Source organism: Oenanthe melanoleuca, chromosome 7 (assembly GCF_029582105.1).
Source record: "Oenanthe melanoleuca isolate GR-GAL-2019-014 chromosome 7, OMel1.0, whole genome shotgun sequence".
Taxonomy (NCBI): Eukaryota; Metazoa; Chordata; class Aves; order Passeriformes; family Muscicapidae; genus Oenanthe; species Oenanthe melanoleuca.
In genome coordinates this window covers 13714383-14002740 of record NC_079341.1, presented here as the reverse complement: position 1 = coordinate 14002740, position 288358 = coordinate 13714383, and the positions used below count along the sequence as shown (strand labels likewise).

Genomic DNA, 288358 nt, shown 5'->3' with positions numbered 1-288358 from the left:
TTTATTTAATCTTGCCAGTGGGTTTGACACAGACACTCCCTGTTCTCAGGGTGGTTTCTCTCTTCCCAGAGTTGGATGGACCTGGACCTTGCAAAGGAAACCAAAGCCACAGATATCATGAGCAAAAGCAAGCAATGGTTGTTTGTACACCATGTACCCTGTGCACACCTACCTTATCCCAAATCAAGCAACTCAGCAGACAATGGAAGCGGATGTTGCCAGGATCTTGCTCAGCAGGAGCCCTGAGATGGCCAAGGCTCTTCTGCTCTTGCCTGCTGCTGTTATTCTCTGTCTTGGTTGGGGATGCTCTGGGGACAGCTTGCACCTCCTCCTGGGTTTGGGTGCAGCCAGATTGTGTGTTTATTTTGTTTTGTACACACTGCTACTCATATTGCTGAATTAGTTATTAAAAATAGTGGGGAAGAAAGTCATCTTTGGGAAAGATTGCATGCTTTTAGATTTGAGAAGGTGAAAACCATATTAAAAATATGTAAAAAAGGTAATTTCTGGCCTAGCCCCTTACTCCTGCAAGAGAGTACCTGTGTGATATAAGGTCTTTTTTTGCCTGTTGCTGGCTGTTGTTGGGTTTTTTTCCTTGAAGGTAATTTCTGGCCTAGCCTCATGATTCATACCATGGTCAACAACCTCAGCACATATCAACAACTGAACTGATTTTAATAAACTACTCCACTTAGATAGGAGAAACATGATGTGAAAATATCCTGGTCCTGAAGATTTCACTCTCATTGCTTCATACAGAATACAATGCTCCTAACCAGAGCTGGAAGTAAAGCAGTTGACTAAAGCATGTATGGCTCAGATTACAATGTTTGCCTCCTCCAGTGCCAAGGCAGATGGGAATCTCCACAGAGCCTTACTCTATTAACTGCAGCACCATTATTTTTCCCATTTCACCTCTTTTAAAAACCTTCTTCTGTCTTATCTGTGTACCTATACCCAAAACCTGACTTCCTGAGGTGGGTGATGTTACAGCTTCAGTGAGTGGCAGCCTGTGAGACACAGAGCACAGTCTGAGTGCTGCTGATGAGCTGTCAGGAGTTTTTTGACAGAAATCTTCCCTTTAAAAAGCTGTTTTGATTATTTTTGCTTTATAAATACATATAATGCTAGATCTTATTTGCAGGCTGCTAAACTGCACAAAAGGATTGTGGCCAGATGCTTTCTTTGTGCTTTGTGCCCTGGCTGAACCTTGTAAACAAGTTATAAAACCCTCAAAGCAAATTCCAGGTTACACATCCTGCAGGAGGTGTATGCCTGCTCTGCTTTAAGGCCATACACTGTGAGAGTAGATGCTACCTTTGGCATTCCTCCTCTAAACATGTAGTTTGTTATAGCTTAAAAACAAGTGTTTCAGTCTTTTATCTGTGCTGTGCTTGAAGCATATAATATTTCTCCCAGCAAAGTGAGATAACAGTGAACCATGATTGAGGGAACAGCATTCAAGAAGATAAAATTTGATCCATCTGTGCTAACATACCTATGGCAGTGAACTACAGCTGCCAGTGGGATGTGCCCAAGAACATCTGAGGCTGCATTACACCCTGTGAACAGCCAAAAAGGGGCACCTTTCTGGGGCACCCAGGCTCTTTCACATAGGGCACAGCTTGGGTCTCAGAAGTGTTTTGTGCATCACCTTGGTGGTCACCTTCCAGGAGACACCTGGGCCACGGTGGGGAGCTGTGGCTGGCACAGCTCTCCTCCCCACAGCTGTCCCATTCTCTCCCAGAAAGCACATCTGGGGCAGGGTTTAGCTTCATTCTCCAGGAGCTGCCAGAGCTGCCAGGTCCCAGCAGGCTGCCAGGCACAGTGCATGGCAAAGCCTTCCCCAGGCTGAATGGAAGGAAGAGGTGGTGTGAGGGGAACACCCAGTGCTGTGTGGAACACACAGGGGGCTGTGGCAGGGTGCACACCCTGCTTCAGGCAGCCTGGCCATCAGCAGGCACTCTCAGAAGCTCTCAGCAGAGAGCCAGCAGCCTGGCTCCTGCTCCCCTTTGCGTGGCAGTGTTGGGTGAATCCCAGCTCTGGGGCTGCTTCAGGGTGTGATGTGTGCCTGACCCCAGCTCCTCTGGCTGCTCACCTGGGGTTGTACAGCCTGCCTTTCCTCAGAAAAGCAGAAGTTTTCCCCCTGAGGACTCTGGGTTTGTGTCATCCAGAAATACACATCTCACCACACATCCCTTGGGCTGCTGCTGCTGCCCATCCTGGCCCTTCTAGGGAGGTTCTGCTTGTCCACTCTCTGCTTCTGCCTGATATCCTTAGCCAGAGAGACTTGCTGGAAAAGGGCAGTCCCATGAGCAGCCTCCTATACATTTACTTGTGTGTATTTGTGTCTGCTGAGCTCCAAGTTCCATTTAAAACAATTTTTAATGAACAGGACATTCAGAATATCCTTCTCTAGAGTGGCCTCCTGATTTTCTAGCAAGGAGTGGACTCTTACTCCACATCTCTTGTTGAGGTCATTAATACACCTCTCCCCTTTCCTGTGAAATGCAGGGACTTAATTTTCTATCTTCTCTTCTAAACTGGGCAGAAATAAGTCAGAGGCTCCTCTGGGAAGGAGGGAAAAAGGTGATGGCGAGCACAGATCCCAGTTTCCTTAGGAAAACAGCCCAGAAACAGGATGAAGGTGTATATATAGAAAGAGCCTTGCAGTTTTATCTCCTTTATGATAAAGCAATGCCATGGAAAGTAGCTGGGTACAGGGAAAGTGGCTTTTCAGGACGTTAAGTTTCCTGCAGTGTCCAAGCAGGGACAATGTGTTTTTTAGCTGGGCAAAAGAGCTGTTTCAAAAGGCCTTTCCTCCCCTCCAAAGCCTCACAGCCCCTCCTGTGTTTCTGAGATTGCATCTGGAAGGAAACAAAAGATGCAAAGAGCAGACCCCGTGTGCTAACTGAAAAAGATATTTTTTCAGTCAAGCAGATGGTGAATAGAAACCTGCCATAGAAACCAGCTTACACAGCCCCTCCCAGCCCTGTGTGCCTGGCAAATACAAACTGCCAGATAGAACAGCCTGATAGAGCTGGGCACAACAGCTCCTGTGTTAACACACTGACCTCAGGAGCACACAGAAATTCATAATGAACCCGTGAAGGAGACACAGCAGTGCAAACACGGTGATGTAATCCCAGGGGGCTGTTCCAAGAGGCTGCAGTTATGGCTTCTGTTCATTTGTAGGGCCCCCCAAACCCTGTGAATCACCAGCAGTGATGTGAACAAGCCCTCTGTGGGAGCACAAGTCAGCCAGGGGTAACAGTGCTGGCTCTGGAAGCTGCACAGGCTGGAGCCACGGGAACAGAGAGCAAGGCAGCCTCTGCTTCTGGGCACAGGGAAAAGCTGCAAGGCTGCAGGGAAAGAGGAAGGTGGTGAGGCTGCAGAGAGCACGAGGCAAATAACCCCTGTGAAGGTGGGATTGCCACAGGCAGTTCTGTGCAGGGAACAAGCCACAAGAGCCCTTGTGCACACTGGTCAGGTGAACATCAGATGGCACTGAAACCCAAGGCACAATTCCTTTGGCATGTCCTGACTCCTCCTAGGATGGCCAGGAGGATGAGGGCAGCTGAAGGAGAAGATGCAGCCCAGATATGTGTCCATCTCCTATGCTATGACACGTTAGAAATTAATTATGTGGATTAATTGTTTACCACGAGGACCTAAACAGACAACTTCAGCTGGGATCTTCAGTGCATTACGTTCACCACCTTCTATTTATTCAGGCCTCACCTAAAATTGCGGGTATTTCAGATGTAAGTGCTGGTTTAGCTCATCTGGATCTGTTATTATGTAGGAAAACATATATAAAGTTTGATTTTTTCTGAGGTGCTAGAGGGTATTTTCTATTGATGGGATAACAGGATCCAGTCTGTCAAAGACTGGCGTTTGATTTTAGATACTCTGAACAAACCTACTGATTTTACTGCTAGGGTTCTAACTCTCAGTTCTTTTTCCCCTAGATTTAAAAACTTTTATTTAAAACAGTCACTTGAGCCTCTCACATACTGACAGCAACTCTCCCGTGTCCACATCTTTCCTTCTAGAATCGTATTTTTGATTGACTTTCATGCAGCAGAAGCTCCCAGAGGATCTCGTTGAACCATATGGGTCCTATCTTTTGACATAACAATTATTGCCTGATAATAGCACAATAGCAATAGCAGCATGTTTGGGAATCAACAGTGAAATACTAATGAATGTTAATGCATTGTTTTAATTTACTACATTTGTTTTGTTGATGTACTTATTAACCTTCAGGTCTGTGGTTAATAAGGCATTCTATTTTAAGGTATTATTATCTGGGGGAAGAAGAGAAAAACAACACTGATGAAGTTAGACAATTTGTTCTTCATTTCATTCACACTTTGATTGGTACTTGACAGCAGATTTAACCACTGACCCATAGACTGAAGGGACATTGATATAATTTTATAACACACTGAGACAGGGACAGTTTTAAAAAGAGACAGCATAGCTTATTTTAGCAGTGCAAAGGACATTGTGGCCCCCCATGACAGGAAGCAGCCCAGGGACTCTCCTGGCCACACGAGCCCTGCACTGTGCCCAGCAGAGCCAGGGCCACCATGGCCCAGCTGCAGCACAAATCCATGAGAGGGGAGCTCAGGGCTGGGCTGGAGGGCACAGCCACTGCCCATGAGAAAGGCTCTTCCCCCCTGCTTTCAACCACTCCCTCCAGCCCCTCTGCCATTCCATGGCCACTCCTTCTGGCTGCTGTGGCCACACTGATGTGGCTGTACGTGTCTGTATGGCCTGTCCATGTGCACCCAGCCTGGCTCATTTAACTGGCACAGGACCTGGGAGTTCTCAAAACAGGACAGAGGGATTTCACTGGGAGGAGAAACAGCCTGAAGGCTCCTTCCTCTCATCCCCTTTCCAGAAACCTTTTCCACTCTGGATAAGATTTATGGAAGTAATCAAATGACATATTAGAGCATCCTTATCTACATTAATAAGGAAAATATCTTGAAAACTGCAATAATGGAGCCTGGAAGTATAACTTTTGAAGCACAAACTGTGTGTGTCTGTCAGAGGCCTTGCTCCACCTTAACAACTTGCTCAGCCCCATCTGTGACTCCACACCCTTTGCCTGGTCCCTATTTGAGCACAGCCAGAGATCACCATTCCTTTGTTAGGTGATGCTGTAGAATGCTGCTCTCAGCCCTGATGCTTTTCTGCCTTTACACTGTCCACAAGGAGGAAAGTTAAACCTCTCCAGTGTTTTGGAAAGAAATGGTAAAGTAGAGAACAGCTTCACAATTTGGTTTCCTAAGTAAATCCCCTTTCTTTATGAGAGCAAAGCTTGTACTTTAGGTCTTGAGTTGTACACTTATGCTGTGTTATTTGAAACAGCTAAAGCACACTTGGCTTGCATTAGAACTTGGATGTCTAATGCACTTGAATTAATTTGGACACCTCTCTTTGAAGCTTTCACTATAATTCCATCAACAAAATGCATTTAGTGTTTGACTCTCATATGTAAGTAGACTCTGTGTCTCCCAGGAGAAAGTTATGGGTTGTTTTTCCCCATTAAGATTTCTTTTAGAAGTTTTCCTTTCAAAGAAAGGAAAAATTCCTTGCATGTAGGGTGAGGGGCCTGGATTTTATATCACTGTTTATAGAAGAATATATGCACATGAAGCAGAATCTGCCATTCATTTCCTGTAGTTCTTATAGTAGGGCAGCTGAGGGAAAGGGAAGAAAACAGACAACAAAGGTAGCAGGGCATTTCAGTTAACTTAATCTCTAAGCTGATTTGGATGCTAAATGTTCTCTTTTCTGAAATGGGAAAACTCTATTCCTGTTAAAGCAGATAACTATGAAAGAAGCTATTTTCCTTTATCTTGTGCCTGTGTTTGGTTGTTTCTCTTTAGGGACCATTAGTGCACACCCCTGCTCAAGCATCTCTCTGGGCAGAATCTGTGTCCTTGTCTTAAGCTTAACTCCCCCTCAAAGGCTGTGCTTGAACAATAGCCTCAGATTTTACACTGAGACTGCAAAGTTTTGGAACAGGAACACACATTCACTATTCATCCGTGGGCTAAATAATGTGCCTTGGGATACTGGAGCCCACCAGTCTTTTAGTGACTGTATGCATACTGAGATTTTTATTTCTTTTCACAAAACCAGCAAGAGAATGAACATGGTGGACCAGAACCACTGCATTCATCACACTGGACTCTCCTTTTGTATTATCCCTTCTCATTCCTATTTCCTCTGAGGCAGCTGTTTATTATATACCCTGCTGGTGCAATTAATGAGAAAAACAAGTTCTACTTGTGCTGACTAATGCAGAAACCCCACAACTTTCCAACAGCCACAGTGGGAAGGCAAGGTAGGAGCAGGGATAGCTGCAGCCTGAAAGTGCTGCTGTTTGGTCTGTGCTCAGGAAATCCACCTTAATCCACACAGATTTCCATGAAAAGCAGTTGTACTGTCAAGTTACCATTCTTACTACAAATACCACCACCCTTCAAAAAACTTTAGTCTTAATATAACTCTAAAGATAGAGTTTGGTACGGAACACAACTATAAAATATTTAATAACTTATTTTCCCCATAAAGTAATCTAAAAGGAAATGCACAAATTTTTTTTCAAAAAGTTTTTTCCTTTAAGCCTTTAATGTAGGTGAATTATACAACTACTATCTCACTCTTTTCAGAGGTATCCACACAGTATGTTGCTTTTTCTTCAAAATCTTTGATTCCTTGGAAATTGTTTTGATCCATGGAAGAGAAACCTCTACAATTCAGTATGGTTTTCTTGTAATTCCTTGTTCATTTCCACCTAGATTCCTGTCCCTGTCCCCTACACAGCACAGGCTGGTACAGCATTGTTTCATCACTGTTCAAAGGATCCTCCAGGTTTTTGAAGGTCTGACCTGCATCAAACAGTTGCAGGGCAGTGGTATTATTGATTTGCTCTATGATGTGCCAGGTGGACTAGGGAAACATATTAAGGGTCACTTGACAGTGCTTAGAAAATAGACAGTAGACCTCAGAAAACACTAGAAATGCAGCCCCATGTCTATTTCCCCTTAATTCCCCCTGTTGTTAGAACTGGGATGTACAGATTCCTTAGCTGTGCTCTTTTGTGCACAGAATTGTTTGCTTTCTGCTTAAAAGTTTGGCAAAGAAACATTAGCCCAAAACCTTGGATAACTTTGAATAAGATAGTTGTGTGGATTTCAGGTTCATGGCACTGCAAGGGAAAGGCATCCAGGTGAAGACCAAACCTTAGGTTTTTGGTGTTTTCTTTGAAGTCTGGAAGGAAGTGAGTGCTCTTGGTGCTTGAGACAGAAGTCTGCTGTTTAGCAGCTCCTCTGTTTTTATGCTGCTCAGTAGTTTGACTCTTCCCACTCCTGTGAGGAATTGTGTAGGAAAGGGTGGATCCCTTGCTGGTTCTGCTGTGTAAATGTGCACAGGCTGCTCCACTCTTACTTTGCTCATTTGGAGGAAACACCTGAGCACTGCTCTAAGTACAAGCTGAGGTTTGTTAAAAGACAGGAAAAGGGTTTAAAGCTCCACTACCTGAAATGGATTCATGCAGATTTAAACTTCCAAGGTAACAAAACAAACCAATATAACCAGTGATGCTTTGTAGAACTGGAGTCATTAGAGGGGAAAAAAAGTCTAGTCAAAAACCCAGCAAGTGTGTTATTATCAAACAGATTGATAATGCTCTTGTCCATCAGAAAGGGATGTGACAGTGTACAGCAGCATTTTGTCATTCACATCTCAAACAAGCAAAACCTGTTCTTGCAGTCCTGTGACAACTCTCCCTCATTGCTGTATTTTAGGAACAGAAGTTACATTTTTCACAGCTTTCTCTGGAACAGGCAAATAAAACTGGGTGTATTTATAGCTCTTGAAGAATACAGGCACTGATATTTAAAGTGCAGCTGGTGATTCATGGAAAACTGATAAACATTAATTTCAAAACAATGGTATGGAATGCTCTCACTGTGCCCCCTTTAGCTGCCTTTTCATCTATCTTGCCTCTTAGTCATACATCCTGAAACACCCCAAGATCTTCTCTATGGCAGGATCTATTTGTGTCATATATGTACCCTTTGTAGGTTACTTGTGTTCTTAACATTGTTCTTAGTATGTCTGGGAAAGAATAATTCTGTCTCTAAAATATGAATTTGTGGACATCTCCTCAGACATGCCAGTAGGCCAGCACTATCACAAAAAATTGGTACTAGCCTAAGTGTCTGCTGCTTTTGCAGTTTTACAGAGCTATAGGTATTTTAGACAAGAAACTTTTAACTTTTTTTAACTTTTAACTGGTCTTTTTGTACTACAGCTCAGGGATTTTTTTTTTTTTTTTGCTTTTTTACTGCCTGTGCCTTGTCTGTCTTGAATAAACATAAGCTGCCAGAATGGACAAACCAGATTCTTTTTTAAGCATTAAGTACTGTGAAAAAGATGGTTGTATTCACTTGAACTCATTTCCTGAAACATTATATAACTTTTTTGTTTAGCAAAGATAAGAGGCAAAACAGAATTGGTACTAATCTCTCCTCTAAATTAAAACAATGAGGACTTTGGCTCTACAGTAGAAAAGGGGGAAGTTAGAAACTGTAATTCTTCAATTCAACCATAATTTCATCCTTTGAGTTGCCAAAGAGCTGTCACTAGTGTACTCTTCTGAGTAAGTGATTATAGGTGGGGAAACAGGGATTTAGAAAAGGGACTGGGAGGACTTCTTTTTATTTTATTTGCCAATTAAAAGAATTGGCAAGGATGTGATGATGTGATTGATGGGACTAGAAACCACCTTTGTGCGCCTGGGTCCCTGGCTGGTGGATGGAAGCCTCTGTGAGGGAGGGAGCACCTGCAGACTGAGCAATGTGGTTTGGGTACCTGTCTTCAGTGTGTTCTCCCTGGTGAGAGGGACAAAGTGTGCTTTCTGAATCTGGACTTGATTTCCTGTGTGAGTGCTCTCACTGCTGAACAAGGAGCTGCAAAGACCTTTCCCTGTCCTCTCTTCTGTGGTTAAGGCATGAAGTTTCTTTTGTGCCAAACCTGTTGGTTTCTGGCTGTCTCTGCTACTCTTGAAATTATTTTCTCAGACCAATTTTAATATGTTCTCTGTTTAAAACAGCTTCTATGTAGCTAGTGTGACAGTATCTGGACTGGATACACTGAGATGTGATTGATATGGCTGTACCAACTAAGGATGTGGCTTTTCCCCCCCAGCTCTATCAAGGCAGAGTAACTTTCTGATAAAGCATTTCCCTGAGAAGCATACTCAGAAATGCTAATTAAATTGTTAATAGAAAACTTAGCAGGGTTTTTTGGCCCTGGAACTGAATTGGCCTGCACAAGCAGGCCAGCTAGAGAGAGGTGCACAAGAGCCCCAGGCTGTGCAGTGTTTGCACTGGAGTAGTCTGGATGATGGCTCTTCCTCCAGTGCAAAGCTGGAATTGGCAAGTGAGGAAGGAAGTCCTCTGTTGAATATAAAACCTGTGGCTTGCTGTCTGGGAGGTGTTAAGATCCCACTAAACAGGAGCTCTGCTGAAGCATGAGACTGGTTCACACCACTTGACTCAGGATTTAATGAGTAATCCACAAATGTTAATGAATGTGGAAATGTAGTCTTCTTCTGGGTACTGCTGAGGGCTGGGTTAGGCTGCTTGCTGCATCCAGAAATGTACCTGCAGAGGGTTAAAGCAGCTCCAGAGTGAGCTGTGCCTGTTCATTGCAACCCTTTGCCCTCCTGAGTCTGTGCCACTTCCTGAGCTTGGATGAGAAATGACAAGGAGGTAATTGTTTAGGTGAAAGCTAATTATGTTATTATTGTATGTTCACTGGTCAATAACATGTACTGCTTGTCATAAATAATGGTGTTGGAAAAGAGTGCCTGGATCAATTCAGTTCACCCTCAACATTAAACAACCTACTTCTCATTTCTGCTGTGTGTGCATACAGAGCATCAATCTCATTCCTTCAGCTCCCTTATCTCCCTCTGTGTCAGGGTTTAGAGGGGGGAAGACAGTGGGGCAGCAAACCTGCTCAAATACATGCAGGTTTGCTGGGAAGGAGAAGCAAGGATCCTGCTGCCCTCCAATGTGAATTGTGAAAGGAGTTATTTTTATCACTAAGAGCTTGCATAAAAATACCTTTGTAAGCATCTCTATTGTTTGCTAACAATGGCATACAGCAAATAATGGAGGAAAAGTTATGAAAGAGTGGGTGTAGGTCTTATTTCTGCTCAAATTTTGGATTTTTTAAAAGATATGAAACTTGCATGTCGCAGCAGAAGAATGTTTTTTTGTTAGGACTTACCTTCCCACAGCAAATCAAGAATCCGTGCCAGAGCCTATCAGTGATAATTGCTGTGTTTTAATGACACCCAGAGCTTATGGGCTCTGGCCACAAAAGAGGATTTCTGATGTTTTGGTGCAAAAGATATGGGAAGTTTATGGCTGCCAGTCAGACACCAGTAATATGCAATGATATTTAAGCATTGCTCACTGGCACTGGGGAGCTCTCTTGACACAGGTGCTTTTTCAGCTCAGAAGAGATGCTTGTTAACATGACAGTCCTGTGGCTCGTGAAGTAAACCAAGCACCTTCACACCATGCCAGCCAGTCTGCAAAATCACTTTGGATATGTAGAAGCATAAACTACAGCACTTTCCAGACTACTTGTATTTTTTCCTGCAGGAGAAGTGAGAGCTGGGAAAACCACATCTGTCTTTAGTTTTTTACCTCTTTTGCTTACCCATGAGTTGTCTTCCCTTTGTGCTGAAGGGATCCCAGCAGTCAGGCTGAGAGGGCCATAGATTTTCTGGAGTAAGGTCACCTCTTGCAATAACACCTCCCCTCTGTTTCTACAGTGTAGGGAACTCTCCTTGTCTTTCCCAAACAATTTAAGTATTCCCACCTGAGCACTTCACATTAGATATATCTTGGGTAAAATGTGCAGTATTTTGAGTTGTAGGGGTGAGGCAGGTTTCCTCAGGGGTAACTGAGAAGCCCCTCAGTTTTGGGGTGTGCTCTGTAGTTATGTGCAAGTACTCAGTAGGAGTTTTGGTCTCAAAAGCCTAAAATCTCTGAGGTGGCCCTGGGGCTCTGAGGACAAGAATCATTCACTGAGCAGAAGTGTGAGAATCTCAAACTCACAAGAATTCACCTGGACTTTTGTTAATGTTCTTTACTAGCTCATGCTTGCATTCATTATCATTAGGGAAATTTCCTGTTGTGACAGCCTCCAGTTTTGGCATTTTCCCCTTCCACTGTAATTTTTGGTTCACTATTTTTGGTTCTTTTTCCTATTCTTGAATAGTCTCCCAATTATTTTTTCCATTTGTTTCTACACTTTCTGTATCAAAAGCTAACATCAGAATCATTGTAGTTAGACTTTAAGAGCCCAGTAATTCAAGAGCATGTAATTGTTTTCAGATGAAATCTGGATTTATACAAAGATATGCTGGACCGTATATTAGTCCATGGTGGGTCATTTTCATAAATAGAAGCACCAGCATCCTGCTGAGTTTGTTTTTGTCCTGCTTGTATAATGAAAGATTAGGCTCCAAATAAGCTTTTTGGAGTTGAAACTGCTGAAGTAGAACAGATACCTGATATCAGTGCCCTACATTTACAGGTGCCTGTGTGAAATCAGATATGCTGGTTCTTGAGAACACTTTTGCAACCTGCACAGAGCATTAGGAAAGTAGGATTGGATGCAGCAGGCAAACCAAATTGAGCTTGTTTGTTGTGGGAAGAGATGTTGAATCTCTTCTGGTCGCTCCTGTGTTGCTTTTGCATCCTATTTCAGTCCACAAATGGCCATGAGGAGCTCACAGGGCTGTCTTGTGTGCTGTTTGCTGCCCTGCATCAGTGCCACATGGGGAATCACTTGAGGGATATTGGAGGTATAAGTTGGAAAAGCACTCAGAAGAGCTGGGTTTCTGCCTGCAATCGAGTTTGGGAGTGACTGCAGCCCCAGACCTGTAACAGCAGATCCTGCTCTGTTTGTTTATCCTGGAGGGGCTCAGATAGACCAGCCTGGGATAGCTGCTGATGTCAGGAGAGGGCACAGGGCTGTGCCACCTTACAGCCCTCACACAGCACTGGCAGTGAGGAAAGCAGGTGCCTTTTGAAGGCATGTAGGTGAGGTCCATGCTAAAAAAAATGTCCTCCTGGATAAGCAACAAGTTAGCAAACAAAAACTTTAGCAAGATAAAAACTCGTCTGCCTGGGAAAGCCAGTTGTGTGTGTTTTGATGTTTTAATGTTGCTTGTATAATGCCCATCAGGAGCTCATTTTGATTAATGTAAACATAAGTGGCCTGTCTTTGGTTTGGAAGTGAATTCAGCTAAAATATCACTTGGGTTCTAAGTGAATTTGCCAGCAGAGGCAGTGAAGTGATGTATGGAGCTGTTTCTAGTCAGGCAAGGGTGTGAACTGCTGTTACTTCTACCCTCCAAGAGGAGGATATTGCATTTAGACCTTCTTTAGTAAATACAGAGGTGAGTAAAAGCATGGGAAGCTTTCAGCCTGCCAGCAGCAGGTCTCACCCTTATCCCTCAGGCAGCCTTGAACTCACCTGATGTGAAAACCAAGGACTTTCTCTGCAGTCTTATAGAAGAGCTGGGATTTTAACACCCTATTTTTTCCCTCCCCATGGTGAAATATGCCCTTTAGTCAATGAAAATGTAGCTTAAAAGTATTGCAAATATGCTTTTATCCAAATGTCCCAGCTAAGAAACACATACCTGAATTTTTAGGGCCTGATGCCTGATAAATTGTTGGAGTTATTTATGTGCAGAGCTGAGCAAAGGGTTTTGGTTTGGGGTTGTTTTTTTTTGCTTAGCTTAGCTTGGCAGTCCAGACTTGCAGAAGAGGAAAGGATGTCTCTGGTTAGCTGAAATATTTCACTTTGGTTTTTAAAGTTTGTAGCCTTTTTTTTTTTTTTTTTTTTTAAGTAGCCAAATTTTCAAATAAACACATGTAGAATTTTAAAAGTACTTTAAAGTGCCTTGTAGTGCTATGTTTTTTTGTAGATTTTTAAAGAAACTATTTCATAGAGACGTGTAGGGAGAAGAGTACTGCCACTGTTTTTCACACTCAAAAATTAAGGTTAAAATCTGTTCTATGTTTTAGCACATAAAGATTTCCCTTTCTCATTTACTCATTGAAGCAAACTTAAACTGCAGTGAAAACTGGTATTTTAACTGTATTCATGTGCTTTGGCATGTTTCCAGTTTCTTTGCCTTATCATGCAAAATCCCTATTAAAGAATATTAAATCTAATTTCCTTGAAATTATTTCTTTAACAATAGCTATACTCTGAAAGGGAGTGTAGCAACTAATTGCACTTTTTACAGATTTTTTGTTTTCTTGATGTAGTCATACTTATGCTTTAAGACTTTCCTGTGAATTTAGGGTTTAACCTAGAAATGGCCTGACTTGCCATGGGAAGAAGGGACAGCAGACAAGCACTGAAAGTGAGAAAATAATTTAAATGCTAATAAATCTGGCCTAAGCAAAGGTGTTTACCAAACAGACATGAAGGAAAGGAATGCAGTTTGGAATTACAACGGGAGATCAAAAGATGTCTGAAATAGGATTGCAAAAGGAAATATCTATGTTAAAGTGTAATTAATTTAATTAAAGGCTTTGTAAAACAGATACAGAAGTGGGCACAGAAGTGGATGAACGTTTGAGATGAGCAGCTGATGTAATGTTCAAACATGTTAATAAAAATATGGCAGCTTTTCACCGCCAAGGAGGAGAGGGTTTTTTCCTCTCTAACTCCAAATTGCTGATGTGTGGAGACAGAGAAGGGCAAGGCAGAGACACACAGGGATTCCTGAGAGGCGTCTTTGCCAGAATCTCCCTCATTACTGGCATGTCTCAACTGAGCTGGGGCAACCTCTTGTTTATGAAAAGACACTTCTGTCTGCATCTCCTGCTGCAGGGCCCTTAGAGCGAGCTGGCTCTGCTGGAAGGACTGCACAGGAGCACAGGGGAGGAAGGAGTTTGGCTCCTTTGGGCACTCTCTGGCTTCAGCTCCCCTGGCTGTGGGCAGCAGACAGTGATCCAGTCCTTGGCCATCTCTGAGAGGTGGCCAGCTGCTCTAGAGGTGGTTGTGCCCAAAGCCATGGGCAGTGCATGAAAGAGGAGCTGTAAGTGCATCCTCCTCCAGCACCAGGGTTTGAGCTGGTATTTTGTGGCTCACTTTAGTGCAGCTGGGAGCCAGGACAGGGAGGGTTCTGCTTCTGCAGTGCAAGGACAAGAAAATATTTGGCCATACTCTTGCTGTTTGCATCTCAGCAGCTATTTTCAGAGCAAAAGCAAAGTGTGTAAAGCGTTTCTGCTCAAAGCGAGGAGAGGTGGTTTTGCCAAAATCAACAGCGGGTTTCAAAGCCTTCCAGGTTCCCTGGAACACAAAGGCTGACTCAGAGCTGTGACTCACCAGCAGGAAGCAGGAGGGGGGGACCTCCTTATCTGCTTTCATATCTGGGGTGTGGGAACAGCAGCGGGGCGGGGTGGGGAGGGGCGCCTGGCGGTGGGAGAATAGAGGAAAGGTTAAATATTATGACAGCTTCCACTTCTTTGGAAAGCCATTTGGAAACAGCCATCCTTTCTTATGTCCTTCACAGCAACTGGAATTGTTTTCCTAGGCAAAGCATGGGAGCACTGTAGATCCATTGACAGCTGTACAGTAAATCAGTCTCTGGGTGAATCATCCATGTGCAAAGAGATTAATTTCTAAAGTTTTAGAAGAGATGAGAGTAACTCCAGGCACACAGGGAATTGTCATTGCTAAGTTAGTGATGACTCTGGGCTCTGTCATTCTCTGTGCCTGGCACTATTTGCAGCCACTCACTTGTGAGTGAGATATTGCAGGGCTTTTGCACCTGACTTTCAAAAGGTGCAAAAAAACTTTTGTGCCTGGATAGTAAAATAAGAACTTTCACTGGGGCTTTTTAAAAGCAGAAAGGTGCTCCAAGTCCTGGGATATTACCAGTGAATAATGAAGCACAGCATCTCTTAGCAAAGGTGCTGAAGGATGCAGACCTTCCTGCCTTTAGACCTGTCTGCACTATGTGCTTCTTTCAATCCTCTTGGCTTTGAGAATAAATAGTTACTTCAAGCTTCAGAAGATGCTTAATGGTTTTTGCTCTCACTTTGATTCTAGGCAGCACTATTCAATTATTTCATTGCTGTCATTTTTATTGCTCTCTGACAAACTGTCCAGTGCCTGCTCAGCCCTCTGCCTGCAGCAGATGTTCCTGCATTGTTCCTTGGAGGGCTGGACATCTCTTCCCTCCTAGCTCTACAAATGGAAAGGTTTTCTGACCTCATTGCTTATGTCTCAGGAGGAATGTCCCTCACTCTCTTGGCATGCCCTGGATTAGCTATGAGTGCAGTAAGTTGTCTTTATGGCCCAGCTTGTGTTTTGCTTGCCAGGAGTTTCCCAGGTACCCATCTCTCCCCAGGGCCCTTTGCTAACTGGGCTGTGCCTCAGACCCATTGCTGGGCTGGGCTTTCCCTTCCTTCTTTCCCTGCCTCGTGCAGAAGTATGTGTCTAGGATAAGTGAGGGTAGTGATTAAAAAAGAAAAAATCAACAAAAACACCAAAGCAACGTTTCTTCCTTCAGCTGGGCCCCAAGGAGACAGATGTTCCTGTGACATGTCAGCTGTAGAGCAATCCAAAGCAGTAACTGCAGCTTGAACTGGTTTGGGTGTACCTGCACAGAATCAATTTGCCTGTGCAGCAGCTGAGCCCTGTGTGTTTGGCCAGGCTGCCACACAGACCCTGCAGCTGGGGCAGCTCTCCTGAAACAGCCCTGCTGCTCCCCAGCCAGCCTGTGATGGGGATGGGCCCTTGGGGAGCTGCTGCCTTGCTGCCCCTGCCAGCAGGACTTGCTGACCCTGCTGATGAAAATGGGAGGGAGAAACAGGAGAGGAATGCCTGCTTTTAATGCAGAGCTTGTTTCAGCACTGTGTGATGCTTTCTGCAGCTCTTTGCTGGGATGAGCAGCCAAGGATTTGCTGCTCTTGTGTTGGTAGTGGTCGCATCTGGAGTGGAGCAAATGGCTGCACAGGTAAAAGGGAGTGGGGACTGCTCACAGCAAAGGAAACTCTAGAAGGTATCATCTGTGCTTTTCCTCAAACATCACTTTTGGATTGACAACACTAGAGCTACCTGCTCATCCCCATTTAGTGTGTGTTAGTGTGTGTAAGTGTATGGGAGAATTCTAAATTTACGTGTGTGTGTGTTTTAGATTCAATCTCTCTTGCAGAATTCACTGAATACAAGCTTGTGCTTTCTAGCATAAAGTTAATTTTGTGAGCTGCAGTGCTCTCCAAGCAAGTTCATGCTCTGTCATGTTCTGTCCCAAGTATCAGAGACCACAGCTGCTGGACTCCATTATGCCTGCAGCAAAAACATAGTGTACAGTCCTGTGTCATTTTCCTTTTTAATTCAATGGTTTTACCAGAAAGAGTCCTGTTGAGAACAAAAAGAAACATGCACTTTCAGAAAATTAGTAACTTTCTACCTTCTTTTTCAGGTCTTCCAGACACTTCCCTCTTTAAGTCCTATTTCTTCCTTTTCTTGATCCTTTGTTGAACATTATAATCCTGTGTTTATATCTGTCTGTTGCCATAGAGATAACTGTTGCTAACTAAGCTTGAAACTTTCTGGAGGCATAAAGCAAAAGGTTATTCCTTGTGATTGTTTCATCCGTGTGAAAATAAAAAGTCTCCAGATGGATTTCTCTTCAAAGGTCATGAATTCAAACTTCTCTATGAAACATGAAAGCAGTGAGGTCCTTCCAGTGGCACTGCACTTCCTTTCTCCAGGCAGCAGGTCTGCAGTGTGCTTCTGCATCCTGCCCTCCCAGCCTGCTCCAGCTCTGCCTCAAAGGGGTGAAGGATGGCTCAGGCTTTCTGCTCAGCAAAGCTTTGCATTGACCCCACAAACCATGTAAATCATCAATATTCCTTTCAGAAAGAGCTCACATGGTCAGTGCAGTGTCACTCACTCACTGCTGAGCCAGGGTTTGAATAGGGGGTGACTCTCCTGTCCCCCTGCTTGTTTGCCTCTGGAAGTCCCTGTTGGGTCCCTGCTGTGCCACTCTGCCTTGGACACACCTTTTGAAATCTACACCTAATGTATTGCATTTGCCTTAATGCTCCTTTTCAGATGTGGGGCTGCAAACAACCTGACTATGGATAAAGATGAGCCATGGTAGGAAAACACAGTGGCACTTCAAATCCAGATAACACCTCACTTGTCTTTTTGCTTGGAAAAAGCAGTGAAAGGGGATGTGCTTTTTAGTTTTTGGAATTTTTTTTATTGCATTTAGCTTATTTTAAATGTTATTTTTATGAAGGAGGGGGTTGTTTAACCCTCTTTTCCACTGTAGGGAGCAACAAAGCAAAGAATCATACAAAACAATGCAAATTTAAAAGGAAGTTTGAGACCCCTTGGAAGGCTGCTTTACATCCAGTGTGTGGAAACCATGGTCACCCTTGGGTAGAACACTCTCTAATTCAGCAGCTACTTCATGAAATAGGGCAGTTGTAGCTGTGCTGCAGCTCACCAGCAGTAGATTATTTGGTCTGCTAATTTTGGATAATTCTTGTCACTGAAAAATGAACCAAGCCCTATCCTGGTGGGATGAGCAGCTGTGGGTACCCCTTTATATCACTGGTCTTTAAAGCACTATATAATGACATTTTCTTCTTCCCTGCTCTTTCTTGAGTTTTAATTTGTATCTTCTCCCTCATCTGTCAAATAAAGCCATACCAATTCTTTAACAGCCCACCTCAATTATACTTTACCATTTCTGTGCAACCTCAATTATTCCTTAGCATTTCTTCCTGAAGACACTTCAGCATCTGTAACGTGGGTTCAAAATTTCAATAGTTCTGCACAGCCCAAAACTTACTACAAAAACATTATTTGGTATAATGAGCTCCATAGTCATTTAGAGGGTAAGTAAATATGCTTCATATGGATCAACTGAGGAATAGACTTTTTTTAAAGGTCATAAATAATTCAAAGACAAAACAAGCAGTGAAAAAGACCCCATGGTAAGCTAAACTTCTTATACTAGACCCAGATATAATTCTCATTTTAAAACTGTCTGCACTGTAACAACATGATGTTAATGTAGAAAGAATAAAGAAAACAAGAATTGCAACCATTTGAAAACTTGTATGAAAAATCAGTGGGTCACCTTGGATGATAATGATAATCTGTTTGAATGTTCCTCTACTATTTTTATCTCTATTGTTCTGTATAACTTGTTCAGCCTTTAAAACAGGTAGTAAATGTATTTGAGTAGAAGTCCTCACAACCCTGTGACCAGGGTCCTGTGGTGGCTGCTACAACTTTGGGATGAAAAAGCTGCTGGAGGTACAGTAAGGCACAGGAAGGGCACTGCCCCAAAGTGTTAGACACTTTGTTGTTCCAGACACACTCATGCCCTTCAGTTTTATTTGTGGGCTTTTTTTCTCTATGTCTTGGTATTTCTACTTGTGAAAACTCTTCTCTGTGTGTGACATCAAATATTTACATAATGACAACATTGACAGAGCTTGAGCATTTTCAGAATTTTCACCACGTCCAGAAGCATCTGTTTTACTCTGTCTTTGCCTTGTGTTTGTCAGAGTTAGGAAGAGGAACCAAAAAGGAAGGATGGCAAGAGGGTAGAAGGGACAGCAGGAGTGGAGTAGATGTGCAATGCTTCTGTTCTGGTGCTTCAGGTTGTGTCCATCTGTCCTTCTGCAGAGCAGAATGTGGTTTTCCTGTTCAGTTTGAATCCATAACCATGCTGACCTTGAAATATCCAGATGTCTCCATGCTTCATGTGCTGGTCTTGGAAAAACAAATTGAGAGTGTTGGGAAACAACTGTTTTAGCACATGCTAGGCAGTAACAGTTGCTTTCCATAATTTTAAGTAATTGCTGAGCTCTTTGAGATGTGCATAGGTTTGGGTTTGGGGTTTTTTAGAGTACTGACTTCTTCAGGGGTAGCAGGATGTTGGGATCCACACTGATTCCTAATTTGACTATCAGCCACAGACTTTTTTTTTTTCAGGAAGTTTTTCATCATCTATGTCATAAAGACAAATCTGCTCTGACTTGATAAAAAATTAGTCTGAACAGCAGCAAGTGTAAGTGATGAGAAGCAGAGCTGGCTGCTCTCCAGCTGCCCTTCCTGTTTTCCTCATTAATACTGCTTTTTGGGTAATGTCTGACTCCAAAGCAACTCTGGAACATCACAGTAGTGACCAAGTCCAACAAGGCCAGGATTTAATCTTGTCTTGTGTCTAGAGAGGGACAGATCTGTCCTTTCAAAACCTGAGGTAAGTGCAGAATGAGACTATGACTCTGCCTGCCTGCTCCTAATGATCTCCTGTAAAAGAAAACAGATGTTGAATACAGAATTTCTTGGAAGCTCAGTATAGCAGTAATTTAACAGGCTGGAATTTGGTTATAGCATCCTGACCTTTAGCAATCCTCTCATAATTTATAGTAGCTTTCTGGTTAAAAACTTGCTTGGATAAAACCTTCTTCCTTTATCTCAAATTTTAAACTGAAAACCCTTAAATGAATGTGAAAATAAAGTTTGCTGGGTTTTCGTTCCTTTATCGATTCAGTTTCCTAAGTGTCTACAAGAAAATCAAAATCAAATATTTTCTGGGATAATTAAATCCAGTATTTAAATAAGTAAGGGAAGAAGTCCTATAAAAACATACAGTTGGAAGCAAAAATTGAGAAAAAAAATATATGTTGCAAACCATAACTTGAAATATGTACCTCAGATTGGAAAGCTCTGGGAGGATGGTGCCTGATTGAAGGAGAGGCAGGAGGAATCCTGATTTCTGCTTCCTGGCCTGAGCCAGCATTGAGCTCTGAACAGAGGTAGGTGCTCAATTCCTTGAGAGCTGCCTTTTCTCAGCCAGCACCCAGGCTCACCTGCCTCTGCCAGGGGCTCCTGTCCTGCCATGGAAATGAGGAGTCTGAGGCTGTACAGACAGGAGCTGCCTGTCTGCAAGCAGAGGAGGGTGATTTTCTCCTGTGGCTTTGGATGCTGCCTGGACTCAACCTTTTACACTTGGAGCAGGGATTGAACCATAAGCAGTGATCAGTGTGTTGCCCCCTGGACTGTGGTTCTGCCCCCAGATGGAAAATTCTGGAAGAGAATTCTAGTAAACACTTTAATTATTCCTCATTTTGCTTATGGTTAAGTATTTACATGGAGTAAATATTTTAAAATGCTTTTCTTGTTGATCACAATTGCCTTAATCATCTGGATTTTCACACTGAATCCCTCCAGGACAAAGTTGTGTCCTGGCTGACCAGATTTCAATTTTAAATTCCCTTGGGAGCTCTTAATTAGTGTTGCTCTAAGTAGGGAGGTGAAAATGCAGCTCTTGATCATGGAAAACTTTGTATTTAATTTCGGTGGATAAGATGTACCATGCTGGTTTTTAAAATGTTGCTTTCAACAGGATACAAAGGAGCCCTTGGCCCCTGTGACAGCCGGACTCTCATCACCAGGGGCACAACTTGTGCTTCTGCCCATGGGCATGGCTACTTACCAACCCAAGAGTGCCAGCTGAGACTATGGTAAGGTCAGTAATTCATTATTTTGTAAATGGGTTTGTTACTGGGGCTATAAAAGGTGCTTCATCCTTCGAGCCTGGGTCAGTTTGTCACAAAAATACCCTGAGGTTACAGGAGGCTGAAAAAGGTGATTTTTAACTTCCTGTGCTTTCAGCAATAACTTCCAACCCCGAGTTACAAAGCACAGAAGCAAAGAATCTGGGGAATGTGCTCAATGGCTATTGAGCAAAGCCCAGCTCCTTTCAGTAACCAAGTAACCGAGCTGGAGCCCGGGCTCTGCCCTGCCAGGGCTGGGAAGGGCTGGCAGGGCTGCCCTCCCCTCTGGGGACCCCAGCACAGTCCTGTGGAAATCCATGGATCCCCTCCCCTCCAAGGGCAGCCAATCCCTCTCCTGAAGCTCGAACCACTGTTCTGCATTCATTTTGTGCTGCCACTGAAATGTTTGGGCATGCAAGAGTAAAAGGTTATACTGTAGAAAGGCTGTGCTAGCTGAGAGCTGCTGCAAAAGGAGCTGTGCATGTGCAGTTTCTGGGAGAGGAGCCTGGAACAGCAGGGCACTGCTGTGCTGTCACCTTGAGGGCTCTGGCACACACAGAGATGCACAGATCAGCTCTCTGACTGGCACTGAGCTAGGAACAGGGACAATGGTTTTACACTCAAAGACCAGCTAAGAGGGGCATTTTTACAGTGAGGGTGGTGGAACAACGGGACAGGCTTAGCAGAGAGCTGGGAGATGCCCCCAGCCCTGGAAACACCCAAGGTCAGGTTGGGTGGGGCTCAGAGCAACCTGTTCTAGTTGAAGCTGTCCCTGCTCACTGCAGGAGGATTGACTCAGATGACCTTTGAGATCCAACCCAAACCATTCCATGATTCTAGAGAACACTAGGTTTTGCCTGTAAAAACATGGGAGTTTATATTTATTTAAGAACTTACAAGTGCTTCATTTTTATATCTTAAGGAGTAGAAGAAACAGAGGGACATGTGGCAAGCAAACACTTCAGTACCTGAAGTTAGATTGACATGCTGCTGAAAATACTTAGCAGGGATGGGAGTGCTGCTCAGGAGGGCTGGGGAGGTGCCCAGTTTGCACTGGCCACAGGGGCAGCCCTGTATGGACTTTGCCTGGTGTGGTGAGCTACAAAGGGGGGAATTCCTGTGTAAGCAGGTGGGATCTCTAGAATAAGTTGGGGTTGAATGTGGTTATTGCAAATATTCCAGTGGAACTGGGAGCATGTTGGGCTGGTCTGAGAAATTTAATTGATTGTGCAGGATAAGAGCATGCAAGATACACAAATTTTAGTCAATTTGCCCAGGTTGGAGAATGTTGCAAACAGCCATACAGTACCTACAGCTATCTTTTTACAGAGCTATTGCTGCTTTTGTCACAGTCTGAGCTTAGCAAGATTTTTCACTGTTCAGAAATGAAATTTGCATTCACCAAAAATTTAGCCAGAGTTTAAAAGTTTATTGTGATCAGTTCTTGGGCTGGATTGTTTCTGTTGGACTACCTCTGAAACTGCTGTCTAAGCTATAACATTAAGCAGAAGAATCTAAAGAAAATGGTGTAAATTTATTTAATTGCCTTGCCAAGTTTCCTCTCTCATGCAGGGATTCAAGTCCCTATGAATTATTTGCACTGCATGTATGTTGGTTTACACCCAAGATATACTCTGAAGTAAGTTAACCAGACTTATGTGTGGGCAGGGAGCAAGTTTTTCTGCTCTGCTTCCAAGTGTGGACAGTAGGATAATGTACATAAGAAACCAGAACCCACATGAAATGCAATTGCATCCAGTTTGCATCATTTGCATCACCTATCCCATGGATCATGATGGGCCACCCACATAAATAACAAAGGCAGTGTAAAATTACCTCCTGTCTGGGGGTGTCTGTGTAAAAGCATTATCTGGTGCACAGTGGTTGTGCCAGAATGCATCAGAAATTCAAATTACCTTCCTTAACACACTGAGTGCAAGTGTTAGCTTTTCACTGCATCTGGAGCACTGCCATGGCAGTGACTGAGATGTTGGCTCCACCAGAGGCCATGTTATTACCCTAAATAAACTTAACTGGAAACTCCAGTGTCACAAAAACACAGTGGAGTTCATCTGGAGCTCCCCCACTAATGCCCTTTGCAGCTGTGTGTGACAGTGAATCACAAAGGAAAGCCAGGAGCAGAGTGGAGAGCAGGAGCTGCTCCACAGGGTCCTCAGCTCTGGTGAGCAGTGAGCAGAGCACTGTGGCTCTCAGGGAAGCAAAGGTCTGACAATCCAAAAGGGGCAGAGCCATGGATGGAGCCTGTGAGGTTTGTTAGGACACTCCATAAGTGGCTGCAGAAAACTGGGTGCTGTGTTGCTGAGCTTCTGCACAGACAGAGATCCTTCCAAGTGACCCTACTGGTACCATGGGAAGAACAGCTTCTGAAAGGGCAACATGGCACAAGTTAAGAATTAAAAAAAAAAAAAAAAAAAAAGGTGGTGCAGCTCAGTTAAACATTGTCTGGCCAAATTCTACCACTGGGATGTTAACAGAACTGTAAGAATAGAAATACATAATCAGTCAGAGGAAGAGAACCCATTAAAAAAACCACCTCTATCAACAGATTTTTTAGAAAACAAGAAGGAGGGGGGGAATGCTTTTGGTTAGATCTTTTGCCTGTCTTTCCTCTAGTGTTGACTCATGTTTCTTGCTGGATTGGTGTTTTGAGCATCAGACTTGTCATATTCTTGAAGCTTAGAAGCAAATGGGAAATTAGCAGTCCCAGCCCAGACCTTATTTCCTGTGCTACAATGCAGAGACAAGGCAAAGGACCCTTAAGGTCAGTAAAACAGACATTCTTTATTCCTCTGTTTAGAGGGCTTTTTTTACTTATTTTTTACTTTTTTACTTGTTCAGCCCCAATGCTGGCAGCTGGCACTGAGTGTATTTTATCTTGATCTTTGGCTTTACCCTCCATGAATGGTCAGCTCTGTACTTCCTGTCCTTATCCTGTGCACTGAGGTCTGTAGCTAAAGGCAACCTACCTGCTGCAAACAGAAAAAAAAATTATTGTCTAGGACAGAGCATTGGTACTTCTGAGAGAGTGCTCAGGTATAAAGGCAGGAGAAGCTGCTGAATGGCTCAGCAAAAAGGGGAAAAATTTGTCTTTTTTGCTATGAACAAAAAGTTTCAAGGAGCTGGATTGAGATTACTATTGACAGGTATAGGATTTTAAATAAAAAGTTATCCTTAACTAAGTTTCTGCTGGAAAGAAAAATGTGCCAGAAAAATGTCTTTTATTTTCTTTCTACAACATCCATCCTAAAACAGCATAACACTGACAAGTTTAATCCCAGTAAAATCAACTGATGAGTGAGCTAAGATGATGATATTGTCATATGCAATAACTCTGACAAAGCTGATGGAAAAATAACTCTTGGTTTAATGGAATAAACTCTGCTTTCCCCACTGGTACTATTTTCTCCTCTTTTTCAAGCAGAAGACAAGTAGTTCTCCAGCATCTGTCTTCATTAGTTGCATATTTCTGATCAAGTCCCTTGAATTATAATTTTACAGTTGTTTGTACTTAAATGAAACTCCATAAAACTTGATAAAGGAGCTGCCCCAACCTTTTTATAGAAATTTTAACTGTTGCAGATTAACATTATACTGATTTATTTTAAAAATTATATATTTCTACCAAGTATTCTGCTACCTAATTGATTTCCTACAAGGTTGTCTAAAAGTCCTCTGAAGCAATTTGAGTAAAACTTGATTACCAGATTTGAAGTGTTGCACTGACTTAATTGACTTATTTGTAGTTTGGATAATTATTTGAAGTCTCATCTACCTGGAATGAATAAGTAGCATTACTAATTTGATAAAGGTTGTATGGCCTCTCTTGAAATGGTAATTCTTCACTGTTGCTTTTAAAGTATCTCTGGTAACAGCCAAACAAACATACAATTTATGATATCACTTAAAACTATGTTAATCTACTGGCCAACTTCAGATTTTAGTTAAAAATGTCTGGTAGCACTGGAAAAAACATACCTACTTGGCAAACTGTCAACTCTTTTCTGGGTCAATGCTCATAAAAATCTCTTTCATTTACCAAGATTAAACAATAGCAGTTTGTTTTCCATTTACTATCATAAAGCAATCATGGCATGAAATCTGGTACATTCTGCTAAGAAATATAGGTCCAATTAGTTCATTTATCTCTGTCAACTCTTTGTCCAGGCCTGCATTTACAGCTTTTGATGGTTCCAGATCTATTTTTATGGATTCAATTTTAGCTCTGGAGACTGGAACAATCTCGTGTACAATCTATCATTCCAGTTAATTTTTTTTTTTCAAAGATGAAGCAAGACCAAGTCATCTGTTGTATTATATATTTGTTTCCTTTTAAAGCAATAGCAATTATATATTTACCTGAATTTGATTGATTGAACATTTCTAGGTTGTTACGTTTCTGGACTGAACAAATAGTCCTGCACTGTGGATCCTCAGCAGAACACAGTTTTCTTGTAACAACTGGTGTTTTAAGCAAGTAGAGCCTCAAAGTGATGTTAACCAGAATATTATCTGTTTGGGTTACAGGATTTTCTTACATAATACTCTTTGCTGTTACTTCCAGAGTTCGGCAGCTGTTAAACAAATATTGTTCCAGAGTGTCTGCAGATTTCAGTGTTTGATTTCCCCATGGCTATTGTTTGTCATTCAGCAAAATACAAGTGTGAAAGGCTGATCAATAGGAAGTGAAAGTGGCTTCATTAAACAGTGTCTCAGAAAAAGCCATGCCTTTGTAATCAGTTTTCTCTAGCTTTCACTCCAAAAGAGGCAGTGTAGGAAACAATAGTTATTTTTAAGATAGGAATTATTTTTTATTTGATGACATAATAAAAATAATAAAAATATCAGGAGGTTCATGGACAGACTGGGTCAGTAATAATGTGAGGAGCCCCTTCATTAGGCTCTTGGTGAAGATTTGTTTCCTAGTAGAAGTTTGGAGCTTATGTGCCCAAGGTGTATTTTTTAATGACATTTGCTTAATATTATTTTCTAGATAAGTAATGACCTTGTTGTGAATTATATTTACTTTGTCTTAAGCAGTGACTGCTTTGTGCTGTAAGAGTTTAAAATGGAATTAGCTCATGAAAATCATAGCAGGCAAAAGAGTTTTAGAATATAAAACTGAGGAGAGCGCATCCCTCTCATTGCTAGATATGTCTGACAGTTCCTTCTAGTCACAGAAATGTGTTTACAGGCTCAGAAAGGATATTTGTCAACTTTTGAACTCTGCCTAAAAGACAAAGCTCCCACCACCTTTATTTAAACCTTAAAATGGAGAGAGCTGCCTGTGAACTGTAAGGCAGGAGTCTGACAAGTGTTAGTGTTTCACAAGTGTGAGGGGGAGAAAGCACAGAGAACATGGAAAAAATAGATATATATGTGTAAAAATAATAGATATATATGTGTAAAAATATAGCACTGAAAATGAAACACAATGCCCTGGTAAGAATGAGCCCTGGACTGTCAAATGACCTTCCCAACCCTGCTGTCATATGTGACTTTTACTGACCCATAAGCAAGCAGTTATGTTCTAACAGAACATGATATTCTGCCTTGAATTAGTTGAGGGGAAAAAGAACCAAACCACCAAGTTTTTTCCTCCTTTATTTTACATAACTTTGCAGCAAGAGATGCTACAGAAAGGGAAGGAAATGAAACTTGAATCATGAACTTTAGAAAGGGTACAAATAAAATGTCCAGGCTATTAGTTAAACCCATTTCCAAATGAGCAATCTAATCTCTTGTCTGTGTAATTTCATTATCAACAATTTGAAATGGGCTCAAATATCTCCTCCAATGTTTTAACAGCAGATGTGGACTGGACTACATTAATTGAGAGAGATTGTTTTTCCAGTTGCCAAGAAACAGACAGCTTTCTTTGAGAATGCAGGATTGTGCTCCCAGCCTCAGCATCCTCCTGTTCTCCTGCAGGGCTGGGGAAGTTGATGTTTTGGGAACTAAGCTACCCCAGACAGGGCTGAATGAGCTCAGCTCCTCTAATGGAGAGAGAGTACTAGCAGACAACAGCTGATGCTCAAACATGTTGAACTTTCAAAGAGAATACTTCAGTTCTGCCAATGACTTTATACCTTCAGGAAAGGGAATTAGATTTTCATGATGAAAAGAAGGGAAGATACATGTTTAAGTGAAGATTGCTGTCAGAAAAGTTTAATAGATTAATAATAAATCCATTCTAAGCTGGCTGCCAGGTACTGTGAAAAATTCTGTTCATGCTATCTGAGTGGTGTACTTACACTTTGTGAGTTTGCTTCCTGATATCCTGTTGCCCTTTTTCTGACATAAAATGGGCTAGGAAACCTGGAATCTTTAACTCATAAGACTAACAAACCAAGAATTATGATTAGCTTTGAGCTATGAATGTTTAATTGAATGGATGATGGATGCTTGATAGCCTTTTCTCATGTGGTGTGCTTTTTATGGCATTTTCCACTTTGTAATTGAGGTATTTGTTTATTAAATTGCAGTCATCACTTTTGTCAGTCATTCATGCCTTGTATTTCCAGCTTCTTGTTTCCATTTCAAACTTCTCACCTTCCTACTTCCAGTCTCCCAGCTTGCTGCTTGAGGTATTTGTGTAATTTTCTGCCACACTCAGGGCTGAGCAGGGGAAGGCAGCTTCTCCAGGTGCTCAGTGTGGAGCTTCTGCTCACCTGGCAGTTTTACAATCTATTTTAGCAATGTCTTTTGTTTGGCCTAGTGAGAATATGCCAGCCTTCACCTTTCTGTGTCTTGATGCCTTTTGGAGGGTCTAGGCTTCCTCACTGAATAGTATCTGTCCTTTTGTAATGTACAGTGCTTTGCAGCAATTACCCTTAGAACAGCATGACTTGGCTCTCAGCAAACTTCATCCTGGATAATTCGGAGAATTAGTTCATCAGAGTTTGTTAGAGAATGTCAGGTCAGATTTTTTATTTTTTTAAGGTACCTATAGAGCTAAAATGCAAATTAAGGCCAAACACATTCTCCTACATCTAAGACAAGCCTCAAAGAGCTCCAGTAGTTGCACACACCCAGACATCCATGGGGATCCATATTTTTGCCAGACAAGCTGTGTAGGCTCTGGGAGTTGCACTCAGCCTGGTCAGAGCCACTGCATTTGCAGATAAGCCTCTCTGCCACCTGGGATCCCTCATGCAGAGCCTGCCTGTGGGGCTGATTTGTGAAATGTCATGTGAGGATGAGTAAGATTCAGTCATTAGAAGAAGGTCAGCAAAAAGCACAGGACTTGCATCCCTACTGTCACTGAAAATTACAGTAGGCTGCAGAAGAGAGCATTGTTATTGGACAACCTGGAGACCCTTGCTGGGCTGTGAGAAATGAGCTCAGCACCATTTGCAGCCAAAAGGAACTGCAGGTCACATTTCTGCTGGGCAGCAAACCATAAACTCTGCAGCTCTCCTGCTAAAGGGACCCCTTCACCCTTCTCTGTGACAGCCATGAAGCCACAGTGTTCCAATAAGATATGCACAGGGCCAGGGGGGCCTGGCAATGTGGTCTCATCATAAGAGAGACTTCCCTTTAGGGCATGTAAAAGTTTGGTTTCTGGTTGCTCAGACAGAAGCTGCTGCTATATTTTGTGTGGATGCTGGGAAAGCAAAGATATGTGTACAAGAGCAGACTCAGAGTCCCTGTCTTGACCCCTGTGTTGCTGTTGTGGGGTAAGCCTGTTCTTCCCTGCAGAATGACACAGACATTTCACTTCCAAGCAGATTTGGTCTCTAATTTGGCATTTGGATGGTGCTAACACCTGGAGAAGCTTTTCAGGTGCTCTTCCACATGGATGTTGTACATGGCAGCTGCAGGCATTGAAGCCTTTCACTGCACAGAGGATGTAAGGACTCCACTCTGGATTGCAAATTTCATTCCTGCAGCTGAACACCACCTGTGCCATCAAATGGAGCAGCATCTCTCAAGGCTGAGCACAACATGACTGGGGCTGTCCCTGTAATGCTCAAACTGTGCCATGGGTTAAGGCTGTAACACCATAGGCCCTAGGAGATGTGATTTGCAAGATAATGTAGTTATTCACTATAAAATGGAAGGGTGTTCTTGGCATTTTATAGAGATAAACATTGACACTTGGCATTCTTGAGAGATGGATTTGTGCCTGAAAATAATATTACAGCTCTTTTTAATCAATACTTCATTGCTATTGGAGCTGTATAAAGCTGTATCTCTTCTTTCAATTAGAAGCTACTGGACAACACAGCTGAAATTCCCTCCCTTGTATTATCAAACCACAAGTTCACTCACCAAAAAGCAAATGTTTTTAATATTCTGTGCAAGCTACAGGTTTAAATTCTCATGTTTTGTGTTCCTCCAACAATCTGTTAGTTAGATTAGGTGGACACAAATATGCCCTTTGTATTAGTATTCGTATTTACTGGTTTTCTCTGTAACCAAAGTGATTTTTCATCAGCTTGCTTGCAGGTTCAAGGTATCCATTACTAAGAATTAGACATATTTGACTTGAACCTACAGTAGCTAAATGCAAAAAGTGTAATATACTCTGCTCCTTCACAGTGCTGGGAAGAACTCCAAAGGCCTGGATTGAAGAGAGGAGATGTAATGCCCATACATGGGGGTAAAAACAGCACGAGACACTGATTGGGAATCATACATTCAGCCTACAGCCATTAAAGGGAAACAGTAAGCTGAAGCAGAAGCCTTTTGATCTTTTGCTTGTCAGACTTCTAAGAAGTGCTTGCTCTTACTCTGTCACTTGCTGTCTTCAAGCTGACTTATTCTCCCAGGCAGGGGAGCAGCACTTAATGCATCCCTGTCTTTCTCTTAGTGCATGCCCAGACTTGAGCAGCCAAAAACATATCTTTGCCTGGCAAAGAATTGTTTACTAAATCAAAGCATCTCAAAGACCAATATGGTTCTATCAGCTACATAATATGAAGTTTCTCTTTGTTATAGCAAAAACTTCTCATCACTCCTGTATGTATCTCTATGGTCTCAGTTTTCTTTTTCTGGCTAACACTTGGCTATAACAGTTCATTGCTGACCCCTGTGCATTGTCTGTACAATTGTTCTCAATCTTCAGCTACAGCAAAGCCCTTCAGGGGCTTCTTCCAAGAAAATGTTTTTTTTTCATTCCTGTCACCTCCATGGCATTTCTCTCTTTACTGTGCTTAACTAAAATTGCATTTTCTTCCAGTTTTGACACATCCTTAAACTGTGAGAGAGGGGGCTGTGAAAGTATGAAAGATATCCTGTTGTTCACTGGTTTGTTGGTTCGTTTGTCATACAGCCATCACGTTTCAGACACTACTTTTCATGCAGTCACCCCTCCTATAAGGTGTGTTACATGCAGCTGTAATATGTTTGTAGCCAGAATTTTCTCTGCAACCAGCACACACAGTGCAAGATGACTTTTTTGGTGGTTGTGCAGTGGGATACAGCTGCAGAGTGCATCCAGCCAGGTAAGACAAAGGAAACTTTTCACCAGTTTCATAACAAAGCCTGGAATTACAGGATCCTAATTCTTTTTAAACTTTAAACAAATGGCCTTGAGCTTCTTAAGAAGGAATTCTTGGGCTCTGTTATTTTAAGTTAGTTATGTCTGAAGGGAACCACATGCTGTCGTCTCAAGTCTGACTTAACAAGCTGTAAAAAAAACTTGCACAACTGTGTGCAAATAAACAGCTGTTAAAACCAGCCAACCAACAGGGGAGCCAAATCTGATAGAAATGAAGCAGCAGAAACTACGTTCATATTTATTCAAATGCCAAAATTAATTGGATTTTTTCCCTTATTCCTCCCCTCTGTCACTCTAGGTGGAGCTGATTCAGATGCTTTCTTAGGAGGAGGGGGTAGAGAGCCCTGAGAAGTGTCTGGGTTATGTAGAGGTAAGAGCTCTCTGAAAAAGTAAAAGCCATGTTTGAGATTTGTTTGCCATTGTGTCTTCCTGTGCACATGTGCAAGTGTGTGAACCTTTGAGGATTACTGCTTGCTGTATCTCAGCTTTTTCTCAGATTGTGATTGTTCAGACAGAAGTAGTGTGGGCTGCTGAGCCTGCCAATGGATTCACTGTATGCCATCATTCAAAGGCTAATATTGGCCTCACCCAGGAGGCATTTGATACACAATGTGCCTCTCTTACAGTCAGTCTCATCATGACATTTGCATATTCTGCAACATCCATTTAAGTTTTCTTTTCTGAAATACCTTTACTTGCTTTGAAGAGAAAAATAGTGAGGAATGCTGTCCTTTTGTAAGCAAAAAGAGGTTGAACAGGGAGCTTGTGCACTTGTTAGTGCTGTAACTGGCTGAAAGGCACAGAGCCACACTGCTCCCCATGGCTCTGCACATTCACTAGCCTAGAGCTCAGCAGCTGGAGTTTGGATCCTCTCCATCCACTATCCACTTCTACTAACCAAAACTGCATGTGTGACTCTATACCTGTCCTCTCTGTGCCTGTGGTGGCTCCTTGCTTGCTTTACTGAAGGAATATGGAAGAAAGTTTGGAAGCAGATCTCCTGCAGCCAGGCCACAACCTGAAGAGCCAATTTCACTGTGTTCTCCTTTCTCTCTTCTCCTCAAACCCATCTCCCTCAAAATCAGAGGACACTGACCTTTAACCTTTCACAAGCACTTCTGGAAGCCCTGCCTTGGTTTGCCCATACACATTGCTTTTTGGAGAAACAGGAAATCAGCTTGTGCTATTTTAATCCTGCTGCTTTCATATAAATATCTGCTATTATTTTTAACAACTCTGCGGAAGGAAAAATATGTTTACAAGCACCAAAAATTGTGTCTCCAGTACAAAATACTAATCTGAAAAATAGTGATGGAAACTTGATACTGCCTCATAGATACTGTAAGGTAATTCCACTGTTGTTCATGTCACTTTCATTAGTTCAGATTCTTATTTCTTCTATCTGTGCAAAATACAAAGGAGTGCCTATGTCATCTTTTCATGGCTAGTTGATATTTTAGGGATGGCTGAGTTGAATAATTAAAGGGCTGAATAGAACAGTTCTTCATGCCTCACATCCTTCACACTCTGATCTAAAGCACGGCCGTAATCACAGCAGGAACTTTGTTGAGAACAAATAAAAGTGAAAGGGTAACATAGCTGGAATTTCTTCTTCAAGTCTCCCACTACAATAATCTTATTCCATCCAAACACTTATTTCAAGCAACCACAGTATGTTTCACTAAAATTTTTACTGGACACGTTAACTGCACTTTAATGGCTCTTGCATAGCTGATGTATTTGTAGCTCTAGGGGAAGGAAAAGCAAGGCCACTTTGATATCAGTTTATGTAACAAAGATTTTGTTTCTTGGAAGGCTCGAGGCCATTAAGAGTATAAACTATACTGGAATATGTTCCATATGGCAGTTTCTCAGGTATTGTGATAGCTAATCCAAGTTAATAATTAAAATCCACTTCTATCACTCTTTGCTTAGGATGCAAGAAAGGGTTGGAAGTTTCCTTTTACCACCATATCATCTTTTCCTGAGTATGTGGTCCTGTCCTTACCACCACAGCCTGCTTAATATTTTATTGTGTAATATTTCATTTGGGTAAACTAGCCAAAGGAAGGAGGGTTCATTTGTTCTCAAAGATATTTTTTTTTAATACAATGGGTCCACAGTGATACCAGTGATTGATGGAGCACTGCAGAATAGTAGTGGAAAGTGCCCTCTGCTCCCTTTCTCCTAGCTGCACATTTCAATGATGCTTTTATTTTGGTTTGGGCAGCCACAGAGATGCTGTCCTTGTGCCCAGCAGCTGCTGTGCTCAGCATGCAGTATTTTTGGATTTGTTTGTCCATGCTGGAGGGACTTTCAGAGGTTGAAGGTATGAGAGTCACCATGAAAGAGAGATGCAGCTCAGAAACCTGGTTTCATGGTCTTGGAACATTTCACTCCTCAGTTATAAAAGTTTTTTGTCGAGGTTTTTGTCTGCCTGCCTGGCAGGATGCTGTGATCTCATGGACACTGGATGGTGCATGCCTTATATTGAGCCCATAAAGGAACTACCACTAGTACAAACACAGGAAAATTATCACACTTCAGGCTTGTTTGTTGGGATTTTCTGCCCACAAAAAGTTATTCTAGGAGAAGAAGGCTATGCATAAAATGTAGACTATTCCAGTGTTCTTCTTCAATATATGGAGATAGGTCTTTGGTGTCCTAGCACCAAACCAAAAGAAAAGGTTTAGACTGTGTTACCTAAAATGCAAAAGAAAATAAGTGCAGTTCCCACTTGGCAGGGCAGCTCCTCCTCACAGGTGTGGGTAGAGCTGCCCAGGTTTGCTCATGGCAGAGCTGTGATCCAGTGACTTTTGGATGTGACCAGCAGCTAATCTTCACAAAGACCCCACAACATCAACTGCTTGCCTTTGGCCTAAAATTTCCAAATTAAAAGGAGTTTACTTCAAAAATTTCCGAAGAGCTGCTGCTGGAAAAGTTGGAAATTGAGGAATATCCATCTGCAGATGCTTTCACACACTGTTAGGAGTGGTGTCCAACCTGCTCTCTGGCATGTGGGCTGATGGACTTGCCCTGTGCCAAAGATTCTCATGTCCTGTGTTTTTCCTACTGCGTAGCTGTCAGACAGCTTTGGAGTTCACAGTGGGAGCATTCAGACAGAGTGCAGCTGTGCCTGTTGCTCCAACAACTCCTTTATATCCCAGGCAGGTCACAGAACAAGACAAAAAGCAGCTGTGCTACCAGTCCATGAGTCACAAAGCATCTTCCACCTGGGAATAAAATGGTTGCATCAGTAGATTATGTAAATTGATTCTTCTAGTTACTGGGAGAATCAGTTAATTTCTGCTTAATATTTTGAACTGCATGACTAGAGCTAGCCTATAGCTTACAAGGGCAATACTTTTGAATTAAGAGGTTATTTTCTGTATTTTTACTAACATTCATGTATTTTTACTAAGCTGAGTTAAACACCTTTTCTGAGTGTGCATCTGACTGCAGATTTCAGCAACTTAATACTGAACATTCACCAATGAAAATTTTTATTCATGGAAATAGCTAATCAGACAAAACAAAGTTAATGATTTTTCTCAAATAATGCATGTTTATGGCAATGTTTTGGCTTGTGATAAAAAGAAAAAAATTGGTGAATTTTGAACATCATCCTCCTTTTCTTCTGGCACAATTTTTCAGTTACTTTCCCCTTTCAAAGCCTTGAGTGTTTGTGGTCAGAAGACCAGATTTGCTGCCACCTGGGACCAGAGCTGCTGGCAGTGCCCACACTGCTGCCTGAGACACTGTAGGCAAATCTAGATGGGGACACTGGCAGCAGCTCTGGTCTTCTGACCAGCCTGCCAGATTTCTGCCCATATCCACTGTCTGAGGGGGTGAATGCTGCATCAGTCTTAAAGGGACTTGGCTTTATTTCCTCCTTCCTTTTGGATTAATCCTTTATGAGAAAATAGATTGTGAATCTATATTTACTGACAGGTTTGTCAGTGCTTATCAGATAGCCTAAAATTCAGAAAAAGCCAGCACACATACTATTCTTTCTGGGGAGTAAACCTACCTCCAGGAATTTAGCTGGTTCCATTTATTTATTTATTATTACATTATTTATTTAGCAGATCTGGAAGAAAATACTTACATTTGATTTTTAATTACTTTAATTTTCATATCTCTTAGAGGAAAGCAATAACAGAAGTCAAGTTACCAGGTACATTTTACATCTGCTAAAACCACCCCCAGCAGGGGGAACAGCAGCTTCCCACTTCTAGTCAGGAGCAGAACTGCTTCTCCCACAACTGCTCACTGGTTTAAAGATGTTTGGACTTGTAATAAATTTTTGCTATTGGTTGTTGGGAAATAGTACCTATATATTGATTTATTAAAAACACCACAACTTCATGGTGGTTTTTGTAAGCTCTGGGTAATGGCCCAATCTGAACAAGTTTAGTGTTTTTTTCTCTGAAGCTGCCTTATCATCCTGTGGGGAGGCTGCCCAGAGCTCTGAAGTGTCTTTTTGTCCCCACTCATTCCAAGAACAAAGTTTGGCTGTGCCCAAGGACAAGAGCTCCTTCCCGAAGTCCTCCTGCAGTGTCAGCATGCCTAATGTCCCTTGGAAACTCGTGGGGACAGTCCCTGCAGTGCTCAGAATAGCACAGAATGCTCTCTGCAGGGCAAACACTTTGGAAAGAGTAAATTACTTAAAATCCCATCTATACAGCAAACTGGTGTAGTCAAGGAAGAGTAGGAGAGTCAAGAATCTAGCAGTGTTTAATATACTTTTGCAAGGACCACCTGACAGTCTCTTATTTTTTGTGATGTTTAGGAGAGGGAATTGCTGTCTTTCACCTCCCGTCTCTAATCCATTTCCTATGTGTTAGCAAAGGGTAAAAAAACCTTGGGTACTGCACTGCAACTGTGGTGACTTTATATGAAGACAAATTCCTGAGGCTGGAATATTGTTACTGGTCTGAAAAAATGTTGCAGATTCTTCTTTCTTCATTTAAATAGAAGCAGCATGGAAATTTTGCAAAGAATGGGGGTGGAAGAAATGTTTTCTGTTTTCCAAAAGTGGGCGAGAGGTTGAAATACAATTGCAATGACATTTTTTCATGTCCTTGATGTAGAGATGAAGCTTGTTCAGATGGAGTTTTTCACTACTTTATTTCAATTGTCTTAATCACAGTTCTGGGGACGTTATACATTCTATTTAGAGGTGAAGAGGAGCTCAGCTGGAAAGCCCCACTTTGTTGAAAGCTGAGTATCTAATTTTCCAGCAAGCAGTAAGCTCAGCTGATGTATATATTCACAATGTAAGTGCTGTCACAGCATTGTTTTGCATATATTAGAATACACATTAATGCACAAAAGACTTGTAAGTGGCTGTAGTTTGGATGTTGCAAAAATAGAGATCTGTATTTAGAGCAATTTATTTCCTCTTGTGACAGACTTCTAAAGTGGGAATGCTTTATCAATCCTTACTGCTGAGTGCCCTGGGACCTTTTTTGGAAGCAAATCAGCTTAGACCTGGCAGAAGTGGACGAGAAGGGTGGTTTGAATTCTGCCACTGCAGCCGGCACAGATCCTCAGCGCTGACTGCCTTTGGAGTCAGACAGAAAACAGGAGCTGATGCAAAGTGTGTTTTCCAGCCATCACCCTTTGTCCGAGGGCATCGATTCCCTAAACACCATCAGTGTGATGGAAACAAACGTGAGCCCCTTTGTTCTGCTTTTATTAGCTGCTAATGAGCTCCGTGAAACCCAGCAAAAGGGTGTTACCAGTTTATGACTCTGCCAAGGTAGAGCTGCATGTGGGAATGAAGCCTTGTTTAATCAGGTTTTGTAACTACTTTGATACAATTTTAGCTGAAGCGTGTTCAGTCAAGCAGTTCCTGGTTTAATGCACATACTGTTTCAAATTTAGTAGCAGGTTTCAGAAATCACCAAATTCCTCTTCAATAACCACTTTTTACCTTGCACACTGATCATCTACAAACGTGCCTGTAGTAACTGTACATTGTGGTTTTTATTTTTTTTTTTTTTTTTTTACTTAGGAAACCGGTTTTAGATATCAAATCTCCCTTGAAGTTACTGAATTTCTGAGTAGGTTTTAAAGATGAAAAAGATTCAATCCTCAGTTTGAGCTCCTGGTAGAGGCAGGTGAGCACAGCAGAACTTTTCCCTCTCTGGTATCACAAGCATGGCTCAGTTTTACAGGGTTTTCTTGACTTCCCTCTTAGATCTAGAGGAGGAATATCTTCCACGGAGAGGTGTAGCAGGGACAGGGCTGTTTGAGAGCAGGAGCAGCCAAGGGGAGCTCCCAGGTTCCAAGCTCTCAGCAGTGACAGCCTGATACCAGGGCACACCTCACTACTGGGAGCACACACAGGCTGCACAGAGTTTGGGGCAATGGAAGGTTGTTATTGACAGGCAGTGGGAAAGTTTATGCCTTGTGTTTGCAATTACAGTTGAGCAAATATACAGTGAAATTGTACTTTATCCTCTTTGTCCAGTTGCTAAACACCCAGCTTTCTTCCCCAAGAATCATACCTGTTTCTCTTGACTTCTTGATTTAATATCTATAACCAAGGCACTTATCAATTACTCCAAGGATTTATAGAACTGCTTTTTGGTTTTGTTTTACTTAAAAAACCAAAAAACCAAAACCAACCAAAAACAACTCACCCCCCACCCAGATTTTAAAGTGCTTCTGAGGGGAAAAAAAAAAAAAAAAAAAAAAAAAAGCTGGGGTTTTGGGTTTTTTTCCCTGAGAAGGGAACATCTTATAATTAGGAAAAACAAGGAATTCATGTTTGTAGCAAGTGAATTATAGCCTCCAAAGTAGCTTGAACGTTTTCAGTTGAAAGCTGCTTTGGAAGCTTAACATGCGATTAATTTTTGAAGTATGCCTGGACTATCAAGAAGTTAATTGATGGAGTGTGAGCTATACCCACTTAAAAGGCACAGACAGGGAAATCAGTGCATTCTCTGTGAGAGGCTCTTAATGATTTCCTTTCAGAGAATGTGCACACTATCTTAATTATACAGGAGCCTACGTAAAGGTACCATTGGATTGAGTCCAGTGAAAGCTAAAACAAACAATATGACAACAAAAAGGGCACTTGCGTCATTTCACTTTAGTATTTATAAGACAAACAATAACTAGCAAATAAAAAGCTCCTAGCCTATGGTGTGCTTACAGTGCCAGGATACTTATTGCTTCTCATGTAATCTTTAAAACAAAGACCTACATATCAGAAAATGTGGGACAGTCTATTTTTTTCTTTTCTTCTTTTCTTCTTTTCTTTTTTTTTTTTTTTTTTCTGTCTGCACAAAAGCAAGACCATCTTACAGCAAGGAGACATGTTTCCTGTGGTGCTCTGCTGGTTTCATGTGATTAATGACCCCAGCATTTCACAGATAAGATTTTCTGTGTGAATGTGATCTTCTGTGTGCACAGGGGCACAAAGCCACTAAAAAAATGCATGAGAAGGAATGGATGATAAAGCTAGCAGTGAAAGTGAGGTGCTGGAGCATTATCATTAGAGATGCCATTGTTCTGTGTAAAAGCATAGCTTTCTATATATTCAGTAATGGGGTTTAAAATGATCAGTTTTACTACATGGTAAGCCTTGCCATTCTGATCAAATCCACCTTGTGAAATTCTGTAGCCATGAGATCCCAAGATACAGTTTTGGAGATCTTAGCTTTAACATGTGGGTTCAGCTGTGGCAGTGCACTGCTAGCATGCTTATTCTAACAACCAAGGGGAAAATGTCCAGATCTTTGCATTTTATTTCCTAAAAGGGTACTGATATGGCTGAAATGTCAGGCCACTCTGGCATTTTTCAGCACCTTTGATCACTTTAGGCATATTTTGGTGATGCCATTCAAATATTTCTCAAAAACTGTTGCCACAAAGAAAGAGTTATTGCAATGTTGCTCAGCACCACAGCATCACCAAGCCACCTGGATGGTGTTGGGGAGCTTCCCCCAGAGGATGGAAGGTAGAGGAAACCTTTCTTACCTTCATCTGACCACTTTGGGAGCAGTTCCTCTCCCTTGAAAACTTCAACCTTTCTGTGAAGCTGCTGAGTGCCACAGCAGGCTTCAGAGCCACCTCCTCTTCTTCTGGGAGGCAGACTCCCCTGTAGGGTCTCCTGTGCTCAGACACACACTTGCTGCACACAGGGCACTTTGCTGTGTCCCAGGGTGTTTTGAGGAGTGCAGAGCACATTTTCTGTAAGAAGACAGGAAGATACACAGCCCTTCTGGGCATGAGTCAGAATCTCTGAAGGGTCTGCATGTGGCAGGACAGGCATCAGCATGACAGCAGTGACACTCAATACATGTCAGGCATTAATGTACAGCACCTCTCATCTCTACAGAGTATGGGACAGAGCAAGGGAGGATCACAAATGGCATGTTCTGAAGTACAGAACAGTTGCCTCCATTCATGGAGGGGTCAAAATAATCTTCAACATTAATAATGAATTTTTAAATGTAATTCATGTTTTCCAGTGCTAGTGAAGCCTAACTGGTATATGGAGAGTGTTTTAAAACCAAATTCTTGTTCCTGTCAGAAGGCCCCAGTTCAACATGCACTGATCCATTCCTCTCCATGGTGAGAGTAGAAGTTTGTTGAAAAGAGGGACATGCACCAAACACACCACCCCAGTCCAGTGTGTTCTGCTATAGCTGCACAGGTAGGAGCCTTGGGAGAAGTATGCTGTGCTCTTTTCCTTTAGCTGTGTGTTCTGTAGCATCTCCCCTATTCAAACTAACTCCTAACTTATTTACACAAAAGGTGGAGTCCTCATCTTCAGCAGGACAGGTTTTTTCTCACCCTTCCATACCTACCAGCCTGAATTTTCTGCCTGTGAGAATTGAACCATTCCCATAGTAAATGACTGTGTACTTGGAGAGAGGCACAGGTTCCAAATTGTGGGAGTCCTGCCTGACTGCAGGGAAGTGGGAAACTGCAGCAAGAGCTCTGTGGGTTTAACCAGCTTCCTGGGGAACCTGCAGTCACTGTCTCTCCCAAGTGCACAGTAAGGAAAGAAGGTTTTCCTCTGGCTGACAGCTAATTTTAAAGAGATAAAGTGATATTTTTGGAAACTGTGCTTGGAATTCCAATTAATATTTTAATTTATCAAATGGATATGGACAATTCAGAGATTGCAACTATGTGAGATTGAGCTAATTTGTGCTCTAAAGGGAGCTGAACAGATAAAGCCCTTGATAATGTAACACCAGAAGGCTTGAACTTCCTTGTAACAGAATAATTTCTCTAGGCAGGACAAATTTTGTTCCCATTTATTTTTGGTGTCAGGTTTACCAGCCCCTGCTATGCCCTTTAAGGAGCTAAATTTAAAGTTAATGGGACTTGTGTGCACAAAGGGTTGGCCAGGCATAACTGCAGACAGCAACAAGGCACCTGATTAGTGCAAAATGTGACGTTTTCACTACCTGGCCTCCTGCCCAGTGGCAGCCACATCTATTGAGCACATCAAATTAATTCATGTAAGTCACCAAAGAACTGCAGGCCAGGAATGCCTGTTGGTTGTTACTGGATTAAACCAGCTTCTGACTAGTCAACTAAAGAAATATCCTATTCTTCAAACACTGGGCTATCCATTTAAAAGCATTTAAAAATACATACAGCAAAATCGAGTTGTTAGACTGGAAAATCCTCTTCAGCATGATACCATCTGACCATTAAATGTCTATGGAAAAGAGTTGAAATAGTATAGTATCTCATCAAGGAGTTATTGAATTGTGTGAATAAATTTTTCTTTAGAATTTATTGATTGGTGTGGAAGAGCTCGTGAAGTCAAACGTGCTTGTTTGTCTTTAGACCTTTACACAATTCTCTGACTACCCCCAAATTAAAAGTAGTTATGTTAATCACAGAGAATCACAGAATCACTAGGTTGGAAGAGACCTTCAAGGTCATTGAGTCCAGCCCATGCCCTAACACCTCAACTAGATTATGGCAAATGCACACTGCAAAAGAAAACCACTATCTACTTCCTTTAATTCCAGCTTCATTTTATTGGGATTATAAACTGGCCTTTTAAATGCGGAAAAAAAATTCTTCTGTTGCCTTCTACGATAGTTTTTAATTGACATACTGTTATTGGCCAAAGGTTATCTCAAAGGAGCTGTAACACCTGGATCCCCTCCCTCCCTCCTTCCCATGCTACTGTTGCCATGGTTCAAATGGATACCAATGCCCTCTTAGTTCTATGGTTTAAACTGATGTCTGAGCACTGAATGAATGAGATTCATAGCAAATAATGTGAATTTCTCAAGACTATCTAGCCCACCTTAGCTGTGGTTTTGCTTGGGAGCTCTTACTGATTTCTGTTTAGAATTTTCTCCTGATGCTTTTTGTTCTACCGCTTGTCACAGCTATAGGATAACTTGGTCAACGCCTTAAAGTCAATACTATTATCACTCTGGAACTCCTTGTACTGCCCAGGGAAAGGAAAAGCATTCATTTTAGAGCTGAGTCAAGCCCAGAAATGAATTAGCACATTGAGTAAATATCTGACAGCACATTTCTAAAAGTAACTAGTCACGCACCCTGAGCAGCGCACGTTCAGATGATGAGCAAGGGACATGTCCTCTGGGCTTGCTTGTGGACAGCCTTTGTGTCAGCTTTCTGTTTGTTTGTTAATCTTACTTGCTATGAAAACTGGTATTAAGTGGATTCTTTTCTTCTCCTCCTCCTGTTGTACTTTCTGATCTCACTGGCCAATTTCAGCCCAGATCTAGAGAGGAAAGAAGACTCAACAAAGCTGAGTACTCATTATACTTCATGGTATAGATAGTTGGAGAACTGAGATGCAAAGGCTGCACCATGAAGTTGCTCATTATCTGACAATAGGCAATATATAGAAGAGACACATTACGAATGCTCCAATGATGAAAGTCTTAATGGAAGCAAAATTATCCAATTTAAATCCATAGAAAATATTATGTATTCATTCTGGAGCTGATGAAATTTTATTTCACTGATTCATTGCAAAGACCCAAATTAATTCAGTGAGTTTTCTAAATGGATTTGGAAGGAAATGTAGAGTAAGTTGGTCAGCTCTGGATATGCTGAGTTCCTTTGTTTTGTATTCCTGCAGTTTGCTGTGAGTGTGGACAGTGTACTGCCTACTCCCTACCTCAATGAATGTTAGAAAGCTTAATTATCCTAAACACACGTTCAGTTTTATCAGGGATCCCAGTGAGAGCAGAAACAGGATGAAATATCAGCTGAGTGCTTTTGAATGCGAAAGATAAGATAAAGAAAAATTTTTAAAGTGCAGATAAATATCTCTCCCCTTTATTTCTCATGTGTAGTTCCTTTATCAGCCTTTTGGAACACAAAAGATTTACAACATATGAGCAGTAACAGTATTTGTAAATGAAATTACCATCCTAATATTCTTCAACTGTAAAAGTAGAGAACAGAATTGTACAGCATAGGAGACAGATGCATAAATGGACATGGTCCCAGTGCCATAGTCTTGTAGGGCAGTGCTCAGAAAGGGAATGAACAGAGTCACTAAATGTGAAGAAAGACAGCATTGAATGAGAAAATGCACAGAATTTGCTTTAAAATTAACAACAGCCTTAATTTCCTGAATCTGTGGATTTATTTCCTTTGCCTGGTCTCTTGGTAAAGATATGAACACCAAAAATTACAACTACCTACTGACATAATTCAGTGACATGAAGTGCATTTACTTCTTGAAAGATTTAAAGCTGCTTTTCCCTCTTCCCCATGCTGCTTGTTTTGACACATTTACGTGTACTTGGCCTCAGCTCTCTCCATCTGACTTGCTGGTGCAGCTGTAATCCACTTCAGTGCAGATATCCGGCTCTTCCTTTAGAAACTTCCTCTTGCTATGCTATAGCTCTTGTAAACGCCCTGGAGGAAGTGGCTTTTTTCCTCCTTCCTACTCCTGCAAGAGGTCCCAGAAGTACAAGTGGCTTACTAAACCAGACAACATTTGGTTTGAAAAGAGCCTGAAGAGATGTAGTTTGCCTTAACTTTAATGCATTTGTTTCTCAGCTTATAGAAACATCAAGCATATCACTCATGTTAAAACAAAATGACTGGCAAAGCTGTAGCAGCTGTAGACACTGTCCTAACACTTTAATTTGTTAGAGTAAAACTGCCAGGTTACTTTCCATCCTTTCTATTCTACATATTTGAGAGAGAACATCTGTCTGGCAACAGTAATGGTTCCAAGTCAACTATATGACTTCTTCACAGAGAAAGATAGCTGAGTGATACTCTAGATGTAATTATCTTTCACTTGAAACATTTCCCTTTAAATACGTAATTTTAAAAATAAAAATTTAGGAAAAATGTGGTATGCATATTATTGTTGTTTCATGGCATAATTTTGATTATGTATCATCTTAAAGATGATTTTGTTATATATATTTTATAGGATAAAAGGAGACAGTCTGTTCTGCCTTAGCAACATAGTACTCTGGTTACTCAGTTTGGTTTTGGCAAGACAGGACGATATGAAAACAAGTGAGGTTTCCATTTTTAAGTATGTTAAGAAAATCCCCAAAAGTCTGAAATGGCAGATATTATGGGAGTGCTTGCTTTCAAGCAAGACAAGGCTTTCCAAAGGCCTAAAATAATAGACAATGGCCTAAAAGGCAAACAAAGCAAAAATAAAGGAGGAAAAAAAGAAGCATTTGACTGGTAGTGAGAAGACTACAGATGTTTGTAGAAGACAGAGGTGCTGGTCAGTCTCCTAGCTAGAAGGGCCAGGGAGGTGAGATATACATGGAGAAGCTGGGAAGTTGCCAAACCAGCTTGAAGAAAGGCAGCACCTCTTGCTGTCCTTTGCAGGTGCAGGCTGGAAAAGCTAGGAGACAGAACTGCCCACCCCTGTGGTGGGCCATCTGAACAGAAGACTGCAAAAGGCACTGGTGGGCCCTTTCTCTTAACATGGAATGGATACTACCCATGTCTGGCCAGCTTGTCTTTCTCATTCACAGCATAGCAGAGGCCTCAGTAGACTTTTTAATTTTATTTTTTTTAATAATCTTGGCTTAGAAAGAAATTGCTTAATTTAACAAAGCACATTTACTAAAATGGAGCTGTGGAAACTTTAAAGATGTGCATGACAGTGGGTTGTGTGTTTCTTCATGCATTCTCCAGCTCTCAAACACAGACCCTGCCAAAGCAAATAACTGCACAGTATTTATCATAGTTTTGTTACTATGTAGGAATATTTTTTTGATGCAATGCTTGCAAAGGTGAATTATTTGCTAGCTCCTCCTCTCTTCTGTCTGCCAATAATATGGAAATCCAATTGTGGTCATGAAACATTGCTGACTTGGAGCTGCAAGTCCCAGGATCAAACCACATTAGGCAGTAGCATGGAGTTTCTCCCTTGTCAGGAACCGGTTCTACTGCCACGTGAAAGACCAACAGAAGGTTTTTGTCTTATTGCACTACTCCTCTGAATGCACACCCATGAAATGACTCCCATTACTCCTGTCAAAGGAAGACACAAGGCACAGAGAGAGTTATGGGGGGGGGGTTGGTGGTTTTTGTTTGTTTGTTTGTTTTTGATTTTTTTTTTTTTTTTTTTTGCGGGGTGGGGTTGTTTGGTTTGGTTTTATGGGGTTTTAATTTTTTTTTTAAATTTTATTTTCTTTCTATTTTTGTCTATAAATCTATTCCTAATTACTCTGTCTCGTAGCTTCTGTATGTGTAACCCATTTGTCACAGTGTCTCCTCTGTGGCAAGATCTGCCAGTGGGGCTTTGATGGTTGGTCCTCCTGTAGATGGTCATCCCCAGGGGCTGGGCTTAACCCTCAGCTGAGCTGGAAAACAGAGGAAACAGATCCCAAATCTGACCAGTCCAGATCTCACCAGCACATTTTGATCCCATTTCCTCCAACCCTCCTCTAGCACTGGATGCCTGCAGTTCCTGGGAAGGCAGCAGAGGACAAAGCACAGGCTTTGCAAGGGCCCAGCTATGCAGCCTGGAAATATTTCTTTGGTTTCCAGAGGTTATCTGGTTATGTCTATCTTCCTATACTGTATGGAGGGATATAGATAAATTGTGCAATCTTTCCTGAACACTGGAGGCTCTCCTGATGTACAGAACTAGCAGGGACACAATGTGCTCAAAAGCATAGGGAAGTCTAGCCCAACTGTATCAGGAAAATGCTCCTTACAGTGCACTCAGGCATGGGAACAAGTGCTCATAGGAACTGGTGGAAGCACCTCATTTATATCTTTGAGTTATGTAGGAATGTATTTTTTCACACAATACTGCATCTGAAAGAATTCTCTGCAGCCAAAAATTGAACTAAGTCCTCTTCAAAGGCTTTTGTTCTTTTAAGAAGAAAAGATAGTGATTTAGTAGTATTTGTTGGGCTAAATTGTATTTCTCTTTGAGTGTATTTACACACATATTCATATGCTCAGGGTCAGCACCCAGATGACAAATGTGAGAATTATTATTATTCTTAAAAACTGTGTGTCTATGTGTTTTTTATTTGGTAGTACTTAAGTAGTACTGCTAATGGTGCTGTAGTTATAAATCTTCCTCTAGGAATTTATAATATAATGTAAAGCACAAATTATCCCTGATCTAATTAATGCCTACACAATGTTTTATTTGAATGGTTTCAAAATAATTTGGGGGAAAATTGATCTAATATAAGTGACAAGATGACATGACTTTTTCCGAATCAGCTAGTGTTTTGAAGTACAACTAACAAATTACATTCTGAAGCAAGAGAAACTTTTACTACAGAACAAATTGACTTTTTGATTACAAGTATTAAAAGAAAGAAAAAGCCAGATATTTTTCCTTGAAAAATGTTCTGCTTAATATAGGATTTGATTGTGCAATCCTTCCTCATATAGAGACAAAAGGGATCTTGCTGGTATGGTATGAAGGTGCAAGAAAGAGCCCAGTGCTGTACTGGCAGGACTTCATTGCAAAAAGCTATTGGCTGCTGTTTACATTTCTGACATTCTCCGAGTAAGTGTTGTCACAACAGACAAGCAATTATAGACAATAATGTCAGTAATTTGTGGATTAAGGACTCCTTAAGGATGTATTGGCACAGCCAGACAGTAGCTGCTTTTAGCTTGCGACTGTTCACCCTTAGCTGTGCCAGTGAAACTGTAACTTTTAAGAAGAAATTGTGCTCCCTCTTAAGCAGCAAACTTCTCCAGGCCCTCCTTGCCTCTGCACAGCTCTCATCCAGGCAGCTCAACCTCAAAGGGCCATTTTTTAATAGGTACAGCTATTTATGCATACACATAAAATTGAAATATTGGACATTGTGTTGAAGTAATGCTGTGCTAGGCACTTGCCAGCAAAAACAGAAAAAATCAGATTTTAAGATGCCAGTACTATAAATACACCTGTGAGGAGCCTCAGCCTCAGTCCAAGCCCCGGCACACGTTGTGGAGGGCACAGGATCCCCTGACTCATCACTCGGGACACCACGGCTTAGGACATGCTCCACATTAGCTTATGCAAAATCTGCAGAGTGTGAAACCTGACATTTCCTTGCTGGGAAAATAATTTGATTATTTTGAGGATCAACAAGAAAGATTCAAAAGTAGTTTGCTCTATTTTTTAAGACATTCAAAAATACCATCTCAAAACAAGTACAGAAATGACGTGTACTTTCAGGGTCAAATTAAATACAAATGCATTTTGTTTGTCCTTTGTGCTACTGTTCTTCTGATTTTATTTCAACACAAACCATTCAGAAAATTAGCGTGTGTTTAGGAAAATGACTTATGATGAGGGGAAATTTATCTTAGTAAGTCTGTATATGTGTAAAGTAATGGGTGGACAGGAGAGGTTTAGGAAAAATAAGAAATATTTTTTTCTTATCGAGTCAATTTTTTATCTTATAGGGAAATTGTCACAGAAATTCCTTGAAAGGTTTTAACTAAAAATCTAGGTAATGAAAGAATATTTATTGGCTACCATTAACCTGGTTCTTCCAAAGGATGGTTTTCCTTTAAACACAAAGTACATCATATGCCTGGCTGTCAACACTAGTTTTGCAATTCCAGACAACATGGGTTAATTTTGCAGCTTGTGCTTACTAATTCAGCATCTTTACATGAAAATGTTGCAAAAGACCTTTTCCAAAAGCTTATTTCTCCCAGCTTCTGTCCCTGCAGCCCCCAGCCTGTGCCGGAGCAGCGGCTGATCCAATCCCACAGCCCTGGAAGGGGGCAGAGGGCTGTGTGTACCCAGCGCACATCCTGCATCTTTTCCTTGTGCCTTCCCTCCCCACACGCGTTCCTCCAGCATAAAACCCGGCAAAGTGCCTCTGTCCCGCTCTGCATCTTTTAAAGTTTGGAAACATCCTTTACGGGCCCAGGCCACGGGCGGCCCTTCCGAGCCAGGCCAGGCCCGAGGGGCCGCGCTGCCGCAGCGCCAGCGGGCCCGACCCTGCATCCCTTCTCCGCATCCCTTCCCCGCATCCCTTCCCCGCATCCCTTCCCCGCATCCGTGCCCCGCATCCCTGCCCGGGACGGCGCCCGGCCCCGGCGGGAGGCCCCGCTCTGCCATCACGCCGTCACGTGGCCGCCGAGTTTTCTCATCCCTCAGCGGTATGAGGAAGTCAGAGCCGCCGCCGCCGCCCGCAGCCCGGGCGGGCGCAGCCTCCGCCGCCGCCTCGCCGCGGCGCGACATGTGAGTACCGCGGGCAGCCCGAGCTCTGCCCGCCCCAGCTCTGCCCGCCCGCGGCCCCCGGGCGCCGGCGGGCCGGGGCTGACACCTGCGGGGCCGGGAGCGCCCGGCCGGGGGGCGGCGGTGGCCGGGTCTGGGGGCGGGCCGGCGAGAGAGCGGGGAGGGGCGGACGGCGGCCCCGCGCCCCCCGGCGGGCCCGCGGCCCCGGACGGGCGGACGGACGGACAGCCGGACGGACGGCACATCTCCGCTCGCCCGGCAGGCTGGCTCTCCCCGGCGCTCGCCCCCCGCCGTGAAGCCCCCGCCGGCGCCGCCGCCCCGATGGAGCAGCCCCCGGCGGCGGAGGAGTGGCAAGGGGCGACCCAGAAGAGGAAGGCCTGGGCCAAGAGCCGCGACTCCTGGCAGGCGTCGGAAGCGGAGGATTTCTCGGTAGCGGCGCTGGCCCGCGGCGAGGAGGAGGAGGAGGAGGAGGAGGAAGAAGAGGAGGAAGAGGAGGAGGAGGATCTCGGCGGCGGCGGGCTGCCGCTGGCCGCAGGAGCAGGTCAGTGCCGGGGGCGGCGGCCCGCGGGACCCCGCGGGGCGGCCTCGCTGTTACTGACTGTGGCTTCTCTCTCCCGCTCTGCCCTAAGGCTGCCACGGCGTTCCCAACGAGAAGATCGCGATATGGCTGAAGGACTGCAGGTGGGTGCTCCGCCGGCGGGGCCGGGCAGTGCCCGCGGAGGGGAGGGCAGGGGAGGGAGGCACGGCCGGGAGCGGAGCGGGCACCGGGCTGGCACGGCCACTGCCAGCCGAGGCACGGCCACTGCCGGCCAGGGCACGGCCACTGCCAGCCGTGACACGGCCACTGTCCAGCCATGGCACTGACACTGCCAGCCGGGACACGGCCACTGCCAGCCGTGACACGGCCACTGCCGGCCAGGGCACGGCCACTGCCAGCCGTGGTACGGCCACTGCCAGCCGGGACACGGCCACTGCCGGCCAGGGCACGGCCACTGCCGGCCAGGGCACGGCCACTGCCAGCCGGGACACGGCCACTGCCAGCCGGGACACGGCCACTGCCCAGCCATGGCACAGCCACTGCCCAGCCATGGCACGGCCACTGCCATCCAGGGCACGGCCTCTGCCCAGCCGGGACACGGCCACTGCCAGCCGTGGCACGGCCACTGCTCCGGCCGGGCTGCGCCGGCAGCAGCGCCGCCAGCCCGCATGGCCACCGGCGAGCTGGCGTTCGGCACCGCTTCTCTGCTTGGCGTCTCATTAATGAGCCTGAAGGCTTCCAGCCGCCGGGGGAGGAACTCAGCACAGAGTCACGAAGGCAGCATTACTTCGGAAGCTGCAGTGGTTCTCACCGAGGGGCTCCAGTTTAAAGCTTCCACTGTGTCCTTGCCTGGTTTTTTGGTGCAGATTTCAAGAAAATGCTTCGGCAGCATGGCCTCTGTGCTTACGGGCCTTCAGGAGTTATGGCACAATTTAGACTAACCTGATTTATTTGAGTCTTTTAATGCCTTCTCTCATTAACTCGAGGTATGGTCTATGTATTCCTTGTTTCTATTACTTTCTATGTTGCAAAGTAATCTTTGGTGTTTAGAACAGGTATTGATGGAATTACTTTTTCTTCACCCTCTGTCATATAAAAGCACCAGTGCTACATCACTAGCAGCTGCTTTTGTCGTGTCTTTTTCTCCATTCAGTTCTAACAGCCCTTGGAGGCAAAGCTGATGGGGAGAATCTAACAACTTTCCAGTAGCTAACAATGACATTTCAAGTCCTCTGCTATTTGATATTTCTGATTTCTTTCTCCTTTTAAGACCAACTATGCTAAGACAAGAATTTACCCCTGAGATAGTTTAGCTGTGCCTTTGTAATCTCTTGATCCAGTAACCAGCTGGTCTTACTTTGTAACTGAAGTGGGGGCTGTTTTATGGCTGCAGGATCCTCCATATAGTTTTTCAGATCTTTACAGGCTGTGCCTTGGATAGGGTGTTGGCAGCTACAGGCTTGAAATCATACTAATCCCTAAAATGTGATGCTCAGAGCTGACAGACCATTCTGCCAAAATGCTAGAATGAGAAAAGATTTTTCTGACTTTACCTCTCGTCTGGTGTCCTGTTGGTCTACTAAACTATTTTCTTAAAAATCAATAATACAAATTCAGTTCTTTCTTAGAAGTATTTTTTGAGTTGGGAGGGCAAAAAATGTTGGATTGGAGGGGGAAGAGGCCATTAGGAAGAGGCCATTCTTCCTAATGCTGCACTGCCACTATGTCTAAATCTGCAGGATTTCTGTCTAGAACCTTCCTTGGCCCTGTAGTCCTTAACACTTCCATGCAGAATTTAAGGAATAGCACAAAGCTGCAAACTGGCAACACGAACATCTAATAGGTGGCCAAAAATCTTGAGTAATAACACAAAGCTTGCAGTTTCATACCTGTGCTTTGGTAACTCTCTGTTGTTAAAACTGGCACCACACTTTTCTGTGGAATGTGTTTGCATCTCTGGCAGTTGATTCACAAAATAAGGGGATCTTGTTTTACAAATAACAAATGAAGCACAAGTTAACTCTTTTGCTAATACAGAAATGCAAATTTAGGTAATTCATGTTTGTGAAACCTGTTGTGATCCTTCCACAGAAGCCTTTTAAAGTACAGCTATTTACTATTGTCTTTTCAGAGGAATCTTCTGTTTTCCTCAGAAAGAAGTTTAAAAAAAAAATTTCCTAAACAATGCTATTCAGACAGGAGTTAGCCTCTGCTGTGTGGCATGCAGGATGCTAGCACGTGCAGTTCATGTCTGGAAGGTGCAATCCCAGCTGCCTGTGAAAGGGCTGCACAGCTCCTTGTGTTTGGAACTGCAGAATAGTTTAATTTTTTGTGCCTAATGTACGTGCGAGCAGTTGCTAGCATGTGCAGTAAAGTGATAATTCAATTTTCAGTGATATAAGTGATTGTATGTATAGAAATCTTGAACTGATTGCCTCTTGATAACAATGGACATAGGAAAAGAGGACAGAGGATGGAATAGCCCTGCAGATACTACAGTGTTTTGTTTAAAAATAACGATTGTGAAATTTACCATTTGTAAGCTGCTCTCCCTGAAATTTACCATTTGTAAGTTGTTCTCCCTGAAATTTCTTACTTGTTTAATAACACTGGTTTTGCTGTCAAGCTTTGATTGCTAAAAAGCATGGGCATACACAAACGGAGCTTCTGTTTCTGGTTCATGGCACAACCTTATTCTTACAAGTTAGCTACATAACAAGTTACCATGTAGCTATTACTACAAAAGAAGATTCAGTTACTGAACACAATATTTTCTCTGTTACATGCTTTCTAAAAGTAGTCCTTCACTTTTTCTGAGTTTCTGTACCTGTTTGTGAAATCAGAAGAAAATTGGTACTTTTTAAATCTCATTTTCTGGTTTGAGCTGGCAGCTGCACAAAAAACCTTAATATCAACTCACTGCATAAATAGACCTGCCATTAAGATTTATTCCTTTGCTTGTTTCTAAAGGCATCAATAGTGTTCTAATATGGATAAAAAGAAGTCCTAGTCGTCCTTTGATATTTATATTAGTGGGACTTTTATTACTTGGCATCTCTGTTTCACATCTGCTTTAAAGCAGAGGAGAGTTCTTAATATCCCATGTTATTTACCTTAGTAGATACCCATTTTGTTATTTTGGGCTTTTTGTAAAGAAATAAGTAGCAGCAAAAAGCAAAAGCAAAAAAGCAAGTATTTATCATACTGTGATAAGAATCATGGGGGTATAAAAAATATGAGATGTTAGTCAAAGTCTCTGGTTCATTCATGTTTTGGGAATCACATGCTTTTGAAAAAGTCCTCTTTTTCTCCCTCCTCAGTACTTTGAAAAGGCATTTTGAAGTAATAAGAAAGCTCATAAAAGTTGAAGCACAAGTGTTTGTGTTATGCTGATAGATAAAAGAAAATGTTGTCAACTATTATGATGACGTGTATTATTTTGATTGAATATATTTAAACTCTGCCAGTAATACAGGGGATGTGGGAGGTATCTAGGAGCCATCTCCTGTAGATATGCAGGAAGTGAGTTCTTGAAATGCCTCAGAAAGAAGAGATTTTTTGCTTCAAGTTTAAAATAAACATGGCTTCTGCCCAGATAAGGTTTTAAAAGCTGAGGTTTAAACACTTCCACGGCACAGTGCAAAACCCTTGTCCTGTTCTGAGAGACCACCTGACCACAACTGGTACAAACTGGACAAACAAAGCTCTGGGATGAGAGGAAGCCTTGAGGCTGGCAGAGACCCCATCCTGAGGGCACAGCAAGTGGCAGGGTCCCCCAGCTCTAACATTCATCCCCAAGTGCACAGGGCTGCTCTGGGACAGAGCCATGGGCCTCACTCGTGGAAAACAGCCTGGTGCAGAAAGGCAGAGCTATCCATACTGTTGTCCAAAAGGATTTTTGTGTGGTACTGGTCTGTTGTTTAAACTCATGTTTTGTTTAGTTCTTAAGAGCAAGGCAGCTGTGTGCAGCAGTGCAGGTAGGGCAGCAAGGGGTGGTTGACAAGGATGCTTTTCTGGTAGCTGCTGATGTGCTGTGATGGTGACACATTTAATTTCTAAAGGCAAATGCCGACTTTGATGGATGCTTTTACTGCTTTCTGCCAGCCACTGCATGCAGCACTGACCTTGGCTGTCAAAGTCAATGCCAGCAAGTTTCTACATCGAAAACATAGAGGCATGGGAGTAGCCACCAGGGAAGGAGAGGGAGAAGCTTGGGAGTGCACCCATCAGACCCAGGGAGTAAACAACCAGCATAGTTATTACTCAGAACATCAGGCTTCTTGTAGCATGACAGGTTTAGACAATATATCCTAAGTTTTTTCAGACTCTGACTGGACAGGCATACAGAAATACAGGAGATCTGAGCCTCAGCAGAGTGTCCCCTGTCACCTGGAATGTGCTTGCACCTGGATGCTCTGGCTGTTTGCCTTGGAGTCCCCCCACGGTGGGGCTGGGCTTTGCTTTGCAGAGGGCGTGTTGAAGTGAGCTTGCTCCATATCAGCAGGCTGCATCTGGAGAGAGTGAGCTCTTTTCAGAAGGAAAGGAAAAACAAGGCTGTGAAGTGTAAGGTCTGTTAGAAAGCAGATGCAAACTTTCTTTGCTTAATTTGGCTGTGGCACCAAAATAAATACAGTATCAGAGCACTGTTTGCTTTCAGGTCTTTGGGCGGGTTTATGTGTCTGTCTAATTAAAAATCCAAATGAAATACGCATAATGTAGGTGCATAAATCATCTGCTTTCACCTTCTTTACGAGTATTATATTTCTGAATTTGTTTTGAGCTTTGAAAGTTAATGCTTTGCTACTTAGAAAGTGACAAGGCTTTGGTTAAACATGTCTGAGAGACAAGGTGTGGAAACATCTATCTAAGTGTCAACAAATACTGTGTGAACCCAGAGCGGGATTGGACCTGTCATTTGTGAGGCTTCTGCTGCTGCTTTTAAGCACCATGAGGTTCGGTAAATCCCCTGCCCTTCAGGCAACAACTATGGGAGGGATCATCCAAAAAAGAATTAGTGTGAAGAGCCTCTAAGTGTCAGGACTGGCAAGTGACAGCTAACATAGCTGTCAAGATTTTTTATCTTGGTTCTTCCTGATTCTTCCTAATCATCAAATACAACCTTTCACCACTCTCTCCAAGAAGTTTTAAACATGTAGAAAAATGGCAACAGTTTTTGCTGCATAAATGAGATTGAATGAATCCATTCAAAAATTCATGCTTGTTTTTTCTGGGTGTTATGCTAAGAAGTCCGTGATTCAGGGGCTTCTGTCCCTGAAGGTGTTTCAGCTTTTGCAGTTATGATGTTTTGTTGTTTTTGTCTGCAAGGTGTATTTATTTAGAGGGCTGGGGATTGTTTAGGAAGATATTGCCAGTCAGATGTTTGTGCTTTCTGGGGGCGGAGGGAGGGAAGAAGGGAGGGAGGGACAACTGCTGCTATCACAAGTTTGTTACATGCTGTAAGGAAGGACATGAAGCAGCAAGTTTTTTAAGTAGTGCTAATTTCTTCTGTGGTTTCAGAACGCCTCTGGGAGCCTCCCTGGATGAGCAAAGCAATCCTCTGTTGAAGGGTAAGGAAGGGCTTTACCTACTGAAATCTCTTTTGCTGGAAACTGTGTTTTCAAGGACCTTCATGTGAGTGTCTTTAGCAGCAGTAAAAACCACAGCCAGGCCAGGGTTACAGAGTTATTCTCACAGCAGAGCAGTTGTGCATGAGAAACTGGAGAAGGGGGAAAAGAACCCAAATAAGTCTTTCTGGAGATCTTAGTAAGGTCTAAAAAAACCTCCCAGATGTGCAATACAGGGAGGTGATTCTGTCTCCAAACTGGTGAGCATTAGACAGTCTCTGCCTCTAATAACTGTGGTTGCCACACCTGAAAATTTTACTATCTGAGCAGGTCCGAATACTAAAGTTCAAAGTACAGTGGGAATGTGCAGGTAGTGACAGGAAAGAATAGAAGTGAAGAATACAGTGAGGAACTACTTGCTGTGCCTGGAATCTTCACTTCAGCTCCTAATCTGGTACAGGAAGGTGAGAGGGCAATGCCCCAGCTGGACTCAGACTCTGGATTCTCCTGGTAAGATGTCTGGAGGACAGATAATGCAGCAGCAGAAGGCACGGGTGTGCTGAGTGGTACCTCCAGGTTCCCACTCCCATAATTTGCTCTCATTTTGACTTGGAGGTGTATCTGAGCACTAAACTAAAGCAGTGTTGTAGTCGTTCCCTTTCAAAATCATTTTGCTGTGTTCTGAAATGTAACTTCTTGCTTCTTAATGCATTTTAACTGCATGAGTAATGCAGGGATTGTAAATAAAGTCTGGTTATTTCTTGTGTCAAATGAAGTGTCTCGCTAATATCTTCAGATAAGCAGCTGGAAGGAAAACATTGGAGCATGGTAGTTGTTGAACTGCTAACTGTGTGTTTTCAGGCATGCTGGTGAGAAATGGAGGAAGTTTTGAAGATGACTTATCCCTGGGAGCCGAAGGTGGGTGTGGTAGATTATGACTCTTTTTCTAGCAAAAAAAAATTATACTCAGTCATCTGATTTTTATTGTGAAGGACAGCATTGCGTAGAAAATCAGGATGAAGCACACAGAAAAATGCAGGAAGATTTGCTTTTTGAAGTTATTTAGACTATTGCTAGAGTTAAACACTCTGAGTCTCTGACCCAAAGGTCAGAGGCAGCCCTGAATTTTCTTCTGTCCTCTCATTTTAATACCCATGATGACAGGAGAGCCTGGAGCACTTACCAAAGCTGTGAGAAAACTATTTCTCCTACTTGCTCTTCTTGTCCATGGGTTACTCTTGGCAGCCATGCAGGTCTCACTTCCACTGTATCCCTTGGGAGTGGCATGTGCGAGCTTTTGAAAGGAGGAATGAGATTCTGTCACCCAAGAGGCAAACCCATTAAGAGCTAAGTGCTTTTAAAAGTGAAAAGCACCAAAGCTGAGTAAGTATTTTGGATCAATCACAATATACATCTTCTATTGCTAGCTGCTTGCCTTTTCTTTCTCTTCCCTTTTTTAAGGGGAAGGAGATGTGGCTGTTCCCTGTGGACTTTGTAAAAAAGACTTCTAGCCTTGATGTTGATCATAGATTAGGGGTGTCCATAAACCAACTAGCAAAAGCACTGTGGAATCTGTTCTAGCAGCAGCGTTTTGAAGTAAAATAGCAAAAAAAAGTCTACAAACCTGGTCCTGGGGTTATCTGTAGGATGGGGATATAAGATGTTATGTGCTTTAAGTGTTAAAAAAACAACATAACTATTCTAGTTTAACTTTTGATGTTTTTGAATTACAGCTTCTGCCAAATTCCAGTACCACTGGTGTAGTAGAAAGCCTTTTCTTTCACATAAGTCTTGCCAGTTGTGTCAGAGTAGTGGGACAAGGCCTGGAGGAAGGAAATATCTTTAATTTTTAAAAGATTTAAAACTTCTAAGGACAAAAAAAATCTGGTAATGATCTTGACCTGATAATGATGGGAAAGCAGTAAATGAGTCTCCTATTGCAATAGATTAAATAGGATTAAATTTTCCTATTGACAGTCTTTTCCACTTATTAGATTGTCTGCAGTACAAAGATTTCATAGGAAAAGTTTCTGTGTAATAATAATCAAAGAGTCTGAGCTTATGACCAAGAACACAAGAATCAGTGGATTTTAGTACATCATGTCCCTTTTTTCTTTTCAGTTTTTCTCTTTATAATTTCCAAGGACTTCTGGTTTTTATGGGACTTTAGCATGATTTAGCTTGTTCAAATGAAAAGATGCCAGTACTAGAATTGCTGGTTGATTTTTCTGGGTAAGGATGTGGATGTTTCTGCTGGGCTTTGCTTCCCCCAAGAACAAGGGGACAACAGAGCTGCTTGGAGCAGAGCTGCGTGCCCTGCCAGAGGCTGCCCTCCCTTTGAGGCTGGGATGAATGGCCTGCCCTTGTGCAGCCATGATTGCCTGAGCCCAGACAGAAGCCAGAGCCCTGTGTGAATGGTACAGAGGGCATTGGGCAGGGACCTGCAACCCCAGCCCACTGCTGAGCTGGTACAACCTATAGCTCAGCTGCTCAACTGGATAATCCTTACAGATAGGCTTACCTTCATATTATAGGCAAGAATATTAAAAAGAAGAGATGTGTGATCTGTGTTCTGCATACATTCCTTTGCATCCATTTCTTTGTGATGCCTCTGAAACCAAGAGAGAGGTGGTGAGGTTTCCACGTTTTACTCGTGGTTGCTGCCTCTGCCCTGCTGGCACAGCGGGTCGAGGTGCAGGGCTTTGCTGGCAGGGTGTGACATCACTCTTTTCATAGCTGGTTCTGAGGGCTGCTGTAACAGAACATGTCTGTCTCCTGGAGCAAGTTGTTAATGCTGAGTTGCCTCTTTGGGGAACCCCTAATTTAAGTCTGAGCTTCAGTTCTGAAAGAATAATGCTGCCTGGAACATTCCTATGTGATCCAGCTGCAGAAAGTGCTGACTTCCCTGTCAGCCTGGTGACCAGGTGCTTGGTACCTGGCTGACAGCCTCCCTCCTGAGCCCTATCAATTCTGAGCACATCTGCTGGCCCCATCAGCACCAAGAGCTTAACTGAGCTCTTGTTTATGTACAGCACAGCTCAGACAGCCAGAGCCCTGCCCCACTTTGCTGATGAAAAGATGAACAAATAGTCTCAGCACCTGGCTGTGGGTCAGCTGCCTTTCTTACATTTTTGACTTTATCTACTGGAGCAATCCTTGGATGCCTGCTTGTCCTCTTCCCCTTCCCACCCAGGAACAGCCCTGCAGCTGGTAATCATGTCTTCAGTTGCAAAGCAATAAATGATTTATATAACAACTACCAGCTTATCACAATTTAAATTTTGAGTAATAAGACTAATGACAGTATGCAAATGTGTGTCCATATGAGATTTAATTTTAAACAGAGGTTTAATAAACCAGCTCATTTTTATATCAGCTGTATACTGGAAACCCTTGACAGTCACATTTATATGGAAGAAGTAAAACCTGGTTTATGTAGGACTATTGGGAAATGAGCTGACTATCTGCTTCTTCTTACTTGTGACAAGTGTAGTTCTGAAGAGGTCTGGATATAACTTCTTCTTTCTCTACAGCTAATCATCTACGGAGTGATACCCAAACAGAAACATGGTAAGCATCTTTTTTTGTGTTTGTTTACTTCAGAGGAATATTTATATTGAGGGCTGGAGGGAGAATGGGCAGTGGAAGTCATGGGGATAATACAGAGCTAAAGGTCTTCTGCTCATGCCTGTTTACAAGAGAGGGAAGGAAACAATACAGATAACACAAAGAGTCATTAGGAGGTGCAGAAAAAAAACCACCAGATTTTTATTCTTTCAGCAGATGTGACAGATTTTGGAGTAGCAGGAGGAAAACAGAGAAATGACAAATCTCAGCAACGTAGCATGATTTATCTTCTTTGTCTCAGTGCTCACTATTTCAGAAATTTCAAGGGAGAATTAGTTTTGTCTGTCACGGCAGATTTCTTTTGGGAGTGGGGAAAAAAAGACTTTGAGAAAGGAGAGATGGTTAGAGCTTTTAAATAAAATGTGCTGAAACTGAAACCCCACTGAAACTTCAGCAAATACTGCATAGCCTCCGTGGAAAGCATCGTCTCTACTCCTACTGAGCTGGGCTCCATAAATAAATAGACACTTTTGGGTGAATCCTCTGCCACCTTTGGTTTCTTGGTGGCTGCTCTGGGGGGGAACAGTTTGTTCCTCGGATTAACAGTAAAAGTATGCTTGAACCCAGGGTACCATCTAATGCTCAAGCAGCTTCTCCAGATGCAGGGAAGAAATAACTTGGGATTGGGAAAGAGACTAGCCAGCAGTGTGGGCTGGAGCTGCTCTTGCTTCATTTCCCCCTGCCTGGAGCCTCTACAGGCTCCCCAGCCAGGTGTGGGTGCAGCTGGGGTGAGCAGGGTACCCAGGGCATGCCAAGGGTGGCCTTGCATGGAGAGGTGGTCCTGCTGGGGGGGAGGATGGCCCAGGGGAGGCAGGAAAAGGCAGGGCGAGGACAGCTCACTCGAGGCTGGGCTTCCTTACTGGAGGAGGGTGGGAACAGGGAGGGTGGGGCAGCAAGGGCAGATCAGGGTTTGTTTTCTCAGCTCACATTTGCCTTCAAATTCATACTGTCTGTGTACATTTTTACTGAGGTGGTCCAGGGTTCACTTTTGTTTCTGTATTTCAATAAATGACATGGCTAATACAAACCAGATAACACCGAAGGGGAAAAGAGAAATTCAGCAGTGCTGGCGGGTTAGCTCTCCAGTGAGACAGAGAATCAAGTCCCTGAACAAAAGAGGTTTGTTGCAGGAGTCCTCTCTGTTTGTGTTTTGTACAGCAATGGTGTACTGGCAAAGGACAGGAGGCTGCAGTTCCATCAGAAGGGGAGAAGTATGAACTCTACCGGCTCTGGAAAAAGCAGCGCGACTGTTTCAAGGTAAAACTCTGCTTAAAAGGTCTGTTTCTCAGTGAAATGGACTTGGCTTGTTTGATGTGCATTGCTGCATTTAGTAGCTGAGAAGGGAATTTTCATTTAGTTGCTTGAAAAACTTCTGGTTTCAGTTGTGGTTTTCAGTAAATGCTAACAAATGGACCTAAACATTAAAAATGCCTGATATTTTAATGGCATTTTAAAATTTAAGCTCTGCAGAGTAGGACTGATTTTAGAAATTACAGGATTGGATCTGTGATGTGTCTGGGCCAATGACTCTTATGACGGGAATGAAAACTTTAGATGCAGAGATCTCCACAATTATTTCCAAAACTAGTCTGAGCTTTTGGAGTCAAAAGTTCAATAAACCAAAGTTGTTACTGGGCTGAGTTAGCAGTTGGGTAGAAGGGGCTGGATCTTAAAAGGGGACAGATAGACGGTTAATATCTTTCATTTGTCCAGCGTTTCTGAATTACTGGAGCTTTATGAGGAAGATCCTGAAGAAGTGCTCTATAACCTGGGGTTTGGAAGAGATGAACCAGATATTGCTTCAAAAATTCCAGCGAGATTTTTTAATTCATCATCATTTGCCAGAGGGATAGATATCAAAGTGTTTTTGAATGCCCAAATACAGCGCATGGAAGTGGAAAATCCAAGTTTTGCTTTAACAAGTAAGTATGTTTTGGAAGCACAGTTTATTTATGAATTTATTAACTATATAAACAACCTCAAAAGAGGTATGTACATAATATTCTGGCAAAACTCTGTTGCAGCCTAAAGGCCACATTCCATTCAGAATTCATAATAAAACTCTTGCATGGTCTTAAATAGGCAAGAGGTGGCCAGCAGGGTGGTACTACTTGGGATGAGTGGAAGGGTTTGTAGTGGGGAGGGAAATAAAAGGTGTGCTGTAAGGTATGCTGCCCTGTGGTTTGTATCATTCTCATCTCTTACTCTAATCTCGTCTTGTGTTGCAGCTTTAGAGCACTGCAACAAATAGCAATATCCCACTGTTTCTGGTGTTCTTCAGTCCCTGGGTGGGATTTTTTTTTCTGGGTGGCAGCGACCTATTTTTGTCATTGTTGAAATCTGGGGCAGTATTTCTATTCACTTGGACAGAAGCTTTGTTGGATCAGTAATGAGTGCTGCTGAAATGAGGGCATAGCTGTCTTTTTGTAGTTGTAGCTGAAGAGAGCAATGCAAGTAACACTTCCTTTCTAGCATTTTGTAAATAAACTTGCATTCACACACACATGCCACTTACTTAGTTCGGGAGAACTTTGCATGCTGTTCTTGTGCATTTGTAAAGATTCTTTTTTTCCATAGCAGGGTATGACTTTCATGTTACAGGCCTAGGAAGTGTTCATTCAGTTTTAGATGCCCCGATAAAAGTAGGGGCTGGGCAGAGATTATGATCAAAATTCCCTCTTCAGATATGCGTTGTGTTTCGTTCCTGTGCAGGTCGTTTTCGTCAGATTGAAGTGCTTACTACTGTGGCCAATGCTTTTTCTTCTTTGTATTCTCAAGTCTCTGGGACTCCTTTGCAGAAAATTGGTAGTATGAATTCAGTGTCTTCCAGCAAAGAAGCATCCAGCCCTCCCCCTCTGAAGCACAGCAAATCAGCCAGTCGGTTGATGAAGACCTTGTCAAAACTCAATCTGTGTGGCACACAGCAAGCTGATGGCAGCAACTCCCCTAGTCCTTCGCCTGTTGAAAAAGGGAATGGTCCAGCTGAAGTAGGGAGTGAGGAAAATGATGTTAAAAATGAAGCTAAATTGCCAAAATATCCTAAAAAGAAAGACTGTCCCTCTTTTTTGGCTACTGTAAAGGAGGAGATAGCAGTCAGTCAGACAAAGGCTGCGAACGCAGAGAGACCGGCGCACCTCCCTGCTGGGACTGGTGGGGCACAGGAGGGTTCTGTGCCTCCAGCAGATGGGCAGGAGGGCAGGCTGGCAAGTGCTGAGGATAGACCCTGTGAAGAACCTGGCCTTTTGGACTCACCAGGCCTCAGCAGCAGTTCCAGCACCTCTGACAGCAGTGTCCTGACACAGAAACTGTCCACAGCATCGCCAGGTAGAGACCCCTGCGCTCCCCTCGCAAACCCATCCATAATGAACCTCATGCTGCAGCAGAAGGACTCCTTTGAGATGGAAGAGGTGAGTGAAGATACACGACTTTCTTTGTACATACAGTTTACATAACTCCCTGTCTGCCAGCACAGGAATGTTCTCTCCTGTATAGCTCACAGTGTTTTCTCCAGGAATACTTTAAATTCTCTGAGAGCTGCAGGCTGCTCTAATTGATCCTCTTAATGAAGTAACTGCTGCTGCTGTTGTTCCTAAGTCAGTGGGAAAGTTCTCATTCTCTCTCTTTTTTTTTTTTTTTTTTTTTTTTTTAATAAAATTCAGGTAATTGCTATCACTGGCATAAGTCCTAGGGCGTTTTCTCTGTGTAAGTAAATCTAGGTTAGGCTTTGTATGCAGCAAAACCCTGGATGTTCAGTTTTTATTTTACTTAAATTTTAAACTAGAAATGATTACTTTTGTTGGCTAGAAGTAAATTTAGTTTATTAATTGATATTGATTAAAGATAAATTTGTGAATAAAGCAAGAGTTTTGCTGCAATGAAGCAGAGGAGGGGCTTTCAGAGTGAGGTGTTCATCTTGTGCAACTTTCGGTTTTGATAACAGTCTACTATCAGTTGATTTATTTGTTCTCTGGAAATTAGTACATTGAAAGTCACTGTGACATGACTTTTGGCAATGGCTTAATTGCAAATTTTGTGCTAGCTGTCTTTTAACATCTTCATATATACAGGTATTAATTTTCATATTTATAGTTGTCCCAAAGGAATTTTAATTCACAGGTTCCTGTAAGTGATTTGTTTATTGGTCTAGTAAGCATCTAGCCTACAGATTCAAGAATGCAATTTTTGTATGGACTTGCAGCTTGAATTGTTAGAACTGTCTCAAAATTCTTAAATGAGTAGATGCTTTTGTGGACACATTTCTGTGTCACTGTTACGAATTAACAGTTCAGCAGTTAAGACTTTGTCTATATGAAATATAGAGATATATAAAATAAAGGATATTGTGATTTCATTAGTGAAATGAAGAAAGCAAGTGAATAGAAAAGCCCCAGAATTTTACAGTGAATGATGAAGTGAAGATTTAATAGATATGGTGTCGGGTGTTATGTTGTCATGACAAGCTTTTCTAGATCAACTAACATTGTAGCTGAATTTGCTCATTAAGCAAAAAAAAAAAAAAGGTAATCAAGCCTCTTGTGGCTCCTGGCACTTGTTTATTCCAGTGTGTCCTACCTACATGTTGTGTGGCCATCTACTGAACCAGAACAAAGGACTAGTCCAGTTGAGAAGGGAAAAAGAAATCCAGTGCATTTTGATTTATTTCTTTTTCCTGGCTTAGTTTTCAGCCAGATAATTTTCTTGATACAGCTTGTTGTGTAGCTGCAAAACTGTTTGCATTGGCACAATTGGAAGGGATTGAGCAGCAGTGTATTTTGCTGCATATTTCACAGGAGAAATCCATTTTTGGTACCTTAGAGCAAAACTGAAACAATTAATGCATTTATATGTGTATATAAATGTCTATGTGTGTACATTGAAAAGAGGAGTGGATTTTTCCTTCAGAGTAAGTTGGTCTATAAGGACTCGCTGAATGCTGCACATGTGTGATGTGTTTGTGAAGTTTTGGTTGACACACTTTGTGCAGTGATGCCAGGCATAAACACAGCTGTTTTGGCAAGATGTGGGGTGGGACTGTGGTGAATTTTTAGTTTTTCAATATAGTGTATACTTATCAACTGCCTACAGATCCCTGGGAGGGAGGGATTCAGTTTTGCTGAAGACATTTTAGAACAATGCCTGGCAGTGTGATTTTATTTTTGTGCGTCTCTAAGCAGGGTGTAATGAACAATAAACTGTATTAGAAACAGTGACAATAACTCCTCCCCCTGTTTTCCTTGCTTGGCTTGGAGTGCATTCTTATGCATAAGAAAGATGACAGATATATCAAGGAAGTTCTTTCCATGCTTACGAATGCCTTGGAGGTTTGCGTGCCCTTCGGAAGTCTGTGGCTGTGAAGATAGCTGGTGTGGGAGTGAGTCAGGGCAGGATTTCCCCAAACACCCACTCCTGAGGTGGCCAATGACAGTCCTGAAGGTCACTTACCAGCGTGAATATTGGCTGAAGGGATGGGGAAGGAGCTTCTGTGTGCTTGAGGAGCTGCACTGTGCTGTGGACACCGTTGGAATGCTGTCTCCCAGCCAAGGACAGGAGGTGGACGGTATTTAAATGAGAAGAGGCTTAGCTTTTGGAAGGCTGCAAATTTAACCTTCAGAAGCAGGGAGGTTTGAGAGAATTAAGACACCTTTCCTGGAAGGCCAGTTTTATTAAAGTGTCTGTAAGGTTACTTGCTGTTCCTTGTTTATTAAGAAAAAAAAAACCCAGCTAAGTTTTTCCTAATCTTAAATGGTGAGCCCATTCTCTGCTCTATACTTAGATTAAATAAGGATTTACCCCTTTGGTACAGCCTTCATCTCCTAAAAGAACAGAAGCTGCTAGGTTTATCATGCAAAAGTAATGTTGCTCACTTATTAATGGTGAAAAGTTCAGGCCAACTACTCCTCAAATCCCTTGTAAATAAGAAAATGCACCCTTTTGGCCACTGTGCATATGATATCACTGCAAATATAACCTCTTCTTTAGCCAAATACCAATTTTGGGTTATCAACATCAGTATCTTGAGTTTTACTTTTTTAAGTTGATAAAAAAATAGAGATAAATTCATTGCATGATAATTTTGAAACTGGGCCAGCAGCCCATTAGAGAGAAGGGTTGGGGGTAGTTGGGCTGGGTTGTTGTGCATATAGACTTGCGTGTGATCCATTAAAATATTTTCTGGATCACACAAAAGAGAGAACATACTGTAGGTTTTGAACCAAACAAAGACCTCCCTGTTGAGATTTTAGGCATATTCTTTTCATTGTTTGAACCTTTGCCTGAGAACTGCTTTCTTTGCTTCACAAAGTTATTGAGTGAAAGGACTCTTTATGTACTTTTAAGTTTCCCAGTTGAAACATGCATGGATCTGAAGACATTATCTTTCTTTTCTGTGCTGGAAGACATAAGAATTACTTCCACGAGTAGTGGCATGGTGAAGCCTGGAGTAGGTTCTGGCTGGGTCTGGGTCCTTCAGCTGGAGGACTGGTGGCTTGTAGGAGATAGTTGGTAGGGCAGCAGATCACAGTCCATGTGTGCTGACCTCCTAAGACATTTTTCTAAATGTATTGTACTTTTATATTCAAATGAAGGGCCAAGAGTTCTGTCTGGACAAAGATGGTAGTGTAAAGGTGGTCAGAGGTGTTTTCACACAGTAATTTTAGTGTTTAGTCAAAGAGGAACTGAGTGCTCTGTGTTGTTAGAGGATGTGATTTCCAGGTCTTTTTGCATGCAGTGGGTAACCAGAGGGGAGTCCTGTGCTGTGGGTGGGAGGTGCTGCCCAAGGATCTCTGTTCTCCTCCAGGAGCATTGCTGAATGCCTGATCAAAGTTGGTTTAAGGAGATCACAATTTGCTCTTTCAATCAGTATAGGCTGTTCAGTTGGAGAAAAAATAACACCAAAACCTCCTCCTGCATGTGCAATGTTTGTAGTTTAGGCATTCTTAAGCACAGGAATATATTCCAGTTGACCTCACAAAATATTCATCTCCTCTTCCTGATAGATCCAGAGTACAGAGGGGGATCTACCTCATGTTTCAGCTACACACCAGCTAGCAGTGACCAAGTCAAGGAAAGGTGAGTACACTTCTACTTCTGTGAGACAGCAGAATGCCAAGCGTCCTTCCATCTCTGAAATGCTGATTCAGATATTTTAAGCTTCTAAAGTTTATTTTCTCTCTAGAAATAAAAAAGATACAGGTTTCTTTTTTAGCTAAATCACATAACGTTATTACAAAGTGCCAACCAAATTACAGGCAAGAAAACAGCCCTGTAGCCTCACTGGCTGTTTTCACTTCTGTGTAATTGATGCTAGCTCAGATGGCCTGAAATGTTAATTCAGATTGTGTGGGATTTTTTCCTTAGTAAATCCTGTAATTTAAGATACCCATTTAAACTGAAATTACATTGTTTTAAACCTAAATTGCATGATACATGCAGCTTTTTCCTATGCACCTCTTCTCTGTCTGCAGGCTGCCTGCACAGAAAACTAGTGTCTCTACACCCACGTGGAAATCATAGTCCCTCACAAGGAAAACACTGTGCACTGGCTGTTGTGGTTCACTTAGTTTGTGCTTTCATCTCAAATTCTCATTTATGTGTTTTATGGCTTGGGAGGGGGATAAAGCTGATTTTAAAGTTTATTTTGTGATTGTTGCTTTGCCCAGTAAGCAAGTGAAGTCTGTTCTCTAGCTGACACATTTAATTAAAGACGAACTAAAGCTTGTTGCACTTACGGAGGTGCTTAGCTGCAATGCAATTTCTTGGTGAAACATGAATAGCATTTCTAGACACTTAAAAGATGCAGAAGAAAAACTTGTCTAAAGAAACAGAGATCATCTTACTTGCGTTTGCACAAATGAATTGACACTGTCAGCTGAATTGCATTAAAATGGTTGAGAGTGCCCTGGACTGTGTTGGAGGATAATGCCTGGTTGTTGGTGATAACTTGTGCTGCTTGTTCATCAGTGTTCTGCACAGCACAGCCTGGTGCTCACTAAGCTTCCTCTGCTACAAACATAGGCCTCCAAGGATTGCCAGAAACTGGATCTCTAACTGCTCCCAGTACTTCCTCCTTAGGTGATTTTGAAGTTCATTACCACCTGCTTTACATGACTCCATAAAAACGGTGCAGTCTTTACAGGGCAGGTTTCCTGTTTGCCTGGCCTTTCCAGCTTCAGGGAGAACTTTTCAGAGAAAACTAACTTAAATAACCAGGACCTGCAGTCAAGGAGGAAAAAAAAAAATACATGTTTTCATCTTTTCTGCTCCCAATAGTTATTTTACCATCTTCTTCCACCACACAACAAAGAAAAGTGAGATGGTCCTGTGTGTACTTGCTGAAAGGCACCAACAGTTCTAGCAATGGGACTTCCATCTGACAGAAGCAGGCTGTGCCTGGGTCGTGTTTCCCAGGCACTATGTCCCTCCTATTTCTGAATACACTTCACACAAATTAGTGGTGACACTTTATTATCAGGTAGGCATTGCCTAGATTTTCTAGGATTTACCTGACAAGGGTGTCGGTGCTTGCATATTTTCTAAAAGTTAGTCTGAGACCAAGTTAGTCTGAGACCAAGTTAGTCTGAGACCATTTTATTTCACCTGAAGATGCAAAAAATTTAAGACTTAGTTCTGTGTGGATTTCAGTAAAGCTGCTAAGAGGCAGAGCATTTGATGGAGAAACTTACCCAAAATGTAAAAAACTGTAGCCAACTTTTGTTTTTGCAAGTTGTCCAACATGAGACAGCATAGAGGCCGGTTTTCTCAGAGAGTGGATGTTTGGATGTTAGAAGGTGTCCAGAGTTAATGGCCTCTTATTAAAAATGCTGGCCATTGTGTCTTAATGTGAAATGCCACTCTCACTGGCAATCTCATGGTATGGGATCAGCATGAAATTTAACCACGGATTTTCTGTTGCAACGTGATTTCATTTGACATTCCTCATACAAACCCACCTGTTTCAGTGGCTTTGTCTCTACTGTTCATAGGCACCCATAAACAAAAGATTTGTTCCAGATGAATGCTTGCCCTGAAGGATTACTTCTGTACTCCTTTTTTTATGTGGTGATATTTCTTTGTCAATTAACAGGGTTAGTGTTCTCTGGTACAGATTACTGTAAACCTTGCAGTGTCATTTTACATCTACACAGAGGGCTGTGGATGCTTTCTCTGAAATTTACAACAGCTTGTAACGTGTGCTAAGAGGGCCTTTAAGAAGTGAAGTATTCAAATTAAAAAAGAGACTCTCCTACTGAGATGGTCTGGTTGACTGTTATGGTTGAACAACACATCTACTGTTGCTTAGACTCACAATTAAATTCCTATTATTCTTATTTCAGTTTTGTTAGGAACACAAGAATGAAAAGCTTCAGCTAGTTTGTAAACAAACAGCGCTGCTATGTGTGCTCTATAAAAAACAACCTATTGCAAAGTTATCTGGTAGAAAGGTTTGTTAGTGCAAAACTATAGTTCTTACTGACATATCATACAGCAGCACCTTCTTTTCCAGAAAATGCCCCAAAAGCAAGACAAATACAGATATAGAGCCTAGAGGAAAAATCTCAAGACACTGCAACTCGTGAATGTCTGGTTGTTGGTATCAACATGGGCCTGTGGAATTTTGAGTAGCCACAGACCTGTTTCTTTTAAGGCATTCTACGTTGATAGTCAAAAGCAGTTACTGGTTTTGAAAATTTAGTTCTTGAAAGGGAAGCAGCACATCATCAGCACTTCCTGTCCTTAATATATTATTGTATTTATAGCTCTCTGTGGGTGCAGCTCCACAGGAGATTGGAGATGGGGGAGTGAGAAGAAAACATCTGGAACAGATTTAGTATTTGTGGGAGTCTGTGCTTATCTGTCCAGATGCAAGGAAATCCCCAGGGACTCAGAGAGTTTTTGCAGCAGGGCTCCCTGTTGTGCTGGTTTTGTTAGTGCTGGGGTGCATGGTGTGATGAGTATGCAAAAAAGACACAGCTGGTGTTTAATCCCATAATGAAATACTTTATTGTTAAGTTAGGAGTGTTAATTTAATAATTATCTTATAAAATACAAAGTGCATTAGAGCTTTTCCAATAGTACAGGTACAAGAAACAAATGTTAAATCTTCATGGACAGTTTCCACATATTTCTTCTCTTCTGTGTGAGCAGTTGAGTGACATGGAAGAGGTGAGACTGACAGTCCAGTGGTAGCTCATTATTATGTTACAATAAATGAGCAAATCATTTCCCTGGTGGGGTGCTCTGATGAATCTGCTCTCATATTTTTGAATGTCACAGACTTGTTTCTTCATCATGTGTTCTTTGTTTAGGACATTTTCAGTTGATTAATTTTATTAATGAATACACACATTTTTTGGACACATATTCAGTGCCTAAATATACTTTGATTTTTTTATATAGCTTAAAACAACAATCTGAGAAGCATTTTAATTTGTACTCTGTTAAACTGAGATGGGAGTTTGTTCCTGCTGGTTTTGTTTGTCGTGGCTGGTTCCTTCTCCCACACTTTCCTTATTATCCTGCCCCTGGCCTCCCAGTGGTTCAGAAGATTTCCTCTGTGTAGTGTTGACAGTAGCTTTGGGTGGCAGAGTCAGTGTTAGTCAGTGTTGTGCAGTGGCACCTTTTTGCAGAAGGTACAATTGCCTTGCTGGGGTTACACAGGGCAAGGGATGATCCCAGGCTGGCCCCTATAAACCAACTCTTGATGCTGAATGTTCTGCACTTGAGGTGAAGAGAGGGGAGCCATATCTCATCACAGACTTCTTTCTTTGCCAGGAGACCATTAATCAATAACAGAATGTAGCTGTGAAGCTTTTTTTAGAAGTGTTTTTGTATTTTTCCCCTTATTTGCTTGAATCTGGGAGATACCTAGGTGCTATGGAGCAGGCTACATATCTGGATCAGTATTGTCAAGGAGGGTGGATACCATTATGTATCTGCATATCCCAGCACAGTAGTTGGTATTTCCAGTCTTTACAGAACCAAACCTTGTAATTTCACTACTGATTCAGTAGATATTCCAGCTCTTTTATAATTTTTTACTGCATTTGCATCATAGTGGTGTCATGGAGAGCCCTAAGACCTTGTGAAAGACAAGGGTAAGGTGTGATAGCAAATGACTATGCAGAAAACATGTCTCTTCTGATTTGCTTTAAAATGTTTAAAAAATCCTAGCAGCTCTGTGGCACAAAAAACATGGGATGTCTGTATAAAGGGATGTCTCCTGAGGTGGAGCCAAGGCAGTTTGAATCTGTTCATGCTGTGCCAGTCATTTGCCATGAATAAATGAGACTGGTGTGAATGACTGCTCTAGGCTGATCCCTTGCCAGGCAGTATCTGTCCTGTAGGGTTGTCAAAGCATGTGGATAAATAATCAATGCTATAGAAAATTATCTGGAAGACTGATTTTAACTTTAGTACTGTGTCTCTGAGAAGGCCAAGAATTGATTTGGGAAAACATAGGTGTAATTTTCCTTCCTATAGCTGAAAAGGAAATACTGACTGAGAAGGAAATAGAAGGACAGGTCAGAATCCTGTTGAGCAGTAATGAAGTTCATGCACATGAAAAGAAGATGCCAGCACATGCACTGGTGCATTGCTTTCTCTGACCTAATGGGGATCTCTTCCCTAAGAGAGGGTAAGGCTTTCACCAGTAGTGGTTTTTTTCCTCTTAAATTAAAATTCACCAGATAAAGAAAGAGAAAGAGAAGGCCAGAGTGTCTGGCAACAAAATTAGCTAACTGTTCACCTTGAAGAAGGTAACAGCTTCCCCTCAGCCTCAGCTGTGGTGACAAGCTGTTCGTGGCATGCTCTTTCAGCTGTATTAATTGAAATGGGCAGTTAATAAGATCTAGTTCTCAGGGAAGTAATTTCCATTGTCTTTACTGGGAGTTGGGTGGGGATGTCTGTCTTGAGGTAGAAAAGTTGTTTGTCATTGCAGGATATTGTGGCTACCATGATAACAGAGCAGCAGCACAATTTGAACAGCACTCCCTAAAAGCTGTGTGACATCACTGATACAGAAGCTTAGTGAGCAGTTTGCCTCTACTGGTGTTCATAGGCTGTGCAGGCTCTTACTTATTTCTGTGTTAGTAAAATGTTTATCAAAATTAATACTAAAATAATTAGTTGTGAATACCCAGCGGTTTTCATAATGCATTGAGGTGTGAACTGGAATTAATTATATGATGACATTTAACTGGGGCAAAATTCTGCATGAGCCTTTGAGAAGACAGCAGCAAGCTGTTGCCTAAGGGTGAAGAGGAGAAGGTGGCAGAGGTCTGGGGGCTACAGGCCACTGTAGTTACTTCCCACCTCCAAAGTTTTATACTTCTGCTGAGAGCTAAAGGTGAGATAAGGTTGTTGCTTGTGCTGGCCTCAGGCTGAGTAAAATATTTCTGGTGCCATAAGATAAACCTTGCACTTGGTGGGTGCTTCCTGTGTCCTGTCAGGAGCAATATACATGCAATAGTGTGCTGAAGAGCTTGCTGAGATCTCCCTGCAAAGCTGCTTAGTGAGTGCAGTGCTTGCACCAGAGGAAATTACTCCTGGGAAGCACTTAGGGTTTTAGATCCTCTTTAGGCTCTTTTAATGCTTACCTAATGAGAGTAGAAAGGAACAAGCATGAGGATCTTTATCTCTCATGTATAAGATGAGCACTGGGAATGTGCTTTGGCAGATTGCCCACTGATGTGTAAGGGATGTTCTGCCTTTGTCCTCTAGCCCAGTGGAGGATTCTCTCCAGCAGTTCCAGAGCCTCCACATGGCCCTTTCTGCCCATGTGATGCTGTCCCTTTGGGTGTGTGGGGTGGCCTAGGCTGGTAGGAAATCAGTGATCTCTATCTATCTCCATGATCAGGAGAGGTGTCAAATCGGGACTTTTCAACACAAAAGCAACTCTTCCACTGCCTGCACGTGAGTTAATCAATGATACAGTTTTGTGAAAGCAAAACTCCAATAGTGGCAATATCTGCAGAGGGCTTTTTCCACAGCATGGGGAGGAAAGTGAAGTTTCACAAGTCGGGCTTTGGGTGAGAGATATTTTGCTTGAAACAAACAAGTTGTTTCTCTGTTTTGTTCAAAGTGGAGCCTGAAAAGCAATTGTATTTCCCACTTAATGTTACTTTGCTGTAAGAGGAAAGCTTGTATTGAATGTGATTGGTCTTGAAAGACTAGGATTTGTAAAGGAATTACAGTTGGATTTTGGTTGTTTTAAACAGATCAGCTGTTAAGGACAGCAAGTCAGCACTCTGACAGCAGTGGCTTCGCTGAGGACTCTACAGATTGTTCTCCATTCAATCAGCTCCAGGTAAGGTTCTCATCCTGTGGTTGAAATACTCTGATTAGTGTGAAACAGTAGGGAAGGGTAGGAGGGATGTTGATGTTTGACTGCTACTGTGACCATCAGTCTAGATCCTATAAAATCATAATTTTCAGAGCTTGGCCTGCTGAGTCTCTTACAGAACTGAGTTCAAATTTTAAAGCCTTTCTGGTAGGTTAATCTGGGTATGCTTGGGGCTGGAACAAGCTCTAAATTCAGTATGTCGTGATTGCTGTTTCTGGTGTATCTTTTCTCACTGTCTGGTAGTTGATTCCTCTCAGTAGTGGCTAGAGATTAAGGTCTTGAAAGATTATAGCTATTCTGCTGATTGTTTCATTTTTTTAATAATTTTTGCCTTCCCACTCTCCTTGTTCTTGTCTCCCCTGCCCCCTGCATATTTTTCTTTTTTCTTTTTTTTGAAATTAAAAACTGACAGAAAATGAAAACAATTTCACACTAGCTTTATTGTGATAATAGACTAATTTTAGTTGATCTTCACCTTCTATGATCTTTCTTGTCCCAGAAATTGCTGTGATGCTGACCAGAGACCTCATGTCTTAGGGAAAGCTTCCAGCCTGGTTTTTAGGTGTCTGCTCAATACACATGCTTGCACAGCTTGTGTTGTATCTGGTATTTTGGAGAGCTGTTCTCCTAAAACATTCACACAGTAATAGCCATTATTTGATTGGCCTGTCAGAGAAAAGTTTTCAGTCAGATCCTGTCCTCAAGGCCAGCTATTCCTGGGACCTAGACCACAGCCCTAAGGAATAGGGAGGATTCTGGGTACCTCCATCAATTTTATTTCTGTAACTTGTATCTGCTGAACTGTTTCTTATGCTACCATATGTTTCTCTCTTGTGGCACACCAAGCATTTTAAAAGCTATTGGGCAGTTACTAGGAAGAGTTTTTTTTACCCTCTACATCCATCAGTGTTGCTTTTTCATTTTAGTACTGGAATTCTGGGTTTTCCAATTTTGTAATTCTTAACTAAGTACCAGAATAAAAGCCAAGACAGTGTTAGTCTTTGTCTCCCTTGAACATCAGCTTCATGCTTTCCAAGAGCAAGAAAAGAAGTAAAAATGAATGAAGGGAAAAATGATCCTGAGTCCCTGCAAAAAGCATAAACATCTGACATACTTGTTCAGCTCTCTACAGAGCTGTGAATGCACTGAAGTTCAAGTTAGAAGATGTCTTGGAGGAGAGTTGTTCACTCCTGATCTTTATGTTGGTTTTAACCTGATTAAGAGCCCACTAAAAGTATGTTTCAGCTAAGTACTTCTTCACTGGAATATTGCTGGAGTTTATCTGTGTTGGCTGTAAAGGGAAGGGATTTTTCTGTTTTCTGTTATGCTGTTTTGAAAAGGTGTATTAAGACTGCACGAGGTTTGTGCCATGGTGTTGCTAGGCTCTCCTCTGCCACCTTCACTCCTTCATTCAGACCAAATGCTGAGGTGAATTTAGAAAATAGGGGTGGATGATGCAGCTAGGGGAAAGGAGAATTTGGCAGCTAGAGAAGAGAGCCTGTGAAAAGAAGAAGGGGATACAGAAGAGTATATATTGTTTCTTAAAAGTATGGTAATTTAGTGCCATCTACTGTTAAATTATTGACTGTAGCACCCATAGCCTTCCTCTGGAAAGGAGTTCTCAGGAGAGACCTCAAAATTTGAATCATATTGCCTTTCATCTCTGACTTCTAAAATTTCTGAGGGAGATTTTGACATTGAGATAGGGTATTCTGCAAGGGGGTTTCATATTACCAAAGAAGCCAAAATTCTCCATCCAAGTTCTTATGCCTTTCTCATAATTGAACAATGTGATGAAGGATTAGGACACACCGGATGTGTTCTTCAACTGAGATTAACATCCTAATGTGATAGTCTCAGTCTTCAACAATTCTTTAATTAAGGAGGCTGAGTTTATAGAATGGCTTTCCCATTCTTAGTGTTGTCCTGGAACACAGTTTCACCACAGTCTGCAGTTCTCCTCACTTCTCTGTATGCATTTCCTAATGCTGCTATTCATTTCAGTGTTGTGAACATTTATAAATGGGAATTGCTTTGTACCATGACCCAGCTATCTGCTTGTCACACTTCGTAAAATACCAGCATTGTATTCTTCTTGCTACTCTTGCCACTTCTATTCTGACAATATTGAATTTATTGTCAAATCAAAGGAATGTGTGAAGAATTTTCTCTTTAGAAAAATGAAAACTTCCTTTTGGTGCCATACTTCATTGTACTCCTATTGTATCTGATACCATGGTTTCTTTGTTCTCCTTCACTGTTTTTCTTGCAAACTAAGTGCATTATTCTTTCTGCTCCCCACCCAATACCCAATGAAGGTGTTCTTGGACTCTTGGCCTGACTCCTGAGAAGGCAGTAGCTGAGTTCACTCCTTTGCTGTCTCATATCTTTCCTAGGTTCAGGAGTCTTTGCAGGGCATGGGAAGCAGTGCTGACAGCTGTGACAGTGAAACAACTGTGACATCGCACAGCGAGGAGCAGAAGACACCGATAGCCAAGGAACTGCCCTGCTTTGATAAGTTTGAAGAGGAGGAGGAAGATGATGAGGAGGAAGATTATGATGATGATGAAGAGGATATTATGTCTCAAGTAGAGAGACAAAAGGTAGGGACATCTTCTGATAGCAGAAGGAGTGAAGACAGAAAACTCAGTGACTGTAGAACTGAACAAAATCAAGGACAAGAAAGCAAGTCATCTCATGTATCAGAGACAGTCCAAGGAGAGGTCAGCTCTAAAGAGGAAGACATTTCCAGTGAGCAAAAAGAATCAGATGTGCTGGAGGAAGGCAGTGTATTTGAGTTTCCTCAGTATCACACACACCATATCCTCAGGTCGATGCAGTCTCTGGAAGGTGATGGCTCCTCCACATCATCTGTAGACAGAGTTCAGGTTGCCTTGCAAAGAGCTGAGCTGAGGATCATCAACTCACCTGACTCCAAGGCCAGGTGCACTCTGCTGAAGTCAAAAGATCTTCTGAGGAAGCAGAGGCTCTGGTTTGCTGAACCAGGCTTTCCTCTAAGGCGGTCTCAGTCTCTCCCCACTGCATTGCTGAATCCAGTGAAAGTGGTGTCCTCTATGAATGTTCAGTTAACTCCAGGAAAAGAGACACTCTGCAGTCCTCCTTCTTTCACCTACAAGTACACACAAGTGGAGGAGGACAAGAAAGCAGCATCTGAGGATGACAGAAGTGAGGATGAGGCAGCCTCCAGCCATCCTGTGTGCAAATCCACTCTGTTTATTGCACCCTCATCCTCCAAGAAAGAGGTGCCTCAGGCTGGGCCCAGCAGGCTGCCTGAGGAGCTCAGTCCCACCAGGGTACAGAGCTGCCCCCTGCACACGCCAGCAGCCATGTCCCAGTCCACGTGCTCCCTCCATTCCCTCCCCACAGAGTGGCAGGACAGGCCGCTGTGCGAGCACATGAGGACGCTCAGCAGCCACAGTGTCCCAAGCATCTCTGGCTCTTCCTTCAGTGCCATGCTTCCCCCCTTCAGCTGTCCCTTCTTTCCAAGGCATGGAGTTCCTCATCGTCCTCTTGCCATGAACCCACCCTCCACTGTGGAGATGCAGCTACGCAGGGTCCTGCATGACATCAGAAACTCTCTGCAGAACCTCTCGCAGGTAAGAGGAGGCCACGTTTTGCCCCTGGACAAAGGGGCTCCTTATTTTATCCTTACCAAACCAAGGTGATAAACCTGAATATTCATTTGTGTAGTTCAACAGATTGGGAAAAAAAAGATATTTTTTATGTTCAAGTCTGATTTGCTACTGTTTAAAGAGGCAAGCTTCTGTTTAAAGAGGCAAGTTTAATGTGTTCAAAGGTGGGAGTTTTAGGTTAGATATTAGGAAAAAAGTTTTTCACTTAGAGGGTGTTTGGGCACTGGAACAGGCTCCCCAGGGAAGTCACAGCACCAAGCCTGATGGAGTTCAAGAAGCATTTGGACAGTGCTCTCAGGGACAGAGTGTGACTCTTGGAGTTGTCCTGTGCAGAGCCAGGAGGTGGACTTTGATGACCCTTGTGGATCCCTTCCAAGTCAATATATTCTATTATTCTCTGAGCATCTTTTCAGTGCTCCATTGTTTTTGCATTTAATGTTTTCTTGTTGTGGTTGACCCAGACTGATTTTTTCTTTTTCCAGTATTTTTTATTTTTTAGCTTTTATGGATATTCTTGGATGGAAGGGAGGAAGAGTGTACTCTTAATCAGCTATTATTTTATTTTAAGATAAGAATTATTAGCTTTAGATTTTAAAATGCATATTTATAGAATCACAGAATGGTCTGGCCAATCCTTTGATTTCTCTTCTTTTGACATACTTCTTATTCAGCTGTTAAAAGTTTATTTTTTTCTTTACAAGTCGCAAAGCTTCAATAATGATGTCAGTGATTGATCTCCGTGTCTTTCTGTGCTGTTTCATGCCAATCTTTTTCATTTACAACTCTGGAGATAGCCAACATATTCTTGATACCATCAGTCTTTTATTAAGAATGGATTTTGTCAGAGCATGTGAAATTTTGTCCATCTCATCACTCAGAGACAAAATGCTTGCAGAATGCAAGCACATAAATTTTACCAATTTGTGCCGCACCTTCTGCTCCTCCTCTCCTGATTGCCAGCTGTTCCTCCTCTGCCTCCTGGTTCTGCTGTTTTCTTAGGTAGGGATCCAACTTAGGATCCTGCAAGCTTCTGCAGGAGGCTGTGTGGGCAAAGCAGTTACAGATTCTGCTCATTAATGTATGAATATGTGAGCACTATTCCACTGTATACCTAAAATTTCAGTGCATTTAGCCCAAGAGCAAACATGCACCTGGCTGCACCATATTGCAGGTGGGGGGCTGTAATGGGCTTTTTTGGGCCCCTGTTATTTTATTCACTTTTTCACTTGTCAGCAGTTAGAGGTGAGCCCAGTCTTGCTTTGGTTCATCAGCTGGCCCTTCTTCTCAGAGCAAGATTTGGTACTGTGACCAGCTCTGCAGCAGAAATCTGTGGTCACCTGTGTTTTATGTCAACCATTGCTAAAGGTGGTGCTCATGGTGTGCCTGGGAGAAGTGTTTGCAGAATTTAACCTTCTCTAGAGAATTCTCTCGTGCACCAATTTCAGCCTTGATCTGTGCTCAGTACTTACCATGCTAACTAAACCTGCTGGAAAAGAAAACTGTATTACACTCAGAACTCAAGCTGGTTCAGTCAAAAAAGAATAGGGCATTGGAGGGGATAGTGACATTAACCCACTTGTTCTTCTTCCAGCATATTTTGTCTAAACTAGTTTCATCTGGGGGGCTTGGTCCTTCTCACAGCAGAGATTGGAATGAAAATGCGTTCCCTGATTTTTCCTACAGTAGAGATCGGGTTTGGCACGTAGCATACCTAATGGCTAAAGAAAGAGTTGAGATGTTTAAATATATGATCCTGATTTTAAGAAGGAATAAGGAGGAGTAGATAAGTTGCTGATAGAACAGGGAACAAAGAAAGCTGGCAGAGATAAAATAAACTCATCCCTTTGATGTGATCATGTTGGAGCAAAACTTCTCTATATGAATGAACATGCTTCAGATTTTCCATGGCATATCAATAGTCCTTTGAATTCTTTCAAAATTATATTGGACAAGCTGTCTTTTTCATGCTTGAGAAGGTAAACATTTTTGCTGTTTCCACTGTTCTTTGTTGTGCTATGTCTGTGCACGTAACAAACCCCTGGATTTTACCTGTTTTCTCCATGTGTTGTTACAACATGCAAATAGAAATTCTTCAGCAATCTTGTTTTCATGAGAGGTTGTTGGCAAGCTGGGGTCTTTAGATATAGGCAACATAGTGAGATTAAAAACCAAAATGAACAAAAGTTCCCCAAACTATGAACTGAAGAAAATCCCATGACAAATTTGACTATAATCACGATTTAAAAATGGGACTCAGTTTCATTTGCTCAGTTCTGGGTTTGGAATTGTTCTTTTTTTATCATTAGCTGAGATAATTGAGACTACTAAGTTTTCAAGCATAAAATACTTTGTGCAGAAAAAGTTGTTCTTTATTTCTGCTCACCGTGTCAGACAGGATTAATTTGGCTTTTCAGCAGCAGCATACTTGCATTGTTGAGCTTTGGTGCACATATCAATTAAGAAGTGGTGCTGCCATTTTGTAGGGTTGCCTATTTGTAACACAGTGGATTGAACACATGGGTTGCAGAAGTGTCAGTGCCAGAAATGTTGTGTGTTTGCAGTGGCTGCTTTTGAAGTGTCTGTGTGTTCGCGGGGATGCCTTTCCCATTTAAATTGTTTGTTTCTTCCCCCTAGTACCCAGTGATGAGGGGTCAGGATCTTTCAGCTGCCACTGGTTACACTACTCAGAGATCATCCATTCTACCTCTCTATGAAGTAAGTGACCCTGTTTATGGAGTGGTACTGACTCACAACGAAATACAAAGAAACATCCTAAATGTGTCACGTGCTAACTTTGGGCAATTCCTTGTCTTTGTTCTCAAGAGAGAGCTTCTTGCAAATAATGTTAAAAAGGAATTAATCTAAATACATTTTCATGTGTTTGCTTGTGTGATACAGCTGAAAATGCTGTTTTCTTGAGTCATTGTGAAGGTACAACATACAGCTTCTGTCATATGCTGAAGTTGCTGAAGTGCTTTTAACTCAAAGGGCTCATCTGAGCAGATGTGGTTACAAGATCCAGACTTACTTTAATTCATTTTCCCGTGTAATTCATTATTATATTTTTATTTCCCCAGAATACTTTCCAGGAGCTACAAGTGGTGAGGAGAAATCTAAATTTATTCAGAACCCAAATGATGGATTTGGAATTGACTATGTTGCGTCAACAGACCACAGTTTATCAGCACATGACAGAGGAGGAAAGGTAAAATGATCTTTCTTAAAAAATGAAAAAAGAGAAAATACCCTGGCATATCAGAAAATGTGTTACTTCCCTTGAAGTCAGCAAGAAATCTATTTGTTTCAATTTAAACAGGGTTGGAGATGAGTTTTTGCCAAAATCCTATTTACTCTTTTTTTTATACATCTTCATTCTAGAGTTTTTTACTCTTGTTTCTTCCAATCCCTGTTTCTCACTAATTATTTTTTTTCTGCATCCTTTCTCCAATGTGATTCTACAGCTGCAGATTTTAAGGGCTGTTATCATAGGACATAGGATGTTGAAGGGGAAAAAGTCTTAAAGATTTGGATTTAGATAACTCCAATCTTAGTAGATGTAATAAAGAATGAGCACTGTAGCATTCAGATGCTTTTCCAACTTTCAGTGGCTATTCAGCAGGCTACAGATGGCATTTGTGTTCTGGCTCCATGTGGTTGTGCTGGCCAGGAGCTGCAGATCTGCAGATCTGGAACAATTTTTAAAACTGATTATATATTTAGTTTAGTTGAATCAGCTCTTGGCCTATCACTTTAAAAGTAAACATGTTTGAAATCAGTTGGCTGCCTCAGACAGTGGCTTCCTGGCCAAAATGTAGCTGTGAGTCTGTAACCACACAGGAGAAGTAACATGCGATTACTGCATTACTCTGTGGTGCTTGTTGTTATCAGTTTTAAATTGCATTTGGTTAGATGTATGTATAAATACTGATTTCATATGCATTTAAACTGAAATTTTTTGGAGAATATTGTGTGGTACACTATGTTGTTCATTCTATGGACTGATACGCATTTTCTATAACTGGAAAAAGACTTCCATGCCATGTAGGCATTCAGCTAACTTTTTGTGTTCTGCTTTGAGTTCCCTTGTATGAAGTCCTTTACTTGTGGCACCTCTTTGCAGCTGGGTGCAGTGAATGCTTTTGTTCTTTTTGTGATGACCTTGCCATAGATTTGAAGCTGATCAGCTGCAGAGCCTGAGGAAGTCTGTCCGCATGGAGCTGCAGGAGTTGGAGATGCAGTTGGAAGATCGTCTGCTTGCCTTGGAAGACCAGCTCAGAAGTCTGCACATGTCTTCACCTTACAGACCTCAGACACACATGGTGAGATTAGTTATGCAACAGCATTACATGTTTTCTCAGTGTAATGTTCATCACAGAATTGTAGAATAGTTGGGGTTGGAAGGGACCTTTAAAGATCAGGGTTCATCTTTTTCTCATTTTCAGTTAGTATTTCATCTTGGGGAAAAGGTGTGTCACTTTCTTGGTGTTAATACATACATTGTGGGGTTTTAGGGCTGAGAAAGGCAGACTTCTTCTGTCAGTGCTTTCTTCTTTTTCCTCTTCATCACCCTGAGTTTTCACAGTTTTGGTAGCTAGGGCTCCTATCTAAAATCCTTGGAGAATGGCGATGAGCTTTCTGGAGTTCTCCTACACTAATTTTGTAGAGATGAGACATTCACAGTGTTTCTCCTCTAAGAAACAGAGTGTGTTTTCTCTCTAGCTCTGCCAATCCATGGGGTGGGGAGGAGACAAAACACACACCCCCCCCAAAAAAAACCCCACAAAAATTCCCCAAACAAATGGGGAAAATACCATTGTCATGAGTTTTTTTCCTCTGTTGCCTTTTGAAGCTCCTTCAGATAAACACATGGCTCCCTGACAAACAGTGGGGGAAGCTCTGCTCCCACAAGCACTCCCCAAAAGCACAAGAAGGGGAATAAAAGGCATTTGTCTGTGTTTGCTGGTGGCATGGCAATATACTTTCTCTTATTTTTCACTCGGTGGAAGACTGTTCTTCTCTTTGCTGCTGCGATTCTGTCCTCAGCCAAACAAAAGAAGCACAGACAAAATGTATCATATGTTCTTCCTGGGTTTCATTTCTCTTTCTTAGCCAATCCTCTTGTGTGGAAGCAGCACAGGCCACATCTTCCACTTCAGTATTTTGTCATAGGGAAAAAAATTGAAATCCAAGAACAGGAAAATACGGTATTACTGTGATCTCAAGCCAAACTTGTGTTCTTTGAACCATATAAATATTTTTTATTTATAAATCCTTTTATAGAAGAGGGCCAGCTTTAAAAATTACTGAAATAAACTTTCTCCAACCAGCTCCGCTTCCTGTTTCCAACTTTCTGGTTTTACAGAAAGTTGTCTAAGATGCAGCATGTTTATATCCTAGCTTCTGAGAGCTCTAAAAAAGTTCTAAGTGCATTAACTTCACTTAATTTTTCAGGGTATGTATGGAAGCAGAAGTGCTGATAATTTGTCGTGTCCTTCTCCATTGAACGTCATCGAACCAGTAAGTAATGGTTGTGTACTCTGTGTTTTACTGATGAAAATAACCAGGAGGGTGTTACTTTAAAATAGGTTGCAGGAGATTAATTTGACACATAATTTCAGAAACACTTTACTCCCTTAAATAGCTTTGTTGAAAGCTGAAATTTTCCATAAGCAGATTTAACTATAGGTGTAAGTGGCTGTAGAGTCTTGTTAGCTTTTAAGAAGAATATGTAGAAATGAGATGCTTTTTCATTTAGTTGATACAAAGAGTGGTACTACCTCATGAATTTTCTAGGGAAAATGATTTTTTATATTTCTGGACATTTTCTACTACTGAAAATAAGTAGTTCAAAAACTGCAGAAAGGAAAGAACAAACAAAAATCAAAGCACTTACGTGTGTCTCTGTCAATGGCTCTGGCAAGATGTATCCATATTGCAAAAGTCAGTGGCTTGGGGAAGAGCCACAATTTTTATTTATGTTGGCTTTAAAAAGGTACATTCCTTTTCATGATCCTCTTTGTTGCAGTCATAAAGGCTGAGGATATATTTATTTTGCATATTTGTTACATGGAGAGAATGAGTAAGTGATAAAATAAATAGCAAGAAAACATAGTTGAGTCATGTATGTATGTGACTTTCTTGTATGCTTATTTGGGGCTGTTTCTTTTCTGAATCCTTAGGTGTCTGAGCTTATTCGAGAGCAGTCATTTCTGAAGTCTGAACTGGGCTTAGGACTAGGAGAGCTTGGACTGGAAACTCTCCCAGCAGAGGGTGCAGAGTCGGTATTCTCCCATGGAAACTCGGATTCCTCTTCAGTGTGCTCTGGTCACACAGGTAGAAAAGCCAAGAGTCAAAGCAAGAAGTTGTACCGAGCCTCTGTTGCCTTAACACCGACTCCCCCGGTGAGAGCAGGCACTGGACAGCCGGTGGAAAGCTCTGAGGAGTTTGCAGACTCCAGGCCAGAGGTGGAGCACAAACTTGAAAAAGTCCCTCTCATGCCTTCAGTTGATGAAATCCACAAAGCAGTGGAGCAGGAGGAGCTGCAACAAGTCATACGGGAGGTGAGGAAGGAGGGGCTGAGATCTGGGATGTTTGAACTGAGTTTTCTGAAACCTAAAGACAAGGCTGGCTGTAACTCCTGTCCAGAGAGGTTTTCTCTTCCCTCTCCAGCCAAGGCCCCGTACTGTTCCTGTGCTGTGTCTGAAAGCTCAGAACATGTCACTAGGTGTTGGAGCCACAGCTGTGTCTATGTGCAAAGCAGTGGATGTTTTTTCAGTGGTAGTGGTTAGCGTGTAAATTAATAGCTAAGTATGGCTGGGAAAGAACTTGCTGTCTCTACTGCTTGGTTAAGCAGCAGTATTTCAGATTTCCAACTGAAAATTTCTGTCATGTTTGCTTACTAAAATGCCAAACTGGAGTTCATTTGAGTGGTGAAATAATGTTTCTGAAACAATGCTGTAGTAAATGTTAGGCATATTTTCCCAGTCCCTCTGCCCCAACCACTAAGGACTATAGGAATGTGAGTGAAACAAGTTGGAAACAGGTGGAAAGTTATTTCAGAGTTTAAGAGTGATCTTGGATCAATCCTATTGGACTAGTTTTATTGGCAGTCAATGAAAGTGAGGAGTGCTTGGTTATTTTTCCTGTGGGCCAGGTTAAGAAACATGACTAAAACTATGTGTTTTGTTAGTGGCATGACAGAAAAAAAATTAGGAAAGGAAGCCAAAGAAACTACTTGTGCCTGTGAAAAAAAAATGGAGCGAACTTTGCTCTGAATGCAGAAATGGGAATTGAGAACTTGTGGATTTTATTCCCTCTTCACAAGAGAGGCACCACTTAGCCTTCAGCTGAGGGTCATTGGACCCTTAGCCTTTGGCTTGGCCTTTGAGGTTTTCGTAGGGCTCTGCCACAGGCCCTGAAGACTAGGTAAGATGTCATGGTTAGAAATGTCCAACTGGCCAGGTTGTAATGCCGTGGTACCTTCCAGGTCTGCTTTTGTTGAGGCTGTGGGTAGTTGGAACCAGCTTTACCTTAGCTTTGTCTTTGAAACAGATGAGATGCAGGCCACTCATCAGAAGACTTGCACATTAGATATTTAGCACATCTTGCAGTGCACTGCTTTTTCTGCAGTGAAGCCAGGATGTGGCTTTTGTATCCAGGCTGTCTGTAAAACTCCATGTCAGGGCAATGGTGTCATGGTGGAGGGTTGCTAAACAAGAAATTGAGATAGGAAGGAGAATTGTAATTCAAAAGTACTGCAAAAGCAGCAGGGGCAAAAAAAGTGAGCTAGAGTCAAAGGACAGAATTATTTCAGTCAATATTTTTTCTGAGGTTAGCCTCTGTGAAAGTTCCTCTTTAGGTTCATTAGTTGATAGCAAATAAAGATATGTACTCTTTGCACAGAGATTATTTGGGTTGTGTGGCACTGAGGACATTGTAATGCTGAAAGAATCCACTCTGAACTGAGAGGCTACTATTCAAAGATGAGTAGTCAGCAAACAGCTGAGCTTGACTCACTTTATGAATATTTGAGCACACAGAGGGATTGTCCCTCAGTTTAACTTCTTTGGCCGTGGGTTCTGGATCAACTCAAGATTCTCAGCACGTGGAGTTTTGCAGGTCAGAGTGGAGATACATTGGCTTAAAGCACCTGGTAGATTTTGTAGAGCCAGAACATGCTATTAAACACATATTAAGAAAACCTTTATTATTTCATAAGATTAAAAAAGAGCATAAATTGAAATAATGCCTTGTGTAAATAGCCCTGTTGTTAGCAAAGGAACTCCAGTTTCATTGTCCAAAGAAAAATCTGGTAGGATGCATTCTTGATGCATGCACTCACAAATATTGAACCCTTGCTTATTCCTCCCATTCTCTGTAGCTGTGTGCTCTTGTGTTGGGAGAGAGAAGCCAGGCAGTGGGTGTGATATGCCTAGGTGGGCTGTAATGCCACGTGAACTTTGACCTGAAAGCATTTGTTCCATGAAAAAAACTAATGGTGTTGACTTTTGGCATTAATGGGCTAACTCCCATGGAAAAACAGTCACCAACATGGAGTGTTAAAATAGTAAACAGTAGCGCTCTTGATGAAATATAGCCTAGCCTCCACAGGCTTATCACATTAGTGCTTACTGCTTGACTTGTGTAAGTCACAGTCACTAAGAGGGCCACCAGGCCCTCTCACTCTGCTCTTCTCCAGTTTAAAAGATGTACTAGTTTAAAGATCTTTCTGCCTAAGAGCAATGGAAGTTTTGATTTTGCTAACAGGTCTTCATTATAAATGTCATTTAATGAAGTTATACTTTAAGGAAATGTATGATTTTCCTGTCAAAATTTGCTTTAAGAGGCTGTAATGAGTGTTAATGGAACAGAGATGGTCTGGCAGAGAATCATCCCTTTTCCATTTTCCATTCAAATCCATGTTAGCTCAACATCCCTCAAAACGTACGTAGGTTGTGCACGTGTGCAGGTGTTGGGCTCCTCATCTTACTATTTTGAGTATATGATCTCACTGGCTGCTCCCATGAAGAAGTGGCACAGGAAGAAAGTAGAGTAGGAAACAATTCTTTTAATGATAGGAAATGTACACCAGGGTCAGAAGTATAAGCACTGTGAGAAGCCACGTTCCCATTTTTCGTTAGGAGGTGAAGAACACCAATGTCCAGATTTGCCACAGTGGAACACTTTGCTCTCAATCGGTTCTTTATTTAGCAGTAACATAATATTGCAGTAATGATAATTATTTTCTAGGAAGAGGGTCATTGGTTTACTGCTGTAAAAATGAGTGTGATACTGCGTTTTCACTGCAATATTGAGTATTGGTGTTGTATCAAAGTAGTAAATGTAGCATTGATGAGTAGTTCTCTCATTTTTCAAATGATCAGGTTTTCATTCACTTGCTAAAAATCATTGATGGAGCATTCATTGACAGCTTTTCTGTCTTTTGTACAGAGGAAGCCTTGGCAGCAGGCTGTGCCCTCTGCAGAGCAAATAGAAGGTGCACCTTGCCCTAAACCATTTATAATGAAAAAGGCAAATATTGGCCATTGGTCACGACACACGTGTGGTACTGACTCACTGCAGGAGTCAGTGCTCACTCACCACACAGGAGTGACCTTGCTGGGTCTGGAGGGGGGAGGAAGCAGAGGCTGTGAAATGAGGCACTGGAGGGTGGCCTTGTCATCCAGACAGGAAGGTGAGAAGCAGAGGGCTCAAATAATCAAGGTCAAGCCAGAAGCTGTTGGAAGAGCTGAGAATAGAACAGGAGCTGCTTTGCTTCCAGTCTCTACTTTGTTACAAGACTGTCTGTTGTACTAAATCGTTTTCTTGCTAATTTGGGAAGCTTTTATGAGCTTTTTTTTTTTGGTAAAGTGAGGTTTATTTTTGTCTATCTGTTGAGAGGAGGGTACAGAGTGACTGTTTTGTAGCTCACAGACCCACCCCATGAGATACTAAAGAAGAAAGGTGGAGAGCACTGGGGGCTCTCTTATGCCTGCTGGACAGCTGGGGTGCTGTATGCAGGTTTCCTTGTGCCTACATTTCTAAATCTCAAAGCCCTTTACTATGCTGACAGTGATTCTAAAGCTTTGTACATCAGTGTGAGCATCAGCATAGACATCCTTTGGGTGTTGGTGAAACAGGCCCTATTACACAGTGGCCTTTCTTCTGTCTGGTAATCAGCAAACTGCCCAACTGGAAACCTGTTGCCCAATAATGTTACAGTCTCTGAATTTCTACTTGATGCAAAGTAGTAATGAAACGAGGAACTTTGCCACTAATGGTTTAGGGATAGAATTGCCTGCCAAAGAGGACAAGGGATAAATAACCTGCTGCTAATGCTGCTGCCACCCTTCTGACGTTGTTGCTTAATCCTTTTGACGCACCAGGAAGAGGGGAGACTAACATGAAAAAGAAAAATGTATTGCTTAACTGGGATGCTGGTGCTTCTGTCTGTGACCCTGGGCCAGGCTCTGGCTTTAAGGCCCCTGCACCTTCTCACAGTTGCCCTCCTCTGTCCTTGGAACTGCATCTGACTTGTCCCTCCTGAAGACCATCTCAAAAATAAGTTGTTGCCAAAGATTTCTTGTACCTGCAAGAAGCCTATATTGTTTTTCTTTGTGATGCCCTGCTCCTTTGCAGCATAATATGCCTTTGTAGAACTGTGTTTTGCCTCTTTTTCTCCTTTGTTTTCTTTACTGTAGTCGTCAGTGCTCTGCTATTTTTTTGTTGTAGCCTCAGCCACACTCAAATGACTGCTAGTAGGAAGTCCTAGGTGTGTTTTATATAAAACTTAATGGGTAAATGCTTTGTCACAATCCTGTGAAAAATAACCTTCACTGGCATTGATTAAACCCCAATGGCCCATTGATAATGTGAGCAACCTTTGAAATTCTCTCTTTCCTGCTGAAAGTATGCAGTTAGGATTTGTCTCCTTTTTAATTGTTTGAAAACAGCAGCTTGTGTTCAAGGACTTGGGTCTGTTCTGCTGTGTAATCCATTTGTGCAGGAGATCAGTCCTGCCTTCCTTTTCAAGAGAATAACAACTTGTCAAAGAGTAGTGCATTTGGGATGTTTTTGATGTATGTATCCTGAAATGGTTTTTTTCAGACCTTTGCATAGTTGAAATGTATTTATTTCTTAGTATAAAACCAGATATGCTAAGTGTAAAACAAATATATTTACCATTGGGAAATATAGAACTAGTTTAGCTTTTGTTTATACAGCTTGCAAGAACTTCAAAATTACTTACAGTTATTTTTCCATTCTTCTAATGTTTTTCCATTCACAGTTCTGCAAGTTGACTTTTTGGTGATGCATGTTGCTAGTGTCAAACATATATGCAATATCATTTAGTTTTATCCATTGTTTATATAAATTAATGACCTTAAACTTTGGCTAATCCCTTTCAGATCAAGGAATCTATTGTTGGTGAAATAAGAAGAGAAATAGTAAGTGGATTGTTAGCAGCTGTATCACCCCAAAGCAGATCTGCAACTGCAAAACAAGATACACAGCCATGAAACTGGTACTACAGGTAATCTTTGGGGATCTGCAAGACCCAGGTTTTATTTTTAGTTTGATTGTGTTAAATATCATTGCTAACTTAAATCTTGCTTTGTTTGCATTTTTCCCTTGAAATATAAATGATCAAAATTGAAGTTCATTAAATACAGAGAATACTGATAATCCTGGATAGATTTGAAAAATCAGCTGGTTTGTAGTTTGGCCTTTTCTCCTGTCAGCTTTCATAGAGTGGTCCTTGATATTTAGTTTCAGCATGCTCTGTGATGACTTTTTATGAGAATGCATCATGCAAGAGGATTTCTGCAGTTTGCCTGCCTTAGATATGAATAGTATCAAAATACATACTTAAACATAACAAACAAGCTTCCAAAAATCTAATTTAGATCTTTATCTTCCTTTTTTTTCCTCAAAGGTTGGATGTAAGTTGGAAGTGCTGTGGGATTCTGCTTTGGGCAGCTCCCACTGGTGAACGTGTCGAGTTGGTTTTGCTTCAGGAAGTGTTAAAGCTGCTGAGATGGGCTGCTGTGTTTGGCGCTTAGTTCTCCAATGTGGACCTTGCCTTGAGTTCATCTGTAAGGACTTAGACACTTTAACATTACTTTCCTTAAAGCATCAGTGAAATTGCATCACTCTGAAAGGTTTTGTATTTATTTGTATGTCCCTGTTGTAAATTTTTATGTAGTTAATTTCTTTGTCTAATGATGAATCATGAAACTTGAAGATTTCCGGACATAACCAATTTATAAATAACACGTACACATTCAGCCTAGCTTTTTTTTTAAAAAAATAGAAAAAACCCACAACAACCCCTCCCAAAACACTGACCTCTATGAGGTATTTATTGTGCAATAACTGATCCACTTTAAGAGCTTGAAATAACCAATAATGGTTTCCACTGCTGTTACTTAGAGCCACTTCAAAAGAAGGAAAGAAACCTGTTATACAAATTGCTGTTAATTCTTGGGGCGGTTACTATTAGCAGAGTGGTAGAATGACATGAGGTTACTCTTAAAACTACTTAAAGTTCTGACACTGAAAGCCTTATCTTTGTGTAGAAGACAACTTTTAACTAATTTTATTTGCTTCCTTACTGTCTGCTCATCCCTTTATAGGAAAGTGCCTTATTTAAGCACTGGGGTGTGTTTTTTTGGTGTTGACTACTTGCAGTCATACCAAGAGAAGTTCTGCTTCATATTAACCAAAATGCAATAAAAATACTATCTTCTGAAAGCAATTAGGATTTGCAACTTGGAATGCATGAATGACCTTGCTTATATTATGGGGAAAATGGAAAAAATCTCTTTTCCTTCTCCATCCCTCACAGAGTGTATTTTCAGTCAGCCTGGTAAATATCTGATTGTTCCAATGGAGAAAATTGGAAGTCATTGGAGTTTTTATGTGGTCAAATAAACATTTAGTGGATATATAATATCCCTTTTGGCTGTGCTTGAACTCTCTTTACTCCTTTGCCTTTTCCATCTACTAAAACTCTTTACACTATGTCAAGGTCTTTAATCAAAAATAGTTTCAAATATTACAATATTATATGAAAAAGTTTATGAAATTTTAAATTGTGTTAGGAAGACACACAAGGGCTGATTTCTTTAAAAAAGTGTATATTAAACCAATAAAATATTTATTTTGCCTATAATTTGTGTCAGTGTTTTGTATTGTGCATGGTTTACTCATAAGCAAAATAAAAGATAGATTTGATCAAACACAGAATGGGGAACAGTAGGAAAGCTCAGGACTTGGCTTTCCAAACAGCTTTCAGATATTCAGGGATCCTGAAATGTGAGAGCAGTGTTGGCACTTAAAACCACTCTCTTAAATTTGTGTTGCTGGTCCAGGAAGTTGGTTGGTCTTGACCTCTCATCAGAGTTTGTCCCTGTCAGTAGAGACAGAGCTTTCTTGAAAACCTTGCTCTGCACATTGAAAAGCTGAAACACAAACTCTGGCAGCACTGACACGTGGCAATCCATACAAGGCAGTAAGTTGCAGTAGATTTCTGCCTTGCTTTGCAGCTTGCATGAGCACTCAGCTCCATCCCAGAACACCTCAGGGGATCAGCCAGCCAGACCCACATCTCCCTTTGCAAATGCACAAACCCAAAACCTACTCAACCTGCTCCCCTTGTCCCCCAGCCAGATCAATTAACACTCTTGACCACTTATGTAGGTCAAACATCTCAAAGGTCCTGTGCCTTTGGGCTGCTCAAAGTGGTTTTCCAAGAAAGGTGACGACTGCAGCTCTCAGGAAGTGATGGAGGAAAGAACTTCAGGAGCTGGTGGCAGTTGAGCAGGAGCTGCCAGCAGCATCTTCATGGAGACAGCAGCCTGACTTCCTGCAGCTCCACCAAGAAAATCACTTGCTAACATCCCAGAGTACCTGAGGTACTGCATCTTGTAGCTTGTAAGAACATTTGATCTCAGTGTAAATCCTAATGTTTAATATATCCTGAGAAATGAGAAATACTGCCAAATTTTCATCCAACTGATGGAAGTCAGATTTCTGAGGTTTGGCTATAATTTAAAATAAAGACATTTCAAAATGACATTTCTAAAAACTAACGGATATAAAAGCACCTGTTTTTCCATAATCTGGATAACAAATTTTTGCCATTCTTAAAGACACTTTAAGGTAATATTTTCTGAGTGACACTTATATATAGGAATGCCTATAAACTGTTTAAAACAATTATTTTAGTGCATCTATTCTATAGTTAAATTTGAGCTGGTATTAGCTTCTGTTGACAATTCTGTTTGTGCCTTAGGAGCAGCCATCATTATTATTGAACACACACCTCTCCTGGGTGACTCACCATAATGGTTTTCTGGGCATGGACAGTTTTTCTTTCGTTTAATGATTCAAAGTGCTACTTTCCTTGCAAATTAAGTGTTGACTTTTTTTCTGCCAGCCTGGAATTTGATATGTATTATATGCAAATTCAGACATCTTTATTAGTGGCTGATAAATATTGGTCAATCCAATTTGCAGTGAATAAAGCCAGACAGTATTGCCAGAGATATTTTGGATGCTTTTCTAAAGTTTGCTGTGACAGTGACCATTGTCATTGCCAGTTGGCTGTAGGAGCAACTGGAGAACCCACCTGATCATGTGGCTTAAAGACTTGTACTATTGGTGGCATTTTGGCTTTCTCAGTCCTGGTTGATTCATATGGCACTGGGCTTGTTGGAGACAGATGGAGTTCACTGGCTAAAAGGGGTAAAGGGACGGGCGAAGAAGCAGAGGCAGCAGGGTGGCTGGGTGCATTAGGGAGTGTTTACTCTGTGCAGAGCCAAGGAGAGTGATGATAAGGTTGAGTGGCTGTGGGTGAGAATTGGGGGGAAGGCCAGCAAGGCAGGAAGTCCTGGTGGTCTGTTAGAGACCACCCAGCCAGGATGAGGCAGCAGATGAACCATTGGATAAAAGCCTGGCTGATCACAGTCGTTGGCCCTTGTTCTTGTGGGAGGATTTAGCTTGCCAGATGTCTCCTGGAAGCTGCAGCAGAGGAGAGGAGAGGAGGCAGTCCTGGAGTGTGCAGAAGAGAATTTCCTGACACAACTGGTAAGTAAGACTACAAGGAGTGGTGCCCCCTTTACAAAGAAAGGCTGGTGGGAGGTGCTCAAGACAGCCTCTAATCACAGAACCACAAAATGATAGCTTCTGATTCTTGGTGAAGTAAGGAGAGGGATCAACAAAACCTCTGCCTTGTACTTCTAGAGAGCAGACCTTGGCCTGTTCAGGACACTGGTTCAGAGAGGCCCGTGGGGATGAGTCCTTAATAACTAAGGGGTCCAGCAATCTTATACTTCAAGAAGGAAGTCTTAAAGATGCAGGAGCAGGCCATCCCCCTGTACTGAAAGAAGAGTTGTGGGGAAGAAGAGCAGCCTGAACAGGGAGCTTTCACTGGAACCCAGGACAAAAGAGAGACTGGAAGAAGGAGCAGGCAACTCAGGAAGAGTACAAGGATGTCATTAGGTCATGCAGGAAAAATTATAGGGCAAAAGCTCAGCTAGAACTCAATATGGCCACTGCTGTGAAAGATACTAAAAAGTGGTTTTATAAGTACATGAACAAGAGGCAGAATGAGGGAAAGCTCTATCATTTATCGGACATGAGGGGCAAAATTGTCAGCAAGAATGAAGAAAAGGCTGAGGTACTTAATGCCTTCTTTCCCTCAGTCTTTAACAGACAGAGCAGTTATCCCCTGGGCAGTCAGCCCCCTGGGCTGGTAGACAGGGACAGGGAGCAGAACAGACCCCATGCAATCCAGGAGGAAGCATTTAGTGACCTGTTGTGCCATGTAAACACTCACAAGTCTGTGGGGCCGGTGGGATTCGCTCGAGGCACTGATGGAGCTGGTGGAAGAGCTTGCCAAGCCACTCTCCATCATTTGTCATCAGTTCTGGTAAACCAGAAAAGTCCCAACTGGAGACTGCCCAATGTGACTCCCACCTACAAGAAGTGTTGGAAGGAGAATCCTGGGAAGCAGAGACCTGTCAGCCTGGCTGATGTTTGTACATTACTTCAGAGTGTGGAGAACTGTGAATTTTGGAACAGAGGAAGACGGAATAGACAGTGTAAGTTCTTCTATGCCCAGATAAAGTAACTTTAAACTGATTCTGGTTAAAACCATACTGCTGAGGAATTATTATCTTAACTAAAGAGCATGTATAAATAGAAATAGCTGTATCTTTTTACTTATCTAGGCTTTATGTATCCACATATATAGTTAGTACATAAACAAGTCCAAACCTGATATTTTATGGATAAGAACTGGCAATGGAAATTTGAGTTAGGCTGTTTCCAGGCCAACAGCTCTCATTGAATGTCCCACTGACTCTGTCACTGCTCAGAAAGATTTCTGTTCTTCTTCTTGACCTGCCTGTGGCAGCACTTGGTACTCATGAGGCAGATGAGATCTGCTCTGCATTCTCCCACCCTTGCAGATTTTAAATTCTTTGCATTTTCTATATATAAATAGCAGACTGTGTTTCCAGCAGCTCAGTGGGAGTTACCCTGTTTGCAATGCTGTTTTGAAAGAAAAATTTCAGTGTCATTTTGAATATGTAATTTTTTTTTTTTATTCTTGGAAGTCTTCTATCTGATTTTAGCACCTAAAAGTGAGGCACAGTGCAGAGCCCCAGAGGGAAAACCTGTCCATGAACAGCTCTGGTGTGCAGAGCAAAGGCCATGGCCAGTGTTCATGCTTTCTCCCTCTCTTTCTGCTCATGGCCAAGAGCTGTGAAGCTGATGCCCCTGTCTGGGCAAAGGCAGGGAAGAAGCTGTTTGTCTGTTAGAAAAAGGCAGAAGGAAGGAGCACATTGAGGCCCTTTTGGCTGTAGCAGAAAGCCAATGAGCTCTGCAGCATTTCTCCCTCTGGTGCTGCTGGGGCTGCCCATTAATATGCTGAGGGGAGAGGGGTCAGCTGGAGAGCCCAGGGAAAGCACAAATCAACAGATCCTTGTTAGATCCCTCACATATTGTAGGAAAATAGTTCATGGGATAGTGCAGGGGGCAATCTTTCCCAGTGAATTAGAGCTGTGCTGATTGCTGAGCAGTGGGCACAGCCTGGCCTGCCCAGTGAGGATGGGGTTACAAAAGATCCAGCTGGCCACAAGGCACAGCTGGAGTTGGAGCCTGAGACCCAGAGTGTGCTGCAGCTTGGGGTGGAGCTGCTGGCTGTGCTGGGAGGAGGAAGGGACATGTGGCTGTGCAAGGGACAGACAAGGGCAGAAGATGCTGTGTGAGGCACAGACAGGGTTAGGTGGCTGGGAAAGGGACAGGCTGGGGTTAGCCAGTCATGCAGAAGGAAAAGGAAACTTGCAGAGGGAAGGAGTCAGAGCTGTGTGGAGCTGCCTGAGAGAAGGCAGGAAAAGCTTCTAATAAAGGGCTGGTGATGATGTTGTGTCCATCTTGACATAATTACTACAACAAATGAGTGGCCACAATGGGTGTTAAAGCTGTATCTGAGAGACACACTGGAAGAATTGCCACTTTCAAGCTGAGCCCTTGCTCTCAAAGGCAGCCTGTTGGATCAGGGTGCTGTAAGTTGGTGCTTTTCTGCATCTGCACTGACAAATTTAGGAGCCAAAGCATTACACAGTTTTGTTCTACAGTGAACTCCAGCTCTTCTCTCCTCTCATGAGTGAGGCTGCAGTAGTCTCTGACCACACCAGAGGAGCTGAGGCAGATCAGAGCCACAACAAAAATTGTGCAGAGTGCAAAACAGGCATCCTTTGAATTTCCATCCTAGAAACCTTGTCTTTGTCTGGAAACAAGATATAAACCTTTCCTAAGACACCAGGGGAAGTATCTCAAGCAGGAACTATGCCATGAGTCCTTCCATAGCTCATTCCTACAGCAGGATATTTTAAAAGGCAGTGCTTCATACCAAAACACAGCAAATGACATAGGAAGGAAAGATCTTGGACAGTTATTATTATTTTTAATTCCATCATAGTTTTAGCTGAATCATGAAGGCATCTGAAACTGAAATTGTGGGGAGTGCACTAAAAACAGAAGATGAACTACAAGGATGTGTCAGTACTTAAATGTGTTTCAGCTCTTCCCAGACTGTGATGCAGTCTATAGAAAATGCCAGTGCACTTTGCTTGGAGACTTCTAGTGCTGCAAATTGGTGTAAGAGGGAGCCAAGGTAGGCATGCTGAAATGCTATATCTGAGTGCTCTCTCAGTGTGCCTCTTACACTATTTTAAAAATACTGTTTTTGTATTAGTGCATGTGAAGATTGTTGGACAGCCAGCTCCAAATAAACACCAGGAGAAAAGCTGCAGGAGGCAAATATTTCCACATCACATCATTGGGGGACCTCTCTCCCAGTCCTAGCCAGCCCCATTAAGGATTGGTCCTTGTGTTTTGTTCTGTCCTGTTGTCTGTCTCCCTTCAGAAGCTGCCAAAAAGTGGTTTTGTTGGTTTGGGTTTTTTGTAAGGTTGTTGAGCTTTTTTCTTATATACCATTGATAAAAATGCTTTTGAGACATGATTCCTTTGGACAGCAATGTCCAGCAATCTAGAGCTGAAACACAGTTATAATCCTTTGAGCACTTAATATTCTAATAATTTTTACTGTCTGAATATGGTTTTTTTAAATTATTTTGTCATTAACATAAGAAATGTTAAGCCTTTGCAATGATAGTTATAGCTCTTTTAATCAGTAACATATATTAGAACTGCAATTGTACAATTTAATACATGAAGTTTCATAGATATCTAGAAAAGATATATTATGGAAAATGAGGGTTTTTTTTCTAGAGAAACTTGATATTTAAAATGTAAAATTTATTAATATTTATGGTAGTAACGCATTTGGAAAACATTTTCTCACATTATCTGGGGCTGCAAACACAAATATTGTTTTCTTTCAAGTATGAAAATTCAAGAGAAAAGCCACAACTTGAGATCCCCAGGTGTGTCCCCCCAGGTGTAACCCTGTATGTGGGTGTGTATCTATCCCTGGTAAGTCTGAAGCTGTCATTGGAGATAATGGCACATCTGTGCATGAAATAGTGAAACTGGATAATTAGGCTGTCCTGAAAACAGCTCTTTAATTGTCCTGGTGAAAGCAGAGTGTGCTTTCCTTACTTTAGTGCCTTAGACTTTGTTGTGCCAGCTCAACTGCTACAACTGCACTTCTAATTGTGGAAGTCTATGAAGCAAATTGTGTTTTGTCTCTGTAGGAATAGTGAAGGCTTAAAAATGGTCATATGAGTCACAGCATATCAGTGTTTGGAGCATCTCTTTCATTTATTGTGGTGTATGAAGCTAAGCATTTCACTTAAGCACGAAAAATATTCAGGACTCAGACTGAGAGCTCCCAGAATAACCTGGTCTCAGGCCATGAGCAGCTGGTGGGACCAAGTATCTCTAGAAGCCCCTGAACAATCAGACTCTTCTGTGATTCAAAAGCTTAAGTTAATGTCACCTCAACTATCATAAGAAGTCGAACAGGAAAGTTGTCAGCTGCTCTCAGCTGTAAACCACTGTGGTTCACAGTAGCTTTGATTTGGATGAGGAGGGGAATTTTGGCCCTCACTGAGAGTTATTTTTGATCATTGAGCCAATTGGATCCTTAACTTAAAGTGTATCTTCACCTCCTATGCTTTATCAGGTCCATCAGAATCCAGCTAGTTTGTGTGGTCTCTGTTCAGAAACAGCCTGATGTTCCAATACTGTGTCGTGATTTTAATTTGTGAAAGTCAAACCAAACAAGTATTTAATGTCTGACTTGCTGATTCTGTGTGTGCAGCCAGGGCTTTTCTCATCCACAACCCTCACTCCTTCCCCACCTCCTCCACTGGCACAGGTGGGAAAGTACTCAGTGACTCAATAAGCTTGTGGTGAGCTGTGAAAATCCTTACTGCTCTCAGTGGCCTGAACAAAGAACATTTTCAAATTCCTCTGAGTTTTTCAAAGAGGTAGGTTGAGTCAGTGATTGCTGGGTATTGTTTCACACACTTCTTTTGAATTAACACGAAATGACAAGTGAAAATCTATTATATTCACAAAGGAGTACTATTGGTATGATTGACCAAATTATTTTCCTGGTCTTGGAATGAGGCACAGATTTTGTACCCTTAAGTAGGATTTAGCATCTGATTTTTAGTCATCCAAAAGTGATTTAACTAGTCTGAATCATCTTTCCTTTTTCTGGAGTTAATGGAGAGAAAATGTCATCTTGAGTAAACACTGTATCCCACTTTACTTGGATAGGATGAGATGCCCATTGATGTACTTAGCATGAGGGAGCCCAGAGAGCTGGCTCAGAAGTGGGTGAGTGTTCTCAGTATCATCTGGAGTCACGTGAAATGGAGCCCACCAAAAGAAATCACAGTCTAAATCTGCAAACCCACCAGAGAAGCACCATTAGATTGTGGGCAACTGTAGCATCATCACCAAAAATCTTCCTGTAAGATTTAGTCTAAAACTGTGAGATTTTAAAAATATTTAAAAGAGCAAGGGGAATTGTTTGATAAGTGAAAAGAGGAGAGCAGTTCTGGCACACTGTAGCAGAGATCGAATTTTTGCGTCCACCCCTCCTGCTACCTCCACCCCCAAAATCTGAAAACTTCCTGATTTGTGTTCATCAATAATTAAGAGCCCATCAGCAATGCTCAGAGGGAGCTTGCATTGCACTTCTGAGCAGGCAGTTAGTAATGCACGGTGCAGAGATCCTCTTTTTCAAATCCCAAGGCTCCAGGCCATGCAATGCTAGTATTGCATTTTCAATTAGCTCCTGAGTGAACGCTTGGCATATGTAGAAGTGAGCTGGTACACAATTAGCTTATTGTTCTTTTCAGCTTTCTGCTGAGAGGATCTGAAGGGCTGCTGAAGAGAGGGGAGAGAGGGGAAAAAAAAAGCAAAAGCAAATAGCCAAGGCAGTGGCATCTCTGTGGATGTGGAATACGGGAGCTGCTGGGCTCGCGCAGATTCCCGAGCTAAGCCGGGAGCTCCAGCTGCTCCAGCCTGGCTGTGGGGCCACAGGCACACACCCAGAGCAGCTCCAGGCTCTCCTCTCGCCTGTCCCACCTCAGCATCACCATGGAGCCCAACAGCCCCAAAAAAATACAGTTTGCTGTGCCCCTGTTCCAGAGCCAGATAGATCCCGAGGCAGCAGAGCAGGTAAGGACGGTGGGTTTCCTTCTGGGGTTTGGGGGAATGGGGTGGGAATGGGGCAAGGTGAGGGTGAGAACTCATGGCCTAAAGGCTTTTCTAGCTTATATTAGTGAAACTGTAGGTGAAATACTTTGGAGCTTATAGCAATGTTTGATATACTTAAAGAAGGAGAAGGATATGTCCTCTAGCCAGAATAAGCTTCTTCACCTTGGGTAGGTTTATATTAATGTATATTTGTTGTGCCTTTTCTGTAACTGCACTTCTACTCTAATATTTACATTTCACATGAATACACTTAATGAATACATTCTCAAAAAATCAAGTGTATTATATGTACATAAACCAAAGCACAAAGTTGATAATAGGTACCTAACAGAAATATTGTGAAGAAGACATCTTATTTACCTTTGATTTTAACATGAGAAAATACAATTAATGTTTTGCACAATAGTCATCATTTCAGTTACTTCCTGTATTTCTCATGATTTTTTAATGGTCTGTAAGTAATTTTTACAGTGTTCTACATACCTGGAAATATATATACATATCATACTTATGTCCTTGTTGGAATGATATGTGTGCTATTTTGGGTTTCAACTCACTCCCAAAAGATACACATACACATATATATATATATATATATATATATATATATATATACACAAAATGTACTGACACACATATATATATTTATATCAGTACAGACGTCTAAGGAGGCAAAGGTATCTATTACTTATCTATTACTGGGTACAGATATGTGTAGATGTGCCTAAAAAAAGGTCACAGACAGTCTTGTGAGCAAACTGGATAAATCTTAATTAGGTGACCCAGTATATTTCTCTCTGAGCAAGTCCTTCTGAACATTTGCTCCTAGCTGGGTATGTCTGATTTTAGATGATACCAGGGGAATCTTATAACCTTGAAAGTCCCATACCATTAGCCATGAAATTATTTGCACTGTTATCTGGTTTCCTGAATATTCTGATTTTGTGTCCCTTAAAAGGCAGGCACAACGATGAATTGTGAGTGACCATAGAATGTGAAATATTAGAAGAGTGCAGAAAAGAATTGTTGTGGGTCCTCATTTTGTCCACAGGCACTTCTGAGCTGTGAGATGTGCATACCTTACTGAGCACTTCTGCAATGAATTCAAGCAGAATGAGTTCTGGTATTTTTCTGAAATCTGTGAGAACCATAGGATTAGCATTTCCTGGAATTCCCATGGCTTTTGAAATGCTGTAGCCTATTTTCTGCCTGGTATTTATGGGCAGTCCTTTTTTTGTATGTGTTGTGAGTTTGATTCCAAGTGCTATACAGTTTCGCTGTGGGTGTGTGATGAAATTAAAATAGTAAATTCTACAGTCAGCTACAGTTACACTAATCTGGAATAAACCCATTAACCCTGATGATGTAATTTTCCATTTACACCTCTGAAAGCAAAATTTGAACCCAGCTAAATACAGATGTTGGCTCAGCAAATGAAAAAGAACAAATGCACTGACATTGAAGGTTTTTTTCAGAATGGTTTCTAGCTTAAATGTTTCTGGTCCCTCTCTTAAATTCAATAGAACATCAGGCCTGGAGGCTTTCAGTGCAAATGTGTGCATTATTGGAGGGTATTCCAATACAATGCAGTTCAGCCACTGTTAATGGACCAAAAGTTACCCAGATAAACTCTCAAGAATTGTATACAATTCAAGACTATATACTGGTATATGAAATCTGCTGTATTGGGAATACTCTTTTCAAGGTCTTGAATACTGGAGTATTTTTAGTTAAAGAATGATAGTGACACCTCTGACAACAGTTTAGAAGTATAAGTTCACTGGAAGGCATGCCTGCAAAACCCTGAAATGCACTTGCAAAAAATTATTAATTATTACTTGTGAGAGCTATGCCAGTACTGGTATTTGCACATGCAGGCTCACAAACTACAGCAATCATCTTCCTGAAGCAAAACCATGTGTCAATATTTTAAGGTATGACTGATGTTTTTCAGCAATACATATCCAAAGGCTGAAGTCAGGATGATTACAAATCCTGAAGGTATTTTGGACAGCTCTCCCTGTGCCTTTGCTCTCCCTGAGCAAGCTGCAGCATGACCCTGGCTGCTGTCAGACCAGACAAGCTGTCAGTAGGACACTGAAGTGCTGCTGTGCTTTAATAGTTTCCTTTTTAACATTGCCTGGTCTGTACTCTGCAGGACACCAGGGAGATTTTCTGCTTTGCTTTGTGTGTGTGGCAATTGGTGGGCCCTGAGTGCTTCTCCTTGGTTTGTATCTGTTACAGATCAGGAAAAGAAGGCCCACGCCAGCATCACTTGTCATCATGAATGAACACCTGCCCCCAGGTGAGTGCCAGCATCCTGCTGAAACACTGAACCTGTTCACACAGCACTGGCTGCAAGCTGCTTTGATCAACTATGTGATTTTAAAAATCCAGCATTCATTTTGTAGCTCTAAACATCAAACAATGCATCTTAGGACTGTTTGGAGTAAACCCCGTGAACACGGGTAATTCCTGGTCTTCAGATAATGTCACTGACTTCACAATTATACTCTCCATGTAAATCTTGGTTAGATGTAGAAGGAGAATCAATATAACCCAGATCCAGTACTTCTATCCACAAATATTTGCTTTCCCTGGATGGACACTTTGAAGATCCACAGAGTCCAATCTCTAGAGATACCAGGTTGGGTCCAGCATTAATTCAGCCTAAGGAGTAGAAGTTGTTTGTATAAAACAGTTTCTGTTCTAGTTTCCTGGTAAAATATAAATTGTGTTTTTCCATTATTCTTTTTCAACTGTGAATACATTATCTTCATCCAGGAATCCCCACAGAAAATTCTCTGTGGGATGGGGTGATTTGAGGTTGAGACATACTTTGTCATATAAATATGATTTCAGAAGGATTCTTTAATAAGCTTTTTAGGGAGTGTTACAAACAAAAAACTCCACAAAAAGAGGATAATCTTCAATACTTAATCCCTTGGAACACAGTGCCTACTTTACATCAAACTTTTACTTTGTTGTGCTCTGCAACATTTTTTTTCCTGCCATATCTCTTAGTCACAGTAATCTTTTTTTTAGAAATGTTTTTGGAGAGTAGCTTTCTGTCCTGAATTTCAGGTAGTTCAGCTCTCAAAAACGGTGCATGAAAGATCTGCCTTGAGCTGACTTTCTTTACCACTGTGGGATAATGATGGGATATACACTGTCTGTGTTGCTAGGACTTAATTTAAAGCAAATTCACCTTGACTGTTAATCTCTTTTGCAATTCACTTTGTACACTTTGTACCGTCATATTTCCTTTTATAAACAGATACTTGGTACAATACCAAATCAAAACCAAACAAAGAATAAGAACTCTTTAATTTACAGGAAATTTTACTGTAAACAAAGTGGTGCATGTCTGTTATCACCTTTCCTGCAATGTTCATAATAAGTATTTAAATAAATCATTTTTATTATGAGTCAGGATTGCTGCAAGTTTCAGCCAACTTCCACATAACCCAGGTACTGGGTTTTGAATAGAATTCACTGGGATGCTGAATGAAATTTGTCTCCAAAAATAGTAAATTCATTACTGCAGATGGATGTAGTTAATTAAAAATAAAAGGGTGCTAACTTGACACTCCAACAAATCTCTGTAGGAGTGTGATTCTCTGGATCAATGGGGAAACTGAGCAGCAGAGAATTCCAGTGGCACTGACAGAGCCACCCTTTTTTATTAGGGCTAAGCGAGAGTCCTGTCCCTTGAATTTTACCCACTGGAGTATTCCACTTCCTTTATTAGGAGCAAGGAGCCAGTGAAAGATATGCTTCCAAGAGTTTGAGATGTGTGTCCTAAAGCAATCCTAAATGTTTGGATGCCCCTGCAAAATTTACTCAAATTATCTAAACTTCTCTTTTTTTGGAAAAACAGAGACAGGCATAGAATCAGACTTTTTTATAGCCTTCTGTTACAGCTGCTTCTAATTGCAGCAGAGAAAAAAAAGTAGCATTTTTGTGGTATTCTGGTGTTCTGGATGCACACCCATCTGGAAACCAGAAGGCAATAAAATGTGTTTGGACATTTAAGAACTTCATATTAAATTCAGCATGAGTTCTTCTGTAAAAAGATCTAAAGGTTATTTTTCTATTAAGTGTTCTTGTTCATCCCTGATGCCTGTTACAGCTTTGACAGGGATATGTCTTCACCTATTTAGGTCAGGTCAATTGTGCTATAAAGTGAATTTCTACTAAGCCTAAGTCATTTTAAACCAATGACAGCTGCTTAGAAACTATAAGAGTCTGCTTGACTTCCTTGCTTCCAAGGGGACAGTGTTAGACCACACTGAATGATTTAAAGGCAGGTGATAAATGTGACCACAGGAGCTCATATCCAGCCTGTAGCATCACTGACTCTCACATTTCCTCATGCTCACCCTGGTTAGCATCATACATAAGTGCAATCACAGTCAACAAAAGAGAAATTTGAGTTGCAGCAGCAACTGTGATTGCAGTGGACAATATGACCTTGTGAAGCAGCATAGCAGTGAATAAACCCTTAACTCTGTCTGCAAGTTCTCTGTAAAGTGCTCTTAGATGGGTTGTGTCACATCTGAGCAGAGAAACTGGCACTAGCAAACTGAGACTTGAGTTATGAAGTCACTTAAATCTGTTGTGCTTCAGTTCAGTCAATGGAACGACATTTTCTGAGCATCTGATGTTTGATTTGGGAATATCAAATCAGTTTACTTTTATTTGAAATTATAAGACCCTTTTACTCTCTGTGAAGGCAAAGACAAGTATAAAGTGAGGGAGGTACACAAATGGGCAGCATCTCATCCTGTGAGGGTGCATGGGTTCCTGGGGTAACCCACTTGCATCCTGCCATAGCCACAGCTGCTCTGCACCTGCCTTTTAAAGGAACATAAGCACATGCTTAAGTTTTAAAGACATATTTAACTATTGCACTACATGTGTTTAATCCAAAAATTGTTAAAACTCTTCTGCTTCCTTTTTCCCCTGCACTATGTTGGAGTCAGCAGGAGCTGAGTATCACCATCACAAGCAGCCTTTCCTGTGTATGCAGCCTCCTGTCTCCAAACCCAGCATAGCAGAAAATATAGGAGTATCAATCCTTATTAGCTGAAATACAAGTCTGAGCATGCTTTAAACCAGCAGAACATCATAATGCAACAGCTCAAGAAGAAGCTGGTAGCAAAGCAGAGAGCTGATAGCTGAGGGAAGAAAGCACGTCAGCCCATGACTTGGGTTTAATACCATTGGGGCTCACTTTGATCAAAAATAATGCCACGTTCCTGTACAGCCTGGCTTTGTCACAGAGCCAACACAACATCAAACAGTCTGGTGCCAAAGGCTCTTCAACTTATGTCAAGGTGTTCAGTCCTCTTGAAGCATTAGAATATGGGTAAACATTAGGATAAATTCTGTGTATCTGAATTTTCTATGTATTTTCTGTTTCCAGCTCCCCTTTCTGCTTTGTTGCCTGCTTTGATTTCCTTGCTTGTAATGTAAATGTTACTCTGTGTGTAGAAATACAGCTGCCTTTTTGTGCTTTGCTAATCTCATTTCAAAGCAGGAAGGATATATAATCACTGTAAAAGCAATATAAAACATCTTCCCAGTATAGCACTGAATGCTGGAAATCACAACTTGAAGAAAAGCAATCCGTACCTGTCTCTAAACAAGGAAGGTGTTTTGCATGTGTCTGGCAGTTTAGCTTTCTTGTTTCTAGCTGATTTTTGGTTTTCCAGAAAGGATCCATGCCTTCCAGTTACTGTCACTTCCCCAGAGCTCTGCTGAGATGCCTCATGGGCAGTCTCACTATTCAGTGCAGCAGCAAACAACACAGCCAGGTGAGAGGTGGGAGGAAAATCTGTCCTTACACCGTTGTCAATTCCATGACAACCCAAAGTAGTTGAGGTTTTTATGCTAAATTGGTTTTAGACACTCCTGGACTTTCCCTGCACAATAAATCTCATTACCACAGACAGATCTGCTTTTCTGCTGATGCAAACTGTACCAGCACCACATTCTTGATGGGATTAATGTGAGTTATTTTGCCCAGCATTAAGGTTTGTGACTAATATTAGTTGGATCATGCTTCTAAGTGAATGAATATGTTTGGGTTTACATCTAATGATCATATATTTTTTTTCTTCCAAGGCACAACAGACTAAGCTCCAGAAAAGACCTGCTTAGTAGGAGGCAGGTGTTTACTGGGCATTGCCAAGCAGTTCTGCTATACTTTCTCAGGGAAAAATCTCAGCAGAAAACTCTTGGTCTCAGAGTTCATGGAAACTGATATGTTTTTCAAAGGATTGAGATTCTGGTAGGACACACTGCTTACTTTGGTCCAAGAACTAGAGAGTGAGTAAGCCAAATAGCAGCTGTTTTCAATTGCAAATTTAGGCTTCTAGTATAGTAATACAGCATTCAGAAAAGCAGTATATGAATACAAACTGTCCTTAGCTGTATTTTCTTTTGTCAAAGTAGTTGGTCTTTCTATATGCTAAATGTATATGCTATTTAAGTATTCTTTTTATACCAGTCCAGGAGTCTGTGGAGGTATTTTAATAAGCAATAAAAATGTTTGTGTCCCCTCACACCAGAGGACTGGTACAGCCCAGTGCACATTACCAATGGCACCAGGATGTTCAGAGATCAGGCACTTCTTGTCAAGGCAGGGAGGACCTTTGTGTTCTTTCAGCCTGTGCTGGAAAGGACTCTCTGACACAGTGAAACAATGAAATATGGAAAGCAAACATTGCCTAAGACCTGTCAGGTGATAGGGGTTCCAGAACAGAGATAAAAATGTCTGTGCTTGGAAGTATCCTGCTGTTTGCAGGATGATGTGTGACTGCAAATGTGCAGTGACAAACACATCCCTTTTTCTTACCTATATACACTATGCTCACATGTTTTTTTTTCATTTGGGTTACTCTGAATTTATTCTGCAGTTCAGGCCCACAGAATTCCCTGTGATAAGGCACAGCAAAAGTTCCTCACACATATGCAGTGTGAATACAGACTCCATGAAAGCTAAAAGGAAAGCAAAAGGGCTTAAAAAAAAAAAAAAAAAAAAAAAAAAAGTCAAGAACCTGTGCTTCAGCTCTTCCTTATTCAGCCCAGAAGTAATGGCTCACAGGCTCCAGAAAGAAACAATGAATTAAAAAACAATTATTTTTTTTTCATCATTCATGAGAACAGTCCATTTCCTTAAGATGCTCCATTTTCATGAGAGGATGAGGACTTTATATGTCACTGTCATCACTTGTCAAAAGAGTTGTCATTGTCCCAGCAGTGCAGTAAGGACAGCAGCTGGAGGACGAGGTCTGAGTTGGTTGGGATGCAGAGGCAGTGCTGTGCCTAGACTGAGAGTTGTCACCAGAGCAAACAGCTGTATTTTTGTGGTCCTGAACACAGTAATTCACCATTAGAAGCATTCCCTGTGAGTATTTTAGCAATTGTATAAACCACATAGTGTGAAACAGTAGGAAATGTGTACTATTTCATATAGAGCCCAAATAGAGTCTGGACAGTCTCTGTAGTCAGTAAACAGTGAAGGCCTGACAGCTACACAGAGAGACCAAAACAAATGGCTATTATGCATGTTCTGGTCAAAATTCACTTATTTTGCTGAATTTTTTGTGTTTATTTTTATCCATGCTTCCCTCATGTTTAGTGTTTATTGATTGACTGCACAGGTGCATTTTACATGACCCATGTGAACTAGTTTCTCCTAGTTGGCTGAAGTGAGTAAATTTAGTCAAAACAAGAATGAGTCCCTCCCATTCACCAGAGCCTACTGTCCCTCCTCGAGATGGGGCAGTCCAGGGTGCCTGGGAAAGCTCTGGAGGATGGAAATAGAGGTTGGATATTCTCAGCCAGGACTCAGATTTGTGCCTACACCAGTGCAGTGGTGCAGCTGAGAGGGCATGAAGCCAAAACCCCGAAAGCTTTACTTGCTCCCAGCATGGATGGAATTGCATTAATCCATTTCTCTTGTTCCAGCCTTGAATACCCATGAAATGACTATAAATAATTTTTATTTACCAATGCAGCTAAGCCCCTAATGTGTACTGTGATTTTACTTGTTGCTCCTGCTCCCTGCCTCCCATTGGTTTTGTGTTGGAAGGGTCAATGTCCATGGAACCACCTGAAAGTGGATGTGGTATTTTTAGAGGCTGAACCTTGTACTCTTCATCTGTTTTCCTTGTTCCTCATACAAAAGCACCATAGAAACAGCCTTCTTCCACCCCAGGAGATTATTTGCAAAATATTTTTAATATACATGGCTCTGTGTTACAGCTCTCCAGCTGCTTGATCATTCAGCATCAGGCCTGATAAGCTTTGGGAATGTTTACATTTGTTATCACCTCTGTGGCTGCAGCCTACAGAGCCAGAGCTGTGCCATGGGTAGGGAATAGCAGTGGGAGTGGCTGCCTGACCTGCTGGGGAAGTCAGCTGGACAGACTCTAACTCTATTGCATTCAGAAGGCTTAATATTTTCCTAGAGGGGCTCTTAAGAGATTTGCACTGTGCCAAATACTTATGCACCTCATATAGTTAGTTTTGCTGAGAATTTAATAGATGGTGAGTTTTCTAGCTGAAAAATGAAGTGCCTAGGTGTAATTACTTCTTATAGTCAAAATTCTTAAGCTATACTTAATACAACTACATGAGCATACAATTTGGGGTGTTGATAGCATTTTAAAAAAATAATTTTAATCAAAATATTTCTAGTTTAGGCTGTGGCAAAGATTCTGTTTGTGTTGGTGGGAAGGGGTGTTAAATGGCAAAAAAAAAATCAGAGAATATTTGAACTTAAGTCCACTTAAACATTAGAAGACAAAATTTTTAAATAAGAATGTCAAGTAGGTTTGTTTTGAGATTGTGTTTAAATCAAACTTCAATAATGTGCTAATACTGATATTTTCAATATTTTTTTTAGTTCACTTTAGGTAATAAACTAAAATCCATTAATAGAGGTTTCAGCCTTGCTGAGGGGAAAAGAATACAACATAGGGTTTTTCTGACCTCTGCTATTTAGTACTTAATGCAGCACTCATTTACCATGGTGACGTGTGTGGAATAAATAGATAATGCAGATAGATGAGAGAGAATCCAGCTTTTAGCACTAACCTCATTATGTTCAGAATATTGGGAAGGGGTTGCACTTAAAGCATCAATCAAGGTAGCCCATTTATTGAGCTTTTAGAGACAAAATTTAACTCTTTATATGGTGTCACTGAAGTTAAAACTTCACTTCAAAACACATCAAAGGTGGGAATTTAATGAATCTAGACCTAAAGCTAGCGGAGACTGAACAAATTGAATGTATCACTCCTGAAAGGTTTTGCCAGCTACAGAAGGCTGCAGAAACTCTGTGAGAGTGCAGGGAGCTGCAGAACTGAGCTTTGCTTTCCTGTGAGTCTGAGCTGCCTTGCCATCAAGATCAGATGGAGCAGTCAAGTCTCTTTTTACAGTAACCAAAGCAGCTCTGGGGTAGAATTAGCTTTATGTCTATTGAAAAGAGCTCTGTTTTCTCCTTCTCCCCTTCAAAACGTTATTCCTGTGTCTATACCTAAACTCACTTAAGATTCTTCTCTCAAATGTCTTTACTGGAGGATCAAGAGACTGTCAGAGTAGCAGAATGGGGCACAGTGACCTGCTCCTTCTTTGCCCACCTTTTCCCTGGGATACCCAGCATGCAGATGTCCCACAGAGAGCTGATGTCTTGGTGTTATTGTCAAACTGCACTAACAGAGTCAGCAGTGTTAAGCATTGTAAAGGTTGTGTTTTTTACCTGAGGCCATGTCCTTTGTTCTGGTAAGACCAGCAGAGAAAGTCTCACAGAAAATGGACACAGCAAGGCAGATTGAAAGTTCAGTAGAGCAGTGAGCTCTATTGCACCCTGCAAAATGGCTTATCCTGGTACCTGGACATCCCATAACCTAGACATTTCTGCACTGCCTCTCCACCACACAATGGCATGGAGTGATGGCATTCCCTTCAGGTCTTCCTGGAGTCTCTGGTATGTAGTGAGGTTAGTAGAAGTTCTATTTTTTGGAAATTACAGCTGACTTATTCTGAGCTAACAATGATTGCCCAGCCCATCGAATTGTGCTTAAGGCAAAAATGAGATTTTGGAACCTGGTTTTGCTGACTCTTTGAAGGCTTGGAAAACCCAACAATAGCTTTACAAAACTGATATTTTCATCTTCTTTTTTTTTGTAAAGAAAGGGTGCTAAGCCCCAAGAAGAGCTATTATTAGTAGGTGACTTGATCCCTGTGTAAGATGATACATGTCTGTGAGGAGTTCTCTGCATGTGCATTCTAACCACGAGCAAGCCACAAGCAGCTGGCCAGGACCAGCTTTACAAAGCATTCTTACTGAAATCCTTGAGGTATTACTCCAAAAGGAAGGAAATCACTAAGGCAGCAATAATAATCACTGGCTAAGGAAAAATTTTATTGTTTTGTATGTTTTCTTATCCCATGGTAAATGCCACTGCTCAGAATGTAGAAACACATTCAGATAGGATACATTTTAAATAGTTTTATGAGCTATAGCATGGTAAGAAATGTTTGGCTGGGATTTTTTTTTTTATTTGTTTTGCTTTGGTTTGGCTGCAGCTGCTGGTTTTTATTTTGGAGCTTGGAATACTCCTACAGCTCTCAGCCAAGAAAGGAGCCACTCACAGTGATGGCATTTGCAGCTGTAACACTGATAAAATGATTGTGATCAGTAAGTCAATTCTGAGCCATTTTCAATCACAACTGATTCCTGCACATGAAGTTATTAGAAAATGGTTTAAAAGTTTATCCTGGGATTTGCTAGCACTCCATTCCTGGTAATCAGGGATTTTACTTCATGATCTTTGCCTCAGTATTGTATTTAGACCTTCATCCTCTTCAGTCATTTGAACACAAACCTAAAGCAAGCAAAGTCCCAATGTCAATGTAACCTCTGAATGAGGGGAGTTCTTCTTCTGGACAACTTTGACAACATATTGTGATTTAGGTATGCTTTGCAGTCTTTGTCCTTTGCCTAGTTCTGTATGGCTGTGAAAGTCTAATTTCCTAATGTTTCCTTGTGGTTTAGTTTGGCCCTCCAGCCCTGCCTGGGGCACCCAGAAATGATGGCTGTCCAGTTCCCTTCTGGTTCATGCCAGAAAATCAGAATCATCCTGGTTTGCATTTATTTGCTGCAAGAATAAGGGATTTTTTTTCTAATGTGTATTTCAATCTAAATGGGAGTTTTAATCATTCTAAGTAGCTGTGCATAAAAGGTTCATATATAGACCATCATGTATCTTTTAAGTCTTACTTTACTCAATTTGAGACCTGAGTTTACCAACAGCTTTCCCAATAGACGAAGGATTTTAAATCTCATGTCAGTAATCCCAGCAATTTTCTTCAGTTTGTCTCATTTATTTTTGCTTATTTGAATGTATTAACCTGGACCTTCAACAGTGAATATTGATATGACTGTAATTACTTAGTTTGGATAATGAGCAAGAGTTTTGACTAAGAGGCAGTTTATGTACAGCTGAAGTTCTCTCCCAGTTGCATTAACTCTAGAACTAGTTTATTAAATGAGGAAGTATTTTGCCTCTTTTTTAACCAATTCCTGCTGTATATATAAGATAAAATACTGACTTTTAAGTCAGTGGCAAAACTTGCTGTTGGTTATGGCCTAAGGAAGTCAGTGATAAAATTATTGTCTTTCACTTCTCTCCAATATTTGTTTCACCTGCTGTGTTTTGCTGGTGCAGGATTTGCATTGAGCATGTGCTGAACTCCTGTGGGACTCATTTTGCCTTAACACCCTTAACACCAGCAGAACCAGGCACTGATGAACTCCTCTTTGCCAAAGGTCAGACCACAGCAGACGCCCCAGATTTCTGATTGAGCTTGACTCTGCCACGCTGGGAACAGAAAGAAGTGCTTTGCTGGTGAATAAGTGGTTTGTCTTTGGAATGAGTAGATTTTAGGGAGCTTTGAAGCAATGTGGAGGCAAGCCCTGATGCAGAGCTTCTGCCCACAGTGCCACCCTGTGCTCCTGCCAGAGGTCCCTCCTGGCTCTGATGCCTGGAGTCCACACTGGTCAGCTGCAAATTACATGAAAAGTTTAGCTCAGAGTCACTCCTGGTAATTTAGTCAGAGATTTTTGTTTGGTCCAGAAAATGTCTCATCTGAGAGATCAAAAGAAAAAAATAAAGTACTTACCTCCTCCTGGTTAATCTTATTTAGTCAGTCATTCTTTGGAAGCTGTCTCCATTTCCTTCAGCAAAGAGGAGTTTGTGCTGCTTAGAAAGCAGCTAGAAGAAAACACCAAGGCTAGCATTGTTTATACTGTGATTTAAATCCAGGCTTTACATTAGTTGTCCAAACAGAATGTTTATTTCATGCATGTTTCTCCCTGGGTTGATTATCTCTCTGGGAAGACCTGCCAGCTGAGGAATTGTCCCCATATCATAGATCCAGGACATCACATCAGGAATTCTGCTCCCTGTGTCTTGCTCACCTGACCCTCTCTCATCACAGGAGGACAGGACCTCTTTTGTTTCAGAAAAAGAAAATTCTGTATGGAACTATTCTTTCCATGAAAGGTTTTTCCACAAAACCTGTTTTATTATAGCCAGGACAGTATCAGCATAAAGCCTCACAGAGCTGGCAGCAACTGGAAGACCACAAAGGCAGAAATGCAGCACCAAGACAACAGGCAGAAAATGTAGCCCTTTTTTAAGATGGGAGAAAAAAATTAAATTTTAATTCTCTTTCAAAATGTATTTTGAGAAGCTATATTTGATTTATGATACTTATTTAGAATTTGTCTTATATTAATATTTATTATGTATTTTAAGGAGGGAGAGAAAAATATTGGAGCAAAATGCTTAGGAGAAGGATGGATTTTGTATTTGTTGTAATAATTCATGATTGCTCTGTGGTAAGGCTGCAGACCTGATTCATCACTCTTGTATTCTAGTCTAATGCCAGTGAAATGAGACTGATTTCCATGAGTCTGGCATGAGTCTGGAATAACAAGGTGGTGAATCAGGCACTATAATTCCCTTCTGAGAATCATGTGATGTAAACAAATACATTCAGATTCACATTCGAGGTTTGTAATGTCTCCAGTTTCTTCCAAAATAGATTATGTTTACCAGAATCCGAGTTTTAAAGAAATTTAGATCTGTGTAGTTTGTGAAAGGTGTTATTATTCATATTCTTATGGCTGTGCAGCTTAAAGTGGGTCCTTAGATGCTGTCTGTATGATCAGAGATGTTTGGATCAGATGCTCTTGTGTGCATCAGGAGGAAAAGGGTGTTTGTTCTTTTCATTTGGTGGCTGACTTTGAGCACCAGTAGGAAGGACTTGGTCTAACAAAGCAGAACCCAGGTCTAACCCCACTCCCAGTCCTCGTAATGGCTGCTTGAATATTGAAGATGGGAAGTACAGGGTTGTTTAAATAACTGATTTACCTGGGAAAAAAATTTAAATATCCAAAGAGCAGGTTAATTTGGCCTGCAGGATTTTAATGAAGCACCAAGGGCTGGTTACAGAGAGGGGCTAGCTGGGAAAAGCTGTGCTATGATCTCTGAGCCAGAGGGATGAGAGGTGCCAGCGCTGGCAGCGCAGCGTGGGACCCTCCCCACACTGCACACCTGATGCAAGGGGAGATGGGCAGGCAAATGCCTCTGTGCACAGCAAATCCCTCTCTGCCCTATGCCTTCATTAGGGCTTGCTGCACAAATCTTGTTCTCAGTGCTCCCCCAGGGGCCAGGCAGTGACTGAGGTGCTGCTGAGGAGCGAGTGCAGCAGCAGCCCTTGGCTGGGGAGGGGAGCAGCCCCCAGCCCTGCCTGCCCTGCACCTGCAGCCCAGCCTAACCAGCTGCTCCTGCAATGGGAAACACACTCACCCAGCAGGCCTTACCAGGATATTTCTTTGTAATTCAATGTAATGACATCTAAACCCATGGTCAAGCTCTCATTGAGAAACACTGGCAAATAAAAGCCAGCAAGAGAAAATCAAACAACAATGTAAGCATTTTTTATGATGGTCTTTCCTGAGTTTTTTTCCTTTTCCTGCCTTGGTGGTTTAGTAAAAAGCAATGAGATGCTAGCCAAAGTGGCAATGTAAAGTTAGGACTCTAGAAAAAAGAAAATGTTAAATACTTCTGGTCTTGCTATGTCTTCCAGAAGAAAGAAAAAGTAGTTGTGATAGCAGAAAAAACAAATATTATGTTGGTCAATTTCTAAATCAGAGTTCAATGAACTTGTTTTACCAATACCAATGGCTAATACAGATGATGGTGGTCAAACACCAGCAAGGTAAACTGGTAGATAAAAAATTTATTTTATTTTACTGATGGAGAAATTGAAATGCAAAATGACTGAAACTTAATTTTCAGAAAATTTCTTTTTTTTTTGCCCCTAAATGGCAGGAGAATGAAGAATTATTTTCTGATTTTAGTTTCTAAAATTGCCTGAGTCCAAACCTACCAGCCCCCTGTGATTTTTATCTGCTTGGCTGTGTTTTCCCCAGGAAAAAGTCTCTACAAGAAGCTTTCTCCAACAATTATACCAATCTCTTACTGAGTTTCTTTTGTGTAAAAACTGGCCTCTGACCTGCTCTGTTTCTCCAGTGCCCGATTGAAACCCGAGGGAAAGCAGGCAGGGTACTCAGAGGATGAGATCAGCCTCTGCTGGGTGGGAGCACTGCCGAGCCCATGGTGAGGTCAGAGCCAGCCCTTTAACAGGTCACCTCTTGCCCTGCACGGCTGCTGCAAGTGCATTAACACCATCCAGGGGGAGAGGCAAGGCAGAGGAATTTTGATCTCACTCTAAAACCACCACAAAGCCTCCCCCAGCAGGGACATGGTGCTTGCACAGCAGTGGAGCAGTGGAAGGAGTGATCTGCAGCACCAAGCAGGTTTCATTCCAGCTACAGCCTCCTTCCTCTGGCTCTTCTCTGCCTTCAAAAAGGACACCTTTGGGGCAGCTCAGCTTGTTAGATCAGCTGGGCTGGGGGATGTGCCAATAAAGAAAGCAGGAGCTCTGCAAATAGCCCTATTTGGGAGACAATCCCATTCTAGCAGTATTGTCAGGCCAGGTGTCACAGGTTTGCCAGCAAGTGGGTGAGATTTGCCCTGGGTGAAGGCTGCAGCTTAGAACTCTGATTCTGTGCAGGCACATGGGCTCTCAGAAGTGACTTTCCTTAAAGAACTAAGGCTTTGGATCATAAAGTCTGTGCATATATCTGGATTGATGGGAATAGCCTTTAGACTGAACCCTTCGTTTTATACTTTTTTATTTGAGGATACAGAAGAAAACCTTAAATCCTGTTTATTTTCCAGGTGATGCTCCACCCTACATGAGGTAAGGATGACACTAGGCTCAAACATTATTCACCCAGCATTTCACCCAGAGGGAAAGTCCTCAACTGCTTTTTCCTCAGCATGGGTATAAAGAAGTCTCAAAACAAAGCTCCAGTCTTGTTTTCACATACCTCCATTTGGGTATGTACAAACCCATTCTCAGGTCCTCATATGATTTCTATCACACCTCCTTAAAATAAAAACACAAAAACTGACAACAAATTACTTGGCTGATTAGATTCCTGTTAGTAAGTGAAGGAAAATGGAATGTCATTTTCTTCCCTTCTGGCCCCAAAAAGAGAGCAACTCTGTAGGGAGAAGTTACCTACTGAGAGCTAGGGGGTTGTTTCATGTATAAGAGAAAAGCTGATCTCCTCACATTCTCCATGATATAATTGCTAAGTTATAAACATGAAAAGTGAATTTCTCACTCTGTATAAACAAGGGGGTTTTTTGTGAGCAGAGTCCTGCCTGCACAATAGTCAATGGGAACCAAAGGATGTTGACAATCCAGAGATTCCTGTGAATCAAGTGATATCACAGTCTGATAATTGTGATTTAGTTTCTGATTATTTCCTGACTCTTCTCAAGATGAATTTATGCTCTAAGAGTTCACTAAAGAAATTCAGTTTATAATTGTCAATGGATGTGAGGGTGGGAGATGCATGGCTTGTTTGACTTCCAGTGGTGGAAATGTCTGATTTGTAGTTGCTGATGATGTTTTTTTTTTACCTTGTACCTTCCATTCTCCCAGTAAAATCTGTTGTCACAGAGATTTTCTACATGACCTCTTGATGCCAGTACTGGCCTTTTGCAGGGAGAGCATTAATTCTTACTTTCATTTACTCTCACAAGGACACTTTTCTAGTAAGACTGCTGTAACAACATTTTGTAACTTATTTTAACTGCTTTATAAAGTAACTTTATAAAGCATTGTAAGTTACACTGGAAAACCCAAGGAAGTCCAAGGAAGAATGTTGACGCAATTATTAATGTAATCCTTCAGTTGGACCAAGATGCCTCCAAGTATTTTGCCAGGCAGAGAACTCCTGCCTGAGCTCCAGCCCACACTGCACTCCAGCCCTGCTCTCTGTTACCCCTAAATTTCCCCTTTTACTGTTGGTAGAGCCCCAGTGTCCCTGTCTTTCATTACTAATTCAGTTACTCAAAAGTTCTTCTGTCTTCCTTCCATGTCCCCCTTGTTTATTCTATTCTCTCTGCCTCAGTCTATGGCATTCTGGGCTTTAGGCTTCCCTTGTTCCCATTCCTTGTCACCTCTCCTTAAAAAATCTTTATTCTTGATTGAGTCTTATCCAACACAATGCCTGTCAAAAACAAGCATGTGATCATCTCCAGCCAGCTGTACCTTTCCCTTCATCTCACAACTCACTTGAAACTCCTGCCTTGAGTTTTTATTTCTCAGTCCCTTAAGTTACTTTCTGATCTCTGTCTACTGATTTGGAAATTGTTTTGTTTATGTGATTTTATGGGTTGTATTTAAATGTCCATGTTGTCTGGTGCTTCTCATTGGCACTATTTGCCCTGTGGATATGAGTGGTTTCTCTAACTCCATTCAGGACCAGTCTGTCCTATAAAGGCTGCTGGGTGAAAGGAAATGTTCTGACAGTTTTAATGCCACATCACCCAGAACAATAAGTGTGCCAGCCCAAAGGATTGGAGTTGTGCACATTCTCAGGATCAAGACCTGAAAGACAACAAAGTCTTTCTACTAAAGTCGACTGATGTCAGTTTTTGTTCCTTATTCAATTGTCAAATTTGGTTTACAAGATATATTTTTAATCTGGGCAAATTTAGATTTGCAGGAAGGAATGGGATGTAACTTACTCTTCATTGTTCTTTGCTGAAAGTTCCTGATTTATTCAAATTTCAGCACTTAATCTAAATCCAGTATCCTGGATAAAAACCCCAAAAGCCCAGTGCTGTCTCATTGATGTGTTGAGAAAGGCTGCAAGAACATAAATAATCACTCATTTAGCCATACCCCAAAGTGTTTATGGGCTTGAATAGACACTTCTGTACTGAAATAGACACTTCTATACTTATTTACAGGTAGGGAAGTCCAGGAGGAGATCAGTGACCTTACCAAAGTTCATGCAAATGTTAATGGCAGGAAACTGGCCTGATTTCTTGTCTAATTCTGTATCTGTGGGATTGTGCTTTAGTAATCAGCACTGTTTTCATCTGCACTCTTTAACCCTGAGTATGAGTGATTTTAATATCTTTCAGAGAGAGGTAATGGGAAATACTTACATTGAAAAACCTGGTAAGTCAATTAACATCTGCAAAATGCACAGAGCCAGTGGCAAAGAATGCAATAGAAAATGTAATCACTTTTTTTTGTGATCCAGCTGGATGGACTGGCTCATTCCCCATACACAGCACACCACAAGGAGCCAATATCTAGAGAATAAGTCAGATGAAATGGTATTGCCTTGACCTAATTCTTTGCTCAGACCTATGCTCACAGATCTGTCACACCTCAGTGAAAAGTACACACTGATATCTGCAAATGGAAAATTTTAGAAGGCCCATTGCAGCAGTGAGAGATTGATGTCTGTTTTTAATGAAATTTTATTTTGGAGCTCCAAACTACTGTGTATCAAATATCCTGCACAATCTTTGTCAAATATTTGTGAAATCATCAGCAGAAGACAGAGACTTTCTGGCCATTAAGCACATGAAGAAAGCAGCAGCAAGATAATTTAGCTCATACAAAAATTGGTTATTGGTTAGGAGGAGCCTTGAGCCTCCTCTGGCTCATACAATCTTATTTAGCTGCTCATACAGATTCTCAGAGGCACTTATTTTTATTAGAAATCTCAAGTTTTGCCAATTCTACCATACATACAGTCTAAAGCAAATTAAGGCATCCAAAGTAAGAAGCTTCAGAAAAAATTCTATGGTAATGTCATGAAATTTCTATGGTAAAGATTGTTCTTTTTAAAGCTTTGTTTTGTTAATTTTGTGTATTCCTGTGAGGCAGTCTTCAGTACGAGTATGGGTTTATCAATAACTGAGGTAAGGTTCTTACTGTTATTTGAGTGCAACAGAACTCTGTGAGTTTGCTTCACACCTTTTGCCAACCAGCATTTTTCTGACCATAGAAGAAGGCTCAGTCCCTGGGCAGGGCAGCCCTGTCCCTGGCAGCCCCACTTGCTGCCAGCCAGGAGAAAGGCCCTGCTGCTGCAGGAGCTCCATCACCCCCTGCTACTCACAGACTAAATGGGAGTTAAGGGCTTAAGATGCTGTGCTTATGTCTAAATGCTAATCAGGGCCTCTGGTTTTCTGAGACACACAAATGAGAAGGAAAAGCTGTAAATAAGAAGGTTAATTTCTTATTTGCAGCAGTGCTGCAGGTTCATGGCAGAGTTACAAGTTAGCACCGAGAAACACTTTATTAACTTTTCTCTTTTTATATGTTTTTCTCTAGAAAAAGATGAAAAGAGAACGAACATCTCACAGGCAGAGGTAAGTGATTTTATTTTTTTAAACATATTTATTGTTAAAATGGTTCTATTGTTAAAAACTCTTGGAAGCTCACTGAGGATCCTGGTGATACTTTTATTTACGTTTTCATGCCGTCTGCAGTAACACAGCCTTTTAAGAGCCATCATTTCCAAAGCAGGGCTGTGCAGAGCTATGTGTGTGCTCTGCCAGCTCTCTTCTCTCTGCACAGGGAGCTGGGAGGACAGGTTCCCCTGTCCTGGCTGCCATGCCCTGGTAAATCACAGCAGAGCCAGTCACCCATCCCAGGGCTCTGTGCCTCTGCTGACCACAAAGGCATTCAAACTCCTCTCCCCTCTCTCCATCCCCTGCCAAGCCTACAGCAGGCAGGGCAGTGATATCTGCACAAGAGTGCAAAGCTGGCTCCTCCAATCCCATTCCTAACCTCCCTTTGCATGGCTCCTGTTCCCTGATCCCTTTCTCCTTCACCCACTGCTCAGAGCAGCAGGCAGCACTTTAAATAGCAGCAGGAGGTATTGATTGGTTCAAATCTGAGCTCCAATACAAACTTATAAAGATTTACTGGCGTGAGGTTCACCAAGATATCCCATAGTGTTTATAAATAGCTTTTTCTTCCCAAAGCCAATATTTTATTTATAAATGTTATAATTCTATCCATTGTGATAAGCTAGGGTAAAGGATTAGCCCTACTAGTGTGAAACATGTCTCCAATGTTCCATGAAGAAATAGATCTGATTAAAATTCATGGTCTATATATTAGACATTTTTAGCAAATATTTGGGCAAAGGCAACCTCATTACTACAACTAAAAATTGATCAAATTGGGAGGGACAAAAGCTTGGCTGCACAGTTTTTCCTTTTCCTTAACCTTTTTGTTAGGAGTGTGATATGGTGCTTATGTCTTCCAATGCTAGCTAAGGGTATATTGTGTGAGGATTTCTTATCCTTTTTATGTAGACATAATTCATGTTGGTATAATATTGACACAAATTTAGCTGCTTTCATTTTGCAACAGCTGCTCTGCTTTAGCACTGAATATACTCCACTTACTTTTTGTTAAATAAACATTGGTATAATATGGTGATACCATTATTACTCTATGTGTATTGGTACAATATAGTAATAGTATTATTACTCTGTGCAATTTTACTACCATTATTTTGGAATAATTTGTCTTTCATGCACAGATGTGATTTTGGGGCCACAAAAAGTTTAATTGTGTCTAAATACAACACTCAAATGAGTGATTGGCTGCTGCAATTATTATCTTAGCTTTAATAGAACACTTTGAAAAGGTACAGGGGAGGGATTTTCCACTTATTTATATAAAATGTATTTATTAATATTTCAGTACTACCTTACACATAAAATCCCTGATTACACTGTCATTTGAATGTTGGCTAATGTAAACCTTGCAACTATTTTGATATACATGGACATTTATTTGCCTTATGAAAATCAATTACACAAGCTGTTAAAAGCACAGGCTGTCCTAATTTTATGTTTAACAAAGTTTTTATAGAGCAAAGAGTGATTTTCAGTAGTATTGGGTCTGTCTTGCCTGGGAGTCATAAAGGTTGTCCATTAAACACATATTTGGGTCTTGGTTTTCCTGTATGCTGGGAGCTGATGTACAACATCAGTAGTGCACTGAATGTTTTCTGACATCAGTAGTGCACAGACTGTTTTTCTCTCACCACAGCACACAGAGTGTTTTCTCTCACCACAGCACACAGAGTGTTTTCTCAGCAGCTCTGGGTGGGTCTGTGCCCCGTCTCTGCCGTGCCTGTCTCACCTCTGTCTCTGTCCCTCCGCAGTCGCAGAGCGCGTCTCCCAAGCAGAGGAAGCAGAGCGTCTTCACCCCACCTGCCCTCAAAGGTACTGCAGCTCCTGCCCTGCCCTGCCCGGCCCGGGGCTCCTGTGGGAGGGGACAGTGGCACCAGAGCAGTGCCTGTGCCCAGGGCTCATCCCCAGCCATCCCTGCCTTCACTCTGCTCCCGCTGCCTGGCACTGCCACCCGCCTGTGCTGGGCACATCCATCCTCAGCACAGAGAAAAGTTTTCTGCTTTGATTAGCAATGCCAAACTATGAAAAGAGCTGCCTGAATAGGTAAATTCTATTGGTGCTGGCCCCTTGTAGTTCTCCGTTTCTTATTTGAAACCACTCCCCTGTATTCTGCCTCTCTTTCCAGGCAGCTGTGGAAAGGAGAACAAAACCGTGGGCTGGGTATCTGACCTTAGGGAGTGTGAAGGCTTTCTTGGGAAGATAAGGAAAAATGAGGAGTCTTGGTAAAAGTTTTGAGGGCTAACATGCTTTTTATGAATACATACAAAAGCACAAGGAGCATCACCTGGGATCATTTAGGCCTTGCTTCTTATGTATCTCTGAACAGAATTTGACTTGATGGTGCTTGCAGTGAAGCAAGAGCTGTGGTGACTCACAGCACTTCTGACTGACACTTGTCAGAGCAGGATGGTTTTCAGACTGCAGCCTAAAGGCCATCCTGCCATGTGTCTCTTGATAGATAATGAATAGGTAAATTTCCATTTGGCTCCTTAACACAATTTATTACCTGGCAGAAAAGGTGGGATATCTGATTTGCTGTGTGAAATACTGCTGCTGTCAGGAGGTAATTTAATATCAGCCAGCTCTAGGTATCTCATTCTGTAGCTTCAGCTCTCTAGTACTTGTCCTAGGCACAGTTAAAATGTCACTCAGCTGCCACACAGGACTGTCTGATTGCCAAGATGGGCTGAAGTTCATGTGCTGGATACTCTAAATAATTCTATTATGTTCAATTACAATATTTTTTCTGGAAGTAAAATGCTTTGCATGGGTGGCAATACCTATTGATCTCACTGCTGTACTATTTTGCTGTACAAGACTAAACTAAATACTGTGCAGATGAAGTGCAGTGTAAAACTGGTCCCCATAGTTCCTCTCAAGAACTTCAGCATCCTAAATTTCACCATACTCCCAGATACACAGCTGGGCACTTGGAAGTTGATAACCCCTCCTGTAAACAGGCTGGATTGCTCCACCTTTACCATACCTTTGTTATCATTCTTTTCATTGGTATGAAAACATGAATCTTTTTTTGTTTGGACTAAGAGACTATGAGGCAAGCATATAGCAATGTAAAGTACACACAGTGCTATGAAATACACAAAGCTATTACTACTGAGAAATACAGAGTTTTTATAATTTAAATTATTCTGATTTTATTGTAGTTGAAGATAACACCATTCAACAGAATTTTTAGAATAACAAGCTTCACAGTTGCACACTCCTCCTCAACTTTGAGCATATATTTATTTATATATTTATATATTTATATATTTATATATTTATATATTTATATATTTATATATTTATATATTTATATATATATATATATTTACTGTGCACTGTTTTTCCCTCAGTAGATTCATAATGTGGTATTCAACACACAGTAAAGTAAAAAAATATATTTCTTTACAGCCCCTTGTTTGCTCCACACCCTGCAAGGCTGTTACTAATGGAAGGCTGGATAGACTGGTATCTGGTATCATTTAAAACTGGAGACAATAAATGAAGTGGAGAAGCAGGGCAGATATTCTCATTGGTTAACTTCTCAGATATTTTAGTAGTTTAGCTGCTGTTGACTCAAAGTGCTCAGAAATAAGCCAGGCTTGCAGGCAGTGGAACTGAGCCTGGCAGCTGGGGCAGCAGGGGAAAGATGAGAGGCCATGGCAGGAGCTTGGCTCTGTGCCTGCAGCAGAGAGGGACCAAGAGAAACCGTGGGCAGAGCTGCTTCAGCCTGACTGCAAACATCCAAGCAGCTGAAAAAGTTTTGTTGCAGTTCTTGTAAGTAATTGCCACACTGTGAGAGAAAGCTGGCTGGTTTCTGAGCTGCTAGCTAGGCAGGAGAGAGAAAGAGGAAATGAATGTGTATGTTGTGGTTACAGGAGCCCATATAAAATGGGAAATTGTTGGCAGGGTTGTAAAGAGCAGAAGCAGCATCAGACAAAGTGATGGCTGGTTACAATACCAGAACTGTAATGCATGATACATGAAATATCCAAATACATGAAAATATATGCAAACACAGTACTGCTGAGGTTTTACCTATCATGGTGAATATATGGAGATCAGCCTCTTAGTTAAATTGCCCAGGTGAGGGGTTCACATTCCCAGGGAAGCTGCCCCATCCCTGGAAGTGTCCAAGGCCAGGTTGGATGGGGCTCTGAGCATCCTGCTCTAGTGGCAGGTGTCCTGTCCTGTCCATGGAAGGGGGACTGGAATGAGATGGTCTTTAATGTCTTGTCCAACCCAAACCTTTCCATGGTTCTGTGATTCTATTCTTTGCTATATATGGAGGATATTTTTTCCCACTGTCATTGCACTTATTAAACTAAAAATCAACATTATTAGCTAAGATCCTCCCCAGATATTTCAGTTTCATCATTACAGAAGCTCCCTCTAGCTCAAGGCTGGGCTGTGGCTGCTGCAGCAAGCTGTAGCAAACCTGGTGCAACAGGCAGGTTCTCATTCCTGCATATCTGTGTACTTTGGCTCCTGCTTTTATTTTCCTAAACAAAAACACACCAGAGTTCCTACAGACAGAACAAATAGCTGACTCATCTCAGAGCATTGTTCTTTTTACTGGAATACAGTGTGCTGGAAAAAATCAATGTGAGAGCTATTGATTGAAGTAGTAATCTGGAGAGGGACTCAGCCAGCCAACCAGATAACAGCTCAGCATGGTGTGCTCCTTGGTGTTATATTACCAAACCTAATGGATGCCAAAGAGCTTTTCCATTTTGCTGTCACAGATATTTCTTTTCCTAACTTGCCACACTAGAGTTTGTTAATCCCATGCTGGTATGTGGCATGCAATGGGGGCAGAAGTCACCACCTGAAGATTGCCCCAAAAGAACCCATCATGTTCTCTATGTTGTGATTCACCTCTTGGCACAGTTTTTTTTCTATGTTTAGCAGCAATCTTAACTGAGGGTTCATCATCTGCAGTTCCCCCCTCTGTGTCACTTTTTCTTCTGCTATTCATAGGCTTTCATGCCTGAACTTCAAATTCCCTTATCCTTTAAGGTCTTCTTCTTCATGTGTGAAGGTTGGCTTGAGCCTCCCTATGAAAAATACCATATAAACAACCACAGGAATGTTTTGCAATTTGAACAGTCACCAGTTTTGCCTTGGGCAATCTTTTCCAGTCAGTTCTCACTATGTAAGGCCTTTTTTTCCTACTTACTAATCTGCTTCTTGTTCTGTATGACAAAACCAAGAAGAATCCTTTGATCCTTTTCCAAAGTAGATGTCGAGCTGTTTTAGCACAAAGATCCATCCATCCATCAAAGCACAAAGAGCGTCTTTAGAAATATCTTCATTATTCTGCTTGGTGGGCTAGAGGAGCCCCTGGAGGTCTTGCTGGGGTCTCATTTTTCACCCTCACACTTGCCAGAGAAGTCTAAAATGGGATGATAGCCCTCCCAGATAGAGAGGGACCAAGTGAAGGCACCTTAGACTGCCAAGGCAGGAGTGGATTGCACTTACCCAGGCAATGGTGCTTCCTTGGTGTCTCATTCCCACTTGAAAACCAAAAGAGCACATCTGAGTCTCAGAGCTGCAGCTCTCCATCCCAGGGATAGCTGGTGCTGAGGCAGGTTTCCTCTCACCTAGGCAGTCATGGTTTTTTGGTAGCCCAGCTCATCCTTGGAAGGAAATGCAGGCAGCAGGGGCAGGAAGCAAGGTTTACAAAGACAAACAGAAGAGAGCCTGAGCTGTTCCCAAACCTGCATTGCTCCCCAGGGGTCCCAAATCCCCACATTAGTACCAGCTATTGCTATTAATACTAGTGGCTATTTACATACCACCAAGGCTACCCCTGTGAAGGAAGTGCATGTTCCCCAGTGATTTGAGGATTTCATTAGCAGTGAGTCTGCTGGCCTGGATGTGCTAGAGGTCAGGGAAATAGGAAAACTTCACTCAGTTCACTCTGCAAGAGGCTGCTTGGATCAGATTGAGATCCTACTAATTTCAGAAGCTTTAAAGAAAGTTATTGTAGCTGTCTGTGTTCACTGGACCACCTTGGCGATGAGGAGCCATCAAATCATAATTCAAGTCATTCCCCACACAAGTAAGGGATACATTTGACTGTTTTCCCTCTCAACCTTTTGGGAAATAAATGCTTTAAATTCCCCTCCCCTAATGTATTTTTCTTTGCATAAAAACAAAGGCTTTTTCCTGAGCTAGGCCCCAGCTACAAGATTTGAAATGGGATTAAATCAGAGCTGTTATAATCTAAAGAACATTCAAAGACATTATTTTGGTTTGAGTCATTAAAACAACCAGAACTCACTGGCTTTTCCCAAAGTGTTCAGACCCAGGGATTTGATACATGCATAATTCTAGTATTTACAATGATGGTTGATATTAAATGAGCTCCTTCTAGCTTCTGCCATGAATTTCAGATGCTCTGCTTGTTTAGTGCCTGCTTGTTCTTCTCTCCAAAGGAAACAACATGCAGAATAAATGATTAAAATCATGATGTCCCTCCTGAAATATGTAATTTATTAGAAGCAATTAGTACAGTATGTGGCCCTCATCCAAATTTGTAACCCCTTAGGCCAGCTTGATGATGTCTGATGCATCTCATTACTTTGTGACTGAAGGTTAACAACTAGCATGGGTAGAGTCTGGAGACATTAAAGATTATTGTTGGTATGGTAAGCACTGAGTTTGGAGCCCATGAGAATCCTTGTGGAACAAAAATCTCAGGCTAAATTTACTTCAAGTGGCACAAGAATGAAGTTTCTAAGACTTCAGCAGTCACTATAAAAACTTGCATCATTTTACAGGCTACCTTCTTACATGGCAAACTCTGCAAAGAGCTTCTAGTGTTAAGTAAACACATCAGTGCAAGAACACTAAACATCACACTATTCTAGAAAGAGAAATACCAGGTCTTTTTTTGCTTCTGCTTCATACATGGGCTTAAATTTAATTTTTAGGAAATTAATGTTAGCCATTATATCAGACATCTTGCACACTCTTCTAAACATCAAGGCCAGGCCTGTGAAAATTCACAAATTGAGCTGGTGCTCAGTAAAACTTTTCTTGTGTGGGTGAGTCTCTTTGACTCAGCCTATTAAATTTTCCCAATATCTCCAAGAATGATCTTTTTTCAAAGATGATTGTGCTGCCCATCAGCCATGAGGCCAGAACAGGAGATGGAGATGGTTTTCAATTATCCTCTCAGTCCTGAGTGTGTATTTTGGACCTTCTTCCTTTTCCAGTAGGCTAAATGGCTGGGATAACAAACAAAAACAGGCAATGTCCAGTGGCTGGAGCAATTCCTGAGGCTGGGGCAAAGTCTTCCTCCAATGCCTTAGCAGAGCTGCCATGTCCCTGGAGAAACATCTGCTCTTTAGCCTGGGACTACCAGTTCTCCAACACATTTCTTTTGAGCAGAGAATCTGTCCCAGTAGGTTGTTTCTTGGGTAGCAGAAGGCTGAGCTCTGCCTTGTTCTTCATTTGTACTCTCTTGTTTGTTCATGTGATGTGACAAAATGCCATCAGTGCATTTCATTTCCTGGGTGGAAGGCCCACAGCTGTCTGGACCTTCTGAAACACTGGGAATAGAAGATCTATGCTGCAGCTTTGTATCATGGTGATTTTTCCTTGTCCCTAACTAGGTGCAGCTTTGCTTCCCAATTACTTGTTCTCATCATTTCTGTATTGTTCTTATCCACATCTCAGTCAGATGCACCTGACACAACCACACCACTTGATGCAGAATGGCCTTGAATAAATTTCCTGGCTATCTTTACCAAGCCTGGTCTTTTCCCCACTCTCTCTACCCTCCTCTCTCCTTCCTCAGATTTGAACAGTAGGATGATGACACTAGATACAATTAAGGAAAAAAAAAAGCTAAATTAATTAGTGAATCATTGAGTTGGTGACAGAGATACATCAGATTGCTGCCATCTCAAGTTCATTGGCTGCCACTGTTATGGCACTGCCCAACACCCTGGCAGACACTGCTGCAGTCTGTATTTAATTTCTTACTGCTGGCAGCTTTGAATACATTTCATTTCACACAGCTGCCAGCTCCTGCTTCAAAATGGTTCTGGGCTTGGCTGCAATAAATATTGCAGTACCTATAGAGAGACCAAGGTGTCCAGTGGAGACTAAGCTTGACATCTGTTCCACAGAAAGACTGGGATGTTTGTGTTATAACTTGTCATCTGCCACTATCAGCTGGAGTGAAGGAAAAAGGCTGTGTTGAGCACTAATGTCAGTCCCCAAATTACCTCGTGTGGTCCAACACAGACTAAAGTCTGGGCGAGTATTTCCACTGACCTCATTTGGCTCAGTGTGAAACCCACATATCTGATAGCTCCTTCTAATCTTCTGCAATGAATGCAGAACTGGCCTCCTTCTAAAGATACAACTTTATGATGGAAGCTAATCTTAGAAAAATGCTGTGAAACAGCATTTATGACTTGAAAACAGTGTTATTAAGCACTGTTATATTAAATATAGAGCAGTGTAAACATCATGATACTTCTAAGCAGAAACAGACAACATTAAAAAGTCAATGTTTTAAGAGCTCCAACATAAAGTATTATAGAACAAAATTGTGGGAGACATAGTACATATATTAAAATGTAAAGTAGAAATCCCAGAAAGGGAAGCATGTCTTGTTCTGGGTTACTTTATATTACAAGATGTATTTATAGTGAAATTACAAAGATTTTGGCAGTTTTGTGTTCTGAATTGAAGCAGCTTTTGAAGAAAATATAATATTTTTACAGGAGATGTAAGATTCTTATGAAGTCAGCCTTTTGACAGGACATTAAATTTTATTTCCTTGCTGTATGTTCTGTGCTGGAGGTTAACAACCCAGCCACATGGCAGACACTGTCTCCAGCAAGCCCTGCTGTAATAAATAATAATTGCCCCTCTGTTTCATCTAAAGCATTGTAAATCTGGAATTTGATCCCGAGCAAGATGGCAGAATGAAGACCTAGATTACACATTGCTGCTCCTGTTCAGTGTTTGACATCTCCAGACAGGCAGGGCAGGGCTGTGCAGGCAGTGGGGACAAGCCAGGGGCTCAGTCCCCTGGTTCTGTGCCAGGATCAGCCCCAGTGGGGAGGGCACACTGCTCCTGCAGGGGCACAGGGAGCTCAGCTTGCACTGGGCTCTTCTGCAGGTAGATGCAGTATGTAAATACAGAGGTACCTCTCTAAGTAGTGCATTTCTGAAAAGTCTCCATAGTATGTGGGCTGCTGTCTCATTTGATTTACCCTTTGAGAGAAAAGCATTTACACCTAACTGCATATTTCTACAGTCCCTCTTTGGCTAATAATGTCTCCTCTCCATGTAGTCAAATTCCATATATAAAAATCCCCACCCCCAAGAGGCAAAGCTTTCAAAAGACAGAATGACTACAGGCAAGCTCAAGGTTAATAGTGAATTTGTATAACATGAAAGGCACCACTGTGCATTGAGCAGTGGCATTAGCCTGACACAGCAGAATCATCCCACGACCTTCCAGCTGCAATTCCATCAGCTGTGCTGCTCTTTGTGAGCATGTGAGACTAGGTGCAGGCTCACAGCCTCAGCCAAGCCCCCACACCTGCTCTGACTCCTGGGACCAGGGCAGGGATTTCCATGAGAGTGGCACCTGGCCACAGGCTGCTCTTCCAGGGACAGTAGCTCACCATTAGCTCTTTTACTTCAGGTTTCACCTTGCCCTGAGTCTAGGTCCCAGTACCACATTAGCTCTGTGATATCTCTATTCTGAACAATGTGGTTCTTATTTCTGTGGTTAAGGAAAAAGAAACAGAGAGAAGCCATGCTTCTGATTTTTAGGGACCATCTGTGCTGGGTTTCTTGTGGTGGGGATGTTTTCTGGGGTTTTAGTACTTGATTTTCTTTCCTTTTGAAGTGGATGCCTATTGGTCTGAATTTATTGAAAACCAAAAATTTTCTACAGAAAGCCATGTGGTTCTACTCCCCTCCATAATTTCTCCCTTCCTTCACCCCTTGGGATGCAACATTGCCCAGTATAGCAAGAACACAGAGTTCCCAAAACCATCCACCAGAGCTTTGGCATGGAGACAAGAACACAAGCAGCCTGAAGATTTCAACCACATCCTTTCAGGCCTGCAGCTAGGACTGAGTGCTCACATGAATTATGTGTGTCTGTGACCAGAAAAACACAGGAAATACTGCAGCTAGCATATGGATCTGAAAAGGGATTCATTTTCCTGTGAGCTGCACAGGCCAGCAGGATGTTGTTTGAAAGCTCTCATCTGATGTAGCTGCTAGTTTTTCTTGAAGCAGAGGGAGGGAGGATACTTCAGGATTTTCAGCTCTCACGCAACCTGAGAACAACCAGCATTATTCCACGGATCTTTTATAGCCTGAGGAGATGATCAGCAGGCTCTGAGCAATTTACAGAATAACCATTTCTCATACAATTAGAGGAGTTTGGGACCCAGTGACTGCTCAGAAGGAAAACACTGCTCTGAACAGTTTGCTGTGGTTGTCCCAGCTCAGGGTGCACCACTGCTGGGTGTGCTGGCACATCAAGGAGATGAGCACACACATCCCTGGGAGCTGCAGGAGCCTGGGCTGCTCCCTGCATCTCTCCAGGTGCCAGGGACACCGTGGCTGCTCCTGTCACTGGAGAGGGGCAGGGAACCCACACACCCATCCAGCTCAGCTGGGACTGTCCAGACAGCAGCCTCAAGGCAGAGGTGCCAGAGGAAGGAGAGCTGGGAAGGCAGGGACACTGCCAGGGAGCAGCAGGGCAGGGCCAGGCTACCCCAGGGGCTGGCCATGCCCTACAGAGGCAAAGGGAGGCAGCAGGCTCCTCTTTTATTTCAGCAATGAGGAGAAATTATCTGAATTCAGCTTTCAATTTCCTTGCAACTTACAAGAAAAGAGAGGGTTTTTTTAAACAGTGGAATTTTTGGCATGCAGGCTCCCTCTGGTGACTCCTAGGTGCAGCTCTGCTGTTGAATGGCAAGAACAGTTATAAGGAGTGGAATTACACTAAAGCTGACTGATTTAAACTTAAAATCTGTGAGGCTATTACTGCATTTCACCTGCATTCCAGCAGTATTCCCCACATCCCATGAATTGTTAGAGCTTGACTTTATTTCAACTCACTCTTAGCAAGATCTAAAAACTAATTTTTAAAGATTCTGTAATTGTGATCTGAATGTGTCTAAACCTTTAGAGCAGAGTCTACCTTTTCTGTACTTTGTATTTTCCCCAATTAAACTGAGTACAGTGATATTCTTGCTGTGCTTTCCAGAGAAATTGAGAGCAATACTTGTTTTCAGGCTCTGACAATTCTGTGTCAGTGTGTTTCTATGGCATAATTTCCTTCTGCTTGTACTGGATGCTGACTCTGGGGCATTTTGATGCCTTGTGCAAGCCAGAAGAGGTAGGTTTCTCACAGGTTCAAGTCACTCACACAGTAAAGAGCCACCAAAGGTTTTGTCCCAGTGTTTTGCTGTCCATGGCAACTGCAAGGTGAGACTGGCTGTATCTACTGCAATGCAAATGGGTTGTGGTGACTGCATTTCATGTTGAATAATGTATTTCTTAACATTGGGTTTTAATTTTCCAGCAATCAAAAATACTTAAATATAAGAATTTGGTGGGGTTTCAGTTGCCTATAAGCTGAAGAAGTTAAAATGAAAACATTTTGAATTTAAAATATGACTAAAGATGTCAAACTAAACCTCTAACTGTTCTTTTTACTTGCCTCCCAAAAGATCAGACATACTGTAGCAGACACTTTCTGATTCTGAGCTAGGAATTTGATTTTGCTAAAATTCTCTACCAGAGAAGTGGCCTGGTTGTGCATTAACATTATGTACTAAGTTGGTTTGTATTTTTTTAAGATGAAAATCTACCTATATTACTGTTCTAAACACCATAAATTGCTACAGTCAAGTTCATTTCCCTAGATTCAAGGGAGAACTACACAGTGAAAACATCATTCCACATCTGCCTCTATCCAAATTTCACCTTTCAGACCAATGGGTGACCTCTCTTGGGGAAGAACATTCCCTGTTTCTGTAAGACAGCTCTCTGCTTGTCACCTTGCCATGGCTGGTGCTGTGTCCTAGCAAAATGTTTCAGAAGCAAAAATCAGGACTTGCTAGGGTAATATCAAGAAAATAGTAATAGTAATTCATATGCCCATGAAACAACTGCAGTGGGGATAAGCTGAACACTGGCCTATCAATCACTTGCTTAATCACACAAGGTTATTCTAATTTTGAAGTTGTTTATAAAACACATAAAAGAAGAATCAATCTCAGCATTTACAATATTAATGGTGTGAGGTTATGCTGAAGCCAAAATCCTATCTCCTTTGTCATCATAGGAAGGATCACAATGAAGATTATAATTATAACTCAGTAGGGAATTAATCAACAAATTAACAGAGAAGATTATAGACTTCTGGCAAAAGAAAGACTCAGGATTAATTAAAAGTGAAAGCCACACATGGAAGTGCAGCAGAGAAACACCACCTTGGAATTTTGGGTGACCAGCAAAGATTTTGCTCCTGCCTTCATTTTGAAAACCCACTGGAAATATTTTCATCCCAACCCCAAAAATCTCAGGCTGCACAGAGCATTCAACAAGAAATTTAAGTCTGCCATTAACTAATTTTTTTCTGTATCTGCCCCAGATCAGAAATAAATAATAACCACAAAAATAATAACGAAACTAGAAAATATGGCTCCAGAAGAACAAAATGCTGGGGGTGTCTTGCCAGACCTGGGGGTGAAACAGAAGAAGCAAAAGCTGTTCAGTCATTACACACAGGATTTCATCACATACTCAGGATTCTGCTTCTCAGTATCACAGCCTCCTCTTCTCTGTCAAGGATTCTCTCCCCTAAGGATGTGGCAATAAGTTTTTTATCAACTGTTTGGGTTTCTTGACCTCAGAAAAGTTCCCATGTCAGTCAAAATCTAAAGAAGTAGAGACACAGTGCAGTTGTCCAGGAAAAAGTGAGCAGCTGCATAATGCTGTCCACTGAAAATTGAAGTCAGACAAGAATGCCTTAAGAAAACTGAAATACAGCTTCTTGGAAATTGCTTATGAAGTCTGGGAAATTAAAATGTTTTGTAAAGCATTTTCAGTTAGATTTTGAATGAAAAGACCTTAATTTCCATTGTATTTTGAACGTGTATAAAAATCAAATTGATTTTCCTACAGCATATCTACTTTTTTTTTAACAAACTAGGCAAAACTAAATGTTCTTGTATTGCCAATTTTTTATTTTTGGTGGATTTTTTTTTTTTTTTTTTTTTTTTTTTTGGGTGGATTTTTTTTTCTTCCTAAATGGAACTGCAAAGTTGCAGCAGTATTTTCCTAATCACCAACAAATGAAAATTGTCTGGCTTAAAGGAACTGCAAATATTCATCTGTTGAAGTTTGCTACTGTCATTTTTAAGTGCTCTGGCATAAATCCATGCTGCTTAAACCAAGTCAGGCATGGAGTTGCCCTGAGCCTGTTACAGACCAAAACCAAGCCCTGGAAGTCTTGGAAGTCTCTCTGCTGGCTGGACAAGGAATCACAGACAAGTGCATTCCTTTTTTTTTTTTTTTGTTGTTTTTGGGAGCAAATCACAGTAAGTAAATCACAGGAAAAAATGCTGGGCTTTGTTCCTACTGCTCAGAGGTTTGCAGAAAGGCAGCATTTCCCTTTTTCCCCGTGCTGGTGCTGGCTGTGCTGCCAGGACAGCATAGGGCTTCCCTGAAGGTTTAACAGAGGCATACAGCTCCAGCTCTCCCCACCAGCAGCACAGCTCTGCCAGCCAAATTGTTTTTAAACCTTAACAAAAATTGCCATTTGAATGGATGTAATTTAATTTGAAGTTAAAACATATGGCATGGATAAAATGTCATGCTGCTTCTTTGTCACAGTGCAACCATAAGAACCTCACAGACCAACTAGGGGCAAATGTCAGCCCACATAAGGTCCAAAAAGCTCAGACTCCTTCAGTTCAGGTTCTTTAATACAGTATTTTCCCCAAGAATTAATTGCTGAAGGCAAATCCCTCAGGCATTTGCTTTGAAGACTGGTTTGCACATCACCAGCAGGAGTTTGGGACATGAATACATACAGATGTAAATGTGCTGCACTAAGAGAAGTGGCCAGGAGAGCAGGTCAGAAATTTCCCATTAAGAACTCAAGAAATAAAAAAAAAATTATAAACGAGAAAATGTTCTTGGTTGCCACTGTTGGCAGAAACAGATTAGAGGAGATACAACTTTGACATTTGATTCCCTTCCTCACACATAAGTTACCATTTAACCTTTTAACAAACTGGGAGCAAACTGTTTTATCCTCTGTAATAGTAGGAATAGTAGCTGTGAACATAGCATTTGTTCCTAGAGATAATTGGAGGACCACTTTTGTTAATGCTCACTGATTTCAAGGCCTGGAAAGGACCTTTATTTTTATAACTGAATCTCTGGTGTCAAGCACATCCTTCAACCCAATTCTACTTGATCCATATTTGAGGCTGAACAATGGTATATATTTTAGAATGCAGAAGTTAAGACTTCTTATGAAAGTTAAGATTTATTTAATTCTCCTTTACTTCTTCTTTACTTACTTATAACGTATAGGATGATAAAATTGTTTTATTTTGTACATAGCAGTCTATATAACTAAAATTTGGCTTGTCCCTACCTCTGAACAGACTTATCTTCTGTAGCTGCAATACTGAGCATTGTTTCATGCTGTCATTAGCATCAGCTTTCCCAAGTCTTTGCTGATGTGATTTTCTAGCTGTAAAACCTGCTTCCCACTTTTAGCCTCCTGGCTTGAGATAATCCATGCAGAGTGGATACACAGGCTGGAGTAGCATGTGGTGAATCCCAAGAGTGATAGAAGTGTTCTGTGAAAGTGTAAGATGGTTTAATTGAAAGAAGCTGTGTTTAGAAAATGCTACTCTTGAACTTTTAAGGCCAGTGGTTTCTAGCACATAATTTGTGACAGTAGCAGAGCCTTTGACTTCTGTTATTATGGAGCAGCTGATTAGTGATTTGAAAATGTGGCCTTTTATTTGGTGGAATTACTGTAATCCTTTGACATCAGGGAACAATTCTGCCAGCCCTGTGATTTTGACCTACTCTGAGGCAGACAGCTGCCTGACTGAACATGGTGCTGATGTTAAAAGTGAGGGCTTAGCAATTCCAGCAAATAGACACATTGCCCAGTCAGATTTGGCTTCCAGAGGAGATTCTGACCATCTAACAAGCTCCCCAGGACCTGTCAAAGCACAGCACCTTTGAAGGTCTGCCTGCATTGGTTGAATTCAAGCACACTCATCAGCAGCACTAAGCCTGTCTATTAGCTGTGAAAGATTGGATGGAGAAGTGCCAGCTGAAAAACTCTGATCCTCTCCTGACTGCTGGCCCAGCTGTGGGGAGCAGAGCCTTGAGTACTGCCCAGATTAATGAATCTGGCGTGGAAGCCACCTCTGCATGTTTTCCTGATCAACTTTTTGAGGTACTTGACCAAGAGCCATCCTCCACAGAATCAGCTAAGAAATATTTTCTGTTTGTCCACAGGATGCTTAAGGCTGGGCTGGGGCTGATGGAGGCTGAAACATGCACTTGCTGGCTGACTGCAGGAGCTTCTGCTCCTCATTTGAGCTCTGAGGACTGGCAAGGGAAGGAAGGGCCAGCAGGACAAGATGTTTCCATACAGGCAGAAGTTGCCTGGGGCAGCAAAGACCTCTCTGTGTGCTCTTTAGGCTCCTGTGAGTGGGAGATGCAGTTCCTTCAGCTGACCCCTCTCCATGCAGCCTGTGGAGGGACAACAAAAGCCTTTCTGTGCAAGAAGCTCCTTCATGCCTCTCCTCAGCAGCCAGTGCTGCTTCTAGCCTTTCTGAGAGGGAAAAATGGGAAGTGCAAAGCCATGTCCCAGAGAACAAAATGGAAAGTAGCCAGACATTTGCAACATGATTTTTGCTGCTCTCATACAGTCTTCATTGTGCTAGTTTAACAGTGAGCCTTTTGACTGAAAGTAGCCTCAAACAAGCCTCAGCATTTGACTTTTAAAAGGCTCACCATGACAACTGAGGATTGTATGACTTGAGCTGAGAGAAGAGTTAGCAGCAACCAGCAGACATTTAGGAGATTAGTCATACTTTGTTGCTGGGTTTCTGAATGATGGTGCACAAACCTCTGCAGGGCCATGATGACCTGCTGAATATGCTGATGATCTGATCTGCTCCAGATCAGATATGTGACCTGCATAACCCCATCATATTTGCCAATTGCATCAGGTCATTTGTTTTGGTTTAGTCATGCATATTAGAGAGACCAAAAAAAAAATTAAATGAACTTGCAAGGCTGAATAATGTCTTGGTCTCATAATCACAACATGTGTGAATTTTTCTCTCCTCAATTTCAGCTGAGGTATAAAATAATGCAACACATGGATGGTTTTTAAAATTATTATTTATATATTGCTCTAATGTTAGCATAGTTTAAACTGCCAAATTGGTGCTCCAGATTATTTTCATTCTAAATATTGGAAGTCCACCATATCTGCTGGTGTTTGAAGACTACAGCAATTGTAAACCATAGAATGACAGCCTGACTTTCCTTTTTTTAGGCTAATCTAAACAGGAGTTCGAGGATATCTAGTGCACCTACTTTCTGTATCGACTTGTTTATCTCATATCTCAAACTTTAAAACCACATACAACAGTAATTTGCAGTATTTTACATAAATTCACTGCAAATAAACAGTAGCTGGGGTTTTGTCTTTGTAACTGGTACTTAACATCAGTTACATATGTTGACTCTTCTTTCTTTAACAATAGTAAGAGAAAATCTCATTAATTTCTGGAGGAGTGGGACCAAAATTTGCATAATAAAGAAAAGACCTGGTTGTATTCAAACTCACTGGCTACAGGATTAAGGGCAACCCTTGCATGTTGGTTATCAAGCTTCTGTGAAACCTTGTTTAACAGAAACTTACAGGCATGGGTACCACTCAGAGTCCCTTGAGACCATGGCACAAGGAGAGGTATTTAAAAGGCATCTTGTGTTTGCACACAAACACCAGTCATTGTCTGGCTCTTTGTTCATGCTCAGTAATCACCCACTGATGGCTGTGTGCCACAATTCTTGTCATATCTTATTGAGGTTAATGAAGCATCCAGGAACCCACACCAGGAATTTGGTCCATGCCACATAAACCTTGTTCAAACATTTAACAGAAGCTGGTTGTTGCACCAGGGAACTCCCAGCTAGGGTGTAGCAATCAAGCTTAGGAACAGATAGGGAATGATAGGGAGGAAAGCAACAAGCCTTTGTCTCAGAAGGCTGGCAAGAAAAATGTTCTCAGGGTGTTTCTGAAATTCCATAACTGAGGATTTTGAGGAGGATTTAGAAGTAGGCATGGAAGCAGATAGTTGTACCTCTCCAGAACTTTAGGAGAAGGAATGAAAATGCTAATCTAAAAGCCTAGCAATTTGAGAAATAAAGTCATACCATTTCCTGATTTGAGTGTGGATGATGCCCTTAATATATGAAAAAATTTTCCTTGGAAGTATAAATAGCCACCATTAATCTGAAATATCTTGGAGGGAATGAATGGAGGGAATTCAAGGGGGAAAGTAGAGGCAGAAGAGGTACACTTATAAGGCTTGGAAAAGGAGACATTGTAGTAGTGAAGGCCCAGAATAAGGAGAGTTTCAAAGTCTGGATAAATGGTAAAGTCTATATGGGATGCATCAAAAACATGCAAGACTCAGATGACAATTGGATATAGGGATCTAGAGAAGAGTGGAAATCAGAAATGTGTAAGCCTAAATATCAGGGAGAAATGACAGCATTATTCATGGTAGGTGAATGTTTTGGACAGGACTTCAGATCAAGAGCTTGATTTTGACCACTTTGAGGTATTGTCTTAGACTTCCATAAGCTTGCATAGAAGATGCACTCTACAGTTTTAATTTGGATGGAAGGGAAAATTACTATCAGAGAAAATGGCAAGGAGAAAGGTATTACAACAGCAGAAGAACCAGGGGGAAGGAGAACTAGGGCAAAAATTGTCAGAGGCAAAGACATCAACAAGCTGGAAAGGATGGAGAGAGAGATCACCAGGCACTGGGCCAGAAAGCTTTGAGACTGGGAACAAGGATAACTGGATCAAAGACAATGGAGGATGGGGGCAGAGAGGGCTGCTAAGGTGCAACCAGTGAGCATCATTGTGCTGAATGGTAGAGGGTGAAGAAGGGGAAGCAGGTAGGGTGAAGGATAAAATTAATAGTTTTTAAGAGTTACTGACTAAAGCTTAAGCACTGAACTCTGACTTGTATGCAAGCACAGCTTATCTAAACCACTCAATTAAGTAAAAATGGATTAGAGGTCTCAGGAACTGATTGTACAGATGAAGGAGAGTGATAACAAGTCATTTATGTGAAAAGGAAACAAGAGAAAGCCCAAAGTAGGTTTTTGGGCCTCCATTTTTCTTACTGGTTTCCTGTTCTGCTTTTGCATGGAATGTACACTCTCCTGTATTTCATCTGTTAAAAAAAATGAAATATACAGTAGGATTTAATTTCTTTCCAGCCAAAGAATCAAATTTTTGATCAAGAAAGTCCAAATGCCTAGGAGATGTGTGTGCAGGGGTAAGTCACTTAAGTTGCAAGGATCCTTGGGAAAATCCACAGTTCAACTTGATGCATAAAGCAGAATTAGCACCAAATTTAACAAGGTGGTTCCATGCTTTATCTAGTTCAGTACTGAAAATCTCCTTGAAGGGACACATCACATTTTCACTGGGAAATCACACCAGTGCTAAAATACACTCAGTGGAATAATTTCTTCCTTATATCCAGTCAGAAAATGGTCTCTTCCAACTCACATCCAGACACCTTCATCTTTGGGTAACTTTCCTTGGTACAGGCAGGCTGTGTTAGGTGCCCCAAAGTTGCCCCTGACCTGGTGCAGCTGCTTCTTCTCCTGTGACTGCAGGGCCATCCCCATCCATGGGGGAGGCTGCCCTGCAAGACCTGCCAGCTTCATTGGGCTCTCCACAAGCGCTTTCCATTGCACCCAGCTCAGCCAAAGACCTGTGCTGGATGCTGGATTTAATGGCATTAGTTTGTGGGGTTTTTTCTGTTTGGTTGGGTTTTGTGGTTTCTGGCTGTTTGTTTGTTTGTTTGTTTGTTTGTTTTGTTGGCATATTTTAGATCAAAACTTCAATTGGGAAAAAGCATTTTGAGGAAGACACATCAGAGAAGTCAAAACATTTTAACTGGCAAGTGCAAACCAGAATGTACCATTAAAAAGAATAGTCATTTTTTTCTGTTTAGGGGTATGAGTATGTGATATTTCTTTTGATATTCTCATTTTTGCTAAGGAAACCAAAAAATAATTCGTTTAGCATTGTCTGAGATATTTTTATTTAGCTGTTATCCTCTTTGGCCAGGTCTGTTTGCATGATAATTTCAAAGTGATTTGAGTTCTGAAAAGCTGAAAATGAGCCTGTTTTATCTCTGCCTTTCACTGCTTTCTGCAAATCTGGAAATTTGTTTTTGATAGAGGGAGGATCAGCTCCAAATCACAAAAATAAATAACCCTTCAAACTTTAGGGAATTCAAGCTGCCAACCAGACTTCAATACTGAATTTGGTAAATGTCAACACCCTTCCTTGGGCAGTGAAGTAGAGTGAAGGAAGAAGTGCTAAATAGGATGGGGAGCTGCCTTAATTACTTGAATATTTTAAAAATTTTTTTCCAGGAGATACTTAATTCAGGAACACTAGGTTATTTCAAATCTGGTGACCCTACTTAGCTTTCTATTATGGTGCTTTGGTTAGATGGAGAGAAGAAAAAAGACAGCTGCTGATGAAACAGCTCGGATGTGATGTGACTACAAAAATGACAAAAAAATTGTCCCATTCTCATTCATAAGTATCTAGAATTCTACAAATATTCTTTGAGACAGTGGCTTCATCTAAAAAGTATTGACAGTTCAAATTGTATTAGTGTATGGCTACTCAATCTGGTTTGAAATTATGGGTTTGTTTATTAACTGGATTAAATTACCTGCAGTGAAATGTAAGCCCCTTGGGAAACACCAATTCTTGTCCTGCTGGCTTTAGCAGGGTCCAAACAGACTTTGTTTTAAAGTAGCATTAGGATGAATGTGAACACACTGTGGGTGTGAAGCATATTCAGGAGTGGTGAGAAGGGGCAGTGTTTGGTCTGGAAAGGGGTTTTTGCTGCAGGTGAAGAGCAGAGCCCCAGGCAGGGTGTGATGCTGTGAGGCAGGGGCTGTGTCAGTGCAGAGGGGACTGGGAACCCTTGGGGACAGTGGGATGGGTGGCACCCTGTGGGACCCATCCCCAAGAAAAGGCAGAGCAGGGCAGGGCACCCAGTGAGAGAAACAGAGCAGCAGCAGGACAGGAAATGGAGTGCCCATAGATTCACTGGAAAAAGGGACATTGATGGGACAAGGTGACCCCATGGAGCAGCATTTGCAGTCCTCCCTATTTGCAACTGATACTGTAAAGCTTGTGCAATTTATGTGGAATCAGTAACTTGGTGTTTCTAACTTGGATGTGCTCTTATATACAAACAATTTCTTCTAAAATATCCTGGCTTTGTTTTGCTTTTTTGCTACAAGTAAAATCTTACAGTCTGTATTTCATGCTCATCTTTACACCATGGTCAATCAGTGAACAGAAATAATCCCCAAACTAGAGCATTTTGGTCCTTCTTGGTTTCTGATTGAGAGAGCTGAGGGCATGGGCTGTGTTACTGGTACAAAGATTGGAAATATGAGAAGGAAATATCCTTTCTGATAAATTAGTGTTGCCATGGTTGTGGTTGTAAAAATGGTTGAGGTGACCTGAGTAATGAATTTTTATTCAGTCTCTAACAGAATGTAACCTTTCAGCAAACAATTCAGATATTGCTAAGCAAAGCTGCTGAGCTGATCCAGCAACACTCTGTGGGTAGAGCTTCACCTGCTTGTCCTGTGGTTCATATTGACCAAGGGTGGGCACAGGGGCTGAATAACCCCCTGGAGCCACGCTGGAGAGCCCTGCTCAGCTCTGCTCTGTGCTGTGGCTCACTGTGCCAGTGTGCTCCTGCCCAGCTCCAGAGCTTCAGGACATCACCAGCATTTCCTGTCATACATGTTCGTATGTTACTGACAGGAATTTCATTTCCTCCATGTCAATTCACACTCATTTATTCCATTGTGTAGATGAGCATCTTGTTTCACAATGCCACACCAAGGGTCACTTCATTCTGACAACCTGATGCTGTGAGAACATCTTGAGGCTTATATATAAGTACATGAAGTCTTGTGCACTTATTGGTCAGAGAAGGAAACTTCCAAGGGAAATTGTACAACCAAATGATTGGCAGAGGTGAAGGCAGGCTGCAGAGTGGAGGTTATGAAAAAATCATTAAATAACATCAATAGCTACTTGCCATGCAAAAATCAATAGGTAATGCTCATTTATGTAATTTCTCTCTATTTCCTACAATTTTCCTATTTAATATTGCAATAAAATCATATAATCAAAAGTCTTCACTCCTACAAAAAATACAGTTCCATGGTTTCATCATACCATGTATCACATGCCTTCTTTTCCATCCATAACTTTCCCGTTCTCATCTTTGAAAATCTCCCTAAAAAAACGATTCACTCTGGCTCCTAGCAATTCCTGTCTGAAGTACTGAACAGCAGCTGCTAGGTGAGCACTGTGAATCGTGCAAGAAATGGCTCTGTAAGTGCAGAGGAAACAACAGGAGGCAAATCTACCTTAAAAACACAGCATAATTTGGAAACAAACGTCCATTAACTACAGTTAGGTGAAATCATATTTAAAGTGTTTGTCTTACTAAAGGGTGTTGCTAAAGAGGAGTGCTAAGAGCTTGGCAGGAGCTGAGCACCTTCATGTATCACAGTTCCTTAGCTGGAAATGGCTTGGTTATTGCAGGGCACCCTCACAAGCACTGTGGCTTTGGAGCATTAATGTATTTGCTCGGTTTATGTCAGAACAACAGTTTCCCAGGAGACTGTGTGCTGCCATTTGTGTGGAAGGAAAGAGAGGGAGGAGCCCAGAGTCCAGTACAGAGTATGGGCTCCTGGTACAAGTGAAGCTGGTTGTTGTACAGCCATTTTAAGATATTGTTTTCAGCTATTTGTAACTTTCTGGAACTGGAGTAACTTATGCTGAAATTTTTTTCAAGTGATATATTTGGAAAAAAAATCTATCCTGTATTTTGGAGTGGTGTGGCCATAAATAGTGAGATGTAGGAATTTCCAGATTAAGTGACACTGGGGCCAAAACTCTTGGATTTACACCATCATCAATTCTTCTTACTTACAATTAGCAGTAACCTGTATCTTGCCCCCACTTCTCTAGGGTGAGCCCCTCTATGGAAACTGTGCCCCTACAAGTGCTATGTGCAGGGTGCACATTGGGGTGTTTGATTATCCAGCAGTGGTTTATACAAAGCAGCTGGAGTGTCATTTCTCCTCATCATAGAGAGGAAGTGATACAAAAGGGAAGCATTTTTCCTGACAGCTAGAAATGATTGCTAGAACTATCTTTATTGAAATCAAAAATATTTTTATATAATGACAGTAATGGCACCAGAAAATAACCTAATTCAGGTTTATGTTTTGTTCAAATCCTGCATTTTTGATGAATAGTTATATTCCCACTTTGTCATAAACAGGAGGACCTTGAGACTAATCTTGTGTATTTACTCTTTAGGTTTTTTGAAAATAACAACTCTTCTTCTCTGGTCTCTCTTTTTATCTTGATGTTGCTTCTTTTTGCAGCTCCAATTCTATCACACCAAGGTGGAGCTGAGAGGATGGGATTAGGCCCATGCATTGAAGTCTGCTTCCCTGTACTGCTTGTGAGACAGGGAAATAACTGCAATTTGATTCATTTTCATAAAGTCTACTCCACTTGTTGGCTGAAACCAGCCAGCAGTAGGTACTCAACTTTACTCAAACCTGAACTTTCAAATGTCCTCTGACAGGTATTTACCCTTTTCATCCAGCTCCTCATGGTACTTGGAGGTCAAAAGAACACATTCTCCATGCTGGAAATTACCCAGTGTTGTCACAGCTTTGGTGCCAGCAGTCTCCTCTCTGTCAGGACAGACCTCTCTTTGCCTCAGGACAGCTTTGAATGGTGTTCAACACAAACTGGACCAAAGCTTACCAAGGAAAAAAGAGAAGCAAATATTGCTCAGAGACTTTATTCAAGGAAGGGACTATCTCTGTTATAAATACACCATAAAATGACTTTAACTAAGAGGTTTAGTCAATACGGGCACTAAACTTACCCTTATTTTAATTTTCTGTTTCTTCCTTCACAAAAAAAAGTACCTGATGCAAGCTAACCACAGCCTTAACCATGACTTCTGTGCTTTCAGGGATTAAGCACCTGAAGAGTCAGAGTGACTCGGTGTTCCCAGAAGAAGAGGAGGGAGTTGGCGAGCGGGAAGAGGAGTGGGGCCATTAACCAGAGCTGGCCCGAGCCCGTCCCACAGCCCCTGAACCGGCCCTGGGCCCTGCTCCCTGTGCCCTGGGGGGCTCTGCGGGCACTGCACACGTGTCCTGTCACCCTTCCTCACAGTTCTTTTAAAGTCTTCTTTTCTTTTATTTTCTATGACTCATAAATGTGATTTGCAAATGTGTTAGCTCCCTGACTTCAGTACTGCCAGAGCTTAACTACTGCGTGTGAGCTGTATCTAAGGCTTGTTGTAAATAAAAGTGATTTAAAAGGTACAAAATAAATAATACACTAATTTAGACAAGATTGCCTATTGTACAGAGGGTTTGTCTTGCTACAGAAAAATGTTCATATAAAATGATCTCTTTGGTTAAAGGCAGTTTTTACTATTGTTGGTAGAGTTACCTGCAGTGATGTGGATGAAGGAATGGTAATGAAGTAAGCAGAGGTGACTCTGTCTAGAGAACAATGCAAAGACTCTTCCCTGTGTTCCCTGGACGTGTGAAATCAAGCTGCACAAACTCACCTCATGTGTGAGTCCCAGCATTTTGGCTGAAGTCAGCATTGTTCACACCATCCTTTCCCTTTTTTAGACCATGCAAACTCTATGGCATAAAATGGAATAAGGTGGAGAAGGAAAACAATGTTTCTTCAAAGTTACACTTAACAGATTATTTTAATTTTTCAACCAAGGGCAGATTTTTAAATGAATTTGCTGTCATTTTGTATTAACTGCTTGCCTTTTATACAAAAGTTTTGGCCTCAGTTTAACTTTCCACTGCTGCAAGTCTCTTTTAAAGGGTTGAGCTAGCAAAAAGCAAAATACAAAAACAAAAAAAAAAAAAAAAAAACACAGAAAAAAAAGAAGAAAAAAGAAAAAAAAAAAAGAGATGAAATATAGGAAAACACAGAACCTTTTGCCTATGCTTTGCATGGTGATTTCACTCTCAATCTGAGGTCTTCCAGGAAGACCTGCTGAGAACAGGATCTGTCAACCAGTGTTTCTTTATATTTGAGAGCCATTTTTCCCCTCCATCTATATGTCTGTATCTGTCCCCTCTGGTTCCACTTTCTGTAGAAACACTGCAGACAGGATCCACGACTCCAGCTCAGCAAGGGTGTGCAAGAAGGACTGAAGAAGGACTCTGCAATTAGACAGAAGCTGCTACAGAATTTACAGGACTGAGAGCTTTTCAAGCCCCAAACAACAAAAGGAAGGAAATGACCCTTCAGAAGCTGTTTGAATGGCCCAGCTCAGGTCTGGAATGGCAGCAAGAAGTGCTGGGCTCTGCTGCCAGCTTGGCCATGGCTTTGCTTTGCACAGCACCAGGCTCTTCACAGAATTGCTCTTTGCCACAGCACTCCTAAGCTGTGAATCAGCCACTGGTGTTTAACCTCACACCATCTCTCTGTGCTGCTAGCTAATAAAGCACTTTGGATATTAATGGCTTTTTGCTGGTTATTAGCACCCACAGGCTGCAGATGAGAGCTGTCAAAAACCTGTGAGCTAATGAAAGCATGGACATGATTTATAACACTCAATACCAGGACAAGCTATTGAATATGTGGAATCTCAGCATTTCAAAGGAAACACACAAAGAACCTGATAGGAGCTTGGAGAATTCATCACTGAAAATGCTGTTTCAGGTTGACTGTTGGACCTGAGTATAATTACCCTTTATAAATAATAGGAAAAATCAAACCCACCCAGATTTAGTTTGAACTGTATTTGACTTTCAGAATGGCATATGTTGTTTATTCTCTGGGTGAAAAACCAGATAATAGTTAAGTAGATATTAAGAGTCAAGATTTAAATCTCCTTTCTAAAGCATTCTAAAGTATGCTTTCTAAAGCATAATTTCCACTGAAGTCAGAGGAATTTTGCTTGAGAAAGACCATAGGTTTTGGCTGATACATATTTGCATTTGGGGAAATACAATGTGTAGTGTACAGGAAAGTTTTGATTATCCTGCTATCAATTTAATTGCTGGATTTCTTGTCCTTTTTTTTTTATTTTTTAAATTAATATAAATTCTGTTGAAGTCATCAAGGATTTACCCACTGTCTTTTCATACTACCATTATTTCCCCCCAGTAATGCAAACTGAAAAATCAGCATTAGTTCTTGCACTATTGGTGGTTTTTACCAAAAGTATCCCATCCAACACTGACTCCAAGGCAGGCCTGCAGGAGAGGTTCTATTGCCTGTGCCTGGGTGAGGGCTTCCCATGGTGTCCAGGGTCCAGGCAGTCAGTAAGGAAGGGATTTCCAGTTCAGCAGCACTCCTGTAATATCAAGGCACAGGCTGGTGGTGGTTTCCACTCTATAATGAAAAAGCATTTCTTTTACTCCAGCAGGTGAAGCCTTGGGTGACTCTCTCCAGAGCTGGCCTGGGTGGGCTGTGGTGGCTGAGGGGGATCCAAGCAGGGCTCCTACAGGCTGCAGGTCTGCTTTTGTACAGCTGGCACTGTACAACAAAATGTCCTGATCAGTGCAGGGCTCCCCTCCTCATTTCTGTTCTCTTGAGACAAGTTTTTTTTCATGAGGGACCTTATTCCTGCAGAAAACAAGGCATTGTCTGTCCACTAACCCTGGGGGGACAATGTAAGAGCATATTTAAAACATGCTGTCCCTCAAACTCCCCTTTCTTCCTCTCCTATTGCATCCGTCTTAGTGCCCAGGCCCACAGATGTTCTTCTTTCATTCTTTTTATTATTTTTTCTATAGCAGCTCAGCACAAGAGTGAGCTCCAGAAAGAGGCTCAGTTGTTCTGTTGATTCCTGACATGTGCAATTACATTTAACCTTTTCATGCACAGCATTGTGCTTGGCAGCTGAGTGGATGCTGAATGCCGTCTGCTTTGCTCTGTTCTCTCCTTTATCCTCCAGTGAGGATAGCAGCACTCAGGGCAAATCTCAAGCAGGGTAGTTGTGCACCCTCTGCTAAAGCCCAGGCTGCTTGGTAAGATGCTGCTAACCTCCAGTTTCATCAAAGTGGGCTGATGGAGTTCAGTGTCTATATTCTCTTATAGATTTTCTGCTTTTTAAATTAAATAATCTGGGGGGTTTTAGGGCAGGAAAATTATTTGGTATTTCTGCTAGGCCATACACACTCTTTCAAATGATTCATTTGCCTAGTATATACTGACCCTTAGTGGTAAACTGAGATTTTAATTGCATTGCCAAGTTTCTAAATTTTGCTTTTCTCTTTGGCCCAACTGTTCAGAAAATGGCAGGAATATTTGCTGTGCATCAGGATAGTCTATCTATGTAAATAGCCCACAATGTCTTCAGCAGACATTAACAGGCATGTGAAAATAATGATGACAGGTGTTATTAGCTCTTCTGAAGGGAGGGCTGTGGGAATCAGGAGTGTCGAAAGGTTATTCCAAAATGCAAAACAAAAACGCTGGCATTGAGAAGCAATACTCTCCACATAATGAGAAACAAATAAGAACTCAGTATCTGGCACTAACGAACACCTCAAGCTAACTGTGGAATGAGTATTAATTAGGTTTCCAAAATAGCATCTTTCTGAAAAGCAGCTGAGGTGTAATATTGCTCCTTATTAATCAAAGCAATGGGACAATGTGAACTCTGCAAAAAATAAATGGTTTGCAGATGGCTGTGTGCATCTTTAATAATGACAGAAGAACACAAGTTACAGCTTTAAATGCCAGGGACCCTTTCTGCATCTTCTCCTTTTCAGAGAGCGATATTTGCAGTTTTCAAGGCAGGGAGGAAAGTGTGTTGGTTTCTTATTACATTTTCCCTGCAGCATAAATTCTGTTGATGTGCTTCCCTAATCATTCTAATTATACTGCCATATGTTGCTCTCATCTTTCTTTTTCTCTCCTAATGGGACATAGATTCTCTCTTTTGAATATGTCATTTGTTTATTACATTTATCAAGGGTTTTAACATTATATGGGACTTTTAATTGCTTTTTTAAACACTCAGCAGATTGAATATTAAAAACAGACATGAAGGTCAACTATAAATAATATTTAAATTTCTCATGACATTTTTATTCTCTAATTTACTGGAAATATCAACTCTGTAGTCATGCTCCTGTATCTACCATTTACCTGAAACCACACACGTCTCCCATAGCTGCTCTGGCTGCAGTCAGCTCTGCCCTACCCCAAACCACCTTGTTCCCAGCAGAATAGGAGTCTTCCCCAGGTGGGAATGCTAAAATAAAGATGCATCATGCATTATATCAAAATGTTTGACCCAAATATGCTGCCATTAATTCCAGTTGTGAACTACTGCTGAACCTCAAACAATAAAGGTGAATGTTAATTTCTGTCAAGTAAGAAAAATACAACTCACTCTCAAAGCTGAGCAGTCTCAAAGATAAGGAAGCACAATTTCAACAAAAGAATTCAAGATGGCCTAAAGTTCAGTACATGCTATTTACAGAGACATTAGACCCTCAGAGCACCCTGCTCTGCAGAAAACAAAATCTGCAAGCCAGCTGAAAACAGAGAAAGCAAGAGACAACCAATTACTATCCAATTAACAAATTAATTTCTGCTACAGTCACACTATCTTTCTTGGCTTTCATGGAAATGCAACACAGGTGAATTTGACCCTTTGACTCATTGAATTTTGATTGAGATAATCATATCAGGCTTTACACAAATATTTTCATGTAACTTGATGTTTATTCATGGTATTATAATACAAGTCCCACAGACTTTCTTGCAGGTTCAGGAGTGTTGCTTGTAGGTGCACCAGCATGATGTCCTTGTGGTGATGAGACAGCTTCAAAACTACAGGTCAAATAAAAGTGAAGAAACTTCTGTTCTGCTTAATGTTCCATCTTAAAGCCAAGATTGTACCTACCATTTTGATTTTTACCCCCTCATTTAGCTGCAACTTTGTTACTTCTGGTTTGTAATAATGACCTATACAGGATGTTGCAAATGCATAAAACTCAACAGCTTTAAAGTTTGTGTACTATATAATCTGGCAGAATAGCTGATTTTGCTAAGATATTATCTGTCCAAGTTTAGCTAATGCAAAGTTCTCCAACAGTTCTCCACTCAAAGGCCACAAGCAAAGGACTTGCCTAGGCACAAAGAAAATATTTTGCAGTGAAGTTCAGCCCAAAACCGTTTTATAAGAGATTTTTTTTCCATTTTTATGAGAATTTTTTTCTATTTATAACTCCATGGTTATGACTTCTTTGTTCCCAGGGGAAAACTTAGATATCCACAGTTTGATAAAACTTCTAAATGTTTGCCCTGGGACATGGAAAAGGAGTCTCTGGGGACCCATTGAATACTTAAGTGACCAGGAAAGTAAAATTATTCCGGGGAAGTAGCCTAAATATTTGCATAGTGTTTGACAAAGGGCAATCTCTTTTACTCATAGCATTAAATTAATTTCCACTCATTTTTCCATTCTGTTTTTCAAGGATGTGATTTTTTAAAAAATGCTTTAAAAGGGATGCACTCCCCTTTCAGACAAACCTTTGTTGCTAAACTATGAACACAGAAATCTCTAATCTGCTGCAGGAGAATGTAAGTCATGCTTACATTTTCCTCTTTCCCATATAATAACTCTATAGTCTGTTAAAAACAAGCATTTCAGCCACTTACCACTAGTGATCCTGATTTGTTAATTTGAAATTATTTTCATCACAGCAGTTGCTTGTTTGACTTCTGGCATCTCTACAAGAAGAAGGTCCTTTGTGCATGTAGCTCAGATAGCACCTGGAAAAGAGGAACTGCAAAGAATGTGGTATAAAGCAGTTGTCTTGATTTATTTTCATCATGTTAGGATGTTTCACCTAGTTAGGATTTGATACATGTTTGAGCCTATGGGATTCTTCCCATTCATTTTCAATCCAAGCTAAAAGGAGCCCTGTTTAATTCCATTTATACTGAACCTGGATTGTGAAATTCACACCAAGCTATGGAGGTATCTCTCAAAGTCATACCCTTCCTGAAGAATTGTTGCTAACAAGTACAGTCCCAGTGGCTCCTTCAATGTCAACCACAGCAAGAATTTTTTTGGGGGTAAAAAGTAGTTTATTGGTTATATTTTTCTTTGTGTGAGGGCTACTTTAACCATAAAGGCTAAGAAGGCAAGGCTCAGTTAAAGAAATTGTTTTCAAATGTGCTATGAGGATATGAGTGAGTTTGTGTGGCAAACTGGGACAGTAATGGAAAAATTGTGGAGTCCCAAATGGGTGAAAGTGTTGGAAATGACTATACATGCACTGCCACTTCTCAAAGACAATCATACACAAATGAATAAAAATGCTCCAGGCAATCAAATTTGTAACTAACACTCAGGAGCTTCACAATCCTTGCCCTCAAATCAGATTTATTTGGGAATATCATCATAGGAAATATGGACAAATACAGCAGAATAAAAACACACAGTTGTAGATTGCCTTCTTGAAAATTAAATTTAAAAATACTGGCTAGATCATAACCCATAACAATATTACATAATATATCTGTCATATATCTCGAGATAAAAGTACAAAATAAAACTCTTGAGGGCTCATTTATAGCTACAGCTCCTCAGTGTGCTCAATTGCAGGGTACATGCCCAGGATGCTGTGGGGGAAATGCAGATGCAAACACCATTTCTTAGGGCCCCATGCAGTGTTTTGTCAGCACAGCCTTACAGGTTTCAGAGATAAAACCACTGCTCAGGGAGAGGCTCTCTCAAAAAGCCTTTCTGCCATATGAACCCAAATTTCACCCAGCCCAAAGCCTTAAACCAACATGTGTTGGCTCTACTGGTCTTCTCCATCAAAGAAAATCCAAACAACATCCTCATCCAAACAACACACCAAGCTTTGGGTCATGTCCAGGCAAAATCTTGCTAAGAACAAAGAAAGAAAGAGAATCAGCTGGCATTAACAAAAAACTAAGGACTCTTCTTGTATTTCAGTAATATCTACCACAGTGATAAAATCTGAATAAAAATTAGCAAATAGGATTATTTATAGGAAAAATCACTCCTCTATCCTAATGAATGAGATCTGCAGGCAATGAGCACCTCCTGTGAGACCAGGAGCTCCTTCCAGCTTCTGCAGTGGGAGAGCTTGGTGCTCCTTATAACAACAGGACACTGAGAGCCCCACAGGGTGCTTCAAGTTCTCTGCAGAATCTCTTCTATTTTCTGCTTGTATTTTCAGGTGAAAATTTTTGCAGAGTAATAAATCTCAATGGGATAGAGACGCAGAAAAAAAACTTTAAGTTCTACTATGGTTAAAGTCTGAAATTGAAAATACAATGTAGAGATTAAATTCTAATTGCTTCAGAGTTTCAGTCCCTGTGAGTCATAAACTACCATGTTGAAAAACAGTCAGTAGCAAATATCTAACTGGCCTAGTTTTTAAAGATAATAGTTGTCTTTTGTTCTTTTCAAATTTGGTGGGAACTATGGATGATCTACTTATCTAAAGTAAGTTTCTGACTTCTCAGATCTTAATCAAAAAGATTTTCCACTGCCACAGCACATGGCAACTTACAATTTTAAAAAGTCTGATATGACCATTGAATTTCTTCTCTTGTCATAAGGACAATAAGAAGCCATAAGATGGTTTACATTTTATTACAAAGGAAAAAAATAGTCCAACATTCCCAAAAAGGATGCAAAGGTGCACAGAGCGGTCCAGGCTACTAACAATTTGCTCAAACACCAGCAGAGAATATATAAATTCTTGACTCTTAGCAAAAAATATTGATTGCGTTATAACATCTATGATACAGTTTCATCTGTTAATATTTCATTCGTTAACGGCACTGTACAGAAATTTGTCCATGCTAAATACAAGCCTTGGACCAGATACACAAAACAATTTAAATGTATTTTTTACATCCTATATGCACAAACATTTCTTAAGTTAAAACTATGCATACTACTTATGCATAGCACATATATGGCTTACATATTCAATGACAGGAATTCCACTTTTTGGCATGCCCTTGTCCCTGGGCTCAGAGCTTACACTCTTCCCAGCTCAATTTTGACTGCTCTGCTGTCAGAAAAGAGACAGTCAACAGGTATGGACATGTAAGGGTCCCTCAGCAAAGGTGATTGTTCATGATTCCTTCTTCAGTCGGGCACAGCGTGCCCTGGTTGAGGTGGAGCTGATGCCTGCTGAGCTCTGGTGGGTCCCTGAAGCAGCAGATGGGCAGCACACAGTCTCAGTCACCCTTGGCACAGAGCAGAGTGCCACTGCCCCCACGAGTCCCCTTCAGAGCGGACCATGGCTATCAGAAGGACTTTTTGTTCAGTGAGGTAATAACCACAGGGTCCGAAAAGGAGAGCAGGGAGCTCAGCCACCCCTGCGCCTGCAGCCTGAGCAGGACCTGGCAGCCCCTGGCAGGGCCCAGCAGGGGAAATGAGGTTGGCTCCAGCTCTGCAGGACACCAGAGGAACAGGAGGGGCCATGTGCAGCTCGAGGGAAGGAGAGATGAAAAGGGAGTTTCTTTAGGAGCACAGTTTGGTCTGGAGGGCTCATTCCGAGGCTTCTTGCAGAGGTGACTGCCTGTGTGCTGCCGCTCTTGCTGCCCCTCAAAAAGAAACAAACTCTAGCAAAGATGTTGCAGGATGCGTGTTGTCACCTTTGCATTTGAGATAAACCATGACATAAGGCCTCGGTGTCACCTTCCAATTCTGTCTGAGAGGCAACCAGCATTTTGCTGAAGTGAAGCAATTTTCATGAATTTCTGTTGCTGTCTCTTCCACCCTACAAAACAGTAAGTACCAGCTTCATGGTAGGGCTGACACCAGTGCTGATGCCTTTCAAAATATTACAGGATTCAGAATGTTTTAATGTTTAACACCAGATGCTATTCAATTACTTTCAGATTTGTTCAACACCAGTTCTGTCCATATGGCAGCCACTGCACTGGGGAAGAATCTTCATTAGCGCAGGCTGGTCAGTGTAACTTTGCAACTTCCCTGTACACTCCTCAAAAATTTATTTCCAGATATTTTAAGGAAGCTAACAAGTAGGACTTTTATGATGCATGCAGCATGATTGCATGAACAAGTATCTAGAAAGACATTTCATTTTGATTTTCCATTTGCATTGGACACCAGCAGCAGTGACACGTAACAGCAATCCCAGGCAGATGACAAACATCATGTTTCCAGGTATCTCGTGATTTACTGGAAATGTCTGGTACCAGTGATGCAACAAAGCAAGGTCCAACTTTGGCTGAAAAAATATTTGGCTAGTTTAAGAAAGCAGAATAGAAGAGGAAATAGCAACACAAAAACAACTGAAATCTTGCGAGTTTTTAGGTGCCTTGAGTTACCAGCTCAGGGTTTTACATTTTACATTTTTGAACATTTTGTTCAATCATTCTCCACAGAAAAAGGATGATCCAAAAACAAGTTGACACATAACAGCCTCTGAGATCATGAGGTAGGAGCAGCTAGAGTTCTTTTCTCCTGCAACAGAGGTCAAATGAAAATTCATAAACAAGAGATTTCTGATACTATTACTTTCCATATTTCATATACTTGAATAGAGGATGATTTATAGCATGATCATTTAGTCTGACATTAAGGATTCAGAGATTTAAAAGCACTAGCTTTCTCTTCTTTATATTGAATTTTTTTAAGGTGACATTGAAAGTGGGGTATTTTGTGTCCTAACTTCAAAATTTTGTAATTTAAGTAAAACTGGGATGGAACAAAGAGGTTAAGAATAGCACTAAGCAAGTTTTTATGGTATAAAACACTCCCCATTAAAGAAAGAAATGACTGAATTACCTGTCCTGCCTGAAATGTCAGAAGCTTTTAAGAAATAGCAAATCTAGTTCTGTACCAGTGCTTCTGTCTGCTCCGTGGCTTTTACAATGTCTTCTGATGTCTTACAGTGTTTAGGCTCACCTGGAAGATAAACAAATGTGATTGGGAACCTGAATGAGGAAGTTAACCAAGTCAAGAGAATCTGCACAGCCATAGACAGACAGAATCTACTTCCTCAAGATATTTTAAGGTTAAAATGAGGTTTCAGTCAACTGCTTTCTTTAATTCCTTTTTCACCAGAATAAGCATCAGCTTGAATTAAACAATAATTATGGTTTATCCTCAAGGCAAAAGATAGGATGAAAGCAATAGATGACAGCATGAAACAAAACTATGAAGACTTTTACATGAGTGTTAATAAAGTGGGTTTGGCTCATTTTTTCTTCCAGCTTATTGAATGTCAAAATTCACCCTCTGCAGAGTGCTGTTTAAATCCTCTTTGCTGTAGGCTTTCAAATCAGAGTCTAAGTTTCTCCCAGATAATGAAAGATGCCAGTGTCAGGTTCTAAGAACCCAGTTCAATCAGATAGGAGCAATGGCACAGAGTAACACAAGCAGCTTTCAAAGTGATACAGCATGAACCTCAAATAGAAAATCATAGACTCATAGAAGTTGCTTAAACTATTCCTTCAGTTGCTTTGAATGAGTACAGCTGAGGAATTTATACACTGAGATGGTAGGCAGGGTAGCAAACTGACAGCACTATTTACTAACTACATATAGTAACTTCTCAGTTTTATCCACTTGATCCAGGGTTCCCACCAGTAAAGAATGCTAAATGTCAAAAACGAAAAGCATAGAAATCTCAAAAGTGGAAAAGATGGCCTGGGAGAAGTTTAAAATTTATAAAAATAGGGGGAAATTCTTGAAAGCCAGAAAACAAAGTTAGAAGTAGCTGAAAGGGAAAGCAGAGGATGCATGATCTGAAAGGAAAATTGAGAGATGGCGAATTGAAGAAGAGACTGACGGTTTAGAAAAAGAATAGGAAGAGAAGAAAGAAAACTCAAGACAATAAGCATGAAGAAAGAAGAAAATTAATAAATACCTATGAATCTGCCAGTTTTGCTGTAAACAAACAAGAATTGCTACTGATTTCACCCCTGTTTAACTACCTTGGATGGTGGCAGAGTGTGCACAGCCCACTCTGTAACGTGCCCATGAGCAGATGGGCAATACTCCCCCAGCAGCATCCTACACACCACCCCTTGTTTTACATCAATTTAATGCAGGTGGAATACAAACAAGCAATACTTCAAAGGCTTTTAAAGTCTCAAAATTTGAGTAATATTAATTAGAACATGGATGTCTACAGATCTTTCAGCCTGTGGCTCTTTTTGGAAGGATTTAGCAAAATTTATTAGCATTATTATCTGTAAAAACAAAAATAAAAACAAAAACAAAAACAAAACAAAACAAAAAAAAAGGTGGGGGGGAGATAGAAAGAGTATTTAAGTAAAAGCTATTTATCTAAATTTTTAGATTTTATACTTGACACTTGAGTTTGTGGAAGCCTTAAAATGAGACAATTCACAGAATCGCAGACTAGTCTGAGTTGGAAGGGACCCACAAGGATCAGGGAGTCCAGCTCCTGGCCTTGCTCAGCACCATTGCCAAGAATCACACCATGTGTCTGAAAGACTCATCCAAATGATTCCTGAACTTTGTCAGGCTTGGTGTTGGGATCACTGCTCTGGGGAGCCTGTTCTGGTACCCAACCACCCTCTGGGTGAAGAACCTTTTTCTAATATCCAACTTAAACCTCCCCTGACACAACTTCAGGTCATTCCCTCAGGTCCTGTCACTGTCACCACAGAAAGCAGATTAGTGCTTGTCCCTCCTCTTCCCTCCATGAAGAAGTGACTGCAGTGAGTTCTCCCCTCAGTCTCCTCCAGCCTGAACAGACCCAGTGACCTCAGATGCTCCTCACACAGCTTCTGCTCCAGATCCTTCCCATCCTGTGGCCTCCTCTAGACAGTCTCTAATAGCTGAATATCTTTCTGATATTATGGTATAAATTTCAAAAAACTAAACATTAACTTCTAAGTCATATATAGCTTTTTGTTTGTGCATCAAGTTTGGGGTTTTTTGTGATAAAAAAAAATGGTTGCTAATGGCTGTTACCTTATAAACCCTATCTTTTTTATAAACACATGATTTGCTTTTTTAATCTATGTGCCAGGAGCCTGGATCACCCCAGGAGCACTAAGAAAGGAGGCAGCACAGCAATCTGCTCCTGCTCTGCTCTGGCACAGAGGGTTCCACACCACTGAGCTCCACGGGGCCACCACAGCACTGAGAGGTCACCAGGCATTTCCATGGCATGGATGATCCCCCAAAGCCACCACAAATCACTCTGGCATGTGGTTGGTGTGGATTGCCCATTGCTCTTTCCCCTGGCTGCTCCCCAGGGGCTCTCACTCACTGACTGCTGCACACTCGATGGGACTGGGCAGTCCTCTCCTGTCATACAGAGCAAAGCTACTGGCAATTGTTCTACCACAGATTTATTATCTCCCTTGCATTTTGATATTAAGGATTAATGTGGCTATCATTACAAGTGAGAAGTTAAGTTTGCCAATTAGTATTTATAAATCATTGAAATGTGGAGTCGTTTAATTAAACATAAGCAGTTTTTTAAATTAATGTTCTAATTAATAAATCACTCAGGAGAAAAGGAAAATCATCACTTAAAATATCACCTTATAATAGTTTCATTTAATCTTGTACCATTCAATTAAGTGAAAGTGAGATGATGGAGAGTAAAAAAGATATTGTGGAGAAAAACAACGTTCAGTCTCAGCTGTAGTGGCTGTAACAGTGACCCTCCCATCTTCCTCTGCACCAGCCTGGACCCAGGGCAGAGCTACTCCTGGCTACAAAAACTACACCTAGAAAGAGGTGTGCTACCAGGAGCAGAAAACAGCCCCTTTTTAATTTGTTTAGATGGGGAATCCCCTCATCATAGCACATGCAAACATTCATTGACAGTTCCCACGAATGCACACACATCACCTTCCTGTGTTCCCCAGCTGTTGTAAATGAATCACAGAAAACTAAAATGGATTCTCTGCTTTTTGTAAAAGCAGAACAATGACAGCTAACATATGAAATTTCAACCTGAATAACCATGTTGCTTTTCTTTTTCCTTTCTATCTCACCCACAGGAGCACAGGTGCTCCCTTCACCCCAGGAGTCAGCAAGCATTTTGGGCTATCCATCCTTGGGTAGCTTTCTACCCCCCCATGCTCAGTACAGCAACTACAGAAGTAGAAAAGTCCTCTTCTTGGAAGAAGCATGGAGAATGCTAACAAAGTCCTGTCAGATGTATGGTGTATCTTAGAATAGTCAAATAAGTCTAATTTGTGAAACAGGGAAAATATGTAAGGTCATATGTTTGCTACCTTCTGCTTGCTTGAAGCAGCATTCCATTGAAAATATCTGACCTTGGTTAAAAGAGTCCTGTCTGGATCCACTGGACATCAACAGAGGTGCAAAAACACTATTCAAAACCTAATGGCTTCTTGCCCATTTCATAAATTTTGCAGATTGAAATTTCAAAGCACAATGTATTCTCTAAAAAAAATTCCTGCCTTAGAAAACAAATTAGATTAGCATTTTATAAGATAAGAAATCTCTGCTCTTGATGGAAAGGTGGAATGTGAACATAGACAAAGAAACAGAGTGAACTAACTGTATGATGAGTTGCATCTGATCTCTCAAACATAATTTTTGTTGGTCAGCCATCTAAAGACCCACAAGTACAGCTACACCACAACTGCCTTCTGCCAAGCCTGAAAGAGAAAAGATGCAGATTTTCCTACTGCATTCCTCATCCAGGAGATGGGGAACTTCTCTAAGGCACTTAAGTTGAGCTTTAATACAAACCCGGTGTAAAAAATACATGTCAAAAGAGAAAATGTCAGTTATTAGACAACTTCAAATGCTGTGAAAATAATTTTAGAGTAAATATTTTGATTTAGGGCCCTAAATTAACCATCTGTTATTTCTGATGGAAAAAACCTGTCAACAATAAAAGCATGGAGCCATGGAATGTGGAAATCTAGAGTAAGTGGGAGTTTTCCATAAAAAGGCTTTTTGAGAAATATGCCAAGTCATATATTCATGTCTAAGCTAAGCATTATAAGCACTTCAATGCTGCTGCTCAGACAATGCCATACTTCTGGCATAATATTGCAAGGCTTACTGTCATTAAAGCATTAATGAGTTTCACATTTTAAGTAAAAGTGAGGAAAAGAAGTGTCATTATATCCTTGATTATTCTTATTACCCTAACACCTCAAAGCTTATTCTAACTATAAGCAAACTCAGAAAATAAAATGAAGATGCACAGTGTCTTCCTCTTCCTTTTGAGAGCATCTATTCCTCATTGCTTGGGCATGCTGCCCTTGATACTGGGTTGCAATCCCCAGATACTGGACATGGTCATCTTGTGATTAAATACCAACAATCAAAAAATATATTCTGACATTTTAGCGATTTTCTGGCTGCTCCACTTGTCTAGCAGCTATAGTCAAGAGGCTGATCTTCCTGATTAAGAGAGGGACACAGTCCCATGACTACTACAGTTGGCAAATTCCATCTTAGATTCACACTATGTTTGATACAAAGGATGTGGTTTACAAAAAAAACAATCATATTAGGTGCCCAAACTAAGGGGAACAAATATTAATAGTGTAATTGCTTATTCAAAAATAAAATGTTAGGTAGTTCTGTTTTGAAAATTTACCTTATTCTCCTGTAACAAATGGCTATTTAATTGCAAATATATACCTTTAAATTATTCTAAAACCACTCTTCAAGTTCAACTAAAATATATTCTCTAAAGAATTTTCTAGTAGATCCCAAATAGCTGATATCAAGAAGTTGATACTGTTTATATGCTTCTGTTTGATGTTTTAGGATACTACCACTTTTACCCAGGCCTGAAGAAACTGTCCTAGGCAGGTGGTTTGTACAACACCTGATTTCAATATTTTACAATGCTGTTGACAGGGAGATACCAGACACTGCTGCAGCTTCACCCTGGACAGCTCCATGGGCTGGCTGGCTCTGTGCTGAAGCATTACCATTCAGTGGGTCTGCATGCTGTGTCTCTTGCTGGGCATCGCTGGGATCTTTCTGGTTCGGATCAGAGTTAGTGCACTTTTCTGAGCTGGATCCATCACTCAGAGGAGTGTCCAAAGAGACTACTTGTAGGACGATGGATCTGGGAGGACAGGTTGTACCATCACTTCCCTGACTACTCTCATTTTGTGTCCTTGTTGCCTCTTCCTGTAACTGTGCATCTGTGGAATTTCTGCTTTGGTCTTTTTCCTGTTCACCAACATTTTTCACAAGTTCTTCTACAAAGAGGGAACAAAATAGGTGAATTAGATAAGAAGGATATGCCACAATTTTTTGATTTCAGAGTAGTGACAGATAGAGCTGCACACAGGAACACTGTGAACATCAGTTTCTGCATGAGGCCATGCCCACTGTGTTTAATACAGGTCAGAGTTTGCTCCTGATTGCACGACTGCAGCCGAACCATAGCAGTCCTCTTTGTGGTTTGATGTCTAAGATGTACCTCTATTTGGCCATAATACAGAGCAAGGAGCATCATCAGCCAGCAGTAGGAAGGGAGCAGGAGGAGCCCTTGCTTCAGGCACATCCCTCTGCAGTGGTGTTTGCCAACATAGGACTAGGAAGAGCAGAACTCATCAGTTCTGCAAGAGACAGAGGGCGTCCCATGCTGGGGATGGGGCAGGCATCAGAACTGAGGGGAAGCCCTGAAGGAAATTGGCCTATGAACCTGGAGAATCCAAACCATCAGGTTTGGAACAAGCTGGAACAGGCTGTAGGGGTTATGTGTGTGCTGTCCAGCACTGCTGTCATTTTGGCTAATGGCACAAACAGAACAGGAAGGAACAAATATTTCCCCTGTGCTTCAGGGGACAGCAGCAACAGGAAAAAATAATGTTTGTGCAAGACTCTACTGCTTGCTCTGTTGCAGAGGCTTGGGGAACAGTACAAATGGAATGGCCCAGAGTAAAAGGAGAAAGAACAGAATAGCACAGAGAGATGGCTCCAGGAATAACTAGATGGAAAAGAAACAGAGAATGGAAAACTTGTGATGGCAGGTGAAGAGTCCAACAAAAAATAGATGTACCATTCTTCATGAAGGGCCTATTTGCCTTGTTATTATAATCTGTATTTCATAAATTTAGAATTTAGAATCTGTACACTAGTATAGAAGATACCAAATACTGTCAATTACTGTCAGCGGGCAGTCCCCAGAAACTCTGATTATGAGTGACCAGTGCAAATCCAAGCCACAAGTGATTGTACATGACAACTGAAAGATAACCCAGACTGTGAGCACATTTTTATTGCTGTCAGCATTTGGCACCACCTCACTTTTCTAAATATAGAGAAAAGTTCTCCCTGAAGTACAATTTAGTTTATGAAATGGGATGGAAGGGAATACCTTCAAACCTGAATTGATGTGCAGAAGCATAAAGTGGTTAATTTCCTTTTTTGTCATTTATACTTTCTAGTATACTTTCTTTCAATCAAGAACTTTAAAACTTGAGCAGTTTCTACATTCCTAAACCATTTTTTCCAAAACTTTAGAGTCCTGCTTGGTTTGGATTCCAAATCTTCTGAAACTTGGACAGGAAGTCTTTTTCTACAGACTTCAATGTAGCTCTTACAAAGAAGAGGTTGGGCTAAAGCCATTGAGAAATATGTATATGGAACTTGATGCAAGTTATGTTCAATCTAGAGACATTGTTTAAAGCATCTGTCACTCATGATATAATCGACCTACATAAAGCTTTTTTCCTAAGAAAGAGATTTACATGCCATATCCGCCTCCAAATGGCACAACTACATTTTTCCTTAGCTTCATAAAAAACCTCAAGGAAATGCAAAGATAAAATATTTCACATGCTCTTCAGATTCATCAGTAAGTTAAAAAAAGGAAAGTTGATTTAAGAGCGCACATAAAACTGTAATATTAATGTAGGTCATGCTGGTGAGAGATTTTTTAACCAAAAAGCTAGTAAGAAGAGAGTATTTTTCTCCCTGAATGTTGTTTCAGTACTATTCTAGCCAGAATTCAGGTATATCTTGGTGTAACTGGATGGCTAACCATTTTATTCTCATATGACAAAGCTCAGAATATTCATACATGCAAAATCCACTATAATTTTTTATTCTTAAAGTTGAATAGCCAAACTTAAAATTGTTCTCATTCACTCCCTAGCAAACTTAAACTGGCAAATGAAGGTTAAGAGCTTCATCATAACAACTCTGATGGCTTGTTCTTGACCTATGTCATGATGGTCTCCAATTTCTATGACTGCCCTTGAGATGAACTCCAATTTGTCTGTTTAAGGGTACCTAAACCAGAGCCAAACTCTGACTTGGAACTAACTGATGGATGGAGCTTTGAAATGAAGTATCTCTGCACCAAGATACACTTGGTAATACACCAGATAAAAGTTGTGCCTTTGCATTCAAACTGGTGTGAGCCCACTGGTGGTGGGAGGGACTGAGTCTGAGCAGCCCCAAGTGCAAAATTCTCTATGATGATATCACAAGGGTCATTAAGATCCCCCTCTGTTTTCTTAGTATTGAGTCTCTCACTTGCTGGACATCTGACTCTATGTTCTGACTTGCTTTCCTCCACTCAGCTTTAATCCACTGCTAGAAGGATGAAAAATACTGGGTTCTTGTGGTATGTCATATTGTGGAATATGAATGTGCTGGGAAAATACAGATTTCTGCTTTCTATAACAACTAATAATTGTACTCTATGTTATGTAGGACTTTTATATTGCATATAATACTTGGAACTCTCTATAATTTCTGCTGTCCTAGATGACTCTGATGAAACAGAATTATCTAGCAGTCTAAATGAGGCTGAGACTGGGATAGGGACCAAATAACCAGAATTCAAGCAGGGGACTGCTAAATTAATCCTACTAGTGTAAAATAAATGGAGCTGGCAGGATGTCTGACCCCCACTGCTGTGCAGGAGCAACTGCAATAAATACTGTGGCAGTCTCTGCCTCCAGCCAGCTACAAAGTGCTGGGACCCTCTGCTGCCCCTCACCCTGCACTGGGCAGAGCAAGCTCCCCTTCCTATGGGCACATTACCATGGCCAGCCAGAGATGGAAATGGGGTCTGTTAAATTAACCAGGTAATCTGGCATTTGCAACAGTCTCAACATTCAATAAGAACAAATAGATTAATAATATATAAAAGACTAAACAACCATCCATCTTGGCCCTCAGAAAACTTTTTGGCTTTTTAGGGCCAGAAGAGCTCAGGGATTGTCACAGCCATTCAGGTAAAGGCAGGCAGGGGTATGTTGTGCAGTGCAGTCAACTCAGGGTGTTGTTGTTGCTAGTGGTTTTTCTCCCTCTGCTTTAACTTGGCAAAAGTGCCAGCAGCCAGGCCTGTATTTTTCAGCTGTTGGGTTTGTTTTCTTCACAAGAATCCAAGTGTTATTCAGCAAAATTTATGTGAATTCCTCTATAAAATAAATGGCTTCTCCTAATTGGTCTGTTAGGGGTGACTTGAGTTTATCCCTCTGTTCTGCATTTCTGTGCTGTTTCTGAAATCCTGCCTTAAGGCACAGTCCTTTATGAGAAGGAACAACGGCATTTGACACATAAACATGATAGAAGTGGTGCCTTTCTGTCCTTGTGTTCAGGCTGGTCTATTGGCAAAATAACAGTAATACAATATTTTGTTTGGAAAACTGGCAGAACTCACAAGGCAATAGCCAAATTTCAGAATAGTTGAAAAATTCTGGTAGTCAGTAATTTTGTATTTGAAGAAAATGTCTTAACTAGTGAAGGTAACTTCTTTCCTCTCTTCTTTTAATTAGATTACACTCTTCATTAAGTCACTAGGGTGCATTTTGGAACTTTCTCTTCTGTATATGTCCATCAACTTTATTTTCCTCACCTTCCTGTAGTACACAGAGCATTCAACTGCTATGACCTGCACAGCACATGGCTTATAAATTACCTTCCTGTTTAGAGCAACTGCATCACTTGAGCATGTCTTGATTTAACAGGGATGGACAGGAAAAACAAAAGAGCCAAGTACAAGCAGGACATCTCAAACCAGCGAATGGCAGAGACTGTAAACCCCAGTAAAACTAATATCTGCTCAATCACACTGCGATTTTCGTTGGCTGTGTTGAATATAAGCTACAATTCTTTACCCTTACAGAAAGACATGATGACATGAACGTTTTAACAGTTAGAAAACTACTGAATTAGAGAGGAAAGCTGTTAATCTTCACTAAGAATTAATGCATTTGAGAACTCAGTAATGAAGAATGCTGCTGGATGTTATGGAATCTCTGTGTATATATGACAAACTTCGATTTCTAGGTTTGTCTGCCTTTTTTACTGTAAAACAAAATTCCAGAAAGCAGTGACAGAAAACTGGAACCAGAACAACATGGGAAGGAAATATTCCTTTCTAGAATACAGGTTCTCACATCAGCCATTTTAAAGAGAAATGACAAGACTAGGACAGAGTATCAAAATTCCGCAGAGAGGAGAGGACTGATCCTGGTGCCTCTAGAGCTACCAAGTAAGTTTAAAGACATGTCCAAAAGTTCCCAAACAACCATGATTCTCCCTAAACAACCATTTTCAAACCCAAGAAAACATTGCAGTAACCGACAGAGTCATTTAGATACTGATTCCTTCCACTTTCAACTCCTCATGCAAATTTCATCACAGTTATAGAAGTATATAAAACCACTGCAAACCATGCAATCCAGTGGCACTTAATGTTACAGCTTTATGTCATATAGAAAAAGTAACAGAGACTAAATTAGCTAATTAAATCAAAACTTTTCACTAAAGAATTTGGTTAAAAGCAATTTGTGAGTTTATGGTTTCCTGGGGTTGCTACCTCCACTTTTTTCTTCTCTTTTGCTGTTTAGCTGTAAGCACAGGGGCTTGAATGCTGGAACTTTTGGGACAGGGAATGGAAGGGACATGCTGCTGTGAGCCTGCTAGAGGGAAAAGGTGCTTTAAGTGGTGCAGCCTGTTATGTGCAGAGATGGGCCAGCTCTCTGATGTGTACTCCAGGGAGGTAAAAAAGAGTTCAGGGAGGTAAAAAAAACAGTTCAGGTCAGCTACCATTATTTAGTCTGTGATTTACCAAGTATTGCCAATACCAAACATTTCTTCATACTCTTAGCTCAACCCACTCCTTGCACGTACTCAGACCATGCTGAAAAATTCTCCTTTTCCCACTTAACACGTTTCTGAATTAGCTCAAAAACTGCTTATGACCTAAGCTTTTTAGCACTGCAATTAAAATCACTGTCACTGGCACTAGATGGGACTCCTTTAGCCTCCTGAATTGATTATTTTCCAGCAGATTAAAAGCGTCCATTAGGGTAGATTTCATGTGCCAAGCTGTCAGTCAGTTTCTGTGACTGTCACACACATCCTCCCACAGCCCGCCCTTCCTAGCGGCTGCTAAGTCACATTAACATGCCATCAGATCATCACTCTCAGATTTTCACTTTTCGGCAGCTGCTACTCTCTTCTTCCTGAGTCTGCAGAGAAAATCTTTCAGACAAAATGGAACTGAACCCTGTGGTTATTGTGACTGCAAGTGTGCAGAACTGAAAGTGCCCGAGGGGAGCCTGCAGGTACCATGCACAGGCCTTTCAGAGGAGACATTTGTTATTCAAAATTGCTGCCCTTGGGGGGAAAAACAGCTGATCTCCACTCCAAAGATGCAATAGTTGTTATTTTGTCACATTTTTACCACCAAAATTAAGCAGAGGTCAGTGTGAGAGACTGGTTCAGCCTCACACATGTTTTTTTATCCCACTTTGATGAGGTCAGCCATCCCAGACACACACTTTGGAGTCATGCAGCCCAGGGCACTGCCAAAAGTGTTGGGGACAATATTTGGCACTGATGTCTTTCCATACAGATAATGCAAACTTGGGTCGGTCCTGTAACACTTAATTCTTTACAAGAGGTACATAACTGAGATGAAAGCAATAAGTTTGTTCTACAACTGCTGTTGTATTATCCTGAAGATGGGCCCATTTGATTGGCAGCTGGACCTTTGGTGTGTCTGCAAACCCTTGTTGTTATATAAACTCAGGTGAGTGTCCTGAGCTGCCTGTGCCTCTTTCTGTTCATTATAGACAGAAAATAATGATACTTTTTTATCCCTGTAACTTTATTTACTGTGATATCTACTGAAGAGATTAAAGCATGTAAATCATGTAAAGCATGATTACTAGTCCATACCCTTACAATCTGTTAAGAGTACCTGAGCTTGCCAAGCACAGACCAACTTTATTACTAAATCTTTGGAACATTTTTATAAAACAAATTAGTTATGAATAAAGGAATAAACATCGTATTTTTAAAATTTAAAAAAATTGTCTGAGATTATGTTCTAAGAAATGCACCGTGGAGGATCCTACAAGATAGTTATATTATTCCCAACAAGTTTTGTTTTTCTTACAGCTTTCTCAGTAGGTCAATAACTTTCAGACCTTAAAATCCACTTAGAACACATATTCTCCAATGAAAAAACCTCTCAGATACATCTGAGCACATTTACTGCCCATTTGCTACAGTAAAATAATTGCAAACAGCGGCAGCCATCAACAATACATGTAGTAAAAAGCACAGGATGTAATGGCATCTTTATCACTGTGTTGAGTTGAACAGAGACAGATTATCTGGTGATTGGGGCTTGGAATATTAATTAAACATCAAGGCTTTCAAATTAGATTCCCAGATGTTTGATCATTATGGTAATTCCCTGTTAACAGCATTCCCTGAAAAGCCTGAGAAACATTCCTCAAATTCTCCAGTGGTGAAAGGTTGAAGACCCTTAGGCTATAGAGCTCTGAGCTCCACTGCATCAATTACAGAGACATGGCCTTTTTAGCAAAGAGGAGCCATCCTATTTACTGAGCCTTCTGTTTAGGAGGCTCTCAAACAGCTGCCTAGGTAGATAAACACTTTCCTTACTAACCAGGGCCTTTCCAAAAACAAAGCATGCTGTTCCTTGCACAGGCTTCTTGCTCTGAATCAAGTCTCAACAGCAACAATCTTTTCAGGGAGAGGCAGTGCCAGCATCTCCAGGAAAGCTTCCCTGTCAGCAGCACTGTCAGTGAGAATCTGTCTTTTCCTCTGGACTGCCTGGCACAGGAGCCAGACCATCTTCTCTGGCTCTTGCTGAGGGAGCCCTTGCTCCAGCTGCACTACCAGTGCTACATGCATAACCCTATCCTGAAAAGCTGGCATGAGTTCAGGTCATCCTCAGGAAATTATATGGAATGTTGCTAGTTTCTTTCTGTATTCCTTGTGCATCTGTAGTACTACATTTTATCGAGACAACTTCTCCTGAGCCTGTGAACTAAACTGGGAACAATATCTGGTGTTTGCAGAGCTCACTGACAGGAATGCAGATGGCTCCTTTAGCAGCACAAGCTCTGTTTGTCATAGTCAGCTCAGGAAGTGTTTGAAGATCTGCAGAGAGCCTCAGCCTGTTTACTACCACACCACCGTGCTCACACATGAGACCTCCTCAGTGCACCCAGCAATTTGTGGCTTGTCATAAATCATCTAGCCAGGAACCATGATGGCACTTCTTTCACCTGGCAGTGATCTCTCTCTGACATCTCTTCTCTCAGTACATGCTCCTACTAACATATGAATAAAACACAACTTCAAACATATGCCCAAAGCAGCCTAAAGATTTTCCATCAAGCATGGAGTCACAGAAGGTAGCATGAGATCTAGGCAGGATGGGACTAACCATCTGAAGTTCAAGGGCTCAGCTTATTCACTTACAAGCTTAGTCAAATGTGGCAAATCTGAAAAGAATTTCAAGTGGAAGGGGGATTCAGTGCAATATTTTTTATTCTTTACTAGATGTTAATTTTGCACAGCCTGATTGAGGATTTTCAGCCTTTGCTGGTTTCAGCTTCTGAGCAGATACACTGGACCAGTAGAAGAAGACTCCCTTTTCCATTAAGTGACAAGGATTATGTGCTACCTCAGAAAGTGCTCTATAGAAGGCTATTGTTACTTCACAAAAAAATTCTTTTACAGCAGTCCTTAGGGCCTGCTTAGGCCATCCATGTATGGATGCAGACACTCCATTCCAAATGAATGGAAAATATAACTTCACAGAACCTATATAATCCACCCCACAGCTGTTAATTAAAAAAAAAAAACAAAACAAAACAAAAAAAACCAACACCTTACTATCTGTTTACTAACAAAATATAAATGTGTACTCAAAACTGCTTGCATTATTCACAAGGATTCCTCTACAGGCTAATCAGGCCCCCTGAAGGTCTCTATGCCATGCTCCAGTCAAATGCAGATGTAGCTGCAAGTAGCCTCTTTGTGGCAGCAGATCTCTATAAATCCTTTCCTCTCAGAGTGGTTCAAAAACCAGATTCAGCCACAATCACACAGAGACAATATTGTTCATCAGGCTCTGGCCCCAACACCAGCTATTTTCACTTACCCATTAGCTTTCCTAATGTATGTTTTACTGCAATTCCATAATTCTGTTCAGGAAGTACTCAGACATGCTTTATTACTCAAGTTGATGGAAGAAAAGGAGGTTAGGACAACCACAGTTTCAACAAAATCCATGGAGCCTTGAACATTAACATCTCTGTTTGTCAGAGTACAAAGTGTGCCCAGAGTTTCCTGGATTTTGCTGGGCCTCTCATGGATATTGACTGCAACCTTATCCAAAATAATTTTTAAATCTCTTGCAGCAAGTAGCTTTGTGTTTTCAATGCCTGTCAACAAGCCAGTAAATCTGGGCTAAATATATCAGTAATCTATAGAGCACAACAAAGCACTGGGAATGAAGGGGAAACAGTGCCCTTGGAAGCACTGTGCACCTCCAGACCAACATACCAAAAAGTTGATGTACCAGAATCAAACTGGTTATTTCTGTGTAACTGCAAATGGCAGACTTCCAGACAAGTTCTCCATTATGCCACACTGAAGGACTTTCATGTCACCAGCTCAGGGCTGCTTGATTTCTGTAGCTAAGTGGCCTTGGGCACTCTGGTGGTCTTCTATTTTTATTTCTATTTTTTCCTTTTCACCAGCCATTATTAGTTGGGCAACACCAAAGGAAGCAATTGGTTATATAAAGCTTCTCATGGAGAAGGGACAATATTAATGGAATCCTCTCCTCAGATGCCCCTTCCACCTGACTCTTTCAAACCTTTGTCACTAAAGATGTATGGAAGCTCATTCTTAATATCCACCTAATGAGAATATTCGTTTGCAATTTAGCACTAAATTAGATTTTAACACTGTTCAGCACTGTTTTTCTGTCTTGTCTGACACCTCTTTGGGGAAAAAAGATGTTGATTTGGATGATGGGATGAAAAACAAAGCTGGCACTAGGTTCCAGGATACCATTCCCACCTGCCAGTATCAGGTAATGTACAGCAAGATGAGTCTCAGCAGTGAGATGATGTGCTGAAATATTCCAGGTACTTACTAGGAAATAACACAGATTGTGGACAAAATATTCCCAAATGGTATTCACTTAACTTGGATTGAAGCTATAAACTCTTTTCAACAGTTATCACTCAGGTGACTGAAAAACATTTCACTCAGGTAACTGTAATTTCAGATGATTTTCAGGTATTGGTCATGAACTGAGATGCTTGGTGCAGGTTTGGCTTTATTAACTCTCTACTGGCAAATGAAGAGTCACTTTTGGCTTGCTTGGGTCTAATGCATGCAGTGATTGCCCAAATCTTTAGATCCACTGGGTCATTTAAATAATTGCCTACAGCAGAGTCCCAAGAAGCCTGCAATACTGAATTTTGTTCCATACAGTGGGGAAAAAAATAGCATTTCTAATGGCAAAGTGCAACTTTTATGTTTCTGAAGAAATGTGGCAGTACACACCACTTTGAATTGTTGATTTTGGCATTTTAAGCAGATGTCAGTATCAGTTACAATTAAAGGTGCAAGAATGCAGATTTCTAAACCAGACCTCTAAAGATTAGTTGTGCCTTATTGCATAAGCTATACAATTTACTCTCATCCCCCTAACCACCTACACCTCTTTGGCCTCCTGGGGGAGCAAAACACGACCATCTGAAACAAACATCAAGACATAAAATATATGAATGCAAGACAACTAAGCATTTTTACAGGTTGATAGAAATTTTAAAATGGAAGTTGGTGAGATCTTAGGGAGTAACCTATAAAAATATTTCACATATCATTTAACATATCATACCTTCTGCTGCTAATTCTTTCCATCTTTCTTTGTTTGCTTGAATGATCTTCATCAGGTTGTCCTTGAAGCCCCTTAGGTCTACAGTTGCTAGAGAATTTTCTGTGTGAGTGCCTCCATCACCTGTACTTTTAAACCCAGGTCGTCTTTGTGCTTCAGCATTGCTTACTGCTCCCAAACTATTTTGGCTGGACAAGGGAAAGAAAACCCAAATTAGAAACACAGTCAGGCAATTTTAATAATACACAAACAGTTCATGTCAATCAAGAGCTTAGGAACTGACTTGAAAAAATAGTGTTGTACCAGAGTGTGCCTAAGATACAAGATGTCTTGCTGACCATTTTCCAGGGAATTCTTGAAAAAAAGTGACAGCTGAAAATACATTACTTGTAATCCAGTTCTTAAAAGAATGTTTACACAGCCATTTCAGAGCAGCTTCTTAGCTGTGTTTTTGAACAGTGAATGATATCTTTGGGTCTCACAGGAAAGACATCTGATTGTTATTTTCTGACTCATTTATAAAAAGGAAGGCATGATGTATATGACAGGTGAGTTTTGCCTGAGCTGAAAATTCTCTTCATTCTACAAACCTTCAAGTGTAGTCAAAGCAGGATTTAAGTGGTTTAAAATCCACTAAATAGAGACCCCAGGCTTACATCTACAGATAAGTAGAAGTGAAATTATCCATATCTGCATATGGTGGGAAAAAAAAAGAAGGAATGATCATTTTTTTCTTAGAATTAAAAAATAAGACCTATTTCCAACCTTGTGCAGGCACTCATGTCTTAATAGCTTTGTTTGCTCAACTTTGCTGCATGGTTTATCTCATTGGTACCACAGACAGATGTTAATATGCATACAAACGGGGTTCCATTAATCAGAAAATAATTGCAGTGAACATACCAACAAGAACTTCACCAGAAGAGTTAACTGTAATTTCCATGTGCTCCAGAGATGTTGAATGGGATAAAATGGAAAGAACAGGCCATAATTCTAATGTTTTCCAGGCACCATCTCATGGTGTCCACACAGTGTGTATGCAATTCTCTGGCTCAGACTTTCCTTATCATGCTATGGGCTCTCCACTCTCCTCATAAGTGTGGCACTTGATTCCATACAAAGAAAAATTCCCTCTGTCCTCCATCTCACCTGAGAAAGTCTTGCTGGATCATAAGCCTTTTTTCATTTGCCATTCAGTCATGAACATCAACCAAAAATGAAGCCTAAAGCTGCTAATCATTTGCAGGTGCTAATCACTCATTTGTGAAGGACTATGTAAACAAATTTGTTATCAGTAATACCTTAGTTTAGCACTGTTCTCCAAAACACTAAGAATAGCATCATAAATACATACTTCTAACAATTTCTTCTTGCTTCTAGTAAACAAAAGATAGGAAACAGCTAGAGTCACCCTTTTGTTACTGAAATCTAACTAATGCCCAGCAAATAAAAATTTGCCTTGCAGACTTATCATTTAGTAATCTCAGTGAAAGTTCAAATTACAGTTTTTAAACGAAATAAAACATTATAACAGAGGCAGTACTTGTAAAGGCAGTATCTGATTATTCAAAAATGCTTTCAGCAAGGAGTCACTTAGATTACATTGTTGTAGCTGCTTTGCCTTATAGGTACAGGAATTTAAATAACCCACTGCAAAGATCATATTTTAAAAAATGTAGAAATAAATTTCATTATTTGCATGTGTTTATACTGACCATTACTGAGGTTTTGCCTTTTTCTATGTACAACAGTTCAGTCAATGGGGTAAAATAGCACATTGCAAATACAACACAGCCCCACAGGGTGGCAACCCTGCACAGCTGTTTGTCACCTTCCCAGCTTCAAATGACTGAGATAACTCTGAGAATCACATTGTTATGATTATTATGTGAGCTTATGTTAGTTCAAAAACAAAGCAGTGTATTCATACCTGGGGGTCCCAAATGCAGGACTTTCAGATTTTGTCGCTTCCTCTATAAGAGGCATAACAATTTTCTCCATTGAATCAGTAAGAAGAGAAAAAGTTGGTTCTACTATGAAATCAATGAAACCTAAAGAAGAAAAAGAGAGAAAATCAGGTTTTAAATTTCCACAAGTCTCAAAGCTAAAAATTAATACTTGCTATTGGGCTGATTTTCTAACTGTAGTCCCAATTCAATATACTAGATATTGCCAGTATAATCTTGAAGAAAAAAGCACAATTGAAACAAAAAACACCTGAAGCTGCATAGCTATAAGAAGATAATAATAATTACAGCTTTTCATTCTTTTTCTTGTAAATTTTATGCACTGCAGAACACACCTATTTCATTTGAAATGAGTATTAATTATTGGATAGAAGGGAAGCTACTGTTGAGCCAGAGTGCTACAAGTCATGCTGTCTCTTTTACCATTAGGAGCTTCTTGCCAAGGAGTTAATATTTCAAATTGCTGTTTATTATTCTGTGGAGGTAAAGTGTTACTTCACAGTGTGTAGGAGGATTCTGTCAAATCAGTGAAGAGAACAAGTAATATCCTTAGGAGACAGCATTCATCCCACAGTTCTGAGATGTCAGCTCTGAACAATGTCTTTTACATTCTAAAGTGCTCATCACAGTATAGAATGACACAGTGAGAGAATGAAGCATTATTCCCTACTGAGCACTTAACAGAAAAAAAATATGTTAAAACATGAGCTAGCAATGGATTTCCAGATGTCTTCATGCTCTAACCATGCAACACAGCGTGAAGGTGAGCAACAGGGATTCAGTCTAGGATCCAGCTTCTCTCCTGCAATTGATGTGATGCTCAAGCATATTGGCTTCAAACTCCCAGTGAAATGGAATAAAGGATATGTAAAGTGACAGAATGCAGTGGTCCTTGTCAACTCAGGGAGGCTTGACCCTCTGTAGTTTGACCTGAGACACTGACAGGCTTACTTGCAGTCCAGAGAGCTGACTTATTAATTAGCTTTGAGATGCATTTACAGACTTTCAGATTATAATAGAGACAGACCTGTGGGTTCTTGAGCAAGAGTTAAGCAGTTTGAGGACATGATCTGCCAGACTCTAAAGTGTGTACAGGAGAAGCTGGGCTCATGTCCAGTACCTTGGTTAATCCCTCTCCTACCCCTCCCTTCACATATGGTGAAATTACATCATGTTCTTTTGAGACCAGCACCATTCCACTCTAAAAGCACATGAGTTTGGTAAACAGATAGGTGCAAAGAAATACCTGCCATACGATGGAATTTTGAACATTTAAAATTCAAAATGAGCAGATGAAATGTCCTTACAAATTTACATGCTCCTACACAGACAAAAAAAGAGAAAAACAGTTTGTCATTACCTATTTGAGACTGAGCTACCAAAGTGGACTTGCGGTCACAAAGTGGGGAAAATTGAAGACCTAAAGCAGCTTCCTTGTCTCCCTGTAAATAATAATGTTTAATATTATAAACATATATTTGACAGAGGGACAGAGAGACAAAGGAATCTGAATACTCTTAGTATTTATTCAACAGATCACTTCATTAACTTATATTCCTAAATAAACACAAGTCAGAGACAAATCTTCAAATCTTCAAATTTTGATTAAGAGTCTAAATTCTGACTTACTTTTGGCAACTTTTATGTAAAGAAACTTACTGCAATCAAGTTCTCCTCAACAGCAAGGCATCTGCCAATGAGATTTAAAATATATGAAGTCCTTGTATTCACAATTTAGTTCTGCTGATCCCAGATGTAATGGTACTAGAGATACTTAGACATGTTTGCAATAGTATGCCAAATGCTGAGTGTTTCCTTCTATTACATTGGTTCATCCAGCATGCAAAGATTCTTCAATGGATTTACTCAGGTCAAGTGTATGAGCTAACTTGAACTTATTCTCACTAGCAGGCATGTTTCTCTGCTGCTGAAGCCACAAAAAATACAAACTCAGTTTCATTACAAGGACAATTTGTACAACCTAGACCTGAGATTTTTTTCAGCACTTAGCAGATTAGAAGAGTCTTTTTTTGTTGCAACAGTCTGAACACACAGGAGGGTGTATCTCCATTTTCAGCATGGTAGACCAACTGATCTGCAAAATCTCAAGAAGAAAATCCAGTGGCACAGAAAAACAGCCCTGAAGAGACATCTTTCAAGAGAGGTTATAATTTGTGTTGCTGGACAAACTTGGCTGCCAGAAGCACTGACATTATAGATACAGGAAAACCTAGTCTTGCAGGTCAAATAAACCTGTATACATTTGTCATGGAGAGTGCTGTTAGATGATCATTCAGTGGGGACCTCTACATGAACATACCATTCTCCCAAGGAAAACTGGGAAAACAGAAACTGATGGATGGAGGGGGCAGTATCAACCTCCCTTAGTCTTTTTATCATGCATCATTGAAGTACATTTGGGAAAGGTTTAGAACCACAAAAGCAGTAAAACCAATCCAGCCACAGGAACAGATGCAGCTCACAGATTGCCTTTCATTTGAAAGTGGAGAGCTTTATCACTAAGGCCATTAAATTTTATATTCAAGTGTTAATAATTTGAACTCAGAGTGTGGAAGAACACATGAACACTTGCTACTAGAAGCAGTGGAAGTGGCATCTCCATGTAAGTACAGGGGCCAGATTGTAATATCATATAAACTGGGGTAGTTCTAACTATTTCAGCCATGGTTGAATGCAGGATTTCTAAAGTAGCATTAATTTTGCAATCTTCTCATCTAAAAGTATTAAAAAAGAGAAAATTCCACACTAATAATGGATGAGTTTGGAATTTTTGTTGTTTTCAAGTAGCTCTTTTGCCCAAATATTAATTACTTTGCAATCAACATAATATTAATTAATATTTATGTGTCATTGAAGTCTAAGTCTGCTGTAAATTGTAATAATAGATATAGCACAGATAGTTAAACCAGTCATTAGAATTTAATGAGATTTAAAAACAAGATACTAATCAAAGAGTAAAAAAAGTTCTTTATCCAGGCCTTGGACTCACTTTTAACTCTCTTTTAGTGTCTCTGCATCTACTGAAAGTAGAGTGCTATAAGCACTGTGGTACTTCATTGGGTTACATGAACTATGACTTTCTTTACTTTTAAGGACTTGAGATGGGTGTCTGCTCTTCTGTTTTAAACAAGAAACCTGGATTATTCTTGGTATTGCAAAATACTTTCTGTAGCTGCTGCTTTTAAACTTAGAGTGTTGATGGGCTTTTTTTCCTGAAGTTAACACTGGCACATATTTTAACCATTAGCTGTAGTTAACAAACTTTTTGTCAAGGTGAATGTTCATTTTTTTGCTGGTGCTCACTACTTTGAAAGTTGCCTGTGGAAGCACTGGATTTTCATCAGCTGTTTCAGAATCTACTGCTCTTCCCATAAGACAGAGAAGTAGTTGAATTACTATCTTGAAAGAAAAGGACGAATTAAGGGGTTTCATATACATTTGGAGTACTTAATCTTGGCTGGCACAGATTTGGAAATCCCAGAGATTTCTATCACACAGGCTCAGATCAACAGACCAGAGGATGCTCAACAAGCCAGTGCATCCAGGAAGCAGGAGACCTGCTGTGTCTGCACTGCTCAGGGCATTTATATATGAGCTGACACTCCAACACACTTTAAAAGTGCTGGAACTACTCCACACACACTGTCCTCAGCAGTACATGGAAAAAATTCTGTTTCTGATACACACTCCTGCAGCCTGAAGACTTTTGTATTTTATACTGCTGAGTTTCATACACATATATATTTTTCCTTGTTAAAAAGCCTCCTCGAGTTTCTGAGCAGCTTCTTTGGGATCCAGTTACATCTTCTAATGAAGAGATAAAGGAATAGCTAAAACATTAGCTGGTCCTATGCATTCAGTGACCAGGCTGGTACTGTTTACTGCTCATGCTACCTCCACTTGGCTGGACACATTGCCTTACTGTCCCATGGGCCCTATCTAGTCTGTCTGTGTTTAAAATGTTCTTCCAGTTGTCATTTTATGACCTTTTTCTTGGGCAATCTGCTCCTCCTTTTCACTCTCAAGTTCCAAATCCTCAAAATTTCCCTTCACAGAAGCAGACAGACACTCCTGACTGCTCATTATTTCCACAAAACTCAGCCCATTCATTATTTATATTAAGGCACCAGCTCTCCAGCCTGCCTCCCCAGTGCAAAGCCCAGAGTCAAGGATGCCCTGATATTCCCTACTAGAATTCATATGAAGAATCTCCAGGAGCTGAGCAGGAACTTTTTATGGCAGATGGGTCTAACAACACCATGGTTTAATATACTTTCTTTTTTATTCTCTGGTCCCTTTTTCCAGTATGGCCCTCCTGATTAAAAAATGTCAACATATAGCAAATTAAGACAATCAAGCTGAGCAAGACATATTCTGTTCCCTGACCTGTATTAAGCCTTTTAAAAATCTTTGCACAACTCTAGAAATTGTCATACCAAACTGGACTTTGATTATCAATTGTACTTCAGTACTGTTATGCTGACAATGTGCATGGTCTCAAATATTGATTATTGGGAGAGTATTTTCCATCTGGAGAGTTGTTTTTTGTTTTGCCTGCTGAGGTGAGTAAAAAAATTACAGCAGTGACACCAACATCTATTGGGTTTTCTCTTGGAATTCAGTACCTCACAGAAATGAAAAGGCTTTCACAATGGTGTGTCTTCAGTTTTGGTTTAGGGTACATTGTCACAGCATTATCTGGATGGTACTGTCTAACCTCTGGCTTTGCATCATGAAAGCAACACTTTAAGATCTATGTAGCATATGCACAGCAAGTACTAGCAAGAAAAAGAAATAAAAGGGCTTTCTGAAATGTGGAATAAAGACAACTTTTTGCCTTCTTTGCTGAGCATGAATTCTTCCTATTTTCTCTCATCTTACCCTCCTGGTGCTTCTTTATAATTCAAAGCATATATAAAACTCTGTCTACAGAATGAAAACAGCTTGACAAGTTATATTATAATTGATAGGAAAAAAAAACCCACTACAACACTCAGAGTACTGATATCAGCTGAAATAGACAGAGAGCTATAACCATTTTGTCTTATTCACACACATAAGAGTTGAATCAATGTCAATGGTATGTATGAAGAATAAAGAATATATAGTACTGACTATGTCTGTCAATCACAACCAACAGCAACCTTGCTGGTAGACTTAAGAAAATATTCAATCATGTAACCATTGCTTCTTGAACTAGATTTATTAAAGGATTTTAAAAATGGCACCTGTCGAAAAAATTCTTCCATCAGGGCCATGGTCCACCGGTAGTGCAGCTCCCAGGATTTTGCTGGATGGCTTATGTCTGCTGCATGTAGAATCAAAGACATGGCTTTGGCTTTGTCTACCCTGTCAATTCAAGGACATGCTCCAATTATCTCAAAACAAAAGCAACTGTTTAAATTCTTTTCTTGAACATGAGCTCATTGCAAGACTCCAGATAATGAACAGAATGGAAAATAACCTACCCCTGTGCCTGCTGCAGAGTGTGCCGCATTGTTTTAATCTGTTGGAAGTGACCCGACATATCTGTAGACAAGACCATCTCAATGACCAAGCTACGCAGCTCCCTAAGAATGATTAAAAGCAAAGTCACTCATTAAAATTCATTTGTTCTGTGTATGGTACATTTGTTTTAGCAGTATTTGTTAATTTATAACTTTCAAAACAACATCATGGGTTTTATTACGTTTTAAAAAGCATTTAAATAAATTATTAACAACTTGAACATTGTATCCTGAAGGGATTCTGTGAAAGCAATGTACCTCAGAAAATGTACTCTGCAGTCATTATTTCAGAGTCACACTGTTTTGTAAATCCTATTTTCTAGTGCATAAACTAATATTACATGCAGTTCTCTCACCCGTTATAAGTCATTCTTTATTTTTTCCAGAAGCACAGTATTCGAAAAACGAGTTGTTCTCTGGGCTTACCACCACAAAACAGGATACATTACTACTGCCCTCATATTAGTGAAGAGTGTGCATAACACTAAACCTGGGTAGAAGGCTGTGGAAACACTCAGAAGAGTGAGAGGAAACACTCAGAAGAGCAAGAGGTATTATATCTGAAATACTATCAACATTACACCAATATAAGATCATTATGACAAAGTACTTTTCATTCCAAAAGTATTGTAATAACTATTTAATGAATCAGAACAAGTTTGAGATTAATAATTTATCTCTGTTTTGGTATAATGAATAGAGATGTTGGCTTGGCCATCTACTTTCTATTAAATCAATATGAAACTAATAAAACATGAATCATGTAAGAAACTATTCTCATTGTGAACAGAAAATTAAATTAATTTTGTCAACAATAATTACTGATTCAGAAAATTCTGTCTCCTTGATGTAGAAAGATCATACATAGGCCATGTAGGAGTCCAGTGGGTCTTTATATGCTTTTTAAATGGCCTAGGAGGACAAGTGCTGCTTATATGTAAGTGGGGAATTTACCACATTAAACCTTCCATTATGTACCATATATCTTCATGAGCACACCCCCAAACTTAAGGACCCCCAAGTATCAAATACAACAGTAAAATCCTACTTCAGTAATTCTCACTGATCTTTTGTATTGTATTCATATGTTTGATTTAAGTAAATCAAAAAACATGCAGGTTTTCTCAAAGGACTATGCTTTAAAGAGGTAATTTGCAGTTTTCTTTAGGGCTATTAGAATATTTTGTTATAAAGACTATCAAGACTTCTTTTGATCCCAATTAATTACATATTTAAGCAGATATTTGTTGCTGATTTTTATGTATATATTCCTGATTTGCTTTCATGTAACTGCTTAAAGACTCAATGCTCTCACTTGTACTCAATAATATGCAGCCATAGCAACTTGTGTTTAGAAAATGTCTTACCTTATCTGACCTCATAACAAAATACTAATTATTTTGCATCCCAACTGTTCCTCCTCCTCATTGCTTTGAAAGGGTACCCTTCAAAAACAGTCAAACCCATTAAAAAATAAAAGCAAAACAAACAAAAACCCCCATTTAGCACTCAAGAGAAATGAGGGCTGTGCATTGTTAAACCCTGTTGTTTTTAAGACTGAGATAATTATCACTTCTCCTTTCCATGGAAGATTTTCTTAGGAACTTTCAATGTCTCAACGTTTTAGAGTAATCAGAATTAAGTTAGCCCCTACTCACAAGACACCTCAACCCTACTACACAAGATACACAGAAAGAAGCAAAACCACACTTTCAGTTTATTCATATTTTCATGGCAGCAGGAAAAAAACCCTTAATTTTTATCTACAACACCTGAATAAGGATCAAAGAGTACAGCACTGTCCTGTCACACACTCCTGAAGATTTCAGGCCACCAAAAATCTGTTTAACAGCAAAAGAGAGATTCCTGCAGTTGTTAAATGCCTGTGCCCCTCTCCACCACAGTTAAAGAAGAAAAAATTGAAACCTGATGGGGAAATGGTAGGTAAAGCTCTACTGGAGCTACAAATGCTTCATCTGCAATCATTGCATAGAAGGTTAGTCTGGGATTGATCCCATTACCAAATTGCTCCCTAGGGAAAAAGACTGTCTCAACTCCCACATCGTGGCAGACCTCAGCTGGTCTCATGGGTGACTCCTGGACAGAAATCTCTCCTGATGCTCATTAGGCAGCCCCAGCTGCAAGGCTCAGGATAACACAGGTGCCTGCTACCACAGCAAAAGACATATAGATGTTGTCCTACCATGAAGGGAAGTGGTAACAATATCCACAGGCCCAAAATCAGGTTTCAGGGTTTGAGTCTACCATATCCACTCTACTTAAGTCAACTGTCATGTTCTGTGCTGGCATCCTTTCTCAACCCTCCCACAGACATATGTCCTATGATAAGCTACTGTAAAAAAGCATAGATGCAAGATTATGTGAAAAAATTACATGAACAATACTGTAATACAGAGACGAGGAGTGGCACCATGAATTTCTTGAAAAAGTAGTTACCAATAAATAGAAACTAGTTTTACCTGGATTTATCCATGATAGGACATTTTAGCAGCTGGAAACTAATCGAAAAATACAGGATCAATCTAGGATGAGCAAAAGCAAGGTGGAAACTGAAGCCTCATCTTCAAGTTATAGTAATCCTCAGAGAGAAGAATGTCAAGGAACTTTGTGAAAGAATGTTGGTCATTCTGCATTATATATAACACATACTGTTTTGTCTTTTTTTTTTTTTTTTTTGTATAGTCAAGCAGTGTATGACTGTATGCCTTATGACTGGGATGGTTTGAGACTGCCCCACCACCTACAATGACATGGGGTGTTGAAACAATGGAAACCTGGTAAATCAAAGGAGAAAGGGGGACAAATGAGGATCCTTCTTCATTTATTTAAGGGCAATAAGTGAAAGAAACAAAACAATATCAAAGACTGTAACAAATTTTCAGAGTAAAGAAAAGACTGAAAGATTGCTAGGAATGTCACATGCATTATCCACAGAGGACATCATCCTCAGAATGCTGGCAGCGTTCCCCAGCTCAGACCAGAAGCCTAAGTTTCAAACTTAATTGAAGTTGGCAGTTTATTAGCACATTTATCTTCTTAAAACTAACATGTAGAAGACAAAATGGAATACTATAAAGTAATTTCAGTCATTTTGCTTCATCTTGCTAGAATAATTAGCAGAACCTCAGTTTAAATAGTCAGCAGTGTTAAATTTTTGAAAAATGAGATTGCTGCAACTAGAAAATAGGTATGACAGAAGTAAAGAAATTAATCAGTGCCAGGTAGTACATTAAAAAGTTGAACAGATTATCATTTCAATTTACTGCCAACTTGATTCAGTGCAACCTTCAATACTGTTAGTTTAACAGCATGAATTTCAGTATAGATCCAAGCTCACTTAAGTAATAATAAGAAAATTGAAGAGTCTCTGTTAAGTGGCTACCAGACCCATCATTGCAGCAATGAAATGACAGGGTAACAGGAATTTCTGGATATTAGAAATGAATACCAGGAAACTGTAATTTCCATGACTGACCCTCTAAATTGAAGTGTCACACTGCAACAGGTTGTGCAGGTTGGCACAGACTGGCACTTTGAAATTTATTGCCTGCTTCAAAGTACAGACTGTAATTGCTGAGCTAAGTGACCAAACACAGGACTGAATGTCCTAGTTTAGCTTCTTGAGCTTATTAGTCACTTCATACATTTCTTCTACATTTTACTGAGTATGACCAAAAAGAGATATTAAAATCTAGTTTTCTCTGGTTGCCAAATCTCACCAGCTTCAAACTGGCTGCATATAATGGAATCTGTGTAGCCACTCTATACAAACAAAATTTGCAAAACTAAAGTAAGATCTAGGGAAACATAATAGGGCTACAGTGAGAAGAGATTGAAAAAGAAGTGTAAATAAAGCCAGTGTGTGATTGAACAAGTTCCAAAAGAATGTGGTGGCTTATCACAGGTTCAAAAACCATGGAGACATAAAATGCAACAAGAATTAGAGGAAATGGTCCACAACTGAACTGAACAAGGAACTGTGGGAAGACCTGGCCAAACAATCTATGCAGAGAAGAGTGTGCTTCAGAAATGTTAAGACAGCCTATTTGCTTTATCTGCAGTCCACCAAAGCAAAATGTATGAACATCACAACTTGGAAATCACAGGTTCCTCCTTCCATTTGCAAATATTTGGGTTCCACCCTATTACTCTTTTCCTCAGTGGCATAACAAAAGGGAATGACTGGGATGTACCAGCTGGCAGCCAGATTTCAATCAGCTGGAGCCACTGTATGTTGCTGCAGGGATTCCCAGACTACACTGATTTAAGGTGTTCTCCAGTGATGAAGAAGCCAGGACTGGGGATGAACAAAAGTGTTTCCAAGCCATCCTTGGAACACTCCTGGATTGAAACTCAGCTGAAGAATTTCAGCCCCTTTCTACTTGGAACATCCTCTGGTAGTATGCAATATGAAACAACACCACTTAAGAAAAACATACTCAAGGCAACGTGTCTGAGGATTTGAAAATAATTTTTTCCCTAAAATTATGGTTTTAAAAGACAGAATATGAGTTTCTGATGGCTGTGTACTGGCATAATAATCTTCTCCATACTCAATAGTTTGGACAAAATCACAGAGACCTATTGGCCCCAAAACTCTCAGGCCCAAAACAGTTTCAAGAGGAGGAAGGCTGGCTCTTGCTGGCATTGAAAATCTAGATGTGTAGACAATTATCAATGACATTTACAATTTATTTCTGGAAAAATTTATCCAGAATTAAAGGTACAACACAAGCCTTCTGATAACTAAATCTAAATGAGTATCCTCTGAGAAGAATTCTTTTAAAATAACTAAAAATTGTATGCTTCCAGAATAATAATTAATTGAAACCCAGAAGGACCAGCAGACTTACATTCAATAAATGCTTTATTTAGGGGTTTCCTCATCATGTAAATAAGTAAAATCATGCAACTTTACCATGTAAAACAGTCCATCTGTAAATGTACACCTCAGCAAAATTTGATCTGATGTTCATATATTCCTCCATAAATGTAAAATTTTGTGAAAATACAAATAAAGCAGAGTTTAGCTTTGTTATTCATGGTAGCATGATTCACAGTGGGAGACTCTTCCCTTGCAGAGCATCTTTCTCTGAACTTCACAGTCCACCTGTCTGCAAGGGTTTTTTTAGGGCCACTGAATAATATCTATGTTTACAGAAACACACAGAAGACTCATCTTTTTAATGCAATATGGATTTACCAATGATATACAAAGACAAAATTTCCTTTTTAATAATTTCCTTTTAATCTAACACTAACAATTTTAGCCTCACAGGTCTTATTATTTGTGATATGTCAATTAAGATACTTATTCTTTCAGCTGGCCAAATTTTCTTCAGGAATTACACTAGGATTAAGAAGAAGAAGAAATTTCTGTAGTACTTCTGAGCCTTTATTATTTTTGGACTGTCCACACTACTCATTTTTTAATGCTTAACCAGGACGTGACTGTGCTGAAATCCCAGGAGCAGTAGTGCTCAAGCTGGCAGCAGAGTGTGACTCTGCACTGTGATTTCAACCCACTGCTTATGTTGGACAAAGGCAACCCAGCTCAGGCAGCACTGTGGTTTTCCTAAAGAGCAATCTCACCTGAGACTGTCCACACACTCCAGCACTGCACCTCATTAATGCACAACCTCACTTGGAAAATTGTGCAGTCTCCCCAACAGTACTTAACGCCACAGCAGCCTTCCCTAGGATCCAAATATCCATTATTCTTTCCACTGTCAACTTCCTGTAATTTGAACTCTTAAAATAGACTCCACAGGGAAAGCCTGGTGGTTTTTATTATTGTTAAATACTGGAAGTATTTTTGAATGTCACAGCAAGCCTTACCTCCAGTCATCTTTGTTTAGATTAGCCAGGATGTTCATCTCCTCTTCCTGCATGAGTCTATAAGCAGCACTTACATGATGATTTTCAAGAACAGAACGATCATTGTACAATATAGCAACATCTGACCTGGAGTGGGGAGAAAGAGGCAGATTTTATAATAGTGTTCCATGATGGCACTGGGAAAGGTAGGACTATGCATTCTCCATGAGGAATATTGACTATATATAAATACCTAGAGATATATATATAGATATATCAAAAAATGTTTATTTGTTCCTACTGCATCAAATACCAATAAATTTTCCATCTTAAATGCATTTAAAATTATCATTATACCATTGTATACACTGTTTGTGGGCAAGTCATATTTTAAAATGTGTGATGTTTTATTGATATGAACTAACTGTGGCAAAAACTCGTGAGATCTTTGAGCTTCTTGACTGTAGATAGGATCTCAGAGAATCAGAAATGCTCTAATTAGACAACAAGAGTACACTTACATGATACAATTACATTTAAAATGCAATGTGTTCACCAACAGCAGGGCTCCACACATAGCATGGGTATTAAGAAGTTACTCCTCCTGCTCTGAGAGATGTTCTCTGGCCCATGCTACTCATTATCATAAAATTCTATAAATAATAAAGTATTAAAAAGCTTCAATTTCATGTTTTAAACAGCCATCATCTTTCCTCAGATAAACAGAGAAACCTTGAGCCTCATTACAGTGGGATGGTAGAGATGCTAAGCTGCAATTTGGGAGCACCCGAGTGCTTCCTAAAGAGACTCGTGCCATAATGTTAGCACACTTAACAGTATCCTTTCCTCCTGAATCAGAAACTAATGTACAATTCCAAAATTGCACTGAGACATTCACAAATATTGTGGTGTGGATTTATTATACTTAGCTTCAAGCATTATTATTTGTTGGGGAATTTGTTCCCCCAAGACCTGATCTGACCTGCTAGGCAATCTCAGGAGTCACCTCTCTGCTGCAATTCTGTTCTGATAAAACCATTCCTGAATATTTCAATTTGCTCCAGTGACAAGTCTGTACTAGAAGAAAGCAGTGTTGATTTAGCACTGCAGCTTACTCTGACATAAATAAGCTAAATTCAACCCCTTGTTCTGTTGAGCAACAGCATAGATTGTCACGTATGGTACCAAGGAATCTAAATAATTAAAATAGGATTGGAAACGTTATTTAAAGGAAACAAACCACAGCCATCCTAAATAATCAATATGTTTACATCCATAATCTAACTAAAATCGTGGGGAAATCTGTGTTATGCCAATCACATATGTTTATGAAGCACACTTTGATCAACATAGCTACTTATGACTACGTTTAAGCAGTGCTAAGATTTGCTATGATTTTGGCAGCCATTCCATCAGTTTTCCTCAGGCAAAAGATACTTGGAATCACAATCTGGGATGCCACATCAGGGCCAATTTACACAGGAGAGAAGAATGAGCTGTATCACATAACAAATACCTGTTTGCAAATATGCATGCGTGAAATTCAAAGGCTATCAGCTTAATGAGTTTTCCACTCTTGCAGTGCTTCATAGCAAAATATTAAGGACAAAAATAGAAAACTAATATAAACTTGGAACTACAAACTGAAGTTTATTTTTAGCCAGACTGCTGAAGGAGAAAAGAATGGTGTCCTTTTTTCAGCTGCAAAACTAGCATTTTTCATTATTGAAAGCCACATCTTGGTGAAAAACTGTTATAGATTTAATTTAAATTTAATAATTGGGCAATTGAGTGAGTGTGAGGATGCTTGTGCCCAAAGTAATAATATTTCTAGCATTGAGCTGTTTTGTTAGAACATGCCAGTGCTATGCTGATATTTTTTTAAGAGCAGCTAAAGCAAGCTCCTTAGCTGAGGATACTAAAACCAATGTACAGCTCAGTGTAAGAGAAAAATAAGATGGTTTGTACTGGTTTAAGTATCAGATGTACCATTTTTCACTCAGTAATGGATTGATCAGGGATTTTCCTTTGATAAGATGGAAATATTTTAAGGCAGAGAACTACATGCTGTTGTACAGGAACAGCAGCTAGAATGACTTGCTGCACCTGCAGGAGAACACAGCCTAACTTTCAAACTGGATTTCTTTCTAGATTTCTTTTCCATATCTTTCAAAACATGCCAGGAGACAGCTCATGGTAGGTATTTCTAAAGCTATCCTTGAAAGTTTCTCCCTCTGCACCAGGACCCTCTAAGTTTAATACACAAAGTGAAACAAAATGGAAGCACACTGCTGTAAGTGATGAGGCATTTTATGGGGATACAGTAGAAGAAGTTTTTGAGTCAGTAGTATCAGAATTTAGGTGAGCAAATAGAGGGGTAAGGGGGTTTCAAGTCCATGTTCTTCATGTTCTGAACCATTTCAAACTTTCTCCTGACTTATCAGCTCCAAAAATGGAATTATTTCAGACAGTATGGAGCTATCTTATTACTTTTCCACAGTTTTTGATCATGTGACTGATCCCCTTAACTGGACAGAAGTAGGGGAAGCAATTTTTGAAACCAGGACTGACCGGGCAACTTCCTGGCTTTATTAGTAAGTTTTATGAACAGTTCAGCTATGAACTGCAAACTCCAGATATGGCTCCTAGGAGACTGCATCACTTACCTTGTCTGAATATGAAAATTGTTCGTGGTCCCAGTATGTTCATAGTCATGGACGGCAGCTGCAAAGATCATTGCTAAAATTTCCAGTTCTGTGAGCCAGTGCTGGTAAAAGAAAAACAAATCATTGTCACATTTTCTGTAATAGCCTAACTCAGATTAGACCCTACAGTACTGAAAATGTTTTGCACTGCCTTCAACTTAAATAAACTTTCCCCTTGTCTTACTCCAGATAACTATATAAGCATAACACTTCAGTACTATAGGATAAAATAAGTCCTTGTGCTTAAGATTTCTCTGAGACCAAGTTAACATCCTTATGGTCACCAGCAAAGTAAATATTGGCAGCCAAAAATATAAGAATTATCAAAAGGATTACACTGTTCACTTTGCATCTGCTTTGAGTATCTAATCTGTTAGCCCACACGTGGCACTTGCAAAATTACACTATATTGATCTAAAAAAAACTTATACGAAGTTAAGGTTATAATTTGTCTTTTAGTAAACTACATATACAGTTAATTATAAATTGAAGGTACAAAATTAGCGTTATCTATATTTTACCAGTGTACATAGCACTAAAATTAGGCCCATGGGAGATTTTTCTGTTCTAAATTTTATCGTACTTTGTACTGATAATTAAAAAAAATAAGCATAAGGATAGTATACAGCTACACAGAACAAAAGGTAATGTAGGTCATGTATACAAAATAATGCAGACCCTGGAGTTCTGAGCCCTTTTATAACTCTTGCTAAATGAGGCTGTTCTGTATTGCTCAGTTTGTAAAATAACCTCTGTTATCTTCTTTCAAGTTCTATTTCTTGAATGACAAAAAGTCCTTGAGGAGAAAATTAGCTCCATCTAAAGATGAGGGCAGAAAAATCATATGACAATTAACCCCCACAGTCATGGGATTGATTAAGTCAAATGCTAGTCAAGCATTTCCACACATATTTCAGATGGTTCTGGTGCACAAGCAAGCTTCAAAAGAATCAAAGAATGATCTCAACTTCATGCACCCGAATATGCACATACGTGTGTGGGAATGGACATAAGCTGTCAGATGTAGTAGAAGTTTCCAATAGTAGTTTTTCTTTCAAAGAAGAAGAAAGGAAGGAGTCAAAATTAATTAGCAATTTGAGAATAATTAAATAGGCCATTCAGTGACAATATAGGGCTGCTGAGGAGCAAGTATTGGCTGTTGGTGAAGCAGTATAGATTTAGAAAGGTCACAGACAGAGGAATGAGAATGTACTGTAAACAGTTCTAAAAATGGAAACAATGACCTTCATCATATTGTGTGTCACAAGAAACCAGGCCATGACCAGTCCTGGCTCTCACAATGTTTTCAACATACCAAATAGAACAGAAACACAGAAAGTGTAACGAAAGCTAAACATAAACTTCTCTTTAAGATGCCTTTTCAAAGGTCAGCTTTTGTAGCAAATAAAATAGCTGCTGGACAAGGCATTCATAAGCAGAATGAATCCTCACAGACAATCTCTATGGGGCTACACAGAGACTTCATACATTAAGAGAGTAAAGCAAGTATTCTACATACACTAGTATAGTCAAAATTGAGATCAGTAATCAAATCAGAGAACCAGAGAAGTACTTTAGCTAAAGGATCCCTAAGGAAGTAGGAAAAAACTCTCAAGAGACCGTTAATAAGTGTGTTTCTGAAAGGGAGAGGGGAAAATGAGTATCTGGGGGTCTGCAAGACTAAGAGCTGAAACCTGCTTCCCTCCTGAAAGATACTATGTCTTGTGGGTGTCATAGCTAATATAAACTATGTCTTCTATGGCAGCATTATGTATTGCATATGTGTAGATACATTTCAAATTATGAGTTCTGTTTGAAACTTTTTTTTTTACAATGATGGATTAAAAACTGAATAAGAAATGGAGTCTCACAATGCACTTATTGGCAGTAAAGACATTTTTCCTTTACTTTGAGCAATACAGGTGCGTGGGAGGAGAAAAGGGATGGTGGGAAGATGATCGATGACTCAAAAGTTCCTTACAAGATGTATTCCCTGGGACTTGGATTCTTAAACCTTTATAAAGATGAAAACTTCATAAATGCAAGCTTGACTTATACATTTCAGTTGCATCATCTGGGATTTAATCTCTTGGGAAGGTTAATAGACTGTCTGCCATCTGTGGTATCTAACATTCTAACACATTGATCTGAGGTGGCTGGATCTTCTTGCTTAAGATAGACAGCAACTTTTGAAAAATATAATGATTATTTTATTTCTTTAACAGCAGCTCTGAATATGTCTAAATCTTCACCAGAATCTCTCTAGGGGCTTATGGAGAAGAATAAGCTCTGATAAGCCAAATTTTTTTGGCAAATGTGGAAATACAGCTGTTTTTCCAGCTTCCTATAAAAGGTACAAAATATGTTACCTCAACAACAGGAATCACACAAAAGATTTCTTAAACCCCAGCTTTTGGAAACATTTGCTTCAGTATGTGTTTCAGAAATAAACAAGGAAGATAACTCTGCAAGATTCTGAGTCAGTACCAGGTCCTTAAGAGACAATGACAGCACAAAAACCTCAAATTGCAAACCAGACTGCAAAAAAAAAAAAAAAAAAACAACAAAAAAACCCCCAGGAATTTGATCTAGAATTGCATCAGATTTACTCTAATCCAGGTATTTATTAGAAGTACAGCAGAGTTTACAAAAAGCATTACAGTGGACCTGCTCTGAAAACTGCTGGTTTGAGAAGCAAAGTCCAAATAGTTATTGAGTGGGGTGCTGGAGGCTTAACCAGGCAACAGGAAAAAAAACCCAGCAAGTTAAATAGAACATTTTCATGATACTGATGTTTTCTCAAATTGCAAGTGACATTTGGGAGAGAAATACTTTGCAAGCTGCAGAATCACTAGGCCTCTTTCAAACACTGATTTCCATAAATGTTCCTTCTGCCTGGCAAGTACATCTGTTTGAAGGCACTCTTGACTAAGTGGTGTCCTAGTTAGATTTTTTTTCCAAGAACTTCCCAGTATCATAGCACCATAGAATCATAGAATGGTTAGGGTTAGAATGGACCTTAAAATCATCTATTTCCAATCCTCCTGCCACAGGGAGGGAAATACCACAATTGAATATCATAATTTGTCAATTACAACTTGAATTAAACCTGGAATAATTTTATAAAAATATTTTTGTACTGCAACAGTACAAAAATATTAATGAGATTTTGCAACACTAAAGTCTGAACTTTTTTGAAAATAGTTATCCAAATCACATCTAAGGCAGTTAGAAGATTAAGATGCTAATACTGAAATACTCATGCTGGAGAGGCCTTTCTCACACTCATGTGCACACATTGAAATAGCAGATATTCAAATATGAAACAGATTCCTTTAGTCAGGGTTCAGAGATACACAAAGTATCTTTCAAAGTGGCTTAATCAATGACTAAATGTCCCAAAATTACTAGGAAAGCTCTGCAAGTTGGAACTTTGCTCTGGCATCACAAGGAAAATCTGAATGTTACTGGTTTTTTTTGAAGGGCAGAGGGGCACTGATACAATGGGCCAGAGGGATGTTTATGATAAAATAAAAGGATTTTCCTCCTGGTAAATTCCTGATCCAGGTGTATACCTGCAACAAAGACATGGCTCACATCACTTAACTCTTGCAGTTAATCGAATATCTTCAAGTATTTTCTTTAACTAAATTATTATTTTTATAGCTTAATATTGTATACAACAACTTTGGTTTGGACTCCTGTTGGCAAGAGCTGCCTGGCCTCTGCTTCAGTCTGATATGGAAGTGCTTTCTCAAGAAAACTTCTCAATCTGAAAAGGAATCTTGGCTGGTGAAGACTCCAGGCTTTACTTAAGAAGTAATATTAGAGTTAAAATATAGCTTTAAACACTTACAGTCAAAATACTTTTTTCAAAGAGTAGAATAAAAACTTGCAATGCCTGGGGACCTTTCCTTGCCCACCCTGAAGCCAAGGGCATTTTAAGCAAGAAAAGGCTCAACATAAGTGATTGACTGTCATTTATTGTGCATATATAGGAGCAAAAACATCCAGAGTCAGCTCTAAATATTTCTTTTCCAAAGTCTTCTAGAACTGTTTCACAGCTCTACCAACAGAAATTAGGCACCATTTCTTCCCAGCTGTTTCATTTGTTGCTTGTTTTTTGGTTTGTTGGCATTTTTTTTAAACAATTGTATCCACAGTGAAGACAAATTATCAAAAAATCACTGACAATAATGTCCATTTTATTTCAGTTTTGCCTAGCAAGCTGATAGTGAGGAGAATTCCACTGCTGGTATTAAATTTAAGTGTTTAGAAATAAAATATTCTTGCACAGATTCATTTCTATTCTCAAATAATTAATTTAAAATATTGTTTCAAGGCAAATGCAAAGCCTGCCTACCATAGGCACACAGAGTATGCAAGAGCAGTGCTAAAGAAGGATAAAAACTGAAAGAAAAAGCAGTTTCAGAGTTTATGGCCAGGCTGGATGGGGCCTTGAGCAGCCTGGTCCAGAGGAAGGTGATCTTGCCTATGGCAGGGTGGTTGGAACTGAGTGATCTTTAAGGTTCTTTCTAACCTAAGCCAATCCATGATGATATAATTCTAAGCCTCTACTGATTCAGAACATCTTTCAACAGACAGGACCTCTGCAGATACTAAAGTTTCCTTGCCTGATCACACCTCCCATGCTCTGATGTGAAAGTAAAAAATTCTCACCTGCCCACTCCTGCAAATCTATCTCATTAAATATGATATAAAATACCTAAATCCAGGCAATGAAAAGCAAAAAGGATTTAAAGATTATTTTTTTCTTCATCTTTCCCTCTGCATTGAGAGAAGTTCAGCCTGGAAGAACTGTTAAAATGAAATAAAGTTCACAGCCTGAACAGTAGTTCTTGAATCTCTCTCTGCAGAATTTTCAACTGAGCTTTTTCCTTTAGAAAAGAAACATGTACACATTCATTCAAAACAGCAGAGTCTGAGAAAAGAAGTAATTTGAACTTCACAATACTTCTTACCATGATGCCAGTGTGAATCATTATGTAATGCACAGTTTGAGTAACATCAGCTGCATGGATCAAATTGTGATAGGGATTTTTGTATTTGCTGTAACCAACTTCAAGAGCTTCAGCAAAAGAAATAAGATTGGGAACAGGGATCTACAGACAAGAAAACATTAAAACAATTAGTTTTTTCCTGCAACAGCTGCAAAATCAAGCAAGCAATAAATGAATTACAAATAATATACCATGGGATAAAAGAAAAATTTAAGCAAAGGTCTGATATCATACAGGCACCAGTGAGTCTCCACATAATTTCTGTAGATGTTATATGTCTCTACTTACACCATGCACAAGACACTGCAGAGCTATCAAGCAGATGGTTTCCAAGGCATGTCTGTCTGCACCAGGGATGCACAGATTGCATGTACCATACAGGCTGACATAGGAGTCTAACAATAGGATTATCTCCTTTTCTTCACCAGTTTTACCTTGTTTGAGACAAGGTTTGCTTTAACATCCTAGTAGGGCAATGTGTGAAGTACAGGCACTATCTGGTCCCACCCATTTTTGCATTGTGCTGGTTTTGGCAGGGATAGAGTTAATTTCCTTCATAGTAGCTGTAAGGGGTTTGGATTAGTGCTGTAAACAGAGCTGATAACTCCAGGATGTTTTAGTTACCGCTGAGCAGTGACTGCAGAGCCAAGGCCTTGTCTGCTCCCCATCCCACCCAGCACTGGGTAGCCTGGGGTGCACCACGAGTTGGGAAGGGACACAGCCAGGACAGCTGGCCCCGCTGACCAGGGGACAATGCTCCACGTGACCCCATGGGCAGCAGGGCCAGGCTGACCTGGGGGAGCCTGGCTGGGCACGGCTGCCTGGGAGTCCCCAGCAGCTGAGCAGCTGCTCTCATCTGCAGCCTTTCTCCTTGGGCTTTCTCTCTTCAATATCAGCTTTCTACACTATTATATAGAAAATAGTAATATAGAAAATATTATGGAACTCCACCACCATTATTAAACTGTACACAGCTCAACCCACAACTTTTCTCACATTTACGCCTCCAATTCTCTTTCCCCCATCCTTCTGGAGAGAGGAGTGAGCAAGTGAGTGGCTGTGAGGTGCCTTATTTGCTGCCTGAGGATAAACCACTTCACCCATCTCATGAAATTACATATCCCTTATTAATTTTTTCTTTATTTAAAAACCCTGCAACTTGAACAATGGGATTGAGAATGGGCTTAAGCCCACTCTGCCAGTAGCAATGTGTACATTATTTCTGTGCTATAATGGCAGCCCTGGTTCTGACTTCAAGCAAATAAAGCCTGTTGGAAAAAGCTGGGTTGCTAGCTTAAATTCAAAATATTCAAGAAACTTCAGCCTCTCCAAAAGGAACACAGAGTTTTGCAGAAAAGATATGTTGAAACTACAAGAAAACTTTCATTTGGTATTATAACAATAAATGTATCATTTTGATCCATTTTTTATCTCAGCCTTTCAAAGCTGGCTATAAGGACTCGTATTGCAAAACCCTACAAACACCTTGGAAAAGCAAATTTTCCTCTTTACATATCCCTCCAGGTTGTATAGGAGAGGAAGGCTCAGCTGAAGCCCTTGAACAATGGCGATCAACATACCATGATCCAGACCATGAAAAAGGTATTTAGGAGGACTATTGGCATTTTACAATATTGCATTTGCCATATTCTTTGAAATTCTATACTGCATTGTACAATAAAAAAAACTTGAATGCTGGTTTTCTTGTATTTTAAATTTGACACATGTATTATTGCATACACATTTTTTAGTTGTGGTTAGTTCCTGACCTTGAAACGGCTCAGAAGGTCGTATCGGGTTAACAGCTCATACATCATAAATTTCAAACTGTGCTCTCCACTTGCTTCATTAAGGGCAAATACATCAAAAGACCACTTATCAACATCCTGTAGAGGAGAGAAAAGGAAAACAACAAAAAAACAAAACACAACAAAAAAATTACATTTCCATCCATCTGGCAAGTATTTTGAGGGAACAGGGAGAGTTTGGTGGTTTTATTCTTCAACTCTTCAAATTCCTAATACAGATAACACATCAATGGCTACTTCAATATTAATGATGAAAACAATTGTGTCAGTTATGAATAAAATACTTGCAACATGACCAAGGCCACTTTGCATGCTTTGAATCAAAGGTCTTAATCCTTCAAGTGTAACCTTCTCAGTACAAATTGTCTACATAACCTTATGGAACTACTCTGAATACTACCCTTCAAACAGGCTATTATACAATGTCATTGACACTGATGTCATTAAACATAAAGCAATTTGAGAATAATATCATTTTTTCGCTTTCAGGGGAAAAGTTGAGGTACTTCATTCTCAAGAAATACCAGTTTTTAATTGCATTCATAGACATAGGAACTCAGCTTACTATAAAAGATCAACTTTTGGCTGAACTAGAGTAATACCTTAAATTTACAGCAAATACTCTACTTGTTCCATAAGCATCAGCTTCTTTTGTTAGCTCTATCCCAACACTATCTCCTTTTTCTTTCCTAAAAAGGAAGCAAATGCTGCTGTCTGAGACACTGATTACGATACCACTGGGAACTGATAAAACTGTCTCACATTTCTATAAGTATTTCTATATAAATCTCATTCTATTGCCCTAATAGGATCTAAATGAAACCAGAATTAATCAGAATCATTTGTTATTGTTGAATTTTTAACTATTATCTTCTCTGTTCTTTGTGCTCAGATCTGTAGTACTAACTATGACTAGGGTACGTTCAGTAGAAAAATATTCTTTTGACCCTAACAGTCACTAAGCATAAATGCAAATACATCCAAATTCCACAATGATTAAACTTCTTTCACCTTAAATGTGACTATCACTTCTGCTGGATAAGCCAAACCAACCATGCTTGAAGTTTTTCGGTACATCCTAAAAGAACAAATAAAATATTAAGAAATAGCACTTATTTAAAAACATGCCAGAACAATTTCTCTTTTTTTAAATTTTTTCCTTTCAGAGTTTGTGAAATAACATGAATCTATTTAGGGGTATGACCCTAAAGATTTATGTAATTTTTTATGAAGTTATGAGAAGTAATTACTCTTATTACTCTTACTTATGAGAAGTAATTAACATTATTCTTTGTGTCTTTGGTACAATTTAGTGTAGAAGTTACAAAGCCATTGAGTTCATCTCCAGAATTTTCCAAGGCTTAGGAGATTTTACAAATTTAGAGGTTTCATCTGGAATTCTGTTTAGAAAAATGGAGTGGCTGCAGAAATTGCAGCATAAATTCTGGCTCGAAGATTTGCTTCAGGGTCATCCCACATTTACAGGATCTCCAGTGGCAGGCACTGAGGTTAAATGCAGTAACATTACTTGCTGTAACAAGAAAACAAAGTTCTCACCTTTCTACAAAAATCCCAGCCTGTACAGCATGCACAATGCTTCGGAATTTGGGCTTTTCCTCAGGTCTCCTCTTCACTATTCCCATTTCTCTCGTGAATGTAGAAGCTAACCAGTCCCGCACTTCCAGCGGGACCGAATCCGACTGGATGTCAGAGAGCTCATCTTCAGTGTCCAAAAGTTTCCTGCAAAATAATTAATACAAGGTAACCAACAAGGCCTTGGACCTAACAAGAGGAGTAGTGACAGGTGAACAGCTGAAAAACTTGATTTCAGAGGAGCTGAAGTTGACTGTAGGACCAACTCAGCACATCACTAAATGCCTTCTCTGGCAGATGGACTGAGACCAAGGGGAAGCTGTGCACGGCAGATATCTTCTCTCTCTCCCACTGCTCATGTTCCAGAAGGTAAAAGACAATAGAATTCAAGTTATTCAGCTGAAGAAAATATTTTTCCACCAAGTTGTCAGAGCTGTGGTGGATTGAAGTGTAATCAATGAGCTACAAAAGCCCAGGAAGACCTCTAAACCAGTAACTGACAGACATGTCAGCAGGTTACTGCTATAACTGAGAACACCATTGGCCTATTGATCTGTCCCCCATTGTGCAAGAAGTGTTTTGATACTTACATGCAAAAGTAAATGATGCTACATAGCTATGATGTGGTGAACACATTTTCATCATGCTATTCCAGCACAATAAAAGAATTACAGAGAATTAATTCCTTCATTGAAGAGAATTAATTCCTTCTATGTAGAGATCTGTATTCCCATTGAAGGCAGGGTAACAAAGTCATAGCAGTAAAGATATTATCCAAGATTGGATTGCAAGTCAGCTTTCACAGTTATTAGCAGTTCAAAAAGCTAGAAAAGTTATATATAGCTCTTGCAAAATAGAAGAAGTATTAAAAAGAAATTTAGCTTCAACAGAAGTGAATTAGAGGTCACCAGTTTATTTAGAAGAAACATGTAACTAAATATTCTCTTTAAACAGACTCAACACTTCCATTCCACACTTGTATAAATCTTTTTCTTGCAGTTATTTGTCCTTATCACTCAGACTGCTGGGGTTTCCAGGGAACAGATCCCTTATTTAGTTTGATATCAATTTTCCCTTCATTCAGTTATGCAAGAAACCCCAGAGTTAGGATGACCTGAATATATGTAAAGCATGCCCCTCTTTGAAAATATTTTCTTGACAGTAATGCCAATTGAATTGCAGGCTTTATTTGATTACCTAGATCTGTCTGTCTAGTGCTGCCTTTCTGAAACATGGATGAATAAGGAAAGCCAGAGTGTTGTATAGTTCAAAAGAATCTCCATATAAATTTATTGCTATTTGAGGGATTACAGGAAGATGCCTAATAGGAAGCATGTCAGAAGAACCATATAAATTATTGGTGAACAGTGAGCATAGTGTATTTGTGCTCAGTTTCAGCAGTTCATCTGGCTGACAGTAAATTTTGTGAGATTCTTCAACTGGGTTTTAAAAAAAAATTAAATGCACCCCTCATCCTTCCCCAGCTTACTGGAAGAACAGTAGAAACATTCTTATTTTTCAGAGGCATAGAATTATCAGACTAGGAAGGCTCTTTAACATGCAGTACAAGAAGAACAGAATGAACAAGAATTACGGAATTTTCTGACAGTGGGACAACAGCCAAAAAATCAGAAATTTAATTTGGAAGAGCAGGACTTGTGTGGAGGAAAGGATTTGAGGAAATTATCTTGCAAAACTGAATCAAGCCTGAGACTGGCCAAAGGTCAAAGGATATAAATTGGCTTTATTGCCTAAACTAAAATCTATGTTATAGTCCACTTAAATCCGTATTAGTCTAACACTGTTATTAAATATCCCTGGAGAAAACAGTACTTCTATATTTCTGAGGAATATCTGACATTTGATATGTTTTTAGTATATCAAGGAAGAAACCTTAAAATCCCTAAAACAAAATTTTGTAACTATTCCAATTTTTATTCAAATGAGATGCAAATGTTCCTGAAATTAGAGGACCATGGGCATTTGGCTGCCTCAGAGCATGGAGCCAGGATATTCCACATCACCTGTGCAGCAGGAAGCAGAGTTCTACATCAGTTTGCTATAATCAGATGCAGATCTAAATTTGGGATCAAGCCCTGAGCTCTGCAGATATGAGCCACTGGAGTACAAATAGAGACTAGCAAGACACACTGCAGTCTCTCTAATCTTTTTAACCATTCATCTGTAAAGTAGGAGGACTATTCAGTCTGCAAATGACAGTAAGCAGGAGTGACTTCATTAAGACAGAACAGAGAAAGTAGTATTTGAAATAAATGTTCATTTGATCTGTGATTTTCATGAGGCCACTGCTCTCTGATGAGAGATGGCTGAACAATATGCCAGGGAGGAGAAGGAGTTTCAGTGGCTCTGCTTCTAACTTGCAACATAGAATTAATTTGCAAGCACAAGATCTAACAGATCCCTCATCACATAAGATTAATAACTTCTCAAAAAGGATTAGCTTCTTTCAGGTGCCTAATTGAAACAAATTTAAGGAGAAGAAATAAGGGCTAGTCATTCATCTCATTACTATCCATTCTAGCACTCTATGCCTTTAAAAAAAAAAAAAAAAAAAAAAGATGAAGATCAAATAAAATCAAAAGACACTTTCAAAAAAAGGCACACAATCAAACCACTGAACTTCCTGTGAAATATTACAGGAATTTTTGCAAGATTTTGCCATCTAACTTGTAATTTTAAAATGCAAAATGTAATTTTTAAACTGTAATATAATTTTGTGACATTTCAAAATATATAAACTGCCACATAGGTTCAAAAATATTATTGGAAAAATTAATGGATATGTGACTATAGCTATCAAATACAAGGCTGCAGCCTCTGGTTCAGCAAATATTTGGAATGGAGTGACTGCAAGGCCCATAGCCTCATCCTCCAAATCAACCAACTTGAAGATCAGAGATTGTGGGCATTTTAAAGCTTCCACAAACAGTCTTAAGTAAAACTCTGCTGAGATAAATTTCATTCAACCAGGAGTCATGAACTCAAATATCCCAGTTGAATTAAATAAATATATATACCAATACATACCAAGACATACACTTCAATTTTTCTTCCATAAAGAGAAGGAACACCCAAAATGCTAAAAAACAAAGCAACAAAAAGAGCTCTACCAAAATATGCCACAGAAAACACTTTTCTTCTTCAAGACAAAGTCAGAATGCCAGGGTTACATACACTTATTTTGCTCATACATCATTAGCCTGTTAAGTAGATGCAATACGAGGAAGAGATATGCGTGGGAAGGAGAGGGGGAGGCTTGGCTTATTTAATTCTATTCATTCCATGAGTAGAACTTTCATTGACAGTTGTGGGAATAAGTAAAACATGGCCCATGGCATTTCAGCTTAGCAATCAATTAATACTGCAGTCATAGTAACTAATAACCTGATCTTCTTGTTCAGTGCTGTGTTTTTTGCCAAGAATAATTTTTCAAAATTCAAGTAGTGATAATTTCTAGCTCTCTTTTCATTTAATCAGAATTTTAAATATAGTAAGGCACTAGTCAGAAGTATATTTCTTTTCCCTTAGGAATATATCAGATGTACTAGGAGGAGAAGAAAGAAAAGAAAATGAAAAAATTAAAATTAGATAATGGCTATGGGGGAAAAAACATCCATCTTTGTTGATCAGTCATGCTGCCTAACAGAGGTAGTGAAAGATTTCCAGAGAAGAGGTTGAGAAGGGGGTACTAGGTCTTTGCCTAGTCTTAGTGAATTAATCAAGCCCTTAAGAGCGAATTAAAGTCCTCAACTAGGTCCAGACTGCAGAAGAATTTACAGCCTAAATAGTCAGTTCACATTTTTACCAATTATTTAGATCTATCATCTCCCTATCTTCCTGCATAAGCATTAATCAATATATTCAATCAATATTTCCATCCTCTATAGTCCATTACAACTTCCACTTACATCCACTAAAAGGTTCTATTGACTCCCACTAGGGACAAACAAATTGGAAAAAATGAGGGGCATTTTTAGTACATAAAGGTCTTTCCAAAGAAAATGACGACTCTACCAACATGTTGTACTTATAAAATTAGCTCATTCTTAGAAGAATTGTCCTCATATGAAGAAGTATCAATTAATTAAACAGAAAATAATTTGGAAATCGTGCAGCTATTACAACAGAAGAGAAGCATTGCAGAAAGGACCATTGTACTGAAATGATCATTTGTTGATATGTACTGCCTATTCAGAAATGCAGAAGTATACCAAAGGCCAACATCAATCTTAAGGTTTGGCTCAGAGTAGAGCTGTGTGCCCATGTTCCCTTCCCTTCCCTTCCCTTCCCTTCCCTTCCCTTCCCTTCCCTTCCCTTCCCTTCCCTTCCCTTCCCTTCCCTTCCCTTCCCTTCCCTTCCCTTCCCTTCCCTTCCCTTCCCTTCCCTTCCCTTCCCTTCCCTTCCCTTCCCTTCCCTTCCCTTCCCTTCCCTTCCCTTCCCTTCCCTTCCCTTCCCTTCCCTTCCCTTCCCTTCCCTTCCCTTCCCTTCCCTTCCCTTCCCTTCCCTTCCCTTCCCTTCCCTTCCCTTCCCTTCCCTTCCCTTCCCTTCCCTTCCCTTTATCAGGTGCTTTGAAATTATATTTAGGGAATTCTTTAGGGCAGGGACTAATTTAGAGCATGACTTAGAAATAAATTAACAGCAAAAACTGTGAAACAGAAAAATTCAATAACTGTGGAAAAGGGATGCTGAACTGAGAAGCTTTAGTCAGAATTTAATAGATTTTCAGTGACTTTAAATGCATTTTTTATATAACTTGAATGCTCTTGAAAGCTTTCCTCTCAGAAAGAAAACAACAAAAACCAAAAGCAAACCACGTTAGCTTAGTACAAAAGATTTCAAAGGCTTATTTTAAGCTTTTATAAGGGTGGAATATACTGAATTAATCTCAACACAATAAGCTTTTTCTCAATAGCAGCTTTTGCAAAAGTATCAATTGTAGCTTCCCTTAATGGATAAACCATATGATTTACTTCAAATGGTACATTTGTTAGTTCAGGCAAAGTACATTTAACCATGAGTTGGCTATGGAGGGCAGCAATACATGCTCAGCAATCTTGACTGAATATTCAAGGTTAAAATTTAACTTCATGCTTAAATAATTGTCACTTCAAATATCTCCCCAGCTAGGCCAGCTGAGAGAGGAATCACACAGACCATATTTTTTATCTGGCAAATAATCACCAAATAGAGCAGCCCATTCCACCTGTTCTATCCTTGGCATTAGGCAGATTATGTTCTTTAATATTCATAGATTTTTCCCAAAAAAAAAGGTAATTTGAAGGAGAAATATGTTCTAGATCTTTCAAAATAAATTACATCATTGACTGAATGTTCTGCTGTACTGTGAATGAAACATTCACCTTCATTTATAAAGGAACAAATTAATCTGTCTTTTCAGATTGAGAGATTGAGGATAAATGTTTTTTAAAATTTTAAAATATACATACATCTCTTTGATGTAAGAAAATTTAAGTTTCTCAGCTTTGCCCCATCAAAGGCATTTTGCTGGTGTGACCATCTCTGCTGGTACTCCTGAATAGCTACCAGTGTCTGCACTGGCACAATTCCTTCCATAACCAGAGCCTTACAGCCAGTGAAACTCTGTGACTCACAGTCAGCTCCATCTGCTGTGCTACAGGTGAGAACAGTGCCAATGATCCTGCAATGTCAAGGAACAGTTTCCTGCTGTGAGATGCTCAGCAGCAACTTATGAAGTGCTAGCTCAGAGCCTTGCAATGCTGATACTAAAATTACATATTATAGGAAACACAAAAGGTGGGCCCTGCACTGACTTTGGCTTTCATTTAAAATGGAAAGCTCCTAAACATGTATTGATGGCTGGAAGAGAGTGAAAGAAAGCTCAGGGTTACCAAGGAAGTATCATCCCAGTTTATCACTTTCAGAGACACTGATTCCTAGCCTAAGATAGAGCAGCTGCCACAGACCTGGGTTCTGTTGCAGTACTGTAAAAGTTGAAAATACAGGGAACAGCCTTCTCCAGTTTGCAAACACAACCCCAACTCTATACTGAAAGCTGCCCAAGAACAGGCCATACTGACCATTCTTCACCTCAGAATCTCCAGGAGAGTTTCATTCAGTCCTTGGGCTGTTGCTAAGCTCCATGCCCACTTCCACAACTCAGGGCTCTGGGAGCACCAGTATCCAGCCAAGCACTTGCTCCTCTCTGCTTCCTTGGACCTCACGTGGCAAAGATACCCACGGGCAGTTCCTATCACAGACATTCCTGTGCTGTGCTTGAAGGGTACCACAGCCACGGTGAGATGCAATAACTAAACTCTGTCGTGTAATTTAAAATATTTCTTTTTTGCCCAAAATTTGAGAATGTGTTTGTCCCTGTTTAAGCTCCAAAACCACAGCAATATTTGGAGCATTGCTGGAATAGTGCAATGGACATTCAGTTTAGTTCAAGGTGTTTATTACAACAGCAGTCACAAAGTCCAGGTTCAATGACCTCCTTTTTAGCTAACATTACACATATCACACAATGTATACTTTTTTTTTTCCTAAATAAAAGCTTTTTATCAAGAACTGTGTCTGCCATTGTAGTGTCATCGAAATACATTCACTATTTTCAGAGGTCTCATGCAAATATATATTGCTACAATGTCACCCTTAATGACATTTCCTTTTTCTTCAGGAACCTGTATTTGTTATTATGCCTTGTTGAATCAAAGATGCTCAAAAAACCTGCCAGTTATATAATACAGAGCTACTTCATGCATTACAGAAATGCAGTCTCTTCTAGGTCAAAAGTTCTCAAGTAGTTAAAGCCTTATTCAAAGGGCATTATACAGTCTGAAAATAAACAAGAACCTTGTATGGAACTGCAACTGCACAGATAAATATCCTCCTGAAATCAAGTATGTTTTCTAAAATACTAAGGCATTTAAAAATAAAACATAATTGGAATAAGCTATTCTGATTTCATGGAGAATAACATAAAAGTAGTCTCCACAATAAGTATTAATTATTATTATTATTATTATTATTATTAAGCTTTGGAATACATTTTTTTCCTATAATCTTGTAATTTCCATCTAGAATTTATTTGACTTATTTTCTTTTCAGTTAGCTTGAATGAAGAGCTGCATTTACAAGGAATGGAACAGCTGTCATGACTGAATTATCAGGCTGTATTTATTTCCTGTTTGACTCTAAATATCCTTCTTCCATTGCCTTGAGCCAAGTGGCAGGTACTAATGGAGAAAATTCTGCAAGATTTGTCAGAATCATTTATAACATCTCTTGAGTAAGTTTGAACTTCTTCCACAGAGGAAATCTGCTGAGGGGCTGGAACAGTGAGAGTTTCCTGGTTATTTTCAGCTGATGGTGACCCTCTGCTTCAGCTACCAGGGTGTTTGATCTCTTTCATGGAAGGGTTTGGTGCAGCACTGGAAGATGCAGCAGTCTGAAAAGGAGCTTGTTAAACAAGCTTATTGAGTGATTGGGGCCACAGACAATGAAGCTCGTAGGAAAGCAGCATTTACTTGATGCCTGGTGTTTGGGCTTTCCAACTTTCCATCAGCTCAGAACCTTTAATAGAGATATTGACAGTCACTGCGTCAAACCAATTTTTCCTCATTTTGGAAGGTTATCCCTAATGCCAATCCCTGTTCAAAAATAAAATCTGTTGTGTTTTTTCTTTGCTTTTGCCCTAACCCAGCTCCATAGAGTTTTAGAAAGCTCAAGAATGAAAATTAGTTTGTGTAAATAGCTACAAAATATGCTCAGATAAATTGCTATAGTGTGGAGAAATACAAGAGCAGACAAAGTCAGAGAACCTGAAAAAAAATATTTCATCCTCTGCTAAATGGTGTGAATTCTACAGCTATTACAGCTGATTGTTGCACTTTAAATAAAGATTCAATATGCCATCAACATACATTTGAATGTCCTTCTATGTGCACACACAGCTTTATAATATGATACAGGCTTTTCAGGAAACTCAAATAAAGTAATGGTATATGGGGGAAAACACAGGTATCTTCTACTGGAAGAAATTAGAACTGCTCACTGAAAAAGTCCTCAGGCTTATAAAGAGAAAAGTGGTTTTGCCAGAATAATGCCACAGATTTAATTTTTAAGTAGCACAAATGATTTCCTGGAGCTGTGGAACAGACCAGGTTCTTCATTGATCCTTGACTACATTATTGACCATGTTCTGTGAGGTATGTCATACTTAGATCTCTTTATTGACCTTAGTTCTGACTTTTCTTTTTGCTTTTTTCTTCTCTGTGCCTGTGAAGAATTGCAGAAAGTCCTTCTGGTGACTGGTGACTAGGTGAGGGACCACAGTCAGGAGTACTTTATCATCCTATTTCATAGCATATATATTGTAACAGAAAGGTGAGTTAAGAGGATTTTAGTAACAAACTCTCTGTTTATTGCTATGTCTAATCTGTAGAGATTGTTATTCCTGTCTATAGAAATATGTAAAAGATCTTTCCCTCAGCTGATTTTGAGGTCTGTCATCTAGAAAAATGTGGAAGTAGAGAACACCACAAACAGGATTAAATTTTAGATTGCTGGTTGAAGCTGAGGTCTTTCTCTGCTTGGATACTTTAGCAATGGGTCAGTGAATTCATCAGGACAAAATCCAGGGATCAATACTGCACTTAAGACAGAAATGGATATTTTCACATGAGTTGCAGACATTGACTGAAGAGCAATTCATATGTAAGAAACTTACTGAAGTTATCTGAACTTTGTGATGTATAAAATTGCATGTTCAGGCTCAGCAGGAACAGACCCTTTTGCTTATGATCTAAACTATTATTTCAAATATACTGAGTGCAATTAACTCAGTTCCAGCCTCCCATGGAAGTAGATCTGTGCAAGACAAAGATCCTGTATTCTTTGGTGGGAACAAGGACAAATGCAACCACACAAGTTAACTCAGCCTCCATTTGACTCAGTGCTACTCTGCTTTGTTCCTTAAGGATTGGCTTCCCAGGAACTCAAGAGACCTTCTTTGTGTGTTTATATTTTTGAGTGTAGACTTAGACTACAGAATAATGGCCGTGCTATTTAAAACATAATTATCTTTGCAGCTTGCCATGGAAAAGACTCTACTATGAAAGTACCTGTGGCAACTACAGTGTTTCCCAGCCTCACAATAAATTTACAATTTACAATTGTTAATAAATTAAAAATTTTAAAGATTATCATTTACAATTGTTTTTACTGGGGAAGTGTCAAAATTTAAAATAGAACCATACATTACATTGTCCAGCTACCATGCGGAGGGGCAGTCTACATTTCTAGGATAAAATTAAAACAAAGACCACCAGGTTGAAAAAATTCATAATACTGATTCTAAATTTTGTGAGGACTCCATTAGTCCAAGGAAGAAAAATTAAAACCAAAATAAGTGCTGTAAACCAAAAGGAACAATATGGAAGGTCAATAGTGAAGTACAAACCACTGATGTTAAAAAAGTAGAAAAGTATATCTCATTATAGCCTCACTTTTAACTATTACTTATAGCAGAACTTGATTTATATGTGTGTATATATATGTATATATATTAATAAATAAATATTAATAAATACAGATATAGACACAGAAAGATATACATAAAATGTACAGCAAAAACAATGCACCTGTTGCTGCCAGAGCCAATGTATTTTCAGTGGTAGCTGTTCTCTCTGTGCATGAAATGCCTGCTATTTGTCTTGATATTCCCACACAGAGCCAGAAAGCCTGGATTCCTCACGGCAACACTACTATTCATTTCCACAGAAGCTGCCTCAGTTTAGAAGCTAAGTAAATCTCAATTTATTTTCCCAGTCCTGGCACTACTGCTCAGAAAGAGCTGTGAATACTACACCCATTTAATCCCAGTGTTTGGAGGTGTATGGAGGAATAGCCAGTGGTTTGTCTCTGGGGCAGGACTTCAAGCACTGTGTCAGCTACCTGGATTGGCAAGGGGAGGGCACACACCACACAGAGAGTGTTAGGTCCATGAAATAATTTTAAATGTAGAACTGAGACATACACTGCACACTCCAGCAGCAGTGAGGAAGTTTTGGCAGACATCCTTGCAAGACCATTCTGCTTAGGGAAAAACTTAGAAAGGCCAGTGTGCAGAATGAAAACAGAAAGTTAGCCAGCTAATTTCAATACAGTCCATATCTTAAAACTCTTTCAAGAAGCCACATACTTAGAGCTTCTATTTTAATTGGAATTAACCCACATGACTGCCAGTAATACTGCCAACAATAAACAGAAACTAAGCACCAAACATTATGAAATAAATCATAGCTTTTCATTCATTTGTGTGTTTACTGACTAGCTATTCTGACTCATTTCTGTGAGCATTTCTTTCCAGACAACAGTTACATCTGACCTTTGGAATCTTACTTGCTTTAACCTGGTCACTAAAAGACCCACAAGCCACATATGCTTCTTCTGATGTGCACAGACCTTCAGCTCATGTCAGTGAAAATTGCATGCAAAGACCAAACTTCTAAAATAAAATTTGCAACATTTATTCAATTTTTTTCCCCTTCAGACTTACCTGGTTTCATCAATATAAACTGCTTCCAGCACAGATGCTGCATATTCAATATTCTTCTTTAAATCAACCACATTAATGTCACCCTTCTCCAGCTGCTTTACCAAGCATCTTAATCTGTGGAAAAAAAAAAAAAAAGAAAAAAAAGAAAAAAGAAATAAAAACATCAGTGGGATAATTCTATCAAATTTAGTGACTTCATTTTCTAATTGAAACATTGGAATCAACACAACAATGTAGAGGCAAGGACCATCACTCCATCTCTTGTCTTGTTTTAAGAAAATCTGACTTTAGAATGCACTTAAAAGTGACTGGTTTTGTGTTTTTATAGCTTGCTAAATTCGTAAGGTGTACTAAAAAATGGCTTATACATTTCAGAAAGTCAGAGAGGACATTTTAACCATCATCAAAGTAATTTCCTATTCATTTGTGACATTACTCTTATGCCTAAATCTCTAATTAAAAAAAACAAAACAAAACAAACAAAAAAAAACCAACAATTTTTGTGTGTTGTCTTACTATAATTTTTACATGCTTAGGTAGGTAATTATAATTTTTATAACCACTGTTTCACTTGAATGTCTTTAATTTTTATTTAGGCTTCCAGTGTGTTTTTGCTGCAGAATTTGTATTCTTATTAGTGTGAGCTAATATGGAAGTCTGTTGTGTCAGTGCTTATAGTAAATTCACCATTATACCAGAGGAAAGGCAGTGCCTGTGGCAGTAGAAAAATCCAAATATTCCCAAGTGTGCTTTAAACTTTAAGTTTTGAGAACTTGGCTCTGCAGTACAAACATGGATACGCCCAAAGGTGATTTTGTAATGCATCTACTCATGTCTCTGCAGCAATACACTTCCACAGATAAACTCCCTGAATACTAGATTTTTCCTAACCTCTGCTGACAAGAACACTTCTGACACTGCTCAATTTAACCATACAGAGGAGATAAAGCACTGGAGTGAAATGAAATCCTTATCAGTAACAGTGCAGAGGTGTGACTAAATGGATGCTTAAAGTCCAGGTATTTTCCTTCTTTCTGTGCTCTATTTCTGAGTAGAAAGAGTCCACAGTTTTGTATCACGTAAGATAAAGGTTTCTGTAATTAAGGATATATCATTATTGTTACATAACTTTCATAAAATAATCTTTTTTATGTGCAGGAAAAAATGTGAAATGAGCATTTAAATAAAAAGTGCAGCAAAATTGATACAGCATTAAGACAAGTACTTTCAGAAAAAGATCATATTTATGACATGAATGAGCATACACAAAAAGTGCAAATGTTACATGAACTGGAGACTGAGGGGAACCTCACTGCAGACACAGCTTCCTCATGAGGGGAAGAGGAGGGGCAGGCACTGATCTCTGCTCCGTGGTGACAGTGACAGGATCCAAGGGAATGGCCTGAAGATGTGTTAGGGGAGGATTAGGTTGGATATTAGATAAAGATTCTTAAACCAGAGGGTGTTTGGGCACTGGGACAGGCTGTCCAGGGAAATTGTCCCAGCACCAAGCCTGACAGAGTTCAAGAAGTGTTTGGACACTCTCAGGCACAGGCTGTGACTCTTGGGAATGTCCTGTGCAGAGCCAGGAACTGGACTCAACAGCTCTTGTGTGTCCCTTCCAACTCAGCTTATTCTGTGATTGTGATGATAATATATTTCATACATATATACTATATGTTATTTTCACTGGGTGCATGCAATATTGGACCTAATTAAAATATATAAATGACAAAATTAAAGCAATATTTGAAAAAAAAATGCATAAACTTGGAAAGTACTGTTCTACCATAAAACCACTTCCATGTTTTTCTAAATATTTCTTTGGCCTAAGTACAATTATGTTCAAGTGTGTAAGGATAATTTTAGCAAACAGGGTTTTAAGATCAACCTCCTCAGTTCTCTAAAGCCTTAATTCAATTCAAATTAGCCTAGCACTTGCAACAAATAAGGCTCTTAGCAACCATATTTTCTTGGTATTTTACACAGTGCATTGCATATCAATGGAATGGAAAATGTAGTGTTAAAAACTTTTCTCAGAGTGGGCAGATGAAATACTCTGGGAGCTCATCTCCTACACAGAAATAACCATATGCATGGGAGACATTTCCAGCACATAACTTCTTCCATTTCAGAGGTACCTGTAGCCTGAAGAAGGTTATTCATAGACATCCCCCAGAACCCAGCACACACATCTCCTGCTGTGTGCTCCTCAGTACTGCACACACACACACACACACAGCCCTTCCTAAGCACCAGTGCCAAAATGCCCAGGTGGGTCTGGCAGCATCAGTGCCACTACTTGCAAATTGCTGTAGGGTGTTTCTGTCACTTCCACTGTTCCCTCCACATTTGACTGAGCATGTCTCTGAATCACACTTTCCAAAGTGGGAGCATAAATAAATTTGAGAACTTGTTTTCAAATATACAAACATATACAAATATAAATTTGTAATACTGCACAGCAGGGGGCCAGACTCTGGCAGAAAAATAACACTTAAAACAGCTTCAAATCCTACAATTTCCAGTGATTCCACATTATCTGAGGCGAGACAGGTATTTGTCTCTATCAATGACAAGTATTTGGAATAACTTGTATGCTTGTAGGTGGAAATGAGTCCCTGGGGGAGCCTTCAAGCCAACAAGATCTTGCAATATCTTGCTGCATAGGTTACAGTCAACAAATGTAACTGGCCCTGTGGGTAAAGCTGGTAATCCAGGAGGAATGCAGAGAGCAGTAACAGACTGGATAATTTGGAAACACTGCTCAGGCAAATTTAAAATGATTCTGAAGATATTGCAGATTCACAGAAAGACACAAGTGACCTTATCTCATGCACCACTCTTTGTGAAGGTGTCCCCAGGAGTCCTTAGCTGACCCAGTGCAGACCTATCATAGAATCAAGGGATAGTTGGGTTGGGAAGGGACCTCCACCTGGTGAAAGCTCTTGCTCAAGACAGGGCTAACCTCAAAGATAGGCATGACTTCAAAGTTAGATAAAACTGCTCACAGGTATTTCTGCTTAAGCTTTGAATGTGTGGAGATTTCAAAAACTCTTGGGAAAAAACAGTTTAAATGGCCAATCAGCCTCATGGTGCATCATGTTTTCATGATATGTGACTGGAAAGTCCTTTGTGCCCAAACTTTGCTGTACAGATTTATAAGACTAAGCAACAAGTGTTAACACACCCATAGCCTCCACAAGGCAAAGAAACTTGTGAAAAGGTAATTAAAAATAATTACTTCTTCAACTGGATTGGAAGGATTTTTATTTGTTTGTTTTCTTTTAATTGTGATAAATTGAAAACGAATGTTAGAAATACTATCTGAAAACCTGAGGTGTTACTTAAAACTGGAAGTGATTGTATAACCCAGCCTGTGAACTGTGCTACTAAGAAATAATAGACAGCAGAAAGAAAAAAAAAGGGAGGAGTTATTTTGTGAAAGAGAAAAAAGGACTATTTGAACTGGTTTAAGATGCAAAGAATACTGCATGCAGAACTAATGTGATCTAAAACTTGAAAAAAAGATTATTTATCTCATAACTGCATTAAAAAGCTAGCAGCCCCAGGTTGTAAGGGAGAAAGAGACATCTGCAAGCAATAAAGGGAGTGGGTGGAGAACCATCTTCTGTCATCTTGGGTAAACATCACTAACAGTGCTGTGGGATTAAATGCTTTTATGGACAGTCCAAATGCACTCTGCTCCCATCTCTCTTCAATAAAATGCCTGTGACATTACTGGGGCCTCACCTCTCTGTGCAGCTGATGCTCCTGTCCAGCTGTGGACAAAATCCCTTGAGGCCCAACCAGCAACACAGGAAAATCAGAGGAAAAAAGGATTTTACTGGGAGACGAAGAAGCATTTCTTGATTAACAATATCAAAATCACAGCTCACTTGTTTCCCACTTCTCCACTAAAATTCTCCCATGTTTGAAGCAAAGTTTTGTTAAATCTACTGTAGCTTTCTGCAGTTATGCCAAATTAATTGAAGATAGATTTTGTGATATTATGATATTTCAAAAAGCCTCCTATGACAAAAAGGAAAAAGAAGAAAAAAAATTTAAGAGTAAGGAGTCAGTGATCAAATATGACTTTTTGCAATGTTCTCATGTGAAAGTCTTCTTTTCTATGGAGCCAAGAAAAGTCCAACGAGAGAAGTATTTTTGGAGATACTGAATAACTAACCACAGGCTGAAGTGCTAACAAAGAAAGGTGCAGGGCTGGCTCTACTTCAGGAGGGAGATTTTAAAATATAGAGGCAGACAAGTTGGACAATTTCAATTTTGGATTAAATTTTTAAACTGCTACTTTTATTACCAAGGTATAATAAATTGTTAGTGATCACTGAGAATAAATCAGTGTTAAAGGCTCAGCTTCAGAGTCTTTAAGAACCAGAAGAGGAAAATTCAGAAGTTAACTTCTGAACCTGAGAAAAAGACCCTCTGCCTACTTTTCCTAAACTGCCTCTATTTGCCACATAATTCTCCCCACCACTGAGCATTGCAGAGAAACAGATTTCTAACTTACACATCTGGGCTTCACTTAAAACTGTTTTGGAAACTTTGAACCAAAAAAAAAAAATCTAAAAAAAAAAAAAATGGCTTTTGCCACAGGTCCTATTAAAGGGGAAGTGAAATAAACTGTAAAAGTAAACTGTAAACTAACCTTGCTTCCTACTGTATTTTGAAATTAGTGAATGTCACTGTTGAAGATGAGCAATGAACACATAGGTAATTCTTTAAAAATAATAAACACATGCTATTGTTAATTAAAGAGAAATAATTATTGATATTATTTTCACAGTGCTGTTAAAAAAATTATCCGTGTTGGTTAGGTTTACTCCAAGCTGTAAATCATTATCATCCCATGAATTAATTGAGAAAAGCCTAGCTGTGACAGTTGTGACAATGTGTGAAAAAGTTTAAGGACAGAAAAAAGATAGTTTTTCTGTAAGCAAGTGTTTCATCTTCTGTTTGGGCTATTTGATATTGAACAATAAAATTAAGTGGATTATTGTAAACTTTATTTAAAAAGTGATTTGACCCTCAAAATTAATGTCACAAAGTAAAAATGGGTTGATACATAATGCAAAATTAAAATTAAAGAGGAGGAGAGTAACAATACCCTGGCAATATGGATAGTTAGTTTAAATACCACTCATTTTTCAAAACTTTGGAGAAGGGGGATGTTTTCCTATAAAAACATCTGTAATTAAAACCACAAACCAGTTTTGCTACCTGTAGTGATTCTTGTAAAAATCAGTTGAATAATCTTCGCCTGTAGAAAGCATCACTCACTCAGGAGTTCCTCAGCTTTCCAAGGCAGAAGTTACATCCTCACTCAAACATGAATGCTTCTAAAAAGGGTCAATATACAAAAATTCCAAACTATGAACAATGAGTAGTTCACCTAATCTATTAAAAACATCTCCATACCACCATCCAACTTGCTTTAGATGCCTGTTTGAGATCCAAGAAAGTATTTGATTAAGGAGGAATCCAAAATGCAAAACCACATCCTGAAAAGTCACAACGAATTCAAAATATCACCATTTCACTTGAATTCTAAAATTCCCTATATGAATTGCCCAAATTCCAATTATTTTTATGTGAATTGGTATAATTGGAATTTTACACATATCTGTTAAGAACACAGATGTATAAAATAAATCATTGCATAAATACGACAATTCCCTCCAATAAATTCAAATAGATGCTGAGGAAACACACACAGCATGGTAGCAAAGACTGAGAAGTGATCCCTTTGGGATGCCACTCCTGTTTCTGTTCCTACCTGCACTTACAAAGTGGCCAATTATTACAACTTCAAAATGGCTAATCTCTACTGCAAGGTATTGTGCATTTTGTCAGGGAAAAACAAGCTGACATGGGAATGATCTGCCCAGCAAGGCAAGGCCAGCAAATCAATGGGGAGACAGGGTTAGAACTGGCAGCCCTTGACACGGGCCCTAAAGTGTGTTTCACTTCCTTGAAATCATAAAAAATGCAGTTCCCAATGCAGTTACTTAATACTTCTTCTACTTAGAGGGGCTCCCAGCAAACCCTTACATGGAGAAACACAAGAAAGATGTATCGTGTTTTCAGTGCTGCAAATGTGTTTTATGAACTTACTTCTCAGTCACTGCTGTGTCTGAGCATATGCACAGGAAGCCTTGTGGTTGCTAAGGGTTTCATGAATCACATGTATTTCATGATTATTTTAAGCATTTAAGTGGTACACGCTGATCTGTAATTATGATTCAGTCATTAGAAAATAAATATTGACCAGGCTGGTAATTCAGACACTTTGATATAACAAAACTTCAATGTCATATTGGAAAATTGAAATAGAAGTTGTGCAGCTATATAGCAACACTGAATTTTACATTTTCTTAATTGCCTTGGTTGTACCAATATTATTTTTATGCAAGATGAAATGGTTTTCCTTCAGACACGCATTCTCTATTAGGCTTCAATTCATTTTATGTTATCCTATGAATTTAATATTTACCACTATAATACTACATAAATATTATCCTTTGTTAAGGTTAAACAAGTGTGTTTAAAAATTTATTCAAAATTCCTACATTTGCTTTAGCACCCAGCTGAAATCACAGAACACCATGGAGTTTTACAAGGTCTCCACCTGAAACCATAAACCAATTCAAGGTCTCGAAAGCATTTTTAAATTTTTGCATAATTCTCAACAAACCTAATAAACAAATTCCAAGTGCCTGATAAGCCATGGTGCCTTGACCTCAATGATACTGCAGGTCTGCTATTTGCAGCACTGTAACTTTTCACCACCCTCCATCATCTTCTCTGGCTACACTGGAGAGAGCCCAGAGGAGGAGGCTCATCTGGGATCCTGTTACTGCTGCTCTTCCCTGCTGTCTCTTACGCCTCCCCAAGTTACTCATCCTTTCCCAAAAGTCACTTCCACCATTAGACTTAATATATGTCATGATCACGAATCCTCACACATTTGAATTTCTCTGACCTTCCTTTGTGCACACCCAAGCTACAGAATGAACTTAGCCAAGCTTTAAGTGTCATTCAAACTTTTCTCTCACTTCTGCTAAAGAGCCATTATTAATAATACCTACTTGGTTCTGCTGTTCAATTCCTTTCTGGGTTGAAGCTTATAAAAAAAACTTCAAATTACTTAGTATGTACAAACATCTTGGCATTTTATCTGTCTATTGTTAGATCCAACAAGCAATCAGTGAATCTCCTTACCCTAAACACTGTAACACTTTCTGTTGTCTCAATGTCTATTTCCATTATTTGACATTCCCATTTCACAATCAATCCTTGAAATCAAAGACAATAAAAATATATAGAAGTGATTTGGAAATTGCAAAATATAATTCTAATGGCTTTTGCTGTATATTTATTTTTGTCTGAGGATTGAAATTTAATCCACAAGGTTTTCCTGAATTCTCTATACATTATATAGTGTCCTAGCCACAGCTATTTTGTCTTGAAGTTGTCAAATACTACAAGATGTCTCAAAGCTTTCATCATGTACTTGCTGAATTCAACTATCAACAACCTGGGAAATCAAATGTAAACTCATCACATATCAAAAATCGTGCTTGAAAACGATGGCTGACCTTTGGTATGTTTAACTTGTTGGAGCCAATGTGATAAGCACACAGAAAAGGCACAAAGTCCTTATTTCCAGCAGTGCTTTAAAAAGCTTTATTTTTCCTGAAGACAGCAGCTTTGAGCAAAGTGATCAAAGCTCTTAAAGGCAGATTATCTCCTTCAGTCCACAGGACCAGAAAATGTGGGTTGCTGAATGTTGATACTCATCCTTTGACAAGGACACGCAAAGAGGTAAAAAGTCCTTTCAGAAATATTGATACCACGCTACCATATAAAAAGCCAACTGAAGTGCTTTGATTTAAAACTGCATTAACTAGAACTGGTAACTTTGTACTGAAAATATTTTCTAGGCTAATACTTAGAAAACATGTTGCTGTCGTTGCTTTTTAAAGACTTTTTGGTGCAATTTCTGCAGCCATTAAGGAGACAAGAGTGGTCAGTGTTCAGCACTAAAATAATGTCATTGGCAATGATTACAGAATCTTCAACAATGATCAAAGAATCTTCAACTATGACAGCACAAACATCCTTTCCTCTACTTGATAAAATCACATATGAGCAAATAATACAGGAACATTAAAATAATGAGTTTGTTCTATGATTTCTATGTGGACTCAAACTACAGTAAATACTACATAACCTATATATAATTAACATTTTCATTTTTCTGAGACAGAAATTACAACCAGGACATAATTTGCTTGCTGCAAACCACAGGTCAACTTTTATAAATGTGGCTAAACTCTCAACAGTTAACACTTGTGGTAACTCTTAAATTTTTTGCTTAATAGTTACAGATTTTTTTTTGAGACATCAAAAACCTGCAACTGTAGAGTCTGTAACCTGGTGAGTAATCTGGGAACTCTGTGCCTATTTATAATTATTTTATATTTGTTTCTGACCTGCTGGCTTCCTTGGGCAGAGCATGAAATATAATTCCATTTTGTTGCTTGGTATGCAATGGAATCACAGAATCATTAAGGCTGGAGAAGACCTCCAAGATCATCAAGTCCAACCTTTGGCCAAGCACCACATTGTCAACTAAACCACAGCACCAAGTGTCATGTCCAGTTGTTTCTTGCCTACCTGCATTTCTGTCAACACACACAAAACTGAGAGCTGATAATGCATCAAGTGAACAGGGGTTACCTGCAGGCCTGTGTGGGAATGCAGCACAGAAGAAGAGGTTTTGAATTGGAAGTCCTCCATACTCAGTCTAAGAACATGGTCAGATGTGTGCCCCAGCTAACACTGGGTGATCCATTCCATCTCCTTTTTCCTTGGAAAAATTGCCCCACCTGCTCCCATATCTGACAGCACAAGAGTATGGGTAACAGTACCTCTTCCACCTGTTTACCTTCAAAATACTTTACATCAGTTCTACTGAAGCCTTTCCACCCGATCAGATGAGGGTCCTGTGCACGTGCAGCTGTGCATTCAGATGAATCAGGGTAGTTGGTTCAGCTGGACTAACAGATCAACATAATCACCAAGATAATCCCACTTTGATCCAAGCTCCCACTTCTCAGTGGATTGGGAAGTCCTCCTTTCCTACTTAGTTCCTGAAGAGCTAAAGTATAAAAGTTTTACTTCTAATATATAATCACACCTTCCAGATGGGATGACAGAACCAATTTATCTTGAATTTTATTTTTAATGTGTATCATGGGATCTGAGGAACAAAGTACAGATCTGTATTTTTGGGAAGAAATTGTGAAATGTAAAAAACCCAAATATTTGCATTATGAACTATTACAGACTATTGCATAAAATCATTTAAGAGTTATCTTAGTCTGCCTAAAGTATTGTAGAAAAAATAACACCTCTTAATTGAGATGTCTTTTCTACTGAATAATTAACAGCTCCAACAAATCCATTTTCACTAAAAGAATTTTTCATTCAAAAGACAGAGCAAGACATAAATGCTTTAGCACAACAGCTGTAGTAATTACAGTACAATTTTGCTGTAAAATCATTACCATCTCAGTGGTTCTGAAAAAAGAATAAAGTACATGTAATGTATATGGCAACGTAAAAATGTGAATAGGATTTTTATTTAAAACTGCAATACTGCAATTAAAATGTAGGAAAAAAAATAGGAGTTGCTAGAATTCAGCACTCTGTGTTATGTGTGAAACTAACTTCTGGCATTTGGAATTGTTAAAAATAAATGTTCTGCTGAAGAATTGCCAAATAAAGTACTTCAAAGCAGGTCTTGGTAATGAGAAGTAGAACATCAGATTAGCTTAAACACTTGAGAGCTATATAAATGTTTAAAAGGGGAAAGAATCAAGAGGGTGAACCTTTTCCCTACATTCTTTAAGAATGGTCGTAAATAGGATGAAATGCAACATGGCCATTCTTATTTACACATGAGACCCTGATTTAGGATTTGTACATGGGAAACTAAACTTAAATTAGGATGAGATAAGAAAGTGAAATTCACTGTCCTTGAATAGCTCCATCTTTGAATACTTAAGGATTCAGTTGCCTTAATCAGATAAAGACCCTGGACTTCATCAGAAAAAAAAAATCCAGAACAGTTATTCCTGGACAATATCATGTTGAATCATTATCAGGCAGACAGTATATATGGTCTATATGCATACTGGATTTTTGTGCTGGAAACCATTGAGACAGGAAGTGTAGCAAACCAAACAAAATATCATCTGTAGCCAATGCTGGCATCCCTCAGCCTGCAGAGTGCCAGGCACTTCAATATAAAGGGTTCAGGCTTGTAGGCCTGGAAGGTAGATGGGGTTAGAGGCTATTCCTTAGTTCTTGCAGGTTTTTTTCCTTAAATCACACGAAAGATACGAGTTTCTTCTACAAGGCTCTAATCTAGATGACTCCAAGAAGGGACAAGCAGCTGTCTTTACCAGAACTGCCTTTGTTTTCCATATTGTGCTCAGGACTTGGATGAGACTGTGCTCTTACACCCCACGAAGCACTTTAACTCCTCTGCATCAATAAGATGTACAAACCTCACCTGCTAATCACATTGTCTTTCCTGGTATGGAAACGTGCTATTAAACCAACCTGATTATCAACCTATTGACTAAAAGGGAACCATATTTTCATAGTTTCCAATTTGTTGATGTTCCAGGTTTGAAATGGAACATCCCTCAGAAAGGTGTAGTCCAGAATCTATCAGCAAGTGTTACTTTTCTCATTTTGTTTAAAACGAGAAAATTTAGCAATCACAGACAACTTAAATGTTTATATATACTTTACACATACTATAATCAGAATAAATTGAAAATTTAGGACCTAGCTCCCAGACTATGACAATATCCACAGAATATTCATGATCAGAATAAGATCTTAGACCATCTTAGTTGCTAAATGATACACAACCCCATTTCTTTCTAAAAGAAGTCCTAAACCAGTCTCTAAATTAACCACTAATACATCGAGCTATGTTTAATTACTCGTGAAATGGCTTGAAAATGTTCTGTTTACCAGAAAGAGCTTTCAGCTGGAAAATTACTGGGCTTCTGGCAAGAATTTGTTTATAAGAAAATTTCAAACTCACCTTCTAATGATGTAAGGCTCTATCCCTAATGTCTGTCTCTTTTGAGGATGCAGAAATTAAAATGTGACTTCTTTCAAGTGATGACAATATAATATCCCTATATGTTCTTCTCTAGGGATTTGAAATTTAACCTGAAAGGTTCAACTTACAGTCATGCTAACATAATTCGCAAATTCTGCTTCATCTTTCTTAACTCTACTGAATGAATCACTATCCTACAGTTTCTCTACAAAGCATTGCCATTCCTTTCAAGTTAAGAACCTGATTGTATTTTAATTTTAAAATAAAAAAATAGTCAGTTCTTGACTCAATATTTTAATGTTTGTTTACACACTTACTAAGGAGGAAGCCTGTGTGTATAAAAGCAAAATAGGTAAAAAACCAGTTTCTTAGAAAGTGTAACTACATGCTATGATTTGCCTGTCATATTCTCAAACAATACATTGTCTTATTTTCCATTGTTTTTCAGATCCTTTACTGCAGCATGTGTTCTATCGGAATTCTCTGTTTTGAAATCAAGTTACTCCCTTTAATCTAAAATACCATTACTCAGAGAAGTAAGTCTCCTCTTTTAAGGAGAATAGGCCAGTTTTAACACAGTAGCAAACTGATCTGAAGGGAGTGCTTGAAGAAAGACCATAGAGAAATAATACAAATGACAATGAACCAGATGGATATCACCTTTTTGGTCAGCCCCCACACTTTCCTAGGTCAGCAAATGCTGACACAGTGGCTGCTGTGCTTGTTTGGCCAGCCCAATTCCTGTGCTGTGCTCAGTATATTCCCTGTATTTGACCTTACTAAGCCTTTTTATGTATATCTCAGCTCATTATTTCTGTGGGGTTTGAGGGTTTTTTAATGCCATATTTCACAATTATTGACGACTAGGGATTCGGTTGTAAGCAACATTCTGTGGATTTAAATGGATTTAAAGATTCAAGGACATGATTCTGAAAGATTTCAGTGTCAACAGTGATCAGGGATTTCCATCTTGTGCAATGATACATGCAAAGAAAGGGAAAAAAACCCAACCAACTTTTCTTACCATTGAGAGGATACACCCAAAAACATACAGAAAACAAAAGCAACAGTAAAACACTCAAATGAAAGATAATGTGTATTTGCTTCCTTTTTAGGAGAGTTGTGTTGAAATGCCTGACTAATTAACAAAGACTATGCAAAAAAATCAGGTAAAAGATCCCATCTAACATAAAACAATCAAGGAACATGAAGGAAATACGAACACGAGAGACACTGGCATTTCATACAGTAACTAGTTGTTTTTGCATTTTTATGAAGAAACTTGCTCAAGGCTCAGAAACATTAAATTAAAGTGAGATATGCAGGAACAGCTAACAGTGACAAAAAAGCAGGCATATGAGCACCCAGAGAAAAGCATGTGATCCATGACATAACAGTTCAGAGATCAAAGGACTTTTTGCATTTTCCATAATTTTTCTATCAATCTTCAGTTTTCTTTATCTTTGAAATTGGCTATCTGACAAATGTGATCCTGACTCTGCATAGATCAGCCTATATCTTAAAATCCTGCCATTATTCTGCTGTTGCATATTTGTTAATGTATTTTTCATGAAGAAACAATGTAAGTAAAAAGCAATGTAATAATTTTCCTCTGGTAGATCCTAGATCAGGTATTAAGGAAAGGTATTTGTATTATGGTGAATCAGATTTAATGTGAAGTTAATCCAGGGAGTAATTTAAAGAATGCTTTGCCATAAAATAATTGTTTTTTACTCTTAAGATTTTCATTCACTATGACTATCATTTTGAGGTCACATCGCTGTACTTAGTTTAAATTTTACTCCAGAATAGTCTCAGACTCTTTTCTGGAATATTCTTAATAAAATTCCAATTGAAGCACATTTAAAAGTACACAAAACAGCTGAGTAAAATATTTCTAAAGTACAAAGAAATAAACATTAGCAAAATGATCTCAGAAATTACAGTAACTGTTAAAGAGGACTAATCAAAATAAAATTTAATTAATTTCTGCTCTTAGTCAACCACAAGGACTCTGCTACATTCTGATATATTGAAAAGAGATCTTGGCACCTCCACCACAAACATGCTTACAGAAACTACTAAATTTTCAAGACCTCATTTATGCTATCTAATTGTCTGACATGGATTTGAATTTTTTTTGCAGTAGGAGGAACTAATTAATTTCTTTCAGAGGCAGAATAGCTTGACATGCAGATACATACTTGATTACACATGATGTGAGCCCCCAAATATGACAACATACTATTTAATCATGTAAATAATTCCTTTATGAGATGGGTTTCTGACTTTTACCCCAGTGATTTGTCTCCTCTGATTACAAATCAGACTGTCCTAATGTTTTAAGGCTAAAAGTCCAGCCTTCTTTTTCATTAATTACATCAACCTCACAAGTCCAACTGCACTGTCCACCTACAGACCCTTTTTTTCAGAGGCCTATGAAAGATGAGTTTAGATGGACATTTGTTTAAACACCAATGATCATTGTTCCATTATCCCAAGGACACATAAATAAAAGTGCAAAGATTACACCAACAAAACCTGCATCTTTTCATCTGCTTTGCCTTTCATCCTTCCATTCCTTTGCAGATGCCTCCAGCTCTGATGAGGCACAGGCCCTTCCCTGCTCTCTCCACATGCTCCTGCCAGGACTCAGGGATGCCCACTCTGCTTTTCATGTTCCAGTCATGCTCCTTAACCTCTTTAGCATTCCCTGTATTCCTCAGGCCAGGCATGGGAAATACTGACTTTGCCCCTACAGGCCTTCCTCACTTACATTCCATGACACTTTTGCTCTAAACTGAGCCTTTTCTATTTTCATTTCTTGGTATCTGAGTGAGTTTTTTTCCTGCCATTGAACTCCCTGCATTCACACAGTCATGACAAAGTGGTGAACTCAAGAGTAACATCATTAAGAGAGCATCTCTGCCTTACACCTACAAAATACCTCACACGTAGCTGTATAGCTAATATATGCTATATGCTGATTCCTCCCACAGTGAGGAATTTTATCAATACACAGCTTCAGTTTCAGTTTAAAAGTTCTATTTGAGAATTTTTTTCCGGCATTTATCTACAATATGAAAGAAACACCCTTGCAAGTATATAGCACCCAAGTCACTAGGCAGGGCAGCCTGCTACAGATTAGTCTTCTGAGTCCAGCTCTAACAATGATAAATGGCTTTTTTTTCAACATTTACATGATAGAAAGCAAGTAAATGTGAAATATCATATGTACTCTAAGGCTGAAGGCACGGTTTCCTAGATCCTCACCACTCAACAATTAAATGCTGATGCCAGGAACAATGTTAGGCAACACAGGCCAGAATTTTAGTGGCATGAATCTCACAGAACACAGAGGAGCTCAATTAGTTTACATGAGACAGGTGCTTTTCATCACATTGTAGTATAAGAGTGTGAAAAACCAAAACCAGTGTTTTCTAAGTGAAGAGTATTTGCACTGCTTTTTTTATATCCAAAGTTTTATTCCTTAGCCATTGACAACTTCAGTTATGAAGAGATGTAAGAGTAGTTTAGAAACTCATTAATACCTCATGCATATGATAAAGATGCACAGATTAACAGCTCATGAAGGATATTTTACTGCTGTCACCAGTGATGCACAGTTCGTGCTTCAAATGCACTAAATTAATGTGCAGTGCTCTTCAGAAACATTTCAGTCCTGAAAATACCTAGAGCAGCTGAGCCAAGTGACTGGTGTCAGTAAGGCAGGACTCTGGGACTTGCAAGACACAACAGCTCTCCCACACACAGGGGAGGATTCATTATGCAAGTGTTTCTCAAACAACACGAGCACCAGGCTGGCTCATACTACATCCACAGCTACATATCCAGACTGGTGGAACTCGTGACTAAACCTCATTGGGAAGAACCTTCCCCTTCCTCACCCTGGTTTTGTTACATGCCAAGAACCAGCTTATCAGGATAGTTGGTTCCTGTTGAAATGCTGGGCAGCCTCTCACAAGCTCCAAGTTCTAAATTTGGTGCGTGCCAGAATGATTTTGAAATTACGTGAAATACTCCTAGAGGGAAATAAATAACCTTTACCAAAACAATTATTTCATATTGTAATCTTTTGGATGCATGCACTGTTTAACTCCAACAGATATCTACTAGCAGAGGATTTAAAAAATATGTCTTAAACTACCTTTTTTAGGTGTCTCATAAAGCAATCAAATTTTCCTTTCATGGGTGGTGGAATAAATGCTACCTCAAGCCTCACTGTGTTTTTCAGGAGCATCCCTTATAACAGTGCAAATTTAAGACATGTTAGGCCTAGATCTGCTTTGGAAATTATAATTACTTTTTTTTTAGATTTGCTCCAATGTCTTCTTGTGATAAATAAGGTTGGTTTTGAGTTGCCTTTTTGAATCTTGTCAGCACTTCCCAATCCCACATTTGTGTGGCACTTTTCCAAAACATATTGTCTCATAAATCTTATTTAAACAGAAAAATCCTTAGACAGTATTTTGCAGACCTACATCAGTGAATAAACTTGGAAACTTCTCTTTTATAAATAGGATTATAGGACCTCCATAAAAGTCAGTTAAGAGGTTTTTCAGACCTTTTAGACATTTTTCATTTTAGAAAGAAAATAAGATAAATATATCATGATAATCCTATTCATGATACTTACAGATTTTCTATTTATTAGACCTGTCATTACATTTAGCTAGCTACTCATAATTATTAAAAAGATAAATACTTCTGTAAGATGGATTAATATCGTTGTGTTTTCTCTAATAATAACAAAAATTTTCAGCAGTTACTCTGCTGGTGGATTACACAATATAATTATGTGATCTGTAAGAACATTTACAGCAGCCTTCTATAAAACCAGACAACTTTCATTTAGCTATGAGATTTTGCTATCCTTCTAAAATTTAAAAGAGAATGTCTAATTTTGTACTAATGTTACAGTGGTTCTCCTGAAGTTTCCTGTTCCATTCCACATTCAGATTTGACACAATTGTAGTATTTGACTTTTATTTTTACAATTAAGGCTATAGGCATTTGTATAACTTAATTCAGAAAACAAAAGCACAAAAACTTTGCAGAACTTTCAATGTATCCCTGGAAGAAAACAAGAAAGCTGTTTCCAAATAATATAGATTTCATTAAGTAGGCTATGAGTATGGATGTTTTTCTCAAGCAAAATTTCACTGAAAAGTGTACAATACCAGAAAATATTTTGGGTTACAGCAATTGGCATTTCCTTATGAAAAGCAAGCCTGTACATTGCCAAAAAACTCTTATCAGTAGAGCACAGAAGAGTGAAAGCCTTTTGCAGTCACTTTATTTTTTTGAGAATGTTCAGAGTGGTCCATGACAGAAGTGCTTTATGCCTTCAGCAGCTGATTCTCACATGCATCATCTGATAAGGACCATCTGATAAGGACTGTTCTGTTGCTCTACATCACTGAGTACACCTTGGCTGACGTAACACAGATCAGCCAGTTCCCCAACATCTGCTTTAACAGGAGAGCTCTCAGCAGACCAACAGCCCCCAACAAAGGATGACAAAATCCATACTTTTTTAAGCTCAGAAAATCTCAAAAAATAGTTATTTGCAAAAGAATATATATGCATTATAACTATAATATCTCAGCTAGTTCCATTTCCAAGAGAAAAGAATAATTATCCCCTTCAAAGTTTAATCTAGTGCTGCATTTGACTCTATGGAGCCAACTACACTGACCACAAAATTGCCATCTCAGGACAGATGTCTTGTGCTGGAGACTTTTGACTTCTACAAAAGTACCTGATCTAAAGATCTGCTCACCCCAGCAGATCTGGATTTCTGCATTTTATACCTCTTTCACAGAAATACAAGAAATATTAATTATTTTATTTTGCAAATACTGTTTCTATATTACCAATGTATGTTTAAAAGTCAAATATTCTAGATGGGATTATTGGATGTGTTAAAAAAGATAAAAGTTCTAGAGAACTGGACCATAATGTATCTACTATCTGGAAATTGTAAAGGCTCCTGAAGGCAGAATGTAGATTTTTGTTCCTGTTTTGTTCAGTCATTTTTGACAGAATGACAAAAAATTTCAGTTCAGTTCTTTCTCTTCAGAGAGGCACACATCAACTGAAAATATCTATAAATATCAGAAAGAAAGAAACACTGTGTTAAACTGCTTGAAGAATCATAACTGATGTGATGCCAAAAGGTCCCTTGAACTTTTAACCTATCTATTGATGCAGACAGATGGCCATTGGTACCAGTTGGAGAGCTCAAAAAGATGGAAATATCTGGGACAGAAAACAAAACACTAACAAAGAATAAAAACCACTGCCACAGTAAATCAATAATTTTCTTTTCATGCCTTTTCTTTGAGATATGTTTCTATGTATTACTGTACAGGATGCCTCTCCAAGGAATTGCCTATACCTGGTGTACTGGAGGAATTGGCTTCTTCCCATGACCCAACAAACACTGCCAGAATTTACTTTGCTGCCTCTGTTCATTCTCAAGAGAGGTCAAAGAAAAGGAGCCAACCTCCAGGGCAATCCAGTCTGAATTCAGATTTGAGGTTTGGCACACATTTCAGCTCTTGACGTTATGTTAGAACAAAACCTTAAATGAGACTTGAAAAAGTATGGAAAATGGAATATTGAAGTATTGAAAATGCATAATTAAATGTAGATTTTGGGGAGGGGAAAAGTAACATTCATAATAAAGCTATTATATACCACAACTGCTACCAATACCCATCTCAAGCCAGGAAATGCTAAGGAATAACAGAAATGTCCCTCTTATACTGATTTTGCTTTAAATCCTCAGCATCTAAAGTCATGCCACCAGTTCAGTCTGCAACCCTTGTATGCTCTAAAGCCACCTCACTGGGAATGCTCTAGCCTGGTTTTCTGTCTTGTTCTCTGAGCTAGAAGGAAAAGCAGTGCAGGCACAGAACTAAGGAGAGGATTACAAACTGATTAAATGTACACAGAATACAATAAAAGAGACAGATTTTCCATTTCCTGCAGCCAAAAAACCAAATCAACCTCTTTAAAAAGCTGCTTAGGTCATCTGCAAAGCTTTCTATATAGTAACGAATTGAATTATGGTTTCCTGTTCTTCTATTTGTTGTCTTTGGTCACCACCCAGGTGCATGGAAAAGTTTTCAATGTTTATCCCTGAAAAAAAGAAAATTATTGGGAGCTACAAGCTGGCTAGCTCCTTTAGAAGGAAGAAGAGGATTTACTTAATGTAGTTCTGGCACACAAAACATAAATCTGGTCTCAGAAAGAGATGCTGTATAATCTAGTCTTTTGCTTTCACAAATTGTATGCTGCCAGAATTGACAGAAGATTTTACAATCCCTGAAGTGCAAAGCCTTCTGTGCAAAAATATACATGCTCATTTTTAGTTATCAGCTTTAAAAGTTGTGTGGCTTTGTTTCTGCAATATTGTGAACACGACAAATTTGGAATGGTCTGTCATTTATCAAAGTTCCTGTCAAGAAGAGCCTGTCAAGCAGCTGCCTAGCCAGAGCACTCAGAGAGGGAGAGCTCAGTTCTGTACATTTTACCCACAGCAGTCAGCAATTACGTGTGCAAGCAGTTCCATTAGCAGCCAGAGGAAGACCATGTAATTACAGATCTGTACAACTTGGCCTCAGAACAAAACAAAAACAAAACCAGGAGCTTAATCTGTCATTTTATATGTTAGTCATACATCATGCCCAGAAACAGGAGGCTCAAATCAGTTCTCTAAGACAGGAATCTTGCTGCAGTGGAGATGCCCTGGAGTATCTCACCTGGTAGCCAGCTGCTGCTCCAGAAGAGCACAGGTGTCCTGCTGGTCCTGGGTCATATCTGCCAGCCCTGGGTGGATGTCTCAGGCCCCCCTGGGTGTCCCAAATGGCACCAGGTACCTGCACCTGAGGGACTGATGCAAGCCCAGGCTGCCACTCTCTACAGGTAAAGCAGACACACGCTCCTTCAGGCAGAAGGTACTCAGTGCAGAAATCACGGAAATCTACTTGAAGATAAGCCAGAGAAGGGTTACACTTCTTAGAGACAGAGAGTGTGTGGGCTGGTGCTACTGCTGCAGTATGACATAAAAAGCCTGGTCTCGTACATGTGTCGTGAGGAGAACAGAAAAAAGAGAGAAAGCCAGAGCAAGCACATATATACTGCAGTCTTCTGACATATCAGGAGCACAGTCACCCCTTTTATGTAGGATTCTTCACCTTTTGTGACATTATAACCTGATCTAGCAAAGGAGGTCTCACCATTTCTACTGCACCGAGGTTTTGGCCCACTTCTCAGTCAACTGTGATGCCTAAGTAACATGAATAGGAAAGCAACTTACATTCCTAACACCACAACTTTTTCACACCACCAGAACAGTATTAAAGGAGCAGAGATTAAGTCCACCTCCACTGCTGGGCAAATAATGTACTGGCCATAACATAAATGGGAACCAAACCAATCAGATAAAATCTATGGCAATGTTTTTGTTTTCTCAGATCAACCCTGTTATCCTATTTTGGACTATATTTTGTAATCCAGCTTATTAGTTACTAGGTCTGACTGCAAGGTTACCCAGGGAACACATGAGTGCTCCAGGGTAACAGCTCCCTCCTCCTCTTTCCTGTCTCCCAGTACTAAATCTTCCCTCTCCCTTCCAAACCAAGGACACACACTGTGGTTCCCTGGGGAGAGACCAGCTGAGGTTTTTTTTCCACAGTCAGCTGTGTGAGAGGGTACCTGACCCCTCCAACACGACTGACATCACTGCTAATCACAAACAAAGCTGGAATTCAGCCTCTCACCTGTCTTTCTCTTGGTATCAGCTCTTTTGACCTTAAAATCCCCACAAATAACATCCATCCATTTTCATGTGAGGACAGAAAAGGAACTAAAGGACAAACTTGTTTAAATGTGATGGTTATCTCAAAGCAAATTTTCAGAAATGAGCTAATCATAAAAAGCTACATAAAATGAGAGTATCTTAAAAGATAGTTTATCAACATACCCTCTATTAAAATAACCCAAAAAATAATGGAAAAATAGTTTTACCATGTTCAACCACAATTTTAGGCTCTATGATTGTATGTGAGGTTCAAAATATATAATTTGCAAAACAAGAATACTTTTAAAGAGTTCAAATTGTGTAAGTAATGTGGCTACTGGACTTTGAGACATGTATTTTTATATAAGTCCAACTTATAGTTGGAGAAAAAGAATCAGCATCTGACAGAAAAACAACTGAATGGTCATTTAAATGGCTAATTACCAAAATTCTGCCTGGAATTCATGACATTGCATCTGCATTCCTATTCTAACTAGGACTACAGGGATTTCAAAAATCCATCGACAGGAGGTACATGTCTTAGCTTTCCTTAGCTCCAGTTCCATTCCATACAAAATTACATACACTAATTTATGTAGGATACTTTATACCATGGGCCAATAAAAGGAACTTATCAAAACAATCACAGTAACTTCTCTAAGTTCTTTTTGTATGTAGAATTTACAGCCACCTCAACAGTCTCCCTGCTACTTGCCATGGCCATGGTACAAGTACCATCCTTTAAGGGATGGTCAGTAATACCCATGACTTCTCAATTTCCCAATCTTTAAAACCCTTAGAAATGTATGAACACCATTATGCAGGTATGCATAATGACCCATTGCACACAACATCCTGATACATCATGTCTTAGGATCTTTTTCTTTTTCAAAGAAAGCACCATTTGTCTATACAATTTCACTTCATCCACTACAAACAAGAAAACTAATGTGTTCAGGCTATGGAAAACATCTGTGATATCTATGCAATTACTTAATGTAGCAGCTTTATATGTTCAGACACAGCTGCTTTTGAGATTCCCATCAAAGAAGGTGGCAATTCTGGTTTTTTACCTCTATTCACTCAACACTGTAAAAAGTGAGATAGAATCACCTTAGGCTGCTTTAGAGAGAATCCAGCTATTAGAAGTGATTTGACTTGATTCTGGCCTATGGCACAACTATTGCCATAATGAAGTTTTCTCCTAAAAAAGTCATCATAAAAATAATATAAATAAACACACTCTTCTATCTTTATACAATCTATTCCACTAAAACTAGACTAGTTGCTTTATTTTTTAGTAAACCATCAAAACACATAAAGAGGAAGACAGGGGATAAAACTGGCCTGTCAATAACTGAAGCATCTGTTTCAGCTCTTTTAAAATCCCAATGACTTTCTGAGATTTCTTACCCACCTAAAGACAGCAGAAGAGCCAGTGACCCCACACAGTGTGGCAGCTGCACAGCAGACACATGAACACAGCTGACATAGCACTGAGACAAAATTTTTCAGCCCATGCTTCTGAGAACTCTTTGCTCTGGTGCAAATCTGTAATTGTAATACTTGCAGTTTTGCAAAGGAAAGAATCCCTATTTATTAAATAAGGAAGCCTCATTTGTGACCAATGCAAAATATTACTAAAGTTTTCAAATAATGCCAGTTATTCTATGGGTTTTTTTGCTGTAGAATTGCACAGCATACCATACAACATCACTGGAGCCTAAAATAGAACCTTCCCAGAAACCCAAGTGCCCTATAATACTAATTTTAAGAGATTCCAAAGTTATTCCAAGCAAATGGTTTTATCTAAATTTGGTTATTAGCCCCTATAGTCAAACTGAATTTGGAAAAGGTTGTATGTTTGGGATAAAATAAGGAACAACATGAAAGATCATGTTTTCTCTGTGCATCACATGAGCTGTTGGTCACTGAATGTCAGCTAAAAGGTAGATCTAAAGGCTAAGAGGACATTCTTTTTTCACTTGTGATTCTGCCTTGACACCAAACTCCCAATAGCTGTACAAATCCTTCTTACCACTCAGTGACCTCTGAAAAGATTCTTCACAGCAGTGTATCTCTGAGTGTCTTTCTAGAGGTTAAAAAGGCATTTGTTAGTCAGATAAGACCAAAGGGCTCATTCAGGGCTCACCCACCATGGCATATTCATTCTATTATAGTTTTGCATATGTACCAGATACTACTGGCATTACTGAAATTTTGTCATAATAACAGGTACCAAAAAAGTAGAAGGAAAAATAGAAAGAAAAAGAACAGGTGCATCAACAGAGGAGCATAATAATAGTAAAAAATGTGTGAAAGTTCCCATGACTTTTCCTATTTTCTAAGAAAAAAGTGGAAAGATCAAAGTCTCATCCAGCTGTTTCCTGAGACAGGAGTAACTGTGACTGTTTAATTGTTAACTGCCCTGGCACTTCTGACATGCTTTCTGCTGAAAGATGCATTTATTCATTTACTGTGACTGAGCCTGTTGGGTTGAGCCAGTTGAAGAGAAACTCCAGTCCAGCTGGGACAGGGCAGCTGCAAAGGCCTTGGAGTCTCATGAGTCCTGACAGAAATTCCCTTCCTGGTCAGGGACAGTCATACCCTGCACATTCCCCAGCAAGAAGAATTTTGTAACAGGAAGGTAAAATACAAAAAATTATCTCAGGAACAAGTGAAAAAACCCTAACATTGACATTTTGTATTTACTAAGCAAGGACATGCAGTGCAAGGGAAATTTTTATCCCTCTCGTTTTCACATATTGTAATTTTCATCGATTTTAACAAGGAGAGGTTGTGACATTACAACTTTGAATCTGACCTGATAATTTTCACATAAAAAGACATAAAGCTGCTTTATGCTCAGTTTTAATTTAGAAAGTATTTATGTTTATTTGAAAAACAGAGATAAAAAATCTGGTGATTTGAGGTTACTTAGCACTTTTAGAAATTGTCTATAATTTTATGGAAAATATCAAATCTCCTTTTTGAATTTTCCAAAATCAAAAGTAAGTTTTGACTTAAAAGAGAGTATTAAAAATTGCAAGCACATTCTCACATAGGAAACATATGCTGTGCAAAAGAAACCATTTTTTTGAAAACAATCATAAAAATAGAAATCTATCAAACATCAAATGGCTTGAAAGGAATACATTTAGAAGAAATCTGTAATTTATCACATTTCATCATTTAGAATTACAAGTTAAAAGCTCCACAGAATCAGCAACAAGCTATTTAATCTTCTTTTATAACTTGCATACTCTTCTCTGTCCTGACACTAAACATGCCACCTTGGAAAGGGTTGCTTTATTGTCAATGTAATATGAAAAGCTGAGTCCATTAATAATCTATTATAATTTAATGGATTCCTATCAATTTCTTATCACTGGGTAAAGAAGGAGGTTCTGTTATCTTCCTCCAATTTCAAGCTTCTATATCTACCTTGCTTCTGTACTCAGTCTTGAGCAAAAGACTGCAATGCATATTTATAAATGCAGTAATAAGTGGTTGTTCATATTTTATAATGAATACACAAGTAAGAGTTTCTATACTGAATACATGCAACCAGTAGGTTATCTAGGCTTTCTTAATCTGTTTTCCTTTAATTGCTGAAAATTTAAAAATAAAAATCTATCCACTAAATGTGTTTCAAGCCCAAGGCAGGCACTCAAAGCCAGAAGTAAACTTATGTACAAGCCTGTTTGTCAGAGACACATGAATTTCCATCATTATGACAATTCATGACAATGTACTTAATATCTAATGAATTAAGTTCTTCATTTTTGCTAACATTTTGCATAAAAATTAACTGGGTTAAAATGTTAAAGCAGAGAACAAACTCTTCTGACAAAGCAGAAGAGCCTGGTAATGTGGAGCTGTATTTGGTAGAAGAGATTATATTTTCACAGCACCCTCTATCCAAGGATATTGTGACATTTTATAAACAAGCTGAGACTTACACACCAAATTTTATCTCTGTTCTACAAATAGGGGTACTGAGGAACATGAGTAGATAGGTACCAGGGGTCATGGGAAATAGGACATGACTCTCTTGGCTCACAGCCCTATTCTGTGCCTGGCGTTTCTCCTGCCTGCTGAAAATCCAGCAGGGGGTTAGTTCCACTGTCCAAAACTCCAGCCTCAAGACACCACAGTGACTGACCACTGGAGCTACCTGCCTGGCCAAACCTGGCTTTTAAACCAAGCTCAAACAAGTTCCAGTCCTGATGTTTGCATTCATCATTCTGAACTCTGTTTAATTTAACACGGTCATAAGACTGTCCAGCTTTAAAACCATAGATAATGGTTTCAGATGAGTTAATTGCTCCAAATCTATGAGTGGTCAAATGGGAATAAAGAGCTCAATTAAAATTGCCCTGAGTCATTGCAAAATGCAAACATTACTTTGGAAAGTTACATATTTTACCTCTTTTCTTTCCTTGCTGCATAGCTCAGGTAAATGATAAAACCAGCTCATATTGTAACTGTTATCATACAATGGATCCATATTTGCAGGTAACTAATTGCTTTGTTGAACAAAGCACAATGCTAACACCAACTATGAAAAAAAATGAGAAAAAAGGTTGAAATTTTCAGTAAGGCACTTGATTGAAGCAATCATTTCATGTTTGTTGCTACATTTGATGGTGTTGCTTAAAAGAGATTTCTCCCAATTAAATAAATGATCAATAAACGGAAAAAGTCGATCAACTTGCAAAAAAAATTTTAAAACTGTTATTTTTATTTTGACTTTGGTATTTTTTTCTTTTTTTTAAAGTGCAGAAGTACAAGTAGCCCAGGTAAGGAAAATTTATCAATGGGAAGAAATTTGAAGGATAGCAAAAGAGTATGGCAATAACCCCATTGGTTACTATTATATTTTCATTCAATATATTTATAATACTGGACAATCTGTCATAAAAGTATGATGTCAATCTTTGACTGTTAGGAAAATACCTTCATTATTTTTCCTAAATCTTAAATGAAAAAAGAGGATTCTAGAGTGCCAAACCCATACTCAATCTGATAAAAAAAGTATTGATTTTCAGCTGCATCATGTTCAAAATGATCATGAGGTGGTGCTTCAGTTCTTGACAAATTTGTGGAACTAATGCTAACTCTCCAGTATTGTAAAATTCAAATTACATTCATGAAAGCTGGGTTCATTTGAAGCCCATTTGGAAAACACCCTTGTTTCCAACAGACCTTTAGCTGTGAAACTCAGGGGAGTTATTTGTCACCAAAGTGATTTTTTTCTGCTTTTAAAATAAGCAAGAATAATGGAGTTTTCTTCATCTAGAGATCATTTTATAAGTCTTATGCTCAAAACCAATAATGCTTAACATTTCATTTTGCTCAAACCACATGAGAATAATTGTGTAATGTTTCCAAAGTTCTTCCACAGGATGAGATACATACTCCAGTACCATTAAATGACACATATCCTAATTTTATTTCATCTTTTCTAAATTTGTCTCTGTTACACAATGATTGAATTCCCATTGCCAGTTCTACTGCTTCTAAGCAAACAGCAACACTAGGGGACTATTACTGCCTATTATTTATTAAGCACTTAAATTAGTTGCCATATTCCAGGGTAGATGATCAGAGATGCATCGATGCCAAGATTTCATAACATAAAAAGCAATTTTGTTATGTTGAAAGAAAACTGCATTGTAAGCCACTGGGAGAGAGAGCACATTTAATATGACAATATTTCTGGGGCAGAAAGAGCCAGTTTACTGAACAATTCTACAGCAGGGAATGGATGGATGGTGTTTCTCATGTGCAATATTTACAATATTTTAAATTATTTAATATTAACCTCAGGAGCATTCTCAAGACATACTTTTGAAAACACTGAATTTCCTTTTAGCATTTGCATACTTATGATAGGAACCCCACTGGAAGGTACTGCTGAAGAAACTCAAAATTATTTAGCTACATTTTTCTTTTGAAAAATCCTCCCCAATTTGCCTCAAATTTTGTTCCCATCTACAAATAAACCCATCAGAACCAAACTGAAATATACACCTTCTTTCATGATGATCTTGGAAAGTTTTTATACCTAAAATAAGATACTTTTCAGCTCTTAAGACCTCCTGTGATGGCTGCTTGTGCAAAATCCTCATCTGCTATACAGATGGGGAAACTCCACCCACAAGCAATGGTAAAGGCAGATGAAGCTGCTGGGGAAGAAGCAGTTTCCTGAAACTATCAGAAGTCTCCCACATGCCTAGGGAGGAACAGTACTTACAAGCAGATGCCTCTTCCCTTCTTCTCTGTAATCCAGCCTGCCCAGATGCTAAACACATTTTTCCTGCTATGTCAGAGATGCATATTGCTTGACAGAGTTCAAGTGCCTGATTACCAAATGTTCAACTTAAATTCACAGCTATTCTGGTGTGTACATCAGGGTAGCTATCTACTCTGACAACTTGCATAAGTTTTGCAGCTGCTCTTGCCCAAAGTTAACAATGATCACCAACCCTTTCCAACCTGTTTCCTCCCTCCAACATTTTTTCCAAGCAGGGATATGCCTTGGATTTTCTTGGTGACTTTCTGCAGAGCCCTGGGAGGCAGAGCACAGAGCCCCATTGGGCACTGGCCACAGGCACACATGTACCTGGTGTCACATCAGGAGACCTTCACAAAAAAAATGTGTTTGCTTTTCATCTGCATATCAGAACTGTGCCCCAGTGCCCTCTCACGACATCCCCACATGAAAGGACTTGCAGAACCAAGTAGTGTGACACAAGCATCTTGATTTTGAGAATGACAAAAAAAATTAGCAGTGACTGTTGGTTTACACCCATTTCTGAACTTTAAATATCATGCTGTAACCGTACACTATTAGAATGGATTATTCAGAATACAATAGAGGAACTATATGCAGATTGGAAAATATTTATAATTCTTCAAGGGTTTTTTTGTACTGCTTAAACTGCTGGAGGATTTATTTCAAAAAGTTTTATTTAAACTTCATTGATTTATGCTTTATGGTGCAATAGATTTTGCCCAATTGTGCTTTTTATTACTACACAAGAAATAGCCAAGCTTTCCCAACACAATGTTACATTATTTTCCATAAAGAGAATCAGTGTACTTGTCCCAAAAGTTCATGGCCCAGAATTCAGTAGGCATGATGTATTCTCTTTGCTAAGCATGTTTCATGGCAACATCTCAGCTGAAGTTTGTGTCTTAATTGTGAAACAGGTGGTAAAGCCAGAGTTCTTTAGCCATTGACAGATACTTTAAAAAGAAAAACCCTAGATTACATCATCTCCATCCTTGGACTGCAAGAATGGACCCAGTTCTTCCAAACCCAGCTGAACAATATCCTGCAAAAATCTAATCAGAGTGGGGAGGTTCCTTCCAACCCGAATTCTTCTACTCTTCTATGGTTTGCTAACTAGCAAAGGCCAATAAAAAACTCTTTCTTCTTGACTATCACATCAGTGGCTGGATTTTCCTTTCTCACACTGTAAAGTTACTTTTACTGAGGAAAAATCATTACAATAAGCAACAATAACTAGAGCAAGCTTGGGAGCTTGAAAAAGAAAATATGAAACAGCTATTTATCAGTTAATTCAATGAAGTTAAAACTCTGTTTTAAATTATTTATCACAGTGGAGCTCCTTAAATCACCCTGTGGTTCTTACTGCTTCTGCACACTTAAAAAAATATTAGATCAAATGTATTTTCCTAATTCAAGCAATATTTGTCTTCTCCCTCTCCCTTTCTCCAGCCTTTCTAATGAAATATTATTAATTTATGAGTTTAGCAGCAAAAACTGATATCGTATGCTTTTATTTTTGTTCCTGGTAACACAAGCACATCTACTCTGGGTCTCAGTTAAGTCCATCTTGTTCATATGTAGTTTTGAAAAAGCCAAAAGGAGATGTCCAGGGAAGAGAAAAAGAGCATAAGTAGTATGCAGTGATATTGGATAGTCTGCCAGCCTCTGGCTATATGAGGGTAAAGTACAGCCTGGCACAGAGGTGGTTTCTATGTGTCTAGAAATAAATAACTCTTCTATGAAGTTTCTCAGTCTCTTTCTGCACCCTTGTACATTCCTGGCATCCACAATGTCCTTTGTCAAGGAATCCCTCAGTTTATTGTGATGTTGTGCAGAGAGCCATTTATAATTTATTTATAAAATGTCATGACAACCTCTTTTGTTTCTTGGTAATTTTGTTTCTTGCTCCTATTTATTCTGAATATATTTATTATTCACATTTTGAAACCTTGTTGGTGCTATATGCAGCAGCAAAATTCTCATACACTTTAACCCACAGCCACCTGTGCAAGTCACCAAAAGTTTTGTCTACAGAATACAAAACTGTGTGCAACATTTGAAAGAAGGTTGCTCTTTGGTTTAACATTTAGCTTTCAGAGAAGAGTAGAAAGCTCCCTGTACTATACTATGAAATGGAATCCTATCAGAAAATGTTATGTTCCTTTCCATTATAAGAAGTAAGTTAGGATACTCTTAAATAATGAAGTTTTTATCTTTGTCTGTCTTGCATGTATCAGGAATGCCTCTTCCACAAAGATTTTTAAGTTTGCCTTCTGTTTGTCTATTTCCTTTAATTCCAAAATAATTCCCTGCTACTTTTTGCAGCTGCCAACTCCTAAAGGAACTTCTCTGTTGTCCACACAGGCACTCAGGTGACTGCTACAGCCAGGGCCTGCTAAGGGAATCCCCCAGTGCCACGCATTTCATCAGGTTAGGAAGCAGGGATCCGTCCAGAGGGCACTCCTGCATCCCAGGGAACACTGACTGAGGATGAGGTGAGGGTGTCCATGTCTAATCAGAACTGACCAAATGCATCAGATAGAGATTTGCACAAAGCCTAAGTTCATTTGCTAAGCCCACTAGGTCCAAGAGCTGTGTACAGAACAAATCCCACAGCACAGATGCTTGAATTACTCCAGTCTGGAGATAATTATCTTTTCTTTGTGCTCTGAAGGGAAGATTTACAGAGGGAAGATTTACAAGGGTTTTCTAGGCATTGAGGTGGTCTTAATGTAACTGGCAAAGGCATGGTTTTATATAAGCTGACTGCTATGGGTCTGCCAGGATACAAACAAAAATATTTGGATATATATTCCTGTAAACCCACCACTGCTTTTAAACTATGATTGAAGTCACTCTCATATAAGCACTTACTAAAAGCAAGGTCTTGAGATTTTTCCTGCTAATCACAGTAATCATAATGAACAGGTTTACATAGGAAAGAGTTTCATACACACCAATGAGTCCTAAAAAAACCAAACCAAACCAAAACAAAACAAAACAAAAAAAAAAACACAAAAAAAAAAAAACAGCAATAGTCAAAGGAAGTAAGCTGTAACATTAGTAACTATTAGCAAGTAATTCAAATTTGCATTTCCCTTGCAATTCAGAACACAGAGTAAGAGAATAACATGCTGATTAGCTGGAGAATTATGAAATTGTGAGCAATTTAACCTTCTGCTTTTTATAAAGACTGAACCAAGTAATCTCAAGTGCCTTCTTGATGGAACAGTAAAACAAGTAGATTGATTAAGTAGAGTAGAAATTATATCACCAGTTTTCCAGAAAGATTGAGACACTTGAATACCTGGAAATGTAATTCAAATTTGCTCACAAAGGGAGGTATTTTTGAGAATTACAAATTGGCAGGAAAATCATAAACAGAGTAACATCAAGATGAGGTATTGTGCCTTCGTTAATATCTGGGACTAAAAACTTTTTTCTTTTTCTTTTACTTATTGTTCAATAATGGAAAAACATTAATTTTCAGGTTTTCCAGTCAGGTGATAACAAAGATGATTTAAAAGATATTGCAAATGCACAGAAAACAATGTTAAGAAAATAATCTCATAGCTGTGGAGGCAAAGAAAAATGTGAAAGAATATATTTCAATATGCATTTCAAGGGGAGAGAGAGATGAAAATGAGTACTACTGAGATAGACTTCAGGAGACCAATATTCATGCTAGCATGTAATTAAAAATAATTCTTTAATTTGGATATATTTAACTACATCTTGGAATGAAAGAAAGCATTATTTCTCATATTACTTTGGTACCAGAAAATAAATGGAATTAAATTTTCCTATAACCAAGCAAATCCACAGAAAGTAGAAATTGCTCAAAGAAAGCATTAACTTTAAATACTCAGTTGAGGAAAGTTAAAAATAATTAAGTATAGATTGGTTCTGACTGACAGCATCTACAAATATTATAAGATCATAACAAAAAGTAGAATAGTTGTTCAGTATGAGACTCTTATATTAATAGCCTGAAATTAAACATGGAAAAATTGAGGCTGAGTATCAGGAAAGCTTCCTGGCAGTGAAACAAACTGGGCTCCCAGGGGAAACAATGGAATCTACATAGCTTTAAACTTTCAAAACTAGACTAGACAATAACAATCAGTGTAGGAGAATATTTCTGTATTGGCAAAAGATATATTACTTGATACTGGTAGGTCATTGCCATCTCTTGCATACATAAAAATGAAATATATGAAATGCTTGTATACATGAAATACATAAACCCCCCCGTAGATGATCAGAGATAAAAAAATAAATAAATAAGACAACTGTGTTTGAAAGAAAACATTTTAGTTATTCAAATGAAATTCACAAAAATCATTCCAAAAATAAGGCAACGCCTGAGTTCATGTTTGTTGTGCTCTAAATTTTGGTCCTGTATTAAGATAGAAAAGAAAAAAAAAAGAAATTATTTTAGGTGAAGTGTTAGCCTATGTTCTGCTGATTTAATGTATTAGCTTGTAAGTAACTATGCTGCCAAGTAATTCTGCTATGTGTTTTGTGAGTTTGTTGCCATGGTGACTACAGCTGGTCTATAGGTATCTTTTTCTCATTTAAAATCTAAAGAGATATTTTTAATAAAGCCAATGGGACAATGTTTTTAGTTTAAAGTTTAACTCTCCTGTTAAATATTTCCTCGTAATAATATGACAAAACTTTTCAAAGCCTCTTGATACTCATTCCTTCCTGCACACATTATTTTCTTTACAAAGATTTTATGTTTAGTGCCAATTACTGATCTTGCTTAACTTCCATATAAACTTGGCGGACGCCAACACGATGCACAGGTGTAACTTCCACAGAATCAGCCAGCCACAGTGAGTTAATAACTGTGCTATGCAACAACATGCCATTAAATATCATTATTGTGCCAATTCAGAATGTTTGAACAAGTTGCACAGTTTATCGATATATCTGTGCAGGTACTTTCCCAATTTAATTTTTTAACCACTAAGAAAAAAACTTACCCTTTATGCCCTAAGTGAGAAGGAAAAAAAGCCTGGAGCAAAATTGTTCAGCCTGTTATTTATGTCACAGAGAAACAAAAGTTAATATTCATTTACTGGCTAATCTTTGTAACATGGAAACGTTTTGCTTTCCAAAATTAGGTGGTTGATTCAGGGTGTTATAAAAACCTCCTGTTTGTTTGAGAAACAAATCTGAACTGGCAAAATACTTACTTAAAGCAGTGTTCAGCAAATATCATGAAACAGGATTACAGAGAAAACAAATCATATAACAGGAAGAAATAATCCTTTTAAAAAAAGTTATTAAATGAGAGCTTTTCATTCTGAGGACAATTAGGAGGAAGAGTGTTGTTGCAATACAGTGATTTTGTACCTTCTAAAACTGTTGAAATTAACTCTGACATACTAAAATAGTATTACTGGTGGAAAAAGTAATAGTGAGAAAGTGCTAATAAATCCAAAGAAAACATGATACTTATTTGTGAAGCAGGGGTTTGATGGCTCTGTAGTTAAGGATGCCTTGTGGCTTTTGGAGCTCTGTTTATATTTCCAATACACTATGCAAACTTGCTTCAGCTAAAAAAAACATGCAGTAATGGAACCAGAGAGGAACAGGCTATACTGTGAACAATGATTCTGTGACACAGCCATTACAGGGTCGTGGCCCCAGAATGGCCAAAAGATGTGAAGTCCATCATCCAGATTTATTTTGCTGTACAAGAGACATGAACCTCTCTGCACAAGGCAAAATAAACTTAGTTGTTTTGGGGTGAAAGTAGAATTTAAATGGTAATAGGTCTACTACTGACCTTAATTTCACTAGAAATTGGAATTTCAGAGTTCTCAGCATAATTAAATGTGCAAGAGAAGTTAAATTAGTGACACAGAAGTGATAAATACATCTACAGGCACCCGTCCTTGAGATAATTTCCTGGCCTTCACTATTAAGAACATGGTGCATCTATGCAGATTACTGACTACAGCAATGAATCTGGTGTATCAGGGCTAACTTTTGCCCAATTATTTTACACAGAACTGCTCTCCATCCATTTGGACAGACCTAACTTCATGTTCCACCAAATGAGGGTAAAAGTGACTGATACCCAGTGCAGTGACTGAATTATTTGTCCCACCATCCACGTGCTACTTTCAGTTTCCCCAGAAGGGACCCGCTAGGGTGGCCACAAGCTGAGTCACTGCAGCAGCCTGGAGGGAATGAAAGCACTCTCCAAAACCCAAGCAAACAAAAAATGGGACGGGGTTCTCCCCAGCTCACCTGCCTGCACTGACTCACCTCCTGGCTGCTGCTGCTTCCTGCTGTGACAGGAGGGGAGGGAAACAGGCAGCCAAGAGCACCTCAGCGTAGAGTAGGTGTAGTCCAAGCTTTGCTCTTAATGACACTGCAGGCTGCTATTCCAGTCTCAGTGGAACATAAAACAGGCTGCCCCTTAGCAAAGCCATGCCTGTAAGAGCACACAGGCTGTGTTTTCTGAGCACAGCATGACCTTTAATTACATCACAGGTAAGAAGCTCACTTGGCATCCTTAGCATGTGTTGTACAATGAGGGTCCTGTGGCTGTTGCAACCAAGCAGTTGTTTTCTTTTGGGGAATTACATATCTTCTGAATTCATGTGACAGTACAAACTAACACACTAAGAAACTGAGAGGTGTTTCTAGCTTACAGGCCACCCAGTTTGATCCCTAATCACCTTCACTTTTAAATACTAGAGCAACCTTGTATAAACTCTCAGAATTCTGTTTACTTCCAGCAACAGGTCCAAATTACTACAGTTTTTTGTTCAGGTTGTCTTTACACAAGGACTCAGAGGAGAGACACCAGTAAGTTTAGATGTAGCCAGAAACTGTATTTTGAAAGGAAATCAACAATTTGAAAAGTCCTTTGCACAAAGTCATACCTAATGTCAGAATGAGAAAACATTGCATTAGATGAGTAATTTTTCTGATCTCAGTAGAGGAAAACCTTGGAGTGAGTGTTTTCAGTGCTAGTCTTGAAATGTTTCTTTTCTGAACCTATATTTGAAGAAAGATTGTTTAACTAAACATTAGAGCCTTGAGATGTGCTCAGATGCAGGATTCTGTGTATGTTGTAGCTTAGATTAGCCAATTCTGCCTGGGAAACAAATGTAACACTGAAAAATACAATAAAATGACAAAGTTAAGGCAAAAAAGAAGCTGGTAAATAAATAAACTGTAAGGAAAAAACCTGTTATTGAGAGAATCTACATAATTTTAATTAAGCAGAGTAACAAGAGCCTAAAATATGAACAGAAAGGTGATTAAAATCAATGAGATCAAAAGGAGGCTCTCAGCAAATTTTAAATAAATTATATAAGAAACAGCAGAGGTGGCTGTACCACAGATTTTCCCATTAGTCTATTTTTGTATATGGACTCTCCAAACCAAGTGGCACGAGGTGAGTGTATTTTGAAGCACTGGTAAATCTACAAGTGAATCTGCTTCTTTATCCATTTTGTATCTTTCTCCTCTATCCTGGGAAAATTTCAAAACTGCTGACAGGCCCAGCATGGAAAACCATTAGTTAGCACAGTTTCCCATGTAACTGTTTTCTTACCTGTGCATGCACTAATGATCAAACACAGTTCTTGCCCACTTTTCTTTGATGAGGGTTGCATGACACTAGAGGCAACTTGGTAATGTTACAGAAACTATTTGTAATCTTTCACCCTTCATGAGTAAATATTTGTTTAAATATAAAAAACAAGAAAGGTAGAGAATGAAAATGTTCAGAAAATGTGAAAACTCTTCAGCAAATTGTTTTAAGTCAGAGAATATCTAATTTTACATTGTTTTTCATAATGTTATTTGTAATGTAGTGAATGATAGACCTTATTTATTTCTTAAAGCATATCTGAAGAGACAATCAACACTTGAAAACGTCAGTGCTCACTGAGCATGAACATCCATGTTTAATGCAGAATAAGAAGTAAAGGAAAAAGTTTCAGGCATGTTTTCAGGATAATCAATTTTTAGGTCATAGCCTTAGTCCAGACATGGTAAGACTTAACAGAGAAGCCCACCCTCCACAACGGGCCATTACTGTCATTTGAGTCTTCCTTGAATGGCACCTGAACAATCATCAGCTTTAAATGAAATTATAATCCAACTGAAGTGCTACTTTGAACCCACAAAATGAAAGTCTTTCTCTCCTTTTTCAAAATACATGAGAATCCTGAGAGACTTCGGACACTCTCAAATCTGAATGATAAACACAGTATAAAGATTGTGGAGAACAAGCCAAGGATTCAGAAGCTTTTTGATTGCTCTCTAAAATATGCAGTTTCACAGAATGGTAAACATCAGTCAGTCAAACCCTTTTTTAGAATGTGGTTCAAGATTTTTTTATTGGGAGGAAGCAAAATTAAATATTTTTTATATATCAAAAAATAAGACCATTTAAACAAACTGTAGGCTGACCACCTGTTCTGTGTCCAAGAGAAATTAATTCCCAAATTACAAGGCTAAAATATCTTAAGATCATATTCCTTTTCTATTAGATTTTTTAAAAGAAATTCAAGTTCCCTTTTTTCATCAAACAGAAACCTTACAGAAGTAATTTTATGAAGAATTCTACTCTACTTTTACAGCAACTAAATAATTAAGAGTTGTACTATGGCAGACACATTTTACTCAGATGAGAATAGAGGACTAACGGTCAAGAAGAATAACAGAGAAAAGGTTACAAAAGGAATTTTCCCATGAGCTTTTTGCTCTCTGCATGCTATAAACCTTCTCATCTGAGAAAACTCAGATGGTCACATCATACCAAAAATTACCAAGTGAACTGGGGGTAGGATAGTAAGGGACTTTGCCAAGCAATGACAATGTTTATGCACTCTCGCTCCCTTGATGACGGTTCTCATAGTAAAACAGATTTCAGAGGTTTGCTTTGCAGTAACTGTTGAGAGAGGAGAAAGAACTTAATGAACTAGAACCGAGAGAAGCAAAACTAAACAAATACTAAAAGCAGAATCAAGTATTTCTTGGTATTTTTCTGATTCGTGCACTTCCTGAGAATGCACAATATTTTCAGTGTTTAGTAGAAGTCTGTAGATAAATTTTATGCTCTTTTTTGTTCCTCTTTAACAGCAAATTTTTTAATACTTTTTTTTTGTCATGGCGAGAACAGATCATGGATATATTTAATAGCACTGGTTTATGTTTCGCTTTGTTCTCTTTCTACAAAGGTTTTGGGGGTGAGGGGGGAGGGAAGGGGATGTTGCCTCATGCAGCAAAAGTAATTAGGTAACTACCTTTTTATGAAAGCTGTGCATGGCAGGACTTCAGTTTTAGAGTATCAACAAAGAAAAATCTGGCACAAAAAAATGGGCCAGCATTTCAACTTTCTGCTTTCTGGTCTAACTGTATTACATTGTACAATAGAGCTGTCAGGAAGAAAGCAACTAGAACATAAGCTGATATTGTGCTGGCATCAAAATTAAGATGTTTTCTCTTTACTTTTTTTTTACATGAATGTAAATAAAATCCAGAATCTGGAGGGCTTTTGATATGCTTTACTGAGCAGATTCTTACTCAGCTTTATAGACCAGTTGCCATTTTAATTATTTTGACAACCTTGAATTTTTGCCCTGAGCTTCAGATCTGCAGGAATCAGGAATCTCATAGCAAAATTGCTAACAAAAGCACTCTGGAGAACAATGTGACTGGTTTGGAAAGTCCCTTAGAATAGCTGTTTTGGAATTTCAAACCCAACCCAGTTGGCACAGAGGAGCTGTGAAGACAGTCTCTCTCCGAGTTGGACAGAATCCCCTGGGGACTCTGCTTAACAATCCTACCAAGCTAAAAACCCAGTCTATTAATACAAAGTTTTGTAGAAGTTTTTTACTATCAAATAGAGATAAAATTTCATTAAGCCAATAAAATACACAAAATAGATGATAAAATGACCTCTCTGACACATTTCAAGTACCAAGAAATCTAAAAGCCACTTTAGTAAAATCACCAGGATTTCAAAGTGGGTTTGGCAAGGTTACAAATGAAGGAAACAGGTCTTTCTAACCAAAGTGCAAAGTGTTGGGCAACTTTCACCCAACTGCATTTTGCAATTTTCATTGCTTCTACTATATTTATATCTTTATTGTCTTCATTTCCCACTTGAATTGTGTTACTGCCCAGCGGTCTGTCTGCATGTAAAGTTGTTTTTCTTTCAGAATTGCTCAGTCCCCCATCTCCTGCAGTGACCCACTACAGCAGATGTTTAACAATACTGCAGAAGCATTGGACACAAGAGCACAGCCAGAGTATTTGGCTTCTATTAGGGCTGCAGATGGAGCATCATTCTGCTAGCAGATTATGACCTCCCATTTAAGAAATGCCATTCAAAGTATATAAATTTGTTTCAAATTAAGACATTTTTCTTTCCCTTTTAAACACCATTTTCTTACAGCTAGTTGTCCTACTTCATATTCACATTAGCAATTTGTTTCTGCAAATGCTCTCCAGTTTGTTGAATATTTATTGTGAAATATTTTTGAGTAGGAGATAGAGCCCCTCATCTCTAAAGCAGAATAGAAACAATAAACTGTAAAGACTTAAAATGAGACAAAGGTTTTCTGTCTACTTCTATCAGTTTCCAACAGCCTGCAATCACTGTAGTCTGCATAAGGTTCCATAAATATTGGGGAAAAAACACAACTTTCTATATCTAAAATGGACCTAGAACTCACGGATAAAAAACTTTCCAAGAAAAGATAATCTTACAATACTTTACACATAAGAAACTGTTTTTTATATATTCACTTACCCCATTAAAAAAAAACCTGCTTTACTCAAGGTCAGATACCATCAAAGATTTCCATATCGTGACTCCAGCTTAAATAACGAAAGTATTTTGAGATGCCCTTCTCGAAAAGGGCAAGAAAAAAGGGATGTTATTTATTTGTGTTGAGAGGTATTCAAAAGAAAAAAATGTTCTGATAATGTAGCCTAAAGACATCCCTAACCAACTCTGTATGTCCTCCAGAGAAAGATTACATATTTTAATTATGATTTTATGCATTTTAAATTAAAATACAGTGAAAAAAAATCTGTGATTATCAATAATACATATATGTATAAAACCTTCCAGTTCTGAACATGTTCTAAGTGTCTCTACAGTTTCTTTGCAAAACTACTTTACTGCTTTTATTTAGTGCCAGGGACACAGATTTTTGTAGGAGTTGCTGAGGGGTTTATTTTGGAAGGAAATGTGATATATATTCAATAGTCAGAACATCCTCCCAGAAATCACCTGTCAGCTTCCTCTGGTATTCCTAGAGTTTATGGCTCCAGAACGCTCAGTAACATTAGTATCAGATGTTTGAAATAGTCTGAATATTCTCGAAGCAGAAAATGGAAAGAACTCCAAAAAGTTAGGAATTGCATTTTGCACAAAGTGAAGCACACATTTGTAAGCCTGATTTATCAATTCCTAGCTTAGCTTTTAACAATTAATCCTGCAAATATATAACTTTCTTTTGTCCTAAAAGGCAACTTTACTTTCCAACATCTATAATTCCATTGGTTTCTGCTCAAATTAAGGAACAGTTTTAACTGCAAGTCTTATATATCAAAACTTCATTGACAAATTCTGAATTATAAAAAAATGGACCACTTTTATAAGATTTCAAGGAGGAAAACATCTTGCTTCTGAAAATGCAAGCCACTAGCCATCTTTAATGACCACTTTAGAGAAAAGAAAGTCTGACAATGCTACCCAGCCTTAATTCACATCTTGAACGTTGAACAAATTAAAAACAAGTAAACAAACAGAACTACAAATCACTCTTTCTACAATTGACAGCATGTTTATCTAGCTAGAGCTAAAAAAAAATAAATATTTGTGAAGCTGCAATGACCTGCTTCATGCTGCCAGACAGAAGTTTGGGACCAAAGACAGTTTTACGAACAGTAAACCATTGTTTGCATATTTGCAAAAAAAAAACAACAACTAAGTAAAACAAAACATGTTTCTATTTGGACCTGATATTACACATATGACATTTCCTGATGCAATTTGGGTCTGTCTGGTCAAATTTCAGGTTTGGTAATATGTGAACATTCTGGAGTTTCATAAAATTGTTATGAAATTGATAGAAGGGCAGTCCTTGTAAGAGGTCTTTTATTACTTAGCCAGAAGTATTTCATATGGATTTGTATCAGATACAGTCAATATCTGGCAAATTACATATTGCAGTAAAGTGCACAGGAATTGGTACCCACGTTACTGAGCTCAGAAGGTGACTGGTATTTCCACACCAATAAAGTAAGACTGATCCAGTGAAGGGCCATGAGATGATTGTGGACCAAAACCAAGGACAAATGCAGAGCCTGCCTAAGTACTTGTGACATCATGGTCCCCCTAACGATGCAGATCTGACTTTCATTATCCTTGCCATCACTTTAGAATCCTTAAAGTAAATCACAAACATTTATATTTTTATCAGTAAAGCTGCAATCCTTAAGAAATGCCTCAAATGCTGAAGAATGTCAGATATGTGTTGCAATGGATGTGACAATCTACTGAATCAGCACAAAGGGTCTTCAGTAATGTTCTGTTTACAAGCTGAGCATTTTTAATAAAGAACTTTAAACTCCCTCAGGCCCTCATGAAATTAGTCGTGAAGGGGGTCTGGGAACTCAGTTTTGGTGTTTATAGAACAATTACATGTGGACTTTTACATAAGGAAGGGATTAAACCTACTTTTGTTTAGGCTTCCTTCTCGTTGCTTCTTCCATCAGAAAGTCCAGCAGAGGACAATTACAAGAACTGCTCACATGAAGGCCCACACTAATGACAAGCTGCTCTCTTGGAGATTGCTGGGAAGGAATCTGTTGCTTGCCAACTGAGTTTCTCCTTGTTCAAGAATTCTTCACCAATGGGTAAAGCTATCCATCCAGGCACAGCTGTGTGCAATACATCCTGCATTGTAAGGAGTTTCCTGGACAGCTTCCACATAGACATCAAGCAACTTTTCTCATGAGATTTTGGAAGGATTTTTAATCATCTGGGATAAAAGACTATGATTAAAGGATGGCTGGCTCAGCTGGTGCTGACAAATATACTGGCATCTGCTATACCTCCTCCTGAAAATTCTTTTCCAAGGGAACCAGATCAGTAACAGACTGAGCAATAGGGGGAATAAATATGTCTTTCATGGTCTTTGTGGTGAAACCTTATGGAGTTTTGAGATATCCCACTTGAAGAGCTGAGGCCCAGACAGAAGAATCCCTGTAAGCAGGAAATTAAGAATGTCTGTTGCAGGGAACTTCAGAGAGACAGGATCCATGTGGTTTGAAGCATAAAGTCTCTCTGTTGCCTTGCAAATCTGATGAGTATTGCAATAAACCTAGATCTTTTGGAAGGCACCAAGGTAGACACCAAGAAACTACAGAAGGGAGTCCAATGTCACTTGGTTTTACAAATCTTGTTTTGTTGACTGTCACATCGAATTAGAAGGCTGGATAATAAATTCAATTAAAACTATTCACTGATAAGCATATATTTGTTTTTAACTAACAAATTAATTTTAATCGCTATTTTAATAACTAAAATCTGATCAAAATTCACATCATTAAAATGACAGGAGATTTCATAAATTACTTCAAATAATCAACACAGTTTAAAGCATACCTGATCATTAAAATTTGCAATTGTTCAAATCTTCCCCCTGTCTGATTTATGGAAGGGGTTTCTTATACAGTATGGAAATGCCCTAATTGTAATGGCATAAGATATTCACAGAGTCATCCATTGCTGACTAGTGAAAGACTCACAAAGCTAACTTTGAAAATAGTTATTTAACCCAGTGGTTGAGACATCAGCATGGGAGCCACAAGGTTGAATTTGTTTCTATCCCAGTAGATAATTAAGTGGCAAAATACAAAGAGAAGACACCATGAGGCTGAGACCAAAATACCTTCTGACCCAGTGATTATGTACTTTTATATCAGGTCAGATCATTCAAACTCAGTTATTTTGATTCATTGAATAAATGCAATTGACCTTTCTTTTTTAAAGCTTTCAAATAAACAGATAAAGATAAATATGCACATGTAAGTATCATGAGGGATGCCAGTCAAAAACGAATCATCTGAATATTGTACTTAAAAGGAGTAAAGTACTATTTTGGACATATAACAAGGGAATCTTAAGTAGATGTAGAAGTGATACACCTCTGCATCTGATGCTGGGGGCATCAACACTGGAACACCAGTATCCAACCAGGCACTCATAGTTCAAGGAAGATTTTGAAAACTGTCTATAAAACTGGAGAGAAAATCCATGGATATAGGGGACCAAATACCTTAGAGTAAAATTTCTTGAGATATATATATATATATATATGTGTGTGTGTGCATATATATACATCTACAAAATAGAGAAGTCAGCAGTATCTAAGTAAGGGGCAAAAACTCAAAAGGAAACGTATTTTCATCTAGCAAAGTTATAGAAGTGGATGAATCAAGCTTAAATCAGAGAAAAGATTATTAGAGCTGTCTTTGTAAGAAAAATAATTAAGTCTTTAAATAATTTACAAAAATTGTGGTAGAATCTTTATTGCTAATAATTTTACCTTTTTTTTTTTTTTTGCTCCCTAGAAGATATTGTTTATCTAATAATTGTTACTGGGTCTGAAATAGAGATTTATTCTGAGTAACTATATGTACTCTACTAGCACGCATTCAAGACAGGTAAATAGAGTTATTCCTTTTGTTTGTAAAAGCCATTCATTCATAAATTAAACCAAACAAGTATTTGCTTATAAATAAATTACTATACGATCATTTAAACATTTCTAATTGTCATTTGCCTGCTCTGTTCAGTTGTAAATTTCTAAGTAAAAGAGGACATAAAAGAATTCATTCTTTCTCTTGGAGCAGTGAAAAATCTCTAAAGCCATTTGTCATTTTTAAAATTACCATACACTGGGAAATTGTAACATTCAGATTCCTTCTGCAGAATATCACCTGATACTGAAGTACTGCACCATGTATATGACAAAGGTAACATTAACAACAGTGCACTTTTTCTCAGTTGGTCCTCACACAGAGCAGCACCAGTCTTGAGAGATATGTAGCATCTGTCCCAGCAGCTGGGCTAAAGCTTCTGCAGAGCTACATGGTAGAGATTTAAAATTAAATTATTCACATTAAAGAAACGTTATTCTGCAAACTGACTCAACAACTGTTGCATATACCACACTTATTCAAACTTTTGATTCCATGCCCTTAAAGAGAAGTTTATTAAATTGTCCAGGTTGCTGACAAACTTGCTTCTAACTTCTTACAAATACGACTTTTTTATATTTAAATGCAATCTGATTATCATTCCATGTACTGCAGACATCTTAATATTTTTCTCTTCATTGGTGGGAGAATCCAAAATAACTCCGTGTTCAACCCAAATGAGTTTTGGATAAAATGTTTATTTACCTGACATTTACTGATCCTGTGAAACCCCGTGTCAAGAGTTTTCAACCCAATGGTTTTTTATGCTCAATTTCCTCAATATCATTAGACTCATGACTTCTAATGGGCACAGAATCACATTTCTATTTAAGTAAAGAAACACCTTGCAGGAAAAAAAATGACTATAAAGAAATCAGACCCCTTTACCAAAAGCAGCTTGCAAGTTTCTATAAGAGCTTATTTGGCAATCTCTGAAGGCCACATAGAAGTTCAGACATCTGTGCTGCAGCCTATAAAATACCAGATTAATGGATCTGTTCAGGACCTAAAAAACATCTTGGGACAGTGATGATGGCAATCCAGTTAATCCAGTCACTCTATATTCTGTGAATATTCACTATACAAAATAACAAGAGTTTCATGTACGAACACCTCCCTTCCTCTTATTTTAAACCAGCCCTTGCAGAACAGCAGGTGTGCTTTTAGACATCTCAACACGAAGAATTTGCAATGTATGTAACCTATGCTATTTCTCTACTAGTTTGTATTTCACTTAATCTCATAAAACACTTCTCCAGAGTGTCTTCAGCATGGTTAATTCATTTTGCTTTTGCTTCTTAACCACAGTTTATTTACCAGCAGAATAGAGACAAATTTGCAATTGGTGGGTTAGCCCAGGCAAGGTTTATCTAGAGTCACATCCCATTTTTACATGAGAGGTGGTAACTCCTGGCTTCACTGCCCATGTGAGCAGTTCTTCCAGTGCCAAGTCAAACATTAATTTCAACCTGCTTTGGCAAGTATTTATACTAATTTATTTGACTGCACTGTAATGAAGGAGAACTTACTGCTACTGGGCTCCCTCTGGGAGGTAATCCCTAATAGCAGAGACATAGCAACCACCATGTAGTTAGTCTTCCCAGTCTTTTGACTGGGAAAATTTGTTCTACCTTTTAGTTTATGGTCAGGATGGCAACCCTGATCTGTTTTCTCTGTCTGCTGGGTGAGATTTAGTACACACATAATGAGTGATATAAGGTGTGCTTAGACATTGCTATGGTCTTCAGGTCACAGTAATCTGCCATGCAGTCTGAATCTAATGAAGCTGAGAGACAAACTGAAATGGCCTGCTAAATTCACCCATTGGTAATAGTCACAGAGGAAGGTCTTTCCATTGCTATTTCAGATGCTACAGAGGAAATCAATCACAGTGGATGGAAAGTGAAATGATGCCAACACCACTCTCTTCAGTCTGCACCTGGTAAGTCTTGGCCCATAAAAGGATCTCGTCACTCTGGACGCGCACCCTGATGTTAATAACCAGACCCTGTGTTCCTGCCAAGGAAAGCTGGCCAGAACTGTCACTCAGTCTAGGAAATATGTGCCAAGGAAGTCCCTCCACAGTTCTGGAGAGCAGCAGGAGGGCGTGTTCCAGTGTGACACTTCCCGGAGCAATGGGCTCCATCAAGATGAGCATAAAGCATGGATTGAGGAAATTAGCTAACTAGTGAAGACTGCCTACTCATGTCAGTGCTCTCTCCACTGCAAGTCCTCCACCCAAGATCCAAAATCTTCTAGTAAGAGGAGTGATTCCTGCTGGTGAGAAAATTCACACCTCACTCTTCTGCTAGGAAGAGTCAGTGCCAGATAGTGGTCAAAATGTTCCTCTGCCTGAGGCATGTGATCCAATCCCACTTGGAGCTGTTCACCCTTGGTCCACTGTCACATGCAATCCTCAAAGCCATGAAGCAATCAGCAGCACAGCAAGCATTCTATCTCCTACTGAAAGCCCACAAGAGATAGACAAATATGCAGACAAATGGTGTCAGGCAAAGAGAATTGAAATATATAGAGCCACTACCACAGAGACCAAATAATGCAGCAAATTTACAAAGCATTGCCAAGATGAGGAAGTACATAAAATGCCAGAAGCACAGAAAGATAATGAGACCAGAGCTCTGAGGGGCTTTTTCAATAAAATTACATGGCAGAGCACACTGTTGGAGACAACTAGTTGTTTCAAGCAGTAGAGATATTTACAGAGGGATAGAAATGATGGGCCATTATTTCAGTTTTATGGACAATAATAAAAATAAGATAGGAAAGTGCAAACAAATTCTGCTTAAAATGATGAAATCTTAAAGTGAGCTTAGCATTAAAAAGAATGAAAAAGGAAGGACCTGAAGAAACACAGTGTGAATGGGAATTAAATCAGAAAAACTGAGGCATAAAATGAATGAAACTAACATGGACTCTCATAGGCAAAGCCTGATGAAATTCACTATTACATAATTAAGGAATTAGCTGAATGTTGCTCTGTCATTAGTTAGAGCTTCACAAACTAATAGGGAGAGTGTATTAGAGGGCTGAGGAAAGGCACACATCTTTGGGGAGGTAAAGTATGTGGGAAACATATCTGTCCCTTTATCTGTAATTCACTGAAAGAAAAACATCTCATCGCTAATAAATCCATTTATAAGACCATGCATGTTTAATATGTTATAAAATGCAGCCTAAATTAATTTGCCCAAAGAAAATCATGTCAAAATACTTTTATTTTCTTCTTTGCTACACTAATTGGTCTAATGTGTAAGGAGGAAATGCTTATGTAATATATTGATTTCAATAAAGTCTTTCCTGCTGTCCTAATGAAACACTCTCATAAAGAAAGAAAGGAAATATAATTTGATGAAATTACTTAAGATAAGGACATGTCTCTGGTTGAATAAATAATTATCAATGGTTCACTGCCTAAGAAGAAGCTGAGTATCATAAGATCCATTGCATATTCTCTTAAACAAAGAAATAAAGCTCAGTGGTAAAAGATTATGGAAGCCACCTGAAAGGATAAAGTTGCAAGAATGTAGGAGGTTAGGTAAATATTTCATTTGGAGTAACACTCTTCATCACACAACATTTAATATAGTGACCTCAGTCACTGCTCAGCTTCTGCTCCAGACCCTTCCCCATCCTCAGAGCCTTCCTTTGGACACTGTCTAACAGCTTTGTACCTTTTTTATCTTGTTGTGCCCAAACTGCCCCCAGCACTGGAGGCGAGGCAGCCCCAGCTCAGAGCAGAGCAGGACAATCCCCCCCTTGCCCAGCTGGCCATGCTGTGCCTGATGCCCCCCAGGACACGCTGGCCCCTCCTGGCTCCAGGGCACTGCTGGCTCGTGCTCACCATCCATCAGGATCCCAGGTCCCTTTCCATGGTGCTGCTCTCCAGCCTCTCCCTTCCCAGTCTGTCCCTACATCCAGGGCTGCCCTGTCCCCAATGCAGAGCACTGAAGAACTGGACTCATTTTCTCAAGCAGAGATGACTGAAAGCAGAGAGGTACACATGTTCTTATTAAGGTACACAAAGTTCTTATTAAGAAGTTGATGAGAAATTGCTCCTTCATAGACAGAGGAAACAAACACTTCAAACTGGGCATGTTTTTAAGCCTGTCTCACTGTAGTGCACAGATAGTGACAATATGCAGAGAAGCTGAGTCAGGAAGCAGAAGCAGCCAGTAGCAGAATGGAGTTTAGCCTGTGCCAAGACAGAGACTTCAGGATTCCTAAGGAAACCTTCATGTAGTCTGGTTTTACATCAGGTAATAGAATAATTAAAGCTGTTTTTCACATTCCAGACGGATGGAATGTAAAAAGGGAGACCTGGCAACACAACGGTACATTTTAATTTAGGCCCTGAAGGGACAATCATTCTGGCTAGATCAGTCTTGTTGAAAATAGTTTAAAATCTATATGCATTTTATGGGGACTTGGTAATTTGTTTCTGCTCAAAAGAACACAGAAATACTGTTAATTATTTGGAAACAATACCCCAGTTATTGAGGTATAACATTAATTTAATTTTAATTTTTATGAAGCATGTTATAGCACTGAAATATTTTCTCTAGCATTAAGGAAACCATTAATTTGGTTCACAACAACACTTTTAAAATTTCTTGTAGTCATCCATTATCAATACAAAAGGTTACTGCAATACATTTGTTTTACACTAATGCATTTTACCTGTGTTACATAAAGCAAAAGTTCCAGTCTGCATCTATGCAAAGCCACAAGAAAACACATCTAGTTTACAAATGAGATGCTAACAGGACCTGTACTAGTGGTGAAAGGTAAATTTGCTAAAGTTAGGGGACTAATAATTTAAGAAAAATGAGCTCAGCACAAAATATTTCTCAGTTGATGCCACCAGGAAATCAAACTGATTTCTCAAAAAGTACAAACATTTACACATAAATTCCATATCACCATGACAAGGCAAGAGGAACATTATTTAAGGTATGAACATTGAGTGAAAACTTTTGAGCTCCAGCAAGCAGAATGGCAGTAATCAATAACAGAATCATAGAATAAAATAATCATTTATGTTAGAAAGGACCTTTAAGATCATAGAGGCTAATGGCAAACACAACACTGCCAAGTCCCACTACACCAAGTCCCTAAGTGCCACTTAATTTCAGATCCAGGCTTAATTTCTGTGTTGGGCAGTATTTCAAATACTGGATGAAGGTCTGGATGAAAGCCATCTATCACCATTTCTGGTGATCAGGAAATTGCTTTACCTTATTTTTGCAAGCTGAAAAAACCCCACAACCCCACCAGAGTCCAGTTAATGAATGGATTTTTCAGATCCCTTAAAGTACCTTGAAAATCAGACATTTTTGACAACAAGAAATATTACAAAGCTCACTCATGCCAATTGAAAAATGACTCAGCAAGTGATGTTGTAATGCCTCTTGAATTCATCATTAATTCTAGAAAAGTCTGTTTGGGAATAGTACAAAACAACACACCAGCAGTGTCCCAAACAGACCATCAGGCCAACATTAAATATTCAATATATTTCAACAGTGTCACTCTCTGTCTGCCTACAGTCTACCTACAGATAACATGGAGTAATCACCACAATTTATATTTTAGTGTATTAAGGGATGAGTAAGAATGTAAAACTGAAAATGTCCACATTCTCATGAACTTCTTTGTCAGCTCACCATCTGCTTATCTTTACATTTCCACATTATTTATTATATTCTATTATTCATTCCCTTCTTCTTTTAATTTTCCTTTAATTTTATTTTTATCTTTTCCTTTTTTCCTCACTTTCTTTTTTTTTTTTGCTTCACATTTTTATGAAGTTTCTCACCATTCTCCCTTTCTCAATTCCAAAAACTTCTACCCAACTTCTCAGTGTTACCCTACCACTAAAGCCACTGATTTTTGCATTGGTTTTCATATTTACATATTCACCATGACCACCATCAAGTTCAGTTCTGATGCTGATATCCTATATCTAAAACTCTGACTTTTCATCTGGGAGTGTCTGCAAGGTCCATGTAGAGTGCAAGGGCCAGGTAACAGCAGCTGTTAAAACAGTGTAAAAACAGCTTGAGTGTAAACAGCTTGTGAGGATGGGATACAAGAATCTTTGTGAAAGAGTGTTTTCACAAAACTCCTTACATTGAAGAGAAAAAAAAACATCAGCTGCACCAAACATTATGGATTATAAAGAGATTTCTTTGAAAAAAAAGGTAGGTAGACCGCTTCTGTCATTTCTTCCATTCTCTGCCTTGAATGTACATAAAAGGAGAAATTTTGAAGAATTAAAATGAGTGCTTGCAAGCTTTTTAAATTGAAAATTAAACATTTCAGAAGTCAACATTTCCATAATATCCAGTAATAAACAGAATATTGGTTTGGATTGTTCTTTACTGTTCTCTCCTGGTTTGGAAAACACTTTGTAATAACATATCCAATAGGTCCTTAAGGGCAAGAAAAATATTATAGACAGAATGCACTAACATACTAAGGCTGTGAAAAGAAAAAATCTTTTAAATGTCATGTCTTCCTGACATACACTCTGTTTTCATTCTGGTGTTTAGTGAAGACAACTTCCTAGCAGACTAATAAAGACTACTTAATGAGGCCCTCAGCACTGTGACCACCTCCAGTGCATGTGATTCTGCTACATGGGTGAATCAGGATTTCTTTTGCTTTGAATCACTTAAGTACCCACGGGGAAATTGGGAACCCAGAGAGCCATCCTAGTCTGGTTTCTAAAGCAATGGTTACAAGATCCCTGTGATCTGTCCAGGATTATGATAGAAAATATTCAGCCTGGTTTGACAGAAACAGCTTTGTAAAGCCATGCAAAGGAAGTTCAGGTCCCCTCTTCGCTGCTGTGCCTCACTAACTCAGCCTCCCCTGGGACAGAGGCAGGAGCTGTGTCTTCATCCCTGACCCCAGGGAGGTGCTTAGCCTGCGCAGCCTTCTCACCACCACAGTGACAAATTGAAAACCTGCCTTTTACTTAAACATGCACGGCAGGACACAGTGCCTTGGCTAACACCTGCCCAAACTGCAGTTTTCATCATGGGCTCTCTTCCATGGATGGAAAATAAGCTCAGCTGAGACAAGACAGTGCCACGTACTCTGTGGGAACTGCAGGGACTGATGCTTTGGGAAAGCAGAACTGGGTACTCTTACCAGGTGATTTAAACCTATGATTTTCCAGAAAAGGATAATGCAAGAGGAGAGGGAAAATAAATCTCCCCCTCCAAACTGAAGGTGACAAGGTCTGTGAAAGTAGCTCTAACCTTTTGCTACAGCTCCTTTTCCTACCAACTTGAAAATATTAATCACTGCAATTCTCTGCAATGGGCCAGTATTTTTTATCATATCCATTTACAGTGTAATTTCTTCACTCATGGACCTTGTCTCAAGGAAGTCTTCTTGTGGCATTGTGTTTTTCATATTCCTTAGAGCATGAAGTAAAGGACAACTGCATCTTCTCTTCCCTGCCCACCTTCCTCCTACATGACAGGAATAAACTGTCATTCATTAAATTAATATGGTACATTAATTTACAATTAAGTTATCACCAGGAATAATTATGAATAAAGTCTATGCATCATGATTGCAATGCACAGTTCAATATAAACCTCTCAAATTTCCCTATACATGTTTATTCCCTACACATGGCATAAAGATAATAATAATTTGAAGCTATATGAAGGCTGCTTAAAAAAAAGGAAGAATATATACTTTGATTTTTATAAACTTCTAAGCAGCTAAAGTCTACAACTTTCTATGCTCCCCACAGATACTTGTTTAATAAGTTGCTTCTTCTTCATCTGTTATTCTGATCAGGTACCTTTCTACAGACACAAATTGGAAAGGTGCCAACAGCAGCTATATCCATGCAAAACACAAATATTCCTCTTCAGTACATACTATATTGACACCAGAGTGTAAAAAAGAGTAAGATAAAACTCACAAATAGGAAAAAAATCTGTTACCACAGTATAAAGATGTATCTCTTGTACTTGGTAAAACTCCTGGATATTTCAAGCATTCAGGAGAGGAAAATAATTTTTAAAAAGGAAAGAAGAAGAAGCCAAATAAGTGTATCACACTTGGTTATTTTTTGGTTATTTATTTGTTATTATTATGGTTATTTTTTACTGGAAATGACACATTAGTATACTTTTTCAAGAAGAAAATAGTCTCTGGCAAAAACTTTAAATGTCTAGAAGTTGCAGAAAATTTTATTATTATTTACTTTATAATTAAAGCTTAAAAGTTATTGATATGGATTCTTCTTACTCCACAAATTACAGCAGTATAGACATTTTCTGGAAATCAAATATTTTTGAAACAATATTCTGTACAGTATATAATTACCTATGGGCTCAGTGGAGGTGCAGAAATAGTGCTGGAATCGTTTCTGCCAGTTGATTACAGTTGGCAACAGCATTTAATATTTAGAACCAATCTTAATGTAAAATAAAATAGTGAACCAACTACATATATTTTGAGGGACTGGAGACTGAAGGACTGGACTGGGCCATTTCTTAGTAAAGGAGAATTCAAAGTTAAAGAGAGATCCAGTCTAGTTAATTGCAGTTAATATAACATTCATAGAGGTAAATGCACGAGGGTACTGGAACAACATGGACACACGAGGAGCTCTTCTCATCCAGGGAAGGTGACACCTGCTCCCTGGGGAGCAGGAAAACTGCTGGGTTCCACCCTTATTCCCTCTCTGGCTTTCAGCACCCTGAACCCCTATTTTCCTGCTCCTTTTGCTCGAAGGGAAAACCCTTGATCCAACATTGCATGAAACCACAGAAAATGTGCAGAACAAAAGAGAAAATGTGCAGAACAAAGTTTTGAAGCTAACGCATTAATACTGTTTAAACACACTAAGAGCCTTAAATCAAAAACATTACACAGCAAGGACAAATTCTTTGCTATTATCCAGGTGTCATTGATCTGGAAATCTCAAAGCCCATGGGTTTCTTGAACTATTTCCAGGCTTTTGGGGACCCTACCAAGGGAAAGACACCCAAGTAACTACTTGTCTTGTGACACTCTGATCCTTTTGCTTCCATTTACAGACAAGACCAGAAAGTCCAGAGTCATACAACCCAACCCATTCCCTAAAGACTGAAAGAGAGTGCAGAAATATATTAGCTTCAGTGTAAGTTTTGATTAATGACTATGTCGATTCATATTTTAACAGAATTCATAGAAATCTGAGCACTAGAACACCTATTATGTAATCTAATCTATGCAGTTGACAGAGAAGAATTTGTTCCCTAAAGCATATTTCATATGGCTTTATTCAGTCAAGTTTAAATGTAGGAGCCATGAGGCTCCCATTGCTTTCTTTGAGAGAGCTGACTTGTTTATTGTTTGAATTAATTTAGCCATATTCAGTCACAGCAAATATGCTCAAGCTGCTGTTCTTAATGAAAATATGGAATGTCCTCAGTAATGTATGTTAGCATTAAAATAGACAGTGAATATCCAAGCTACACGTTCTGTTGGAATATATATTTGCATGTATCAGATTCTTCCTTTGATATTAATGAATGCAGGAATCTCTAAGAATTTGGCAGTCTTTTCTGATGTAATTAAAAAATTTTATCCTAATCTATGTGTTTTAGTACTTTAGTAATGAGTTCAATGCGATTTGTAAGCTTGGGGTTTTTTTACATAGTTATATTTCTGAATTAATTTAGTTCTTTCCAAGCATGTAGCATGTACCAAACATTCCGCTTAGTTTCCACTATTTAGATATTTTTATTTCTTCATGAAATAAAAACTTGCAAAAAATTGTAAATATATTAGAACTATCTTCTTGTCATTGAGTTTCCCATTTTGACACATAATACCTATCCCACACTTATGTAGAGTATTGATATTAAGGAAAGGATTATTTAGAATAAATACTTTAATTTTTACATTACTGGAAAAGCAATAAGTACAAATCCACTGTAAATGCAACCTTGCTAACTAAGGAGGAAGATACTGAGTTCTAACATAACTTCCTAGAGAGATATATTTTTAAGAGTAACTATAATTAGTGTTGGCTGTCATCAAAACATTGGTAAATATAAATATATATAAAACTTGGGATCTTTTTTTCTCTTCTTTCCAAGGAAAAAATTTAATAGACTGCTGATTCAGTTACCTTAATGTAAGATTTGTACCCAGTAAAACCATTTCACCTATATGGAGAAAAAAATAACAGAATTCCAAGGACAGAGGCTAAATCTTCACAATTCTTTCATGAGAATACTTTTTCACTAGAGAAATATTTTGCAAAGTCGTAAGGAAAATGAACACACATTAAAAAAGCAGCTCTTTAATATAGGATAGCATCTGTATTTACTGTACATGATACAATCTTTATGACATACGGAGATTGTTTTTCTGTTCGAGCCACCTAAAATATTATGCTGGTCTCGACCTTGGAAACATTTCTTAAGCATTTACTGTAGTATTACAGAGATCTTTTGCCAGAAGAGTCACTGCAGAGCCATGGACTCTTTGGGGGCTTTCCATATTAGGGGTTTTCTCACTCTGGATTAAGCATGCCAACAGTATTTAGTTGCCGTTCTGTATTTAGAACTGATTTGAAGGAATGGATTTTGGTAAGAAATGTTGAAACTTCTTGTATTTCATTGACTTTAGTTCACTCCCACAAGACAATTTAGAAAAACATCCGTTAAGAAAGCTGTTGCAAACCATCCAGCACTACACCAGCTACAGCAGATTTCCATAGCACATTACCAGGAAACATGCATTTATTCACCAGCAATTCTAATGGCCCCAAAAGACTGTGAAGAATGTGCATTTTACATATATTTTTTTTAATTACAGCTTATAGGATAATTATCAAAGATCCTTGGAAATACTGATATTTAAACAAATATATTCAATTAAACTGTTAAATGAAAAGATATCACTTGAGGAAAATATCAAACGTCTCTTTCTGTCAGTTAAAAGCTTTCTGCAAAAGAACTTTTTAGTTCCTCTTTATTGAAGTGCAAAATGTTTAATTTAATTTACAATATAAATTGCATAGCAAATACACATGGGTCATTCAAATTTAAGGTTAGCAGTTATGACATTTCACTTCCACAGTAACCACTTAGTGTCCAGATTCTCCCTCTGCCCTTTAACTGCAATAGTACTGAAAGATTTCTCCTCATCTAAGGTTAGTAGGACATTATCCCAGCACCTGTCTGAATTTACTCTGGACCTGCAATGCCAAATGTTACTGCACTCCCATCATATATGACATCAGTAGTGGTGATCCAATAAATAACAATCCTGTATTTGCTCTGGGACCATCTACAATCTTATATTTATTTGTCATATCAACACTGTGGTTACAATATCCTATTGATGTCACCCAGTAAGAATTGGGTTTTTGTTAAAGTTGTCACCAGCCATAAACAGAAGTGTGAACTACTGCAGATTTAGTTAATCTTCCAGCCACTTCATCCTTATTCCTAGCAGTTTGAGAAATATTATTTCCCACTCAAGGTCATTTGGCCTGAAGCTAGGACTTGACAAAAGAAAGAAAGGAGTCCCCTGTGGTAGAAAGCAGGAGTAAACTGATCTAATCCTGTTCTGTAAAGGAATTTTACAATTGACTTTAAAATATAAAGTAATCAGAAAGTGTTTCAGAGATCAAATTAATATATAGAGGATGCTCTGAGGAATCACCTCACTAAAATTGCAACTTCTTACTCTTTAAACTTGGACCCTTACTTTCAGAAGTGTCTTACAGATCATTTAGACTTTAAACACTTGTCTGCACATCCCAGCAAGCAGGCTACTTTACTCTGAAAGGTATATAATTTCAAGTATTAAAACTCTGCCATCCAGACAAAACCAGATAAACCAGTCAAGAACAATGTTCCACTTTTCAAGTTTTATAATTTCAGAATACACTGAGGGGCTTTGGAGCTGTAAGAAAATAGAACACACACAAAAAAGTTTTCAAAAGCTACTCTGCCTCTCTTTCAAAATAAAGACAATCCCACACAAAACTTTAGAGAATGCAGAGGACAGAGAGGAGGGGAAAAAACCAAAACCTTTTATAAAGTCTCAGTATAAGTGGAAAAAAATTATATTCTGAGAACCAAAATCACCTAATATGTTACTAGGCTATGCAATATTAAACCCTTTATCTTCAACAACTTTTTGTGCACTTGCATATGAACTTTAAGTTAACAAATAGGACTAGAGAGTAAAGTTCATAACATTTTCAGTTCAAAGTAATAACACCACCACTTACCTAAAGATTGGTCTTTGGAGATGCTTTTTCTTGATTGTAACACAATCATCCATTTAAAGTGGCGAAAAAGACTTCTTCCAGCAAATAACTCCAAAAAAACCCAGGGAGTAATCGGGAAACTTGTTCTTAGCTACTGTGCTGCAGAGAGCACACAGAATGGTATTTTGGTGCTGGGGGAAACCTCCCTCCCTCTCTCTGACAGAGGAGCAGAGAAGGGCCATAGAGGCCACAAAAGCCAGGCACAGCCGTGCGCTACCAAACCAGGCAGGCTGAGCAAAACTGGAGGCGAGTTGATCGAAGCGCAGAATTGCACTGGATTCCTTTCAGCTGTGCAAGAAAAGAGGGGAGCTCTGCCAACTGCTACCCAGGTAAAAATTTGTTAGATTATCCCAGCCATGAGAGCACTTCTTACACACACTGGTCAAAGTCTTAAATGCAGAGTCACTCTCTCTCTCACTCTCTCTCTCTCTCTCTCTAAAACACACTGTTCCGAGGCTCAACTTTTTTTTCTTCAAAATAAAAGTTGTGCAGCTGTTTCAGCATTCCCATGCGAGTACCTTCAGAAAATTTCTTCTGGTAAAAAAACCGTATACAAATTAATGAAGACGGATGGATCTGGTCTGCAAGGCTGGCTCTACTTCAAGAGATTGCAATTATTTTACAATCTGGCTTTTATTCACTCTGGATGATGTGTGGATATAACTATGCAAATTAAAGCACTGCTCATAATTTTTAGCATACATAACCTAATGACCTAGAATTGGCTGAAGCAGAATATGGAGTTTGCAGCTGGTAGGACCACAACTACATGAAACAAACCAAAACTTCAGTGAGGAAAACAAAAAATGACCAAGTGCAGATAGTGTCAGTAGCAAACTGTTACTGTTAGCAAGATAAGATTTCAACATAGATCCAAACTGAAAATCTCGCTGTGACATCACGCTGACATAAATCAGGAAGAATTCGACCGCAGCGAGCACAGGCTGTAAACAAAGCCATAAAGCAGAAGCGGCTGACCCTGGTTCTCAGTGAGCTGAAGCCATGAGGCTGCAGGTGAGACACAATTTCCCACACACGTCAGAGGGCTCACAACATACCTGTGCTGGCACAGGGAAGCATGGAGCCCAGCCAGAGCGGCGGCACACCAGCAGCAGGGCAGCTGCACAGCCTGGAACCGTGTGCCCCCTTCCTGCAGAGGGAGGGAACCTGCCACAGGTACTTCCCTGCATCCCAGCACAGCATCCCTGGAGGGCTGACTCCTGCCAAGCACTCAGTGCGTGATCCACTCTGGTGGAGCTCCTCACGTGGGGCAGAAGTAGGATCAGGATGGTTGGGAACTCTTCTGCAATTGCATTAGTGGTTGGGCAGAGAGGAGAAGAGGGGCAGGTTTACACAGGTAAGTGCCTAATGCTGGCATTATCAAAGTTTGAGGCAAGATAAGGAAGTAAGATGTGTCTTAGGCTGCATATGACCACAAAAATTCCCATTACTTTATGCACAAATTATACAATTAACAATATTTCCATGAAATAGCTATATAACAGAGAGATAACATATATTCTATTAGTATGTATTTTCACAAAGAAAAACCTAAGAGTTAGGTGGATTTTATTGAAACAAATGAAGTCTCTTCCTAGAGGCAAAATATATTTCTTCTACAATAAAGTGATGATGTCAAGTTTGGTTAGCCTGAAAGGACCCAGTAAGTGATCCCCACACTGCATAAAACTATTTTCTTGACACAGCCATGGACCAACTATCTAAACAAAAAATTATCAGACTATCATCACCAGTTATTTTGTGTAGCTCAGTTTTACCTTCACCACTATTACTGTTCCTCTGAGAATTAGAGAGAACTACATCTTCACCAGGAAAACAACTACCTGTGTCACATTGCAAGATCTTGAAGGATCTGAAGATCTTTATTCCACAATATGCAGCATTCAGAGTGTTTCCATATTTTCAAAGACCTTCATTAGTCATCATCTCATTCATTCTTGCCTGGAAGGTTTACTATTTCCTTTATAATTTTCTTGCTCTGGGTTTCAGCATTTCAAAACAATTTGCTGCTTTTTGAAATGTGCTCACTTACTGATAAAACAGAAAGCTAAAAATCACAAAGAAACCTCCCCTTTCTTTCTGTTTCATATTGTGCATATATTGCTATAGTTCTGTTATTTAGAGGGATTTTCTGTAGCTCAGGGTAAAAATCAGAGTAAAAAAAATAAAGAAAAAAAAATTCTCCAAATTCTCAATGAAAGCTATACAAAATATGTTTCCACTGAACTTCCAAACCTTTTATCTAGCAATTGTATTGGCTCTGAAAGTAGCAAACATCTTAAAAGTAAATTTTTCTGGGCCAACTTCAATGTACATTGTTGTTCATGGTACTTCCATTAATGGTTTGGGGGAAAAAAAGTATTATTAATTAGAAATGGTAACAGAATTTCACTTTAATTGCATTGGTTTTCATCGTGCAAAGAGCCATTTTGGACCATTTTCTAAAAATGGTTAAAAACAGCAACTACCCACTGACTTCTTTATAATATTCAGAAAACATTTCTACATGTTAAATAAGTATTCACACAAGCTCTTTGACAGAGGGCATTACAGAAACATGTGGTAGATTAACTAGACTCAGGCCTGAAGCCTGAGTCCACTGGAAAAATAACATGTATAAATTTCACCACTCTGCAGATTGAAGAATTGGAGCATATTGGAGTAACATTACTCCAATCTGTAGGCTACAGCTACTCCAAATTGTAAGCTATACTGAACCTGATACACAGAATGCACTGAAGAGGTGCACTTCAATCAAAATGAGGAAGTGTAACTATAATGAGCTTTTCCTTGAAAGCATTACTGTAATTTTAAAACTCCTCTTTAGACAAGCTTCGTCATATTTCTTACTTCAAGCTAATCTTTTTAGGATTAATTAGAATGAGAAAAATCTATTTAAATGATGCTCTAGAGATATCTTATTTAATTTTCCAACACTGGATGAAACTCAAGTAGAAAAGAACTAAATTATTTTTTTCTCAATTTATTTTCCAATTATTGCTGTTATTGTTTGCCCATCACAACCAATGACCACTGCTCTGCGTGATGCCAGTTATTGTATTTCATGTCCCATGCATATGTTAATGTGAACAAAGGCTTTTTGAACCAAAATCTTGTAATACTTTACCACAGACAGAACCTGCACTTTCCAAACTTCAATATCTATAACCATAGTTAAGTAATTTGATATTTAATACTATGTCTCAGGGCAAAAGACTACATTAGGTAGAAACCAAAACATTCTATTCTGCTTATTTTAAGGCCACATATTTCTTATTGATCTGTACCTCTTTGCCAGAAGAGGTACTTGGATTGCAAAGCTGTGTGGAATTAGATGGTAAAATTAAGAACCAGTGATCTGTATGTGTCAGACACCTGATGCTTTCTACTTGCTAGCTAAAATACCTTCTGGCTATGAAGATATGAGTAAACATTGCTGGTTGGGGTTAAGACCCCTTCTACTTCTGTAGAAAGACACATAGGTGAGAGAATCAACAGAAAGGGAAGACAAATTATGCAGGCATGATCAACCACATATGTGAAAAAGAAATTACCTTTATAAAAACGATGAAATATCAGTGAGAAAAATAACTGGCAAACTGTACTGTAAGAGTAGTAATTTTGTCAAAGAAGAAAGATAATTTATCTAAGTAGCTTGCTGTCCCAAGGCCAGCACTATTCAATATTTTCTTCAATGGTTTGGATGGAGAAAGGAGATATTCTTCTTCCAAATATTAAGATATTAAGCCAGTAATCTTTTCTGAATGTCCTTGGCAAACTACAGAAATGTTCAGAAAAGAAAAAAAAAAAGAGGAGGATATAAAAATACCAAGCTCTACATGCACATGGGAATAATCTGCAGGACAAGGGACCATTGGCTCAGCAGCATTTCTTCAGAAGATGCATGGGAAGCAGCAGTGATACTGAACAGAACAGAAGATACACTAAACAATCAAACTTGGGCAAAACCAGGCATGATTCTGGGGGATATAAAAAGGAATCTTGTCCAGAAGACCAACCCCCCACTCTCTGTGCTCCTAAGGCTCACCTGAAGCATTGTTTCTTGCTTTGAGGCAACACGATTCAGCACACACATACAAGCCTAAACCTTGACAAAACAGAAATTTAGAAAACATCTCATGAGTAAAGACAGAAGGTCACACAACATAGCCTAAGGAAAAGGAAAAGAAAACCTAATTTAAAATATTCCAGAACATAAATATAGCTGTGTAATTTATGGAAACAGACTATTTTCCTTACCCCTGTGGTCAAGAAATAACAAAATAGCTCATGGGGTTGTTAAGTTGTGGTAATAAAGATTCAATGGTGAAAAAAATACATTTTAAAGGAAAGTAATATGGACATTAATTGCTAAGGGAATCTGTTCTTGGAAACACAAGTAGCTTTCTAAGCCTACATTTTTAAAAGGCTATATAAGCGTGTGTCAGAAATTATTAGCCTTGCCTTGCCTTGGATGATATAGATTAAATAATCTCTAAATATATCATCCAACCTCATAGTTCTAAAATTCTTTGATAACCAACTGCTATTATCAACTTCTAAATGAACCTACTAGTTAGTTTTGGATTTTAGTGTGCATTAAACCATTTATCAGTCAGCTGCACTTGGGCTTTTCAATCTTTCACCTGTTTGCCACTTAATCCAAATTTTGAACATTGGTCCTTAATTCTGGCAACAAAGAGTGACACTTAAAGCTTTAATCCATTAAACATCATTTCTGTTTTGCTTCTGTAAGTATGGGGTCAGGGGCTTTCCCATACTGTTCACAAGCAACAAGATAACAAGTGGAGACCTAAGTTTTGTGCATCCATTTTCTGCACTAATGAAGTTGCTCAAAAGAAAAGACAGAATATTTCTACATGTTCTCTTCTTACGGGTTTAAAATCTAAAAATCTAAAATATAACTTATAAAAAAAATGCTATCTTACTTTTCAGTACATTACCAGTTGTACTAGTTTACTGTTTAGAAAACTTGCAATTAAATTACTAAGTAAAGCATGGAGAGAAAACTATAAAAAGTAAGTCAACATATCTTGTTCAACCAATCCCTAAAGAGATTTTTATTGAAGTATTTCTGAACTTGTTGGAATAAAATCCACTCAGTAAAGGCTGTGTACAAGCTAAGGATTCAAACTTGGTGCTAAAGAAACCAGAGGGATTATGTGGAATCTATTTATACCACCACCTATTTATACCATCACTTCAGCAAGAGGGTCTTCCAAGGCTTTTTTACAAGCTTCCAGAGCCTTCCCTTCCATTATAATGAGAGGGATAAGCCTGCCAGCACACCTTTTACCAGCTTCCAATCTCCATGCAGGGTCTCAAAATCTGTCTATAGCAAGCTAATAAAATTGTCCAGGTGTCAGATGCCCCAAAAGACAGCTTAAATTTTAAAGGAGATGCTGTGATTGCCTGCCATGCAAAAGGTAATTTTATCACAAGCAAGTCGTGCCTGACATACAATACTACCTACTAAAACTGTGTTTGTGTAAAGGTTTAAGAGCTGAATTTTAGTTACCCACATTCTTCATATTGCTTGGCACAATCCAGGCTGAGTGGTTTTTCACCCAAGTGCTATACCAGGTTTGCATTAAGCTTACTGCTCTCTGAGCAGTGTAGGACAATCCCAATTGCTTCCCTCATGCTGACGTCAGCAAAACCCACTCTAAAACTTCACCTAATGACTTCTCCAAGCTTGAGAAACCAGACAGAACAGAAGAGAATTGTGACTCATTCAGAATGCAGATAGAAGAGTTTGCAAATGTCACTGGATCTATTGTAGTATGTGTGTTTGCTAAAGCTCTGTGAAAAGAGTTGTGCAGGCCTTTAAGTTCTGCTTTCCCTTTTTACCTAAGTAAAATAAATTGTAAATGAAATACTAAAATAAAACAGTTTTATTCTTACTTTCCCTGTTTACATGCACACACAAATGGAGCACAGACTTACGTCAATGCCGTCATGCAGGAGATTAATTTCCCTGCTAAGACTTTACTGCTCAGACTGGAACACAGGAACTTGGCTTAAGAAGCTTCCCAGTGCTTTACTTGTGCTTTTATATTTTACTACATCATAAAAGTCCTAGTAAAACTTAAGCAAATAAGTAGAAATAACAAAAAAATACAAATACCAATGCCTTGTGGGAGAATTAATTTTCCTGATTAATAAAACTCTCCTGAAGAATGTGAACAGTATCACAGCTGTATTTTACTGGATTCTACCTATTAGGATTTTTTACTCTGCATCTTCAGTTAAGGGAAAAAGGTGGATGAGAAGGAAAGCAAGGAAGGGGAAATGAGAAGAAAGAAATTCCTTTGGGATGTATGATGCTAAAGTAGCACTGAGATACACAAGTCAAAACATGGCATTCTTTGGTTTTGAGCCAGTGCAATATTATTATTGGCCACAGCTGATGGAATTTCAGTCTGTATTGGAAAACACTGTAATTGATGTGCCATGTGTTTTCTAAATGTATACATATAATGGCAACTATACACTGACAATTGAGCAACCACTGACTAAGCATACTGTTACTTTTTAGGGTAGAAAAGGGGAATAAAATCCCCAGAACTTAGAACAAATGGGTTGCATAAAATCAAGCAAAAGATAATTGCTAAACACTTTAAAGGTAATTATTAAAAAAAAATACCAATCCTGTTTGCTACAACACTTAAAGTTAGAAAAAAAAGAAGTTTAGAATTCCAAGACTGTCCAGAGAGGAAAACACATATGTGCCATATGTTAAGTACAGCTATTGGACAATGTCAAAATCATGACAAAAAGACTTTCTGCTAAATTACAGTTCCTCATGGAAAATACATGAGCACTTAATAGGACAGAGGCCATTTGAAAAGGAATTAGAAGATATATGGCAGACTGCATTAATTTTCTCTACATACAGCAGTTCTCATCTGACTGTCTGGAACAAAGAGGCAAGAATCTATCATTACCTACCTCTTCACTACACAGTTTTTTCTTTGTAAGTCACATTCAAATCTATGTAGGTGGCAGAGTTTGAAAACTAAATTTTTTTTTTATTTTAGGTTTTGAAAATATTTTCCTCTGTCTTTCATCATGGTCTCCAAGATCATGTATTTCACAGTTTTCTGAAACTTACTTCATTAAAATTGGTTAAAATACCCTGATCCATGCACAGTTATTGAGATTTTCATCATTAGATTACTGGCATCCAGTTTGACTGACACTGAAACTATCTGGAAGTATAAACCCATGCACTTTCCTAGGGAATTAGCAGTATTTGGTACTTGTTGCAGTATCTTTTCTATCAGCTAACTCTTCTTTGCTTACATTGCTGTTGGGTAGGTACAAAAAAAGATGGCACAGCAAAAACTCTACAGGTGATTACAAATCATCTTATAAAATTGTTTCTCTGAAATAGCAACACTAATAACAGATCTTTGCTTTCTGATTGTGAAAAATTGCTTTCAATAACAGTTTCTACATAGATGTCTTGAAATCTTACATTCATCATTTTTAAGTCTTACAAATAGTGATAAATTAAATTCTGAGTTCAGCTCTATCCTCAGATATCTAACATGGCCATTGACAAAAAATATCATGTACATGACTGAGAAATCTATTATTCTAAGACAATAGCATCTTGATCATTCTTATCTATTTTTAAAAATATAGTCAGAAAATTTAATGCATACAGTAATGATCCAATTTTTTTTTCTTCCCATCTAGACTCTATTACGGCCTTTGAAATACACAGTACTGTCTTCCTAAGATAAAAAGATGCACAGAATTTTTATTCTCCTTTTACTATATTACCTACATTATTTTCCTCCTTATCCCAGTTCACCATGCCCCCAGCACCCTACACACTTCTTCCCAAGTCTATTCACTGTGATGACATTCTTCCAAACATGCCAAGTGTATGTGTACTCACGACAGAAGATTAGCAGGAAGTTTATCTTTTCTAGCAAAACTTTACAGAGACGAAGGAGAAAACTCTGTTATTTGGCAACAGCGTTTCCAGAGAGGAAAAGCAACAAGCAAAGGAGAAATGTAGAATTTTATGTATCAAATAGTTATCTCTCTCCCCATCCCATAAATTTAATTCTTAGGATGCCCAAATTATGTAAAACAATGCCCTCCTGCTAATAGTAGTCTAGGCAAGTTAAAACTTTGAAACTATTTCAAATGAACTGGTAATGATCCTCAAGAGGGGTTCCTTAGTGTGTTCATGTTCAGGAAACCTTGGGATAAATTTTGACAGTCAGCTAATCCACAGTGAATTTGTCAGTATATCGCTTATTTAGTCAACAAACTTTAAAAATAAAAATGGTGCTTAAAAGTAGTTCAGTGCTCACACTTTTTGTCAAGGGTCAAAAGTTAGTTAGAAATATAAAACAAAAAGAACCTGACTAGAGAATGTGAAACACACCAAACATTACAGTTTATAAACAAGGAATGACTCATGATTTCCTCCTGTCTGCTATATTTTTTTCACTTTCCCCACTTCACGGAAATACGTCTTTTTTATTCATACCTTTAAAATGCCATTTCAGAAAAATTAACTTAAAAACTTTACCAGAGCTACAAGCTAAGCCAAAAATTGAATGTATGTTCATTTTATACCATGATCTGTCTGAGCTCAAGGCTGAGGCAGACTAATTTTGCTAGTTACAAAGCTGTTTGAATGTGGGTACAATGTAGTTGGCTTCGTTATCCATGCAATTATTTTCTGTATTAATTTAGCATACATGTAATAGGCTCTGCTCCCAGTCCCAGAGAATGTTTTGATTATCTACTAAGAAGATAAGGTACTCGCTAGGGCATTGTTAAACTCCTTTCTGTGTCTACCTAGACCAAATAATGAGTTACTATTTCTCACACTAAATCTTAAAATTGAACTACAAGCAACAAAGAACAGAATTTTCAATATAATCTGTGCACTTCCATTATTTACTTTTTACAAATTCTCATGACAAAAGAAGAAGTTGCCATTTCACTGTGCAATACAGTGGTCACTTTGACATTAATTTCTTCTTTGGCTAGTACATTTCACACCAGTATTTGTTTTCTTTCCTCTACTGATTACATTTTTGACAGTAGGAATTAATTTTATGAGTGATAAAATCAACTCTCCCCTACTATTTAATATTTCCTGTAAATAAAATACATATTCTCAACATTCTCAGCATTTGAATACCACTGCCATGAGCACAGTAAGTCTCCTTTGTTATGCAGATTATTGTCAAGCAGTAAAGTATAATGAGACTAATTTGAAATTAATTATATAAATCACCAAGCAGCAGATTTTTAATTATCTTGTTGCAGAATTTATAAATAAACAGGGAGATCCATATATTGACTAAAGTTATCCGCTACTGTCCTGACAAGACAAGGTAGAGCTGGAATTACTTTGTCTAAGATAACAACATCCTATCCAGTCAAACAGTGTGTAACAGATACTTCATGTGTCACGAACTGATGTTTGCACTGAAGCCCAGTAGGGGTGCCATGGGGAATGTCAAGCATTTGAAGCTCTGCTGTTATTAGAATCTTAGCTTTAACACTGCTCTACGCTTTTGAATATTCAGACCAGACCACTTGGTACAAGAAGTAAACATGCATATAGTAAAAAACAATATAAGACATACTGGTGATGTCTGCAGCCCCAACCAGTCATGATGGCTGCAGCTGAGCACACCTAACACCATCAATTCATGGAATAATCATAGAGCAGTTTAGGTGGGAAAAGACCTTAAAGGTCATTGAGTCCACCTCTAAACACAGCCAAGTCTAGCATTAAGTAATGTCCATAAACACTGCATCTTTATGTCTTTTAAATTCCTCCAGGGATGGTGAGTCCACCACTTCCCTGGGCAGCCTATTCCAAAGCTTGATGACCCTTTCAGTGAAGAAACTTTCCCAAATATCTAAACCACCCCTGACACAACTTGAGGCCATTTCATCTCATCAAGTACTAGGCTTGTTACTTGGGAGGAGAGACCAAAACCCACCTTACCACCCCACCTCCTTTCAGGCAATTATAGAGTGTGATAAAGACTCTCCTGACCCTCCTGTTCTCCTGGCTATACAGCCCCAGCTCCCTCAGCCCTTCCTTCTCCATCAGCCTTAATCTCCAGACCTTCCAGCAGCTCTGTTGCCCTTTCTGGACTGGCTCCCACACCTCAATGTCTTCCTTTTAAGCAAGGGGCTCAAAACTGAACTCAGGACTCGAGGTGGGGCCTCACCAGTGCTGAGTACAGAGGGACAATCCCTGTCCTGGTCCTGCTGGCCACAGTATTCCTGATACATGCCAGGATGGCACTGGCCTTCTCAGACACCTGGGCACACACTGGCTCATGTTCACCTGTCAACCAGCACCTCCTGGGCCTTTTCCACTGGGCAGCTTTCCAGCCACTCCCAGCCTGTTGTACTCTACTCCCAGCCTGGAGTTGTAATTGTAATTCATTAAGATTAATCGACACAGTTAAATAAAATTTCAGTATTTCCCACATTGAGTTGCAGAAGTCTCATCTTGGACATTTTGAAAAACAGACCATCTTTCATTCACGTTGGAGGGAAGTTGTAACATCAGTCCCATGGATGTCAGTGGCATTCACTATGACTCACTGTCAGTGTGATCCTCAAGGAGCAGATGGAGCAATAGTCATTAAATTTGTTTTACTTCGTAAATCATGCTCCCAACAAACAGACCTATCAAATTATAATAGGTCTTAACTAATCACAACATCTGCAGTAGAAAATAAAATGTGCAATTTGAGATAGACTTAAGAAGAAACTATTTCTATTTCTTTAAAGAAACGGGTTTTGGGGCTCTTGAAGTAAAGTTATGGGAAAATACACTTTCCACTGAATTTTAAAACTTTTCATTCCCAAAAGCCCTGAATTTGGGTATTACCTGTCAGATACTCTTCCAGATATATTATCAAAGCATACTGCAATTTTCCAAGTGAGGAATTACACCCTTTCAAGTAAATGCAATATCAGCCATGATGATGCTAGACATCTGTCCATATTCCTGATGGCAGCACTAGTACAGCTGGGAAACCCAAATGCTAGAGAAGAGCCCTGAGCTGGGCACTTAGCACAGTATCTTCTGCAAGCCTTAGACTGAGATAACCAGGCATGAGTCAAATCAATCAATTTTTTGGTTTTAGTGGCCAGTGCTCCCTGGCCAGAGCCCAGTGCCTCACTGCAAACTCTGCAGACTGAGCTTGCACCCTTTTCCTCTGATACTGCTCTTCAATTTCTTGACTCTCATTGCTTGAACTTCTTGTGTTTAGATTGAGACAGCTGCTCCTGTTCCTCAGTTTAATTTGAAGTAACCCAAAATATTTTTTGCAAGGCCACTACAGTACATTAAAGACTTTAAATTCAATGATATAGAATGATTCTGGTTTGGTTCATGAAGCAACTTTACCCTAAAGATATACATTAACAAGAAAGTATTTAACAGTGGTGAGAACTTAAATAGCACGTAAAATGAAATGAGCTTGTTATAAATAATGACTGCATGACAGGTGCTAAAATATGATTGTTCATTTACAAGCCTTTCTTAAAGCATGAGGCACTTACAAGTTTGGCTTTTACCCTGATTCTATACAGCCAAGCATCTGTGCCTACAGGACGTTTGTCAGTAAAATTTCAATTTTTCACTTGGATCAATGCAATTTAATTCTCCTTTTATCCAGATTAGTTATATGAATTCTTCCATTATCCTCTTCAACCTTCAGGAAATTATCCTTTTAGTGATATTATACAGACCAGCTCATAAACCATAATTAAGAAAAATATTTCACAAAAACATACAGCCTAAGGAAATGCCATGCTATTCAGGTCAATTCTGCAAAGGCTGTTTGGTATGACCATTTTTACAGAAGAAAACACAGGGAAGACCAAGGAAATTGCCAGGAACATCTCTATATAAAACCATGTTGTTTTCTATTTCTTATAATATCTGTCTTTCTTACCCCTCCACAGAAATTATTGTTCTGTGATTTGGATTTTTCTGGTTTGGGGAACCATATCTTCAGGGAGGGATTCATGGGACATTCAGTGACTGTGATGTGCAGAAGCTCACATTACACAGCCATGGAGAAACAATGATTTGGGATAAAGATGAATTGGGCTTCCAAGTTACTCAGGGTATCAAAAGCAAGAAACATGACTGCAAGAAGGGAGCCACTGAAAACTCACAGAGACCTGCAGCTTTTTGGAAACACCAGGAATAACTGCAGATTTAAATAATGCTTCATTGGTCTCATCCAGCAATGGCTGCCAGTCACGAGGGAATAAGATAGAAAGTAGGTTTAGTTCTTGGAATAACACTTCACATTTTCCTGTTAGATCAAATAATGATACCATGAAACTCTATTTGCAGATGCTGAAGAAAATTGCATTCCATCTAAACCTGAAGATTTTAAAACTGCAAACACCTATTCTTGAAAATAATAAAAAGGGGAAGGCCCAATCACTCATTAACACAAACATGCAGTCCAGTTCCCTGAAAGCAAAAATAAAATCAAACAAAATACTGTGATGATCTGGGACAAATATCCCAGAATGAAATGGCTGAAATAGTGTATTTGCTCTTCAAAACTTTGATTTGCAAATAAAGAACATTTTACATTCCAGGCTGGCATTGTAAACACTAAAAATGGTACAAAATCTTTCAAGAACAGCACTGTGATGGACATGTGGAGCTCAAAATGGGATATATAAATGGTGTTTTGCAACCTAGAGAAATAATCCAATGAGCCAAAACAATGATCAGCATTTGGAAAGAGATGCATGAACTGCAGAAGTCAAATCATTGTGTCAGTTTTCACAACTTCTAGCAGAGATTATATCTCCCAGCATGATATTTTACTTTTTTTCATAACAGTAGGACACTTTCAAGTTTTTCAAGTTCAAGTTTGTGATCACCTCCCAGATCCTTTTCCATGAAATTGCAATAGAGCTAGCTTAACCCCATCATATGTTTGTACAGCTGGTTGCTACCACACAAATATGGCAAAGGTCTGACAATTGTATTGTATTTTGGGACAATTTTGAAGGTCTTGCTATTAGTTAATATTATTCTAAATTAAAGAACATAAATGAACACATGTCAGAGGAATTCAGAGGCATGGAAACACCTTTTTATTCTGAAAAAAATCCTTTGATAATTCTTTACCCAATATACTTTACAGCCAGTGCATGATTCTTAGGAAGTTGCTCTGAGCCCTAAAAGCAATTATATGGATAGCAACAGCTTCTTCTAAAACCCCTTTCCTATGCAGTCATATCTAGCAGTATCTTTTTTTGTCCCTGTTATATAGCAAATGCCCTAGTTTCAGACAGATCTTATTCATTTGTGGATATGTAATTCACTATTTCTTACTAGCACTTGTCACATTCAAGTATGTCCTTTGGTACAAACTTTAAGGTACTGCTTTAAAGTGACAAAAAGTAAATATCTACTTGTTCTCAAGACTTCTGCCGTGTTACAAAACCATACTTACTATTTGGAATACTGCAGTGATTTCCTGCTGGTACTTTGATCCAAGAATATCATGAGCTGTGCAGGTGGTTTCTGTCACACTGTCATTCATACTTTTGACAGATTTTGAGTCTGCATAATATTCCCTGATAAACTTCTTAATGTTATCTGTGCCAAGAAAGGAAAACTTACGTTCTGTCAGCTTGCTGACAAACCCTATTGACAATATCAGACACTTGCTCAGTCAGGAATGCAAATAAACCTTCAAATCACAGTGAGAAATACTAAAGAACTTTGAAAAAGGCCACTATACTTGACCAGTCTGACTGACTAAACCACAGAGATACATGTAATTTGTTGCATATACATAATCTTAGTTTTAACTGAAACATATCTTCAGTCTAATCTGGAGTTCAGTAAACCTACTTCCCCTTCCTCATCAGCACAATGCAATCTTTCAAGTTGAGTAACATTTTAATGCATTTGCTCATTGCAACTCCCCCTAAGTTGCAAGCACAGAACTAAAGCAGGGTACCCTGTTTCAGCTTCTGAAAGGGCTCTCCACTGGCATCTTTGGCTGAAGGAAGAGTAAGGAGAAAGAGTACTGGAATTTCCCAAGTCATCTTCATACAGGTTTCCTGATGTAGTCAAAGATAACTAATCTGGACTCTAAAGAATATGTTGAAACATAGGAGGTGTTTGGCACCCTTCCCAGCTACCTAATTATTCTAATGTAAATCTAGAAATGAAATCTACTTCCATCTCCAGAACTTTTTGATACCATGAAATTTTAAAAGGTAAACCCAAGATTCTAAATAGAACATCGCAATACACAAAACATCCATTTAGCCTCCTGATGTGTAAGTATTGAAATGTCTACACTTTGACACAGTCCTCCTGGACAGACAATATATTCAGTCATTCTAAAGCTGAAACCTACTTTGAAATTCTGTTTTGTCCTAAAATAACTAATCAGCAGCTGGGCAAAATAATGGGAGGCATTTAGATAGTGTGAGTTGTGGCCATTTCATAGCTATCACTTCTGGAGAGTTTTAGGTCTTATCCCTCCCTTACTACTTCCACTGAAGTAATTTCCTCCTTCCTTTCTCCTGCTTTTAATATTTATTTCATTACACACCACTAGATTCCTCCATTTTTAGCAGCATTCCAGGATGAGATATATGTTTTGGGAAGGCTTTGATTCTAACATACAACACAAGGTCGCAGGAGAGACCCTTAGCTGGAGTTGAATGCCATAGGTTCAAGTGAATAAAGGCAGCTCTTTACACCAATCCCCTGGTTATGAGCAGAGCTTAGGTGACATGCAAAAATAAATGCTGAAATACTAAATAATAGCATTTATTTGTTAGGTAAAGACTTTTCACAAACACAGCAATTATTCATAATAATTTGGGAAAAAATTTCATGTAATGTGAAACTTCTAAACAATGTATTTTAAATATTTGTTTGCTGTGATACTACCCAAATTTGCCAGTGGTAGATGAAGACCATCTGTGTAGTTGCTATACAAACAGAACAAAAAAGCTCATTGCTACCCCAAAGATCTCACAACATATGTTATGTGAGAAATGAGTACACTGATACGTTACCAAGTCTGATTTTTGTTTTAGACTTTAGGCAGTTACTGGTGAGAATTCATCCCACATCCCAGTTTACTTATAGGCAGAATCAATTATGCTTTGAGTCATTTTTATGAGGTTCAAAATACAGAGAAATTACAACTACATCTTGTCAAAATAAGATTCTTTGGTTATAGGTAATGGCCAGGGAGCATCTATAGGAGTGAAGCTACACTATATGCTTAAACTGTGTAAAAAAAGTACACGAACTGAATACTAAACATTATTACTGTAACTCCAATGTCCCAATTTAGACAATGAATAAATGTTCAGGTAAGAGCTCAAATTTGGTTTCAAATTTGAGCAGTCAGCTTCCAACAATAGTGACTGGTTGAAATACTTTCCTTTGTATAGCCACTAGTGTAAACTCATTATATTCCATCTGTACACTGATGTGACACACTTCTATCAGACCAAGCTAAAGGAAGGCAGCTCTGAGAGTCCTGGAGATCAGCATAATTTCCTGTTTAAAACAAACACCTGTGATGCTCTGATTTTCTTTTCCGTTGATTCAGTTGAAACAATAACTTTTGGAACTTACAGTAACATTTAGCACATCTTTCAAGGGTGCAAGTAGATAGAGATTGGTGACTGCAGTGATAATTGCACTTGCCAGGAAGTGATGAATCATTTCATACACTTTTGCTGGTCTTATTCTAAAACTAAGAACTTGGCACTTTTCCTTTTTTTTATTTTGGCACATGCCCAAAAAGCTGCAGCATTTTTTTCCAGACCAAGGGTTAAAACAGATACACAGAAAAATGAGATTCTGCTTAAACTGCCAGACTGTTAAACTTTCCACACTGGTATGGGGAGAAAACTTGAAATAAAACAGTAGAAAAAGTTGCTGAACAAGAACTGTGAGGAGTTTTAAGCTATGAGTTATGATGGAGGAGCTGCAGAAACCCAGATACATACAAATGGACCTAAGAAGAGGAGAATGGGTAAGAAGACAACAGGTTGCATTTGCTTCTTGTGACAAATGGATACTCCAGTGAAATAATTAGTGTTATGTCCATTATCCAAGCAGAATCTTGCAATGCCTGAATTTATTAGCATCACATATTGAGGCAAGAGTACCAAAAGTCTTATTAAAAGCCTCATTAAAGTTCCTCAAAACTTCAGGTTTGGCACTTAAGCAGCCTAATTACTTCCTAGAAGTTCAACCTTCGTTTGTCTGTTTTGTCTGAGATTCCATCAACAGCCATCAGTCACTCCCAAGAATAGTTTCTTATGCCCTGTACATGACTATGCTCTTCACTGAGGTAGACCAAGAAAAGAATGTTTAGAAACTTTGATTTAGAACAGTTACATGGAACCAAAGGAGCATTTTCTATTAATTCAGTCTCATAAATAGACAAATAAAATCAGCACTATCTTTTACGAAGGAACAAGAAACACTTTGGTTTCCATGCTTTTTCTGAAAGCCTTTGAGCACTGAGGATCACACGAACACTGAGAGATGCCTAGGGAACATTTGGTTTAAACATTGTCAAATTAATGTTCTGCAACTTCCACTGAAAAGAAGCTCTCTGAAAGGCTTAAAAGTAGCAGACAACACCGCTTGATTTTTTCATGCACTGGTGTAAGGAGACATTAGAAATTTCAAGCATCTGCTCCTGACCCTGACACAAAATCCCCCCACAAAATTACAATAAATAACTTATTTTAAAAGTGTCTGCTTGGAATTACAGTAAATGCTAAATAAAATGCATCCTGGCAGCCTGTACATTCACATATGAGTTCCTCAAACATCTTGCATTTAAGTTCTGGGTTTGGTTTTCTTTTCTGATTATCAGTATTCTGCATTTCATCACGTATGTCAGACGTTGACTCACAGGGAGAAGCACTACTAACAGAGCAGCCTATCAGCTACACCAGCAGCCTGGAACCTAAACAGCCCAGAGGATAGAGTCCAAAAAATCTAAATCTTTTTCCATCCTGTATTGTAAATAATAACAACATGTGCTTTTACAGGAATTTACTGATTTTGGTTTGGTTTTGTTTGGGTTTTTTTGCTAGAAAATATCTTTCTGTGCTATTCTACATTAACAATACCTATCTTAACTGCAGAGATTGCATCATTCTACTTTTGAAGGGCATCATCAGTTTTGTCTAAAGTATCAATTTCGTGCCATAATTTTATATTATTTTCATGCTATTTTTTATAGTTCTAACTATTTCAATTTGGAAAACTCACAGAAAAGGAAAAGATCAAAACAAATATAAATACTATGCCTTAAATTTATTACAGCTTTCCAAAAGAGTGGTTGAGTCCAGCCCCTCAGATACATTTTTAGCTGGGGTACGTAGTGATGCTACCTCTAAAGATTATTCTTACATCTTTTTTAAAGCAAAAGGAAGTATTCAATTAATTTCTTTCTCCATGGTTTCTAAGAGCAAATTGGTGTTGGTTACTTGAATTGATATTGGTGTATATAACCCTTGCATACCAAAATTCTTGAAAGCATTCAAGTTCATCTAAGTAAGAATATGGAAAAGAGTATCAGTCAGATTTGACAAGTATGTGGAAGGAAAAAATATCACTATCAGTAAGAGACATTTTCACAGAGTTCACATATATATATATATATATATATATATATATATATAATGTTTAACATAGCTAACTATGAAAAATAAAAACTATTTCTTCTACTTTATTGATCAAATGTATAGTTACATAAGAATCAGCAAAAAGGAGGTAATAACTTTCTGCAATCCATGAAGGCAGCATGCTTATCATGACATTTACGCCTACTCAGATGTTCATCTGGGAAAGTCATATTGACAGCTTAGTGCTTGAAGCCATCATTGTTCTCAGACACATACAATTAATAGCTAGACAGTAATGAGATGTAAGTCTACGTGAGTATGCAGAGGGTGGAAGGTTGTGGTGCACCCACATATAACCACTACAAAAACTCCCTACTGCAAAGACTGCCTTTATAAGCAGATCAGGAAATATCAGACTAAAATACTATTTTTGTGAACCCTATCGACTTCCTTCCCAAGTCTGGCCACTATCCAGCATCTTTTGTTTAGAGGCTGGAGTGAAGAGCACAAGGAGAGGCTTCAGAACTTGCTTCCCCTGCATATCATCATCTTTAACAAGACAGCACTCCCACACAGGGTGGACTTGGCCAGGTCCTGAACTAATCAATAATCATTTGCCTTACTAACTTTCTAGATGAACTGATTGCATAATGCATAAGTAAAAGATTTATGAACTTTCCAACCTTGAAACTATTTAGAAACTGGAAAGAAGTATACAGAATTTAGCATTCTTTATGGGATGGAGATTTTAGAATTTGATCAGTTCTAGAGGTGACTCTGGATTTCAGAGGCCTCAGAAGTTAGTCCATAGAAATGAACTGTCATGCAGGCACATATCAGGGGCATCACTGAGTAATCAAAAAGTGCAGAGATGAGCAGGAGTAGAGATGAAGAAAATTAATGTTTCCAAAATACATTTCCTTTTCTCCATTTTTACTTAACTATTCCTTTGAAATAATTTTTAATACTTTCACTCTTTCAAAGAAATAGCTATAAGCCATCCACCCCAAAAGTGAACATTTCCCAAAGCTACATTAACATATGCTTATCTGAAATGTATTAAGTTTGATTAGCAGATTTCAGTGTTCAAGAAGCCCATCAGTGCCACAAGTCATTCATGTTACTTCAGCCTCTTTTTCTGAGAGATTAACAGATTTCTCTCTCTCTTGCTAGCAAAACAAGTCATGGTCAGTGACATGACCAAAATGGAATTAATTGAAACTAAGAACTAAGCCTTTATTCTAGGTCATTTCCTAGTTCACTCTTCCTTTCAGAATAAGTGTTTTCTTAATAGCTCCAGATACATTAAAGTATTTGTGCTAGTAGAGCTCAGAAAACCTACGTGAAAGGTTTGAGAAGCTGTTTGATTGCAGTGTATGTAGACAGTATAAACAGTACTGTCCAAACCACCTGGGTGGATGAGGAGAGAGCAGTGGACATTGTCTACCTTGACTTCAGCAAGGCTCTCAACACTGTCTCTCAGCACATCCTCATAGGCCAGCTCAGGAAGTGTGGACTGGGTGAGTGGACAGTGAGGTGCATTGAGAACTGGCTGGACAGTGGCACAGGGGCTCGTTGGGTGCCTTGGTGTCCCCCAAAGTTCAGTACTGGGCCCATTATCCATCACTGACTGGATGAAGACACAGATGCCTCCTCAGCAGGGAGGAGTGGCTGATCCCCTGAGTTCTGTGCAGCCCTTCAGAAGGAACCTGACAGGCTGGAGAGATGGGCAGGGAGGAGCCTTCTGAAATTCAACAAAGGCAAATCCAGTGTCCCACATCCAGGGAAGAACCAGCACAGGCTGGGGAGTGCTGCTGGAGCAGCTCTGCAGAGAATGACCTGGGGGTCCTGGTGGACAGTAAGTTGTCCATGAGCCATCAGTGTGCCCCTGTGGCCAAGAAGGCCAATGGGATCCTGGGGTGCATCAGGAAGAGCATTGCCAGCAGGTCAGGGAGCTGATCCTGCCCCTCTGCTCAGCCCTGGTGAGGCACATCTGGAGTTCTGTGTCCAGTCCTGGGCTCCTCAGCACAAGAGAGAAATGGAGCTCCTGGAGCGAGTCCAGAGGATGCCAACAGAGATGAGTAAGGAACTGGAGCATCTCTGCTATGAGGAAAGGCTGAGGGAGCTGGGCTTGTTCAGCCTTGAGAAGAGGTAACTAAAAGGAGATCTTGTCAGTGTCTGTCCATAGCTGAAGGGAGAGTGCCAAGAGGATGGAGCCAGGCTCTTCTCAGTGGTGCTGAGCAATAGGATAAGAGGCAATGGGCAGAAACTAATGCATACAAAGTTCCACCTGAACACAAAGAAAAATGTCTTTACAGTGTAGTTGACCAAGCACTGGAACAGATCATCCAAAGGCTGTGGAGTCTCTCTCACTGCAGATATTCAAGAATCATCTGGATGCAATCTGGTGCCTTGAGCTCTAGAGGCCCTGCTTGAGGAGGGCCCCTAGAGGCAGGACCAGGTTGTAGTCCCTCCAATCTCACCTCTTCCATGATTTTGTGATAATGAATTTCAGCAGACAGGAATCATGACAGTAACAAGAATGTGGAATGATGACCTAATTTTACCAACTGCAACTAAATGTAAATTCATGAATTTTCAATTTAACCATCTGTAAAAGTAGGACAAAAAACTCCTTCTCAGAGTTTTAAAGTATATTGTGTAGAAGCTGGTTTTTAAAAATGAAGTCAAAATCTAGCTTTTGGTTCCAGCTTGAGTGAGAAGCACCTTAACTATAAAAGAAGCCTTACTCATCACAATCCTTCTTAATTTTAATGAATGAATAATGAGAGAAAATTTATTGGTATCATTGGTCTATTTGGCTAGAACAAACTCATTTGGTAAGGAGCCACTAGAACTTGCAATCATGTCAGGATTTCACAATGTATTGAAGTGACTAAACATAGAATGCAGCATCCATCTTTCAAGAAAAATGGAGGGGGATGACAACTTGCTCCATCAACACTGACATCATCTATCTTTAAGACTAATTTTTCAAACATCAATAGGATGTCAAAGTAACATATTTTAAAACAAAAACAAGTGCATAACCTTGCAGGGAAGTGAGTGGTTTCGTGAGAGGAAAAAAACCACTGTCTTTCTCTGCTGCTTTCTCTTTGTGAGTCATACTCTGGGAGTGGTACCAGAACGGCTTGTTGTCCTATTTCTATGGAAAAAATCCTTTAGCAAGTTCATTCTTGATTAAGTTAGCATGGTGCCAAGCAAATATAAAACACTGCATCTTTGATTCTGTGTTTTCTATTGTTCCAATTGCGCTGGGGGAGGGAAGCAATCTCATGGTTCTGTTAACAGTGCTTCAGCAATGGCTCTGCTGTGAACAGCACTGGCATAACATTTCCTTGTGTTTTGCAGCTTCACTGAGGGAAAAATCTTTTTGATACAATTTAGGGATTTCATTTTGCAGTACACCAGTTATGGCTGTGAATTAATACTTACACCCCAGCTCTGAGAGTTCGTTCCTACTCCATCCTACATCCATTATCCATTTAGCTGTGCCAATAAGGAAAATCCTTGAAATTACATGGATTCCAACAAACAATCTGGATTAAAGGTAACCCTTTTTTCCAAAAAAGATTGAGGAAGTGAGAAGAAAATAGCTAGACTATTGAAGCAAGCACATGTCACTGAATTCAAAGCAGTGAACTGAAGCTGCCACAGATAAGCGGGATCATTTCTGGGGTTAATTTTTCCCACAGTATAAATGTGACCTTCTTAAGATTACTTATTCTTTTAGGAAAGTGTTAACGTGAACAGAAAAAAAGCTACCTTCCATTGAAGTAAAAAGGCCTGAATAGACATATTATGATGGTATAATCACTTCACTATAATTAGTAACATACTGTTTCCAGATAAGACCTTTCCTCATTTTCAGTTTCATAATCTATTTACAAAGATAAGGCAATCTGGGTAGTTGCAATTACCTATGTAGGCCTTGATGCCTTATGGATAATGAAATTTAAATTAAAAATAGTAGCCTGCATTTGCTTATTAGTACTACTTCTGTAGTACTAATTAGTGTACTTCTAGTTTACTGAGTAAAACATCTCTTTTACGTGTGTAACTGATGAGCTTAAATCTCTACACATGAAGAAATGGCAGCTTCTAGACTCACAATGTTAGGCTTTCAGTGTTAATTATGAAGGGAAGAACGGGGAAACTGAAATATTTGTGATGGGAATAGACATTTTGTAACAGGATAATAAGGCAAAAGAAAAGAGTTCTTTCAATAGGGGAGGCTGTATTTAATCATGAAGTGAAGCAACAAAGGCTTTTGTGCTTCTGACACTTTCCTCTGAGGCAACTCAACAGAGAAAAAACAAAACTTCTAACTTTCATTAAACACTTTAGAAGTGATGAGTATATGCTGAGAAGGCTTCAGCTACCCACAGAAACGCAAGTCTACAACATTTAAGACTTCATTGCTTAATGTGGCAGATACTTCTAATATTATAGCAAATACTGCCCAATCTTGAGCCTGTCATGCTAACTGAGTGCTGCACCAGAAAGAAATGCTATGGAATTATTTGGTTTGAGTAGGGGTGATTTTAGATAAAATTGTCCCCTCCCTTTTCCCCTGTCCCCATTCCCCAAATCACTACAGAAAAACTGCCTAAATAAAATTTTAGATGATGCTGTGCAACGGTTTTTTTCTTTCAAGGTTTAACTTCCCTCATCTGCATTGTCAAAGCTTCACAGTTGCATAAAACATGGTGAGATCTATTTGTGATAATCAGAATACAAATTACAATCTGCTGATTTTATTGTTAAAAATAAATTTAATGACAAACTGGGATACAATTGAATGCATGTGAGCTGAGGAGCCCATCCTTAATTTGTCTATCTGCAAAAACATAGCTCATTAGTGAGAGTGGCAAAAATCCAAAATCAGAGCAATAAATAGCAAATTCAGTGCAATCTGTTTCTGTGTTACTACTCTAGCTGCAGCCAAGTGATAGACAAAGGGAGGTAAACATGATTCTTTCCCTTGGGAGAAGGGGAAAAAAAAGGAGGAAAAAAAAAGGCAATTCAGGGAATCATTCTTGTTCTATCAGGTGATTTGTTCACTTAGCAATTAAGAAAATAATAATCATATCCAGTAAGAATTAACTCTGAAAACTATAATATGCTTGACAAAGCCCAGTGTTAATAAAAAGGAATTACCAATAAACCTTAGCCAAATTCCACTGCATCCATGAAATACTCTGGTCTTTTGTCACAATAAAGTAAATCTGTTTTGAGGTCTCATTTATTTTGTAGTAATTCAATAGTGTCCAATTATGCTGGTTTAAGCGAGACCAGAACCAGGATAATTTTATTTGATTATTGACTGGATTGAGAAATCACAGGCTGAAGTTGTATGGTGTATGCTTTATAGGCACAACTTCAACATTGTTATCTTAATAATTCCACAAAAACTACTACATATCTTTTATATTCTATCTTCAAAAACCCAAAACCTTTTCACACTGTTCATTTCAGAAAAGTCTGTAGTAAAACACATATTGTACCTGAAGGAAAAAGTTGATTGTTGGATCTTGACATTTTCTTACATCTCTGAACTGCAGTATTCTAAATCTGAAAGATTTTCAGATTGAACCACAAAGCCACAGTACAGCCAGGAACTGGAGTGCATTTAAATATTATTAGATCATAATGGACTGAATAAAAGCAGATGACTGAGCAAATAGAGCCATAGCTGGGCCATGAAGTACTTCTTGCTGAGATTCAGAATTACATTATGCAGCAGCCCTTTTGTGAAAATCATCAACTAATTTTCAGAAGTGAAGCATCATATTTAGATTTTTGTAATCATGCCCATATAAAAAGCTGGAGTTTATCCCATACATGTGGTACTTTGCCAACTTCAGTAAGGCATGGTTGCCAGCTAAAGACAGATTTAATATAGCTTATACAATGTAGAAAAATTTCAGTTCCATGCCAGGAGTATCATCATAATGAGAGTCATTGTCAAATGATAAGAATGCATTTTAGTGTGAGAAATCACATCTGTTGTCACTTTACAGTGCTGTCATAGAGCTTTACACAGTATTTTTTGAGTCCATTTCAATTCAGTCACCATATGTAAAGCTGCATTACCGTTTTTCATTACTGAAAATGAACAGAATGCAGTTAATCTCTAAACCCACTATGAATTCTACCTTTTACTGAGATTCTTCCCCTTGAAATCTTCCTTTATTGAAGCTGATATACAAATTGAAGCCTAAAGTTTCATGCTATTTCCTTGATCATTCAACCTAAAAATGCATTTGAGATTGCATTTGATATAAAAATGTTTACAAGTATTTAAAAATCAAATTCTGCTATATAACCGTGTTTCCCCAAGTAGTAACATGATTTCTTTAGCAACTTCTGAGTCCTTCTCTATTAAACCAAGATGATTTTAGCATCGAACTGATGATGATAATATTCTGGACTTTTAAACTAAAAAGTCTTAAGTAAAACTCATAGGAAATTTTATACTTTTGTTAACTCATTCTCCATTCTACATTTTACTTTGAACTTCTACGGTACCATAAGGATATTTTTATATTACAAACATGGCATTTTGGATGCAGCTCTTTGTCTTAAAGAGAAGATAAGTGCAGTACTAGAAGGCTAAATATGACCTTATACTAAGACAAGGTTGACTCTCTCCTGTATCCAGAATTTATCTGGTAAAAGCTGATTGTAAGTCAAGACAGAAAAATAGACGATAGAGCTGGCTCCATATGATTTATGCCCACCTGAGCCAATTATTTTTTTCAGGAATTGTTAATACTAAAATCTTAGGAAGTGTTTGTTCTTTTTAAAGGATTAAATCCAAGTAAGATTTTCTTTAGGAGTTCTAATACCATACTTATTTTTTCTTATTATATCAGTAGACATATTGACCAAGTTGTTGTACATCTATCACAATTTAGTCTTCTAAAAGGCTCTATATATTTTAACTTTGGTTTGGGCCCTAACAGTGCTAGAAGCAACTCAAAGTTTGGATTGAGATATAAACTCTCACAAATCCCTCAATCTTTTGGGATGCTCACATCCTGTGTTTACCTTATATCCAGCTCTAAAAACAGATTTGCAATTTTGGATTTTCTATCAATCAAGTGGAGAAGGAATCCCATTTTTTGTGTAGCTCACACAAAGTACAAAAATGGCTAACTGAACTACCCAAAAAAATAACTAAAAATAGAAGTAAATATTTCTCTCTTGAAGGCAAAATTTTCTCACAATTATCGCTAAACTATTTACATGTGTATGTTATCACCATTCTTCATTTTGACATGTCTTTGACAAATATTTTTTAATATTTTAGAAAAACAAGCAGTATTAAATCAATCTGCTTAGAAAGGAATTTCAAAATCAAAAGGTCGAAATAAGCCAAAATTTTCTTTTTACATTTTAAGTTAAGAACAAAATGTACACCAATCAGATGCAGTAGAAATTTTTCACTCCCTTTACATATACATGCACCACTATAATACTGTCTATCATTCAGTGATTGCAGTTTTCCTTCCAGAAGCAAGTGTACTATTTTACTCAATAAATCAAGATAGGCAGTTTTGAGGAGTCTTCAGGACAGAAGCATCAAGGAAGGACTCAACACTTTCCAACATAGTATAATAATGTGCCATATTTATAATGTGTGTTAAAGGCACAAAATATATGCATTGCATTAAGAGATGAAGACAAATTTTAAATACTTATAGGTAAATTATTTCAAAGTCTCATCTTTTTTCCAAATGTTTAGAATGAAGACCCATAATGTCTGTTCAAGGAAGATAAAATACTAAAATAGGGATCCTTTGTCACAGCAAAATACACCAGGGAAAAGGTTATCGCTGTCTTACTGCCACTGACTGTTATAGAATTATCCCATAAACCTGGTCTGTAAACTTTAACTGAATTATGGCTGGTGAGCAGTTCTTGGTAGCTATTGGAACAGAGAATCTTCTTTGATACTTCTGCAGTTTTCTGTGAGAGACACACAATTTTCAATTACCTATAAAATCCAAGGTCTTTCTAGTTAAGTTGGAAATAAGTAAATCACAGTTGGTCAGTAATTTTATAATTTAGCTTCTTCAATGGAAAATTTCAGATCTCATGCACAACTTACTTTGCTTATAAAATTATATCTATCTCAGAGATTTCCTGACTGACCTGATAGGTCAGGAAAGCCTCTGGATTTCTCAGAGCTCAGATCATCTGTGGCAGTACACAGACTAGGACAAGTAGCTTTCAAACAATCGGGTTGCTGCCAATTCAGTTTAAGGGTTTGGAAGCTGAAAAGTCAGAAAGAGATACTCATTCAAAGGTTTTGAAAGACATTTCAGAAAACTCATTCTTCTGAGCTTTTAATCTTGGCGGCCTTTTCCAAGGTTTTTTTATGTGCTCTTCAGAGCAGGAATTCTGCATTCCAGCCCACCCTAATGGAAATTAATGCCAATGATGTAACCATTTTTGCAGTGCAGTTGCCTGTGCATCAGAAAAAAAATCACACACTGAAGATAGAAATGGACTGTCAAAAGGGACAATAATCTGCAGCTCCAGCTGAGCCTGTATGTTTGGCATTTCTGCCAAACAGCTATCTGAGTAATCTTAAGTGAATGCATTTGAGTTTAGGAAATACAGTGATATAAACAAAAACCTTCAGTTTAGAAGCAAATACTCAAACCTTCATCAAGCCTTTAGTAAAATGGCAAAAGGAAGCTACAGAATTACACTAATAGGAGTCCAAGGTATTGCAAAACAAAAACACAACCAAAAACTAAACAAATTATTAAAAAAAAAAATTAATAAACTATTCAAGACACAGTAAAAAAATTACACATATAACTGCAGGTAAGCATGATGTTAGATGCTAATTCTTCAGTAAATTCTACAGACAACACAGAAAAAAAAAACTTATTTAATTTCAAATTTCCCAGGAAGAACAGTTCTGTATTGTAGAAGAACTGAAGAAAGAAGTAAATTCCACCCAGCAGTTTGTTCTTTACTCTCTTGCTGACATAAATTACACTAACAGTGAACCATTCAAATGTAGCTGCCTTCAAACACTATTTATCAGAGAAATTCACAACAATTAAATGTCTCCATAATATTTATGGAGGCTACTTGTTTTCATGGGGCGCCAAAAGTCTGGAGAATGGTTGGGTCAAACAAACTGCAGCCAATGTCAAACAATAGATAATGGAGCATAAGCACTTGTACAGACAAACATCTTCCTTGAGAGCACTCCTAGTTAAATAACACTGCTTCAAATAATATCTTCATTATGCTTGGAGGGTTGAATGGCTGGAATTCAACCGTCTCTTATTTTGAAAAACTTCTTAAATACACAGCAACAAAATCATGCAAAAATGCTAAATGATCATGATTACAAACATGAGATCAATGAAGAAGACAAGAAAAAGGATTTTTAAATTATTTTTTTAAAACATTGGAGCAGTATTTATAGAACTGCTAATCCTGAAACAAGCAAAGCTTTACTACCCATGTTATTTTAATGTTTTCCAGTACATGATACCTCAAGATATACTAGCTTTTCTGGAACATCTAAAATCAGGCATATTTGTATAAATTGTCAAAAAGACAAGCAACTTAGGAATGCTTTTTGTCATTTCTCGACACTGACTCAGATGAGCATACTTCTCTTACTCATTCAAAATAAACCATACTAAATCTCATTACAGTCCAGCTTCGTGTAGAGACCATAAACAGCACAATTGCAGCTAATGAGAACTCATTCTCAGAGCATTCACTTCAACAAGTACAAAAATTTCAATAAAGCACTTTTCTGCTTTTTTTTTTTTTTTTTTTTTTTTTTTTTTAATTTGCAGATCCACGAGGTATTGCCAGTGGTGGCAAAGGGCATTACAGAGCCAAGGCAAACAATAAGCTCAGAGGGGTTTAGAATACAGTTCTGTAACTGCTGGTTATAGATTACACAGCAGTACTTCACTGATTCAGCTGAGGTGCAAATAAATGATAACAATTCTCCTGAATTAGCCCAAGCACACAACACGGATGTTTATACTGGCCTTCTTTCAGGCCAGCTATTTGTAGGCTACAAAAGCACAGATGTTGTCTGTGCATCAGAACTCTGGAGTGACGTGGGCAGTACTTGATCTTCAGAAAACCTGCTAGTTCAAAGTTAGCCTTTCAAAAATACTGGAACAAAATGAAATCCTCTGAAGTTCAAATCGGATCAACAATTTCTGTCGTTTTGGTACAATACTAGGTACCCCAGTACTGGATTTACAATACCATAGAATCAAGAACTTAAAATATAACAGATGCAAGACCATGTCTTCTTAGACACTGCTCAAGCAGGACCATCTTCTTTACCTTCAGGTATTCCCACCCTCAGACAACTCTCTTCATTGTAAAGATGCAACTGGGTATGAAAACACAGAGGGAATCCAGCCTAGGAACTGATGGAGTTTAAGTTTATAGTAAGAGTAAAAAAAAAAAAATATTGCTGTTTTTACCACAAAAGAAGTTCCTGGGTGGTATTAAAACCAGTCACACTAGAACAGCCAAAAAAGAGCATAGAGGCAGCAATCAGAGTTGAGAAACAAGAATGTATCATGGGAGACAACTTCATCCAAAGTACTGGCAGAAAATGGTAAACTTTTAGGGATAATACATCTGAAAAACTCACTCCACTCACAGAAAACCAACCACTTTGGAAATCACATTTCTAGCAGAATCCACAGGAATAAATACAGTATCATGTTAACAGCATTTGACTTCACATATGACATTACATATGCTGGCCAACAGCCAGAATTACACAAGCTTTTAGGAGCAAGTCACATACTCCTTTAAAATCACTATTCCTTGCATGTATGTATTCAGGAAATGTGTGTCTATGCTGTGAGCAGCTGCAGCCTTTAACAGAAACTGAATGTACCATTTCTTTACAAGTCTAAGCAGTTTGGTAAAAGAAAAGAGAGGTCGGGGAGAAGGCTCGTTTCTTCAGTCTGCAGCACTGCCTGACTAATTGCAAAGCTTTATGGACTGTGAAAACTGAGTCACTTTTTTGTCAGCTGTAACTTTATAAGTGATGTACTCAATTTCTGTTTAGCTTCCCTTAACCACAGCAGAGTGCAATTTTCTCTCCTTTTAGTCACAACTGCTCAGTTTTTCCCATCTCTCTAGTAAAATGAAAGGATTTACTTCATATTAAGTTGACTGCCTCTATAGATCTCTCTTTATGAAGCCTTGTTTTAAAATTTTCACAAATTGCATTGGTGACCTCATGTATGTCATGGAATTGTATGGGAAGGCAGTAAAGGAAAAACAAAAATCCAAATATCTGCTGTTGCCAGAGAAGGAGTAAAGAATTCTATCACTGTGCAGCCTGTGTGTCAAGTGTAGCCCATTTGGTCCTTGGCTGCTTGGTTAGTTGGTTATTTTCCTTCCTTTTGGAAGGCTTTGAATGTCTGGAGGGGGGTTTTGACAAAAATAAACCTTTCATGTCAAATACAATACAGTAATACCGGAGGACTCTTTACCATAGTAGATCTTACATCTTTTTTGCAGTCTTATTTGTCCAATAGTCTCCAGTAAATTGCAGCAGAAATAATTGCAACAGTTTTTTTCTAGCCCTCCTCCAGAGATTATACCAGGAATAAGCCAGATGAGACAGAAAACACAAACAAAATGGAACAGTATTAAATGGGTTCACTCCTAAACGATTATTTTGACATCTTACAGGAATAATTCTGTCAGGCACAATTTTGATAAACCTGAGGTTATGTTTCTTTTTCAGATGTATGAAGTGAATGCCTATTTTTATTATAACTTCCACTGGTAACTATGTAATTTCAGTATTTAGGCATTTGCATTTTTCTAACTCTATATAATTAGCAAGACAAAAGGCCTTTTTTCTCCTATCCAGATATTTTGACTTCACTCTATTGTGGAGGTGGAGCAGAACCTGGGAGTTACATGTGGGAGGGCCATATGAACTCTGAGGTTTTGACCCATAGCTCTGAGAAACTGCAGCAGGCTTTGGTGTTCCAAAGCTAAATTAGAGAATGAAGTTTTTAAATAAACGTTTATAGTAATTGGTCAGCAATCAAGGATCCCTGCACAAGGAGTTGGCAGGAGTTCAAAATGAGAGAAAAGTAATTATTTCTGTAGTCAGTCATATACAATCTCTTCCTAAGCAGAGATCTGAATAGAACACTTCTGAAGTGAATAGCCACAGAAAGTATCTTTTAGGAAATTTTAGGAGTGCTGGATGTAGCATAAGTAGAGTCAGATGTCTAAGCTAACAAAAATACAGAATATAGAAATGGAATTGCAGTTTTGCAGTCAGCTTCATAAAAGGCTATCTTTAATCTCCTTTCCGTTGTCCTTAGATATAATACTTAATTTTAATTGGGCACACATGTGAGGGATTTTGAAGCTCTAATGGGGAATCTCAGTATTTTATTGTATTATTCAGGGACCGAGACACCTGAAAACACACTGTTACTGTTCTTACTGCCATCATTAGCAAATTATGGTTTGTGCACCACTCCTTCAATTTGCAATCACTTCTAGTACAGCTTTCTATAAGCACAGCAATTCAACTACCCACAGTAAATTGGAAGATCAGCATTTATTCTAAACCATCAACAGCATTGGTACATGCCATAAATTGCAAGAAAAAATTATTATAAATCTGAAAATTAATTCTATATAATAATAATGGAAATATCTTTCTAACAGTAAAATAATATGACTGGACAAAAAAAGTTCCTAAAATTGCTAATGTTATGTAACTAAAAAATCTAGACTTATTGAAAATTTGAAATTTGTCATATTATATATTTAATTAGATACATATTTATAAGCAACAGTTATATAATTATAAATTGTTTACCTGACTGCTTAGGTTCAGAAACAGATTTTGGTTTCAAAAGCAAAAGAAGTTGTTCACAATTTATAATATATTATAAACTATTCTTACTCTAATTATAGCACTAATGAGACATATATCAATCAACAGGTACATCATCATATCACTTCCATTTTCTGTTCAGAGCATTTCTGAAATCAACTTTAATTTTACTTAAAGTCCTCTTAGAAATACCTATCATTTTGATTACTTTTAAGAGCTTAAGACTATAAGAAAGTTTTCACATTATAAGAAAGTAAAAATAGGCAACATTACAAGTAAAAACTACTTGAAGTATATATCCATTTGTTCCTGGTGTAGTTAGCAGTAAGTGATAATGTCTTGCTACTTTTTACCATAGGTATCCACTCTTCTCTTCTTTTTGTTTGTTAAGTACTCACAAATTTATAAATCTTTATAAAATATTATGTTCTCTTTTGATAAGCTTTCAGTTAAGCTTTACTGAACTACCATAATGGAGACAAACCATAGAAACAAAGGCAATAAGCAAATAAGAAATACAGTATAAAATAAAATGTAAACAAGCAACTCGGAAAAAGAAAGGAAAGACCTCCATCCTATCTGCTTCTGGAAACTGTTCTACCACTCTCCCACCAGTATCCATGGACCTAGTGAAGGAATTGCCGTTCTCTAAATAAAATTATCCGTTCTAGCCTGCTTTAGACCCAACTTGGCTGCTAGTCTGCATTCTACTCAATGCTTTTGAAAAAATTCTATCTTCTGAAAATTCAGCAAGTGCACAGGAAGCCATTTTTCTACTTTCCTTGACATCCAGCCAAATTTTCCCAAATCAGTAACTAAGACTCCATTTTGTCTCTGCAAAATGTGTATGCATGCAATTTGTCATTGCAGCATTGCAGGATCAACAAACTGGGTCTACATGTCAATCCCTTTTAGTGCCTAAAACCATTTAGACTCTCCTTCCTGCAGCAGTCAGAGTCTCTTAAGTTGAATGTGGAGGAAAAGAAAGGGGAGAAGGTAAGGAAAGAAGCTTATGACTGTTTTCCAAATCCCTTTTGCTTACAAGTCAGCACAAATCAGTCTTAATCAGTGATGGCAATAACACATTCTCACTTTAAAGCAGTGACAATTTCATAAAGAAGTCTATATGACTAGTCCAAGTCCCCAAATTCTTGGAGCCTTGGATTTTAATTTTTCTCATTCATATATTTTTCTGGCCAATTAGAGACCATTCTAGCAAATACAGATATTTATGAAAACCAAGTTATTTACTCACTAATTAATTCAAATCTCAGAAAGAGAACCTATATGTCCAGCAGGAGTGAGGATAATAGAACCTACTTGCAAAGGTGTCTAAGACGTCTACTTGCAAAATAATATAAGATGGTGGGGAGGATGTCTGGCTGTTCTGCATTGACATTGAGTGAAGTGGCAAAAAGACAAAACAGACCTTAAACACAATTTCACACAGTGAGGAACAATACAGAGTTATGTCAGGTCTATGTACAGATTAAGAAGAATACCAAATACTGCAAGGCCAGTAAGCATAAAGACCTCTGCTTTAAACAATTTAAACAATTTAAAATGCTTTCAAAAATCTGCTTTTCTTTCTGAGCTCCCTACCATGCTCTATCAGCAGCAGAAGACAAACTCTCCTAGGCAGCAAATCATCTGGATCTATTGACACCATAATACATTTCAGCTGGAGACTTATTTACTGTCTAAAGTAAGATTCCATCCAAGAGAGAATGAAAGGTTGTGGAAGAAAATGTGTAATTGGTGGCATTTAAACAGGCAGAGAAGGAGCCCCTTGGCTGGGCTGTGACAAGATGTTTTTGAAGTGGAAGGTATACAAGACTCCCCTTCAGTCAGGCAGCTGGAATTCCTGCAGTGGCTTGAATGGCTTTTGTTTTTATTCTTCTGCATTACAGAGAATTAGAAAAGCCATGCTATTATGTGAGTTATTTAGCTGTTCCTTGTTATTTGTTTTTGCTTTCTCCATGAACTACAAAACACTAGAAGCTTGCAGTCTGCACACTGAAAATATCTTAATTCAAAAACCAGAAGCTACAGTCAAGGCAGAAATTTACACAATTCATTTTCACACATTATTTCACTGAGCTTGTGTTTTATTCATTCAGGCATCAATAAAATCAGCACCAATGCTAAGGATCAAGTTATGAAATTCAAATTAATATCTTCTCTGCCAGATAATGTCCTTGGTTGCAGCACTGCTGCAATTCCAGTGTAAGGAAAACAAAGTGGGATTTTTACTTGCCATACAGAAGTAAGAGCTTGGCTGTAAAGCACCATAAACCAAATAAAAGTTATATATAATTTTATTTTTATTCCAAACATCTCAGCCTTTATTGCAACACTTATGAAAGACCTATGAAAGCCCAGAAATAATGGAAAACCAATAAAAAGGCCCTTTCATTCAAGCTTCCACAGTAGACAGCTTTTCTTATTGGGCATTCAAATAAAGATTTTCATTTAGCTTTAAGTGCATTCAACTCACCTATCTTCTAGAATAGTCTCTATTTCAAAAAAATAAATAAAAATTAGCAACAGGCCAACAACAAAAATACTCTAGGACATATGAGGTTAAATGGACTTCTGCTGCCAAATTCATAATTAAAATCTATTATGAAAAAAGATGAGATGCTAACAGAAAATTCAAGCTAATTTTAAGACAAGGTCTATTTTACAGCTTTTGAACACCAACAGATAGTTACCTAAGTGAAATCCAATGTTCTTTCAGAAATAATGACTTGCTTGCAAGAAGATAATCAGGACTCTTGACTGGCAAAATACCATAAAACTGTGTTGAAATCACATGAAAATTATGTAGGTCTGTGAACTCAGCAAGTACAGATTCAGCTTCATAATTCAAATAATGAAGTCTTGACTTCAGTGTAAATATACTGCTGCACACTACTTAAAAAGCTCCATAATTAGGAACAGTTAATGAAACTAAGTATGATGCCAATCTCTAAGATGAAACCATTATCCTGACTGTTTATAAAAGAATTCTTACTGAATCAGATTATCTGGCAGTCCCACTTATCTGTCCCTCTCCCCTACCACATACAAACTTGCTTATACTTTGATATCTGTTCATCAAGAAAATGAATTCTTTTCCTTAATGATTAATGCTTACACTATAAAGTGAGACCAGATATCTACTCTGAAAATTTCAACTCTTTGAAATTTCCCCATACAATGTTCATAATATTGACCAGTCAGTGATTTCCAATTGACCAGTGAATAATTAAAATGAAACCATTGGTAAGTCTGAAAAACTGAGCTGTGCACATATCTAATCATATAACCTGTTCTTTTTTAAATACAAGTATTTTAATATCATCTTGTCATTACATTCATGAGGGTGGCACCAACTCGTGAAAGGTATGTGGTTTCCAAACACACCTCTCCAACACAAAAGCTCCATTTTATATTGATGCACCATAAACTCCTAATATGTTTTTAACTAGTCCTAAAGAAGGATTTCCTGGAGCTCCTGTACTGAGTGTCACCAATGTTTAGTCACTTGCATTAATTTGTTTAGTGGTACCATCCCAGAGGCAGCTGAAAGGAAGTGTTTCAACCCAAGAGCCTAGTGGTAACAGAGAAATTACAGAACAAAAACAGCAGCTAAGACCCTACACAAATGGAAACATGCACAAATTGATGGTAGTTTCTGATAGCAGAATCTCAGAGGTAAATGTGTGACAAATAATCAAAATATTTGCTCTGCTGTGTATGCTTTGGAGATTTTATGGGAAAAAATAAATTTTTCCCAAAGTGCATTATCTTAAACAGCGTGATGGTAGGATTCAGAGCAAATATTCAAAAGCATATCACAATGAAGTTATGATAAATTCCTGGCCAACCTGAAAAGTGACTTTCCAATCAAGCAAAGCGATTTCTCTTTAAAGAAAGCAGATGGTGGAAATTCCCTTCCCCACAGCCAGTATGAGTCTCTATCCAATGCACAGGGGAAACAGGCAGTGCCAATAGCCAATGCATCTAATCCTCCACACTTTAAATAACCTGTTTACCTTCAACAGCTGAGGCACTTTTCAGCATCTGTGGAATACCTTTAGAAACCCAGGATTACAAATCTTTCCAGCAAAAATAATAGTGCCATTTCTTTGCTTCAACAAATGTAATGTGTATTTATTCATAACATCCTGTCATCGGTTTTCAGATCAAAAACCTGGCAAATACTGAAAAGAAGATGTTGACATTTGAAGGGTTTAGGATGCACTAGTTTGATAGAGTTTCTCTCTGACAGGTTGCAGATGTTTATTTACCGATCATTTGCACCAAAAGTCTACATGAAAATTGCATTTGAGAGCAGTGAATTAGACACAGCAGATACATAGTGGTCCCCTCAAATACTCCTTCAATTAGTTTCTAGCATTATTGAACAGCAAAATAATTGACAAAAAACAGGCATAGCAGCTTCCTTAGTAGCTAAGCATCTTTTAATACAGACTTCTTTACCTTCAATCTTAAAGGCAAAGTATTAGTATTTCCTATAGAATTGCAATAATATACTTACCCATACATACTGACAGCAATGATGAAACAGCTCCAGAAATGCTGCTTCTGAAGATAACATTTACAAAATCATATCAGAGATATGAAAGTGCTAACTTGGAAGGACTTACCTGCATTTCAATTTGGATAATAACTCTCACTTATTATACATCTTTTAAATGAGATGACCAAACTAATAGAGAATCTGACATGAATCTAAGTACAACCATAAACCAGAACGATGTACTGTATTGGGGGAGCAAATACTGTTCACAGCTTATAGAAAACTCTCCCGTCTGCTAATTAGATATTTCAACAAACAGAAGAAAATTATCTTTCCCAAGGAAGAGAACAAAAGCCAAGGAGACAAGCTACTCACATTCCTTTGAGTCGTTGCCACATTTTCTCTGCATGTCCTCCTATTTGGTACTGTACAGAGGCGCTTTCCAGTTCCCGAGTTGTTTCTGTCGCTCGAGCCCCCATCGTTATTGTCCTACAGCGATACAGTTACAGTCAGGCTCAGCAGCAAGTGAAAGCAGTCCTTAGTCCACTACACATTTCAGAAGATCCACGCATGTTAGACAGTAGCTGCTGTCATAGCAAAACACATCAGAATTACAACAGCTGAGGGACGCTCCTGCCTGAATTGCTATTCACTTTGACAGACAAATCCACTCTTCCCCCCCAAGCACAGAGCAAGTACACACAGCTCCTCTGACCTCACGAGTCTAATCCATACGGGAGAGCCAGCTACTTATACTACTGACTGCTCAAGCTCCTTTCTCATGCACTTTCTCTGCTGTAGGAATACACACAGAAGCACAAAAGATTCCTTAAAATGGACTATAATTCATTGCCATGCAGGATAAATGTGAATGGCTTTAACAATCCAGAAGGAAAGAAAGGCTGGTTTCTGCTTTGCAGGTTGGAGAAACAGGCTGCAATAGGAAAGCAGATGGTAGATGCCAGTATCAGCCACATCACCCTACAAAAAGAGTGTATGTTTAAATGCCAGAGCTTTCCTCTCTTTAGTTGATCCTGAATTGTTTCTTATTGAATAAATATCTACCAGCCTGTCAATAAAAATATGACTGCACAAATGCTAAGTCAGTAGCAAAGACACATCTAAATCCCTGCAGAAGAGAAATCAGCGAGCGCTACAGGTTGTTATTGAAGGAATATGCTGTAATGATGACTGTTCACCTTCTCCTAGCAACTCCACACAGTAGGTAACTGCCAATTTAACTGGTGGAAAATGCAGCAGCTGCAAGACAGCCCGCTCTGTGAATCCTCCGGGACAGCAGCATGTGTGTGTCAAAATCTGATGCTGAACTCTGTGTGTCTGCCAGCAAAAAACAATTCAGTGCATGCAAACAGCAAAAGGGTTGAGCACTGATCAGTACAGGAGCCATGCAGCAGCCTGCCTGCTCTGCCTTCCGAGTGCAAACCTGAGAAGCTATCTATACAGCCAAAGTCGGGGCTAGGAGAGGGCAAAGGAGGGGATTTCCTTGCTGCTTGCTCAGACACAGACTTGGGTTTGCAGGGCACTTCACTCTGAAACAGCACCCGGCTTGTTTGGTGAGTAAAAAATCTACATTTCTGAAGCAGCAGCTAAATAATCAAATATACCCCAGACTTGTCTCAGTGATCGTGTTTGTTTCAATCAGACTAAGAGCAGTGCAAGAGGAGTGTGCCAAGAGGGAGTAAATGTGCCAGCTTTGGCAGCTACTGGTGCCACTGCCAGTTGGGAAAAGGAGCTTTGGGTCCACATTGGAAAAGTGAGGACGAGCGTCCTCAGATGGTGACTGCTAGGAGCCTAAAGGTGAGGGAGGAATATTTCAGAATGGTTTTAACTAAACAGCTTTATCTGTGTTAGATTTTACCATGAAGTGAGATAATAAGTGCTCCTGTCTGATGCAATTGGCAGAAATGGATATTACTACTAAGTACTCTGGTTCTCAGAGAAAAATAAAAAAGCGGCTCGCAGCTTTGAAATAATCTTAACACTTCAGAATTTTCTAATAAATTTGTACATTATAGAGATAAATTACACCCTATGAGAGTTATAAAACAGTTTGAGTTGAATCTTTTGCACACTGATTTCAGGTGGGTAATTAAACAGTACATTTCATTTGCTTCCATGGATTTAAGACATACACAATTTTAAACTGCTGTTGATTCCCAGACTTTCACCAAATTCTTCCTGACTCAGACATTTAAGAGTCAGTCCCAGAAAATTCATTAATAATTTCTGAAAACAGTCACTGGATGAGTGAAATCACAATTTTCAAACAGCATCAAAAGACAAAAATGAAGCAATACAAACATGTATTTTTAAAAACTGTAAGGCACTTATTTGGTCAAAGGCAGAAGTAGTACCTTTGAACCACTTAAAACCTTCCAGACTTTCCACTCCTGTTTTGCATGGAGTCTAACCAAAGTTTGTAAGAAAAAGTATAAATATCCTTCCATGGAATAATTAATAAGAACATCTCACAT

The 288358-nt window shown here is 39.4% G+C and overlaps 3 protein-coding genes and 1 long non-coding RNA gene across 9 annotated transcripts; 3 read left to right on the top strand and 1 right to left on the bottom strand.

The window, feature by feature from the left end:
- The first annotated feature begins 20552 nt into the window (after positions 1-20552).
- Positions 20553-37380, top strand: LOC130255632 (uncharacterized). The gene is made up of 4 exons (XR_008840958.1): positions 20553-20641; positions 29232-29357; positions 30491-30562; positions 35607-37380. It is a non-coding gene; the product is annotated as an uncharacterized LOC130255632 (long non-coding RNA).
- Positions 37381-46767: 9387 nt separating this feature from the next.
- Positions 46768-86759, top strand: ITPRID2 (ITPR interacting domain containing 2). Of its 3 annotated transcripts, XM_056496211.1 has the most exons (19): positions 46768-46867; positions 47127-47405; positions 47494-47545; positions 52920-52969; positions 53828-53884; positions 56500-56536; positions 57752-57850; positions 58307-58515; positions 59306-60000; positions 63589-63661; positions 69808-69896; positions 72329-73549; positions 76220-76300; positions 76663-76790; positions 77754-77904; positions 79037-79102; positions 79765-80145; positions 84994-85118; positions 85521-86759. In XM_056496211.1, the coding sequence occupies exons 2-18, from the start codon at positions 47186-47188 to the stop codon at positions 85102-85104; spliced, it is 3720 nt and encodes a 1239-aa protein (XP_056352186.1). In that variant the 5' UTR covers positions 46768-46867; positions 47127-47185; the 3' UTR covers positions 85105-85118; positions 85521-86759. The 3 variants fall into 3 exon arrangements, with proteins under 3 accessions (XP_056352186.1, XP_056352187.1, XP_056352189.1); XM_056496212.1 differs by lacking the exon at positions 46768-46867 and having other exon boundaries at positions 46913-47405; XM_056496214.1 differs by lacking the exons at positions 46768-46867; positions 47127-47405; positions 47494-47545; positions 52920-52969 and adding an exon at positions 53369-53476.
- A 7749-nt stretch (positions 86760-94508) lies between these two features.
- PPP1R1C (protein phosphatase 1 regulatory inhibitor subunit 1C) lies at positions 94509-138044 on the top strand. The gene is given in 6 exon segments (XM_056496835.1): positions 94509-94619; positions 94621-94753; positions 97037-97097; positions 113594-113631; positions 115446-115506; positions 137112-138044. Coding segments are annotated over 6 exon segments (474 nt in total). The 5' UTR covers positions 94509-94527; the 3' UTR covers positions 137201-138044.
- A 5464-nt stretch (positions 138045-143508) lies between these two features.
- Positions 143509-287100, bottom strand: PDE1A (phosphodiesterase 1A). Of its 4 annotated transcripts, none has more exons than XM_056496833.1 (16): positions 287063-287100; positions 286239-286352; positions 197319-197432; positions 186722-186904; positions 186176-186242; positions 185126-185242; positions 183318-183458; positions 178297-178397; positions 175652-175777; positions 169754-169855; positions 169514-169634; positions 165625-165706; positions 164228-164348; positions 162301-162485; positions 146949-147068; positions 143509-146624 (listed from the first exon to the last, which is right to left on the bottom strand). In XM_056496833.1, the coding sequence occupies exons 2-15, from the start codon at positions 286340-286342 to the stop codon at positions 146992-146994; spliced, it is 1641 nt and encodes a 546-aa protein (XP_056352808.1). In that variant the 5' UTR covers positions 286343-286352; positions 287063-287100; the 3' UTR covers positions 143509-146624; positions 146949-146991. The 4 variants fall into 4 exon arrangements, with proteins under 4 accessions (XP_056352808.1, XP_056352806.1, XP_056352809.1 ...); XM_056496831.1 differs by lacking the exon at positions 287063-287100 and adding an exon at positions 152075-152350 and having other exon boundaries at positions 286239-286887; XM_056496832.1 differs by lacking the exons at positions 286239-286352; positions 287063-287100 and adding exons at positions 152030-152350; positions 250666-251491 and having other exon boundaries at positions 146480-146624.
- Between the last annotated feature and the right edge of the window lie 1258 nt (positions 287101-288358).

What these genes read in the sequence shown, in the direction of transcription:
- PDE1A (XM_056496831.1), bottom strand. Translation starts at nt 286,342, where the DNA reads ATGGGGGCTCGAGCGACAGAAACAACTCGGGAACTGGAAAGCGCCTCT. An exon ending in ACCTTCTGAGCCGTTTCAAG is followed by an intron (nt 183,459 to 185,125) that starts GTCAGGAACTAA and finishes TCTTGTCTGTAG; the next exon opens with ATCCCTGTTCCCAATCTTAT. An exon ending in AATTTTCATATTCAGACAAG is followed by an intron (nt 175,778 to 178,296) that starts GTAAGTGATGCA and finishes TCCCCACTCCAG; the next exon opens with GTCAGATGTTGCTATATTGT.
- ITPRID2 (XM_056496211.1), top strand. Translation starts at nt 47,186, where the DNA reads ATGGAGCAGCCCCCGGCGGCGGAGGAGTGGCAAGGGGCGACCCAGAAG. An exon ending in GCCGCTGGCCGCAGGAGCAG is followed by an intron (nt 47,406 to 47,493) that starts GTCAGTGCCGGG and finishes CTCTGCCCTAAG; the next exon opens with GCTGCCACGGCGTTCCCAAC. An exon ending in TGCAACAAGTCATACGGGAG is followed by an intron (nt 80,146 to 84,993) that starts GTGAGGAAGGAG and finishes AATCCCTTTCAG; the next exon opens with ATCAAGGAATCTATTGTTGG.